This window comes from Ahaetulla prasina, chromosome 2 (assembly GCF_028640845.1).
Source record: "Ahaetulla prasina isolate Xishuangbanna chromosome 2, ASM2864084v1, whole genome shotgun sequence".
NCBI classification, from domain to species: Eukaryota; Metazoa; Chordata; class Lepidosauria; order Squamata; family Colubridae; genus Ahaetulla; species Ahaetulla prasina.
The window spans coordinates 70,964,552-71,252,909 of record NC_080540.1 but is presented as its reverse complement, the minus strand read 5'-3'; the positions used below and the strand labels follow the sequence as shown (position 1 = coordinate 71,252,909).

General features: G+C 37.5%; 9 protein-coding genes across 22 annotated transcripts; 7 read left to right on the top strand and 2 right to left on the bottom strand.

The window, feature by feature from the left end:
• Window positions 1–7,150: 7,150 nt before the first annotated feature.
• Window positions 7,151–29,607, bottom strand: ATRIP (ATR interacting protein). Of its 7 annotated transcripts, none has more exons than XM_058169415.1 (16): window positions 29,467–29,607; window positions 24,605–25,196; window positions 23,973–24,104; window positions 23,239–23,658; window positions 22,205–22,287; window positions 20,943–21,113; window positions 19,352–19,464; window positions 18,325–18,482; window positions 16,685–16,756; window positions 14,983–15,109; window positions 13,531–14,238; window positions 12,853–13,001; window positions 11,750–11,841; window positions 11,161–11,244; window positions 10,653–10,905; window positions 7,151–7,434 (listed from the first exon to the last, which is right to left on the bottom strand). In XM_058169415.1, exons 4-16 carry the CDS (start codon window positions 23,639–23,641, stop codon window positions 7,367–7,369), a joined length of 2,481 nt encoding a protein of 826 aa, XP_058025398.1. In that variant the 5' UTR covers window positions 23,642–23,658; window positions 23,973–24,104; window positions 24,605–25,196; window positions 29,467–29,607; the 3' UTR covers window positions 7,151–7,366. The 7 variants fall into 7 exon arrangements, with proteins under 7 accessions (XP_058025398.1, XP_058025402.1, XP_058025397.1 ...); XM_058169419.1 differs by lacking the exon at window positions 29,467–29,607 and adding an exon at window positions 29,157–29,329 and having other exon boundaries at window positions 13,531–14,217; XM_058169414.1 differs by lacking the exon at window positions 29,467–29,607 and adding an exon at window positions 29,157–29,327.
• Window positions 29,608–29,615: 8 nt separating this feature from the next.
• On the top strand, window positions 29,616–31,273 carry LOC131191367 (protein BTG1-like). The gene is made up of 2 exons (XM_058169422.1): window positions 29,616–29,918; window positions 30,504–31,273. Exons 1-2 carry the CDS (start codon window positions 29,801–29,803, stop codon window positions 30,854–30,856), a joined length of 471 nt encoding a protein of 156 aa, XP_058025405.1. The 5' UTR covers window positions 29,616–29,800; the 3' UTR covers window positions 30,857–31,273.
• Window positions 31,274–53,158: 21,885 nt separating this feature from the next.
• IPPK (inositol-pentakisphosphate 2-kinase) lies at window positions 53,159–87,869 on the top strand. The gene is made up of 13 exons (XM_058171338.1): window positions 53,159–53,309; window positions 56,605–56,652; window positions 65,673–65,768; window positions 68,393–68,459; window positions 71,782–71,894; window positions 72,588–72,677; window positions 73,039–73,097; window positions 73,555–73,627; window positions 75,058–75,337; window positions 76,366–76,516; window positions 78,470–78,572; window positions 79,777–79,856; window positions 84,577–87,869. Exons 1-13 carry the CDS (start codon window positions 53,229–53,231, stop codon window positions 84,800–84,802), a joined length of 1,467 nt encoding a protein of 488 aa, XP_058027321.1. The 5' UTR covers window positions 53,159–53,228; the 3' UTR covers window positions 84,803–87,869.
• A 5-nt stretch (window positions 87,870–87,874) lies between these two features.
• Window positions 87,875–255,407, bottom strand: CENPP (centromere protein P). Of its 3 annotated transcripts, none has more exons than XM_058171335.1 (10): window positions 255,278–255,407; window positions 254,760–254,884; window positions 253,545–253,704; window positions 252,772–252,926; window positions 250,011–250,102; window positions 247,098–247,186; window positions 244,593–244,689; window positions 94,435–94,514; window positions 88,963–89,054; window positions 87,875–88,067 (listed from the first exon to the last, which is right to left on the bottom strand). In XM_058171335.1, the coding sequence occupies exons 3-10, from the start codon at window positions 253,679–253,681 to the stop codon at window positions 87,949–87,951; spliced, it is 861 nt and encodes a 286-aa protein (XP_058027318.1). In that variant the 5' UTR covers window positions 253,682–253,704; window positions 254,760–254,884; window positions 255,278–255,407; the 3' UTR covers window positions 87,875–87,948. The 3 variants fall into 3 exon arrangements, with proteins under 3 accessions (XP_058027318.1, XP_058027319.1, XP_058027320.1); XM_058171336.1 differs by having other exon boundaries at window positions 254,760–254,879; window positions 255,278–255,405; XM_058171337.1 differs by lacking the exons at window positions 87,875–88,067; window positions 88,963–89,054; window positions 94,435–94,514; window positions 255,278–255,407 and adding an exon at window positions 242,690–243,422 and having other exon boundaries at window positions 254,760–255,246.
• Window positions 122,861–156,490, top strand: ECM2 (extracellular matrix protein 2). Its single transcript, XM_058171328.1, has 10 exons — window positions 122,861–123,148; window positions 128,391–128,698; window positions 131,512–131,700; window positions 137,039–137,638; window positions 138,220–138,335; window positions 148,397–148,532; window positions 151,014–151,171; window positions 151,527–151,666; window positions 154,223–154,549; window positions 155,998–156,490. The coding sequence occupies exons 2-10, from the start codon at window positions 128,404–128,406 to the stop codon at window positions 156,206–156,208; spliced, it is 2,172 nt and encodes a 723-aa protein (XP_058027311.1). The 5' UTR covers window positions 122,861–123,148; window positions 128,391–128,403; the 3' UTR covers window positions 156,209–156,490.
• ASPN (asporin) lies at window positions 164,102–183,957 on the top strand. The gene is made up of 8 exons (XM_058171331.1): window positions 164,102–164,596; window positions 168,486–168,775; window positions 174,562–174,674; window positions 175,244–175,457; window positions 177,369–177,479; window positions 181,836–181,929; window positions 183,267–183,405; window positions 183,674–183,957. The coding sequence occupies exons 2-8, from the start codon at window positions 168,505–168,507 to the stop codon at window positions 183,869–183,871; spliced, it is 1,140 nt and encodes a 379-aa protein (XP_058027314.1). The 5' UTR covers window positions 164,102–164,596; window positions 168,486–168,504; the 3' UTR covers window positions 183,872–183,957.
• On the top strand, window positions 210,419–219,783 carry OMD (osteomodulin). 2 transcript variants are annotated; one of them, XM_058171329.1, is made up of 3 exons: window positions 210,419–210,630; window positions 216,006–216,967; window positions 217,500–219,783. In XM_058171329.1, the coding sequence occupies exons 2-3, from the start codon at window positions 216,013–216,015 to the stop codon at window positions 217,823–217,825; spliced, it is 1,281 nt and encodes a 426-aa protein (XP_058027312.1). In that variant the 5' UTR covers window positions 210,419–210,630; window positions 216,006–216,012; the 3' UTR covers window positions 217,826–219,783. The 2 variants fall into 2 exon arrangements, with proteins under 2 accessions (XP_058027312.1, XP_058027313.1); XM_058171330.1 differs by lacking the exon at window positions 210,419–210,630 and adding an exon at window positions 211,001–211,117.
• Window positions 223,512–242,683, top strand: OGN (osteoglycin). Of its 2 annotated transcripts, none has more exons than XM_058171333.1 (7): window positions 223,512–223,687; window positions 224,268–224,466; window positions 235,197–235,287; window positions 236,270–236,428; window positions 238,370–238,572; window positions 240,089–240,184; window positions 240,730–242,683. In XM_058171333.1, the coding sequence occupies exons 2-7, from the start codon at window positions 224,293–224,295 to the stop codon at window positions 240,901–240,903; spliced, it is 897 nt and encodes a 298-aa protein (XP_058027316.1). In that variant the 5' UTR covers window positions 223,512–223,687; window positions 224,268–224,292; the 3' UTR covers window positions 240,904–242,683. The 2 variants fall into 2 exon arrangements, with proteins under 2 accessions (XP_058027316.1, XP_058027315.1); XM_058171332.1 differs by having other exon boundaries at window positions 224,237–224,466.
• A 63-nt stretch (window positions 255,408–255,470) lies between the features above and the next one.
• On the top strand, window positions 255,471–277,284 carry NOL8 (nucleolar protein 8). Of its 4 annotated transcripts, XM_058171324.1 has the most exons (17): window positions 255,472–255,622; window positions 257,258–257,448; window positions 257,684–257,746; window positions 259,698–259,776; window positions 260,765–260,912; window positions 261,160–261,230; window positions 262,315–264,031; window positions 265,136–265,243; window positions 265,936–266,058; window positions 266,875–266,959; window positions 269,601–269,745; window positions 271,408–271,491; window positions 271,854–272,128; window positions 273,763–273,886; window positions 274,450–274,517; window positions 275,350–275,432; window positions 275,804–277,282. In XM_058171324.1, exons 2-17 carry the CDS (start codon window positions 257,310–257,312, stop codon window positions 275,855–275,857), a joined length of 3,366 nt encoding a protein of 1,121 aa, XP_058027307.1. In that variant the 5' UTR covers window positions 255,472–255,622; window positions 257,258–257,309; the 3' UTR covers window positions 275,858–277,282. The 4 variants fall into 4 exon arrangements, with proteins under 4 accessions (XP_058027310.1, XP_058027307.1, XP_058027309.1 ...); XM_058171326.1 differs by lacking the exon at window positions 255,472–255,622 and having other exon boundaries at window positions 275,804–277,284; XM_058171325.1 differs by lacking the exons at window positions 255,472–255,622; window positions 259,698–259,776 and having other exon boundaries at window positions 257,373–257,448; window positions 275,804–277,280.
• Window positions 277,285–288,358: the final 11,074 nt, after the last annotated feature.

The window sequence follows — 288,358 nt, the reverse complement described above, 5'->3', positions numbered from 1 at the left end:
CCTTCCTGCATTGATTGCATCCTGGGTCCTCTTTTTCTTTAGAACTCTCATAGCTACAGCTTCAACTCCTGCTGTGGAACAGGCCTTTTACCAGGGGTGTTAAACTCAAGGGTCGAGGGCCAAACCTAGCCCATGAGGTGCTTAGATCTGGCTTGCAGGGCCACCTTGGAAGCAGCAAATGCCTACAGTGTCTCTGCCAGCGAAAATGGAGCTCAGGAGGGCCACTCCATTTTCTCTGGTACAGTGCTCAAGCCACCACAGGTGCCCCCGACACGAATGATGTCAAGCTGGCCATGCCCCCCCACGTCAAATACAATCCTGATGCAGCCCTCAATAAAATCAAGTTTGAGACTCCTGCAATATACCCTTAGCATCCTGGGGCCATAAAGCCGCAGGGAAGTTCAGTCTACCCAAGACAATATCCTTCACTCTATTCAGGCACAGAACCATCTAAGGCAGGGGTCTGCAAACTTGGCTCTTTTAAGACTTGTGGACTTCAACTCCCAGAGTTCCTCAGCCAGCAAAGCTTCAACTCTGGGAGTTGAAGTCCACAAGTCTTAAAAGAGCCAAGTTTGCAGACTCCTGATCTAAGAAACCACCATCCTACCACAAAATAGTGGCAGATGAAGGAACCTACATCTTACTAGCAGTGTAGTCCACTGAACAAGTACTGATAAGAACAAATCAGACTCGCACTCCACTTCTTGTGACAATATTAGCAATCAAGTTAAAAATAATAATGGACATGATCTTAATTAATGATCTATGATTAATCTTGAACACATCAAGAGAGAAAAATGAGTCGCCTATCTGGTGAACAGAAGATGACACGAGAAAGTTTCCTTTCCCACTAGCCAGAATGCTAGAAGAGAGCGAAAACGCAGAAACTTTATTTTAAAACTGCAAGTTATAAAAAGGATTAATGAATAATGACATAAAAAAATATTTTTAGCAAGTTGCAATATAGCTTGAGTACGTATGCGATGAAATCCAAACACAGTCAGAAGCTTAAGTTAAGGCTGGAGAGAATAGGATCTCATCAAAGCTATATTCAGAATCACAGCCTTCCCCAAAATAAAGTGAGGACACAGCTGGTGCACTTTCACCATTAGGCACAAAGGATTTTTTAAAAAATAGAGTTGGCAGAAGCCAAAACACAAGGTTTGAAATTTATACTTCCATAGGATAAAATGTAGAGAAAGGAACTTACAGGTAAGTCCATGGCTTACATTTAGCAACTGTTCAGTTACAACCGCATTGAAAGAGTGATTTATGACCAGTCCTCACATTTATGACCATCACAGCATCCTGTCTCATTATCATGATTTGACACTTGGCAACCAGTATGTATTTATGACAATTGCAGTGTCCTGGGTTCACATGATTATCACTTGCAGCCTTTCCAGGAAGCTTCCTACAAGCAAGTCAATGCTGAAGAGATGACAGAGATGAATTTATTTAATGACTGCAGCGACGAAGTCATAAAATCAGGCACAGCTCACTTAACTGGGGCCGGGATAGCTCAGGCTGTTAAGAAGCCTGTTATTAGAACACAGTAGCCTGCAATTACTGCAGGTTCAAGCCCGGCCCAAGGTTGACTCAGCCTTCCATCCTTTATAAGGTAGGTAAAATGAGGACCCAGATTGTTGGGGGGGCAATAAGTTGACTTTGTAAAAAATATACAAATAGAATGAGACTATTGCCTTATACACTGTAAGCCGCCCTGAGTCTTTGGAGAAGGGCGGGATATAAATGTAAACAAAAAAAACAACTGCATTGCTTAGCAATTGAAGTTCCATTCCCAATTTTGGTCGTAAGTCGGGGACTATCCTGTACTGAGATACTTTCAAAAAATCTTCCATCTAAAATATCCATGCTAGGGCCCTGGCCTCATTGCAACCTTTAGTCACAGAACCTTCAAGTGCACTGGGCTAAAATTAACCACTGATAATGGAGGGTGGGAACTGCAATCCGACATCTTGAGAGCCAGATTCCACTTTTTCCTGATCTAAATTGTACACATTTATCTTGTGCCTCTTAAGATACTAACAGAAGTGCTGAATAAAAGAGAGCTGTGAAATTAATAACATAATTTTCTCCTATTAAAAAAGAGGCTAGAGATACTTTTGAGCCTCACAATGCAGCATATAATTAATGGATTGGCACATCACACTATCCACACCTAACAAATCAGTTAGAAATAAACCAATCTCTAAAGGTATAATTATGCCCTTCTCTCTTGATTACCTTTCAGAAGATTTTTGTTTTTGGATGTCCAGCTGCAGAAGTGAAATGATGGTTCTGGCCTTGAAGTTCAAAATCTGAGGAATTAGTATTTGTTTTTATTTATGGAATTCTGGGCACCAAGTTTTAAAAAATTCTTTCCAGACATGAACACAGAGATGGAAGCTCATACTATGTGAGCCACAACTGGATTTAACATATGATTTGTGGTTTGCTATGGTTGAATCCGAGTTTCCAGTGTAGCTGTTTTAGAGAAGTTACCTGAAGAGTTCTTTCCTGTTTGATGAGAGGGTCTAAAATTACTATCTTTTCCCAGACATAACATTACATCAATCTTAATGTGTCATGTGTTCTTTGGCTGCTGGATGTGTTTTTAACTAAGAACAACTGTTTCACAATGACAGAGATGGTAAGGGAATTCTATGGTTCTTTTACTCAGTACTACTTACAACAGTTAGGAACTTCAACTTATAAATATGTCACTTTCTCCCAGCCTTTCTCAGGGCTCTTCAGTTAACAAGCCCTTGCGCCATTACTAAACTGCCACCTTTTTCTTCTAGTCCAAGAATGTCAAACTCACGGCCTGCGGGCCAGATGTGTCACACACTGGCCACGCCCACACCTGGCTTAGCGAAGGAGAAAAAAGTCTCAATACGTCACATGTTCAATACGTCACAAGTTTAATACTCCTGTTCTAGTCCATTTCCCAAGCGAGAGATGGGAGGGGAATTGGTTGTACTGCTGTGGAAAGTACTCAGCATGTCTTCTCTGCTTGGATCTTTGGCAACTGGCCAGACTCTGCATAGGCCTTATGTGATGCACCTCCCTCTGGGCCTTCCCAGCCTTTCCTGGTCTGAGCTACTTCAAAAACTCCAAGCATCTATCCACCATGCTGGAGGTCTTCCTAACTGAGATTTTGCTTCTCTTCTGCCAGGGGAAACCTCCCATTATCATCCTTACCTTTTTCTCCTTCTAGCTCCAGGTAACTGCAACCACAGAAACTCTTGTATGATTATGATGTTTCTCTCCAAAACTAGCACTCTCTCCAAATAACATGTTCTGCAACACTTGCTAAAACAGGGTTGCCACGTCTTTTTCACAGGTCAAGGCAGATAGAATGTCCCCAGCAACTGAAGTGTTGGGTTCCCTCCCACTTGCCCCACATATAAGGCTTGAGTGACAGAAATGCTGTCTCCATCCAGACTTCACAAGAGTCCTGGCTTTCAGCCAAGTCAGCTCATCAGCCTTCATTTCTGTACTCCAAGGCCCTACCTGCGCTTCTTCTCCAGTTCTACTTCTGCTGAATCATACCAGCTTCTAAATCAGGCCACTAAAATCCATATACAACATAATGATACTGAACTTTGAACAAACATGACATTCAAAATAAATTTTCTTTTCTTACCACACTGAATCTTTGGCTTTGCTTATCGCACTGGTTTATGTATGAGAGATGTTGACATTACATTCACAATGGCATAATTGTAATGTTAGTGAGTCACTAGTCAATGATTACCTGGATTCTGCTGCTGAATAATTAAAGTGAATTCTTAATTAAGGTAAATCCTATCCTCCAGTTTCACAGAAAACCACACAACATGAGAAAGCTCAAAGTTTTGATGATCTTTAAAATACATATATATTCAAATGGATCTCTTCTGTGGAATGTCTTCTTAGAATAGTATTGTCTAAAATAATGTTGACTTAAAATACACTCACTACTGCAAGAAAAAAGGGTGGTTCAGTTTTTTCACATAACCCTCACGGAATAAAATGGTTGCAAGTTTTTAAAAAGGAAGGAGAATGCTGGTGGAATGCAGAGTGGGAATCATGGACAGATCATTCAGTATCAAGATCTAGTTCAGTGGTTCCCAACCAGTGTGCCGCGGCACTAAGGGGTGCCGTGAGATCTTTTGAGGGTGCCGGGAACTTTTGAGCTACGGATATTTTAAATATCTATTTCCTTATAAGGGTGCCGGGAACTTTTGAAAGGCTTTCCAAGGGTGCCTCAAACAAGAAAAGGTTGTGCCTCAAACAAGAAAAGGTTGGGAACCACTGATCTAGTTGAAAGGAGTGACTCTAATAATGACTTGCCTCCAGAAGTTGTAAATGCTCCCACACCAAAAGAGATTGGTTAACCATTTGTTTGAAATGGTATAGGGTTTCCTGCCTTAGCAGGAGGTTGGACTACAACAGCGGTCACCAACTGGTGGTCCATGGACCACTGGTGGTCTGCAAGAAAATTTTGGTGGGCTGCAGAAAAATTATTTGTATTTTTTATATATTGCACTAAATTAGGGGCCCTCAAACTACGGCCCCTGGACCAGATACATACAATGAACGTTTGTGTTGCTCCAGACAATCTCCCCCTTCTGGGTCTTTTTGTGCGGGTCAGAGGGGGGGTAGAAATTCCGACTTGGGCTCTGCTTCAGCTTCCTGGTGTGGAGCTTTGGGCGAAGGCTGGAAGGAAGTGCTGCTAGTGGCAAGGAGCCAGAGGGCCTCGTTCCAGTGGGACAGCATCATGGCCTGGAACTGGCTGACCATCTTAGCCCGTTGAGCCTCCAGGTGCTGATACCTGGCCTTGTACTCCTGCAGGTCTTCCCTCTGCTTGGAAAGCCTATGCTGGTAGTCCTCAGTGAGGTGCTTCAGCTGAGCTTTCTTCTTGGTCAGATCCAATTTGAACTGAGCCAGCTGTTTTGCCAAATCTTTCTCATGGTGGCTGCTTAGTTCCAGCAACTGCTTCCTGTTGGGGCCCTAAGGGCAAGTGAGTAGTGGCGAGTAGAGGCTGGCAAGGCATCCCTCGACATGAGTGAAATCACATGACCACCTTGCCACGCCCACCCAGCTGTTCATTAGGCAGATCATATTAGTGATCCACGGGATTTAAAATTATGAATTTAGTGGTCCCTGAGATCCAAAAGGTTGGTGACCCCTGAAGACTTCCAAGGCCCCCTCCAACTCTGTTTATTCTGTTCTGTTCTAGTCTAGTCTATTCATAATAGCACAAGCATTACAACAGCTTGGCTATAGATTCCTGGAGCTGTAGTACTGTAGACTTGAAACAGGTAACTTGCAGAGTAGTCTCCAGTTGCCTCTTGAAAAAGCACCTTTGGGACAACTTGCAAAGTAAAATATCCTGGTAACTTCATGGAAGCATCAATTTTGTTCAGAAGTGGTTTGTCATTGCCTTTTTATAGATAGATAGATAGATAGACAGACAGACAGACAGACAGATGGATGATAGATATTTTAAATTTCCTTATCAGTCATAAATTGTTAAGTTCAACCAAGGTATGTAATTCCTACAATAAAGTACACCAATACAAAATAAGAGATTCTGAAAATTAATATTTTTTTAAAAAAATTATTTTTTTAAAACAAACATACAAACTGTACATTTTTTCTGAATAGAGTACTGAAATACTTTTCAAGTTTCTTCTCTTCTTAATTTTATATATCCCAAATTCCAGTTGAAAATCCAGTTGAAAAGTTTCCTTTACAGGGCTTTTCTATTTTGAATTTTTCTTTATTCTTCCTTCAAAGTTCAAAACTTTTAAAATTATGTCCAGTCTTGTTCAGAAACTATTTTCTTTCGGGTTTCTTTTTCTTATAATAATTTTAATATCTCCAAATCCAACTTCCAATCCAAATATCAAACTCCGTTCTGGGCTTTAGTGCTTTAACTTCCGTTTTGATCTCCTTCCATTAACATTCCCCAATGCCAATTAGCTGCTATTTCCTCACCGAGACTTTTTTAAAAAAATTTAAAATACTACTTATTTACCTGTGAGTTGACCAATCACTCACGCGGTACCAATACTCCGTCCAAAACACACCTGCACAAATCTTATTCCGGTTGCCCCAGCTTCATAACGGTCGTAATGGCCGCCACGCCCCCCCCCGCCCCCGCATGGAAGAGTTTCCTCCAACCTCCGAGGAACTTCCCTGTTCCTCTTGGTCATCTGAGGTGCCTCTCCTTCTTCAAGGTCCCTACAAGACGGATCCGGTCTGAAGACCCTCCGACAGCGGTTTGTCTGGCTGGATTTTCGCAAGGCTTGTCGGAGCCTGCTATTTTCCAGCCAGTCTTGCTGTGACGCTTCCGGTTCTCTCTGAAAATTAATATTATAGGGTATATTTCCTCACATTGAGACGAAATATGTAACAAAGAAAAGACTGATGAAAAATGTCGGTTACTAATTTTAGGATAAAAATAAATTTGATTAAGCTGTGCATTTTTCATTTAACAAGAGAATGCTAAAATTCTGGGATTGTATTACTGTGATACTTAAGTCATTCTTCCAGAGTAAAGCTACTACAGCACATTTTAACTTCATCCGACTTCTAAGGTTCCCTTTTATTTCTATATGGTATTTGATATACAGAATCCAAATCCCACTTAAATTAAGGATTAAAAATTTCCTGTGGAGAATAGAAACGAACTGCAATTCTTCAAAAGGATGGAAACAGAAAATACAGGATGTTAACTGTAATTTCTAGTCACAGAAAAAAATACATCAGAATTTATTTCTTTTACCATTTCTTTCATAGTAAACAACAGATTATAATACTTATTGTCTTCTAGCCTTTCATTTATAGTGTTTACAGAGATTTATTCAGAAATAAACACAAGCTATTTCAGTTTCACAGTACCGTTTCTACAGTATAGAATTTCAGATATGAAACTGTATTTTCAAAAACATGAGCATTTTTCTGTAACTAGACCAGTGAAATACATGTTAAAATGTCCTTGTTGAAAAAAGACACAATCTTTACTAATTCATAAAGCATTATGAACTTTTAAGGAAATGAGATTCATCAAGTTCTACTTGGAGCTTTAATGAGACTAATATTCCTGAAGCTCATCTATCTCTAACCCTTAACTATAAATAACTCTTCAGGCACAAAGTTTATAAATGTCATTTTTAATATCTTTGGGAATGTATGTTTCAATATGGAAATTTATTCAATACAAAAGTAATATATTACTTGGGTCGTGATGGTTTCTGGTAGTTAATATTTGAAATATTTTATGCATTACACTGTAAATTTTAAAAAGCGCACTGAAACAAATTTCAATAGTAACTTTTTCTGGAAAGTAAACAAATACATTATTGAAAGACGATTATCTGCAATCCATTTCCTGGTCACTGACTTCGGGCTCCAAAGGATACAGTTCATCCAGTGCAAGTTCTGAAAGAACAAACATAGAACGTGTAAGATTTTTTTTTAAAAAAAATACCATATTTATTCAATATGCCATTGTCTAAATTTAGCAGTTTTTTAATACAGAGTCAAATTCCTGTCCATCATGCGGAGTAATAACTGAAAGGTAAGTAAAGCTGAGGTAGGCAACTTGGTGACCTCAAGAAATTGGAACTCTTGCCCTCTCAAGTCTTCGCAATTGGCGTGCAGGCTAGCTTGATTGGAAAAATGGGACAACTTACCACAGCCAACTTGCTGTGGCCAACTCACCACGGACAAATTGCTGCAGCCAACCCACCACAGCCAACTCGCCATTGGATAAGTCGCCACGGCCAATTTGCCACGGGATAACTTGCTGTGCAATAGTTTAACAATTCTATTTAATTATTTAAAATAAATAAAAATTATTTTAATTTTTGACATTCACAGTTCATTCTGTCCCTCCTTTTGCATCCTTTAATGATTCTTTTCTTTGAGACTAGTGTAACTCTTGTCCCACAGCGAGCTGTCCTGTGGTGAGATGGCTGTGGCAAGTGGCCATGGCGAGTTAGCTATGGTGAGTTGGCCATGGTGAATTGACATGGACCCCTTGACAGGAAAGGAACAGGATGCATGCTCCCTCTTGATTATATATACTTGTGAAAACTAATGAGCCAAAAAAACCTTTGCACACTGAAAATATTAGCGTACTGAAAACACATTTTATCATTTGTAAGTTTAAGAGACAATGCTATATTCAATCTGTGACACTTTTATTTACAAAGTAAAGATATTAGAATCATCTCCAAAACCTTCCTGATTGGCTTAGCCATTATTCAAATGATAGGAAAATTTATAGCTTAGCAAAAGAGCATATTGCTTATAAAAAGTAAGGCTTCAAGTTCAGTCCATAAACCCCAAGAGACATGTGGTCAGACTCAAGGCAGCATTAAATTAGATCAAAAGTGGGCAACATATGATGAATTGGGGAACTGCATTTGACACATTTGAGGACAGAGGTTTGTACTGTATGTCAGGAGGATACAAAATGGGGTGGATCCAGGAGTTTCTACTCTGGAAATTAATGAACCTGATATACGTAAATAATGGAATGGGATTTAAAGGTCACTTGTATGAAATATACTTTTGCCACTGTATGCAAGGAAAAGTTGACTGCGGTAGCTAATGAAAAGAGAACAATGTTTTGAGTAGGTACAAAAAGGATTTAAAAGTATAAGTTTCTTCTCCAAGAATGAACATCTGAGTTTTCTCTATAAAGTCAACAAAAGTAGTTTTCCTAAAACAGAAAAAAAAATGAATTACTCTCTTTTCCTCCCAAGTTATAAAATAGCTGGTATAATCTTGGAAAGGAAGATTGATGGGATACTAAGTCTAACTCAAAAACAAAGGTAAATTTTATAACAATAGTAGTGATGAAACTATTCCATTAAAAAAATTCTAATTCATGAGGATAACTAAAAAAGACCTAGTAATCTTGTTTCCTTTTTTTTTGAAAGACTGAAGTTATGAATATAATCTTATTGTCTGGATCGCTATGATAAACATCAATAAAATCTGCTTGTTTTTGAAACCCTTACAGGATTCCGATTAATATGCTCACATCTACTTCCCTTACTACCAATGAAAATAAGGATCTATTCTGCAAGAGACATTCTAAGGAGCCAAGGTGGGCCTCAGCAGTGGTGGTTATCAGTTAAGAACATTGCTGAGGGAAGAGTTTGATTCAAAAGATTTAAAAAAATTCTGAACCCTAGACTGCAACCAAAAGTTTGGGAAATTTGCTTTTTTAATTATAGCAAGCTTGCTTAAGATTTGGGCTACAGCATTTTTCATTTTTCACTTCAAAATGGGAGGAAACAATGACACCAACTGAAGACTAGACAAAAGAGTTTGAGAGGGCCATTCCTGAGCTGAATAATTCAATCATCTTATTTGGAAGAATGCAAACTTCTGTGTCTACAAACAAGGAATGCATACAACTCAACAATACTTTATAAGGGGGGACTTTTATGAGCCACATATTAAAGGGTATTTCCTTACAAATAGATACTCTGTACTAAATAAAAAAAATTAGTATTAACAAGTAATGGTTTAACCCAAATAACTTTAGGATAGTCTCTAAACTATTCCCAATGCTTTGGAGCCATTGCACACTTTTGAAATTAGAATAGTATATGAGAATGACCCTGAGGAACGAGGAGAAGACATCCTTCCTAGGAAACGATCAGGCAAGAGAGGGGGGAAGCCCCCAGTGACTTCACGGTCAAGGAAGGAAACTTAGGAAGGTCCTGCCCTAATGGATCAGGAAGTTAAAAGAGTCAGTGGGAGATCTGTACTTTCAAACTCTGTTTAGGTAGTTATACAATAAAGCAGAATTTCCTCATCTGGTCCCGTTTCCTGTCTGGTTTAATATAGCCTTACAATAAAGTAGAATTAGCTCATCTGGTTGTGTTTCCTGTCTATTTTACCTGGGAGGATTGCAGGAATTTAGAGGATGTTGTGGGTGCACTCCCAAAATGGCTGCTAGGGTCACAAAGCACAAGAGGCGAAAAGCAAAATGCTCTTTACAAAGAAAATATTCTTGAAAATAAAGATGGTGTCAAACTTCCCATCTATATTTTAAAAATTCAAAGAGGGCAGAGTGCCAAGTGAGTGCTAAACAATAAGATCATCTAATGGCTGAATTACAGTGGGGCCAGAACTTTTTAAAAAGCCACAAGCATACCAGTAGGAAACAAAATGTGTTCCATAAGAATTTAGGAAAGATAAAAGTTCATTGAAACATATTCTTTATAATTCTTGGTCCTCACACTGCTTCATAATATCCCATTCAATGTATTTGAAGTACTAATCCTGGGAAAGAATATGGCCTTGAAAAGTATTTCTGCTAATCTGATGCTTGTCACTATTGACAGGAGCCGATTAGTTAAAAGCAGCTCTTATAGAAATCTATCGTATGAATCAATGAAAAATGAGTATAATGTGCACTCATGACACAGCAAACAGCTTCTACAGTTACAAACTATGGAAACAGCAATGACAATGGACCCGAATAGCACAGGTTTGTTTACTTAGTTCTGTATCTGTTGCCTTTCTATGCTATATTATAACAGAGAAAATGAATGTTAGAATGCATTTGCATGAACTTGCAGGTGGCAGATCACTACCTACGGTAGTAGTCACATGTTTAATGCAAGGAATCTCACCTTCACAAGCTTTTAAATGCTGCCCTTTTCTCAGGATTGCTGTAACCCCAGACAAGACACCATCATATTGGTGGAGCACTTCCAGGCAATGTTCGTGGAAAAGTTTATCTTTCTGGGAGAGACCATGCAGAAGCAAAACAGCATCCCTCAAGAACTGTACAATTTGCTTTTCATGTCCATTGAACACGATTCCTTCCATTTTTCTGATCAAAAGCCATTGTCTATGTAACATTACTATCAGAGCTTTCACCGCCTGCAAGAAAACAGAATACAGTTTTCATAGAGATTGGGGTGTGTACTGTTACATTGAAAATTGTTCTCTTTTTGGAATAGTACCATTGTAATACAGACATATGAGATTCTTATTATAAGGGGACCATGGTTTGGAGATCACAAGATATACTTAAGCAATATACCCTGACTATAAGACTGAGTCATGTTGTTTTTTCAGGTGAAAAAAAGCATATAGTATTAAATTATGATCATAATTTAATTTTTAGTGGCTTACCTCAGAAGTGCACTGGCAATCTGTTCCCACAAGTAAAACAGAGGATCTACAACACTGCATACACTTGGTCAAAAAACGAACTGTCTAAAAAAAATTAACACAAAATATTTTTTAAAATGTTATTTTAAAAGATAAAACATGTGGTATCAAAATAAAAGAAAACCCTACGTCACAAACCTACTAAACAAATGTGCTTGAAATAACAAAGAAAAAGGTAGGAGGATTTTAAAGTAAATGTCCCAAGAATTAGGTTTTTAGTTCAGTTTAATCCCTCATACTGCCATAACTAATGTATTTTGATTACATTTCTCTATTATGTAAACGTGGTTCCAGCATGTTCAGAAAAAAAGTCAGGGCTGGATCATATGCAGCCCTTTAATTCCATCTCACCTCCAAAAGCTGAACCACAGCTCAGATAGCTTTGGAGGCTTAGAAACTGATACAAATGTATGGTTTTCAGTTGGAAGGCAGGATAAAGATAAACTTGTATTTTTATAATACGATTATTCAAAAGCTCAAATCCTGCATTTAATCTCTCCTGTTCAAAGAACTGTCATGTTTTCACCTTTAAATATGCAATGCACTTTACCTCTTGTTCCAACTGCAGCCAAAGCCCTTCAGATGCTAATTTATCAGGGCGTGACGTGATATACATGTATAATGCCAAAAGTAGGCAGGTTTCTGTGAAAAGAATTAAGTATAACATGTCAACATTATCATTCATGTGACTGCAATGTCTTAAAAACTACCATGCTCTCTTAAATACAGTGTGCTCCTCATTTTCTATATGACAAAAATTAGATACGATGGTTTAAATTCATTTCAAAGTGGATGCTAGGTGTTTCCATCAGAAGAGAGAAACATTAAATTAATACCTTCAAAGGGGTGCCCTCCTGGTGTTTGGAAACAACTTCCTTAATCCTTACCACTTGCAGTGGTGTCTGAGGGTTAGGTTGCCTACTCTTAACACAGAGCACTTTTGAAATAAGCATTTCAGCCATAATTCCCCTAATTTCACCTACATGACTGTATCTGTCTCCTCTTCTTCCTCACTCCACTTGAATGTGTCATCTGTTCAAAAATATAATGGGCGAGGAGCTGGGTTGCACCAGTGATCCTGCACCACAGTAAACAATCTGTGCAGAAATTATAACTCTCTTGGCTGTCCTGTGGCGAGTACATGACCACTTTAGCACTTTTAGATTTCACATATAGTTTTTATCCCAGAGGGACTGAAAGCAAGATAATTTGCTTGGACGCCTAAATGCCCAAGAATATAATAAAATATTACAGTTGATGGAACAAGATGCTGTTATACCAAGAGTCTTTAACCACAGTATGCTCATTCAAAATTGTTTAATTTTTACAAGTTTAGGAAAACAAAACAAAAAATCATAAAACCTATATATTCTCTTCTTGCAAACTGATTTTAGCCATTTACTTACAAGGTTGGAAGGTGAACATGTTTCCAGAACCATCTCTAAAACTATTTTATTTCACAGAATGATACATGCCACTGTCAGAGACCCAGAATTTTGATAACTGTCAAAAGATTTTAAAATAAACAGGGAAATACAGAAATCCTCAAACAACACCCAAACTTTGAAACTATATTTTAAAATGCCCTTACTTGCCTTATTAACTCAGTGTTTTACTAACGCAGTAGGATGGCTAAGATGTTCTCTTTCTTACCTGAACATGAACAGAACCGAGCAGCCAGATCCTGATGCTCAGCAAGCAAACTTAACATTCTAACAGTAAGAAGGACAGCAAACAAGGGAGTTTCTGAAGATATACAGCGAAGCAGGATCTGCGACTGGCTATCGAACAAGCACTGAAAGCTTTATAGAAAAACAGAAGAAAATGCCATTCAGTGTCTGATTTTTTTCAGCAGTTGATTCATGTTGAGCAATCAAAAGTAATCATGCAGAGAATAGAACTGAAATGAAGAAATTCAGATCCAAAAATGCTTCATAGATGTAGGTCATACATCATATCTGTTGGCCCTGCTTTAAAACAGCTGCTTTTTTCCTGGGCTCACAACAAGGTGCTTCAACCTGGATATCCTGTCAGTATAACTTTGCTCCAAATATTTCACAATAATGCTTAGAAGATACAGAACAGCCTGAGTGACCTCCAGATGTGGTGGCTTTGATTCCCCAAGTTCTCAGCAATGGATAGACTGGCTGCCAATTTGTAGAGTTGAAGCCAACATATGGAGGATGTCCAATTGGGAGAGGGTGTTTTAGAACCCAGAACAAAACAATCAACCTGCATATTTTTAATCAAATGAGCTATGTCATGTGAGAATGCCATGAAACAAAATTATTTAAAAATAAAAGTGGGGTTAAATTCAAGTTGTACTTTTACCTTATTAATAAGTCAACTGTTGACTTTTCAGCTAATTTCACCAAAACTTTTAGGCACTGATTTGCGATATGGCACCTGTGGCATCCCGATGATGTTACACACAAGCTTAAGAGTTGTAGTAGCTTTTTAAACAAAGGATGCTGGGATTTGTCCAAACTGGCAACCTCTAATTCTGGGAGGGTTTCCTGAAGATTAGCTGCATCCTGTTTACTGCAAACCACAGTCTCATTCTTCTCAGAAACGTCTATAGCTCCTGGATTACAATCTGCTTTTATATCACAGGACAGAAGTGTATTAATAACTTCCCAGCTATAAAACACCAAATAGTAAAGAATGCCCAGTGACACGAGTGCATACTCTTCAAGAGTGGATAAAGCTTCCTCTACACTTGAAGCTGCACCTGAAGATGTCCTGGAGGAGCAAGCAGATTGATTCCCAGAAGAAATGCTTCCAGTCTTCGTCGCAGACGAGAGGGCTTGGTTATATGCACCAATGTAAAGTTTCAGGAGGGGGAGAAGATGTATTGCGCCAGGGATTTTAGCGCATTTAAGGTGGGGCACGTCTCTCTTGTTTTGTTGTCCTTCCAGTGAGCCTCCATCTACAGCAATCAAATTCAATCCAGTTAAGGCAAGTTTTTGAGTAGTTCTCAATGAAGTCTCACCTTCCTGAAGGCTTGTAATCTTGTTACTGTTTTTTTGTGTAGGTCCTCTTAAGAAAACAAGAGGGGGAAAAAATAAGTACCGTTTGTGATGTTCTGTGCATCTTCTGAAACTACAACACATACTATGCACCAGGCAAATGGGCTCAAGGATATTACTGCCACTTTTTGCAAAGGGATTTAAGAATATACTGTTATAAGGAGAGTTCGTCTTAATTTAATATTCTTTCTCATACAAAAACTGCTGTAAATTAGTCTCCACATAAGCATTATGGTTGTCACTGCCTGTGGTAGAGGGAAAGAGAACGTATGTTTTTTATTTCTAGGGTACTTAAAGGATACAATTATATCTTCCATTAGTATTAACTAGAAAGGATTAGGATTTCTTACAATTCATCTGGACCAGCAGGTGTGGTAAATATGCTGTGGTTAGCATCAATAGGGCAAAGTTATAAAATATATAAAATGTTATGCCACTAGTGGCACACTTTAATTAGCAGAGAGGTCAAAAATAAATGGGGGGAAAAAACCCAACCTCAGACTTACTTTGAATAATTAAATCCCTCAACTTCTATACCTGACTACTATGCTAGAATAAAATTACACCAAAGAGAAAAAAGTTTAATATTCTCAGTAAAGCAACTTCCTAGATTTATCCAATCAAGTTATCTAAAAACAATGAGATAAAGTAAACCTGCCGCCATCTGATAAATTGCTGTCCCAAAATATCCACCCATCTGTTTCAGCAATCTGATTTCTTCCTGTTTCAGAAAATGTGAAAATGGCAAACCTACACACTGAAAGAAGCAGACTGCATAGCAGATCCAAACCAAGCTTCAGTGTTGCTAAGAAGGTTGCAGATTCCTAACGATGATCCTGGAACAAGTGGCTGCTTCATCAGTGCATTTAGTAAAAGGGAACCTACAACAGATAAATCCAAGGCTGAAGATACACACACAGAAGCAAGATACACAGTGTGCTAAACAGCTGAAACAATAATATACTTTGCTTAATTTTAGCTTAGTGCATTGTTACTTTGCATTACATGAGAACCATTGCTGCTACCTTTTATGCAAGAAATCCTGATTAAAATCCTGGGTTTGAGTAGTAAGTGAACATAATCATTATATATTTAATAGCTTTATATAAATTCTTATAGCAAAATAATGCCTTCCTCCCCACCATATGCCCAAGTTAATTTTTTTTTTAATTTACATTTATATCCCGCCCTTCTCCGAAGACTCAGGGCGGCTTACAGTGTATAAGGCAATAGTCTCATTCTATTTGTATATTTACAAAGTCAACTTATTGCCCCCCCCAACAATCTGGGTCCTCATTTTACCTACCTTATAAAGAATGGAAGGCTGAGTCAACCTTGGGCCGGGCTTGAACCTGCAGTAATTGCAGGCTGCTGTGTTCTAATAACAGGCTTCTAACAGCCTGAGCTAGTACGGCCCTAATGTATTTTCTTCTTTTGCATTTACTTACTTGGTACATTTCACAGTGATGCTCACTATCTCTAGTCTAGTGAAATACCATATGCTTTAAAGTTGTAGCATATGGTTTGGTGTGTGTGTGAGAATAAATACACTTAGCTTGCATTCATAAAGAGAACATAGTGCTTATGAAAAGAAGCAGGTTCAGACATTGTCCACGTCTATTTTCTAGATGTTAGGTGAAACATTTACAAGGTGCCGAGTGAAAAGTCCTAGACTTAGCATTACCTCACACAATATAAACAACACTATTATATTGAGAAAAAAAAACAATTATTTAATTTTAATAACCATTTTTTTGAAAAATGCTAAAGTTATAGCAGCAATACTGCTGTAACTCATGAATGTAATCAGAGCCATTTAGCTCTAACTGAAATTTTAAAGTTATTAAAAAACACTTTTTTTTTCAATTTGATTTCAGAAATAATAATAATCAGTCTTCTGATTTAGAAGACTGATTAAGGATTAGTCAACCAGATATTTATTAACCAACCCTAATGGATGATTATGCCAAGGTATCTCCTAAGACCTACATATATGGTAATTAGAAAACCTTGAACAACTTAGTTCAAAATGTACATCAACAAAAATATGTTAATATAGGCAGAATGGCTGATGCTAATATTAAGCTAAAACTGTTAACATTTAAAGTTAAGATGACTTGATTTTTCTTATTTTTTATATACTTTAATTTATAGTTCAAGGTGGTAAGCAGAAATCATTCTTGGAAAGAGTCATTCAGTATCTAGAATATGAAAGTAAAGAATTTTTATAAGTCTCCACTTCCAGTGACTTTTGGAAATATTTCATTTCTAAATACAATACAAAAATACAATCATACATTTATTAATAAATGAAAGTGTACTTTGCAGATCCACAATTTTTTTTACTTTATTTATCAACTCCACATAGTTGAAATTAATATTAAAATAGCTTTTAATTCATACAGGTTTCCAATTCTAATAAATAAATAATCACAAGATCTCTTAGTTGAATTTACCTGGTCTCTGAGGACAGCTGAAACTTGTTTCTTGCTTCACTGGCTCAGTTTCAAGGACAGTAGTTTTGCTGTCTGGATAGAAAAATCCAATAAACCAAATAATATTTGTTTTTAGCCTATTCTATGTTGCCCTTCTAGCACAATGCAATCAGTTTTTGGGATTGATTTAACTAATACAAGTTTGAAATGCATTTTCAACTTCAGAAAATAAACAGGTCAAAACACTGCAATTACTACATTTCAGAACCAAATAATGGCCGCAATTAAAAGAATTCAGTTACACATTCACATTGGGCAATAATGGAATTCTAGAAGCGATCATCAGAGATCTTTTTAGAGAAAGAAAAGTATCTGCTTCACAACTTCCCTTAATACCTAGCTCTATGCAGACTAAGCTTGAGCCAATTCACTGAAGTTCAGTAAAATTTCTATTTTCCTAAATGAGGCGCAGTTATATACAGTAAAATACCAATTTAATGGACCAACTAGGGAAAGAATGTCTGCTATTCCTAACTGTCCATTAAATCAGAGGGTACATCTATTTTGCCAAGGGTCCAGGAGTGGCCAGGTGCTAGACAATTGGTTCTTTGAGGACCCAGAGACAATAAATACACCAGTAAGGAGATTTCAAGCTTTATTCTTTAACTGTAGTAGGCAAATTAATCAAAAACTCAAGAAAGCATAATCTACCAAACAAAATATTCTCCCTTTAACTGCTCATGTCAAGCAGCGGAGATATCACAAGACCCTGGGTGCTCAGGCTGAGAACTCAAAACTGTGCAGAGGCTCAGAGAGTTTTAATGGATTTTTAAAATTACAATCTAGCTCCAAGGCTTTGTGATTGGTCATGAGATAGCAAGACCTAACTTTGACTCAATATGTGTGGGTGGATGGGTGCGTGTATAACTTAAGGATGGGAATGAATGTATGATGAACTTTCCAGATGAGGAAAGCTTTGCAGCTGTGTAAAGATTCCCCCCTTCCCTTTTCCTTTATTCAGCAAGCAAGAGTGAAGAACAAGCAGGTTTGCTCAGAATGAGCTCTAAACTTCTAGAATGTTCTTAATCTGCAGGAGAAATCAAAATATGGCACTAAGCTCTTTGAAATACAATGGCCTTCTGCATCGTTACAATATAATCCACAATGCTGTCGTTACACAAATTATATCAATTGTATGACACCATTACACAATTAACATAAAATGTGAATACCACAGGAATTTTGTTCCCTGCATTAGAGCTACCAAGCTCCACAGAGCTGGGCAAGAACAAAGGAGCAAGAACTATATAGATTTCAGTGAGATATTACTAATGATAGTCTTGGGTAAATACAGAATCTTGGAATTTCCCTATATGTAGGAGGAATTTCCCAACTGCATCAGTTAGTTATGGTGAATTCTCTTTGAATGATTTGAAACATTTATTCTTTGATTTCTTTCTCAGGCTAACTTGTTATTTATGAGATTACTAACTTGCTCATTTTCTCTTGTTGGTTTCTGTGCTCTCCCACCCACCCTCTCGCTTCAATTTCTTTCTCAACCTTCTTACAACCCGCCCTCCCCCGTAGATGGGCTAAATTAAGATTTACTGTTCCACCCTCACCACCCAGGTCAAATAAAAGTTCACCAAAAATCTACCTACCATTATTTTGCTGAGGAACTTGGACATGGGATTGGGTCCTGGAGCAAGATGGTATTGGTAATACCCGAGATCCAAAAGACTCTTCTGTGGGATAACTTTTTTTTTCAATAAGAGTACATCTTTCAATTTTCATAGGGTTAGAGGGGCTTTTCTTAGGACTAAAAAGTAAAAAGTCTTAATTAATTGCACAGGGGCATTTCATTTTGAAACTTTAAAGGTTTTTTTCCCCCAAAAAAATATAGTTAAAACATTTATAGTGAATTATATTTTGCCAACAAAAGTGCGTATAGTCAAAGCTATGGTTTTCCCAGTTGCAGTGTATGGCTGTGAAGGTTGGACCATAAGAAAGGCTGAGCGCCAAAGAATTGAGGGCCTTTGAACTCTAGTGCTGGAGAAGACTCCTGCAAGTCCCTTGGACTGCAAGGCGAACAAACAAGTCAGTTATAGAGGAGATCAACCCTGACTGCTTTTTAGAAGGCCAGATCCTGAAGATGAAACTGAAATACTTTGGCCACCTAATGAGAAAGAAGGACTCCCTGGAGAAGAGCCTAATGCTGGGAAAGATTGAGGGCAAAAGAAGAATGGGACGACAGAGAACGAGGTGGCTGGATGGAGTCACTGAAGCAGTAGGCATGAGTTTAAATGGACTCCAGAGGATGGTAGAGGACAGGAAGGCCTGGAGGAATGTTGTCCATGGGGTCGCGATGGGTTGGACACGACTTCGCAACTAACAACAACATATTTCCCAATGAAAGAATCTGAATAACAATTTTAGGCAATCACAATGGAGTAAATAAAAGGCAATCTCTTCATATTGGCATATTCTCCAGACATAAGAAGAGCAACCTGTGCAGTCAAACTCTAAAAATAAATTCTGAGGAGTTTATTCTATGTGTTCAATTATACTGTTTGCTCTATAGCTTGTAAAAGAACTGTTCTGCAATTCATTATTTTCAGTTATAAATGGGAAGTAAGGAAATTCTTCAGTAACCAAACTCCCTGAAACAAATTTCATCTTATTTTGTACCTGGTATATGAAACAGGGGCCACAGGTTTAATCCTTTCACAATTCAAAATCTTTGTTCTCAGCTCATTCATTTCAGCATCTCTGAACTGTAGCTCAGATTGCAGTGACTGTAACTAAAAGAGCAAAGAATTAGACATTTAAAATTCCACTGAGCACAAAAAACAATATACAACTATGAAACAAGCCTGCAAATCTTTCCTCACTTTCACTTATACTTTTGCTCCATTCAGTTACACTAAAATCAATACTAACAGCTTATTCATCAAAACAGTGAAAAGGTATGTTCTGCCATTCCAAGAAAGTGCTAGTATTCCCAGGTAAATGCTACACAGTATTTGCAAACATAATAAAAAGCTTATCTCTTAAAAGCATGAACATTTTGTGCTTTCCGCACAGATGTACAAAAAAAAGACAAAGAAGAAGTAATTATTATAGCAATTTAGCTAAAAATATTGTGGAAATTATTCATTTTCAATGTAATAGTTCAGAGTGCTTGTATAACCATCTTATTTTAAATTCCAAGAGGAACAAGGATGCTTCAGTTAAGATGTACCAAAAGCTTCACAAGTATGGTAAGACATTTGGCTTATCTTTTATATTTCCATATATAGAAAGTTTTTTTAAAAAAACTTTTTCCTTACTATTAAAATCCCATAGTTAAAAACTATTTTATTGTGTGTGTGTGTGTACATAATTATATATATATATATTTATATTTAAAGGAAAAGGAGGTTGTGTGAATATATTACTTAGCTATGAAAAAACAATCAGACACCGATAATCAGCCTGCATTCCTGTGACTGCTGGAAGTCTCCCAGAGCACCGTTGACTTTATGACATTACCCTAGGGGGTCTGAAACTGAACAGCAGCGCTGACATCAGAGAAGCAAGTCTGACTTTTGAAATCCCCCTTGCAGAGCTTTGGAATAACATTAACGTCAGTAAAGCCAAAAGGAGCTAGTCTGGAATGGACGAGAGGCATTCCAGCAAGGGACATGGATCCAAATTCCTTCTAGACATGCGATAAGGCTTCCACTTTGGCTGATACTCAATGCCAGGCTCTAGTGCTTCAACAGAATAATTTCCCTCCCTTGGTTTCAACTGAAAGGTTGCTTTCAATAAATAAATCAAAAAATAAGATCAGCCAGAGTGGAAACAGAACATCAAACAGTTCATCACTTGCGCACATTTTTTTTCAATGTGCCCTTGAGTTATTCTTGACTCTTAGCAACTGTCTGTAGAAGTCCCTGCAGTTTTCTTGGCAAGATTTTAAAAGTGGTTTACCCTTCCCTTCTTCCCAGGGATGAGAGAGGGTGATTGGCTCAAGGCCACCATTCAGGATCACAACAATTTTGATCTAATGTTTTTTATCCTCTACACTGGCTTTCATTTGTCTTTTTACAACATTGGAAAAAACAGTTTGCATGCCATTGCTCATCAGCAAACAGGCAGGTGAGATTATTTTGGTTGATTATTTTCAAAAAGCATCTATGATTAAAAGTCATTCCAAAAAGGAAAAAAAAGAAATTTCAACAGACTTCATAGATCTCAGAAGTTTTGCATTTTATATTGGTCATGAGTTAAATAGTACCTTTCTGGAGAATTCCTTTTCTTTTTCATTTAAACACTGAACATTTTGTCTTTCCAGTAATATGTATGATTTCCGCTGATCCTCCACAGTAGATTCCATCTGCTGCATCGAATCCCGCAAAATTTTTATTTCTCCATTTTTAATAAGGATTTCATCCTGCATTTCTTTCAACTGCAAATTCACAATAATTGAAAAATTAATGTAATTAATCTATTTGCAGATGACATGTTAATTTTTATTCAAAAGCCTAATAGAAAAATAACTTAATTGTAAATTGAATTGTTTTTCCTGCAATAGTAGCTTAGATGTTAGCTCTGATTAATGTATTATTATACATTAATAAATTCTGACAAAGATATCATACAGATAGTTTCAAGAATTTACCAGATTTCATATCCATTCAGGTGAATTTGGGTATTTGCAAATTCAAGAAATGCAATCATGACTTCTTTAAGAATAAGATTAAAATAGAATAATTTTAATTATCAATGTTTAGTCTAATAACAGCATTAAAACATTATTCTTTCTAAAACTTTCCTTTTTTTAAACATATCAAAGTTATGCTACTTTATTTCATAGAAGGCAACCAGCTTTCTTCATTTATAAAACTGTAACTCTAGCCCTGAAATTGCTTGGAGTTCTGTTATCCAAATATTATCCAGGTCCAATCATGGTTAGCTTTCAAGCCAGAAAGTTGGCAAATGTTGCCAACTGTTGAGGCATAAAATCTGATCTTAATTTCTTCCTTATATTAACAATATTTGTCCTAATAAATTTACTTCTATATGAATAATTATTATTTTGGACAAAATGAACCAATAAGAATTTTAAAAATCTATTTTACATCACAGATGTATGTACAATTGTGCATACCATCAAAATTATTTGAACTTCGTATGAGTACGTAGTCTCTCTGTTCATTAAATCAACGTTTTCTTCAACTACTCGTAATTTACATATATTTTTGAATATTTATAAACACACAAAATTTTCTTACCTTATTGTCCTTTTTTAAATATGTAATCTTTTTAAAACTATGCAATCTTTTTAAAACTATGCGTGCTTCAGTTTCTTCCATGTCTAGCTTACAATTCTATATACAGTTAACTCAAGAGTAAGTTCCACTGAATGCTACGAAGCTTTCTCCTGAATAGCATGTACATTACATGGTCAAGAACGTAAGAAAAGCTGCATCAAAAAGTTTCAGGACTAGAACTTAATTCCTAGTTATATTCCAAAAGCATGAACAAATTGCATCTCACCTTTTTCATGGCCTCCTTGTATTGTGCTTGGAGTGTTTCAAGTTTAAATCTTCCTTTAAGTTTCATTTCTTCTATGCTAGTTTCTGTAGAGACAGAAATTAATCATAATGTGATTTTAGTAAAGGGCTAGATAAATTTTTAGTTTATTTTTGACTTTTGTTTCTTTTCTTAAGGGTGGGAAAAGGAATGGAAGGCTTACAAACTACTTGCAACTGAAACTTTAAAAAATTTCTCCCAAATGCCCGAAGTGCTATTTGGGCTCAATTTCAGATGTTTCTTCAGGAGAGTTAAAATCAAGGACCTGAAACAAGTTTGTTTCTCAAGAACTTCTTACTCCAATCCTTATAACCCCTATAAACTCTGCAATCAGACTGAGAAAAAGTAATTCTGATCTGATTTGGAATGGGAATCAGAGCAGTTAAATGTTTCCACTATGATCCCCAATCTTAACCTTGAATAAAAAAAAATCAGTGTCAAATTCTGGTCATTTTACTATCATAATTGAGTAATGTGGTGTCAGAGTGGTTTTAGGAAGTTACATGTGGCTAATATAGCCATTCCTGCCTTATAATTATGCCTCCTTTATAAATATTGATTTTATTTAAGAACTTTTAATTTTAAACCGAAGATAAATAAGCAAAAGCAGGCAATCATATGTTCTGCCATGGTTACCAGTATATCTTCTTGCTAGGAAAATGGAAGATAATTTTAATAGCAAGTAATTCCATGCTAGCTTATTATTTTGACAAGGGTTTTTTTTAACTGCTTTTGTTTATTAAGAGAAGATTGATAAGTGACAGACCAAGCTAAACCTGTATTTATTCATGTGGTACAATAAAAACACTGCTCTTTCACATAGCATTATTTTTTATATTACCCAATATGGATATGTAGAGAAGGAAAAGAGAAATGAACTAAATTAATTTACCAGAAGATAAAAGTGAATTTGTTTATATTTCTTTCCATATACCTACATATTTGATTCATATCAATCTACTGCCTCTAATTGATTTCTGTATTCACTGTGTACATACCAAATGATTTTGTCTCAGTTGTTACAGAAATATTCCATTGATCAGGTGTTTTTAACTGATTGATGCTATTTGGAAAAACAGACAACTGAGCATTTTGCTCCGTTTTCAACAAATTTGTTTCTGAAGAAACATCTTGCGTCAATGCCTGGGAAGCAATAATGTCTATCTCCTTCAAGTCATCTACCGTAAAATCATCATTATCCCCAAATGGATCTTCCGTTTCTTTACACTTGGATGAAACAACACTTTTATAACGCTTGTTTGGTGGGAAGCCTTCACCATGATTTCCAATATTATTATGGCTCATAGATCTCTGGAGAGGTGAAGTAATTTTTGTCTGATCAACATCATATAATATGGAGCTGTTTCTCTTCTTATTTCCAAAGAAGTTATTCACTGACATTTTCTATTAACATAGGCCTGGCAAATAGACAGAAAAATAAGTAATAGTTAAGAGTTCAACTAAATGTTAATAACGAAGAAACACAAGAGATCAGCAGAGCAATATAAACAAACGATATTAGGGTCTTATTCACCTATTTGTTAGGATCTGATTACTTGAAAATCAAATGTAAGTACCTTTACCACATGCACCAAAGAAAAACTTCAGGAAGTTTATTGGAAGCCCCACTGATTTGTCCAACCCATAAAAACAAAAGGAAAAAAAATCAAGGAAAAAAAAATCAAGAATTTAAATATAATTATATCCAGGCAACAATGCTATACATGTTTACCTGGGAATAAATTCTGCGAATTCAGGAGAGCTTATTTTGGAATAGATATGCACAGGATTGCACTTTAAGTCATTTGCATTCCAGAGAAAAGCTGTAAACATTAATTACATAAACTTCTTAGAGCGGTGGTTCCTAAAATAAAGAATTTGGATTTAATAATACATATTATAACAGTCTAGTGCAGCTTTTCTCAACTGGGAGTTTTGTGAAACCCTAGGATTTCATGAGAAGTCTCTAGATGTTGCATGAGCAATCGTGATTTTAAAAAAAATATATTTTTGAACTTTGGGCACTCTAAGTATAATTTTTATTCACAGGGGTTCCCTGAGATTTGAATATTATTCAGAGTAAAAAGGTTGAGAAAGGTAAATAGTCAAGATCCAAAAAGTTGCTGAAGCACTTCATAACTCAATCCTACACATTTTTATTGAGAAATAATCCCATCAAGTTCAATAGTATTCACTGTAGAGAGTAAGAACGCTTTTAAAAGATGAGCTACAGAAGCATTATTTTCACATGTAAAGTTACTTAATCAGATGCCAATCCAAGGCTTTCTGCTGCTCGAATTATATGTTGGCTTTAGCTTTCCAGTTATCAAAACTTAACAATCTTACATTTATACAAAAACTCACCTTGTTATATTTCTTCTTCTATTTTAGGTTTACATGAATAGTTCTTTCAGATCCTTGAAGGTTTTACCTATGTAAAAGCCACCCTAAGCTACAACAAAATTTGCCTGCAAAATATATTTAGAAATAATTGATCCTTAACTTAAGCCCGATTTATCACCGTGTTTTCCGGGCTCTTATGCCGGACTGAATCATAAAAGAGTCACAGCGGCGTGAATCGCACATCCACCAAGAGTTATAGATGCGTTTGTCTACCATTTTTTTTACTTCATAACTTCGGGTATCTAACGTGCATATTCGGCTTTTCTCATCGCAGAGAAACGAGGTAAGGTGGAAGCGGCTTGGGGAGAAAAGAGGGGTAACCACCTCCACTGTCTAAAGGCATTAAAAGCAGGGAGCAAGCGGGAATTCCCCCTGGGGCCTCAGAGAAGGCGCGCCGAAAGCCACGCTCCCGGCCCCAGCGCGGCGACCGCTTCCGGTTCTCCTGCCACACCGCATCCTGTCCGTCCGTGTCCTTCCGTCTCGTCTCGTCTCCTCCTCAGCCGTTCCGCAATAGTCTTAAGAAAACCAGGCAGCCAAACTCCATCGAACAGCACTGCAAGAAAAAAAAAAGGTGGGGGGGAGAATAGACCTCCCGATCGTCCTCCCGAACGCGGCGGGTAATATATCGGCCACGCCCCCAACCCCCCTGCCGACCAATCGCTAGCTGACTTCCCACCAATGACAGCACCGGCGTCCTTAAGATCCGATCGGCTTTTCGGACAAGTAACGTAAAGCGCCACGTACAGAAAGGCGGCAGCATCAAAATATAAAAAAACAGAGAAGGGAGGAGGGGAAGTTGGCCCAGGGGGTGTGTGGGTGTGCGCGTGCGTGTGGGGTTATTTCCGAACAGGCTGCCTTCTTTATTATTCCTGATTTACTTCATCACTTTCTGGCTAGCGCGGTAAAAATGACAAATGCTCCTAAGGGTAGATGTTGAAATCCAGGACTTAAGTTGCAGCCAATACATATTCCGCCTCCCACAATCAAGTGAAAAGGAGCAAGTCTCAGAGCCAATGGTTCTCCGGATCTGAAAAGGGCAGTAAGGTGGAAGTACAATTTGATTGCTATGTATGTACTGCCTGTGTACACAGTAGCTTCTGATCTAAACTTTTATTGCAATACTGCAGTAAAATCACAGCACAGCAAAAGAAAATAAACAATACCAGCCACGGTCAGAAATTCCCAGTTTTTTTTAATTATCTGTTAAAAAAGCCACCATATATTATTTAAATTGCTTTGGCCCTCACTCAATAGGATTGTAAATAAATAATGGTCAATTTAAAAAGTCAATAACAAATAAATTTTAAAAATTTGAAACAACATACCACACTCAGCATGACTTCAACAATATACAACCATGAACACCAAGTTTTATCCAATAGCTAGCCCTAGCCCAAACGCTTTTCATTCTTATGAAAAGTCAGCAGTCAGCAGGGTGAGCTCAGGCTGTCTTGAAACTAGGGCAGAAAAGACTGGTTCCCATTAGATGTTGTTTTAACAGAGAGAACCTGGCGCCCACCCTATCAGATCTTGTAGGATGAACAGAAATGGTTCCAGACAGGCAATCTTAGATAACTTCTATGCCACAAAGAGTTTTTAGGTGACAATTAGCACCTGGAATAGCACTTAAAAGACCACTTAAAAGACCACTGGGAGCCAGAGGAGCTCACAAATAAAATGGGTATACCAATACACATCAATAACTACCCACACCATTGCAACTTCCAAATTGTCTTCAAGGCCAGCCTATATTAAGCACATTACAATTTGGATGGGAGTGACCAAAGCACAAGTGACAATAAGTAGAGCCTACTGATATAGGAATTAGCATGTAAGATAAGGCCTCCTGTTCATAGATGCTCCTCAAGCAATAACTGAAAGTCTAGGAGGATCACCAATTTGGGTACCACCTTTCTCCTTGGGAAGTGCTATCCCACTGAGAAACAAAGATATTAAATTCTCAGATTTATCAGGATCCATGAGAACATCCATATGCTCTCTTTATTTGCTTAAGACAAAAGGTATGATGAAGTTATGTTCATATAACACACCTGTCCATAGTTAACTGAATCTTCTTTTATTTATTTAACCAATTTTTCTGGATGCACACAACACTTGGAACCATAATCTAATGGCAAAATGAGATTGCATAACATATTCAAAATGATATGGTCTATGCAAGGTAGGTACCATGATATCTCTGATACTAATGAGCCCATAGTGTGCTTGGTACACCTCACCTGCTTTTAAAAATTTTTTTAAAAAATATTAGAAAAGATGAACAATGGAGAAATAGCATACTATACACAAATAATTAATCTCCAGGTAAAATTAAAATCTTTCTTGTTAAGCTCTACTGTGACATCATGCATTCATACATTCTTATAATTTTCTTGGCAACAATACTGGATATTTGGCTTTTTCCATTTTAAAAAATTTCCTCACATATATACCTGCATTTCCAGTCCCCTATTTAAACATTAAGGAGCATGGCTAAAGATCTATTAATTTTTTGAGATCAAGTGGGTTCATATTTTAAATTTTCCAAATGTAGCCACTGTTCTAAAGATTGCTTTCACAGACATGACCAAAAACATTTATTTGGAAAACTTGCCTAATATGGACCAAATTTAGCCATCAAATATATTCCTCATATGCATTAGCAAAAACCCACTTAATTCCTTGTAGTTAAGTGCCTAAAAAAGAATTACTGAACTTTCTCTGTAGCCCAATATCTTAATCAAAGACAACATATCGGTAACTGTCTAGATCTGGTGCCGGTGTGCAGTAAGAAATGATATCAAATGATTAACTCTCTAGCAATAATGATAGAAAATACTCATACTTCTCAGGCCATGAACATACTGCTATGCTGCTGTTCAAACATCTAAACAAAAAGTGGAAAAGCTTGTACTCAACCAGACAGTAAATCAAATACCACAAAAGAGGAGTCCATGAGCAGACACTACTGAATTATAGCTCAAAATTGACATTGACCAGAAGTGAGGGATAAGGAGAGCTATAACTCAGTAATATCAGGATTGCCACAGATTTGCCACTCTTGGAAGGATGAGATGCTTTGATTTTTAGAGAAAGGACACTTAAAGCTCCTAGACAACTTCTGATCTTTCCCAATATTACATCTTTCTGAATGAAGTAGTTTTCATTTTAACCAACAAGGCAATTCTTATATTCACAGATATCAGAGAAGGATTTGATTAAACACATGAAACAATGATAGTTTGCTAAAAGCTTTTTGAGAGTTTACTAATCTGCAATCTCTTATTTCATTCCAGCTCTGCACAACATATAGGACTATACAGAAGTGAAGATCCCTTGATAATATTTATTTCCTTTCTCAGTCCCTTAACATTTTATCATTAATTTACATTTGTTAAAAGCTTTGTTCTTTGAAATGCCAGACTTGCATAAAATTGTGCAAAGTTCTCATGCAACATCAGAATGAGCACCCCAAAGAAGTGCTAGACTACTGATAACTAATGCAAGGCATATTTTTGAATTACAGCTCCTTTGATTCCCCCTTGGAAGAGGAGAAGGCATTAAACAGTCCAAATAAATTTGCTTTCCTGATACAAAACATGTGTACATCTGGCTTCCTTATACCACTTGATGCTAGAAACCAAAGGACTGCAAAATAATGTTACTCCAAAAATACTCAGTATATTTCCTGAGTGGTCAATGTGTCAACAAACTTTGGAAAAATTATGGATCTTTTATTTTTATGCCAAGATACTAACTGAGGTTAGGATTACCTTGCGAAACACCTTTGAACTTTTAATTCAAAAGGTTATATGAGGAATAATCTTTTATTACGGCTTCCTTGGATTTTCAAGATTCACTATAGACTTATATGCTTCCTTTTGTACAGGAGTTCCAGAGAACATGAATAGTGCTCTTATTTTTTCCCCCATATCACAATCCCGGGAGATATGAGTTCAGAATTCTAGTCCAAAGTCACCCAGAGAGCTTCCACGGCTGAAGGTGAACTAAAAATTAGGTCTCCTTACTTCTAGATCAATAACTTAATCCCTGCATCACACTCTAATTAGATTTTTATTTATTTATTTATTTAGTCAAACACATACTAAACAATACATATAAGTATAAGCATGAAATAAACACACAAAATGAATACAATCAAAGGGAACATTAGGACAGGAACGCTAGGCACGTTGGTGCTCTTATGCACGCCCCTTATTTTTACCCCGACTTTCCGTTAGATGCCCCGGGATGGCTTCTCTGGCGTAGTGGTCCTATGACATAAGGGGCGTGCATAAGTGAACCCGCGTGCATACCGTCCCTGTCTTAATATTCCTTTTTTACTTACTCTTTTCATGTATCCAAATTACGTTTATACTTTTACTTGTTATCTTATATATGCTTGACAAATAAAATTCCTATTATATCCAGCTTTCGCCGCATATGTCAATTACATTTGCATCACCTGATTGCACCACCTAGCTCACAGTTCCCTAGGGGAGCAAATTCCTACCCCACTTTCTTAGTGCTTTTGCGAAAACATATTTCGTGCATTTACAACGAACGCCAGGCTGCTTGGCTGTCCCCTCCCTCCGCTCAGCGGACTGTAAACATTTCCGTCTACGAACGCTCCCACTTTCCGCGCGGAGGAAAGAGCCCGTCCGCTGTTCCAACACCTCCCTCCGGCGCTGACGCAGAGAACAAACAATCAGCGGGGGCCTCGAGCCCCGCCCCTCTCTAACTTTCTGCGCGGGGAGAATTGGAGATAGCGGCTTCCTTTTCCACGGCCCCGGCCAATCACGAGGCGGCGTGTCATTTCTCACCCAATCGGGAGAGGTGCTTTGGCGTCCGCCAGACGGAACCCCAGTTTCTGTGATGTAGCCGCTTGCCTTCGCCTTCATTGGTTGATGCTGGTAACGCCCTCCCCCCGTGTGTGGAGGCGGAGGGGACGGCCGCTCATCGTCTGTGTCTCCCGATCTGTTTACTCCTCGCGCTCGGCTCCCCAGCGGCGGCTGAGTGGGTGGCGGCGGCGGCGGCTGCAGCAGCTGAGCCGGCGGCGCCGATCGGCAGCTGGGTCACCCCTCCCTTCCCCGCAACATCTGCCGCCTTCGCCCTTCCGACGCAGAGAGAGCGAGCGAGAGTTGCCCCGGGAGAGCCATGAAGACGGAGATTTCCACGGCCGCGGGCTTCATCACCCGCCTCCTCAGGACCCCCGGCGGTATCGGCGACGAGGAGCTGCGTTGCTTCAGCGAGTCCCTCCAGGAGGCACTCCGAGGTGAGGCGGCGGCGAGAGACGCCCGTCGTCGTCGTCGTCGTCGTCCCCTTACCGTCTCTTGCCTCAATGCCGCCCCTGCCGCCGCCGGGACGAGCGAGACGCAGCCCGGCGCCCCTCAGCCGCTGGCACCGCTGTGCTGAGCCCAAAAAGGACGCCTGTCCAGTCCCGTCCGCGGCGCGACAGCAACCTCTCGAGGCGCCTCTACCGGGGACCCGATTCCCCGAATCCCGCCACCTCCTGCCTCCCTTCGCGGCCCTCGCGTCTCTCTCGCCCTTTGGCGGTCGGCAGCCCTGGAGCTGCTTCGGATCCCCTCCGCGCTCGACACCGCCCCCCCCCCCAAAGCCCTCCTATCGTTGGCGGGACCCTCCTCGGCGTCGGACTTAGCCAAACGGCTTTTTCTGATCGACGGGATCGGTTCTTGCAACCCTCCGTCCAATCCCTCTTTGCGGTCCCCTGCCAGGCGGTGTGTGGGGCTGGGTGGGGGGGTGTTGATGATCTGGTTTGGCTGATTCTGGATTGCCCCAGGCTGTGCAAGGCTGTAACCCTTCTCCCCCCCCTTTTTTTTTCCTTTGTTCCTCTTTGCAGATCATTATAAGCACCACTGGTTCCCCTTGATGCCCTCCAAAGGCTCTGGGTACCGCTGCATTAGGATCAATCACAAGATGGACCCCTTGATAGGCAAGGCAGCAGGCATGATTGGACTAAGCCGCGAGAGACTCTTCCAGCTCCTGCCCAGCGAACTAACTCTCTGGGTAGACCCGTTTGAAGTGTCCTATCGTATAGGAGAAGATGGGTCTATCTGCGTTCTCTACGAAGGCCCTAAACCAGCCATGAAGAATGCCAAAGCTCTGGAGAGCAGAAGCAGCTGTAAAGAGGAGTGGAGAATTGGCAGAGCCAGCCCTTCCAAGAACTACAACATGATGACAGTTTCCAGTTAAAAAAAAAAACATTCCCTGTACAATGATGTATGTATGTATCCCACTTTGATAATGATGTTAGATGATGTAATTGATATGTTGATTTTCACCCCATAGTCATTAAAAGTTGTAGTACTACTGCCAAACTCTTTGTTTTGTGGCCAAGGGCTAATGTATAAAAAAAAAACCACAGTTCTTTTACATGTTTTCTGAATTGTATACTGTAAATGAAATTGTACAGTCAATGCAATTGTTTTACAGATTTATATTTTGGAAAAAAAATCCTTGGCTATTTGTAATAAAAATGAAATTAATTTCATTTATTTTTTATTTTTATAATGCCTTTTACTTTACAATAGCATTCCTAGATCATCATTGCACTTCTTGAGCAATAACATAAGAAAGAAAAGAGAAAGGGGGATGTGGTTGGGCATTATACACTTTAATAGGAGGGATTTTTAAAACTTAACCAATAATTTGGCTGCACAAACTATTGTACTTGGGGATGTAAATATTGCTGTGCAAAATAAGTATACGATGATTAAATATCCAGAATACTTTTTTAAAGTTCCCCCAAAGTTGTCAAGCATGGAATTTGAGTATTGTAGAAATTTGCTGAATGGTTTATTCTTGCCACTTTGGTCAAAAATCTATTAAACGTTTTAATGTTTTAATATATCCAATATATATTAAATTTAACAATTATTCAAGCCTTCAAAATATAATTGTGAATGCTTTCTTGGGATTAAATTGTCTTAAGTTTGTTCCTTTTCAAACCTAATGATACTCAGCACCTTACATGAATGGAATTTCATGTCAAAAGTATTCTCAAAGCAATTGTGATTTCAGTTCAAATAAGTTAATTTGATAGCACATTTTAATCCATAATTTAAATCTATTTACCTACTCTCTGTTTCTGTGATATTTAAAAATGTTTGCTATTGATCTATTTAAAATTAAATTTAAAAAGAATCTCACATTCAGTGTTTTAGAATACCAAAAGCTATAAAAAACCTCTCCTAAGGCCTTTTATCATACCAGGTAAAGTTTGGTTTTGTATGTAATGAATACAAGCATTGTAGGTTGTTAAACTCTCTAAGCTATCTTAATATGTCACATTACCAAGGCAAAAGGTGCAGTTAAGAAACAAGTCTGGACAGATTCAAAGTGACACGTAGAATGAATTGAAAGAATGGAATCTCAATTGTTTTATAATTCACTAAATACAAACTGTTTAAAATGGAGATCTCTAATAAAAACAGTTTAATAAACTGCATAATATTTTAAAATATGAATATATTAAAATAATTTTAACCTAAAAGATAATATTGAGATTTTTTTTCCCCATTCAGTTGGGACCAATTCTCAGAGAGTGCCTGGACAAGTCTCTGCAGTTTGCTTGGTGATCTGTTTTCAGAAGTAGGGTGCCAGTTTCACCTTCCTAGGGCTAAAAAAAAGCCCAAGGTCACCCAGTTGGTTTTGTTTGTAGCCAATTGTTGTAGAACCACCACACCAAACTGGTTCTCACTGAGGTTATTGTCTGCCTTTGAAAGCAGCTGTTTAATTTACAGGAAATGAGCTTTCTTTCTTTCTTTCTTTCTTTTTTTTGTTAGTGCAAGTCAGTATTTTGTATTCCAAATCCTGGTAAGTTCATAAAACTTAAGAAAGTTAAGTTTTTGAAAGCCATTGAGTCATCACAGAGATACACTCCTCTCTAGGATCATCTCACCCTTCATGCCCGCCAAAAAGACAGCCATGATCGTTATAATTGAATCTTATCAATCTACGTTATATATATATCAGTAAGATGGGACCCAAAGATGAGCTGTTGAGAGAACAGCTGAGACAGCAGCAGGCATGGGAGGAACTTCAGACAAAGGAAGTGCCATGGGTAGACAAGACCCTGGATTAGATGATTATTGACAGATAGCTGAGATGATTAACATAGGGAAGTCCTACCAGTGGCTGGACTAAATGAGAGAGCTGAGGTACTTATCGTATTAGCAGAAGAATAGGCACTAAGCACTGAAACACCATAGAAGAAGAGGGTCTACCACACTGGATAGGACCTGAGGTAGACTATGCAGAGAGGTCTCGGAGGAGTCCAACACATAATGGAATGGTGTAAAATGCAGGCCGGAACAGCATATACTGAATGGTATATGCTGGCCTTACATACAGAAAGACAGTGTATGGGCTAGACCCTGTTAAGTCCATATGAGAGATTCCACAGAAAGTTGTAGAGAATAACTTTCTTACTAAGATCTTGTGGGACTTCCAGACAGGCAGGCAGATATTGGCCAATGAACCAGACATCATGATAGTAGACAAGGACCAGAAGAAAGCAATAATGACAGATATAATGGTGCCAAATGACAGCAACGTCAGGAAGGAGTATGAAAAACTGAAGAATACTGAAGGAGGAACTAGAGAGGATATGGAAAGTAAATGTCAAAGTGGTCCCAATGGTGGTAGGAGCACTCGGGACTGTGATTTCTAAGCTGGAAAAATGGCTCTAACGATCCCAGGAACAACATCAGAGCTCTCCTTCCAGAGAAATACTGTGCTAGCAACAACTAAGACAGGGGTTCCCTGGGCCGTGGCCCACCAAATGGTGAATTCAGAATTGGGTTGCATGACTGGCTGGCTGGAGCACATGTGTGCATGCGCACAACACAACTTCCATGAGTGGGGGGCACTTGTGCATGCATGCTGACCCGTGCTTGCATGGCCCAGTTCCCCCCTGTCCCCCAGGCTGCAAAGGTTGGGGATCACTGAACTAAGACATTGCACAGAACCTGCCAGCTCCCAAGCCTTCTATAGGGGACTGGAAATTGAGGAAGACACCCACACCCACACACATTTATAGATTTATGTCTGCATTGTTCTTCCTGTGAAAATCAATGACTGACAAATGTTCCTCTTTCCCATATTGTTGCTCTACAAAATAATAGCTGAAAATTACCTGAGACCTCTACCTCCATTCATTCCCAGTTTGAACAGTAATCTGTGACACATTACTAATGATTTTTTTTCTGGAGTATGAAGGAAAGCCTATATTTCTGCGTCATCTTTAGACTCCATGGTCCACTACAGTTGGAGGTTTAATTGCTTGGAATATAGATCAGAACTTTTCCTGTGATGGTATCAGGAGGCAGCCCAATTGGGTCCGTATTAATAATAAAATTATTCTATAGAGAGCTGTTCCTTCCATTATATCTTCAGTTTTCCATCCATTGTGGTTTCATCTATGAGGGAGAGGGGTGGTTCAAAAATGTAATAAATAAATAAATTATAATTAGCTATCATATAAAGTTTGTCTCTACAGTGTTCTTTTTAATATTATGTTGTCACTGAGGGTGAGTTCTGTTTGTTGGCTTGAAAAAGAACTTAAATGTGTACTCAATAAATATCCAGCCAATGTTTTCATCAGCCTTACCCAATTTGGCATTCCCCAGATGTCTTAGGACTGCACAAATAAGAATTCTGGGAAATGCTAAATCAAAACAAGTGCAGAGTTTCATCTATAGAAAGGGTAGTTAAAAGAATCCTTAAGTACAAGAACTAAGATTTTTTTTTTTTAGCAAAATGGCATTTTTGAGGCAATTCTTCAAACGTACATGAAGATAAAAACTTAAGAGTCTTGCTAGATCTGATTTGTACTGCATTTCAAATAAATGACTGCAAAAGTGTTTATATCACATACTTGGTAAAGCTAGAATGATCAGACCTGAATTGCAAAAAGTTGGTCAATCACTGAGTAGTACACATTACATGTTTCTGTGCCTCCTTTTTTGCCATCTAGTGTTCAACCATTTTTTTGTACCCCAACAGCCACATCTCATTATAATTCATATATTTTTAAATTTATATCATTTATATTATTTATGTTGTCACTTCACATCACATTAGAAAGTTTGTAGATATATAAGCATGTTAATGGAAAGCCAATTCTGTGGTATATCGCCGGGGGTGGTGGTGTTTAAAATTAAATAATCCATTTGAGTACTAAGGGAAAAAAATACCTCAAACACTTAAAAGTGTCTTTTTTTGAAGGGCCAGTACTGGTCTTTCAAAAGATAAGGCTTTGTAAATGTTCACATCTGACTCATTTAAAGGAAGCATGTAAGTGGTACTGTATTGCCTTGGCAGCATGTGGAAATTTCCCTTATATGAAGCAACTTGTTGGCATCAGTGAAAAGAACATTTAGAATAGATTTTGTTATTGGTCTTTTTGTCTATTCCCTCCTCTTCGTTTCATCACATCCTATTACTTGGATATTTTCCTGATGTTAAGCTTACTACAGAGGAGAATTTTGAGTCTGCAATGCTGATTTGGACAGGAGGGCTCAGTTTTTGTCTAACACCTATTTACTGTTGAGTTAGCAGAGCAGTAGCCCCCAACCTTTTGGGCACCAGGGTCCAGTTCCATGGAGAGAGGTTTTCCCTGGAGCAGAAGGGGACGTGGTTTCATGTGCTGCCTGCATCCTATAGATGGGGCTTCACTTGTTTGCGTGGATCCTTTGTTGGCATGCTGCGGATCAATGCCAGTCCATGGACCAGGGGATGGGGACCCTTGATGTAGAGGTTGAAATTAAGAAAGAATGTCTCTCTTAATTTTCAGGAAGTTTTTCACCCAGTTCCTCTAGTTTCTTTGTTGGTTTGTGGCATATCCTCACAATTATGAGGAATGATACTAGTCATTTTCAAATATCTCTAGAAAATAGAAGGTGAGCGGAGTCTGTGTTAATGAGAAAAGTGCCATTGGCTTCAGTCATTTCTCATTGAGAGCAACTTTGTACTTACTGAATCAAAAGCAGAGACATATAGTGAGTCATATTTTGTGTGTTCCTTTTTTTTTTAACCAAAAGAAAACAAAAAATCTGGAAGCAAATCTGTTTCTGGCATATGCCCCATCTGCAGTGAACAAGTGCAGTATTAAGATTCAGGATGTTTTGGCAAACTAAATACTTAGTTCATGCCAAGTACGTAAGAACTCATTTGCCCTGGGGGGCGGGAGCATTTGCCAGTGCTTGCTTCATTTAACATATCTGGGGAAAACACTGAAAACTTAAAAAGCTAGTTTTATGAGTTTCAGTTACTTCTAAGCTACTTTAATTCTTAGCAGATCAAAATAACTTTTCATAATTAATCCTTCTGTTAAAAGAATGGCTAGAATTTCCTTCCTTCCTTCCTTCCTTCCTTCCTTCCTTCCTTCCTTCCTTCCTTCCTTCCTTCCTTCCTTCCCTCCCTCCCTCCCTCCCTCCCTCCCTCCCTCCTTCTTTTCTGCCTTCCTTCCTTCTGCATAAACCACATAATCTTCCCTGAAATTTAAAAAAATATTCTGGATCACATCCTTAAAACAGTACACCTATAGTGACATTATAGTTGCAGTTCTAATGTAGCTGTAAGAACAGTCAATCTATCTTGCAAGCCTGAAGTGAAGTACTAAACTAAAGATTTAAACTAAAACATTTGACTCTCACAATACAACTCTACTAAAACAGAACTCTAGGGAGAAATAGAATGGGCAAAACAGGAAGAAACAAATGGATTTAAGAGTTTCTTAAATTTTAATTATTTTTGTATATTTCCATATTGCTTCATCTGTATCAGAAATTACAATACGTTTCTATTTGCTCTGTTAAGTTCTCTCCTCTGTTCTTGGACTTTCTAGAACATTTTAAGGGACCACTCACTTCTATTAATTGTTAAATACTTTGTAATAACGAATAATTTTTGTTTTTAAATTAATGTGTTATACTTGATTAAACAATAACAAAACCAACTAAAGATATGAATTTAAATTGTTGGGACTAAGTGATCAAATTTGATATGTAAATTAACATGCAAAAATATTCTTTGGGGATGTTAAGATCTGGTAGCCCTCACTGCTTTATGTTCAATGCCTCTACCACTATTTTCCCACAAACTGGTGAAATGGAAGGACAGAGGGGAAAAAGTACTGTAAAAAGAGAGAAGGGGGAGGGAGGGGGAGGGGGAAGATGGGCTAGAGAATCTCGATATAAATGCTTTGGACAACTACAGTAGTTCTTGGTGAATTTTCTTCCTCCTTGTTTGATTTTATGGCAATTTTTTCCTCCTGTGCAACTGAATGGTTGAAAATCTCCCAGAAGCCTCCATTTTTAGTTTTGGGGCCTAAACAAACATTAAGAAAATAATCTGAGGCTCCTTCCAAAGAGACTGATGTGGAAACTCCCATTTGGTATCTCTATAACATATATTTAAAAAATAAAAGAAAGAGCAAGATAAAGTTGCATCTAACCTAAAAATTCAAATATAACAAGAATATAAACTGAGTAATTTTTATTAAGAAATGCAGAACCTAATTTTGGAGATATATATGTGCAACAAAGTTATTGTGACTAAATAAGGTTGGCAGAATTTTCTGCATTACTTGCGAATTTCAGCAACATTAGTGTAATCCAAAGCCTCTTGCGATTTGTATCTTTCTGCGGTTTTTTCTCTATGTTTATTTTTAATTCAGTGCATCTCTTCACGGACTGATGAAATATTACTGAAAACAGCATGGAGCCCACTTACGTTCCACAGCTGTTGTGTTGAACGATTGTTCTATTGAATAGGACTCCTCCCACTTTGTGCTTTGCTAGACTAGATCTATTTGAAGAACTTTATTTACACTTCAGTAGCCCAGTGATCTTAATAAAAGTGCTTATATAAGTGACACCTTTATTTCATTTGATTTATTTCTATTTATCTAGGATTACAGTATCTGAAAAATGATGATATTCATCCTTATGTCAACAAATTTCCACTCACAACAGAACTTTTCCGGACCATCTCTGCAAACTCCTGCAGTCTCAAATCTGGTCTGAAGTGTTCTCCAACACTTAAATATCAGAATTTATCTTCTCAGAAGAATGAAACAGAAGATTTCTCTTTCTTTAGTTTAACGAGCAAGAAACAATCATGAAAGGTTTAGGTTATATTACATCTTATTTGTATGCATTGCTCCATTTTTACATAAAGATGGAATTACTATTTTCATTTATTTAGCTTAAGTGTCAAGATATTGAGAAGGAGGAATGGGAACAGGCTAATATCACTCTTAACATCAAAGCTGTATGTTTTCAGTTTTCAGTCGTATCTGTGTAACTATATGAGACTTGTACACTGAATACCACTGCTCTCAAGCTAGAACTCAGTACCATAGGAGTTTAGAACAAAAATGGATTTTGCAAATGGAAACTGAGTATTTATTTGATTTTTAACTTTTTTTAAATTCCCTGGGGCTTATGTGACACACTGTTCTAAGAGACTCTGAGCACAATAGTCTTTCTCACAGTAAGAAGCCTAGAAGCAAAGCAGCATGATACAATTAAATTACAAATTCACTCATTCTGACGCTCAAGGAACACTCAAAATTACAAATGGAAAAGAAACCCCATACTAGAGGAGTCCACTTCTCAAAGCTATTTCAGGGGCCTCTAGAAAAGCCATCTTTTAAACGCTTTCCTAAACCAGAAGGGGCAGAGAATAGTCTCATTTCAGAGGTCTGCTGTTCCAAAGAAATAGGCTGTCAATGAGAAAGCTTATCTACTTTTCACTGGACAGTAGTGCTTGTTGATTCTATATTCTTCCACAGGAATTTTATATAGTAACATGAGTAACGTGCAGTATGTCCTAAACTGTATCACCAGGTATAAAAATCATATGCATCATATGCAAAAATTTACATGCCTGAAAAATATTGTTGCAAATAGCCCTAAAGATTTGTATCATATTTTGATTAGGAAAATACCCAAATAAAGAAACATGAAAGATTTTAGTCTATCCATAAACAGAAATTAACTCTAATTAAAGAAAATATTGGCAAAATTCAAGTAATGTATTCAAGTATTTCACAGCAAGAAGTGCAGACATTCAAACCTACTGGTCTTTTTGCAATATTTTTGATTGCCAATTCAACGGAAATTTTTTTGGTTAATAACATTTTGAAAGACAATGGTAAATCAAAAAGCAAGTAAATTTCCAAACCAATGAAAGAGAATATCAGGGTTCAATGACCCCTCAGATTTCCAAGATTCACGTTGATTGGGAGAAACTACTTTTGCCACTTTTATATAATGAATTGAAGGGAATGAATGAGTATTAATTTCTTCAAAACTGTCATTAATTATTATTTAAATTGTTCTTAATGAAGAGCAATTTTCTGGTTTATTTGTGATGTGTTCTTGAAATAAAATAAAATAGATCATTTTACTACTATAACTTTTGTTTTGAAGGTTTTTTTTGTCCAGAGATATTCTTTGCTTTTCTTGTTAAATTTATCTGCATAAAAATCAGCAACTGTATAATGGTGAGTTTCCCATAAATTTATTCATATTTCTTTTGTAGACATTTCTTTTTCTTTGAAGGATGCTTGCACATAGCATTCAATCTCTTTAGGAACAGATGCTTATTATTAATTTATTTAATTTATGATATTGGCCACCCAACTTCAGTGGATTCTTGTGCGTGTTGCTGTGGAGTAGGGAAGAGAGGATGGTAATAGTCAAAATATTGTTTAGAACCTCTCAAGATTCACTGCAAATAATATTTGTACTTTTGCATTGTGTGTTTGCCTTCAGATATGATGTTTTCATATAACATATAGAATTGGCCAAGTAATAGTCCGAGAGAAATAGTTATAGTAACGTATTGGAACAAAAACAAACTGTGTGGCCTCTTGAAGAACAATATGTTTATTATGGCTTAGGTTTCAGTTTATCACAATATAAAATATTAAATTAGATGGATACAGTACATTAAATTAGATGCATATAGTACATGGGCAGATAGATAATTTGTGGGGAGGATATAAGCAGTAATGATAATGGAAAAGAAAAAGAAAAAATACAGAGGATGACAATTACATACATGTCATAAGAAATGGCAGTTGTTAAGCAAATTTAGTTAATCCCCCAGAGTTGAGTCAGACCTAAGTCGTATTGGAAGGGTGACCATCAGGATATTGCTGACCTTTGGCTAGTCTGAAAAGCTGAAAAAAAATCCCAAAAGAGTTGTAAAAATAAAAGTGTGATATACATTTCATTAATAAATATCCAGAAATGTACCCATATACTTTCCAGGAACTATTATTTATTTATTTATTTATTTATTTGATCGTATTTATATACCGCCCTATCTCCCGAAGGACTCAGGGCGGTTTACAGGCACTTAAAAAACACATAAACACATAAATACAATATAAAAAAAATTAAAAAACTTATTCTAAAAGCCCCAAAAATTAAAAATATAGAAATAAAACCCAACTATTATAAGTTCTTGTAAATCATTATAATTACAGTTTACAAAAGAAATACTGGAGATAGCACATATATTCTGATATTGAAAACCAAATTCATATTTGGAGCATGGTTAAAAATAAATCCTATTGTTGGAGAATTCTGAGACTAAACAGAAGGAAAATAAAGAGCATTTTCCCACACTCTGCCTCAATTATACATAAACTATATTAGGTTTCTTTCCTACAAGATACTTATGTCTATATATGTTTTATAAGTAAATTTGAGTTCTGTTGCTACTTATTCCTGAGTAAATACAGCAATTTCACTTAGTCTTATATACCACCACTCCAGGGATGTCAAACTCAATTTCATTGAGGACCGCATCAAGGTTGTGTTTGACCTCAGGAAGCTGGAGTGGCCATGGCCAGCTCAATGTCACTCATGTCGGGGGGCCCTGTGGTGGCCCAAGCACTCTGCTAGCATAAATAAACTCCTGAGCTCCATTTTTGGTTTGGATGCCCTCCTGCAACCCTCTGACAGTGAAAATGGAGCTCGGAAGGGCCTACCATGGCTCTCCCGAGCTCCATTTTCAATGACAGAGGCACTATGGACTGGTTCTTTGCTGTTTCCAGGGTGGCCCTGTGCGCCAGATTTAAGCACCCTGTGGGCCAGATCCGGCCCCTGGGCCTTGAGTTTGACACTTCTTTACCACTCCATAGCACTTTACAGCACTCTCGCAGCTGTTTACAATGTCAGCATATTGCCCCCAAGAATTTGAGTCCTCATTTTATCAACCTTGGAAGAACGGAAGGCTGAATCAATCTTGAACACGTCAGGATCAAACTCCCGACTCCTGTAATACGGCATTCTAACAATGCACCAACTAAAACCTCTGTCAGGGCAAATTCAACTTCTGGTGACAAGTTTATGTTGTTTTCTTGACAAGCAAGAACATAAAACATAGTTTGCTATTGTTTTCTTTTTGGAAACAGGTGTAAGACCTCTTGCACGTAGGTAGAACAGAGAAATAATTATGTAGCTTTTAGAGAGAAGAAAATTTTGTATTACAAATGAACACTCTATTTTTCTACACTAATGCAGCAATAATAATAGACATAGCACTATTGTGCATTCTTGTAACATTCAAAATTGTTCTTCTGGATTCTACTTGTGAAATGTGTGGCACTATCCAAGGGCCAGGCCTTTATACTGTACATTTTAAAAATTGCATTCTCCCTTCAGAATTCATAGTTCTTCTTTCATTTTTAAACAATAAATTTATTACACTTTAAAAAGGTTACATTTAATGCATATTAATCAATCATATTACCGTGTTTCCCCAAAAATAAGACTCTGCCTTATATATTTTATTTATTTATTTATTTATTTTTGTCACACAGTATATATAAGCATAAGCATGAAATAATTATACAATATATAAGCATATATATGAGTATGAGTATGTAATAACTATATAATTGTTTTTTGAATCCTGAAATAAGCACTTGGCCTTATTGCCATGCGCTCAAAAGCCCGATTGAGCTTATTATCAGGGGATGTCTTAATTTGGGGAAAACAGGGTAATATGCATTAAATGTAATCTTTTTAAAGCATAATAAGTGTGTGTTATGCATACATAATATATCTATCTATATATATATAGATATATATAAATATATAGATATATAAAATATATATATGTATACACAGAGAGAGAAAGAGAGAAAGAGAGAGAGAAAGAAAGTCTATATATTTTTAAACTTTCATACATAGCCAAAACCCCAAAGTACTGTACTCATCTTAATGCTTGCATAGATATCAGGACCTGATGGTTGAGGGTGCATATCTTTCTCCTTTTATTGACAGACAGATGTCCATGATCTGTAGCAAGTAATAATCCAGCAAAAAAGGCTAAAAGGACAAGATGGATTTACATACCCAAGGCTAGCTCTTCTACTTCTTACATTTTTGGTTGCTTTTAAGGGATTTATTAATGTAATGATCAATACTGATTTTTAAGGCACATTTGGCATGCCAATTATATTTCTTTTTAAAATAGTGAGGTTTGGGTCAATGGAAGTTCCTGTCCTATTCAGCAAAGTTCTCAGATTGTGTTCATACTGAGGGAGCAATGGATTAAAACAGCACCACCAAATTAAACCCTCCATAGGATAAAGTGTCGGTAGCTTCTTTCCCATGGAGTAGACCAATACCATGGCTAAGAAGAAACCAAAACTTAATGGCATAACAATTTGTTACATCTTTAGTGTGCAGCAAAATTATTGAGTTACTATATCTGGTAACCTGCAGGTTTACAACAGGTAAAATGCATGAAATACATGCTATAATAGAAACCTACTATTCTTGTAGCCACTAGATGGTGCTTTTTTTTACAGTATATATACATATATGTTTTTTTTCCTTAAGGAAAATGTCCTTGTGGTTTATAGTTTTAATCACTGGTTTTCAACCAGTAATCTAGGTGGGAGATGAGATGTCTTACTGAAATTTAATTCTTTCAAAATTATCATAAATGATTAAGAACAGCAGAATGTCTATAAAATATATATGTTGTTCTTGGAGAAAATAAATTGTATGATTCATTTGTTTACTTGCAGGAATCACACTAGAGTTGAATTGCTATAAAACTAATAGGTGCAAGAATTATGGAAATTTTGCATATTGTTGTATTAGTGTAGTTTTTTTAATAGTGTAGTTGGTTTTTATAAAGGTATTACCTAGCTACAAATTGTTGGAATTCTGTATCCCTTCCTTAAGACCAATACAGTTATAGTTGATTATTTTAGACAAAATTTATAGTGGTACCTATTGAGAGATTGCTGTTTGATTAACCTATATTGTATAACATTATAAGATACCTTGAAATATTAAACTCTACAGACATTGTTTTACTAAAACCGGAGCTCATAGGAAAGAATAATGATCAGATTGAAAGTGAGCAGGCAATAATTAAGATTGAAGTCTAGAAGTAAATATATTTCCTTTGCTGGAATGAATGAAAAAAATGTGTAAAAACATGCATAAAGGTTGTTTTTCATAATTAAAGGAAAGCTACTTTGGAAGGGAGTTTTGAGAAACAAAAAACAATAAAAATAGAATGTAGATTATCATTTAATCAGAGACTCAAGAAAAAAGAAGCACCTCAACATGATTTTGATGGATACAAGAAAAGAATCACATTGTTTCTAAGGAGAGGTAGAGGAAACTATAGAAGAGACTTTATCCATATATGTTGCACAATTCTTAATTTAAAACAACGTAAATAGTTATGAACAGGCTACAGGCAGAAGATAGGGCAGGTAAATATCTATTTATACCAACCCATGTCAACGTAATTATATAGTGGAAAGAGAGGAGACTGTAGCTTCCAAGATTAAAACATTCAGACAATGGATCAGAAAGACAATTCCCAGCTCAAAAACATGTAAAGGTAGGCTAATTTTTAATTGTAGGTCTACCTTAGAGCTATCTAAAAGGAAGTTGTAGTGTGACAATGGGATCTATTTCACAGAAAAGATGCAGAGTTGTTGGATGTTATAACCTTTCAATCTTGTAGCTGTACTACAATTCTTCTCCTGAAATCAGGCTAGAAGAAAAACTGGTAAGGAAGGTAAGTAGATTTCGCCCCTGAAGGTGGGAAGAACTAGAGAAGGAAAAGATAACTGTCAGAGGCAGCACTGAACTCCACTGTTCATACACAATCTCATACAAACAATGGAATATCCCTGGACAAATTACACATGAGTGATGTGAGCAGAAAGCTGCCTTAAGCCCAACACTATACAAAGCTAAGCAGGGCATATTGAATGTGTATATTTTTATGGTGATTTGTTTAGATTCAAAATGAGGGAATTGCACATGTGGCAGGTATAGAAATTTGGAATCAGATACACTGTACACTGTAACATCTCCTTTGGGGAAAAAAATAGCAATTTACAAACATTTTCTTTAATCAGTTAAGAACTTTTACCTTTATTTCATGCAAGTATTTCATGCAGAATGTTTCAGATGAGCTTTCTCTGACCACATGCAGTTTGGGAGAAGCGATAGAGTTATTTAGCAAGGTAGACAATGGAGTTGGAGGAGAATCACAACAAGGGTCATGATTACACATTATCTTCTGAAAGTCCTAGTGAGCATACACTATGTATATGCTAAAACATAAATCAATGTTCAATATTGATTTGTCTTGCTTATTTACAAGGCCTATTTAATAAGTCAAATATGTAATCATGTAAAAAGCAAATATGGTAAAGTAATATATCACTTGTGGTAAGCATTGTAAATAGAAGGACAAGGACATTCTGGTTTTACTTTTACTATGGAAATCCATAATAGTGTTCTTCTTGGAAACAAATAATGCATTTATAGACTTAAGATTTGTGATGTTTCCCTGCAACTTAATTCTCCAGGGATGTTTATTGCTATATTATGAAATTCTTACAGATAGGCAACTGCAGACTTACTAATATATTGTTCTCAGTTGCTGATTAGCCAAAGTGAAGATTTAAGCTTATCAAAGTGAGCCGTTTAATTGCCTTAAGGTTTAATTATCATAATACAAAAGAGACCCAAAGACCTTGTGTGGGATTATTTATCCTAGGAAAGTTCTTAAAGTTTCTGTTTAGTCTCCTTAATGGAATCTATTATAAAGAAACATTGTGGTATGACTATTCTATAAAATTATATAAATAAATCGGTTTAAAATAAATATCTAACTTATAGACAAGGATGCACAAAATATTTTGTGCTGCTAAAAACTTGAAGAAAATTTATCTACTGCATGTAATCACTAATAATAATAAACCCCCTGAAGTTTATGTATCTTAAACAATATATTTTCCTGGGTCACAAAAATGCAATACCCTTAGTTCCATTTCCCCCCTATATTGCCCACAATACTCTGTACAATCATTTCATATGATATTGAAGTTAAACTATGCAAAATCAGGTAAATTCAATTAACATAAAAAAAACTCTGCTGGAGATCTTAGATCTGCCATTTTGTTTTTACAAGATAAGACAACGCTTGTGGAAATTTGCTAGATGTGAGTGCCTGTTTTCCAGCAACTGTGAAACAGTAAAAGGTTAGAATATAATGAAAGAAACATCCAGTTAATTTGTCTTGTAGTCACTGATAATTGTATGCCCTAAATATTTATTTACCACTAACCTTCTTTTTAAAACTATTCAGATTGATACCAATCTTCACATTTTCCAGTAGGGAATGCCCAAGTTTAGCAATTCATTATTTGAAAAAATACTTCATTTTGAACATTCTTTCTCATCCAGCTCAATCAGGTGACCTGGGTTTAGTATTTTAGAGAGAAAAAGGTCTACTGTCTTCATGTCACACCCAAACATAAAATGTGAGTAAAATGTAATCTCTTTTACTAGCCTTTCAAATGCTGTAAACGTTCCTTACATTAATTGTTTTCAATTTCTCAATCCTTTCAATTACCATCTTCAATATATTTCTTCCTAAAGTATCTTTTCTGAAATGCACCAACTTGAATTGCACACACTTTTTCCACTATAGTTGCACCACAGAATTTTTGGGAATCATTGGAAATTTTATATTTCTTTTTCAATTCTTTCCACCTAAGAATCCCTCATTTTTAGGAAAAGCTAAATTCTGGAGTCTAATCTTGAATAAACACATCTAAGAAATCATAAAGGAAAAGTTGTACTAAATACTGGCATTAGTTTTGGTAACTAACAGGTCAAACTCCTGCCTGCCTGAACTGTTATACAAAACCATAGAGATCATGAATGGTTTAGGAACAATTCTTCTATTGTATCACATCTCCTTCCTTTGTCCTTCCTCCTTCCTGATCAGTTCTTTGGAGTTGCAATTTTTGCTTAAAATTCTGATTTATTACTGACTATCTTAACACAAGATATCTAAACGTGAGTGAATGAACTTCCTTTTTGTCTGCTGAGACTTGAACCTTTGGACTGCTGTGTGGCACTCTATATACCATGTTATGATTGTTATCTAACCTCAGTAATGACATTAAAGTACTGGACTGCCATTATTGCATCACAGATCATAAAACTGAGCACAGTCTTGTAGAACTAATTAAAATACAACTTTTCAATGGGATGATCCTTGCCATTAACTTTTCAATTGTGGCATTTTCTAAGCCACTATTGATGATTTACTTCTATTTCAGTGAGAATATTTTTGATAGAAATGTATATATTGAAGTTAATTTTAAAGAAATTTACATAGTATAATCCAAAGAATCTACAGAAACAGTAAATATGATTTTGGAAATTTGGCTTGTTTCTAGGCATAGGCAAAAGTCCAAATCCTCTGAACCCACCAAAACCAAAGATAGTTTCCTTTAATTTGAATTAAAACTCTAATTTGTTTTATTACCCAGTTATATGAAATTTAAACTCTTAATATGACCTTGAGAAATGTTGTGAAGTTTGACTATCCCCTTTTTTCACAAATAACAATAAGGAGCAAAGACATAAGAAACTCTTAGAACTTATTTCTAAAGATTTTTAATAATGGCAACAAATGCTGGAAGGCAGAATTTTGCTCAGAGGATCATTACAGAAAACGAGTGTTTTCTTGCCTTTTCTTGCTAAGTTTCAAAACTATAAATAAAAAGATCAAACAACCTACAAGGAGCAACCTACTTATATTCTCCATGTAACAAACCTAATGTTGCTGATGCATTCAATTAATATGAAATGATATTCCATTTTGATGCACTCGTTTTCCAATTTTTAATATTTTATATGAATGTACAATATGCATGATGAAAATGTTTAGTAAAACCTGAGGAATCTGACATTCTGATTTAAAATAGTGACAATCCTGGGAGAAAGGCAAAATTCGGTTAAAATGACTTGGGATCAAATGGACTGAGATTTCAAGAGTTGTGGTGATTTATAATTTAGCAAATCCCAGATGAATTGTTTACAGAGTTCTACAAGCTTTTAATACAATATTTTGATCCAACCTGTTAACTGGGTGCTAAGTTGAAACAATTTTGGCCTGTAAGGCAATCATCCATTTCTAAGCAGTATAGATATATACAAAATGGGACTAATCCCAGTTAGGGCTTTGCTTATCTGCTGTTGGACCACAAAAAAAGCTACTAGAATTTTATATATCTGGTCCAATTTAGAATTAGTACTGACTGCCAGGATATTTCAGTCATTCCCACTTTTCCTACTAATATAAAACAAAGTTCCTAGTAGAACAACCCATCTGCATCCTCTGTCTTTATTTTTTTATGGAACTATTCCTATGAAATTGTTTTGGTTTCTTTGTTGGTCAAGGAGGGATGAAGTAGCAGAGAAAATTTCTGGAACCTGATTGATTAATTATTATTATTATTATTTATTAGATTTTTATACCGCCCTTCTCCCGAAGGACTCAGGGCGGTGTACAGCCAATATAAAACAGTCACAATATACAATTAAAACAGAGAATTAAAAAACTTATTCAATAATTGGCCAGAAAATTTAAAATGTTTAGACTTAAAAACTCTTAAAACAGCAGGCGGTCCCGTAAGATTAATAACAACAAAGCTGAATGCATGGAAAATATTAAGGATTTCTTCAACTCTAAAATATAATTAATGTTGTTATGTATTTCACACTCTCATAGATGACTTTAGATTCAGGATCTACCCTTAATTCCTATTTATTTACTTCCTTGCATTTTCAAGATATCTCACTGCACTCCTTTTCAACATATCATGTTAAACTGTGAATTTTGTTATTTCCTAGAGCTGTTCTTTTTAGGGGTAAATTGCCAAGTAGCACTTTAGATTGGCTACAGATTTTATTAAACACTTTCAATTATAATAGCAAGGTCCAGCATGCTTTGGAAATAATTACTTCAGTTAGTAATGGAAAGATACAATGAGTGCATTGATAAAATGCTGCACATATCCAAACTCAACTTGTAAGTAATTTACAGCATTAAATTCCGGTCCTTCAATTGAAAACAAAGGGGGGAAAAATAAACTGGTTCTTTTAATGAACCCAATTAAATTTATGCACTTTTGTGACTTGCATCTCTCGTTCAGAAAGAAAATATAAATTTTGTATGTCTTGTTATTTTTGATATTTAAATCCAGGGTTCAAGCCATTTCCTGGAGTTGCTTTATGATATGTTTCGGAAGCCAACCGATGCACATTCAAAGACTATGTAGAGTTGCCTTTGAAATCTATAATGCATCAAGCAGTGCTGCAACTTCTCACATCAATCTGGTTGATGATCATGGGAATCAGCAGAATTCCCGTGGTCATCCACCAGATACTTACGAGTGGCTAACTTGTATGTCTAGAGCAGGGGTGGGTTCCACTTACCTTTACTACCAGTTTGCAACGGGATTGTGCGTGTGTGCTTCTGCACATATTGTTTGTGTTGACGTCCAGGTGGGTGGGCGGAGCCTCCTGCCGCCATTACTACCGGTTCGCAAGAACTGGATCGAACCAGGAGCAACCCACCACTGGTCTAGAGCATATATTTTCATTGATACAATAATCACACATTAGTTATCAATATAATAATGTCGCTGTAAAGTAACCATTTATAAATCCGTCCAACCCCATTAAGTGGTAGAAGACACCAGAATGCCCTGATGAAGGACTACTTTCAGGTGCAGTCAAGTAAATTTTGCCCAAAATTCAGTTCAACTGGGATACCTCAAAAAAAAAAAAATAGCCTGTCATATGAATTTGGAATAATCCAACAGCCCTATTTTACACAATTTATTTAATACAATCTATTTAATTTACACAATCTATTTAATTACACAATTACTTGTGTAATTTAAAGAAAACAGTCAGTCCTTACATAAAGCATTCATTTGAAAGTGGATATATTAGGATTTGTACTTTCTAATATAGATGGTCTTTGGTTAAGGACCACTTGTTCAGCAACTATTCAAACTTACAACAATGCTGAATGAATGGTATTTATGACTGGTCCTTGAAGTGCTATTGCAGCATCCCAATGGTTACATACTTGTCCAGATTTCCAACTGTTGCAGAATCCTGTGCTCATGTAATCATGATTTGCAACCTTCCCTCCAGCTTCCCAGTTAGTGGGAAGAAGTCAAAAGGTCATGTAGGGCTCTTACTTAACAACCTCAAGTGATTTGCTTAACAATGCTAACTGGAGACTGCTGAAACTACCATTGTTAAGTGGTTAGTCATGTGATGTTGCACTTTATGACTGTATTGTTTAGTGGCAAAAATTCCACTTCCAATTACTGTTATTAAACAAAGACTACCTGCATAATAAAATTCATTTAGTGGACTCTGATTTAGCAAAGTTTAGCAACTGACAAACTGCATATAGACATCATTTCAAACAATAAATTCCATTGTAATGGAAGTAGACTGGATGATTCACATAAATGAATACGATTTAAATAATTATATGTTTATGCAACTGGGACAATTCACGTAATTTGCTTATTTTACATCAAAGTGTAATTATTTGAAGTAGCACAAATTGATACAAACTATGTCACTTGCATAATTACATAAATGACCTAAAGTGTCTGAAATAATGTACACTCGGATATACAGAGGGATTTAACATATTTAACATGTTAAATATGATGGAAGTCCCCCTCTTGATATGAACTGTTAACACGGAACTTTTACTGCATACAAATAATTTATTGAACAATGCCAAAACCAGTTTCTTTTAGCAATGATGTCATATCTGAGCTGTTCTGAACTGTTCCATTTTTTTAAATTTTCCATTCCAGGAAGTGAGTCATAGTAAGGGATAGATGTATAAGCAAAGGGCAATTGTTGGGAAATATTTAACTTAAAATAAATAAAGCACTTGGAATTCTAGCAAACTGCTGCAATATTTTGGCCCAAGATCAATTCCTGAACAGGTTTAATTGTGCAGTTGCTCAAGAAAAAAATTAAATGCACCGCTGAAGAATGTGGAAGAAAATTTACCACCAATGGTTTCTCCTCAATTATGGCAATAATTGAATAAAGCCCTTAGCTACTCCGTTTTGGTTCCTCTTGACAATAATAGCAGTGCAACAAATCAAGCAGCTAAAGACACATATTTGCTTATAATTCTGATTATAAGATGCTAAGAATCACTTTTTCAATGGAAAGTTAAATGAACCATAAGTGTTCCCTGATATGCTTATCTCACATTGACAAATCAGGTAGAATAATGGATCAGAACACAGTAGCCTGCTTATGTAGAATAATCTGAATTATGAACAATATAAACTTAACATGTTTTGTAACTTAAGCCCCTTTGAACAACCATATCCAAAGCCCAATTATTTTTATTATGACATCAAAGGATATGAATTAAACCAATTTATAGCAGGACTTAGTTCTTTCATATAGAATTGTACATTATTTCCACAAACTAGAACTCTTTATTTTTCCCAAATAATTGTTAATAGTTATCAGCACAATATTTTGTAATATCAATAGATATCTTCAACAGCCAAACATGCTATTTATTTATAAATTACTTCTTCATATGTTCATATATTCTAGTTGTGAATCCAAAATTATTGAGTAATCTATGTTATCTATAATACTAAACATATTCATAACATTTTGTTTTTTATGATGAAACTTGCTCCCTCCCACAAGACCGTATCAAATGAAATTAGTTTTTCCACAGCTAAAAAATGCTTTAAAATAATATGCCACCAAAATTTTGAAATAATTACTGTCTGAAGCATAGGCACAACTATTTTGATTTTGTCACTTATACTTTATACATACGTAACTTGCTCTATTGCTCTGAAATCCATTTCCTTTAAGATAAAGAGTTATTCTAATGCAGAGTTTAAACCTCAGGATAAACAAGATTTACTATTTTACTGTTCTGTAAGCTGCTCTGGGAGCCTTTTTAGTTGAGAAGTAAATGATTTTTTAAAATAATAACAACAACAGCTTGGGCAAGTCCATCATTGTGGTTTTTTTCCTGACATCACTGAAGCTATGAGGTTTCAGTTTGGTAGCCCTTGGATATCATTCTGCTATTATATTATTATTATTATTTTGTTTTTATTTATTCTAGTTCTGTTGGTTTTTGATCCTGCGTTCATTGGCCAGGATTGCAATTATGAGATGAGGAGCTATATAAATCACCTGATGGAATGTAACCCCTGTGGTCCCATCTTGTCCAACAATCTGTTTTCACAGCAATCTACCAACTTCACATTAGTCTTCCAGCAGATGGCATTCAGAGGCAGTAATTATCAAAGCTTATAACCATTGATCTCATAAGTTCCATCAATTTGTGCAACTCCTTTTTGAGCCCAACCAACTTGGTAGCCAGCACTATGCATCTTTTTTTACATCAAAGGGGAAAGGTTCAGGATAAACGTTTTATCCAGCTCTTATCTAGATTAAGAAGGAATTATAGGTTGAGGCTTCTGGCATGAATGCCAGATGTTCTAATGTTGTTGTCATGTTTTTCCTAAATCGAACGAGTGGAAACTAGAGATCTCACATATGAATGCCCATCTGTGTAAAAAGCAAGTTTTTCTGAAAAAACAATAGTACACTGAAAATTTTTACTAAAACACTGTCTTTTTATTTTGCAGCAAGTAAGGACACTGTCCATTTCTCTTTCAAAATTTGATTTCATGTTAGTGTATGCATCATACTTAACTAGCACTGGAGCAAGGAAACGACTCTCTGGTAAAGTTTTCCAGAACTGCTATCAAACAGATTGTGTGTGCCTTGATGGACAAAATGGAAGGCTCCATATAAGACACCTTCAATAGTGCCACAACTGAAAGTCTTGTATATTAAGTGGGTCCTTAAGGGCTTGGGTTATTGATGCAGTTTGGATGCTTTTTAAAATTTGTTACATTCTCTGAACTTTTAGAAAGGGACAACATAACATAAATAACATCATGTAGCAATTTATACTTGCCTATTCAGCTATACATTCCACTGAGCTTTAACTGTGTTAAATTCTGTGCTGTGTCCATCTTCACTACTGGTTTAGTTTAGGTTGACTGCATTATTCTATGACTTAAAAATAAAAATATGAACATAGGCAGTTAATGAAGAAAAACAAACCATTACCCTTTCCAACAAAACCCATTATCCTTTCACCCTGCCAACAAAAGTGTGTATAGTCAAGGCTATGGTTTTCCCAGTTGCAATGTATGGCTGTGAAAGTTGGACCATAAGAAAGGCTGAGTGCCAAAGAATTGAGGCCTTTGAACTCTGGGGCTGGAGAAGACTCCTGCGAGTCCCTTGGACTGCCAGGCGAACAAACAAGTCAGTCCTAGAGGAGATCAACCCTGACTGCTCTTTAGAAGGCCAGATCCTGAAGATGAAACTCAAATACTTTGGCCACCTAATGAGAAGGAAGAACTCACTGGAGAAGAGCCTAACGCAGAGAAAGATTGAGGGCAAAAGAAGAAAAGAACGACAGAGAACAAGGTGGCTGGATGGAGTCACTGAAGTAGTAGGCATGAGTTTAAATGGACTCCAGAGGATGGTAGAGGACAGGAAGGCCTGGAGGAACGTTGTCCATAGGGTCGCGAGGGGTCGGACACGACTTCGCAACTAACAACAACAATCCTTTCCGAGATCATCCCACCGTTTAAAAGTAAGCCAACCGCTATATTCGCCCAATATTCTTATGCGCATGCTCAGTAAAGCTGGCGACGCCTTCTTATTCCCCCAAGTCAGAGGCTCGATTGCATTTTTTTTTCATCAGGCCATATCCTTGCGCCCACGGCAGCGGAAGCTTCTGCCCTAATTAAAGATGGCTAGGTAAGGAAGTCCCACCCCCTTATTCCTTGCACTATTATCGTGGGTTGGTGACTTCCACTTGCCCGATGGCGGAAGGTGGAACTTCCTGTTCTGACCCGGGCGCCAGCTTAGTGTGTGTCGAAAACTACGGAGCGGTTGACTGGTGAATGACGATCCGAGTATCGGAAAAGGTGCTCTCATTGCTATTTGGGTTTGTGGGCGGGCATAGAGGAAGGCGATAAAAGCCGCGCTTGTAGCCGAGGTGAAGAGGAAGGAGAAGAAGAAGAGGAGAACGAGCCGGAGGAAGCCCGCCCGGAAACCGTAAGGAAGGTGCCATTGGCCAGAGGATGGAAGCGGAGAAGATGGATGAGAATGAATGGCGATATCACGGGGAGGGCAACAAGAGCCTCGTCGTCTCCCACAGACAGGTAACGGCGCCGAGGGAGGGGGGGGGAGCCCGCGCGCTGCCCGCCAATTCGCCTCGCGCATGTCTCGGGGCGACGGCCAACGGCTCTCTGGTCTCCGGTAGCGCTCCGCCCCTCCTCCCTGCCCCCCCCGGTCTCCCCATAGTTCCGTCTGTGCTCCGGCCGGCGGCGCCACAGTCACGCTAGTGGACCGGGAGGAGGCAGTCCTGTCAGTCCCGGCCGATTCCGGTTCTTCCTGAGGGGATCTCCGCTCCCGCCTCTCCTCCCGGCCCACTAGCGTGACTGTGGGATCATCATGCCAGAGAAAGCTTCCCTCCTGCGCCCCTCAGAGTGGTCGAGCGCCGTTTCCGCTGCTTCCCCCTGTTCCTCGCCCCTCACTTGGTTTGGTGGGAAGTCGCCAGAAAAGCTCTGGCCGCCCGGCGCTCGCATTCTTCGAACTGATTTTTTGCCTCTTTCCGCACTCTTGCAAAGTGCAGTTTTTTTCGGGGTTGGGGATTGGGGTTGAAATAATTCAGTTCTACTTTTCCTAGAAGAATGCAGAATTGAAGCGAGATTTGAAAACGGGAGGCAAACTGTCATCGGTTTGGGAAAAACGTGCCTTGGGTCTCCTTGATACCCAGAGGAACGGCAATAGAGTAGAATAGAATAACACAATTGGAAGGGATCTTGTAGATCATCTGGTAACCTTGGTCCCTTTAAGACTTGTGGACTTCAACTCCCAGAGTTCCTCAGCCAGCTTTGCTTTGCTGGCTTTGCTGGCTGAGGGACTCTGGGAGTTGAAGTCCACAAGTCTTAAAGGGACCAAGGTTCGAGACCCCTGATCTAGTGCAACCCCCACCCCCAAAGCAGGAGACCCTACACCATTTCTTGACAGATGGCAGTCTAGTCTCTTCTTGAAAGCTTCCAGTGATGAAGCTCCCACAACTTCTGGAGGCAAGCGATAATCCTGATCCAGATTAAAACATTTCACCTCGGCACAATGTCTGGAAAGTGAAGTTGTTATAGTCCATCATAAATCCAGAGTCCTTAATAATTCTTACCGGAATTCTTCCTGGAAAAACTCCTAAAGTAGGTGTAGAAATACTAGGCTGAAAGCAAGTCCTTCAAAGCTGAATGCAAAGTGCCTGAGTCATACTTTTGAAGCAACTGCATTTGACATCACAAGCTAAATATGTAGGGAAGCAAGCTGCTGTGATGTCCTAGGAGAGGGATAACGCTATTCAACTGATCTCTTATGTTTTGGTCAAAGTTCCTCTATCCAAAAATACTTTTTATTGAAAAGTCAAATAATGCATAGGCCCCTGTTGGAAGCTTCTGAGACCTGCCATGTCAGATTTCATTCTTTGGCACCTTCTCCTTTTTCCTTTTAAGAAGTAATCTACTGTAGAGGTTAATGTCTTGGGCTTAAACAGCATTTTGCATTTTGTCAAACTACAAAGAATGCTGCATGACTTTTGACACATGATTACATCTCAGCTTAAGAGGTAAACTATTTCTTAAATGAGGAGTTAGCCAATAAATAATACGCATTAAAGGATTCCTGGCATTCTTATAATTGTTTCTTTTTTTCAAAGACCTTCTTGAAACAAATATGGGACAAACATGTACAATGTGGCTTTTGGAATTCTTTCCAGTCCTGTTATCAGCAATCATTTGTAGTTCATTCCCTGTTACAATGTCTCTCTATGCTCCCCTCATGTTGTATCTGTGTGGGATGAGTGCATTGGGAAATGGGGCAGGCTGCATATACTCTGCTCATGTGTCTGGGAAGGAGGGAAGGGCTTAGAATAACAAAGTCACCAATTTTTGGAGCCATTGCCCAATGCCCTCTTCCAGAGGCTTACACTGAGGGAACTGTCTTTTTTTTTCTCTGTAGAAAAGATTGGCCCAATTTTTGAACCTGATCTTTGGGTTCTATTCTCTTTAGTTTTTGGAGGTTATTTTGTGGATGAACTGATAGGAGATTTTCCATGTATAAATTTTCTTTCAAACATTCTTTTGGGTTAGAAAGAATAAAAATGTGTTATTTTATGATAACTACTTTCTCACTGAAAATCACATTACAATGTTCTAATTTCTTTGCCATGTTTTTGGGAGGAGCAAGATAAAACATACTTGATAGAGCTCAACATTGCATCCAATTGTGATTTGTAAAGCCATAGTTCATTTTGTTTCATGAACAAGTAGATGGCAAGCCATCATTAGTGAAATTATTGTGGTTAAAACATAGTTTGAGTAATTTGGCTTGCTCTTGTTTGAAAGCATGCCATGATTTGTGAAGCTGCATCCCCAGAAGTGGGTATTTGTAATAGTTCCTTGAAACTCTTTACATGGATTGGGAAGGAAATGATATAAACAGTGTTTACCTACTGTATACATTATGAAGATGCATCATGATAACTAAGATTAATGTTAATGATCAACTAATAGCCAGCATTTAATTTTGGTTATTTTTCTAGTCACAATATAATTTGTTTATACATTAATGGGCTTCTGTAGAGTAATGGAAAATAATTATACCCAGGGACATGTATTTTACAAAGTAATTTGTATCCATTGACATTGGTCCCAATAGCAAAAGAATAGAATAAAACAAAACCTGAGAGTGTGTAGAGTTTGCATTTTATGCTCTAAATGCCTTAAGCTGATTCTGTTCTTCATAATAGAGGTTGAACATGCATATTGGAGAGTTCAGAGCAGGTTCTACTGCTTTTTTTCTCCATTTATTAACCTGACAAATGCCATTTCCTACCAAGAGTATATTTAATTATAGTAGACATCCAATGACCTGTTGGATCATCGTGTCAGAGATATTCCCTTTCTCAGAGGGAAACTGAATGACCACAGAATGGACAAAAAAGCAATGGGAGAAGGAATGACTTCCAACTTCCTGCAGGTTTCTTCATTGATTTTCCTTCTGGGAACCTGACAGGGAGTGTGGGAACTGACAATCACACAACTGTAGCTGACTGTAACATTGCTGAAATGGTCACACTTTTGCCAGGTTTCAATCCTAATGGGATTAATTAATTCACTTGAAGTTCAGAATAAGGATTGTCCCTAGGCACAGCTTACTTATTTTGAACTCTGATTTAGTCACTTGCTGACTGAAACAAGTCATGTTCTGATGGTTTTTAGCCTCGTATCATCTGAGAGCTGCATGCTGGATAAAATTTATTTTCCTATATTCAATCTAAAAGAAAAGGATTTATTTTAATCACTTTTATTTTAACTGATAGCAGCCTATAGTTCAAATTACCAAATCATATTAATTTTACACTGTTTTTTTACATCCTAGCATTGCATAGTACTACGCTTCTTGAAATTCCCTCCAAACCGAAATAAGGTGAGTCAGTTCAATGTTATTTCTTACTGTTTTGCTAAAGAGAGATGCTATTTATTTCACACTGTATACAAAGTAGGAGAGTTGTGTGCAACTGCACTGTATATTACTTATCATTTGTTTTCTGACTTTCTAGTTAAAAACATCATAAAATATGAAACTTGATTAAAATGTGAGCTGAAATCTAAGGATATCAACATTAGGTTAATCTTTTTAACCAATTAATAAATTATATTCTTTGGTTAGTAAATTAACATATACAGAATGAAATATAACAATACAATACAATATTAAAGTATATTGTGATAATCCTTAACAAAAATCACATAAACACTTGAAATATAGCTTCCATGTTTCTAGAAATATTATTTCACAGTAATTGGTTCAAATGGTTTCACCAAAAGAACCATTTTTAAATCATTGATATCTATCTTAACTTATTAGGAAAAGCCCATCTGTATAATCTATAAAAACAATAATTGATTGTCGTTTCAAAGTCTTATATATCTTTACTTCTAATGAACCAACAAAAATTTATAATTTGTAATTAAGCCCAATTCTGCTTTATAAATGTATTTGGTCACAGTGTGAATAATAATAATAATAATAATAATAATAATAATAATAATAATAATAATAATAATAATAATAATAATAATAATACCACGTAGTGACGTTGACAGGCTATATTTGCCCAAAAAGGTAGGCAGCAGAGGACTTTTTCAAGTGAAGCAGACAGTCGAAGAAGAGAAACATGGTCTGGCAGATTATGTGAAAGACAGTGTTGAACCAGCTTTGATGGAAGTCAACAAGAGGAAGCTGCTAAAAGTACAGCAAACCAAGTATCAATATAGGAAAACAGTGATGCAAGCTCGAGCTGACAGCTGGTGTAACAAAGCACTCCATGGACAGTTCCTTGAAAAGATCCAAGGAAAAGTAAATAAGGAAAAGACCTGGTTATGGCTGACCACAGAACATTGAAGAAAGAAACAGAGGGCCTGATTCTTGCGGCCCAAGAACAAGCCATTAGAACAAATGTAATCAAAGCCAGAATAGAAAAATCTGCTGATGATCCCAAATGCAGACTCTGCAAAGAAGCGAATGAAACCATTGATCACATACTGAGCTGTTGTAAGACAATAGCTCAGACCGACTACAAACAACATCACAACACAGTTGCTCAGATGGTCCACTGGAACTTGTGTCACAACTACCATCTGCCTGTAGCAAAGAACTGGTGGGATCATAAGCCTGAAAAAGTGATTGAAAATGAGCATGCAAAACTACTGTGGGATTTCTGAATACAGACTGATAAAGTTTTGGAACACAATACTCTGGATATCACGATTGTGGAAAAGAAAAACGTGTAGATAGTTGACATTGCTATACCTGGTGACAGCAGAATCAATGAGAAACAACTTGAAAAAGTCACCAGATATCAAGATTTGAGAATTGAATTGCAGAGACTCTGGCATAAACCAGTGCAGGTGGTTCCAGTGGTACTCAGCACACTGGGAGCTATGCCTAAAGACCTAGGCAAGCACTTAAAAATGATTAGTGCTGACAAGATCACCATTGGTCAGCTGCAGAAGCCCACCTTACTGGGATCGGCTCGCATAATTCGCCAATACATCACGCAGTCCTAAATGCTTGGGAAGTGTTCGACTAGTGAACTCTGATACGAAATCCAGCATAGTTATCTCGTTTGTTGTGTATACTGTCATAATAATAATATCTCTGCATTGACAAAATTTCCATCCATCAATTTCAAAAGGCCATTCTGTGTGGATCTGCCTCTATACTATGCCAATAAATTATGACATACCAGATTTGATGCATATCAAGGCCAACACCAGCTAAAGAACTGGCAGCTGTGCTTTCACATTTTGTGTATATAATAAATAATAGTAATATAATAATAATAACAATATGATTTTGAAAAACTATAAGAGAAGGAAGACCAACTTGACTGTAGTTTGAATTATTACAAGAAGGCATTCAACTCCCTGCCACATGACTGGATAGTCAAGTGCCTCAAAATAACAGGAATCAGTAGAAACAAACTTTGTGCAAAGATCAATGCCAGACACATTTACTGGTCAATGGTGATAGAGCAGGACATCCTCCAGGCTCAAGCACACTGAAATCAAGAACAAGTGAATATACCAGAAGAGCGAAGATTATAGAATTCATTGGTGGAAATGCCATCAAGGTGATTAGCACCTGGACAATTCCAGTCATTAGATATCCAGTTGGAATGATGCATTAAACTCAAGCTGAAGTAGAAGCTCTGGATAGGAAGACCAGAAAAATAATGACAATGAATCATGTCCTTCATCCATGCAAAGACATTGACAGACTCTATTTATCATGGAGCATAAGTGGGAGTGGAATGTTTCAAGTACACCAGACAGTTAAAGAAGAAAAAAGGACATCGGAAGGACAATGAACAAGATGCATTGAACATATTATACCGTGAAGGCTTACTGAATACCAGAGAGTCTAAATTAACATATAAGAAAGAACAAATGAAGAAGAGAAAAACATCTATGACAAGGCAAAGTATTACATGGAGTGTGTTAAATAACTAGTAGGCAAAGCAGATAATATCAATAAAGAAGAGTTGCAATTCAGGGTTGAAATGATGAGTTAGGTCAGATAACAAGATCTGGCAATGGCTAAGAGCACAAAAGTTGAGGAAAGAGACAGAGGTGCTAATTCTCAGTGCAGAAAATCAAACATTAAAAACATGCATATATAGCCAGAATTGGAAAGACAACAGACAGCAAATGTTGCCTCTGTAACAATTTTCTAATCTAATTTTCTGAGATTGTGAATTTGGGGTTTTCATGAGTTGTAAGCCATAATCATCAAAATTATGACAAATCAAGGCTTGAACTATCTCACTTTGCAGATAATGAGTCTGTCTCATATATTAGTTTCACCTTTTAAGTTGCATTACTGAAATAAATGAACTTTTGCACGATATTCTAATTTTTCGAATTTCACCTGTAGTTAGCTGCTGCAAGAAGATTGCATAGACTGATTACGAACAACAGCATTCTCTATTGATGGATTGGTAGAAATGTTTCTGATTCAACTGAAATTGGAGATTCTGCCTGTAATGTGCAATTCAAGCTTTGCAACCACTGATTTTCTTGGCTATGGCTATTATTTGCTTCTTTTTAGTATTTCCAGTGCTTTTTTGATCTTGTCTCTACATCAGGCCAGGCATATTCCCTGGGCCACATCTGGCTTGCGGCATTGGTATCAACATTGGAGGACAGGGTTGTTAGCAGCATTGGAGGGAGGGGTGGTGATGCAGTATCAGTGAGAGGTAGCAGGGCATCATCGTCCCTCCACAACAGTTCCAGTTTCTCATGTGGCTCCTTGGGAAAATTAATTCTGCTCTAGGTCATATTTCTTGATTAGGTATCAGTTTTGTTCTTCGGTTTCTTTTCTTCAATCTGTTTTAACTTGCTTGCATCTGATCTTACCTCATTTTGATCTTATTTTCCAACCCAACTTTCCATTTTGCTGATGCATTTGGTTTATTTCTTGTGGATCATCCAAGATCTTCAGTTATAATTGCAAATGTGCTGTGTATCAGTTGTTTTGTTCCTTGAAATGAGTTGTTGCTTATCTTTGATATTACAATATTGGCATCATTTATACTTGTGTAGGGAGAGTCACCTTGGTGTAGTGGTTAAGAGATCAGGATAGAAACCAGAAGGCTTTTGAGTTCTTGTCTCACCTTAGGCATAAAGCCAGATGGGTGACCTTGAACAAGTCACTTTCTCTCAGGAAGGAGGAAAAAACTTGCCAAGCAAACTGCATGGACTTATTCAGGCAGTCTCTGAGAATCAGACATGATTGAATTGAAGGGAAAAAAACCTTTGGCTAGCTGTTGTTTGTAACAAGCTTCAAAAGAATTATTTATTTTCAGTCTTTGTATATTTGCAACAGGTAAGCAACTTTTCTTCCAATAGTCCTGCGGTTGTTGACCTTGGTTGTTCAGCCCCCAGTCCTGAGTCCTGTAACCCACTTATCATCAGACTGCAGGAACTCCAACGCTTAGTGTTGTTAGTGCCTTGTTGATCTAGGCAATGACTGATCTGGTTGACAAAATCACCATCAGTCTATTGCAAAAGCAGCTTTAGTTGGAACAGCTTATATCTTATGACAATACCTATAATATTATTAATCAGCAATGTCTGCCTAATCCTGTTCCTTGGGAGGAACTTGATAGTTAGACAAAAATGTTAAATCCACCATAAATATCTGGCTTCACCAACCATAATGATAAAATATCTACTTCCAGACTCCCAGAGACTCTGGGTAGTTTATTAATTGTTTGAAAACCTATTAAATTAAGAAAATAACACAAAACAAAAACGATGGCAGAAAGAACAAACCCAGATGGGAACAAAGAAAAAGAAGATAAGAGAGCGTCAATGACACTAAGCAAGGTTCTGGGCAAAGAACCAGGTCAGACTCTTGATTAAACATAATCAAATAGACTAAAAAATATTGAATACTAAAAATGCAAATGTTCAAGTTCACGTATATTTCCATTATGTTTTTGCATATAATGGCATACTCAAGATTTTTTTTTAAATTTTATTAAATTTTTATACCGCCCTTCTCCCGAAGGACTCAGGGCGGTGTACAGCCGGAATAAAATACAAAATATATACAATTAAAAGAAATTAAAATAAACTATTACTAAACGGCCGGTAATTTAAAAGATTTAAAAATTTAAAATATTACTAAAACCCCAATTTAAAATCAACTATTTATGCCAGTCCTGCTTGAATGAATAAATATGTTTTTAGCTCACGACGAAAGGTCCGAAGATCAGGCACTTGACGTAAGCCAGGGGGGAGTTCGTTCCAGAGCGTCGGTGCTCCCACAGAGAAGGCCCTACTCCTGGGGGCCGCCAGCCGACATTGTTTGGCGGACGGCACCCTGAGAAGGCCCTCTCTGTGGGAGCATACGGGTCGATGGGAGGCATAAGGTAACAGCAGGCGGTCTCGTAAGTACCCGGGTCCTAAGCCATGGAGCGCTTTAAAGATGGTAACCAGGATCTTGAAGCGCACCCGAAAGCCTACAGGAAGCCATTGCAGACTACGGAGCAGTGGTGTTACATGGGAGCCACGAACGGCTCCCATTACCACTCGCGCAGCTGCATTCTGGACTAACTGCAGCCTCTGGGTGCACCTCAAGGGCAGCCCCATGTAGAGAGCATTGCAATAATTTAGTTTTCTCTCTTATAGATTATGCCCAATATATACAAATTCTTACTAGAGGAGTGTAAATAATTATTTCTTGAACAGTTATAAAAAGCCTCCACGATTTCCTTTGAATTCTTAGCTATATATTAAATATATTGCAATTATAGTTGCAATTATGTTGTAAGAAAGAAATGACTAAGATATGCAGGTAAGCAACATAACAATCCTAAAACTTAGGATGATTGCTAAGCACTTGAATTTTTAACATGAGAACAGTGCAACAAATAGAAACTATAGAAAGAAGAAGAGAGGAAAAAATAATCCATTGAGAATCTTGCTTACTTGAGGTTGGATTTTGCCCTCTATAAAGGGACTCATGGGCAAGGAAGAAATGAGATGGCTACAGTTTACCAATCTAGAATCCTGTTTAATTGCTCTATTTCAAAGTTCACCCGCTTATATATTTGGTTCTTCGTGCATGTTCCATTTATAAAACCAATAATAAAGTTCAAAAGGGACATTTAATTTTATCATTTTATGTTAAGATTCTAAAATAAAATAAAGTTAGTATTTGTTCAGGCCAGTATTGAAAAAAGAAATTGTCTTGAGGACAGTTCAAAAAGAAAAAAGAGTTTCCTAGATCCTGTCTGTACAGTACTGGGTTAAATGCAAGTGGCGAAATGCTCTTAGTTTTCCCATCCAGATATCCATGGCAATGACATCTTAAGAAACCAAGGTATTTTAGATTTTGTTCCTGTACTAATTTCTCTTTCGGGTTTCATTCATGCTAATTTAAATCTTTAAATTGATTAAATGAAATTCAATTTAATTTAATTAAATTAAATTCAAAAACTCAAAAAATAATTAGCACCTTATTTTGTAGGTAAAGGACTTAATTTGACCTTAATTTCTAAAAATCATATGGAAGACCATATTTCAAATTTGTGCTTATTTTGCTATTTTTTTGATAGGAGATCTTCTGTGGCCTGAAGCGCTACAGGTACTAGATTTATCTAAGCACGCAGTTGCCTTGGACAAACTGTAACTTTCCAGAAGAGGTGGATTGACAGTGTTTTCAGTGAAACGCTGAGTACTGATGAATGTACTATTTGTCTTGGTGGATGCTATTGTCTCTGTAGGCATGGATTGGTACAAATATGAGGCTGACTTTCCTCTTACAATCATTTCGGAAAAGAACAGCCTCTCTGTTTCTAATGTTAATTACTGCTGCCCTTACTGTGCTAATTGCAAGTGTTTTGTTAAAGGGTATCCTACCAGATTATAAATATAGTTTGGAATGGAGATATTTTTAAATGTGATTTAAGCTGATAGAAGCAGTATAAAGCTCCCAATGTTGAAACATCTTTAAAAAGCGCAGAACGAATATTCTTTTTGGAGTACTGACAATATTGAGTAATAAAAATTACTGTATTTTTATTTTTGTTCAGTTTATTTGTCAGTTCAGCATAATGATGATGATCCTTTTGATTAAGATTTAGTGGATTTTGAGTTCTTGCTGAATCCTTAGTCTAACCTCTTAAATAAAATGAAGCAATTATTTTTTCATCGACACACAAAAGCCTGCTAGTATGTCATTGACTTCTGTCCATAAAACCAAAACATATATTTATATTTTGAAGGTTTACAAAATATGAAGCTTTCTTATAAAGCCTGTATAAAATCTTTAGTTATGTAATACATTTTACATTCATTTAATTAGTCATTTTAGTAAAGTTGCCTAAGGTAGATTCTGTAAGTATTATTCTATTTAAGTAAAATCTCTTTTGGGTTGACTTTCTTGTGATTTCATGCACATATCCATGCTGCTTTTTTGGAAGCAAAATGAAAGTGGTTAGCATTGCCTTCATTTGTGAAAAATTTCCGCAATTTCTTCAACCTGGTATTCCCTTGAAATCTTCCCTTAAAATACTACAGTAATTAGGGCCAGTCACACTTGATTTCTGAGTCCAGGCGAGCCTACTGAGGTGTTGCATCTTCTGAGACATTATTTCATGTACTGCTTGCTTAAGTAGCCAATTAAACACCTTCTCTGTCAAGTAAATACAGCATTTTCACTCTGTGAGGATTGCCCTTTCAGAGGAACTGCTTTATTTTTGTTTCTTGTATTGCATTATCCTTTTGCTATACTACCTACCATGCTACTCTTATACTAGAGACAAATTTTGTTCACCTTGACTCTTATGTCTTGATCTATTTCAGAATGTCTGAGTTTCCATAATTCTGCAGAAGTAAGGCCTGATAGATGAAGCGTTTGTCTTTATAAGATGAATAGCTGTTATTTTGCTAAAGAATAAAGTACTAAAGAATAAAGTACTGTAGATAAAAAAATTTTATAGGAAAGGATTTCTGGAGTCAGAAGCTAGTTTCTAACTTTTATATCAATATATCTGATAAAGAGATGAATTCAATATTTAGGCAGAAATAGACATTTAATGTAATTGTATTTGGAATCAAATCATTTAAAACGTTCCATTTAAGGATTGAGCCATACACAGAACAGGCAGTTTTGGGCAATCAAAGACCGGGAAGAAACATCTGTTTCCTATGGACATGGTCATAGAACATATGTGTTCCAGGCACTGGTATTCTGAAATAAGGACGATAAGAGAAAAAGATATTAGAGTTTGTATACAGTATGGAATAACTAGGTGGACAAAAGAAAGACATGGGAAAATAGAGGGAAGACTGAATGGGTGAGTGGGATGGGTAGATGAAGCAGTAGTGGGTGTGCCAGCAGTGTATAAATAAGGAGAGGCAAAAGAAAGGAAGATATGGAAATACCAAGTATGAAGTGGAGAGCCGGATGGATATGGTGCATTTGAGTCCAAGTACATCAGTGGCAACAGTGATGTACAGCAAAGAGAAAGGAGGAAGTAGAAAAATTGAACGAGGGGCAGTTGCAGAAGCCTACCTTGCAGAGGAAGTGATGGTGAGATGCAGCAGCTTTTCCTTCTCTCTTGGTAACTGTCTGCTGGATTTGCCTTGGCCAACAATGCAAATGTTCCAGGTTCTACTTCAGCTGGACAGTGACCTCACTAGGAATGGTCCAGCTGGACCACCTAGCCATAGTGTCCCATGCATGGAACAAAACATATTCTTTGTTTAATATATTTCTAATTTAGAGCTGATATTACTGAGATGTTAAAGACATCTTCAGGAATTAATTTAAAAGGATTTAAAGAATGCTGACCTAAGAATATACGTTGTTAGCTTTTTAAAAATGCATAAGAGAAGCTGCTGATTTAGTTTCCGTTTTCAATAAAATTTAACTAATATTTTTACATTTTAGTTTTTGTCATTTCTTTTTCATTTCTTCTATGAATCAGTTATATCTTTGTTTCCTTTGGTTGCCATTATTACCAAATTGCTACACATATACATTTTTTAAGGATTTATAAGTTGTACACCCAGTTTATCAGAAAATGGTCTCTCTTGCACTGAATTATTTGATAGGCAAATAGTAATTGCAGTGTGTTGATTATGTGCATCTAAAATATGTATGTTATAGAGAAATACAATTTGAGAGAAAACTAGTCTTAGTGGTGATGTTAGCTAAAGGTGTGAATGATATTAAAAGTAAATATTTTCCCCTTTGCTGATAAGGAAAGGCAGCGTGATATAAATTTGTATTTGGTTTGACAATTAATACAAGGAGTTGTATTCCCTGTATATTTTAAATTAACAATTATTTGATCCAGAATAGTTTGAATTTCTACCAGTTATTAATGTATATTTTATTTCACTAATTATTTATGCTTACTTTTTTAGACACCAGAAGAAATCTCTCATCATCTTCAGAACATAGTGTATTTTGGCAAACACATCATGAAGCACTTTTTTGGGGAGAAATATGTTCATCATGGGGTAATTATTATTTTATAATTCTTTTTAAATAAGCAGATTTTTTTTCTTGCAATGTTTTATAGCCTCAGGTAGTTGATTTTGACACAAAGAAAAAGTATGTAGTTTAACTTGTATTCAGATCACATATATAGAAGATAGAGCAGTGGCCAAAACTTTTGTTGTATACATTCAGAATAGTTGCCCTAAGTTTCACATAGAAGCAAGAAGAAGAGCACTTGAATGTGGCTTTCCATGATTCTGCCATTGATCATTTACAGTTACCCCTTTTTTTAAGGAATGCGGTAGAAATTGTACGTGATAAACTTTTTAAAAATATTGAGATTGTGAGTCATGAAAGGATTAGGTGAAAACATTTGTGAATAAAAATATTACCTGTATCCTACTTCCACATGAAAAGGTGTAACATGTAAATTGAGTATTAATCAAATATAAATTAAAACATTCTCAGTCGTGTAATTGATAAGAACAGAATTCAAAGGACAAGAATGCAGGCTTACCTTATATATTTCCCTCATTATCTTAATATTTATTTATATTGTACTTTTTACCGAGACATGCATTTAAAGCTACTAACACAATAGAAGTAAAATAAAAAACCTATAGAATTAAAGCAAATGTTTTTAGAACATTAAAATGTAGGATACATTTTTGTATACATAAATGCACATAAAATGTAGGAACATTAAAATGTTCCTGGCTTATGTCCATTCATTCAGTGACTGTTCAAAGTTAAAGTGATGCTGAAAAAAGTGGAGATACGACTGGTCGTATTGCAGCACTCCCATGGCAATGTGATTGCAATCTGGTTGTTTATGTGCCTGGTTCACAACTACACAGCCTGCATCCTCTTCTCATGATTTAAGCATAGCCTGTGCCAGTCCACTTAGGCCCTCCCTCGGTTGTTTTGCAGTATCCGCACGACACTTTCTGTTTAATGACCTGCACCTTTTGGGATTACAAAACTGTTCTGGATTGCCATCACTAATCGCTGCTGTCACATGATGTCACATTTTATTACTACCACTTTGATTAGTTAACCTCCCACGTTTCCTTATCTGTCTTTGACTTGGAGCATGTTTTTCTTTTCACCAGACTAACCTTCATTCTATTTTTCTAATTCATTATTGACATCAGATTGCAAATCAACTCTATCCAACATATAAACATATTCTTGAAGGTATTGTAAAATTGATTTCAATCCTTCTTCCAAAAAGGCTGTTTATTAAATATTATTAAAAAGGAAACAAATACAGAAAATGTATTTAAAGTTCACATTTGCTTAAAAAGGACCGTCCTGTGCCACTGGCAGGAAAGGGAGTAGAATTGGGGGACACCTTCTTTAGTCTTGTCCTTTAATTGGAAAGTTGATTTCGGATGATTCATGCATTTAGTGGTTGCTTGTTCTTGACTGATAAACTTGAGCTAAATGTTTTTCAAATTTTGATTGGTTTTGAAATTGTGACCACATAAATATTTAGTAAAGAGGGATGGGAGATAGATACAATAATATTTAGTATATAAGAAGCATTGGAATCAGGAATTATTGCCAAAGTTAGTAGATATTACTAAGAGTATTATGTAACTCGGGAGTGTCAAACTCAAGGCCCAGGGAGCAATTCCGAGTGGCGGAGTGCTTAGATCTGGCCCGCGGGGCCACCCTGGAAACAGCGAAGGACCGGCCTGTGGTGCCTCTGCCAGCAAAAACGGAACTAGGGAGGAACTAGGGAGGGCTGCCCTTCTGAGCTCCGTTTTCATTAGCAGAGAGTTGCAGAAGGCCATTGCAGCCAAAAACGGAGCTTTGGAGCCCATTTTCGCTGGCAGAGTGCTCCGGCCGCACAGGTGCCCCTGACATGAGTGACGTTGAGCTGGCCACGCCCAACTCAGCCCTTCAGGGTAAAAAAAACCCTGATGCAGACCTCAATGAAATTGAGTTTGACCCTCCTGATATAACTGAAGGAGTTTTTGTATTCCTTTTCTAGGGAGATTTTGGCAAACAGTATTATTCAAAGCTGACTATTGAACTGAATTGAACTGAACACTGAACTTTAAGGCAGTATTCTCCCCTTCTCTCTCACCTTTTCACCCAAGGTTCTTCAAGGCATGTTTACTCAGCAATCATCTTTATTTGAAAATGTTGTCTCCTTGCTGTGCATATATATATAATTATAATTATATAGTTTTTAAATTGTTTTATAGGGCAGCTCCAATTATTATTGACATATAAATAATAACTTAGTTGAATTTGGCAAAATGTTTACTTAGCTACACAGTCACTAAGCAAACCACATGAAAGAGAGAGAGGGAGAGAGAGGGGGGGGAGAGAGAAGTGGGGGGGAGAGAGAGAAGATTGTTGGTTGCTGCTGTCTCATTTAAAGTTCTATCATTCAGCAATGCTAGTGTTACTCTCAGTTTTTACCGTCAGGTGCAAAAATTTAGTGCACATATTGGTTGGAAAATGATTTTTATACTACTGTTTACTACATGTTATTATCATCGTATTTGTGAACAATCATTATCCAAGTCAGTTGCTAAATGGAGACTACCTGTATTACACAGCTTACCTATAGCAATAGGAATTACCATCAGTATAATTAAAATATTTAAACATCTTTTAAACCTTTTAGGAAGTTGTCCAGCTGTCTTTGGACTTTGTGAAACAACTTTGCTTAAAGATCCAGGCAGAGAGGCCAGGTAAGAAATTAAAAATAATGGCATAGCTATTTGAACATAAAGTTGAAACAGTATTTTCTTGGCTCATCTCAACTCATGTACAAGTTGATTCAGTTTTCTTTAAAAAAAAGAACAGAAATATAGTTTGCTCTTTTTTCCCCTAGGTTTTTTTTTCCAATTTCCCAATCTCGTTTATTGCCCTGTTATTCCCTTGAAATCTTCCATACAAGGATTATTACTACCACTGTGTAAAAAAAAATAGCTTTACGTAGATTACAACCACATGCTTCTTGTCTTGTATTTAGCCCCCAAATTTTTAATGGTGTAATTAAATCATGGGACAGATCTTGCTTATGTAATTATTTGTTCAGTTATTAGAATAAACATCGGTGTTGCCTTCAGTATTGGTAGTCCTCAACTTACAATCATTCTCTTAGCAACTTTTCAAAATTACAATGGCACTGAAAGAAGTGACTTACAACCAGTCCTTGCAGTTAATGACCATTGCAGCATCTTCGTGGTCAGGTGATCAGAATTTGGGTGTTTGAGAACTGACATGTACTTACAATGGTTGCATGTGATTGCCCCTTGTGAACTTCCCAGCCAGCTTCCAACAAGCAAAGTCAATGGGGGAAGCCACATTCACTTAACAACTGCATTGATTAGCTTAATAAACACGGCAAAAATGGTCATAAAATTGGACATGACACACTTAAGAATCACACTTAAGTTTAGCAATGGAAATTGTAGTCTCAATTGTGGTCATAAATCAAGGACTACTTGTAATTTTTTCCTACAGTGGAACTAAACAAACTGAGATTTCAGAACTGTATATTGCCTTCTGAAACTCGGTTCTTGAGTCCCTCCAGAAATTGCTAACAAATTTTAGTTAATGTGTTGTATGGAACAATAAGATAAATTATGTAATTTTAATTCAACACAAGTTGAATTATGCCAAATTTAGCCTTTGTTCCCAAGCTAAATTTTTTGAGTTTGCCCCTATAAGGCCTCTTAACTGCCATGTATGGTCCTGAAAATGTTTGTGTAGCTTGATCTCTCCTCTCTCCTCTCTCCCTCCCTCTCTCTCTCCCTCTCTCCCTCCCTCTCTCTCTCTCTCTCTCTCTCTCTCACACACACACACACACACACACACACACCTGTCTAGGTACTTGTATACATTGGCTTCTCTTTTCTCCTGCTGTCCCTCATTTCATGTTGGAATTGGGTTTTCCATTGTTATTGAGTGTTGAACGCATAATTAACGTGGACACAAATACTTCAATGTGGTTGTAATTGTGAATATATGCTTACAGATCCCTCAGACATAAAACCCTCTATTCTTTCAGAGTTTTCAGGTGGTATCTATGGAAAGTTATTCAGGACAATAAAAACAGGCTAGGCCATCAAATACGTAAATAGTACATTTTCTCTTCTCAGAATAACCTGCCCTTTTAAAAGAGAAAAATGTAGCAGTATAATGATATATTGTTTGATGCTAAAGCTGGCTCAACTTGTATTTAGTTACAAAATAATAATAAAAAATCCCATACAGGCTTTGCTGCAACAGGAAGCATATCTCTTAAATATTTTCTCCAAAGTTGAGTCAAAATTTCTTTAGTTAATGGTATATAATTTATTTGTACCTATTATATTTCTTGGATGAATAATTAACAACTAATACATTGCATATTTGATACTATGTATGGCATAGATTATTTTTTATTTCTGTTTTTATATTAAGTAGACACCTTTCTCCAGCATAGTATAAATCAAAGACTCCCCTGACTTGAGTTTGATTGTTTGTGATTAAATAAACATGTCTATATTGGTTATTTGGTATCAATATGGAAGTGACCTACCACTGTCTTCTTTCTGATTCCTCCCGCCACCCCCCCCCAGCTTGCCTATAAATGTAGGATTTCCTGGTCTTCTATCCCAAACTTAATCAGAGCTGAGTTGATTAATCGTTTAAACGTTTACAAATCACCCAAGATTGATTAGAAGATACTTATTTACTTTTGAAACAGGTTGATAATTCAAGCCTTCTTGACATATAACCCTGTCTACAGTGCAGCTAAGATTCATATCATGATTCCAAATCCAAAGTAAATTTTAAGATCTTGTATTTTTCAAATAATTACTTCGATAATTTTTCAGCACAATTGTTACATAGATGCTGGAATACTTGTATAATTGAACAAAACCATATCTGATTACTTTTCCCCAAGAGTACTTACAATTTTTATTGAATATGAATAAAAGACAAATATGAAAACATTAATTAAAAATAAACTGGGAAAGATTAAAAAAATGTAAAAAGCAGTACAGATAAAGAAAGAAGAAATGAAACAAAGATAATCAAAGAAATGAGTTACGATCTTCATTGCAATATATTATCCCTCCTCCCTTTCTAAGATTATGTTGCAAAGATCCCTTGTATCCCATTTTCAGCCCCTTTTAATTTACAAATCCAAAACTAACTTTCACTTTTTTCCATTTTCAACAAAAAGTCTATAATTTTTTTAATAGTTTTTTTTATAAAAGTATTTAAATTTATTTTGATCAAATAAATCAATTGTATCGTCTTCACAGTCCATTCTTCTGTTGCTTTTAGGAAACATTTCAGACATGCATTTTAAAATGTAATAACATGCTTTGGGTAAAATGCAAATAGCATTCAACTTAGAAATGCATTTGATTGAAATTTGTTTTGGCAGTTTGGGGAAGGTAATAACAAAGTTACTAGTCTCCTGTATTGAATAGCATGGAAAGTTTATGTGTGCCGAGCACAATAGTAGGTTCTGTGTTTGTATTCCACCCTTCCTTCCTTGAAAGAGTTCAAAGCAAAAATTATATACTCTCAACTATTTCTATGAGTTTGTGCTTATTTGGTAATTTGTAGAGATTTCATTGTGGGTTTCCCATACTGAATGAAACCCAGTAACGACACTATTAACTACAGAAGGTTTTTTTCCTCAAATAAAAAAAATACTGAAATGCCAATGGCTTATTGTTGTTTTGCTATTTTAAAACTTTCAAGAGAAGAATGATGTTTACCATGTTTTCTAGAAATCTTTCTCAGCTAATACAGTATTCTTTTATTTGGTATAGTATAGTATCTTGATGCCTGTATATCCATAGCTTGAGCCTGATTCCTTGCAGGGATTTGACTGATCATAGAACATGGTATTAAAGAAAAGAATTCTGTTAGTATCAATGGAAGGCCTGAGAATCATTCAAATTAACTACATGAAGGAGTAATTGATGGCTGTGTTTTTATTTGTGGTGCTCAAAAAGTTGGAGTATTAAACATGGATGTAAGCAGTTCTCCTTTTTTTTTTAGAATCACGCTGTGATAAAGAGATGGATGCTCTTAGTGGTTATGCGTTGTGCCTTCCTAATCTCACCAGGATGCATTTTGTTGAACATCGCCCTAAACTTTGTATAGAAATTAAGGTGAGTACATCAAGAATTCGATACAATCAATACTTTGTGTTCACATTGTTGCTTTTATACCGCTTTAATTTTATTAGCTGAATGAATGAAATGTTAAACAATGTAGAAATATAATTTCAATGTTTTGTTTCAATTAGAGGAAGTAGCTATAAAAGATGAAATGGCATTTTGCAACGTATTTAAAATCGTAGAAAGTTCTGAAGCCCATTTTAATCAGGCATAATTTTTTAAAATAGAACTATAATGTGGGTCACTTTGTATACCATCCTGATGGCTACTTCTCACAAAGGAGGTAGAATGAAATAGTGTCGTTAGAGTGATTTTGTTCCAGTATTCCTCCTTAATGTCATTAAATACATTGACATTTTTCTTTTTGGGTGGCACTTATGCAAATTTAAATGTTTGAAAATTTTAAGAGTTAAAAGTGTTATAGCCATTTAGATTTATGCCAAATAAGTAATACTTCTGGGAATGTATCAATCATTTTGTAGCAAGAGTAAAACAGAAATGTTTATTTCTGCTCTTTCTGTGTCTTAGGGTTAGAAAGTTTGTGTACTGCTTTTTATAAGAGTTCACTGAAAGGCTGAAAAATCCTAAAGACCTTACGTTACTGGGAGTGCATAGGGGAGGTTGGTATTACATTTAAATATAAGTGAAGATGTCCTAAATTTTAAATTGCACTTTTTCTTGCAGCCAAAATGTGGCTTTCTCCCCTTTTCCAGTCATGTTTCACAAGATATAAAATATAAAGTTTGTCGTTACTGCATGCACCAGCATCTAAAGGTAATGTACAACTTAAGTGAATTGTAAGCTTTTGATAGCAGAGTGGAATTAATACTCAATTTGAATATGGTACACATGATTATATATAAGGCAAAACTCATTCCTTTTTCAGTTGTGAAGGCCTTTTTATTTACATTAATCTACACTGTCATGTAGCAAGCATGAAAATGCTTTTGTTGGGAAAAGTGTGAAGAAGCAGAATGTTAGAGATGGTAACTTTCTTAAACAAAAGGCACGAGCGGAAGTGTCAAGAGTTATTGATGAACTCCCAGCTTGTACAGTTCTGGAAATTAAATTAACTGGAAATTTGAGGAATAAATGAATGCATATTTAGGAAGTCATATGTTTTGTTTGTCAATAGGTAGCAAAAGGAAAATGGAAACATTTAAGTAAATATTGTCCACTAGATCTATTCTCAGGGTAAGAAAATATATATCTTATTTTTATGTATATTTCCTTCATTAAGCTGTTTTTATTCTTCCTAATTGTTTTGAAGACTTATGCTGCTATATGAAATTTTAACAACTTTACTCATAACATGGAAAGCTTCAGTCTATTAATCAGTACAGAGCTGTATGATATACACAGTTAAAGTTATGGAAAGCTAATAATGTGGTAGTTGAAAAAATAATTGGAACAATTTTCAGGAAAAAAATGTGGAAAATATGGGTCTTACAAATAGCTTCTAAGTAGAACTGTCTTAAATATTAGAGTGGAGAATAGTTCCAATCATAAGGTCATAGACTTAGAAATGAAAGATGTGTTTGAATAAAATAAAAGATGTGCTTGAAAGTAGATCAGATAAATCAGAGTGAACAAGTTGATTTTAGTTATAGATTGATTACACTTCATTTTATTCAGGTTTTTTATATTTTAGAAATAAACAGCGAATGCACTTTGCCTTGAGAAACCTATTATATGAAGCACAGAATAATTTAAAAATATTTAAGGTAAGGTGCTCTGAATTTTTCAAGAATGCTTTTGTTCTTCATCCAGCCTACTTCACTTTCTTATTTTTGTTCTAGTATGCTTAATTAGGAAGCAGCTTCTGAAGGTCCAAGCTCCCATCTCCATGATTTAAATAAAACCGCAATCAACACTTTACTTACTGGGCAAATTATTTACATTGATGTTGTTTGAAATAATCCTTTTCCTTTTTTTATTTTCTGAAAATAATTCAGAAATATGCTTAATGAACATGACTTGGAAGTTTAAAGCAGAGAAATATTATAGAAGAGGAAAAGCGAATTGAATCTGCAAATTTGGACAGAAGTATAAAAATGATAGATCTGGTTGAGAATTATGAAGCTCATTTGAGAAAGCATACACTAGTTAGAAGCTGTAATTAGCATATATTTTTGGAAGTCTAGATGCCCCTTTGTGACTGTCTTGGATTAAAATTGAGCAGGGATCAGTTATATCATGTTCACATTTCTGTAACTATAAGACGCTCTGACTATAAGACACACTTAGCTTTTGGGGAGGAAAACAAGAAAAAAAAATCTACCTCTGTGTCCCAACAATTTGCCTCCTTGCAGCAAACAGCCTGGTCAGGTTCAGCATAGCCTGATTTAGCATGAGCAGCTGATTGGTGGTTGGGTCTGCCTCCCGGAAAACTGCCCATCAGCTGTTCCAAGATGCGGGGATCGCCACTGTCGATGCCCATCGCCACTGCTGCCTATTGCCCCCTCTGCTCACCCCATTTTCGGCCTCCGCCTGTCCCCATTTTTGGCCTGTTCCAGGTCGCGGGGATAGGCGGCAGAGGCAGCAATAGGCTGCAGCGGTGATGGACGGTGGATGATAACAATGTTATTCATCAATCGTTTCCCCCAAGTTTAGACCTTTATTCAAATCTGTTTTGCTCCTTTCTTGTAGTTCCACGAACAGACATTTCTACCCCTCCTTCAATAATTTATGTACTTCACATTTATTCTTCTTGTATTTTGAATTGCAAAAAATACACAGTACAGTACTAAGTCATCACCTATAGATATCAACCTCCAGTGCTTATCATGGCTTTGTTCAATTGAGGCTTTCAGATAGAGAAAATGTAGACTAAATTACCAGCCACAGTCTCCATCTGCAGCATACTCTGATAATGGTAAGATCAGGACCAGTTAAGTTTTTCACATATTGGCTAATATGTCGTACATTTTTAAAAAAATTCTAGTTTTACCCCCAAATAAACTTATGCCTGTTTTATGCAAGCTAGGATCTTAATTTAGAGACTATCTTGCAAGCCAAGTTACTATTCCTTGCATCCCACCTATGAAGTACAGGGGGTATAATCAGAGAGTATAGTTGGGATATCCCTTTTGCAACAGCTGAATTATTTTTGTTACTATTTTAAAGGTATTAATTAACTTCTTTTCTGTTACAGAACGGTGAATTAATTTATGGTGGCAAAGATAATGAGGATTCTCTCTCAGATTTGAATGAACTTGCTTCCCATCTGAAACCTTTCTTCTTTCCTTCAAATGGCCTGGTCAGTGGGCCTCATTGTACAAGGACAATTCTGAAAGAGTTGATCCATGTAATAACAACAATTCTACTGAGTAATACAGATCCCTGTAAAGCAGGTGATTTGAAGACAGTTCCTGGCTCACAAGGAAGGACCTATTGCGAAGCCAGTGCTTTCAGTAAAGAGCTAGTGCGGAATGGTAAGAATTTGTGTGCCTTTTGCTGCAAGATATCTATGTCATTCTGGCCTCTTCACATCCCAAAATATACTATTTAAAATTTGCTTTGTTTTCAGTTTTAATACTTTGCATGCATTTGTTTAGAATGTGAAAACTGTTTGTTTTTTTAAAAAAGGATAAACTAGTCACTCTAAGGATGACTGGGCTACCTTCCAGAGAGAAGGAATTAAGCAGAAAGTTACTAGTAACTGTTATCTCTAATTAAACTGAACTACTGATAAATACATATTACATAATGGGAATAAGCCTATTCCCTTTTTATAAAAGTAGTGCTTTTTGCATTTTGTATAGTGCAAAATAAGCTACTCTCAGTGCTATCTGTAGTTAGATTTCCTTTCTATTTTCCTTTGTTACTACTACTAAGTTACATACTGAACACTACATTGTGACATGCCATTGTTCAAGACTAATGCATATGTCACTATAGAAAACCTAAAATTAATTTTAGGCATCTACTTTTCAAGAAATACTTAAATTATTAGTTTCTATCAACCCAACAAAAATATTGGTTTTATACTTGGTGCCACATTCATAATAAAATTATAGTATGAAAGAGATAATTCCATTATGTAAAATGTACTTTCATATACAAATTAGTTAAAGCAAATAGTCTGTTGCTAATTATTCCTTCTCCTGAATAATCAGAGAAAAATTGAGCACACACAAAATAATGAAATATTACTTTTCTAAGAACATTTCCCACAAATTCTGAGCAAACTTAGACAATGTTTTACAATATGGTATTTAGGATCATTTTCATAGAACCTTCTCTCTTATAGGGAAAACCATATTGAAATCTGATGTCACAGTTTCTCCTTTGGAAGATTTCTTTCATAGTAGAGCAAGAAACTAAATTGCAAAGCTGCTTTTTCCAGTTTTTGAAATCTGTGTTTGTATAGTAGAAGGATCGCACTTCAATTCTCTGCTGTTTTCGGTCAGAGAGATTGATATATCCATTGTAAAAACTGTCTGAAACTTATTTTTTTTAGCTAAAAACAAAATAGAGACCTCTGGCTTGCCAAAGGGATGTCTCCTTTACAAAACACTTCAGGCTCAAATGCTGGATACACTGGATATAGAAGGGGTTTATCCTTTGTACAACAGAGTTGAACAATACTTGGAGGAGTTTCCCAAAGAGAGGTAAGTGATACTGGGTTTCCGACCAGCAAATTAGTATGGTCATAGGAGACCTAAATATGCAGCACCTCTTAAAAGCAATAGTATCTTAACCCCTTTCAGTCTTAGAGTAGGACTTTATACTTAGGAGTGAGTATAGCGGAAGCTCCCAGTGTTGACTTTAAAATGCCTTTTTCCTGTTTGGCTACTTGTTTGGAATGCATTGTGTCCTGAGATTCCAGCTCATTAAATCCTTTAGAACTCAAAACGTGTAGCAACTTGATGCTGGTTTAGGTCTGGAGGTCGGACCTTTGAGAATGACCTTGTCACCTGACCCTAAATTGTACTATGCAGCTATGTCTACAATACAGTATTGTACAGTATCCAACTATAGTATCTCTGCTAAGTCTAAAATTTGTACCCTAAAATTCTCAAATTTAGTAGTTTTGTCATAATAATGAGGATTTGATTTCTCTATTAGCAAAGCAAAAAATAGAAATTGAAGTTTCTGTCCCAAAATAGCATTTTTTCCTGACATATCTGAATAATAATAAAAAAAAAAACCTAGAAAATTCAACTTTTTTTGGGGGGGGGGTTATCTTCTTCCTTCAGTTTTATTTAACAACTGTCAAAGAAACACTGCAAAATGTTTATTATTCTAATTGGTTTTAAGAATGAAGTTTTCTGCATTTTTCAAAGAAAATTATGGCTGTCTGATTTCCTTTAGATGCAGTTCCTCGAAAATGAAAACTATTCTTGCTATTTATAAAGATTTTATTTTTCACATGCTCAAATCATATAGGCAATATCCCTAAAATTTAAAGAAAATGAGAATGACAATTGATCTGGTGTAGGAAGAATATTTGTTTCCAATCATTGGTGACTTATCAAATCATATTGAGTAAACATCATACTACAAAATCTTTCTACTTTTTTTTTTAAAAAAATGCATTTTTGTTTTTCTTGTTTATATGCTTTATTTACTTTGTTCAAATTTTATATTATAAATAATTTGGTGCAAATTCATTTATTTATTCATTTATTTAAAATAAGGCCTCCCAGTGACCCTGATGGCATACAAATTAAAAATGAAATAGCCTAAGATACTTTTCAAGAATTTAGAGCTTCTTGGAGTAGAACTGTGATACATATTTTATGCAGTACAGTGTATTGGAAAGCCTGCATACCCCTGTTAAAATGCCAGTTTTTTGAGATGTAAAAAAAATCAGACCAAGATAAATCACTTCAATTTTTTTTCATCTTTCACATAACAGATAAGCTGTACAATTCAATTGAAAAAGAAACTGAAATCTTTTAGGGGGAAAATAATAGTAAGATCTATCTTGGTCTGATTTTTTTGAATATAAAAACTTGGCATTTTAAAAATGGTTTGTAGACTTTCTATATACACTGTACATATTTTGTTTATAGTATTAATAGTTATATGTTGTACACTTTTGGGGAACCAAAATAATTCATAAACCGGGGGAGGCATTGGTTAAGTAAGCTATAATATGGAGAAGAAACATATTAAGAAAATCTAATAGAGGGTTCTTCTTCCTTAAATAGCTCAGTGAGATCTGGGGATATTCAGTGAACATGGAATGTTAGCTTATTATTAAATGTGGGAAGTAGGGTGGTAAGAACCTTCAACCTTAAAAATAGCATGGCAGGAACCTTTATTGCAGTCATTCAACAAAACAAATAACCTTTTGCAGTTGTCATGTCATTGCAAAACCAAAGGCAAAATATTTATTTTGGAGAGTTCTTAGTTTGCAGTGTTGCTTTCTTTACTGTCTATTGTAATTTTAGGCAGCGGTCACTAGAGGGGACAGTAGCCTCAATTGTGACACACTTGAACTGTGGGAGCTGTGTTAAAGAAATAGCAACTGAAATAAGTTCGTTGCTATTGTTTCATGGTACAGAAATCTGTTTTACTTTCAGTTTTGGGTATCTGCATTTTACTTTATTTTTTAGGAACGTACTACAGATTGATGGGCCTTATAATGAATCATTCTATGAGAAATTATTAGATCGCTCAAGTGAGGATGATGGAACAATAGCATATGCGTTGACAAAGGTACCTTATTTTTGACAAGACAGCTTCAGTTATTTTAATCAAATTCTTTAAATCAATCTTATATGTACAATTGTACATATTTACAATTTCATGTGCAAAAGCATTAAGCTTTTGCTAAAGACACAGGAAGATTAAAATGTAGCATGATGGAACTACTAAAGTTAGTAGCATACTGTATATTGTCCTTTAGAAAATAGAAAAGAACACAGGATGCCTTGTTGAGCTATCACTGTCACCAGTTACCCTCTTCAACAAAATACTGTGGGATAAGGAGGAAGAAATTAAAAGACCATCTAGGCATGTAGTCCTGATTTTGTATTGTGTGTAATACTTTTATTTCCATTTCAATTTAATCCTATCCTTGGGTAAGCTTTTACTGCATTTACATTCAAATATTGTATATTGTTTTGAGAATATAAATATACCAAGTAAAATTGAGATAGAAATGCCTTTAATAACCTCTATTCACAAGAAGCAACATACTGAACCTTTTACATTAAAACCAGATTTTTTTCTCTAATTAGTTTTTCCTAACTGAATTTACAATGTAGTTTTCATATAAATCCTTAAATAGGGAAATAGCTACACATGCATACACACACATATACATAGGTATATGTACACGTGTGTGTGCATGCAACTGGATAGTGTAGTGGTTAAAGTGATACACTTTGATTGGGAGACCGGAGTCCAAATCCCAGCTGGCATCTACCTAACCCTAATCCTTAAAGTTTCATCAGTTTATCTCAAATTTGAGAGCGAGAAGAACTAGGAGAGTCATGCCAGCTCAGATGTTACCCAGATTAAAAAGGTCCACTGGAAAAGTACCACAGTCTGAAGGAGGAACTAGAGAGGATGTGGAAACTAAACACCAGTTGTCCCAGTGGTGGTAGAGGAACTCAGGATTATGATTCCTAAGTAGGGAGAGAAGCTCCAACAGAACCAAAGAACGACATCAGAGCTCTCTGTTAGGAACAGCTAAGATGCTGCTCAGAACCCTCAAACACCCAGGCTGGTGTTTGATAGATGATCTGAGGTTGAGGAAGATACAAGGCACCCGTAAGGTGCGAATGGTTTATTGTGATTAGACAGGTGATAGCTAGATGATTAGATAGACAGATAGATAATAAGAGATGGATGGATGGATGGAGTTTTTCAGTTCTTGTTGCCTGGTAGATGACTATAAACTTGATTTTTGTTACAGGTACAGCAGTATAGAGTTTCAATGACAGCAAAGGACTGTTCCATAATGATTGTGCTTTCACCTTGTCAACAAGATGAATGGTAATGTCTAAGATAATTTTTTTTATTTTAAAAAAACCCCAATATTTATCTATCTACAAGTATCAATTCAGAAAGTGCTGAATTAGCTTACTGCCTATATTGATAGTAATCCTCCACACAGGAAAGGTAGAAAGTAAGTAACATGAGTGAGGGTTAACTGCTCAGGTCCTTTCCTCCCTGCAATGTAGCAGTATCCCTGTCTATTCTCTGGGACTGATCTGGCAGTAGAATCCCCCAGGCTTATGGTTTTAGGATATTTCAGTCTGCCATCTCTGATCCCGGGGTTAGAGGTAGTACAGCAGTTCACAGCCTCCATGGCAGCCATTAACTTGGACCAAGTAATTCATGGCCCTACTCACATCGGGTCATAAAGGGATATTGGAATTTTGGGAGATTTAGCAATCTTTAGAATGATGGCCATTAATTTTAGCACATCATGGAAACCCTGGTTCTTGATGGCTGTCATGTTTTGGTCAGTTGACATCTTAAGAGTTGCACAGTGGAAAGATGAACTCTCCAGATAGCAAAACTTTTTGTTTGATATCTGGATAAAAGGTAGTGATTCTGAACTATCTGACAAATTGAAAGACAAAAAGGACAAATATAAAAAGTGGAAAGAGGGGCAAATAACTAAGGCAGAATATCAGCAAATAGCCCGAGCCTGTAAAGATGAAGTGAGGAAAGCTAAGGCTCACAATGAACAAAGGCTAGCGACAAAAGTAAAAAATAACAAAAAAAGTTTCTTCCAACATGTTAAAAACAAGAAAAAAGTCAAGGAAACAATTGGCCCATTGCTGGGAGAAAGTGGCAAGAAGATGACAAGCAACAGGGAGAAAGCAGATCTACTTAACTCATATTTTGCATCTGTCTTTACACAAAAGGAAAAAACAATCCAACCTATCAAAAACAGCACTACAAAAAACAGATTAGAAACACAAGTTAAAATAGGGAAGAAAATGGTAAGTGAACACCTGTCTACCCTAGACGAGTTCAAATCATCAGGACTGGATGGATTACACCCCAAGGTTCTGAAGGAACTGGCAGACGTGATCTCAGAACCACTGAACTATATCTTTCAAAGATCCTGGAGCACAGGGGAGCTGCCAGAGGACTGAGACAGAGTGGCTGTGGATGCCGGCATCCCGGTACAGTCAGCTGCAGCCGCGGCTGACTGTTGGGGGCGAGTCATTGGCCCCGATGGAGAGGGTGCGCAACTTGGGCGTCCTCCTGGATGAACGGCTGTCCTTTGAAGATCATTTGGCGGCCGTCTCCAGGAGAGCTTTTTACCAGGTTCGCCTGGTGCGCCAGTTGCGCCCCTTTCTAGACCGGGATGCCCTATGCACGGTCACTCACGCCCTCGTGACGTCTCGCCTAGACTACTGCAATGCTCTCTACATGGGGCTCCCCTTGAAGGGCATCCGGAGACTGCAGTTAGTCCAGAATGCGGCTGCGCGGGTGATAGAAGGAGCCCCTCGTGGCTCCCGGGTGACACCTATCCTGCGCAGACTGCACTGGCTACCTGTGGCCTTCCGGGTGCGCTTCAAGGTGTTGGTGATCACCTTTAAAGCGCTCCATGGCATAGGGCCGGGCTATTTACGGGACCGCCTTCTGCTACCGAATACCTCTCACCAACCCGTGCGCTCTCACAGAGAGGGACTCCTCAGGGTGCCGTCAGCTAGGCAGTGTCGTCTGGCGACACCCACGGGAAGGGCCTTCTCTGCGGGGCTCCGCCTCTGGAACGAGCTCCCCCTAGGACTTCGCCAACTCTCGGACCTTAGAACCTTCCGTCGTGAACTTAAAACACACTTATTCAGGTGCGCAGGACTGGATTAGATTTTTTAGTTTTTTAAATTTTAAATTTTAAATTTTGTACTGATTTTAATTGGTTTTGCTATTTTTAGTTAAATTGGCCGGTTAAATATTTCATTTTAAAATTATTTTAAATTTATTGTCTATCTATGTGTTTTAATAAGGCTGTACACCGCCCTGAGTCCTTCGGGAGAAGGGCGGTCTAGAAATTTAATTAATAAATAAAATAAATAAATAAAAGAGCTGATGTAGTTCCCATCTTCAAAAAAGGAAAAAAAACAGATCCAGGAAACTACAGACCTATCAGCCTGACCTCAATACCGGGGAAGATTCTAGAAAAGATAATCAAGCAACGAATCACCAAACACCTAGAAGCAAACAAAGTAATAACCAAAAGCCAACATGGGTTTGTAAAAACAGATCATGTCAGACTAATCTTATCGCATTCTTTGACAAAATTAGTAGACCAGAGGAATGCTGTCGATATAATTTACTTGGACTTCAGTAAAGCATTTGATAAAGTAGACCATAACCTACTACTAGATAAAGTAGAAAAATGTGGGTTAGACAGCACCACCACCAGATGGATTCGTAACTGGCTGACCAACCGCACTCAACGTGTAGTCCTCAATGGAACTACATCCACATGGAGGGAAGTATGCAGTGGAGTACCCCAAGGCTCTGTTTTAGGCCCAGTACTCTTCAACATCTTCATCAATGACTTGGACGAGGGGATAGATGGGGAACTCATCAAATTTGCAGATGACACCAAGCTGGCAGGAATAGCCAACACTCCAGAAGATAGGCTCAAGTTACAGAAAGATCTTGACAGACTTGAACATTGGGCGCTATCTAACAAAATGAAATTCAACAGTGAAAAAAGTAAGATTCTACATTTAGGCAAAAAAAAACAAAATGCACCAGTACCATATATGTGGTACCTTGCTCAATAGTAGTACCTGTGAGAGGGATCTTGGAGTCCTAGTGGATAACCATTTAGATATGAGCCAGCAGTGTGCAGCAGCTGCTAAAAAAGCCAACACAGTTCTGGGCTGCATAAACAGAGGGATAGAATCAAGATCACGTGAAGTGTTAGTGCCACTTTATAATGCCTTGGTAAGGCCACACTTGGAATATTGCATCCAGTTTTGGTCTCACGATGTAAAAAGATGTTGAGACTCTAGAAAGAGTGCAGAGAAGAGCAACAAAGATGATTAGGGACTGGAGGCTAAAACATATGAAGAACGGTTGCAGGAACTGGGTATGTCTAGTTTAATAAAAAGAAGGACTAGGGGAGACATGATAGCTGTGTTCCAATATCTCAGGGGTTGCCACAAAGAAGAGGGAGTCGGGCTGTTCTCCAAAGCACCTGAGGGTAGAACAAGAAGCAATGGGTGGAAACTGATCAAAGAAAGAAGCAACTTAGAACTAAGGAGAAATTTCCTGACAGTTAGAACAATTAATAAGTGGAACGACTTGCCTGCAGAAGTTGTGAATGCTCCAACACTGGAAATTTTTAAGAAAATGTTGGATAACCATCTGACTGAGATGGTGTAGGGTTCCTGCCTAGGCAGGGGGTTGGACTAGAAGGCCTCCAAGGTCCCTTCCAACTCTGTTGTTATGTTATATTATGTTAATAAGGAAGCCTAGGTCAGAACAATCTGCATGTTCACCTTTGATTTAAACACAATCACATTATTAAAAATTAAGATTATATTTATTTCTAATGTTTATATATTTTATTTGAAGTGGTGTACTAAAAGAGCAACAGTAAAACAATAGTGCATAAGTATCAACAGTAAGCATTCATAAGAATTGATCCATTTGTATTTCAGAGCCAATAAAAGCAAAAACAATCAGCCTCTAAGAGCCTTCTGAAACAAGCAAACTTTATCAAGCTTTCTGAAGGCCATGAAAGTGGGACTCACCCTTTCCTTGGGAGGGAATAAGACCCCAGAATGAGTACCTGCTCTTATGGCCCTTCCTATTGAGCTTCACAATAAGTAGGGACCTCATTTGGACCGAGTGGACAAAATCTGTCTGGAAAAGATAAAGAGTCATGTCCCCTATTTTTGAGCCATTTACAACTTTATATTGGAACACACCAGCAGCCCATGTTGCTCTCACAGCAGTGGTGTTATATTGCAGCATGAAAGTGCTTGGTTTTTCAATCTAGTTTGTATTATTGCTACTACTGTAAATTTTGAAGTCCAGACATTCAAAACATGGGAAGTACCTCTGGAATTGGTATTAGCAGCCAAGTTGTTTTCTGAGGGTGTAATTATTAATTATATGTTTTCAAACTGCTAAATTTTGGAAGCACATGAATAAGAAAATTGGCATATTTCCTGTATAACAGTATTTCCCGTATAACAGTAGCAGAAATAGTGTCTTTACTTTCCAAAGTATTTTAGAAACAGTCAATTTCAACATGAGAAATTCCAAGATATAATTTTAATAATAGATGTAAAGCTGTGTATGTTGCTGTATTCATGAATAGGTCTTTATTCAAGTTTAGAATGTAATGCATTTATTAGAGAATCAGAATAACTTCCTTTATTCCTAGGTTGTCAGTGACAAAATAAGCTATGTGAAAATTGCTACTTTAAGATAAGCTTATGGTTAACCTCTCATGTAATTTATTCACAAAGCAGTACTGATGGTATAATCATTTAGGAAAGTTTGAAATAAAATGGTAGGAAAAGTTTCAAACAAATTTTTATACCACATTTCCTACTGGAAAAGCTGTATTTTATTTAAAACCACAAGTACTTCTAAAATGCAACATCAGCTATAGCTTGTCACCATTAGGATATAGGTAGAATTTTCATATATGAGGATGAACAGAAAAAGATGATTTTCCCCTCTCTGGAACACCAAATCATAATTATTGTTCTTATTTAAATTGCAGCTCTGAGCAGAGGTCAGTGGTTCTAACATCAAAATCAAGATTTACCTTTTCAGTTTCTGTCCTGGATTTAGACCTGAAGCCATATGAAAGCATTCGTCATCAATATAAGCTTGATGGGAAGATAGTGAACTATTATCTGAAGAGGACGCAAGCCAAAGATGACTCAGTAATGTCAAATCTTTTAAAAGAAAATGAAGACTGCACACTAGTCCTCCATAAAATGTAACTGGCTAAATATTTAACACAGAGGAAGATTAAGTTATGGTTTTTTTATTATTATTTTCAGTTGTGCTTTCAATTTATCTACCTTTCAGAAACACAAAAAACCCCCCCAAGATTGCCTTGAAGAATGCATTTATTGTAAGACAGACATGTACTATTAGTTTGAATGAAATGACTATTCTGTGACTGTAGAAGAGAATTTGATTGTTCAAATGCAGAAAACCGTATCCTTATTAAAATTCTAAATGCAGCTATAACTATATATGAATTGCTGAGTATCATTTGTTTAAAATAAATGAGGTGATCTGATCAAATTTCAAAATTCTTGATTAGAAATAATTCTAGATTAATGCTTCTTAGACTGCTGCTTGCATATGTATTGTCTCATGTTCAGTGATCTTATGTAGTTGTTCTCTGAATTGTTCAAAACTTATTAAAAAGATTTAATGTATAAAGAACCCCCCCTTCTTGAATAATGATAAAAACAATGAAAGCAAATTAGCTCCCTTATTAATCAGGTTTTAGAAATTATGTAATGTAAACTGTTACTATTACAATTAGCCATTTTCAGCAATTCTTTGCTGCATATGCCTCATTAATATTTAGATGCCTCATTAATATCCTTTTCAGTTGCCTAAGCCATTCTGAGGCTTCAATGGGTAACAATTGAGAAGTTCAAAATATTGCCATGAATTTTCTCTGGGTAATTGTTTTTATTTTTCTGTCTGCATTTTTGCTTGGCTTCTCTTTAGACCTTCAACAACAGCCATTTGCTTTGCTAGAGCATACAAGTTCAGTAGCAATTGGATTTTTTATCCTGAGCTCAACATTATTGTGGTATTAAATGTTCTCAGCAAAGGGAGATCTCTCTCTGTCTACAAGAGTTGTTAGGGTTTTTTAAAAAAACCACCTCTTGCACACACAAAAAGAAAATAGTGAAAAATGCCTTAGGTTTTGCAGTGGAAGGCCTAGTCTTTCCCTGCTGTGCTGCACAGTGGCAATAAGGGTGATTTGAAGAGGCAATGACATGTCATTTCTAATGCAGACTATGTAATTGGACCTCTGAATTCAGAATTTTGGATTCTAGGTAACTACTTATAGGTTATTTTAAAACAGGAAGAGAAATTCTAGAATGTTTAATGGTAAAAGTTAAATGTTAACTTAGGTAGACAAAGGATTCTTACATGCTGTGAAAAACTTGAAACCAAAGCTGCTTCAGCTATTGAAAAATCGCTGGATTGGAGCCAAAGCTGTCTTGCACCAGAGAAAGCTGTACATCACAGGCTCTCTAAATTATGTTAGTGAGGCAAATTCCTGTAGATTTGATTTTGGTGGGCTTGACAGTGGGCAAGAAGAATTAAGAAGTGAGCAAGAAGAGCCTTCTCCCATCCCTGCCCTCCTTTATGTAAGAACGAGTTCTGCAATTGCTTCTTTGATGCCTACCACTTTTTACAGCCTGGCCTTTAGTGGCACAATCTTATCTTTTGACTGTCATGTATCATCACTAAAATATGTATCTGTCGGAAAGTATCCCTAAAAATCTATAATGATATTTTGTGTGGATTCCAGTTCATTTGTTATTATATTAAGTTTAATGTTAATATTTATGAGTATCTCTCACGAGTTCTGCTCCTAGATCTATTAATTAAAAAAACCCTGTATTTTGTGATATTTATTCACCTTAATTCTAAATCTTGTCCTCCTGAGCTTGTGGGCTGCAAATCAGTGGATGTCAGGTAAGGGCATAGTTCTGGAATTTGAATCCAATAAATTCGTAATGCACAATTAAATGAACACAACATTTAAACATATTGGTAACTGTGAATGTTGCTAAAGTTTTTCAAAGATATTTTATTGAAATATTCATTATTTCAAAATTATAATTCAAAGCATTTTCCAGAAAGGCTACCATTCTTAAAGCAAATTAGTAGTAACGAGAGATATGCGAAGCATTTGAAATTTCAAAATGTTTTGAAGTAATAACAAATGATAAACAGCTGTGCAGCAATGGGCATTTGATTTGGATAGGTATCACCTGCAATATGCAATCAGCAATCGATCAAACTCTGCATCTAGAAAATGCATATAGGGCAAGATAAGCTAAAAATCTTGCATATAATGCTGTTTTGCTCACTGTTCTATGCAAGTCTGTGGCATTCCATGTGTGAATCCCAAACTTACCTCCAGAAAACAAAATTTGTAACCTTAAGTAGAAATTCTACTTTTGGCAAACTTAAGGTAGAACCATTTTGGGCTGACATGGTAAGCTGCTACATTTAATTAAAGCTGCATTGGCAGGTATAAAATGATAAGTGCTCATTAGCCAAGCTTTTTAACTTAGATTGTTATATCTTACTGTCTATAACTAGGAAGGCATGGGATGCAAATATTGATTAAAATGCTCAATTTGAGCATTTGTATTTGAAAACTGATATAAACTTCGCTTTTTCTAGAAAAACTATTACAGCACTTTAAAAGAACAGTGAAAACATAGCTACTTATCTACTTGGGTCGCATTTAAAACAATTGATTCTAGGAAATTTAAATATCGAAAAATAATACTAGAATATGTAGGCAAGTTATAAGCAGATCAGTGCCATCATTTTTGCTCTTTTCTGTACTCATTCTTCATGGAGCATGTGGTTAATAAAATTCAGCTTATGCTTTGTAAATTAAAATGTCTCATTTCTATTTTACGAGTATAATAAATCTGATTTGCCTTCAATCACTGTTTATGGAAAAAGTAGTAGGTGTGCTACTGTATGATGCTCCCGTAACTTAATTTTAATTACTATCAAACTGTTCTGTATTCTAGAATCACTGTTACATATATACATACAGCTGTGAACTGAAACTGCCACTTTTTTTAGACTTGAATTTATCAGGCTGATCTGAGGATGTTTTAGGAACTGATGTAGAAGGGGAAAAACCACTTTGATTCAGAAAGTTAATTTTTTAATGAAATGCATTCTACTTGTATCTGATTTGACGTTTTGTATTTAAAAAGCTGTATTTATTTGTCATGACAATTTATATATATGTGCCATAATTGTACAGATAGCATGTTTTATGGGTATGGTTTCTAAATGGAAAATAACTTAATGTTTATATTCAATAAAATGATAGATGCGTAACTGGTTTTCCTGGCACTCATTTGCATTCGGAAATTGAATTGATCACAGTTTCAATGGAGGCCTGTATCCCAACCATATGCAAGAGGCTTCTGAAACCTTGCGGAGCATCTGATGCAAATTTGTCAGCTAGAGTGCCTATAAGAGGAAATGAAATTGAGAGTTAAAACTTATTTCAAGTACAAATAGTCTAACCTTGGAATTCCTTTCTTCCTTGTCAAAAATTGGTGTCAGAAATTGTGTTGAAAAAAGCCAAACTGCTGCCCAGATCTTAATGGATGCACAGCTATATCTCTATGGAGATGCTCATTCAGGTCAGGATTGTCCTAAAGGTGCTTTTTCAAAAGGCAAATGAAATTTTTGTTTTTTCCTTGAAGACTTTTCACTTCTCATCTAAGAAAGACAAAGGTCACTCTTTGAATACAGCAAAGTCCACATTCTGGACAGAAACGACCACTGGTTTGAAAGAGGGGTCAAAGAGGCCATCCGTGTTAAAATTGAACAGCCCTCACTCAACAGCAGGCAAGGGATACCACCTATCTCCTGTTTCCCACACAGTCCTTTCAAGAGCTCCAAGAAGATTCAACAACCATTTCCACTCTGATTCAGGTGACCCTAAAGGAACAGATAAACCTCGATGATTTTCAGAGAGAGTGCTAATGATCTCATGACTGCAAGGAATATAAAACCTTCCATTCCCCCCCCACCCCCCCATTCAGTTAGAACTGAAGAAGCTTTATGGATAAGAAATGAAACATCCTCAAGAAAAAAACAAAGTCCAGTTGCTTTTCAAAAAGCATTTTTGGGACATGCAGAGCTATACTTTTTAACTGAGCTGTCTCATGAAAATTACTGCCTCTGGCCTGGCAGGAATGAAAATGTTCAACCCACTGGGACTATTTTATATCTTTTTGTATCTTTGGAGTTTCTCCAAAAGGAGGGACTGTTGAGTGGCAGTCAACAATGTAAACATAGTAAGAAGATTATCAAAATAAAATGAAAACTGAAGAAGACGGTTGTAACATAATTTTACCTTGTAGTGGTATTTTGTGCAAAAGATCCAAAACTGGCATAATATTTCCTTTTTCATCTACCTGTATCTTCCAAACAATCATTAATTCAAATCTATAAAAGTCAGAAAACATAATTAAAATGAGTGCGAGAGGGACATACTCTCACAGATAAAGTAGAGAAAATTAGCTGCATAAAAGACTTTATTTTAAATACTCTCATCTCATGCAAAGGCAATTTGGAACTTGGTAGTACAAAATATAGTGGCTTGAATTCCTGGGCTTGGTACAGTTTACTGGTGGATGAAAACCCGAAAATTGTTGAAAACGCATAGTACCTCAATTAGATTTGGTGCAGCCATATTGGCTTTTTCTGATTTCCCTTGTTTTTTCCCCTAACAAAGTTGTACCTAAAAGACAACTAGAAAGAAGCTGTGTGAAGGAGATTGGGATCTGTATCTGTGTCAGTACAAAACCTCTGGATACTCAACAAAATTGGATCAAATTTGAGGATGGGGTGAGGCCAGGGGCCAGGGGCTCTTGAGAAAAATATTTTCTCCCAATTCTCCCTATGAGAGAGGCAGTTGGACAGGGGTTCAGAATGTTGCCATCGAAGTCCCCTTGTCATATGACCAGAGTAGCAAGAAAGCGACTCCTTTTCTTTTTCTTATCCTGAACTTCCTAATGCTCACATAGATACAACATAGGCCCCTTGGGGAAAGAAAAGAATCCAGAAATGATGCTGTGGATACTTTCCCTACCTTGCTTTGTTTGGATTGCTTTAGTTTCATTATTTTTTAGAACTCCCATCTATGTTGAGCTCTTTTTCCCATTTGCTTTTCCTGCCATGGAATTATTTATTCCTTTTTATTAAAATAAACTTTGTATTTATTTTTGTGACTGTTTTTACTGTTTTACTGTTTTAAATCGTTTTATAATTTTAGAATAAGTAAGCTGTCCAGAGTCACTGGTTTGAGTCAGGTGGCTGTAGAAATGGAATAAATATAGTTTTTTAAAAAACCCAAGATATAATTTTTCCTATTAAATGATATTAAGGCTCACAATGAACAAAGGCTAGTGACAAAAGTAAAAAATAACAAAAAAAGCTTCTTCCAACATGTTAAAAGCAAGAAAAAAGTCAAGGAAACAATTGGCTCATTGCTGGGAGAAAGTGGCAAGAAGATGACAAGCAACAGGGAGAAAGCAGATCTACTTAACTCATTTTTTGCATCTATCTTTACACAAAAGGAAAAAACAATCCGACCTATCAAAAACAGCACCACAAAAAACAGATTAGAAACACAAGTTAAAATAGGGAAGAAAATGGTAAGTGAACACCTGTCTACCCTAGACGAGTTCAAATCACCAGGACCGGATGGATTACACCCCAAGGTTCTGAAGGAACTGGCAGACGTGATCTCAGAACCGCTGAACTATATCTTTCAAAGATCCTGGAGCACAGGGGAGCTGCCAGAGGACTGGAAAAGAGCTGATGTAGTTCCCATCTTCAAAAAAGGGAAAAAAACAGATCCAGGAAACTACAGACCTATCAGCCTGACCTCAATATTGGGGAAGATTCTGGAAAAGATAATCAAGCAACAAATCACCGAACACCTAGAAGCAAACAAAGTAATAACCAAAAGCCAACATGGGTTTGTCAAAAACAGATCATGCCAGACTAATCTTACTGCATTCTTTGACAAAATGACAAAATTAGTAGACCAGAGGAATGCTGTCGATATAATTTACTTGGACTTCAGTAAAGCATTTGATAAAGTAGACCATAACCTACTACTAGATAAAGTAGAAAATTAGCTGCATAAAAGACTTTATTTTAAATACTCTCATCTCATGCAAAGGCAATTTGGAACTTGGTAGTACAAAATATAGTGGCTTGAATTCCTGGGCTTGGTACAGTTTACTGGTGGATGAAAACCCGAAAATTGTTGAAAACGCATAGTACCTCAATTAGATTTGGTGCAGCCATATTGGCTTTTTCTGATTTCCCTTGTTTTTTCCCCTAACAAAGTTGTACCTAAAAGACAACTAGAAAGAAGCTGTGTGAAGGAGATTGGGATCTGTATCTGTGTCAGTACAAAACCTCTGGATACTCAACAAAATTGGATCAAATTTGAGGATGGGGTGAGGCCAGGGGCCAGGGGCTCTTGAGAAAAATATTTTCTCCCAATTCTCCCTATGAGAGAGGCAGTTGGACAGGGGTTCAGAATGTTGCCATCGAAGTCCCCTTGTCATATGACCAGAGTAGCAAGAAAGCGACTCCTTTTCTTTTTCTTATCCTGAACTTCCTAATGCTCACATAGATACAACATAGGCCCCTTGGGGAAAGAAAAGAATCCAGAAATGATGCTGTGGATACTTTCCCTACCTTGCTTTGTTTGGATTGCTTTAGTTTCATTATTTTTTAGAACTCCCATCTATGTTGAGCTCTTTTTCCCATTTGCTTTTCCTGCCATGGAATTATTTATTCCTTTTTATTAAAATAAACTTTGTATTTATTTTTGTGACTGTTTTTACTGTTTTACTGTTTTAAATCGTTTTATAATTTTAGAATAAGTAAGCTGTCCAGAGTCACTGGTTTGAGTCAGGTGGCTGTAGAAATGGAATAAATATAGTTTTTTAAAAAACCCAAGATATAATTTTTCCTATTAAATGATATTAAGGCTCACAATGAACAAAGGCTAGTGACAAAAGTAAAAAATAACAAAAAAAGCTTCTTCCAACATGTTAAAAGCAAGAAAAAAGTCAAGGAAACAATTGGCCCATTGCTGGGAGAAAGTGGCAAGAAGATGACAAGCAACAGGGAGAAACCAGATCTACTTAACTCATTTTTTGCATCTATCTTTACACAAAAGGAAAAAACAATCCGACCTATCAAAAACAGCACCACAAAAAACAGATTAGAAACACAAGTTAAAATAGGGAAGAAAATGGTAAGTGAACACCTGTCTACCCTAGACGAGTTCAAATCACCAGGACCGGATGGATTACACCCCAAGGTTCTGAAGGAACTGGCAGACGTGATCTCAGAACCGCTGAACTATATCTTTCAAAGATCCTGGAGCACAGGGGAGCTGCCAGAGGACTGGAAAAGAGCTGATGTAGTTCCCATCTTCAAAAAAGGGAAAAAAACAGATCCAGGAAACTACAGACCTATCAGCCTGACCTCAATATTGGGGAAGATTCTGGAAAAGATAATCAAGCAACAAATCACCGAACACCTAGAAGCAAACAAAGTAATAACCAAAAGCCAACATGGGTTTGTCAAAAACAGATCATGCCAGACTAATCTTACTGCATTCTTTGACAAAATGACAAAATTAGTAGACCAGAGGAATGCTGTCGATATAATTTACTTGAACGTCAGTAAAGCATTTGATAAAGTAGACCATAACCTACTACTAGATAAAGTAGAAAAATGTGGGTTAGACAGCACCACCACCAGATGGATTCGTAACTGGCTGACCAGCTTTACTCAACGTGTAGTCCTCAACGGAACTACATCCACATGGAGGGAAGTATGCAGTGGAGTACCCCAAGGCTCTGTTTTAGGCCCAGTACTCTTCAACATCTTCATCAATGACTTGGATGAGGGGATAGATGGGGAACTCATCAAATTTGCAGATGACACCAAGCTAGCAGGAATAGCCAACACTCCAGAAAATAGGCTCAAGTTACAGAAAGATCTTGATAGACTTGAACATTGGGCGCTATCTAACAAAATGAAATTCAACAGTGAAAAAAGTAAGGTTCTACATTTAGGCAAAAAAACCAAAATGCACAGGTACCGGATATGTGATACCTTGCTCAATAGTAGTACCTGTGAGAGGGATCTTGGCGTCCTAGTGGATAACCATTTAGATATGAGCCAGCAGTGTGCAGCAGCTGCTAAAAAAGCCAACACGGTTCTGGGCTGCATAAACAGAGGGATAGAATCAAGATCACGTGAAATGTTAGTGCCACTTTATAATGCCTTGGTAAGGCCACACTTGGAATATTGCATCCAGTTTTGGTCTCCACGATGTAAAAAAGATGTTGAGACTCTAGAAAGAGTGCAGAGAAGAGCAACAAAGATGATTAGGGGACTGGAGGCTAAAACATATGAAGAACGGTTGCAGGAACTGGGTATGTCTAGTTTAATAAAAAGAAGGACTACGGGAGACATGAAGTGGTGTTTCAATATCTCAGGGGTTGCCACAAAGAAGAGGGAGTTGGGCTGTTCTCCAAAGCACCTGAGGGTAGAACAAGAAGCAACGGGTGGAAACTGATCTAGGAAAGAAGCAACTTAGAACTAAGGAGAAATTTCCTGACAGTTAGAACAATTAATAAGTGGAATGACTTGCCTGCAGAAGTTGTGAATGCTCCAACACTGGAAATTTTTAAGAAAATGTTGGATAACCATCTGACTGAGATGGTGTAGGGTTTCCTGCCTGGGCAGGGAGTTGGACTAGAAGGCCTCCAAGGTCCCTTCCAATTCTGTTGTTATATCAAATCAAGGATAGCTGCTACTCCTATTGAATTCTTTCCTGCTTTAAGGAGAAAATTAGGAAATTCTAGAAGGGCTTGGAAAAATGGTCTCTTTACAGATGCTGTAATAAAGTCCATCATTACTATTTTCTTTTCAAAAGGATCTGTAAATTGTATTTAGAGAGCAGCTTCTACATGTCCTAGATTGGGTGGACAGTACCAGACACCAACAGTATTTTAAACCAAATGATCTCTATGGTATTATCAAGTTATATTAAAGACGAGGGTGTCAAACTATTTTCTTAAGCACTAAAAGGCAAGATAGGAAACAATGGTTAGAAACTAACCAAGGAGAGAAGCAACCTAGAACTAAGGAGAAATTTCTAAGAGCAATTAACCAATGGAATAGCTTGCTTTCAGAAGTTGTAAGTGCTCTTACTGAAAGCTTTCAAAAAGACTGGACAACCAATTGTCTGAAATTATATAAGGTCTCCTACTTGAGCAGGACTAGAAGACCTCCGAGGTCCCTTCCAACTCTTTATATTTTATGTTCTAAGTTTATTGTTTTGGATCTTTTAGATAGTGTAGATATTTTGGTATATACAGTGTTTTTCTCTCTTGATTGTGTTGATTTCTTTTCAGCATTTAAAAAAAGTATTGTTTTTTTAAATAATCGATTTAAAATGTTTGGGAGAGGTTTATTTTGAATTTATTTTTCATTGGGGTGGGGGAAACATTGCGCTTTTCCCCATGAGCTATGGCTTTTCAATGTTTCAAGCTATACTACAGTTGATAAATATGAGATCTGAAATGTGCTTCTTTATGGCTTGTAAAAGAATCTGGTTCTCAGCAAGGTTCACAATTGTTCTCGCTTTCCCTTAAGTACATTGCTTTAATATCCTTGGGTCTTTGAATGAGAAAAATATGGCTACTGCTATTATGCCCCTGCACCACAGCTTCTATAGATATCTGCCCCCATGGATCAATATGAATCAGTTAAGTTGTCTTACTCAGGAAGTTGAGTGCTTCTTAAGAGCATGTAATCTCCATGTAATCCTTCCGGAAGTGCTACAACATCTGGATACTTATTCTATAAAAAATAAAAGATAAATGGTATATTTTATACAATGGTCAAATATAAATCAGATACTACAAAAACCGCATCTTTTATAAGACATGCAGCTAATTAGTTTATTTTATTTATTTGTTTATTTATTTTTCGTATTTGTATACCGCCCTATCTCCCTAAGGACTCAGGGCGGTTCACAGCCAGATAAAAATATACATATAAATACAACATAAAACATCCATTAAAAAACTTATTACAAATGGCCGAATAATTAAAAATGACAATATAAATAATAAAATCCCCATTAAAACCAATTCGAATTTAAAATCTAGTCCAGTCCTGCGCAAATAAATAGATGTGTCTTAAGCTCGCGGCGAAAGGTTCGAAGGTCAGGAAGTTGGCGGAGTCCTGGGGGAAGCTCGTTCCAGAGGGTGGGGGCCGCCACAGAGAAGGCCCTTCCCCTGGGTGTCGCCAGCCGGCACTGCCTGACTGACGGCACCCCGAGGAGTCCCTCCCTGTGAGAGCGCACGGGTCGGTGACAGGTATTCGGTAGCAGCAGGCGTCCCATAAGTAACCCGGCCCTATGCCATGGAGCGCTTTGAAGATAGTTACCAAAACCTTGAAGCGCACCCGGAAGGCCACAGGTAGCCAGTGCAGTCTGCGCAGGAGAGGTGTCACATGGGAGCCACGAGGGGCTCCCTCTATCACCCGCGCAGCCGCATTCTGAACTAACTGGAGCCTCCGGGTGCTCCTCAAGGGGAGCCCCATGTAGAGAGCATTGCAGTAATCCAGACGAGACGTCACGAGAGCGTGAGTGACCGTGCATAGGGCATCTCGGTCTAGAAAGGGGCGCAACTGGCGAACCAGGCAGACCTGGTAAAAAGCTCTCCTGGAGATGGCTGCCAAGTGATCTTCAAAGGACAGCTGTTCATCCAGGAGACGTCCAAGTTGTACACCCTCTCCATCGGGGCCAATGACTCGCCCCCAACAGTCAGCCGCGGCTGCAGCTGACTGTACTGGGATGCCGGCATCCACAGCCACTCTGTCTTGGAGGGATTGAGCTTGAGCCTGTTTCTCCCCATCCAGACCCGTACGGCTTCCAGACACCGGGACAGCACTTCGATAGCTTCGTTGGGGTGGCCCTGTGTGGAAAAGTACAGCTGGGTGTCATCAGCGTACAGCTGGTACCTCACACCGAAGCCACTGATGATCTCACCCAGCGGCTTCATATAGATGTTGAACAGGAGGGGCGAGAGAATCGACCCTTGCGGCACCCCACAAGTGAGGCGCCTCGGGGCCGACCTCTGCCCCCCTGTCAACACCGTCTGCGACCGGTCGGAGAGATAGGAGGAGAACCACCGATAAACGGTGCCTCCCACCCCCAATCCCTCCAACCGGTGCAGCAGGATACCATGGTCGATGGTATCAAAAGCCCCTGAGAGGTCTAATAGGACCAAGGCAGAGGAATAACCCCTATCCCTGGCCCTCCAGAGATCATCAACCAACGCGACCAAAGCCGTCTCAGTGCTGTATCCGGGCCGGAAGCCAGACTGGAACGAGTCTAGATAGACAGTTTCATCCAGGTACCGGGGTAATTGACATGCCACCACACTCTCTACAACCTTCGCCGCTTATGTACAATAGAGCTAATTGACTCTTGATGACCACATAGATAAATCTCCACGTTCTAGTTAACATTCTAATAAAATTAATAGGATATGAGTGATAGATGGCCAACTATAATGACTCAGTCTGTTATTTTAGATGTATGAACGTTTTGCTTCTTTCAAGAAAAACAAGTATGAAATAAATGTGTGATTTGAATAAAAAAATTTCTAGTGAATGTTCTATTTTATAACAGAAGTACAGGAAGAAAGAGGGGCATGATAGCTCAATTAAAGGTGAAAGCTGACAGCCCAGGTTCAAGACCCGAGCACTGCACAACAGGCTGAACTCCTGTTCCTACCTAGTTGCTGCCCACCTAGCAGTTCAAAAGCATGCTCATGCAACTAGATAAATAGGTACCATTTCGATGGGAAGGCAACAGCATTCTGTGTGCCTTTGGTGCATAGTCTTGCTGGCCATAGGACCATGGAAAATGTCTTATGACAGCACTGGCTCCCTCAGCCAAGAAATGGAAATGATCACCATGCCCAGGAGTCAGACATGACTGGACAGGGAAAGTTTTATTTTTTACAGGAAGAAAGCTTGGGGGCTGCTCTGAGAACTCAAATAGGGTAACTCAAACAGTCATACTAGTGAAAATAAAGAGGTTCCTATTGGGTATCCCAAAAACTGAAATTAGATCATAATTCTTATAATCTTGCTATGAAGAGATAAGATAGCCATAAATCAATATTAAACAATGTATGAGGTAGTGGTATACAAGACACTTCGACAGCTATTTAATATTCAAAACCTTCAATCAACAAGTCAACACAATCTTAAACAGTTAATATCTAAAGGCTAGACAATAAAGAAATTGTCAGTGACAATATCTTAACAAGCTTGGTACCTCCAGGATCAGAATGAACCCAAAACATTAGATATTATAGGGAACAGTGTCTTTTGATCACTTCTAGGAGGTGAGGGAAGTTAGAAGGTACTGCTTTTCAGTCAATACTTGGTTTTAACACACTGTGATACATTCATTTATTTCATTGTCTCCTGTTTATGCTGGGGTTTTATGATGTACTGATTTTAAGATTATACCATAGATATTTTAATTTTTAATTATCCTGCATATGCTATAGATTGCCAAGAATCGTGGGCTTGCAACAAAGTACAAGTTTAAGGAATGGATGGATGGATAATAACACGAAGGAAATGGCATGCAGCATGGCAGCTGATGTATTAAAATAATTGCAAGGGGAAAAAGACAACCGGATAGGAACATCAGAGAAAAAAGGAAGCTGGCAATGGAACTGATAAGTTTTTATGTTTAATGGAGCATAGACAGAATTCCCCTTAAAAGGATAGCAGTGAAATAAATAATAAAAAAGAGATTAAATCCACTGCAATGCCTTTGATCAAGGCAAGAGCCTTTAAGAAGAATAAAAACTATGAGCCTTCCAGACATGTAGAAGACTGGACATTTAAAAGACACGCTCCCATGTTAAAATGCCCACATATGCATGACATATGTGGGCATGTTTAGGAACAGGAACCGCTTCGCTTGGAAAAGAGAAGAAAATGAAAGGTGAGGGTCTGGGAAGAACAAGGAGTACACATTTCTGGATAAAGGAGGAAAGGAAGACAGGAAGAAGAATTATTTGTTCTGGCAGTCGCAGTCTGCCCTCCTGGCATAAGATGCTACTCAAGGAGGAAAGAGAATCCCAAGCAAAACAAGGAGGCAAATCCATTTCTCTCTCATTTTTATAGGGGAGAGAGGCAAAGAATTGTTAGGATATCTATCCCATGTGTCCGATTTGGCTCAAATCTTTTTCCACTTTGTTTCCGCTGAGGAAACAAATGTCTTAATTTTGGTAGGATTTTCCAGGCTCCATCTTTTGTTTACCAAAATGTTTCCAAGAAGGCCAGTAGATCATAGCAAGCCAACTGTCAGATCTCTTATGATTTTACAAAGTTCCCATGATGATCAGCAATTTGAATGAGAAGACATAGAAGGGATAATTTGCATAACTTTTGGGTAGTCAAAGTACCTTGCATGGAAAGCTCAGTGTTGGATCAGTTTAATGTTTGACTCCCCAACTCCTGCAGGAATTTGGGTACACACAAGAGGGCTATCAGGCATCCACTTTTCTGCCAGACAAAGTTCCTTTTTACAAGCCACACTAACTTATTTATTTATTTATTTATTTATTAAATTTTTATACCGCCCTTCTCCCAAGGGACTCAGGGCGGTGTACAGCCAAAAGATAAAAAACATAAAAAATATATACAATTAAAACAACAATTTAAGACCGAGCATATTAGAAAAATGGCCAATTAAAAGATTTAAAATTTAAAATTACAAACCCTAAAATAATAAAACCCCGGTTAAAAGATTTTAAAATATTTAAAAATATTAAGCCAGTCCCGCTTGAATAAATAAATGCGTTTTCAGCTCACGGCGAAAGGTCCGAAGATCAGGCAATTGACGCAATCCAGGGGGAAGTTTGTTCCAGAGCGTAGGAGCTCCCACAGAGAAGGCCCTACCCCTGGGGGCCGCCAGCCGACATTGTTTGGCAGACGGCACCCTGAGAAGACCCTCTCTGTGTGAGCGTACGGGTCGGTGGGAGGCATGAGGTAACAGCAGGCGGTCCCGTAAGTACCCGGGCCCTAAGCCATGGAGCGCTTTGAAGGTGGTAACCAAAATCTTAAAGCGCACCCGAAAGACCACAGGAAGCCAGTGCAAGCCGCGTAGGATCGGTGTTACATGGGAGCAGCGAGTTGCTCCCACTATTATCCGCGCAGCTGCATTCTGGACTAGCTGCAGCCTCCGGGTGCACTTCAAGGGCAGCCCCATGTAGAGAGCATTGCAATAATCCAAACGGGAAGTGACAAGAGCGTGAGTGACCGTGCATAAGGCATCCCGGTCAAGGAAGGGGCGCAATTGGCGAACCAAGCGTACTTGGTGAAAAGCCCTTCTGGAGACGGCCGCCAAATGATCGTCAAACGACAGCCGCCCATCGAGGAGGACGCCCAAGTTGCGCACCCTTTCCATTGGGGCCAATAACTCGCCCCTGACAGCCAGCTGCGGCTGCAGCTGGCTGTACCGGGGTGCTGGCATCCACAGCCACTCCGTCTTGGAGGGATTGAGCTTGAGTCTGTTTCTCCCCATCCAGACCTGTACGGCTTCCAGACACCGGGACAGCACTTCGACAGCTTTGTTGGGGTGGTCTGGGGTGGAAAAGTACAGCTCGTATCATCAGCGTACAGATGGTAAGTCACCCCGAAACCACCGATGACCTCACCCAACGGCTTCATATAGATGTTGAACAGGAGAGGCGAGAGAATCGACCCCTGCGGCACCCCACAAGTGAGGCGCCTCGCAGTCGATCTCTGCCCTCCTGTCAACACCGTCTGCGACCGGTCGGAGAGATAGGAGGAGAACCACGGATAAACGGTGCCTCCCACTCCCAACCCCTCCAACCGGTGCAGCAAGATACCATGGTCGATGGTATCGAAAGCCGCTGAGAGATCTAATAGGACCAGGGCAGAGGATCAACCCCTATCCCTGGCCCTCCAGAGGTCATCCACCAACGCGACCAAAGCTGTCTCTGTACTATGACCGGGCCGGAAGCAGGACTGGAACGGGTCTAGATAGACAGCTTCATCCAGGTACTGGGGAAGCTGCCATGCAACCACACTCTCTACAACCTTCGCCACAAAGCGAAGGTTGGAGACTGGACGGTAATTCCCCAAAATAGCTGGATCCAGGGAAGGCTTCTTGAGGAGGGGTCTCACCACCGCCTCTTTCAAGGCGGTGGGGAAAACCCCTTCCACCAAAGAAGCATTTATAATTCCCTGGAGCCAGCCTCGTGTCACCTCCTGAGTAGCCAGTACTAACCAGGAGGGACACGGGTCCAGTAAATATGTGGTTGCATGTAACCTCCCCAGCAACCTGTCCACATCCTTGAGAGCCACAGAATCAAACTCATCCCAAATAACCTCAACAAGACGAGGCTCCGACATCCCGTTTGGATCATCGCAATTTTGGTCCAGACTATCCCGAAGCTGAACGATTTTATCCTATAGATAACCGTTAAACTCCTCGGCACGTCCCTGTAAGGGGTCATCCCGTCCCTCCTGATGAAGGAGGGAACGGACCACCCGAAACAGGGCGGCCGGGCGGTTATCTGCTGATGCAATGAGGGTGGAAACGTAAGAACGTTTTGCCTCCCTCATTGCCACTAGATAGGTCCTGGTAAAAGACCTCACTAGTGTCCGATCAGCCTCGGAATGGCTAGACCTCCAGGTGCTCTCTAGGCGTCTTCTCCAGCGTTTCATCTCCCTCAGCTCCTCAGAGAACCAAGGAGCCAAGTGAGATCTACGCCGGATCAGAGGCTGCAAAGGCACGACACGGTCCAAAGCCTCAGCCGCGGCCCGTTCTCAGGCCGCGACTAGTTCTTCAGTCGTGCCGTGGGCAAGATCCTCAGGGAACGGCCCAAGCTCCGTCCGGAACCTCTCAGGGTCCATCAGGCGCCTGGGACGGAACCAACGCATTGGCTCCGTCTCCCTGCGATGGTGGGCGGCGGTCCGAAAGTCTAGGCGAAGGAGAAAATGATCTGACCATGACACCGGTTCTATCACTAAATCTCCTACTTCCAGATCATTAAACCACTGTCCAGAGATAAAAATCAAGTCTAGTGTGCCTCCCCCAGTGTGTGTGGGGCCATCAGTTACTTGAATCAGGTCCAAGGCCGTCATGGAAGCCTGGAACTCCTGGATCACCGTTGATGACAAGCCGGCCGATGGCAGGTTGAAATCACCCATGACTAAAAGTCTGGGAATCTCAACTGCCACCCCGGCAAGCACCTCTAGTAGCTCAGGCAGGGCTGTAGTCACGCAGCAAGGAGCCAGGTACGCGATCAACAAGCCCATCTGATTCCTATGGCCCCACTTCACAAGAAGGGATTCACAACCAGCTATCTGAGGCACAGTGGACTCCCTTGGCTCTAGGCTTTCTTTAATCACAACCGCCACCCCCCCACCCCTACCTTGGGCCCTTGGCTGATGGAATGCACGGAAACCTGGAGGGCACAGTTCAACCAGGGGTACACCCCCCTCTGTGCCCAGCCAGGTCTCCGTAATGCCCATAAAGTCCGCGGCCTCCCTCTGAATAAGGTCACAAATCAAGGGAGCCTTATTAGCCACGGACCAGGCGTTGCATAACATCAGTCGAAGACCCAAGCTCTGAGGATCCTGACCATCCGGGGAACGAGTAAGGATTGAGGGGCCGGAGCACATGATCGCTTTTAGACATCGATCACGTGCTCCCAATGAACGATACGGCCCCTTGCCTCCGCCATATCTGCCTCTCCCACTTACCGTACAGATGGAATAACACTCTACGCTCGGAACACCCCCCTCCCCCCCTGTCTTGATGAATAAAATTGCTATTTTATATATATGAGTGGGTCCTTAGTATAAAGAGCATTTCCCCTTATTTCTTGATCAGAGCACTGAGGCTGCATAAGCACTGTCAATTAATTAGGGCTTAATTAGCAATTAGGGCTTAGTTAAGACAAAGTGAATCCTATTGCAGAAGACAATAAAAGATGAGTAGTGATTATATCCAAAGGATACAAATGATTCATTTACAGTAGGGGTGTCAAACTGATGGCCTGGTGGCCAGATGCATCACATGCAAGCCACGCCCACCCCAGCTCTGCAAAGGCCAAAAATATTGCGATATGTCATGTGACATGATTGAGTTTGACACCCGTGATTTACAGTGTGTATAATATAAATTTAACTATAGCTGTATGATTGTGTAATCTGATGGATTCTGTTAATCTTTTTCAATAAGGCTCAGTTTTTTTTCAATTACAGATTGTTAGTCCTGGCTCTGCTGATTTGAATTACTAGGCTTACTTATCTCTACGATACTCCTTTAAAGGATACTGATTTCATACAGTAAACACCAGGAGAATAGGCAGAAAGGAAGATATGAACAAGAAAATGATCACAATGTTAACTCCTGACTGAATATGTGCAGCAAGGAGTACAGGCCTTTGACATAGAATAATTATATATTATATGAATAATGCCATTTATAATTACAGTGGGCTGGATGAATATTTTCACTTAATTTAGAGTTCAGGTTAAATGGGAGAGTATTTTGAGCTCGATTTAAAAACAGAACCATGAACCCTCTAATAGACCTTAAAATACGTTGCCTAACTTGAGTATCAAAGTATTAAAAAGTCAACTTTTTTTTTGTAAAGTAAGGAAATTCAATCAGCTTGTGTGATTACAACAAAGTAGCAATTAAAGAGAAGGCAACAGATTCTTCTGCTCTTAAGTTGGGTTAAAAAATAGCATGTTACAGACACCATATTTATTCTTGGTGTAGTTGAGGAAATGGAAAGTATGTTTAACTAGGCCAACATGTTATATCATTTGAAAATTCATTATTTTTCCAGAACCTGTAGAAAGCTAAGAGTTTAAATAGATGTTCCTCAGATTTTAGAAACATTGCCATGTCTGGAATTGGTTTTTGCCAAGCCTCACATAAGCAGTGACCCATGATACATGCCAAAACTAGCTTGCTGGGAGCAAATATACATCCATTTTGGTTTCTTCTTGTCATCCAAAACATTTTTTCTTGCTTACGTCTTTTTTTTTCTTTGTGCAGTTTATATAATGTAAATTATGTTTTGGAACATAGATAATGAGCTAATGAAATACTAATTGCATAGCCCAGAGTTTTAAATCTTTTCTTTAATTTCCAGATGTATGATATATTTGCAACTTGTAGACTACAACTTGCAAACAGTTCAGAATAAATCAGTGCAACAAAGGTTAATATCATAACAGTCAGGTGCCAAAAATAAGCAAGATAATTCAGAGGGGCAGTGATATTAGGAAGTTTGCAACCTTATTAATCTCATACAGGTCAAAGAAGAACACTGAAAAGCTTATGGTTCCAACTACTTTTTTTTTTTAATTTGCATTTATATCCCGCCCTTCTCTGAAGACTCAGGGCGGCTTACACTATGTCAAGCAATAGTCTTCATCCATTTGTATATTATATACAAAGTCAACTTATTGCCCCCAACAATCTGGGTCCTCATTTTACCTACTTTATAAAGGATGGAAGGCTGAGTCAACCTTGGGCCTGGTGGGACTTGAACCTGCAGTAATTGCTAGCAGCTGCTGTTAATAACGGACTACATTAGTCTGTTGAGCCACCAGAGGCCCCTAATCTACTAACTAACCTACTAATCTTCTAACCGTATTCCACTTATATTCAATTTTATACAGTGTAAAAGGAAACTGCCCATTGAAAGTCCAGATAGCAGTCCAGATAACTGGTATGGGTAATAAAGCTGAGCCCCCAAGTTCAGTTCTGTTTGTCTCTTCACAATTGAATACAGGCTAAGATCCATTTTATCCCATTATTCCCAGTAGGCTTACTTTCCTCAAATTCTCTACTGGGTCCGGTAGCAAGTTTGCTTGGTTCATGTATTTCTCAAGCATAGAAAAATAACTAATCGATCCGCAAGAGCTCTCTCTAAGTGGGGATAAGTGATAAATGCCTACAATGACCACTCTAAAAAGGTGAGAAGCCTAATGGACACCTCAAGTAATGCTCACTTACTCTAACTATTGGGGTTGTCATGCGTTATTTGCAGTGCAAATTCTAATTATCCTCATAATTAGAAACACATTTCTTAGCTTTCTGGACTTGAATTCTCATGTCTTAGGAATTATGAGTGTTGACGTTTAATATATCTGGAAGCCACGGGTTTGAGCCCCTGCGTTACAGATTAGAAGCAAAGCAGAGATGTTTGATATTTGACTACATAAACTCTATACCACAATTTTCTGTTTCACATGTCCCGACAAATGGAGCTACTGAATCAGCAACAGAGAGGAAAGAAATAGCAGAACTGAAATATCTCTGTGTTTTGTTGCTGGAAAAAGTGATGGGCAAAGTCTTAAACCTCAAAGGCTTTTAAATGAAAGTCAGCTGAAGAAAGAATGTAAATTAAAAAATACGGATGTCGTAGCTGGTGTGCAATTAGCATAGTCAGCAATTTCACATAAAATAGACTCAGATATTATTTACTATACAGCATATGGAAAATATTAATGCAGAATCTCTACCACCACCTTCAGCACTGTTACAGGCTAGAAAAAGAAATAGATTGAGCCTCTTTAGTGGCAATGAAGAGAAGGCCTTCTGAAACACAGTGTGTTGAGTTCCTTTTCCTTAGTTTTGAAACTTAGTGTTAGTCATAGGTTAGCTTAACAGCCTATAGGAGTGATGTCCACAGGAAGGGTCAGAAAAGCCAAAATAGCATCTATCACCAAAGCCCTGTCTTTTAATGTGCATCGTATACTATGTCACACATAAAAATGGGTAAGACTTCAACTATGCAGTTACAACTGTCAACTTGGCTTTTGTGTTATCCCTGTGTAGGCAGATGCCTCTGGCCTCATAGAGAGGAAGATGTCTCTAGCCTACAAACTAACGTCAGGCAGTGCCAGGACTTTCTCAACCATTTCAATAACAATTTGTAATAGAAAAGATGTGAGCCTTATTGGAAGATATAATATAATATAATATAATATAATATAATATAATATAATATAATATAATATAATATAATATAATATAATATAATATAATATAATATAATATAATATAATATAATATAATATAATATAATATAATATAATATAATAGATCTATAGGTTGTCGGATTTACGACTGTAACTGAGCTGGAATTGCGGTTGTAAGATATGTCAGTTATTAAGCGAGTTATTATATAACATAACATATTATATTATATAATTGAGTTGAGTTGAGCCGAGCCACCAGGGGCCTCTGGTGGCTCAACAGACTAAGACAGTCTGTTATTAACACAGCTGCTTGCAATTACTGCAAGTTCAAGTCCCACCAGACCTAAGGTTGACTCAGCCTTCCATCCTTTATAAGGTAGGTAAAATAAGGACCCAGATTATTGGGGGCAATAAATTGACTTTGTATATAATATACAACTGGATGAAGACTATTACTTAACACAGTGTAAGCCACCCTGAGTCTTCAGAGAAGGGCGGGATATAAATGCAAATAAAAAAAAACATAACATAATAACAGAGTTGGAAGGGACCTTGGAGGCCTTCTAGTCCAACCCCCTGCCGGGGCAGGAAACCCTACACCATTTCAGACAAATGGCTATCCAACATTTTCTTAAAAATTTCCAGTGTTGGTGCATTCACAACTTCTGCAGGCAAGTTGTTCTACTTATTGATTGTTCTAACTGTCAGGAAATTTCAGAAATATGACTGATTCAATTTTAAGACATTTTTTTGTGGCAGTCATTAAGAGAATTACCATGGTCATTAAATGAATCCACATCATTAAGCAAAAATTGCAATTGTTAAGTGAATCCAGAAATCATAAGTAAATGGAGATTTCCAACCGAAAATGTCATAAATCATGTTCATGTGACTGCAGGATGCAACAAATGGCCGTTAGTGCAGGCCAGGTGCCAAACACCTAAAATGCAACCATATGACTAGAGGGAGGATGGGGGCAGCCATTGGAACTTTTCGAATCCAGGTTCCTTTTTTGGGTCCAAGATAATGTCGAATGGTCACTATGTGACCAGTTATCAGTCAAGGTCTATCTATCAATATCTTCTTTTTCTCATTCATAAATTAGTTAAAACTAATTTTGTCAATAAACAAAAATATATTTGGTTTTACAGGATTGCAAAGAAAAATGCAACATTGAGCCAAATAGGCTAGTATAGACATTAAAATAAGCAACCAGATGCAAACCACCAACTGGGGTGCAATCTAAAAAACACACACATCCAGTTTTGCTTCAGGAAAGAGCTGTGGTGTAAAGTTGAGTAGATTTAGAGTTTAGTAATTATTTTTTACATACAGTTATACCTGTCAATATTTTCACTTAATGTTGTTTATTTCAAAGATAAGCATATGAATTAAAATCTACATATCTAGCATCATTTCCGTACAATTAACACATTTTATAATATTCCAGTACTGATTCAATACATACTTGGTGGCTGCTAATTACTCAGACTATAGGATACAAAACATTCATACATGTACTTTCAGACACTTGTATCTTGAGCATAATCTGATATAATTATAAATTGTTATAAATTATAAATTCATTTTGCCAGAAAGAACCGAAATATGCCTTGGAGAACCTTTACAATGCTGGTAGAATTTTTCTTATTATTAAAGAAATGGTGGATTCAGAGGCACTATTTGGTTAAAATTTGTTTGAAGTATCTAACTGCAGATGAATGTCACTGCACTTTTGAATATCACATGTAAGAAAATACAATCACATCATCTTTAAAATGTTTCAGTAAAGTAATTATTTCAGAACTCGCTTTCTTGTTAGAACCTGCCTTCATGTAAACAGATATCTTTTGAAAAGCCATACTAACACTAAAGGTGTTGTAAGAAAACAATGAGAGTTAGAATGGAGCCAGTTCTCAGGAACGCAATCCACTTCCTTTTTCTTCCAAAGATGACTCTGATAAGATTGTTTCCTTACTGCTATTTTATAAGACTATATAAATCACTTCCAACTCCTCCTACCCTCATTTAAAATATCCAGGTTTCAGACCAAGAGAAATAAGATAGAGATGAAAACAAGTAGAGTGCATTCATTTTGAAAGCAGTTATGACTGAAGGCAAAAAGGAAACACCCTGTTTTGACATCAAAAGTTTTGAACTTCTTTCTTTTTTCTCCATGCATTTGAATCATCTGCATTCAGACAGAAAATAGCACAGTTCAGTTTCTTTTCAGGAGTAAATCAATCCATATGTTTTTTGTCTATTTCACATGAACAAAGGAACACTGTTTGGAAGTTTAAACTAATGCCTGTAAAATTACATGTCCACCTGTCCTGCCTAAATTAGTAAGATGAAATATATCAATTTCATTGATGAAATACAATCAAGACATGATTCATAGCAAGCTGAAATACATATTACCCTTTCCAGAATAAACAGATGCCTTACTACTTCAGAAAACATACTAATTTTGAAATGTAAAATGTATTATTTTCATATAACATTGTTTAAACTTATGGACACAATGCTATAATATAATTCTTGAAGCTCAAACAGCATAGTATTATATACCTCAGAGAAGCATTTTCTTTCAATTGTTTTCTCAAACTATATTATATACTGAAGAACTGTACTAGGAAGTAAAACCTAAAGGTGAATTAAAACCAATGCTAACCTGAAGAACATGCTGCTAAAAATACATTACAGGATAATAAACCCAAGAATTGGGCTAGATTTATCTTCCATTCTGTAGGGAAATAAGAGCAATGCAATGATGCGTGGATCTACAGCTGTGGGTCATTTTATCAAATTAGCATAGGAATGTGGATCTAATACAAAAAGACTTTATATCAGTCAGAAATTTCTGCTCTCTTGCAAAGATGATCATCATTAGTCTGATCAAGGCAACAAATTACTAGTTTTTACTAAGAGGTCAGCAATTTTACCCTTGAGTTAAAAATATATGGGTCTCTGTGTTTTATTATGCTGCAGTCTTTCAAAATGTTCTAAAATATATTTTATCTCTGTCTTTATTTGCTTCCATTGTTGTGATTCCTTCCATAAGTATATATTCTATATCTTCTGTATTAAAGGCAGATGCAAAGAATTCGTAACTTCTTTAATGCTCCTTTTCATTCTTTTGTCTTCTAAATGCCAACTTTCGGGCCTTTTTCCTGTTTCAAGTATATCTAAATAAGAGCTTATTGTACCTTTTTGTATTATTTTGTCATACATTTCTTAACAATGGTCACCAGTTAGGATTATGTGTAAATTGGCAGGTCTCTGGTTGGTTTCAAGACTAGCTATTGTAAGGCATATTCATTTAGGATATTAATCTGTTTTTCTCCATGACTTAAATGAATCTTAGATTCATTAAAATTAATGTTGTTAATTTGGCTGTTATTTATGTTAAATAAGGAAAGGCAGAGTCCAGTTTGGGGGTGGGTGGGTGAGTAATTGAGCAATGAGGCTCCTGGAAATTTGTTGGTGAACACAGATAATTTTTCTTTATGACTTAAATGAATCTGAGATTCTTTCACTAAAATTAATGTTGTTAATTCTGTTGCTATTAATATTAAGTAAGGAATGGGCAGAGTCCAATTAGGGTGAAGAATGAGTAACTGAGAAATAATGTTCCAGGAAATTAGTTGGTGAACATAGAGAAAAATTGGCACAAACAGAAGTGGTTTTGCAGAAGAAGAAAAAATCAATGGAAGTATCTATACAAAATATTACATATATACTAAATAACCCATTTAAGAATAGAAGAATAGGCAGCAAGGGAAAAAACTGTTTTGGTTAAGTAAAATCAGGATCAACAAAGAAAACATTAAAAGAACACAGCAAAAAACAAGTTACAAATGTAAACAAAACTAAAAAGTATAATTTTCCAATTTAAATTCAGAGGAACCATGTGTGATTTGTGGGGTTCCTGGTTCTCTCTGAGTTTGGTTACTTTCTTGCAGACATTTATTTATCCAACTAGATAACATCATCAGTGTTAGAACGGAAAGGAAACATCTGCAAGAAAACAATCAAGCTCAGAGAGAACCAAGGAGTCCACAGTTCGACCCTGAGCTACAAATTTTTTTTTCAAATGTGTGATTTCTATGTGTTAGTAGATGCAAGTAAAATATGGCAATGCAGCCTTTTTCCTTAGTTGTTTTTTTTTCAGCCAATCAGCTCCAGAATACCATAAAATTCATACAGAATCTCTAGTGAGATTTATATGAGTTCATAATGGACATTCATATGTGTAGTAGTGACATTTTAATTCACTAATGTATCTTGTCTTATCTACTACATAAACAGCTTCTAAAAAAATATCTAATAATCCTTTATATATGTAGGTGCTTTCTGTTATCTTCAGGAGCAGAGGTGGTATTCAGCCAGTTTGGACGAACCGGTAGCAGCAATTTTAACTGGTTCACTGAATCGGTAAATATCACCTCTGGCTGGGGCCTCCCGTCCCCCCACCCAATATATGTTGCCTTCACCACGTGGCACAGCTAAACGCCTTGCCAGTCACCTCCGTGCCTCGCCTGCCTCTACTTCTTGAACACGCTGAAAAAGAGCTTGTCAGTCCAGTCACTGCCCTGTTCTTTGCGCAGCAGGCAATGGTGTGCGATGGCTCAGCCCTGGCTTGCCTTCCCTGGCAGCCAGCCATGGGAGGAAGATAAGATGCGGGCAGCATGCAGGAAGAGGCCTTTGACAGATTCTGAGTTTAGCCACCTCAGACCCTGGGCAGAAAATAGGTAGAAAGGCTGCAATAGCTGTAAGTTCAATTTTTTTCCTACTGGGTTCTGTGGGCATGGCTTGGTGGGCATGTGACTGAGTGCGTGTGGCCACTCACAGCAAGGTTCTGCCCCCACCAAGCCACGCCCACCAAGCCACGCCCACAGAACCAGTAGTGGAAAAATTTGAATCCCACCACTGTTCAGGAATATTTGTATTTGGGTACTATAGAATACTAGAATAGAATAGAATAGAATAGAATAGAATAGAATAGAATAGAATAGAATAGAATAGAATAGAATAGAATACTTAATCTTCAAGAATAAATTTGGGAGGACAGAAAAAAAACCCATGATACCAAATATGAACTTCCATTAATGGAAACTGTTTCCATTGAAAAAGTCTTCTTTCCTCATCCCAAAATCTCTTCAAGATAGTCCAATACTCTTGTGCACATTGAAGTGTACAAAAAAATGGCAAGTGTGGTATGATCTCAGAGTCTACTGTAAGAATTATAAGGCTTTCTAAATTGATAAATGCAGAAAACACAGCAATGCCAGAAAATGATTCACGGGAAAACTGTACAAAGTTCATAAAATAATACTTTAAGCATAAGGCGACCTCACGGAATGCCAGTAACAGACAGGATACTTCACCACAACTAGAAGCCCAGGAACAATAAGAACAGTACAATTATGTGGCTTAAGGGTAAATATATGTATAAGAAGAATAGAAATTATAAGAGAGGGAACAGACTAATTTTCATTGTAATTAAACTGGTTCCAGGTTCCTTCAATCTTGCCCACATTTTGTGGAAGAGGATTTCTACATTAATCACATACACATATAAACACATTCAATCCCACAAGTTCTTCTTTCAGTAGTATCATTTCACCACATTGGATTTGAGATAAAATTATAGCTGGCTCCAGATAATTTGTTAGTTTTAGGAAAAGTAAACCATTTCTATTGTCCTTCCAAAGAAATGTATAATGGGTGGAACAGCATCTACTGTGAAGATATAAGGAACACTTGGATCAATTTATGTATTTATTTATATATAAAATTTAGCAACCACCCATCTCACTCACCAAGCAACTCACAAAACAACCCACTCCCAGTGTGTTACGGGAGAGGATATTTTTTATTACACATCAACACAGACAATTCATGCAGATTTCTCAGGCTCATTGGCTATTTAGCGCTTGGTAAAGTGGGTTCATGACTCTGCTACAGTAAAAATGGCTTGGAAATATTTAAAATATAGTTGAAAGCCAAACACAGGGTCTGGAGCATAAAAACAGACAGAACTAGATTGTATAAAACTTGCGCTTAATTTGGATGAGAAACAAGGGAGGCGCCTAGGTGAAAATGACCCATGCTTCAGATTACAAGAGATGTAGGATTTCATTTTCTGGGGTCAAAAAACAACAACAGAAAATACACTTTTGCTGACACAACCTAAGAATGAATGTTACATATGGCAAAATAGTATCCTTTTTATGTGTGTCTTTGGATCTTTAAGCAGGGTTGGATCTGATCAGTATTTTGTGTGGAAGACCACTAGGAAATCCCAAACTGGTATATTAAAAAATATTTTTTTAAAAAAAAGCCAGATTCACTTAACAACTATGTTACTAACTTAACAACTGTAGGGATTCACTTAACAACTGTGCTAAGAAAGGTTGCCAAATGGGGCAAAATTTACTTAACAAATGTCTCGCTTAGCAACAAAAATTTTGGGCTCAATTGTGGTTGTAAGTCAAGGACTGTATCTATCATAAATTGTATTTATGATAACGTGTATCATAAATGTCTATGTAAACAGTTTCGGGCAGTTTTGGTGACCACCTTTAAAGCGCTCCATGGCATTGGGCCGGGTTATTTACGGGACCGCCTACTGCGACCGAATACCTCCCACCGTCCCGTGCGCTCTCACAGAGAGGGTCTCCTCAGGGTGCCGTCAGCGAGGCAATGTCGTCTGGCGCCCAGGAAGGGCCTTCTCTGTGGGGCTCCCACCCTCTGGAACGATCTACCCCGGACTTCGTCAGCTTTGGACCTTGGACCTTCCGCTGGCTCAAAACATACTTATTTAATTGTGCAGGACTGAGCTAGATTTTAAATTTTGGGTTTTAAATTGGGTTTTATTTCTATTTTTAATTGGACGGGCTTTAGAATAAGTTTTTTAAATGTTTTATATTGTATTTATATTCTATTTATCTGTTTTTAGTGCCTGTAAACCGCCCTGAGTCCCTTGGGAGATAGGGCGGTATATAAATATGATTAAATAAATAAATAAATAAATAAATAAATTTTACTTGGGAGAAAAGGTAGTGCTTAAAGTTTGATGAAAATGGTTTATGTCCTATTAGCTTTATATTTAATAATGCTATTAATGTTCTCCTTCAAATAGTATATTAAATAGTATTGAAATAAAAATTACTAACAGTTAAGAATATTTTGTAGTGAATATTTTGGTCTGGTACATTAACTTCCTTTCATTCCCAAAGGACTGATACACAGCAGTTTTTAAAAGCCATCTGGAATTTTACTTTTATCCACAAAAATATTTTCCAACTTAAAGTACAACTGTGATCGTATGTTGCCTGGTAATGCTGTATGAGATAACATGTTTTCTTTCCTTAAAAAATAATTGAACACCAATTGATGGAACACATCTAGATCAATTTTTGAGATATTTAATATTTCTAATTTTTAATTGCTTTTAGTACTTTTTTTACTTTTTATTGCATTGTAAGCCACCTACAGTTGTGACTCCAGCCCCCAAACCTGACCCCATGCCCGGAAGTGACTTGGAACCAGGCCTGCTGCCAGAAAGTGACTTCGACAGTGAGGGGGAAGGGCCATCAGGACTTACCTCGGGAGCACTGGCTTCCCTGGCTCAGCTCCAAGAGCCAGAAGCAGGCCAGGTGAAAGGGATAATGAGGCCTCCTTCCCCTGACTCTTTCCAGCCCCAGGCCACGCCTGCAGACCCAGCTGACGGCAATCAGGCTTTGTTTCGTAGGCAGGAGAGGAGGGAACAACAGAAGCAAGGGTGGGGCAGGCCTAGGAAGTGCTGAGTCATGGAGCCACACCCCACAGGATATAAAAGGCAGCCAGAGCTGCTGTGTCTCTTTGTAACAGGCAAATCCACGGATTGACTAGAGCTGAAGTTTGTGACTCACCAGCTTCGTGGAAGATAACGAGGGCTCTTGGCAGACACTGTCTCTTTTGTCGCCAGAGCTGATAGTGCCGGCTAATTAAGCCATCATTCGGACGGAGGCGGAGGAGGACAGAACATACAGTCACTGTATTGGTGATATGGGTGGCATAGAAATGAAATTATATAAATAAATACATTGCTAATCCATGCACAATATGCCATATGCTAAATAAACAAATAAATAAAAATATTGGAAGTAAAGTAAAGAATTGTTCAAGAGAGAGGGAAATTATTGTCTTCCTTTAAAATACAGATGGGAGAAAAAAGACCAGCCACAAAGCTTTGAATGCAAACTTTTCTTCTGCAGTTACAATGAATTTTCAACCCACATCCATTTTTTCTAAGATAAACTCATGGGAGTCCCTGCATGAATCATATCAAATCCCCATCAACATGACTGGAAAGAGTGAAAGTTAGGATGCTAATTCAGGTAGCTGAACTGTATGACTAGCTGGCAAAAACATAAAGATATGCCTAGAATTAATTCGATACCAACGATACAGAAAATAGGTACTTTTGCATGCGAAACAATATATATGTTGGGGTGATGCAAGTTATAACCAACACTTCTGGTGCGGAATGGGACAACTAGAAAGAGTGCAGAGAAGAGCAACAAAGATGATTAGGGGACTGGAGGCTAAAACATATGAAGAACGGTTGCAGGAACTGGGTATGTCTAGTTTAATAAAAAGAAGGACTAGGGGAGACATGATAGCTGTGTTCCAATATCTCAGGGGCTGCCACAAAGAAGAGGGATTCGGGCTGTTCTCCAAAGCACCTGAGGGTAGAACAAGAAGCAATGGGTGGAAACTGATCAAAGAAAGAAGCAACTTAGAACTAAGGAGAAATTTCCTGACAGTTAGAACAATTAATAAATGGAACGACTTGCCTGCAGAAGTTGTGAATGTTCCAACACTGGAAATTTTTAAGAAAATGTTGGATAACCATCTGACTGAGATGGTGTAGGATTTCCTGCCTGGGCAGGGGGTTGGACTAGAAGGCCTCCAAGGTCCCTTCCAACTCTGATGTTATGTTATGTTATGTTAACTCGCCATAGGCAACTTGCTGCGGGACAACTCACCACAGGACAATTTAACAATTCAATATAATTCTATATAATTATTTATAAATATTTTTTTAAATTTTTGTCATTCACATTTCATTTTGTCCCTCTATTCCACCATTTCTTTGACATTAGTGTAACCCTTGGCAGTGAGTTGTCCTGCAGAGAGCTAGCCATGGCAAGTCATCCCATGGCAAGTTGGCTGTGGCGAGTTATCATAGACCCCTTCTAGTGCATGTGGCTGCGAACCGCTTATATGCATTTAGGGTGGGAAACATACCACATCTGAAGAGGGTGTGGATAGAATATCCGAAAGCTCACTAGTTTAAAAAGCTTGTTCAGTTATGAGTGTTCATAAAAGATTTTGCACATATTGGACTCTTCAAGATTTCTTTTTATTTAAAGAACTTTACACTGCATAAAGAGAGTTGTTGAATCGTTCAGAACTGTTCTCATGTTGATGAGAAACAGTTTTCAAACTCTGTCCCATAATCTTTTGATCTCATACGTGATATATGTGCATCAAGTAGCAAGTTTACTTTGCCACAGTAGGAAAAACTGTCACAATTGGAATGTAAACTTAATCCCCTCTTTTTAAACAAGAGATTTCATTTTGATACTATCTTCAGTTTTTAAAAGTCATTCCATCTCAAGATGGTGCCGAGAGTAACTGGATATACCTCAGAACTAGTGAAAAACTGAACAAAAATTCTCTTGATTCAGTTAAGCTACTGTACATGTAAACTGAGTAACTGCAAAACCAGTCAGGCTGACATATTAATCCATGAAGAAATATAAGGTTAAATGTTAACTGTGTATTTCTTTTTAGAGAAAAAAAAACCCACAAAATTTTGATCGAGATGTTTTTTTTAGTTCATGAATCATTATTTATGTTTTGATCCTATGACATACTAAGCAATACAGAGTGAAAGATTACAAGGCTCAGAAATCTCACACAACTGTTAGTTCAGGATGATAAAAAATTTATAGGTGGCTACTATAAAAATTCATTCTCTCTCTGTCTCTCCCTCCCCTTCCCCCTCTATGTTTAGCACCATAATAGTCACCCAACACATCCATACACATAGTTTCTGACTAGGTAGTCACCACCACCAAGCACCATATATACACACAAAGGTATGCTAGGGAAGAACTGTGGGATGAAGGAATGGTAGAAGAAGATATCATTATTGGAGTCATGCTCTTGTTCTGTCTCTTCCACTGCTTACAGACAGAAGGAACAGGACACAATACATTCACTCACAACTTGCTAGTGAAGTGTTTCCATGATACAGGTAGTCCTCAAGGTATGACCCTAAGGGAGCCTGCCCATTAGGGTCATAAATCAAAACTGTTGAAAAATGAACCAGACTCATTTTTATGACATTTTTTAAAAACTGTGCTCATTAGGCGAATCAACTGGGACATTAAAGGAATGAAGATTGGCTATTTGCTTCCATTCGTTAAACCAGTGGTCACCAACTGGTGGTCCGGTGGACCACTAGTGGTCCGTGAGAAAATTTTGGTGGTCCGCATCAAAATTATGTGCATTTTTTATATTGCACTAAATCAGAGGTCCTCAAACTACAGCCTCTGGGCCGGATACATGCAATGAATGCTTGTGTTAATGCAGAGAGTCTTCTTCTTCGGGGTCTTTTTGTGAGGGTTGGAGGGAGCAGAAATTCCAAATTGGGGGTCTGCTTCAGCCTCCTGGTGCAGGGGCTTTGAGCGAAGGTTGGAGGGAAGCACCACTGGTGGCAAAGAGCCAGAGGGCCTTTGTTCCAGTGGGACTGCATCATGGCCTGGAACTGGCTGACCATTTCAGCCCGCTGAGCCTCCAGGCGCCGGTACCTGGCCTTGCACTCTTGCAGGTCTTCCCTCTGCTTGGAAAGCCTATGCTCGTAATCCTGAGTGAGGTGCTTCTGCTGAGCTTCCTTCTCAGTCAGATCCACTTTGAACTGAGCCAGCTGTTTTGCCAACTCTTTCTCGTGGTGGCTGCTTAGCTCCAACAACTGCTTCCTGCTGGGGCCCTAAGGAGCTTCGGCGGGGAGGAGAGGAGTGGCTGGGAGGGGAGGGGCAAGTAGAGGTTGGCGAGGCATCCCTCGATGTGAGTGACATTGAGTGGCCATGCCCACCCAGTCATATCACCACTTAGCCACGCCTACCCAGCTGGTAATTAGGCAGATCGTATTAGTGGTCCGTGGGATTTAAAATTATGAATTTAGTGGTCCCTGAGATCCGAAAGATTGGGGACTCCTGTGTTAAACAATCTCCGGCATCATTAAATGAAACAACAGGCTGGAAAATTTGCAGGGCTCCTTGGATGGAGGCTCTGGAAGGAACATTGCTTGTCCACCAATCAGCTATTCTGTTAAGGACAGATAACCTTCCACCCCTGGACTGTAGCGCAAATGCCCAGATTTAAATTGGGGGTTTGTGGGAGATTAATTTGCAGTGCTGCCTCTGGAGGCAATCACTTCCACTCACCCATCAGCTGCTCTACAAGCAATGTACAGTAGCACCCACTCAAAGCAAAAGCAAACAAACACAATGCAACAGAATGCGAAGAAATTTTCTGCAAGCAATCTCAAATTATATGCAAAAGAAAATCCAGTACAGCAGAATACAAAGGAGCTTTACAGTACTAAATATGTTTTCTGCAGATACTGGATAGTATTTCTGCAAGCAATTTGAAGGCAAATGCAAACAAATACTGTAATGAAAAAAAAACTTTACTTGGTAAAATACTTCAAACCAGTATAGTAATTTACAAAGTAATTACAAACAAGCACAACAGTTTGTCAAGTTTTTACAAACAATTGCAGTACTATAATGAAAAACAAAAAATTAAATTACTTACAAAGACAACTACTACAATACTCCAGTCCTTAAAGCAAAGGGGAAAAAACATCAAATCCAGCTGCAAAGTCCCTGGATCTTGATTGGTCACATGCTCCAGGGAAAAAGAAGTTGCAGGTGTCAAAGGGCAGTCAGAGGACTAAAGGAGTGACAGAATCAGTGGTGGGTTGCCCTTGGTTTGGGGCTGGTTCTATAGAACTGGTAGAACTGGCGGGAGGCTCCGCCCACTGAACAGAACATCATCAAAGTGATCTGCACATGTGCAGAAGTGTCGTGTCCCACTCCTCCGCTGACGGCCGGGTCAGGGAAATCCGAATCAGGCGTGCCTCTGCAGCTCTGCCAAAGTCCTAGCAAAGTCCTCAGGGCAGGCAGGAGACCAGAAAGTGACTTCAGCAAGATATGTTTAGACTTTGCCTGACTCAGAGAATGCCAGAAAGCAGGTCCTTTATATAGGCCATGGGGTGTGGCTCCATGACTCAGCACTTATCCAGGCCTGCCCCTCCCTTCCTTCTGTTGCCTCCATCTATCAAGTCTTCTGACGCGAGGGTCACTCCAGTCTGCAGCTGTTGGCAATTGACCTCCCTCAGGCTCACATGCTGTGGAGGAGGGGGAGGGGTCTAGTTGCTCCGTTTGCCTGGGCATGGAGCCAGAGCTGGGGGCTGGAGATACTTCCTCCTCTTCAGCCTGTCTGGGCATGGAGCCAGGGCTGGGACCGGGAGGCATACTAGGACATTCCTCCGTGTTCGGAAGCAGATAAGAAGGCCCCGGCTGTGGTGAGATCGGACGAGACACAACAAGAAGTTTCTGCGCATGTGCAGAAGAGTGCGCATGAACAAAGCAAGTGCGTGGGTGGGAGCACAATGCGAACCAACAGTACAGGTAAGTAGAACCCACCCCTAGACTGAATCCAGGTCACATGAGTGCAGAGGCTTCTCGTTGGTTGCAATTTCAAACCCTTCTTGTACGTACACTTTGGGGTATATTTGCAACTTTGAACAATCATTCAACGTCGATTCGTACCTTGAGGATTAAGAGGTTTCTTTCTAAGCTTGCTGTGGACTTTTCCAGATATTCATTTTTTTAGAATAGAAGTTCTGAACTTATAGAAGATCATCAAAGATCCAAAGCTGGTACAAATTTATCTGATTTTACCATTTATTTATTTTTCCCCAGAATGAATGCTTATATCATCTTGGGATCCCACAGATTTAAGGGAATCCCATCTGTCATGGTAGCCACGGGTTCCAAACTGCTGGACTTTTGTTAAGTGTTCCCCAGCAGTTTAAGTTTATTTTATTATTTTATATTTTATTTGTTATATTTATAAAAAATGATTTGTTGGGAAGCATTGATTAATTCCTAGAACAGCCTTTCTCAACTGGAGCTGCTAGTGAAAAATCATGACTGAAAAAGAAAACAGACCTTTTTAAAAAAAAACTTTATGTACTGCACAATGCTAGAGCTTGCAATAGTGAGGATTTTTATATGCCCTAACTCAGCTGCTGGCCTGCCTCTGTGCTTGTGTTGTAAACACAACATGGTTAGAAGTGAATTGTATTATGAAATTTCCATATTTTTTTGCTATTTATGTAGGCGGTCCCTGAGACCTGAAAATTATTTCAGGAGTTTCTCCAGGGTAAAAAGGTTGGGAAAAGATATCCTATAGTAGTGTTTAGATTAGGAGAGAAAAACATTTTTCCTTCCTACCACTAAGTACACAATTTCATTCCCATAGGATACTGGGTTGATTTTGTTTCTTTCCCTATCCAGCCTCAATAGCAAGATTTTCCAAGCAAAATAAAGGCTGCTTGTCCAAGGAATAAAAACGAATAAAAACAATGGGATAACTTACAGAATGTATCCAAAAACTGGGACCCATGACTCCTGCAGGACTGAAATTCGGCAATGTTGTGGCTACTTGACTTGCAACTAGTCACATGGTTGTCATTTCCAATGCTCACTGACAGCTTCCTATAAGGAAAGTCAATGGGGAAGCCAGATGTTGCTCCTGGTGCGACTACTTTTTTGCACATGGTAATTCTATTCTTTGGTTAGGTGAGGAAATATCTTTGAAACAATGGCCCAATGGGTTGCCTAATTATTATTGCATTGCGCATTGCGTATTGCATTCAGTTTTGGTCACCACGATGTAAAAAAGTTGTTGAGACTCTAGAAAGAGTGCAGAGAAGAGCAACAAAGATGATTAGGGGACTGGAGGCTAAAACATATGAAGAACGGTTGCTGGAACTTGGTATGTCTAGTTTAATGAAAAGAAGAACTAGGGGAGACATGATAGCAGTGTTCCAATATCTCAGGGGGTTGCCACAAAGAAGAGGGAGTCAAACTATTCTCCAAAGCACCTGAGTGTAGAACAAGAAGCAATGGGTGGAAACTAATCAAGGAGAGAAGCAACTTAGAATTAAGGAGAAATTTCCTGACAGTTAGAACAATTAATGAGTGGAACAACTTGCCTGCAGAAGTTGTGAATGCTCCAACACTGGAGGTTTTTAAGAAAATGTTGGATAACCATTTGTCTGAAGTGGTGTAGGGATTCCTGCCTAAGCAGGGGGGTTGGACTAGAAGACCTCCAAGGTCCCTTCCAACTCTGTTATTCTATTCTACATACCCAAAAGAAGGGTATGCAGAAGGAGATGATTTAAGAAGCAAAATGGTAACTTTAAGAATCAGCAAGTGTAACACATACACATACACACACACAAACACAATCCATCAAAGCATCTGTTTTTAATAAAAAGCCTTTAAATGTTTGTTTTTCTCTCTGAATCTTTCTATATTTTTGGTTATAAAGATATTAGAAACCATTCATTAAACAAAGAATGCAACTATAGGGTTCATATTTGTAGTTTACTGTGCCAAGCAATTTCTTATTGGAGCAAGTTGCTGACTCTTTTAAAATGAATTCACTTTGGTTTGTGCTCCCCGTAGAGACTGCAATATCTTCTCTCAATCCCTCATTGAGAGAGGGATGGGAGGTTCAAAAATGTGAAAAATAAATAAAATCTTTTTTTTTTAAAAGAAAAGTATTGCTTTTCTTCTACATTAGAAGACTATTTCTTTATAATTCGCAATTATACCATGTTGATTGGAATGTGATTACAAGCATGTAATCTAATTTTTAACATTAATATTCAAGTTTTTGCATTGCAATAATTTGGCAAAAAGATCCATAGCAGTATAGTATCAATACTGGAAGATATCAAAATACATGTCTTTCCCCCACTTAAAAATCAGTCTGTTCGGCTTCATAACATTATGTTTGGATTGTTGTCAAATTTAGTAAATACTGCAGTTTTAGAGACAGCTGCCTGTGCCTGACTAGCTTTGAGCAAGGAATCATATTTTATACTGGTTTATGTGTTTATACTTTGAAGAAGAACAAATATTGAGCTAGCTGTTAAGCCTGTATATTATTCACTGGCTTCTGATGCTTCATTATCTGTTGACATCAGTGCTAGGTCTGTCTGTCAATAACTTCTCCGAGATTTTGGAAGGTCCTGCCTGGTCATTAATGATAGTATTGTGTCTTCTCTCTGCCATCTCTTCTTCTATCCCTTCAATTTTTCCAGACATCAAGGTCTCCAGTGATTCTTGCATTCACTGTATCATTCACTTGTATCATTAAGTGTTAAATTTGTACCCTATGACCATCATTTGTGTTGTAAATGTTGTACCTTGATGAAGGTATCTTTTCTTTTATGTACACTGAGAGCATATGCACCAAGACAAATTCCTTGTGTGTCCAATCACACTTGGCCAATAAAAATTCTATTCTATTCTATTATGCGCTCAAAATATCTAAGCATTGCCCGCTAATGTAATATTAGGTGTTTGTTCTTTTTTTTTAATGTAGAGCAGCGAGCAACTTTTGCATTCTCTTCTTTCATCTTCAAGAAAACTGTTTAAAATCTTTCTTGCCTCCAGTGGTTAAAATTAACATACTTGAAATAGCTGATGTTTGTTCTGGCAATTCTAATTCCAGTTCCTAATTCTAGAGCAGCATTTCTCCTACTATGATTTGCATATAAATTAGATAAATAAGATGACAGTACACAAGGTTAGCAAATTCCTTTCCGAATTTTGAACTATTTAGAGTTGTATATTCTGTTCTAACTATTATCTCTGGTCAACGTACAAATTCTTCAAGAGGCAAGTAAGCTGGCCCAATACAACCTTTTTTGTTACCAATTTGTGGTGGTATAGTGAGTCATATGTCCTTTTTGGAACTCCCTTGTCTTTTCCATCATCCATCAGAGGTTCATAGTGTGACTTTGACTGCCTCTGCCTTTTTTGAATCCTGATTCCACATTGGGCAGTAAATTTATTTAATTTATTTGTTGAAATCTGGATTGAAAAATCTTGAACACTGACATACAGATTTGGTATTTTGAGCATTCTTTAGTATTGTGTCTTAAAATACCACCTCTATTTTCAATAGGCAAATGCAAAGTGTAAAAACATCATAGTCTTAATCACTATAATCACAATTTATCAGGATAACAATGATGATGACGACAATTATGACATAAGGATACCAAATATAAATTACGTGGAAGATGCTTTCTGAATGACCACTCTGAGTGTATTTTATTGCTATATGATTGTTTAGATGTTTATATCCTGCCTCTCTTCCATCCTGACCAGTAAGCTCTGAATTACCATTTGGTTTTAATATTTCTTTGGACATGGCAGCCTGAGAGAAATTGTTGAACTGCCAGGAGCAAAGGTTGCTGTAATTCATATACCTCAGCTACTGAGCATTCCTTTGCCAATTAAATTGATGGGCACTTCCCTTACAGATAATAGATGTTGCACTGAAAACTAATTATAAGTCACTATCCTGCTTGTAAACACACTTAGTAGCAAATAGTCAGACTAGGGAAACTGTTCTCTAACCTGGCCTACTTTAATGTACTGACAGATAACACAACCACTTGGGTAATTTAGGAAAAATGGGTTTCCATTAAGTAACTAAGAAGATAGGTTTTAAAAGAAGTTTGATTATCTTCTCAATCCTGTAATTATTAGCTCACACTGGCCTCAAATCATTCCTAACCCTGATTCTCTGATAGAAGATAGTCTCAGTCTTAAACTTCAAGCTAATCTCAGATGTATTCTTCCCCTAGATCTTCCAGATCTCTCTCCAGATCATTCTTCCTGCTGCCATATAACTGGGAGGACATATAGTACTCATTGTTTCTTTGAAGGTCAGTTTCTCCACCCAACTATCATATTCATGCACCAAATATCTTCCAACTAATTTGGCACAAATAATTCACCTAAGGTTCATTTTGATTCCTTGTGATCCTTTAATTCAGTTTTTAATGTTTCTCTACTGCTAGTTTCCAGACCATATTTGGAACATGCAATTTTGTTTAACACTTGAATGTTAAGTCTGCTCAGGATTGTTAGTCAAACATGAAAGCGCATATCAAACACCCCCTGCCCAAATAAAGCATAGTCAAACTTGCATAAGATTTGGGGTAATAGAATAGAATAGAATTTTTATTGGCCAAGTGTGATTGGACACATAAGGAATTTGTCTTGGTGCATATGCTCTGAGTGTACATAAAAGAAAAGATAACAGTACACGTAAGATGTCATTGCTTTTCAAGTTTTATACAATTCCTAAAATTCAGTGAATGATGTAGCTTCAAATAAAGTGTTTTCAGTTTTAGGATGGATGGATGGATGGATGGATAACACCCTCCCTCCTTCAGAAAACTAGCAGATGTAAAGAAGGAAGCACGAGCCAAAGAATGAAGGAATAAAACCCCCCAAGACAAAAAGGAAATAAGTAGTAATACACATTTTCCTTTTGGCTACCAAACCATGGCCTCATTTTCAAAACTAGCTGAGTACAGTATATTATTTCAGTATTCCGTTAGACTTGAATGTATAAATAATCAAATAAAAACGAATCAGCCATTTTCTTTTCTTTCATAATTTCTCTTTTTGAAATCAGCCCAAAAGTCTATTACCTACTGAAAACATCAGGCAGAAGGGGTGAGTGGGTAGAAAGCTCTTATTCGGAAGAATTGCCACTAAATTCTATCTTGAAGAAAAACATCCCTTTTGAAAGTTTTCTTTCAAACACAAAGAAGCAGACAATTTCTAACACACAACCTACACTGACTAAATTTGTGGAAAACGAGCAGAACAAATGAAACTCTCTTGCAAATGCCTGGTGTTTTTTTTTTTTTTTAAAGCAATCCTGTTTATTTTGGTTATGAAAGTTTCCTGGGTAAAAAGAACTCCCGTTTGTGCCTTGTCAGCCTAAGGACCAAAAGTATTGTGCTGTTTTTCATTTTCTTGAAGGGAAGATTTTATAGCTGAAGTAGCTGAATTTCTGCACACACCAGGACAGAGCGGTGCCTTCTCTTCAAGGAAAGGAAAGATTTAATGTTTCCTTCTTAACTGCCTCTTTTCTCTGAAATAGAGCAGCACAGATTCTTCTGTTTTTCTTTTCTGCAGTTGGAGTTTAAATGGCAAACAGAATCTACTATTAGATTAGATTATCAGGTAATGTATTACATCTGCCTATTAAATTACTACTTAAAATATGGGAGATTGACTATCAATATATTTGTATATGTGTGCGCGCGCGTGCGCATTAGAGAACAAATGTAAAATGTATTTGCAGAAAGTATTTAATTTCATGAAGCTTAACTGATATGAATAAAACCATTTACTGTTACATTGGCATAGAAGTAATAAAAAGCATTAGTCATGTTTTATGAAAAATGCTAACGTCTTGGCAATTCTTTAACAATACTTTTTAAGGCTGTGTTCATACTGTAGCTATGAATTTCATGGGCTAATCAATAAAAATAACATTGTGTTAAAAATCAACTTCTTTTTCCCAAATGCATTTGGAAAAATTCTCTTTTTACTGTTTGGAGAGTAGACTATTACAATATGGGTTTAATAGGGTAATTTGAGATGATACGTTATTTGAATAAATTGATAATTTCTCCTGCCTTTTTCTCAAAGAACGAACCGTAAACATAATGCAATTATCTGATATGAGAGAGGAATAGACTATTCCTCTCTCATATCACATTTAGTGTGTGGCATATGCAATATGCAGAATATACTCGTACAGTCAGGCTCTGCCAGATGTTATTTCTTAATGCAGTCCAAGAGGAAGCAGCCTCTTGTACAATGTATATCCACCCTTTATTGGCCCCCATCCCTCTTTCTTGAACATGAAGGCTGATTCAGTAGATCCAGACAATGCTTTTCGTGATCCAGAAATAGTAACTGCTATTGCCATGCTCATAGCTTTCATCAGGAGCATATGAGGTAAGCCTTAAACTAAACACCATAAAAGGCGCCTACCCTATATATATATATATATATATATATTTCACTGTCTTTGTATGTATATGCACTATTTCTCCCAAGGACTAATCAGAGTGGGTATATACCGTATGTATAGTCTCTATGTGTGTACATTTCACTCTCCTCTCATATTGTGCATGTATGGGTACACAGGAAGGCGTGGGAAGGGCTCCATATGAGCTTGTCTGGGTCACATTATTAAGGGGGAAGGGTGGAATAAACAACATACCAGCGGATTGCTTAATTTCCTTTCCCATAGGGATACATTAGAGGAAATTTTCTGAATTTATTTTCTCTACTCCCACAGCCTGATCCAGCTTGCTGATTTTGCTCTGTTCTGAATTTGGAGAATTATCCTGCCGATAGGCAGAGAGACAGAATCCTAAGTTCTTTTACATAATTACTTTTCAGCTTTTTCTTGGGTTTGTAAGAATAAAAACTACCAACTTTTGCCCTCAAGAAAACTTTTGCTAGCCGTTTTTAATATATAGCATAATTATAACTGCTGTACTGTTACCCAGCTTTACTTGAAAGTGATAAACAGAGTATTAATAGCCTTATGTCATTTGTAATCCGCAACATGTAGTCTAAATGAAGATCCTTCTTCACGCACAAAAATTGTTTATAAAATCAGACGACTTCCGGTATCCAGCGGCAACGGACGTCTGGAAGGTTTCTCCTGCCTCCAGCGCCCGAATCCGGCCGCCGCCGAGGCCCTCAGGGGCCAGGTGTTCCGAAAAGGACACCTGCCGCACGGACGGCACGCCAGGGGTCTCCCAGCCGACATACAGGACTGTGGGGACCGATGCTGGCGCGTCCTAGGCTCGGCGGGGTTCGGAGGCCACAGGCCGCGGCCATTATTTTGGTCGTCGCCTGGGCCGCTGTGCCCGGTGACACCGGGGCTTTGGATTTATAACTGCAGCAGCCTGGTGGTGAACAGGGCACGGAGAAGAATTGAGGAGGAGAAGGGAAGGGAATATCGGTAAACGTGAGTGGAGTGCTCCGGAGTGCGGGGGGGTTTTCTCCCCTGCGGTTGGAAGGAGCACGAGTTATTCTGGAGAGAGGAGAACTTAAAATAAGAAGATTACCGGTTTTGTGGAGCTCTGGAGAGAAGAGGTGATGGAGAAATTTAGGAGGGAAGGTTTGAGGCCCCCCCTCCTTCTGGGGAACAGTGGTGGCGTCCAGCTTCCGCCTTCACTATGAGAATTTTGATGACATCACTTCCCTTCGGCTTCCTGGTTGACTAACTGTACTCTGGACTCGTTGCTCCTGTGAGTGCCCCCTGGTGGATCCGGAGGAAATTACAAGGATACCGTGCCTGCCTGAGGATTTTGTATTTTTTTCTCCTTAATGGCAAAAGGTCAGAGACCAACTGCTGGAGAGATGGAGAGAATTTTGGAAAAGTTATCTAATATGGACAAGAAATTGGATGAAATAAGAGCAGAAATTGTGACTATCCAAAAGGATTTAAAGGATACTCAACAAGTTTCAGCAGAAAACAAGCAGAAAGTGGAAGGTTTGGAGGGTGAGATGGGGCAGTTGCAGAAAAGAGAGGAGACGACAGGCAATGCTGTGCTTGGACTACAGATGGATAAAATGTCTTATTTCCTTAGGTTTCAAAATTTGGAAGAAGTGGACCAAGAAGACTTGAGAGATGTTGTGACTAAATTGTTGGGAGAATTTCTTGGGAGAGGTGTTGATTTCATGAATTGGGATGTGGATCGAGTTTATAGAGTTAATTCGCAATATGCACGCACGCATGCAGTTCCCAGAGAGGTTCATGTCAAATTTGTGAGAAGAGGCGAGATGAAATTCTTAGAAAACATAGGAGTGGGGCACTGATTTACAGGGGCAGGGAGATAGCCATTCTGAGGCAGATTCCCAGACAGGTACGTGAAAAAGAAAGAAATATTATTTTTGTCAAGCAAATTGTACCAGAAGGAGTGGGCTTCAGATGGCTGATGCCAGAGGGATTGATGATTTTCCGGGAGGGCATTACGAAAAAAATCAGTACAATTGCGGAGGCTACGGCCTATGTGGAGGAACACAAAGCCTTCCTGGAATCAGATGACCCAGGAATTGAAGAAGGGGAGGTTATAGATCATGGGGCTGAAGCGGCTGCCGCTGTTGCGGCCCTGGAGTTGGGTCAGGCTGAACCCAGAGTTCTGAGATCCAAAACTAGGAAGTGATAAAGATATTTGGGATTGTGTTGGTTTTCCTTATTCTCTTTTGTACGATATTCTGTTTATTCTTGACTCTTCTTTATTACGTATTTAAAATTTGCAAACTTAGCTACTTCGTGTCACCTGCTTGCCTTATGGCTGTTGTATGTGTTAAAAAATTTGAGTAAAATTCTTATTTTAGATAAGAAAAATGAAAATTTACCATACCTGATATGTATTTGTATAAACCTTTTTTGACTAATAAAAACTTTTTGAATAACAAAAATTGTTTATAAAATGAGGCCAAAGAACTTGTCTTTATAGATGACAATGTGAGATTCACAAAGAATAAACTTGCAACAGTATTTCATTTCTCTGATTAAATGCAGAGAAATCAACTATATCATTTAAGTGTTAGTTGTACTAATTAATTTCCAGTCTGATTATTCATTAATCCAGAGTAAGAGGATTGTACTCGTCTCCTAAAGCAGAAGTTCCTAACCTCTGGGCTGTGGCCCACTAGTGGGTCATGAGGTGTTTGCAACCAGGTCATGAAAACAGCAAGCAAGTACACACATGCATCCCCACTTGTGCGAGCAGTGGGTGAGCATATGCACACCTGCCCAATTTGCAAATGAGCATCCCACTTACTAATATTGATGGAGATACTACTTGGCCGATTGGATGGCCAAGAATCCAATTATAAAATTTTGCCAGGTAAGCAGGATGCTGCCCATCTTGCCAAGATGAGGTTGATACTTGACAACACAGTATCAACAGTAGAAACCTTCAAATTTCTGGGTTCTATCATATCGCAAGATCTCAAATGGACAGCTAACATCAAAAACATCATTAAAAAAGGACAACAAAGAATGTTCTTTCTGCGCCAACTCAGTAAGCTCAAACTGCCCAAGGAGCTGCTGATCCAATTCTACAGAGGAATTATTGAGTCTGTCATTTGCACCTCTATAACTGTCTGGTTCGGTTCTGCAACCCAACAAGAAAAACACAGACTTCAGAGGATAATTAGAACTGCAGAAAAAATAATTGCTACCAACTTGCCTTCCATTGAGGACCTGTATACTGCACGAATCAAGAAGAGGGCCGTGAAAATATTTGCAGATCCCTTGCATCCTGGACATAAACTGTTTCAACTCCTACCCTCAAAACGACGCTATAGAGCACTGCACACCAGAACAACTAGACACAAGAACAGTTTTTTCCCGAAGGCCATCACTCTGCTAAACAAATAATTCCCTCAACACTGTCAGACTATTTACTGAATCTGCACTACTATTAATCGTTTCATAGTTCCCATCACCAATCTCTTTCCACTTATGACTGTATGACTATAACTTGTTGCTGGCAATCCTTATGATTTATATTGATATATTGATCATCAATTGTGTTGTAAATGTTGTACCTTGATGAACGTATCTTTTCTTTTATGTACACTGAGAGCATATGCACCAAGACAAATTCCTTGTGTGTCCAATCACACTTGGCCAATAAAAATTCTATTCTATTCTATTCTATTAGTGAAAAAATAACTTTTTTCACTAATCAACCTCATCTTGGCAAGATGGGCAGCATCCAAATCCAAATTTTATAAATAAATAAAATAATAAACATGGTTCAGAGTAGCTGGCTCACATCAAGGTTAAACTTCAGTTTGAATCTGGAGTCTTGTCTTTCCATAGACCTGTAATGCAAAAATGAGATTCATCCCTGTCCAAATATAACAGAACACAATAACATAGTTGGACAGGACCTTGTGGGTCTTCTAGTCCAAGCCCCTGATCAAGCAGGAAACCCTGTATCATTTCAGACAAATGGTTGTCCAATCTCTTCTTAAAAACCTCCAGTGTTGGAGCATCTGCAACATCTGGAAGCAAGTCATTCCACTGATTAATTGTTCTAATTTTCCTTGGTATTAGGTTGGTTCTCTCCTTCATTAGTTTCCGTCTATTGCTTCTTGACCGGCCTTCAGGTGCTCTAGAGAATAGATTGACCCCCTCTTCTTTGTGGTAGCCCCTTAGAAGTGGAATACTGCTATCATGTATTTGGTTCCAAAGAACATTGCTTTATCTACAGAAGATTCTCACCCTTATATAATTTGTAAATAAAACAAATAGTCACTGATCTTGCCTTAGACTCTCTACTTAATGAGGACCTTAAGAAAAAAAAATGCGCTTTTCATTTTTAATTCTAATCTCTTTTTTAATCTTCAAATGACATTTTCCTTCTTTTTTATGCAGCACTCAGAGAACAATGAAAAAAACAGTCCTAGTCTACTATCTTCTGCTTGTTTATTTGTTCGTTGCTCTTGCCCAGAATAAACCCAATGGAATGCCCGGAAGAAGAAGGCGAAGAATAATCTATAGAAGACTACGAAAGATCCCCTTAAGAAATCACAGTTTAAATAAGCAGTCACAAATTCGACCTCCAATCTCTAGCATTCCACTAATGAGCATCCCACTTACTAATATTGATGGAGATATTACTGGAGTATTTAACTCTCTTACCTATATGGATGGCCAAGAATCCAATTATAATATTTTGCCAGGTAAGCAGGAAAAAGTTATTTTTTTATATTTATCCATGTAAAAAGGAAAACTATTTCAAATAGATGAATTCTTCTTGCTTAATCTTGGGTATCATGTATGACTTTCATTCACTGTAGAGAAATATCAAAAATCTAGTAGTGGTTTCAGTGCTCTTCACCTAATGCGTAGAAATGGATTTTATTATTTATTTTATGACCTTCCAACTCATACTGTGTTGATTCACAATATGAGATCTCAATAACCTAACAATTTAAACATAAACAAGTGTGATTTTTTTTGCACTCATGTCAGAAGCATCAAGGTGCTTCTGGGTTGAAAGGATTAGCTGGTGACATCATCATTGCCCTGGGGACACCCGTTGGGGGCTCCTTTCATGCCCCTGGTAGGAGTTGGAGTGAAGAATGAGTGCTCAACCCCCATGGCAGCTCTTGGATCTCAAACGCAGGCTTGTTAACCTCCTGCCCAGCATTCCAACCACTCGAGCCACCATGCTCCACAAATGTGATTAAATCAAAAATACTGACAAGCTAATGTGTAGGCCAAGCGATTTTCTACTACCAGGTCAAGTTAAAATGTACAGTTCATTAATACACATCTTTAAAATACTGTAGAACATCATAAAAATCAGTTATTACCAAAGCAGGTAACAGTGCACAAGTATTAGTAGTCTAACAAATTTATTATCAGAGTACATGGAATCTGTACAATTTAAATCAGTGACACAGCATTATTTAGATGGTAAAAGTTTAGAACTGAAGTCATCCTAGTGAGTGAACAATTCATATAACTGATATTTGCACTCTCAGTGGATGTGCAAAGTGATTTTTGTGAATGTATGTTCCAAAGCTAATTTATAATTTTAATGCTCTGAAACAACCATCCTGTCAACTACATTGACCTACTTGCCACAAAAGCAATGGAAAGCATATTATTTCTATCGATTTCAGTTGATCTGGACCAAGACATTAGAAACACTGTTGAAAAAACCCCCAGCTGAATATTCAGAATGAGAGATTCAAATATTTATATTAGTGGTGTTTTCAATTGAAAGGTCCTTCTATAAATCAGAACATAAACATTGTCTATGCAGTTTCCTATGATGAAATACTTGAATCCACAATATGTTAAATCTCTCTATGCTAATATGATTTCAAAGCTAAGTCCAATATTACATTAGCAGATATCTCAATTGTAGCTCTTAAAATGTGAGTTTTCTCAGTACAACCCATTGTACCTTACAAAACTCTTCTAGAAAGTTCCACAGCCCTGTGAAACATATCTGGCTGATACTGGCACATGGGGAGAGAAAAATACACTTGATATTTCAATGCTATCCATTCTATTACTAAAGATATACAATTATATAAAACTCTATATCTATTTCTCCAAGATATTCAAAACTAAAATGTATGTGGTAGCAACAGTTTGACTTAGCTATGTACACTAAAAGCATGGCACAAAAATATTTGGAATAAATAAGTAGTTTCATTAATATAATACATGAAATTAAATAAAGATGAAATCATGGTTTTATTGACCTCATTGTAGTAAACATTCATACTATAATATGCAGCTGCAATCTTCTGAACATGTTAGCATTTAACATCTAATTCCAAACATTTTATATATCAACTGTTATAATATGATTGCATTATAAATTGATAAGTATTTACTAGTGGAAGATGCCTGTGATTTATTTCATTCTGATAATTCTAGAAATTATACAGTATCATAGTTAGCTTGGTTGAGAAATGTTTTCATGGCAGATAGTTATTTTAGAAAACATCAGAAACTAATCTATAAACCACACACATATATATTCCAAATCAATTATTCCTGTTTCAAGGTGCACACAATAAATTAAATAAATGATCTCAATGTGGAATTACACAGAAGGTAGGTATATAAAGCAGTTTTTTTTAAAATAAAAGGGCAATTAGAACATAAAAAAGTATTATTGCAGTCTATTTTTAATGCTCTTTCTAAAGCTATTCATTTGGGAGCATTTATTTTCATATGCTGAAATATACTGGCATACATACCATATCTTCTATATGAAATATTTTAAATCTCCCTCGGGAATCATCTGAAATAATATGTAGTTTCCTCATTTTCCCTTGATTGTTTCTTTTTATCTGGAATTTTACCCAAAGGTGGAACTAAAACCACTAAACACAAATAAGTTGGAGCTCAGTACTGAAACTACATCATATTTCTGAAGCTGAAAGCATTGAGGTATCTGCCAAGGATTTCATCCATAAGGTATTTTTAGTCTAGTATTTAGAGTGATTGCAAGTGAAGATCACATTGGAAAAGAGCCTACCTATCTGTAGCTTTACAATCAAATGTTCCGTTAAATATATTACATTTTATTAGGATGAACATATATTTTAGAAGATGTTAGATACCTTTTACAAGAGTTTTACATCTTCCTTTCCTAACTTATTACATTCCAGGTATGGTACAATAAATATCTATATTTGTAATGAGCATACCTCAAGTAAGTCATCAATCAATGGATGACCAAAAGGTATCGAGATGTATTATCCTCTCTTATAAATTTGTTATGAGAATTCTTTGAAATAAGTTTGAATCTAGGTTTCTGCAGATCTAATCTGGCAATCTAATTGTTACATTATCAACTTCTCATGAAGGATAATATTCTGTTGCATCACCACTATCTGTCTATCTGACAATAATAGATTGCCACGTACATCAAAATTTAGATAAAGCTGGTAGTGAAAATCAGTATACTTTATAATTACTTTATATATTTGTATAATAAAACCTACTTTTGGCTTCCCTTTCTTAGGAAAAGAAGGACGATGCTTTGCTAATGGAATGATTATGTTTGATAAAGCCGTGTGGTCTCCTAAAGACTGTGTTACATGCCTCTGTTCAAAAGGAAAGGTGTTCTGTGACGAAACCTCATGCAACCCTTTGACATGTCACAAATCTACAAAACCTGAAGGGGAATGTTGCCCTGTGTGTCTGGAGAGTGGTACAGTATACTAATTTCTTATATACATTAAGTGTTATATGCATATGACACACAGGAACTAAAACCTTCATTTAGCGACTGTTCAAAGTTAGGATGATAGCAAAAAAAACACTAGTTTTTATACTTACAACTAGTCCTTGCATTTACAATCATCATACCATTCCCATGATCATCACCTGATCAAAATTCTGGCACTTGGCAACTGGCATATATTAACAATAGTTGCAGCACTTCCAGGTCACATGATAAACATTTGCGATCTTCCTTCCTGGTGTCTGACAAAGTAAATGTGGAAAGCCAAATTTGCTTAATGACTGTGTGTCTAACTGTTGTGGTAATTCACTTAACAACAGAAAAGATGGTAACATTGGGCGCCGCCCTGCTTAGCAATGGACATTCCAGTTCCAATTATGACTGTAAGCTGAAGGGTATTTGTACATTTCAGGGTATATTAATTTCTTATTAATAATTTGAACATAATATACACACAAGCACATTTCAGCATATGTCTTCAATTATAGTCAAAAGCTACAGGTGAATGAAAAGAAAAATGATTCAGTGACCCTTGAATGTAACTGAAACATTAATTTGGAAATTGGAATTTGTGAAAATAATATTTAATCATACCAATAATAATATTTTAAAAAATCATTCAGAAGAACATATTCTGAATGGAATATAATTGCTCTAGGGTTGTCAGTTACATACATACATACATATTTATATTTACTGACAAAGAAATAAAGGGAAATAAATTTAATTAAATATAAATTTAACACAAAATAGTTTGTTGTGAAAGCGACTGCCTGTGAGGGCTCCTGGATTTGGGCTAAAAGGCGAAAGGAAAGCAGTATGCTCCATTCCATATTTGGGCAGACCAAGTTGCTTTGATAGAAAAAACCCATATATATATATAGGTAACATACACACACACACATACGTTTTCTGAAGTTTTCGCGGGTGTTTGTATGTAGGTCTTTGGTTATTCGGGTTTTCTTCCGCGTAAAATTGGAAGTGCCTTGGCAACTTTTCGACGAAGTCTTATTCGTCATCTTCAGGCTGGTGTTTTCAGCTTCGTGCTTCTAGGAGCAATGTGTGATCGCAGCTATTTCTTCCTTTTAACTGCTAGTGGGGTTTGAACTGATTCATTGGGAGCTTGACTGTGCTCTGATTGGATGGTGGGGTTGGCTGTGCTCTGTTTGGCTGGGTGTGTGTTCTGTTTGGGTGGGGGCTTGGTTGTGCTCAGGTTAGTCTGAGTTGCAGGGGGATTTGAGTTGGTGAAATGCATTGCTGTTGTTTGGATTCTCGTTTGTGGTCGTGCTACATCTTCATGGTGGGTGTCAGTCTGCTGCATATATGGATTGGAGGGGTTTGAAATGGCTAATGATGCAGTTGTGGTCTGGCTTCTGGTCCGTGGTCGTGCTTCATCATCGATGTGGGTTTGAGTCTGCTTTCCGTGTGGATGTGTGGTGGTGACATGCTGTGTGGCCCTCGTGGGTGTGGGTCTGGCGTTATTCCTCATGTTAGGGACTCGTTTGTTGATAAGGGCGGGTTTCCAAATGGCTGGTAGGCGGGAGGTATCATCTCGTTTATCCATGCAGTGTTCAGTTTTGGCGAAGGCTGGTGCTGAAGATGATGAGTGAGACGTCATCGAAACGTTGCCAAGATACTCTCAACCTTACACGGGAAAAGACCCGAATATGCCAAGATCTACATACCTATACCCGTGAAAACCTACGAAAACACACACACACACACACACACACACACACACACACACACATATATATATATATATATATATATATATATATATATATCAATGTACAGTACACGTATGTGTAGTGTTCATAGTATACAATACTATAGTATACTAATCGTTCATAGTATACTATCGCTTAAGATATTGATCAGCCTCAAAGTCAGCACTTAAGAACAGTTTAGTGGCATTTGCTGCACAGTGGTAATAGCATCCTTATTCTTCTGTCCCAAATCACCTAAGTTCACATCTGATAGCCATTAAATAAAAGCCACAAAGATGGACATACATTTACATAATTACATTGGGAAACTCTAGGACATAATATCTTACAATTCTGGGACAATAAGACATCCATTATGGAATTGCTGGAACTACCCACAAAAAGGACAGTAAATGAGAATGTGATATTTCTTACTCTTAAGAGTATTACATTACTCAGAGTATAACTGGAAAGGCATGTTTTGGTATCACCTAAATCAGGTATGTCCAACCTGCAGCCTCTGGGCCTCTTGTAGACTGCTTACTTACAGCTAGTAATGTGGCCCTAAAAGATCGTAAACTTTTAACATTATGATGTAATTTATACAATAAATAATAATAATGATAATAATAATAATAATTATTATTATTATTTATTAAATAATGATGATGATAATAGTAGTAGTAGTAGTAGTAGTAGTAGTAGTAGTAGTAACAGAGTTGGAAGGGATCTTGGAGGTCTTCTAGTCCACCCCCCTGCCTGGGCAGGAATCCCTACACCACTTCAGACAAATGGTTATCTAACATCTTCTTAAAAATTTCTAGTGTTGGAGCATTCATAACTTCTGCAGGCAAGTTGTTCCACTCATTAATTGTTCCGTCAGGAAATTTCTCCTTAGTTCTAAGTTGCTTCTCTCCTTGATTAGTTTCCACCCATTGCTTCTTATTCTACCCTCAGGTGCTTTGGAGAATAGTTTGACTCCCTCTTCTTTGTGGCAACCCCTGAGATATTGGAACACTGCTATCATGTCTCCCCTAGTCCTTCTTTTCATTAAAGTAGACATACCGAGTTCCGGCAACCGTTCTTCATATGTTTTAGCCTCCAGTCCCCTAATCATCTTTGTTGCTCTTCTCTGCACTCTTTCTAGAGTCTCAGCATCTTTTTTCCATCGTGGCAACCAAAACTGAATGCAATATTCCAAGTGTGGCCTTACCAAGGCATTATAAAGTGATATTAACACGTCATGGGTTCTTGATTCTATCCCTCTGTTTATGCAGCCTTCTGTGCATTTTGGGTTTTTTGCCTAAATGTAGAACCTTACTTTTTTCACTGTTGAATTTCATTTTGTTAGATAATGCCCAATGTTCAAGTCTGTCAAGATCCTTCTGTATCTTGAGCCTATATTCTGGAGTGTTGGCTATTCCTGCTAGCATGGTGTCATATACATTAACAATATTATATATTTTATATATGGTTCAGGACAATTCCTCTTCACTCAATGCAACCCAGGCAAGCCAAAAAGTTGGACTACCATGATCTAAACTTTCAGAAAATATTATTTCTAAATCATGATTTTCTTGCTTACTCTCTACTATTATTATAATACTGTTTTATAATAATAAATATTAATGCATGTTTTATACTGAGATCAGAATCAAATAGACTGACTCAAAAAAGTCTATTGGAAGATTGAAAGTTGGTTGAATTGCAAATAAAAAAAAATATTCTGTCTTGGGAAGCAATGGTGATTTGTGACAAACTCTAAACTCCCCTGCTTTTTACCACAGATAGATAAGTGGAATTACACATAGATCAATAAGTGGAATTACACACAGATAGATAAGTGGAATTGCTGTCCAGTGTAACAGCTATTTAGAGGCATTGTGTGTGTCTGTGTGTAGAGAATAAGGAAGATGATATTGACAGAAATATGCAAAAACCATTACCTGGAGAAAAGGGGCTAAAATATATTTTAATTCCTGAGAAATGAGATAAATGAGATAACATGTTGAGTGGTACAGATAGATCTCTGCTGGATTAACTGTAGTATAATAAAAGTATAGCACAGTCAAACTGGCATTATTCTATTATTGTAGCCCATCTTAATAAGGATAATTTAGCTTTCTTGCAGAATTGATTTCCTGGTCTGGTCAACTTAGTGGAATGACTGGGAGGAAACAGAGGGGAGGAAGGGCTTTGATCACACAGTTATGCTTGCCATTTTAATATTTTAACTTCACCTGTCGATGTCTCCTCAATTATTTTGCATTATTAAGAATAATTTTATGGCACATCAATATACCAAATCACACATGACAGGCAAAAGTTTCTGAACAGCTCAGTTGACAAAGCAAGCAATCACATGCCCTTGGATCTGAGCCAATAAAACTTCAGCACCGGACAGGAGAAAAGAAAGTAGAGCTGACTTACTGCCAATCCCAAAGCAAATATTTCACCTTGGTATTTTGGAAACTTTACAACAGGGCACAAAACTATACACATATTCAGTCTAATCCAAACCTTAATTAAGGCTGAAATCAGCACAGAGCCTTGATGTTTTAAATGTAGCTTGAAGCTCAAAATTAAGAGGTCAACAAACTAATCTTAACAACATTGCACTAGTATCTTTGTATTAACAAAGACATGGTAACAATTTTGGTAAAAGATGTTTTATGAAAGACAATAATACACATGTTTTTCTGCTCAATGTACATGCAGGCTATTTTCTCACACGAACTTCGACATCCATAACAAATAATTTTATAAAAAATTTACCAGCCGTGCAGCTAATGTGAGTAGCCTTCTTGTTCAGCCAGGTGTTTTTACAGCTGCTTTCCTCTGAATATTTATTACCCTATTAGCCCATCCCTCAAACCAAGAGCAGCAGGGATATAACCAATTGATTTTTTTTAAAGCAACCCAATGACAAAGCTCTCAGAATAGTCAGAACATTTGAAACAACACAGTTTGAAAGTTTTATTTAATGTCTTGTTTCAATTTTTAAATAGAATTAATAAAATATACATGTTTTAGAGTAATCTTATTAGTGGCTTTTGAATCAGAACACTTTAAAATCATTATATTTTGCACATCTTGATTGTATCTTAACACATTACACCTGTTCAGAAAAATTAAAAACTTATGAACTTGGAATTTTTATGAGAATTTATACTAATATCCAATCTATAAATTTTCTTTGCATGAAATATTTATGAACAAGGTAAATAATTAGAGCAACTAATGCTAATAAGACTTAAAAACTTAGGACTTTAATATTTAACTAAATATCTGGTTCACATATTCCCTCTACTCTCTCTCTCTCAATACAAGTATAAACAGATATAAGTACATCCAATAAAATAAGTTTATTGGATACCCATAAAACCACAGAAAATAACAAATTAGTCCAATTAAGCTTCTAATATTTCTGATCTTGTATATAATATTGTTTGCATGCAGTATTGATTTTTTATGCAATTTCAGGCATATTAACTATAGGTATATCTGCAAGTACATCTTTACTGACATTTATTATAAAATGGCATTATGATCCTGTGTTAAATTAGCATAAACTCTTTTTTTTTGCTTATATTCAGTATTAAGTACAATTTCTCAAGGTGACACAGCTGAAGTTTCTGGTGATTCTCCTGTGCCAACTAATCCAAGTGAATCAGTCTTGCATTATATGCAGACACAAGATCCAATGCAAAAGAAGGAAGGAACACTTGAAAAGAATATTCATATAAAAAATAAAGGAAAGATGAAAAAGAGGAGAATAAAAAGCCACAAACTAAGAAGAAAACATGAACATATCAGTGATCAAAGGGGAGAAGAGGTGGAAACCAGATCAGAGGAAGAAAAAAGAAGAGTTTATGAAGAAGAGGAGCAAAGAATTGAGAAAGAAATTAAAAAACAAGAGCAAGAACAAGAAAAGGAGGAAGAGCAAGAGAATGAGCATGAGCAAGAAGAAAATGAACAGGAGAAGGAAGGAAGTGAAGAGGAGGAGGAGGAAGACATATTGCGTGGAGATGTGTTCAGAATGCCCCCACACTTCCCAATTCCTGAGCCTTCTACTGAAATTCCTCCTCTGCCAACTGGATGTTCTGTCTTTGAAAATACAGTAAGCTGTATTAACGCCAAACTCACACATATACCTGTAATCAGAGACGAAGAGCTTACTAGCATAGAGCTTGACGGTGAGGCTTTAAAAAAAAATACATTGAAAGTATTTTAAAAGTGTCCTTTATCCAAATAAATGCCAGAACTCTGTTCAAAGGCATTGTTCTAATTATGACAGTATAAACCCAGTAAGTTGCTTCTTATTTATTCTGTTCCTAATGCGCTTTTACTTTTACTTCACTCACTGCAGAGGCATAATTATTATTTTAAAATAGGCTATCCTCTGAAGAGAATTGAAAAGACCTCTCCTTTATACCGCATGTAGCAGGTTACTGCAAAGGCAAGCACTGAGAAAGATCTTGAGAAAGTAACCTTCTACTCATTCATCAGTTTTCCAATGTTGCACTTGATTAAACAGTCATGTTTTCTGTAGCTGCAATTTCCCATTATGAAAATTGGGAAAGAAAGGAGAGATCATTTTTATTTCCTGTTTGCTGTTTAATGCAGAGACCATATAAATCCTTACTAAAAAAAAAATTCCAGCAGAAAAAATTATTACTGTTTTCCCCGTGTTTGGTTACTTGTACTGTAAATTTAAAAAAAGAAATGGTCAACAATTAGAGATAACGTTCTTAACTTTTTTCTTTCTTTTCCCTAGGGAATGACATCACTGAAATTCCAGATGGAGCTTTCAATGGGATACCTAATTTGGAGAGAATTGATCTTCGTAAAAATAAAATCACATCATCTGGCATTGGTCCACAGGCATTTAAAGTAAGAAGAATCTATACTATCACAGACAACCGCACACATACACAAACATTATTCTCAACTTTGGAGGGAAAGTTAAATAATTTTATTTCTTGCAACACTGGCATCATTTTGCTTTCCTCCTTTTATTTTCAATATTTTAAGTATTTTAAATAATAGCATGTTTATAATATTATTCATATTATATAAATATTCCTGCATTGAAATAATATAATGGATCGTAATTTGCAATGTTTCTTTTTGGTGCCCTCAACTCAGTGTTGACTCTTGTTGACTGCATGGAAAGGTCCCTGCAGTTTTCTTGGCAAGATTTAGAAGTGGTTTGTCATTGTCCCTTTCCCAGAACTGAGAGAGAGTGACTGGCCCAAAGTCACCCAGCAGGCTTTAGTCCTAAAGCAGAACTAAGTCTCCTGGTTTCCAGTCTGATGTCTTAACAACTACACCAAAATGTCTCCAATTTGCAATATTATAATTTTGAAAAAGTAAGAATATCAAAATGTCCTTGTGCTTTAAATAGTGCAGTATTGTGCTTTTGCTTATTATAGATTGCATATTTTTTTCATCCATGCCTTTTCAATTTAAATGTTTCAGTCATCAAATTCTATATCCCGTAATTTTCCTGAAGACTTTTGTAATCCTTAAGGTATACATCAGATTACACATTTTTTGTTTTCTTGGCTATTATGAATTCCAAGACAATTATATCTAGAGAGAAAATGTCCTAGTTCTTTATTCCACTTTGGCATAGGAATATAATCCAGCTCAGTATAACGATCGCTTCCATTTTAACAGTCGCTCCAACTGATGTCAGAATAGTACTATTCTGTGCATTGGATACATCATTCCTACCCTGTGATTGTTTCATCCAAAGTGCAAAATAGGAAATCACCTAATGTACCATTTTCTATATCTATTATGTTATTGTTATGTACATAAAAGTATTAAAGCTGGAATTATCAAAAGCCACTCCCTTTGGAATTTTACATGGTAATTATCCGCAGTATTATTTCTAATATTATTTCCTTCCTATAGTTATATGGAGAGATAAAACTTTTGCCTATTATTGAGGTCTTTCTTTGCTTTTGCTTGCCTTTTGCCAATTAACTTGATGTCTGCTGATGTTTAATAAATAAACACCAAGTTATATTTTTGCTACCTGTATTAAGTGACATGTATGCTTGCTCTAATCTGGCTATAAGAAATGGCTCGGAGTGTACTGTGTATAAACTGCACTGGAAATTATTTCCAGTAATTTTCCAACAAAAGTAGTGTGGAAGCAGCAGGGAGTTATACCTAAACTGACACCCCAGTTACCAAACATCCTAATTTATTTCCAAGTGCTTAATCAAGCTGAATCAGCCATCAAATGCTACACAATGCAGTATTTATTAGGACTTAAAACATCTTACTAGAAGAGTGTTTTTTTCATGCCTTCAATGCTACCATAAAGTTTTTGGAAATGGCAGTGACATCAAAATCAGATCATCTCATGCTTGAAGTTGAGAAAAAATACACTGCTGGAGCATGAAGATGAAAACATTATTTGAAAAGTTGACCTCTTTGGAGATATCATGTCCAGAAGCCCAACCAGGAGAACAGATGGATACTTAAGTCTAAATCAATTTGAGATGGAATGTGATGACCTGTAAATTGATTCAAAATTGTGCTTCAGAAAGGGAGAATTGTGACAAAAATATACATACTCAGGAATGAACAATATGTTCAAGAATGCTCAAGAAATATCTACATCTGAAATTATCAGGACATGAAAGTTGAATGGAATGTGTTGAAATATGTCTCTGTTCAGAAGAGACTAAAACAAACTAATGTGAATCTTTCCGACGTTTTAATAAATTACTAAAAAAAATGAAATAGTACTGTTAATAAAACTTCATGATAAATTTCCTTTAGGAATGTAATTATTAAACTGGAGGTCTACCTATATGAACAGAATAGGACAGAACAGAATAACAGAGTTGGAAGGGACCTTGGAGGTCTTCTAGTCCAATCCTCTTTTCAGGCAGGAAACTCTATACCATTTCAGACAAATGGTTGTCCTATATCTTCTTAAAAACTTCCAGTGTTGGAACATTCAGAACACCTGGAGCCAAATTATTCCACAGATTAATTGTTCTAACTGTCAGGAAATTTCTCCTTAGTTCTAGGTTGCTGAATGATGCAAATGAAAGGACTTATCCGAGCAAGATAAAAGGGAGAAATATAGTCTGTCATTACTGTAAGAGAAAGAGACATATTCAAAGACAATACAGACTTCACAGAAGCTAAGACCCAGGCAGTAGAAAGATAATGAAATCAAACATCTTAAATGAAAAATTAAGCCTCACAGGAACTGCAAAACAACAAAGAAAGAATATTTATGTTAGCAAATAAATGCTTCCTTTAAAGTATTTCAGGAGGATAGGATTCTGAATTTATGTTCAATTATATGTTCAAGTTGAATATCTTGAATAATCTTACAAAGGAAAAGTTAATTTAGCAAATGGATGTGTGTGGAAAAACAATCTTAAAATGAAATGCCTAATAAATTATAATGACAAAAGGGATATATTTCAAGAAGCATATAACGTACCTGAATTGGATGTAAATTATATAAATCTGTGTATTTTTATGCATTGTAGTTGCAAAATTATGCTTAAAATGGACTTTACAGTTTGTAAAAAGGACATTAAATAATATTAATCGAAAGCACAAGGAAGCTAATTTTCAGAGCTTATGCAGCCTAAAGCAAAAAGAGTAATAGGATGCGTGCATATTAATAATCTTTACCAGATTTGATAAGAAATGAATGGATTATTAGGAAAATAAAAAATGAGGGCTTAGCAATTCAATTGAATATTTGTCCTTACGAGAAGGACAAAATACAATGATTAGGTAAAGGCAAACAGAAAGCAGGCCAACCATCGAAAATTATTTTTTTCAGATATTTATGGCCCATGTTAATCAAAACTAAGGGTGGAAAAATTATTACAAAACATTTAAAATATTACTCAAAATATATTTGAATCTATCTTTTAATCAAAAAACAAAACGTGATCTAAAAAACTAAATCAAATATGGCAAAACATGAGCTTTAAATCGGAAATCCTGAACCAGTCTTATATACAGTGTTAAAAATGAAAGACATACAAACAATCCTGTATTATGACTATTTAATTGTAGGAGCGGAAGACAAAAGAGACAGCTTGAAGATCATGAACAATTTAAATAAAATGGTGGAAGTAAAACATTTTGAAAATACTAGGCTTATTCCTGGAATTGAAACATTTAAGAAAATATATAGAGGGTACCTGATCTACTTAGGACCGGGCTATTTACGGGACCGCCTACTGCCACAAACAGCCTCCCACCGGCCTGTGCGCTCCCACAGGGAGGGCCTCCTTGGGGTGCCGTCGGTGAAACAATGTCGCTTGGCGACCCCCAGGGGTAGGGCCTTCTCTGTGGGGGCTCCTGCCCTCTGGAATGAGCTGCCTCCGGGGCTTTGCCAACTCCCCGACCTTCGGACTTTCCGCCGTGAACTGAAGACTCTTTTATTCTGTCGAGCTGGGCTAGCCTGATTAAGTAATTTTAAATGGGGTTTTAGTTTTTATAGTACTTAGTTTTAAATTTGGCCGCTATTTATATAAATTTTTAGTCTTGTTTTTATTGTATATTTATTGTATTTTAAATTGGCTGTTAACCGCCCTGAGTCCTTCGGGAGAAATAAATAAATAAATAAATAAATAAATAAATAAATAAATAAATACCAAAACCAAAACCAAAAAATGATGTTAATAATGTTTCTAGGTCTCAGTTAAACAAAAGTCAAGGAATCAATGGAAATTGGATACCTGGATGGAACAGAAAACCAGAATGAGTTGGCAAGTAACAAACAGAACAGGACTCCTTGGGAAAGCATATGTTGCATCTGTGAATAAAACTGTTACAGCCAACGAAACTGCATTCCTATGTAGACAGATCAATAAGAAAACATAGGTGGACTGCACATCAGTAAAAAGATATGGGAGATACTTAAAAGGAACAATGAACTTAAAATCTCTGAGTCGGGAAATAACTTGACTGGAAATCAACTACAGGATACATTTTTTAATGGAGTCTATTAATTGCCTGCTGCAGCAAGAAACAAAGGATAGCAGCCCTAACATTTGCAAAAGCTGAATATTGTGCTGTGAAAAAAAGCATGTGGCCATACAAACTTTTGCTAGACTTCAAAATAAAAAACAACAACAATCCCAACCATGTTATTTGAGGACAACATGGGATGTATGAGAACTGTAGACACAAAGCACTCCAACCCCAAAAAGAAACACATAGATATTGAACTGTGAAGAACACAGAAGAAAAGGGGTTAGGTACAACTGGAGTATTGCCCAATTGATGCAATGATGGCAGCTGTGCTTACCAATCAGTTGCTCAGAGCCTACTTCCTCAGGCTGGGAGAAGCCCTGGGAGTCAGTATATGAAACCAGTACGACCCACTACAGTACAGAATGTCACGCAAAGAACTGATGCAAAGGGAAATGTTTGATACATCATACTTCTGTGCCAGACTGTTATTTCATGTGAAGAAGAGATCACTTGGGGCCCTACTTTCTATCACTATTGTCCCTACTATATTCATAAAAGCTGGAATAAATCAAAGCCATTTGGATCTGTTCATAGTAATTATGCCAATATTGTTTCCAGTGGCCCTGGAAAGTTCTTCGCTGTTTTGATACAGAGGTAAGAGACAGAGATAGATAAAGTGATAGAGATAAAGTGAATTGTCACCCGCTGTTCATATCTCTCCCTGCTATTGTCTGCCTTTTTGTCTGCTTTTTGCCAAATACTTTTCTTAAATGTTTGCTGGTGTTTAATAAATAAATATCAGGCAATGGCTTTTGGTAGCTGTACTGAGTACTGAGTGTACTTGCTGTGGTTTGGATATTGTTGTGACCCAGGTTCCTGGACCCAGACTCCTGGACTCGGATGATTCAGAAAATGAGGGAGAAGACCTGGCAAGCCCTGCTTCTCTTGAGCCCTCTCCCTCCCTGGCACCCACTCAAAGGGAGGGGCCGGCAAGGCCTGATTCTCCCGGGCCTTCTTCTGATTTGGCAACGCCCCAAGAACAGTTTTGGAGGGACGCAAGATTACGAAGGCTTGATCGACGTGCGCAGCAGCGGAAGAGTTGGGACAAAGCCAAGTCATAATTGTCATGCAGTGACATCTGCAGAGACTATAAATAGGAGGCGGGACTTCCTGGTTTTTTGTCTCGGACAAAGCAATGAATTTGGCGCAAGCTAATTCATGGAGGGAAGAATATATTCGTGAGTAATTCTGGCCTTATCTATAATTTCCTCGTTATCTCCAGAAACTTGGCAGGCCCGTGGGTAGACGTGGCCAGGACATGTATCTATGTAAATAAAAGGGGGGAAAAAGGAAGGCCTCTGACGGACTCTTTGCTGGGAGTATTGGGGGAAGGGAAACAGAACATTTTGTCCGAGACCTGACTAAAACATCTTCCACCAAAGATGGATCAGCAGCAGGTACAGCAGCAGTTAGAGCAGCTACACGCGGCTAATCAACAGCTCCAGCAGCAAGTGGCTCACTTGGCAGGCCAACTTGCTGCCAGGAATGTGCCTGCAGCCCCCCCCCCTCCTCCCCCCCCCCCTCCTCGTCGCAAGTGCCCGATAACCGTGCCGGATAAGTTTTCTGGGCAGCCTGAGATGTTCCCGACCTTCTTGGGACAGTGCCAGCTCTACATGGCTATGAGGCCAGAGGATTTCCCAGACGACCGGGCTAAGGTGGCCTTCGTGATTAACCTTCTTTCCGGCTCGGCTGCTCGATGGGCCACGCCCCTCTTGCTCCAGGACAGCCCCCTGCTGGCGGACCAACAGCGTTTTTGGCAGCACCTACGCACCATGTATGAGGACCCCGTTCGAATGCTGACGGCAACCAGGCGCCTTAAGGAACTCCGTCAAGGGAAACGCCCCCTGCAGGAGTACATCGCCGACGTGTTCAGCGCGAAGGAGGCGGACCGACTACCCCCGCATCGGCCCTACGATTGCCCCGTGGACCTTCTGCCCAACGCACCACTGCCTGTGGGACGCCTGTATTCCATGTCGGGCCGAGTTGGCGCCTCAGGGACTTCCTGGACAAAAACCTGGCCCGAGGGTTCATCCGGCCTTCAAAGTCCCCTCTCTCGGCCCCGGTCCTCTTTGTGAAGAAGAAGACAGGGGACTTGCGCCTATGCTGTGATTACCGCCGGCTAAACGCCATTACGGTGCGGAATCGCTACCCCCTGCCGCTCATCCCGGAGCTACTGGAAAGGTTGCGGGAGGCCACGATCTTCACCAAGCTCGATCTCCGGGGGGCCTACAACCTGGTGCGGATACGAGAAGGAGACGAATGGAAGACGGCATTCGGCACCCGATACGGACACTACGAATACACTGTCATGCCATTTGGGTTGACCAATGCTCCCGCCGTTTTTCAGCTCTTCATGAACGACGTGTTCCGAGACATGTTGGATCGGTTCGTGGTTATCTACCTCGACGACATCCTGATTTACTCCCGGTCCAGGAAAGCCACCTTCGACACGTCAGTCTGGTTCTGCAACGCTATGGAGCAACAATTCAATGCGAAGCTGGAGAAATGCGTCTTCTTCCGGACTTCCATAGAATTCCTCGGCATATCATCTCGCCCGAGGGCATAGCCATGGACCCATGTAAAGTAGAAGCTTTGTGTAGCTGGGAAGCCCTCGCCGGGTGAAGGATGTTCAGCGCCTACTGGGCCGCCAACTACTACCGGACCTTCATCCCGGCTTCGCCACACTGACAGCTCCACTTACCCAGCTCCTCAGGAAGAAGATTGCATTCGGTGGGGTCCCCGCAGCAAGAAGCATTCACAGCCCTCAAGAAAGCCTTCACACGGAACCCGCCCTGAGGCATCCCGACCCGCTCCGGCCTTTTGTGGTGGAAACGGACGCGTCCAATGTGGCTCTGGGAGCGGTGCTGCTACAGGCTCCGACGAATGGTGGCACACTTTTTCCCTGCGCTTACTACTCCCGGAAACTCAACCCTTCCGAGCGCAACTACACTATCTGGGAAAAAGAGTTGCTGGCTATCAAGGCTGCATTTGAGGCTTGGCGACACCATCTGGAGGGGGCCCGACATCAGGTGGAGGTCCGAACGGACCATCGGAATCTCGAGCACCTTACCACAGCTCGGAAGTTAAACCAGCGGCAGATCCGGTGGTCGTTGTTTTTTGCCCGGTTCAACTTCCGCGTGACCTACATTCCCAGCGGTCACAACCGGAGGGCGGATGCCCTGTCTCGCAAGCCAGAGTACCTCTGCGCCAAGGACCCCCTTCCTCCACGGACAGTGCTGCCGGCAGAAGCCTTGGCCGCAGCACGGGAGCCAGTGGACTTGCGGGCCCAGGTGCGAGAGGCGCAGCGCCAGGACGCCTGGTCGCAGCAAAGGAGAGCGGAGGTGGGCCCCACGTCTCCTTGGACCTTGGAGGAGGACTTACTCAAGTTTCGGGGCGATTATATGTGCCCACAGGACCACTCCGAGCCCTCGTCATGACCCAGTGCCACGACAACCCTGCAGCAGGACATTTTGGGTTCTTCAAGACCTCCACCTGGTGACACGGACCTTTTGGTGGCCCGAGTGCGGCATGATATACATGCCTACGTGACATCCTGCGTACCGTGCCGGCAAGCCAAGACCGCCACGGGGCCCCTCCCGGCTCCTCCAACCCTTGCCGACACCCGACAGACCCTGGGGCGATCTCTATGGATTTCCTGACAGACCTGCCGCCGTCCTCTGGGTTCACCACGGTGCTGGTGGTGGTGGACATGCTCACCAAGATGGCACACTTCATCCCATGCCGCTGACTGCCCACAGCCGCAAAACGCCCGCCTCTTTCTGCAGCACATCTTCCGCCTCCATGGTCTACCGGACAGGGTGGTTTCGGACCGCTGGAGTTCAGTTCACAGCCCGCTTCTGGAAGAGCCTGATGGCGCGTTGGAGGTGCAGGTATGTCTGTCGTCATCGCACCATCCGGAGACCGACGGGGTACAGAGAAGGTCATCGGTATACTGGAACAGTATCTCCGTTGCTTCATCAACCAGCAACAGGACAACTGGGCCGACTACCTGTCTCTGGCGGAGTTTGCTTTTAACAACTCTCAGCACACCTCTACTCAGATGACCCGTTCTTTGCCAATGGGGTACCATCCGCGCTCTTCCCTCTGGCACCACCGACTCTCCTGTTCCCGAACGCAGACCTTCCTGACGGAATTGCATGCGGTCCAACAGTTGGTACGCCAGCAGCTGAATCGGGCAAAGGAGGACTACAAACGGTCCGCTGACCGCTCCCGACGGGCAACGCCCCGCTGGCAGTTGGAGACCGGTGTGGCTCTCCACCAAACACCTCCCGTCCGACCGCCGGTAAAGAAGTTGGACCACCGATTCATCGGCCCGTTCCCTGTCGAGGCAGTCATCAACCCGGTAGCCTACCGACTGACCCTGCCACGATCCATGCGGATCCACCCGTTTTCACGGTCCCTTCTGGTTCCTGAGGCCACACCGAGTCCCCTTCGGTGCCCAACAGCACCCGTCACTGTCGCCGAGGACGGGTCGGAGGAATACGAAGTCCACAGCGCACGAGACTCGCTGGCTAAAGGGTCGCTTCCAATATTTGATCGCGTGGAAGGGATACGGGACTGATTTCTCCTGGGTAGATGCCTCCGACGCTCATGCCCCTGACCTGGTGCAGGCCTTCCATGAGCAGAACCCAGCCCGACCGCATCCCGATCGTCAGCCCGGGGAAGGGCCCTGCGGTGAGGATAGTGTTGTGACCCAGGTTCCTGGACCCAGACTCCTGGACTCGGATGATTCAGAAAATGAGGGAGAAGACCTGGCAAGCCCTGCTTCTCTTGAGCCCTCTCCTCCTGGCACCCACTCAAAGGGAGGCCGGCAAGGCCTGATTCTCCGGCCTTCTTCTGATTTGGCAACGCCCAAGAACAGTTTTGGAGGGACGCAAGATTACGAAGGCTTGATCGACGTGCGCAGCAGCGGAAGAGTTGGGACAAAGCCAAGTCATAATTGTCATGCAGTGACATCTGCAGAGACTATAAATAGGAGGCGGGACTTCCTGGTTTTTTGTCTCGGACAAAGCAATGAATTTGGCGCAAGCTAATTCATGGAGGGAAGAATATATTCGTGAGTAATTCTGGCCTTATCTATAATTTCCTCGTTATCTCCAGAAACTTGGCAGGCCCGTGGGTAGACGTGGCCAGGACATGTATCTATGTAAATAAAAGGGAAAAAAAAGGAAGGCCTCTGACGGACTCTTTGCTGGGAGTATTGGGGGAAGGGAAACAGAACAGATATAGGATTGATTGGGAGTATCCTGGTTCCAAATTAAACTGGAAAGTACTCACAATAATTTTCCAGTGAGAGCCAGTATGAAGCAGTAGTTAAGGTAGCAGGCTAGAAACTAGAGATCAGTGAGTTCTAGGCTTGCCTTGGGCCTAAAGTCAGCAGGGTGACTTTGGCCTATTTACTTTCAGCCCTAGGTAGAAGGAAAAGGCACACAACTTTCAAAAATGTGGTAGCAGCTCAAGTGCACACATACTTCCCTAACTGTTGAGTTTATTCATTTCAAAACATATGAGAATGTACTTACCACCCAATATTTGAATTTCCTCCCAAAATTCCCATATTCTGTTTTTAATAATTTTATTTTGCAATAATTTTCCATGTTAATGTTGCATGATATTAATTCCCCATTTTTATGTTTTATTTCACACATTTTTAAATCACTATCTCAAATTTCCAGAGTTTCATACATTGTTCAATTTAAATTTAAATTATTTAAAATTATTATGTTGCTGTGTTTTATTTTAGCATGTGTTGGCAAAGGTTCTTTGGCCATTGAATCTATTGTCTCCAAAGAGCTGTAGCAGCACTACACACCACACATGTTCTTTGGACCATTAATTTAACTAGTGTAGATGAATAAAACGGAGGTTTACAAAATGAGTATTTTCTTTTAATGCAGAACTTGAAGAATCTGCAACGTTTATATATGGATGGAAATGCACTAGTTAGTATTCCACATGGTTTGCCATCATCTTTGGAAGAACTTAAAATAAACGAAAATGAAATCCATGTAATTAATGAAGGGAGCTTTCAAGGTATTTGAAAATTTTACCTGACATTGTTATCATGATGAGTTTTAACTTCATGCAAACAAAACTGAGATCTTTGATTTTCTGGAGAAGAATTTACTTTTTTCACTTAGATTCCATCAGTAACAATTACTTCTTTCATTCCTATGACACAGAGTTATGTGTTGTCCTCATCAAAAATTATAAGAGTGCTACAAGCTGAGAATTATAAGATGAATCAGACCTTCCACATCACGATAGACATCATGAAAGTCATTGTTAGGAGGCATTTTTTCTATCTATGAATTCCTAGGAGCAGCAGGGAGCATTGCGGGATATGGGAAATGCACCTAAGTTTTATAGCATGGTGCTATACAGTTGGGCTCAAAGTGGGATTTCCCAAAATAGCTACTGTATCTACTGGTAACTAATACTTACAAGGGAGTCCTTGGTGCTCTTTGAGCTTGGTTGTTTGCTTGCAGACGTTTCATATATATCAGTCCTAACAGCAGATGGTTTGTTCCGGTTTTCTATAGTGTAGCTTGCCTTGCAATGTTGGTGGGCATGTTGATTTCTCTTGATCAGAGTACTTTCTGTTTGACAGTTTATCTGGAGTTTTTGTTTTATTCTTAGCTTTTTACATTCTCTTTTGAATGGCGTGTAAGTGTGGCTTATCTCTATGTGTGTACCAGATAAACAACAGGAGAGATTAACCCTAGACAAACAATTAAACAAACTAATCCGGGAACTACCAGGGAGAAAGCTATATCCCCATCAATACCATCAGGACAAGCTATATCAAAAGGGAAGAAACCCATATTCACTCTCACTGATGATGTTACTTACTTGGGTAATTAAACCTCTGCAAGCAAACAGCCAAGCTCAGAGAACAGCATGAACTCCACAGTTCAATGTTGAGCTGCATATATTCTCTTCTATTGGATACTTATAATAGCCAGCTATCTATTTATCTATTGATATCTATTATTGTCCCCCAGATATCATTGACTGAAGCCTAATTCAGTCATTTACTGGATGACTTATGGGCTCCTCCTCCCTAGATTCTCAGAGTTCTGATAATTTTAATGATTGCTTCAGATGTCTATTGCCATGTCTTATTGATAGCTCCTGTGTGTGGCGATGATAATGGGGTGTGTGGATCAGTGGTGGGTTTCAATTTTTTTTACTACCAGTTCTGTGGGTGTGGCTTGGGTGGGCGTGGCAGGGGAAGGATACTGTAAAATCTCCATTCCCACCCCACTCCAGGGGAAGGATACTGTAAAATCTCCATTTCCTCCCCAATCCAGGGGAAGGTTACTGCAAAGTCCCCATTTCCTTCTGATCAGCTAGGACTTGGGAGACAGAGAATAGATGGGGGCGGGGACAGTCAGAATTTTTACTACCGGTTCTCCGAACTACTCAAAATTTTCGCTACCGGTTCTCCAGAACTGATCAGAACCTGCTGAAACCCACCTCTGGTGTGGATGATCTTGAAGGAATAAGGGCAGAAATGCTGCCTAGGAAACAATCAGACAAGAGAGACAGAAGCCCCCAGAAGAAACTGAATGGTTCAAACGCTTAAAAAGTGGCAGCAAAAAGTAGGAAGAAGGTGTTGAAACTTAATAAATAAAGTAAACAATAAAATCTAGAAATAACTTTAATCCTACAGTGGATGTTAATAATATAATGCTAGTAACCACTGATATCTGCAGCTGTGACTGAACATTCAAAGTACTTATAAAACAAGAATTACTGAGAGATATTGTCATGGAAAATGTATCTTATCTATTTGTCTGCCTATCTATCTATCTAACTAGCTACAGTAGCTATCTTTACCTACCTATCATCTATTAAATATACAGGAGGGAATGTATATTTAGATCCAAAATAAGTGTTCTTCAATGCAACATTTAAATCTGAGTATCTACCATATAAGATCTTATTAAAGCCACCAGTGCTGATCAGAATATAACTAACAATTAACTACTGAACTTAATCTTATACTGAAAACTAGGAACTGTCATTTGACAAGTTTTAATTCCTATTGCATTCCTTATATAGCCATCAGCCCTTCCAGGTAACCCAGATAGGGTTCTACTTTATTGTCAGGCTACATTAGAAGAATCTGCAAGTCTAATGCAGATTCTTCTAATGTGGCCTTACAATAAAGTAGAATTAGTTCTCTAGTCATGTTTTCTGTCTGATCGATCTCAGAACATCAGACAGAACCTTGAGCTGTTCAGAATCAAACTTCTGGCAGTCAGCAGTGAGTTAGCCTGCAGTACTGTGTTCTAAACACTGCGCCACCGTCACTTACAATGTCAAGCCCTCATCCAACGGTCTCTTAAATGGGATCTGTACTTATTTCTCATATCATTCAGTGGAATATGTATGTATGTATGTATGTATGTATGTATGTATGTATGTATGTACACTTAGCTGTGGATAATAGATAATACATTAACACTTTATTTAATGTTATTTTTAACTGTTTTTTTATTTCTAAAGATTTAAAAAAGTTGCTAATACTGGAATTAGAAAGCAACAAACTTAGTGAAGCAAATGTCAGTCCTTTCGCTTTTCAGCCTTTGAAGAGCTTGTCATATTTGCGGCTTGGGCGAAATCAGTTTAGGACTATTCCACAAGGTCTGCCCCATTCTATTGAGGTAAAATAATTTTTAAAATTATTAATGTCCTTTATTTTGTAAATTTTAAATATTTGTTCGGGAGATAGTTATACATTAGTAATAATCTATTAAGTTCTTACACCACTTGGCACATAAGTGTAGAAATTATGAAGTGTATTCCTTCATAATATCTGAAAGAAATACAGTTACTGTGTTTCTTCTTCTTTCAGTTACAACTTACATCTCTTACATCTCTTTGTATAAAAATAGCATAGCAGCTCTATGAAATCAGTTTCAAATCATAAGTAATAGATTTCAAAGATCGATTTTAAGTTTTAATATACCAAACCATATGATTCCGTGTGTTTCTTTTTTCTACCATTTGTTTAAGTAGGAACTATACCTTGATAACAACCAGATAGAAGAAATTTCAGAAATATGCTTTAATCATACCAAAAGCCTAAACATCATTGTTCTAAGACACAATAAATTAGAAGAAAGCAGAATAGCCCCATTGGCCTGGATCAATCATGAGTAAGTACAAATTACCAGCAATATTTTTCTAATGTAAAAACAAAGAACATTAAAATAAGTTGAATTGTGAAGAAGGCAAATTTTCTACAACTGTATTGGAATTCATAATAATTTGTAAGCTGTTTGTTTTCCTCCTGTAGTACAGTATGAGAAGAGGAAAATAAGGCTTTCTTAGTATGAAATACGTTTTGGAACAATAGAAAAAGTTGCATTTGTTTCTGGTTTCCTGCATGGTCTCAGTAGAGGATGAAAATAATCTTCAGTGCCTGCTCCAATATATATTGATATATTCCATAAATATTTTTCTATTTTTTCTATTTTTTCTATTTTTCTATTTTTTCTATTTTACTATTTTTCACTGGGTTTTAAAATATAAATGTCAGTAGCAAATTCTCTCATTCTTTTCCCTTTGTCATGAACTAACAAGATATGAATGGTGAATAGTCTCAATCAGACATTTTCAAATAATGCGATAAAAGAACTTTTCCTCCCTGCGAAAATGAAAGAAAGGAATGCCTCTATGTATAACAGGACTTTAAGAAAGGGCCTGATTTTTGTTTCATATTGTAGTAAATTTTAGAGAAGGGTGAAAGTGACCATTACATCAATGAAACATTCTGGAAAACTCTGAAAAAACATACTTGAAAAAAGTAGAATTAAAACACTATTCAAACCTTATTATTGTTGAACTTTGCCAACTAAACATATATGTTCAATTTAATTAAAACAAAAGTATTTGAAGTACCTTCCTCCTAAATGTCAAAAAAAGAAAAAAAACCCTCATCATTTTGCTTAATTTAAAATCTGAATCAATATAGTCAAGTTACATTATATTACTTTAGCAGAGTTTTCATGAAATAACTGGAGGAGGAAAATTAAGAAGGCAACTGGGCCTATAAATACTTCCATGGTTATTTTTTCCCCTTACGTAGCTTCGAATCTACCAGTCCCCAGATACTGGAAATTGTTATGAATAATTTGATGAGAAAAGAGTATGTGGTACCAAAAAAAATTCTCTTTAGGAAGTTGAGAAGTTTATTAAAAACAAATGGCTAGCTGGTATTTCGTTTTGCAGTCCTATCTCTATATTAAGTAGTGCGGAATCTGTTGCAGAACTGCAAATTTCCAGATTTTTGAGGCATGAAATAATTACCCTAGGCCCACCTTGAGGTAGAGTCCCTGTTATTCCTGACAGCTTCATCAAAGTAAGTAGTTTTTTTTAGGTTAGAAAGCTGCATGCTGATTTTCTTTCTGGAAGGTGAAAAATGCAACAATATGCAAATAACCCTAAGACTTCATTCTTGACTAAACTCTCCCAAATGTGCTGCCAATTTATATCCTGAGGAAACACTTTGGGTCTCTAAACTCTTTGTCTGTGAAGAGTACTTATAGGCTTTTCATTAGGGCGCAAACAATTTTTTGCCTGATAATCAGCTATTATCTTTTCCTTGGATAAACTAAAAGGCAGGGGAAGGTCAAATATACTCCTACTTTCTACATAAATCTTAATCTGAAAGTTCATTGGTCATTATCCAGGGCCTACTGCCTAGATGTCTATAGCTCTCCTAAAGTACTACTGACTTCCATTTTCCATATTACTTCATTCATAACTGTCTAATAGCCTTCAACAAGGCTGGGTGGGAGAGTGGTACACAAACATCTGCTATAAGCACTTGCAGTATCCGTCAGTGTCAACCAAAGAACATTAAAAACATTGAGGCCACACATTTTACTAACCAAATTTCTTTAACAAAACAGAAACAAATCAGTCAACCCTGGTTCTTCAATGACAATGACTCTTACATTTTGCTCTTTTTTTGGTTTAGTAGAATTGAAATCTCCCATTTGGTTTACATGTACGACCTAAGCCGCAATGGCTTGTGTAACAAAAGTTGGAGTCAAAAATGTCTATTTGCTATTATAGATTAACCAGATCACAATAATTTTAACTTGCTTGCTTTTTTGCTTTTTTTAAAAAAACAATTCTTTCCTTAAATTAATGTGAATTTATTAATGACATGGGTAAAAATAAAACAGAAATAACAGAAAAATCAAACTGTATCACCTCATTCAGATAACATATTAAGCTACAGTTGCAGTCAGTAAATTAGGCAAACCTATCAGCCCATCATATTATGGCAAAAAAACAACCAAATTATACCTTAGAGCCATGATGGCAAACCTATGGCATGCGTGCCAAGGTGGCATGCAGAGCCCTCTCTGAGGGCACGCGCGCTGTCACCAGCTACTCTTCTGGTTTCCGACACAGCTGGTCTTTGCGTGCACTGGAGTGCTGGAAACTCAAATACCAGCTGGCCAGCGGGCACATGCACACCGGCCAGCTGGTCTTCGGGTTTCAGGCGCTCTGGTACACACACGCATTCTGGTTTAGGCACTCAGTGCCGAAAAGGTTTGCCATCACTGCCCTAGAGCAACATGAACTTAGCCACACAGTTGGAATAGATGAGATTGAGTGCTTCAGTATTGCTACCTTTTGCTTTAAAATGTCTGTTATTTTGCTCTTTTTAACTTTTGTGCATTTTTGTCTTTATTCAGGAACTTGGAATCTATTGATCTTTCTTACAATAAGTTGTATCAGGTTCCTTCCTATTTGCCAAAGTCATTAGTACATCTTGTACTTATAGGGAACCAAATTGACAGAATTCCAGGATTTGTATTTGGACATATGAAACCAGGGCTGGAATATCTCTATCTTTCATTTAACAAACTTGATGACAATGGAATAGATCTTGTGTCATTCTATGGAGCATACCACTCTCTCAGAGAAATGTTTTTAGATCATAACCAGTTGAAATCTGTGCCACTTGGAATTGCAGAACTGAAAACATTAAATTTTCTAAGACTCAACAACAACAAAATCAGGTAATATAATGGTGTGGCGGGAGATGGGGAGAAGGGTTTTTGTATAGCAGCAGTCCTGAACTTTTTCGTCTTGGAGGGGTGAGGGGATGGTTCCGCACAAGTGGCACATGCAACTCTACTTGCGTGAGCGGCACAAGCATGTGCTTTCACAAGTAGAGCTGCGTGTGCGCGCTTTTCCCCTACTTGCACGGCCCAGTTCCAAAAAAGCCGTGACCTGGTAGTGGCCCCGGGTTGAAAGATGACTGTATGGTAGGCACTCAAGTAAGTTCTTTTTAATAGGACAAAAGGTGAGTGGCCAGTTAGAAAGTATTGACAATTTTAGTGGGAAAATATTGTTACCAAAATAACCAGAAAAGAGTGCCAGATTTGTTTAAAAGTGTTTGATTTATCTTCTTCCAGGAAAAAAAATTGCTGGCAATCAAATTTCTGGGATGGAATTTGATTGCCAGCAAAGGCAGATTAATCATTTGAACATATAAAAAAATGAAAAAATTTCCAAATACATGGAAAAGACCTCAAAACTACTTTTAAAGAAAGGAATGAGAAGGCCAAACATACCCAAATCTGAATAAACATTGCAGGATATAATCTAGATGAATCTTTGTAGCAATTAGGAATCAAGTTCAAATCAAGGTAGTTTTTAGCCTTTTATGTAGTAGAACAGGAGTGTCAAACTCGAGTCGTCACGGCATTGTCACGTGACATATCACGACTTTCTTCGCTAAACTGGGCACGGATGTGGCCAGTGCATGACGCATCTGGCCGTTGGGACTTGAGTTTGACAGCCCTGTTTGGCCTTTTAACTGCTTTCTTTAAGCAAATATTAAAAGCAAGAGCTGAGCATGCTTTGAGAAGTATTTTCCTGCTAAATCTCAACCCAGTAACGAGATAACAGCAATCAATTTATTTCACTACAGCCTATGGGCAACATAACAATAGCAAAAATATATAGAAAGTTCCCAAATATACTTTATTTTCGTATCCTCCAAGCATACTGCTTAATTAGATGGGTCTTGTTTTAGCATGGCTAGAAAGATTCATCTTTGCAGTTTGCATTCATTATGAACAACATATTTACATGGGAGATTCTTCAATCTAATTTTTCCTTAACCGTCTAAAACTTAAACTAGCATTTGATACATTTAATCAGTAAGAATGTACTGCTATGAGATTAAGCACTTTTGCAATCAGGATTAGGGAGCTACCTAATATGGCGAGGGAACACTTCCTTGCTGATCAGGTATGAAACTAAATGACTGATTTGTCATTTTTGGACGGCTGTGTAAGGAACATGTCAATTAGCCAGAGTAAGGCATACTTTCCAGCTAGCTTTTTTAACTGTCCATCAAAGTTTCTAGCTTGAAAATGATCTGGAAGATAATTGATGAGATCTATTAACAAAATATAACAATTACCCTTGTTTCACTAACCCTGGTATGGTTTTACAGAACTGTCCCTTCAGAGCGAATTTGTAGATCCAGGTTAAATAATGAGGAGGAAAATGATGACAGTGAGGAGGAAGAAGACTATGAAGATTCACAGTTAGAACATCTTCATCTTGAACACAATTTTATTAATACCAGGAACCTTTCACCATATGCTTTTTCATGTGTACGATCATATTCCAGTGTGATTCTGAAACCTCAGAATATTAAATAAAATATTTTGTAATACAAAACTATTTTTATATGTAAATAATACAGTTATGCTATTTGTTCTTCGCCTGCAATTAATATATCATAAAAACATCTGAATATTACTGTTGCTTAATAATAGTAATATTAATGGCAATAAATTATGGAGTATCAGTATGAAGTATGGGAGTATGTAGTATGAATGTCTCCAAGAAAGTGGTAACATGTTACAGATAAAATGCTATATTCTAATATACATATAATATAAATGTTTTAAGGAAGAACAATAAAGCTGGAATTTATTGAATTTCCAATTTTAGAGTTGGTTTAATCAAGACAGTTTTCAATACAATGAATTATAATATTTCACATCCTTTGAAATATCTAATTACATCATTAAAATATCCAAAAATATGTTAAAATTAAGATGTCATGGTAGTAAAAAATAAAAGTTCTGTAATATGAAGACTGTTCATCAAAACTACATTTTAAAAATACTGACTTATTACCATTGCAAAATGCATTCACCCTAGCTATGCAACATCCTAGAGATCATCCAAGAATTCTTAGGAAAAAAACCTGTATTTCAGATATTGCAATATGCTCTGATACTTGACAAAAGTATTAAGCACTGTTTGGAATCCAAAAGCCACATACATCCTCAACTTGCTTTAGGATTAGGTGGATGTACCAAAGGCTGCTTTCTCTCGTGATTCTAAATATAAATGAACTTGCAAAGACCTTTCCTAGGCAGAGTAAAGTGATGTGAGGCTTACTTAGATAACATCAATATGGTATTTATAGGAAAACCTGGGAAGAATATCTAAAGCATTTGGGGAAAATTACAAGTCTCCTGAAGGCTTCCCTAGCAATAAATTCAACAAAGCGGGCTATGAAGAAATCACATATTTAGATTTTCTGGTAGGAAAGATATAAAATTAGATAAAAAGACAATATTAGTTCTGAAAGAAGTCAAGTCTCCGAAAACAAAGAAAGAAGTTATTTTTTTTCTTGGGTTAGTACTGTATTATAACTGGTTTGTTTCCCATTTTGCCACCCCTGCTTCAGCTTTGACCATTCTCATTGAGGAGATAAAAAAAATACTGGTTATTGGTTATATTATGTATAATAGATAGATAGATAGATAGATAGATAGATAGATAGATAGATAGATAGATAGATAGATAGATAGATAGATAGATAGATAGATTGGTAGGTCTTTGGTTATTTGGGTTTTCTCCTGCGTAAAATTGGAAGTGTCTTGGTGATGTTTCGACGAAGTCTCATTTACCATCTTCAGGCTGGTGTTTACAGCTTCGTGCTTCTAGGAGCAATGTGTGGTCGCAGCTGTTTCTTCCTTTTAACTGCTAGTGGGGGTTTGAACTAATTGGTTGGGTGCTTGGCTGTGTTCTGATTGGTTGGGGGTTTGGCTGTGCTCTGATTGGATGGTGGGGTTGGCTGTGCTCTGATTGGATGGGGGTGTGATCTGTTTGGGTGGGGGGGTTTGGTTGTGCTCAGGTTAGTCTGAGTTGCAGGGGGATTGAGCTGGTGAGCTGCATTGCTGTTGTTTGGCTTTGTGTTCGTGGTCGTGCTACATCTTCATAGTGGGTGTCAGTCTGCTGCATGTATGGATTGGAGGGGTTTGAAATGGCTAATGTTGCAGCTGCGGTCTGGCTTCTGGTCCTTGGTCGTGCTTCATGATCAGTGTGGGTTTGGGTCTGCTTTCTGGGTGGATGTGTGGTGGTGACATTCTGTGTGGACCTCATGAGTGTGGGTCTGGTGTCATTCCTCGTGTTAGGGACTCGTTTGTCAATAAGGGCGGGTTTCCAAATGGCTGGTAGGCGGGAGGTATCATCTCGTTTGTTCATGCTGTATGGGCGTTTTTCTATTTCGATGGCTTCTCTGATTATTCTGTTGTTAAAATGTTCAGTTTTGGTGATAGTTCTGGTCTTTTTAATCACACAATGCTGCAATCACACAATGCTCCCAGAAGCACGAAGCTGAAGCCTGAAGATGACGAATGAGACTTCGTTGAAACGTCGCCAAGACACTTCCAATTTTACGCGGGAGAAAACCCGAATAACCAAAGACCTACATATATATATATATATGTATGTATATATATATATGATATGATATATACCGTATTTTTCGGTGTATCAAAGGCACCAAAGTATAAGACGCACCTTAGTTTTTGGGGAGGAAAATAAGAAAAAAACTGACTGGCAGGTGGATTGGCCTCCCAGAATACCCCCAATCAGCTGTTCTCACAGGTGAATTTTAGCAATAGGTTCCTTGATTGTGAGCTCTGTGCCTTGCTTTTTTTTGCTTTCTTTTCCCTGCCTCTGAAAACTCTGTTTCAGAAAAAACTTTTTTCTGCCTCTGAAAGCCTCCAAAACAGAACTTCAGAAAAAAAAAACCTCTGAAGCTCTGTTGGGAACTTCTTTTTTGAAGCTCTATTTGGGAGCTTTTCTGAAGCTCTGTTTGGGAACTTCTTTTCTGAAGTTCTATTTGAGAGTTTTTCTGAAGCTCTGTTTGGGGGCTTCTTTTCTGAAGTTTCTTTCAGCCTCTGAAACCTCCATTTGGGCTACATTCAGAGTATAAGACATACCCAAGTAAATCTGGGTACGTCTTTTTTTGGGGGAAAAGGTGTCTTATACTCAAAAAAATATGATATATAATATTATATATACATTATATTGCATTTATTTTTATCTATCTTACTGTAAACTGTCCAGTTTGTGAAATGGATGGTTATATAAATCAAATAAATAAATAGTGAAATTGACATCAGAATTTCATTAAGCCTTCAAGACTTGACTTTTGTGTCAAGGGCTCATCCTAAGAGGGCCGAAGTAAGAAAAGACTTCCATCAATAAGTTATGCTTGTGACAGAGAACTCAGTATAGACTCATGGGGATTGAGATAATGCAGTGGTATATTTAGCCAAGAAACTATTCTTAGAAGAAGCTAACTACAGCACCATTGAAAAGATGGCCTTGAAATGAGCCATAGATATGCTCAAAATATAATTATGAGACTGAGAGTTTACATTCATAATGGATGACCAACTCATCGCCTAGATACAGTGGACAAAAAAAAGTAAGCCTTTAATGACAATTATATGTTTTTACAAACCTACATATTCACCGTACAACAGAGAGCAAGGATATAAATCATTCTTTCAGACTTTTTATCTCATCAGGGATATGATATAGAAATGTAAAGTGAACTGATCTGACAGGAATTTAAAGAAAGGATCTCATCTCTTAAAAGCAGGAAAGGATGTATACACAATTATAACACAATCGTGTTCTCTTCGCTGATGATTTTAAACTATTTAACACTACCAACAATACGGTCACCCTTCAAAAAGACCTTGATTTTGTATCGGAACGGTCAAAAATTTGGCAACTCCAAATCTCAACCAGCAAATGCTCTCTCTTACACACTAAATACAAACTCGATGGACATTACCTTGTAGATGACTCTCATCCCGTTAAAGACCTTGGAGTTTTAATATCAAACCATCTAAGTACCAAAGCCCACTACAACTATATCGCCAAAAAGTCTTTAAGAGTTGTAAACTTAATCTTGCGTAGCTTCTTCTCCAGAAAGATTACACTACTAACCAAAGCATACAAAACATTTGCTAGACCAATTCTTGAATACAGCTCGCCTGTCTAGAACCCACACCTTATTTCATACATTAATACAATTCAGCGCGTCCAGAAATATTTTACAAGAAGAGTTCTCCACTCCTCTGATCACAACAAAATACCTTATGTCACCAGACTTGAAACCCTGGGTTTAGAAAATTTAGAACTCCGCCACCTTCGGCACAATCTGAGTTTAACTCATAGAATCATCTGTTACAATGTCCTTCCTGTTGAAGACTACTTCAGCTTCAACCGCAACAATACACGAGCACACAATAGATTTAAACTTAAAGTGAACCGCTCCAATCTTGACTGCAGAAAATATGACTTCAGTAACAGAGTTGTTAATGCCTGGAATGCACTACCTGACTCTGTGGTCTCTTCCCAAAATCCCCAAAGCTTTAACCAAAAACTGTCTACCATTGACCTCACCCCATTCCTAAGAGGTCTGTAAGGGGCGTGCATAAGAGCACCAGCGTGCCTACCGTTCCTGTCCTAATGTTCCCTTTGATTGTATCAAATTTGTATAGTTATTTCATGCTTATGCTTATATATACTGTTCTGACAAATAAAAATAAATAAATAATAAAAAATATAAATAAATGTGGAACCTTCCCAGATTGAGTAGGCATTTCTGCTTCCCTTCGGGACTCCAGAGTTTCAATGCTGCCAGAAAGGGAGAGGGGGATGAAAGAGCCCCACCTTCTCCTTAATTAGAGAGAAGGCCTCTTAAATGGACCAGAAACCCAGCATATGTGTGGGTAGAGCAGAGGGGGAATTGAACCAGGAAGACTACAGAGAGGCAGGGAAAAGTTTTCAGTTCAAAGGCAAGTAACTCAGCAGCAGTCCAGAATGATAAAAGCCTTGGCGCTCTAAAATCCACTGAGAGACAGAGCCAAAAGTTCAGGGGAAAGAGCCCAACCAACGTCTGCAAAGAAGTGACCGAAGCAAAACCATTCTGTGCAGCAATCCAAGCTTTACAAACCAGCTCCAGGAAGAGAAGATTGTGAGTGCTGGAGAGGAGACAAAAGCCCCACATGCAAATCTATAGCAAAAGCATGAAAGGGATTTTCAAGTGTAAATGGTTAGAGAGGAAGATTCCCTACTCAGAGTTAGGAAATACTTTTTATAGAAAAATGTAGAGCAAAATGACATAGAGTTTAGAACACAGACATGGAGTATTTGGAGTAAGCTTATAGTAATGGGAAGGTGCTAGATTAAGATAGGTTGTAAGAAATTAAGTAGGAAATAGGCGTAAACCTAGAATTTCTCCGAGACAGTACATGAGAGAGATTCTCATGTACTAAATGTTGGACAACAATGTTGGACAACCTTTCCTAAGACTACGGGAAAGTGGCAATAGAGGAAATGTTTTCTCATTAGGAAGCTATGCAACTCAGTTATTTTCCTTCCCTTATTTACAAGAATGACATACATTTTTAAACAGTTAAAAGAAGCTTTCTATTCTAAAACAGCTGGTAACAATGCGAGTGACATTGTATGAAAAGCTTCAACTTTCCCAGAAACCACTAACAACTATTTATTAAAGCAGTATGCCAGAATAAGATTTTGTAAGAGTCAAAACATTCCATCTGAAATTACATAAATTTTCTCTGCGCTCGTTAAAAAATTAAAAATTATAGTTCAGAGAAATGATGGGGAATATTCCCAAAGATAGGTCTATCTGCAAAATATAGTCAGTATATTCATAGAACTGTAGTACACTTATGCAAGCAATGTGGGCTATATAGTTTTCATTACTGATGGCTTTTAGAAGTATTAAACATTGTGGGCTTCTTGAAAGCAACTGATTTGTTGCTGCCAGAAATTAAGATATTGAATTAGATGTATATTTTTATTTTCAAAAAATGTTTAATTCACAGAAAGTTTTTCTTTAAATCTGCAACGAATGTTTTGTATTAATAGGCAGTATATCTATCAAAGACCGCTGTGCCATCCTGATCTACAGTTTCATTGCCCATGGTGTTTTGTATCTGTTATTGGCATACATAGATCAGATCTTGTTATTCATGGAAAAGGATTCTGTATATCCTCCGTTTATTTTTGTATATGTGGTTTCATTGGCAGATTTTTGGAGTGTTCTGCATTTTACACGTGCACAAAACGAGACATAGTTTTTTGCACATGTATAAACAACATTAGTTTGAACTCTCATTATTTGAAAACATGTTATTTGTAGTTGTTAGCCTGGAACTAAACTCTTGTGAACAACAAGAGCTACCTCTATATTTAGAAAAAGCATTACAAATAGTGAAAGATAAAAAAAACACAGAACTGAAATTAATATTCCATAACCATGCAACATAACAATGTCCTATTGAATGAAAGAAGCTAGGCTGAACTAAAGCCAAAGCAAATTGCTAAAAGATTATGTCATGCAGTAAAGCATTTGGCCTCTTTCTATTGGCTTTCAAATTGTAATACATTTACAAACAATTGAAAAAATGTTTTGTAGAGTGTTTACACAGAAGCATGCCTTAATAAATGGAATGTTAACATAATTTGAGGGTTTAAAGAAAAGGAATAAAAAATACTAAAGAATCTCTTGACTATGATTACAAAATCTGTTGGTATTTTTGTACAAAGACAAGTTGGTATAGTGCTATTGATGAAGGTAGAACTGAGCACTGGATCTTCAAGTTCCTTATTACCTTGAAAGCCAGCTTTGACATATAGATTGTTTACATTAGGGATCCCTCAAAAAGCAGTTCTTTTCTTTAAAAAATCAGTCTGATAAACCAAGTCGCATGTATTTTAATAGGTCTTCCCAAATTTTCTAAATCAAATATTTTAAACTGGTGCTGATGTTCTGACATTGGAAAAATTACATTTATCTTAAATTGCATATCTTTAGAATCAAGATTCTTATCGCTGGTCCATAGATAAACTGGTTGATACTTACAAAGGAGATAAACTGGAAATAACAGAGTACAATTTAGATTAAGAAGTTGAAATGGCATCTTAAAAGAGGATAATGTCAATTTATTTCCATATTCTTACAAGAAATGTCAAAAGAGTACCTAGAAAATTATCAGGAGGTAAACATGACTTGAGAGAAACTTATTCTCTCTCTAACTTATTCTAATTTATAGAAGCAAACTTGGATTTTACGGTGGTGTTCTTTGTCTCTTATACCCTGCTTCATCTGTGAAGTTTAAATATCTGCATTAAAGGTTATTTAAAAATACGTTTTAGATATTTCTTCTCAATTTACTTATTTAATGGATAATTTTCCAAGTACAAATTTTTTATCTATTCTAAGATACATATTTTAATTTATTGGTATCTTTTTTAATTTCAGAAGTGCATTACAAAATCTGGAATAAAAAGGTGAAGGATAACTATTTTATGATCTGCAGTTACTCCAAAAATCATATTGTATTATGCAGACAGATCAACATTCTTGGACATCTCTACCTGAAATAAAATGTTTCAAAGTATCTTCAGAGCATGAACATTTACAACATAGACTAGAGCCAACCACTGACTGCTCTTCTTTGCCTCTCTCTGCATTTCCTTTCATTCTCAGTCTCAATGCACTGGGAAGTCCAAAGCATATCATATTTTTAAAAATAATAGTAATGGCGGTTATGTCACAATTTTTTTTGCCGTAAGATAAGGCTTTATGGCTCTGAAAAAAATCCCCTCAATACATAATTAACTGACTATATCATGAAATCTAAGCCTGCATGTTTTTAATCAAATGGATGGCATAGCTAAAATTATCAGGATAAAGAAATCACATATGCCTTTTCATATAAAACATTAATGTGGATATTCTAAATTCTTTTGTATTGTAAAAAAATACAAGGTGAAGTTCTTACCATTCATATGTAAGGGATCAAATTTTGTTAAACTGTATTTTTGGAAAGGTATTTCTGAAAAAAGGTTATGCAACCCAATGGCCATTCTTTCCCTATTTGATAATCACAGTCTCCTTAACCAGTTTTTAAAATGATTGTTTATTTTTTTCTGTTACTAAACAAAATTTTCTATCCTGTTGTTTCTACTGCATATGAATCATTTATAATTCATTCATTTAAACATTTCCAGACACACTTCTTAAATAAAAATAATAATTTCTTCAAATAGTTTTCTGGCAGCAGTATGGAAACAATTTCTCACTTCCTTCTTGGATTGTTTCTCAGCTTCTACAGCCTTGGATTAGCTGGTGGTTGCCCTTCAAGTACTAACTACATCTGATCCTGCTTAGCTTTTAGGGATCAGCCAAGGTCAACTAGGAATTGCCACTAACTAGTCACTGAAGTAGTATCACCGTTAGGATTAAGCTGTTAGATTGCTCTGGATAGACAGCATCTTTCAAAATGCTATACAAGAAAATGGTATATTTTGTTTCATAAGGTGTGTACTTGTACAACAGACTTCAGTGAACCATCCAGGGTTTGCACTGGCTTTGTGCCATCCATTATTAAGGTTCAGATTTAACCACATCTTGTGCTTAGACGTCTAGAGTTAGCTAGAAGTTTTGGCTCAGATACAGGCAGTGATGAAAAACACATGAGCAATAACAAGTTTTCTTAGTGTTATTCTTCAGTGCTCAGATAGACTAATCCACAGAAGGAGTTTATTCAAATTACCCAGGGTGCCAGGAAGAAAAGGACCTTTGAAGGGATTTTTAACCCCTTTAAATTACTTACTGTTAATTTTATAAACTCAATCTTTTATAAATTATCAAGCTGGAGCCTTTTTAAGGGACTTGACAAATTTGCAAGGTAGGTCTTTTTTTTTTTACTTTTTATTAATGCATCAGTATTCTAATGAAGCAATATTCTTTTGTCAATATTAATAATGTACTTAAATACTGATTAATGTTTTACACTGAATTAGAAAACAATGCACTGTAATTTAACTGCTTTTATACTATGAACAGAAAAATATATCATTTATTTATGTGTTTATTCAGAATTAAGTCCTACTGAATTAAAGAGAACTTTCTTCTCAAGCAAGTAAATCGCAGACTCAGTATTTGTATTTAGCTATATTTTCAGCAATTCATAATCTTCCCATCCTTTAGTTTCCTAAGGGATGAAAGAGAATGGAGGTCTGTCTAGAATGCCTTCCCTATTCCATCAGCTGAGCCCTCTACTATATAAAAAACAGAAAATTAGAAGTGGAATGAACTTCCTATAATTAGCATTTAGAAAATAGCCATTAGTTGAAGAAATAATATGCATTAAAAATCATTGTGTGAATTCATTATTCTGTTTGGATTGTTTGATTGGATCAAACAGAATAGTTGTGTATCTGATGAAAACCATTTAGGCTGTAATTCTATAACACTTACCTAGGAGTGCCATTGAACTGAATGGGCTTATTTCTAAATAAATTAATGCTAGCAGAAATTCCTCATATTTCATGTATATTCAATGTAATTTGATTTTATAAAATTCTATATTCAGTGTACTCAGCACATATCAATATGTGGCTTCACAAATATTCATGCTTTTAAAATAGGGGTACTGTATATGAGTACTGGCAAAACTAGGCAGGAAAGCTTTCTGCCTTATGCTCCATGCAGATGAAGTCTTTAGCATTTCAAACTAAGCAGTCCAACTCTCTGAATGTAATTAATACAGTTAAGTAACATTATTTCTAGCCATATTGGCAGCCCGAATCAAAGCACTTTCTACTGACTTGCTTTGCAAAAATGAAATTTTCAGAAATGCCGGACAGCCAGTTAATTTAAATGGAATACTTTTCTTATTATTGAGATTATTATTTATTTATTTATTATTATATATTATTTAAATAAGAAATTATTAAAGAAATTTATTTATTTATTAAATAAATAATTTAATAAATTTATTAAATTTATTATTTATTTATTAAAGAAATTATTAAAGAAATAAGAAATAACCAGGGTTTAGATTAATATTATTTAAAATCACCAATGGTTTCTTCAAAACAGGATTTTATTTCTTATAATCTTGGCAGCCATTAATATTCGAATGATCTGCTGGATGGAAAGGATTACCATACATGGCACCAGGCAGTAGGCACATATTATTTTATAATACTGAATGTGCATTTTCAGACAATTTAATAATAATCCTTTAAAAAAAAAAGTTAAGCAACCTGCTGCCTTTCAGTTATCTGGAAGTTGAATGGCTACAGTCAAGCACAAGTCCCTTAGGTTAGACTAATTTACTCATGAGGAACCCCTGCTTTGCCCTACAGTCCTGCTAAACTTGCAGTCATGGACAAACCTAAGATGGTATTAAAGTTAAATATTAAATGGATCTAATACAAATGAAATGATATTAATATAGCAGTGTCTTCAGTGATTTGGAAGAGAAGGGGATAGAAATGTCACTATGGGGCAGAGGGGGTGCCAAGGTAACAGAAACAGTTGTTCAAAGTGAACTTGGGTCAGAGAACATATACCACAGCAGATGTGTCAGCCTTAAAACTTGCCATAACAGTTTTTGCTGTGGTTACGACTATGATATGACAGTCATCTCCCTTAACCAGTTAATTCTAAATAACATAGCAATGTTACACTGCATCCTTAGGGGGGCAGGACAAAGACAGTTCATGAAAAAGTACTGGGAGTTTTAGTAGCTCACAGAATTCTTCTCCTCTCTGCTTTCATTTTACTGGCTCAGAAAAATTCAGAGTTTCATTAGATAATGTAATACTTCCGGACAACAATGCAATGCTTTTTTGTGGGGCGGGGCGGGGCGGGGCGGGGCAGGAGACAAGATATAGTATCCTTTAAAGGCATGAAAGAAATGCCTAGATCCAGCCATTAAGCTGCTCTTCTAAATCTGTCTTTTAAAATGCTATCAATGTTTTAAGATATGTACAGCTAGAATACTTGAAAGTTTTTGAGAATTTTAGAGACATTAGGCATCTAGAGTTCCACAAAATGTAGTTTTTCTCTAAGAACTCACATGTGCACACTCATATCTGTTTTAATTAGGAGGCCAAGCCAAATTATAGAGAACACAGAATTGCTTATCAAGTTAGAGAAAAATTAATGTAATCTCTTCTGTTCCAAAACTCAAACCACTATTCTACTATTATGAAATTTAAAATAATTACATCTTAATTATTTCTCACCTTAATTTAAAGCTCATATTCAGATTACTGAGAAATCATATGTACTGGACCGTTATGCATTCATTTTATCTTCATCTCCTATGACTTGGATAAAGTATTTTTTGTTCACTGTGACTTTATTTAACTACACTTCTATATTGTCCAAAAACAGAAACTCTCTTGTTTTCTACAAAATATCCAGGTTGCATGCATCTTAGATCCCTGAAGGAACTAGCTGATGGTCTAAGTAGAGCTTTAATCCATTACCGTATATACTCGAGTATAAGCCGAGTTTTTCAGCACGTTTTTTGTGCTGAAAAACATCCCCTCGGCTTATACTCGAGTATATCTCTGACTTATCTCGAGGTTTTTTCTTCTTTTTTTCACTTTATACGGGATGGCGCAAGCTGGGGGGGTTTTTGCATGAGCGCGGGGAAGCCCTGCCGGTGCAGTGAGAGGGCGGGGCGGGGGAGCCGCCAGCCTTCTCGGCTGAGGGAGGGAGGGTTTCCCCGACCGGTAGCTGCCTCATTTCCCACCCTCGGCTTATACTCGAGTCCCCAGTTTACCCCAGTTGTTTGGGGTAAAATTGGGGACCTCGGCTTATACTCGGATCGGCTTATATTCGAGTATATATGGTAGTTTTTGATAAGTTCTGGAGAATGGCAAAATGCCGGAATTCCAAAATATTCCTGTTTTGGAAAAGTGGGGGGTAGATGAAGAAATTGAAAAGCTAAAAACAAACCAATCTAATACTGATACTTGGGAAAATTCTATACTCTCTTTATGAGCAGTTCATAAAAAGATAGATCTACAAGCAGCTTGAAAGCAATGTATTTATTAGAAGACAGGATGAATTGAAAAATAAAACATTTTTTTTTTGCTTGCTAACACCTCATTTTTGGATTCTTAACGAAATGTAGGAATGTTGCAGAAGCCCTTTCTTTTCTTTGCAAATTGCCAGAAACCAGAAAGAAAACTGTAGTGCTTCCCCCCCTCCCCCAATTTAACTCCTTTCAATTAAGATACATTGATATGACAAATAAATAAATAATAGCATAGAATTATATTCTGCCATTAGTACCATGTAGATTAAACTATGTAAATAGATGGTGTTTTGGAAAAATTGCTGGAGTGAATGATTATAGTTTACAACTGGGGCCCCATTCAATTATCTTTCAACTATGTGCTTCTTTATACACAGAACAGACTGGACTCTGAGTGGGATAGGAACTTTTCCAGCTTAGTAGCCTTATTTCCCTTCCAAGCTTCTACAATATTTCATTTCTAAAGTCTAAACTGATCGTTTTGGCAATACAGACTGAGTACTGTATCTGCAACAATCAAATCCTTCATTTCAAAAGTTAAGTCTCTATGAGAATTCTTGGGTTCCATATAATTTGCAGAAATAAAACATTTTAGCCACCTTAGTTCTCAGGGGAGTTAAGGTGAATTAATATTTATATTCTAGACATTATGTGTGGCACTTCTTTTTACTATTTCTGAAATTACAAGATCAATAAAGGTATTTTTCTGTTTGGCACTCATTATATTTTGTTTTAGAAGTGTGTATTCTACAAATATGAAGGAATATATCCTTCTGCTTCTTGTGGCCTTAAGTTCTGCTAAGCTGTTCCAAAAGCCTTCATACTTCACCTTTAAGAATATAATGCTCATGGATATGGAAGATCCGGATGATGATGATGACGACGACAACGATGATGTTGACGATGATGATAAAGATGACAATTCCCTTTTTCCTACCAGAGCACCCTTGATACCATTTGACATATTTCCAGTATGTCCCTTTGGATGTCAATGCTATTTAAGAGTTATCCACTGTTCTGATTTAGGTAAGGATAATTATCATTGAAGCTACACCTATGCAGTACATTGGTGATGTAGACATTTGAAATTAGTGAGTTTTCTTCAGCTTCCTGAGAAGAAACTCCAGAGATGCACTAATACTATTTCAATACCTACCTTAAGCTTTAAGGATTTCCCCATCAATTGATCTTGATTATGAGCAATAATCGGCCTATTGCCTTTAGGTGACCAAAATGAACAACTTTCCCTTTTGCTACAGTATAATCTGGAGTTCACAAAAAGTTCAATTGTGTAACAGTCCAGACAGCTAGTTTGGATGATTTGACTGAATTGGTTCTCTGCCTCTGATGGATTGCATTCTCCGTGGGAGAGCATATTGCTGATTTTCAGTGGTTGGTTCAAGATATGGACTGGAATGAAAAAGAAACCTGACTGTCCAGTTTAAATGGGACAAATTCATCACAGAACTCTAGTAATTTTACTGTATTAATTAAAGTCTGCTTGGGTATTGACAGGCGATTATGCCAGAGAGTAAGTGGGGAAAAAAGCCCCACATAGTTGGGCAAAATTAAGAAAGCCAGAATTACACAGAATTCAGTTAGGTATTTTTAATATTTAAATACAGACTGTGGGAAAATATGGGAGAAATTTTTCACTCATTGATAGTGAGTTAAGAAAGGTGAGATCTCTTTGAATATTCTTCCCAGGATTCTTCTCCTCTGGCTTAAGTTGCCATTTATAAAATAAGTTGATGTTCATCTTAACTTCTATCTCTTGAGTATGTCTGGTCTTCCATTCCTTTTTCAGCCTGCCAAAAATTTTCATAGCACCAACAGGCATAAGGTCTATGTTTTTTAAAATGGGAAATCTTTGCATGGAAGTGCTCCTTTTCTGATAAAGCCTTTAGTTAACTGTTATAGTTGGGTGTGTGTTATAAGCAGATAACCCAAATATTAATGTGAAATTATTCAGTCCCAATCTTTAAGACTTCAGAGGCTAGAATACTCAGACCACAAAACAAGCAAACTTTACATTTTAGTTACTTCTGTTAACTCCGCAAATCCAGACCGGGTCGGAGTACTGGTGCAAATCTTAATAACTTCTGGTCATACAAGGAATTTAATGTAACTATCCAGTGCATATGAATATAATACTGCACATCAATAAGGTGACTCATTCTGCAACCCCCCTACAAAAGCTGAAACTATTTATGACCAGCACTTACACATAGGGCCAATGAAAGAGTGCCATGGCTCATATGCAACCATAAGGAATCTCTGAAACTTAACCTAGCTTCCTGTTGCATTTCCCAAGAAATTAGGGTTGGGCAGATTGCAAGCTTACAAGCCACATATTCACTGAAACCAAGGAACCATAACAGCTGATTCTCTATCATGAAAATTTCATAATGTGCAATGCTACCAGTCTCTTGCTCTCACCATCAAGAACAGCAAGAACTCTTCCTGCATTGCCTGCCAAATATGCTGACTCTATTGATGTTGTTTAGGTAACAGAAGCACAGACTCTCTCCCATGCCCCAATTCTGTGATTACACTATAAATTTCCATAACACATCACTACCTCAAGTCAAAGGTTGAATCCTGCTGCTAAGGAGAGTTGCTTGATGACTATTTGCAGAAAGACTTTATCTGCTTTGTTCCTCCTCATCAGTGCTCCTATATTTGTTAAGGAAAGCCAGTGGTCCATGTTTACTGGCTCCTAATTTCTGTAGCGTATTAGAGATTGCCAACTTTTCCCCTAATTTTTGATGATTTAGTGCATTTGCAGAAAGCTTGCATTGTTACTAAATTAAACCTCAGGTGCAATCTGACCAGAGCAGCATATTGTAGAGGGAAACAGTACTTTTTCATAAAGTTGACATTATATTGACTTGTATTAATCTAGCCCAGTGGTAGTCAACCTGGTCCCTACTGCCCACTAGTGGGCGTTCCAGCTTTCATGGTGGACGGTAGAGGTTTTGTCCGATACTGAAGCACTTTCCTTTTTTTAAATTTAATTGACTTTTAAAAAAATTTTCATAGCATTATTTAAAAACATTTTCATTAGGTTTTCATAAAATTCCCTGTGACAATTTAAATTTCTGAAAATATACTATTTGTATCGCCCGCACATAAGTTTAGTTCATGTTACTAAATGGCGCTATAGTGCGACCGCAAAAAAAAGAGTCTCGTCCCAGAATAGCTCGCACATTTTCCCCCACATTACCCAGCTGTAACAGTCAAGCAGAGCTGGTAGCTGGTGCCCCCCTCCCCCAAACCCAATCCACAATGCTCAAGAGGCATGCGCAGACAATGATACACGGCCCATTACTGTGGAACCGGTGGGCGGTTAAATTTTTTTACTACTAACAGAGATACAAAAGTGGGCGGTAGGTATAAAAAGGTTGACTAACCCTGATCTAGCCCAAGATTACATTGGCTCTTTTGCATCCTTGCTTCTAGCCATACTGAAAATATAGTTGTTTTAAGTTCAAAAATGCTAGAAGATTTCTGGAAGTCTGACCCGCAAGACAGATCAGCCATCAACAGGCACATAGAGATCAACAACATTTATACACCATTTAAAAGAGATAATCAGAATCTTAAAAAAACCATCAGATTCATTGGAAGGGATTGGAGAGATCCTGGAATACAGCAGATGATGTCCATGCTGCTGCCTCTTTTGACCATTCCATTTGCCATGCTCACATAAGCCCAGATCACCTGATTGGTTTTGTATTCCATTTGCTGCCTGTTGATCAACCTAACACTGATCAGGACTGGTTTGGGAAAGGTGTTTGCTGTGTGACAAATAGAAACTGCCTTGTGAAGTGAAAATTCACAACTTTTTCCCTCAAGCTTACCAACGTGCCACTGAACACTAATATTATATGTCACATAATATGACATATCAGGTACAAGCCTGATATATCCTATTGGTTTTCAAAGAGCATTTGGGGATTTTGCTAATTCCCTATGGGCACTTTTGTTCAGTCCCAGGCAGTGATACTACAGCCTCTGGGCAGCCCCTTTCTAGAGTCCAATCATGGACAACACTTTGGTTTACCAATGTCAACTGGGAGGTGAAGTGCCACAAACAATATCTGGAAGATGCTGGAGGAAGTCCAGAAGTGAATCTAACTCAGCATGAATATGTGCCTATAAATGTTCAGGCCTATATTGTGGTGATAAAAGAGGTGTAACATATTTACTTCTCCTCTTGCAGACAATTATTGGTATTAACCTTGTCTTGTTAGCTGGTACTTCACTTTGTTTGTGATCTCCAAGGAAATGGATAGGATGCTGTCTTAGTTGCCTTCTACCATCAGATGAACTCTTGCCCCTCCCAGCTTATATGAGAAGCAGATGGGGAAAGTGACAATTTGAGTCCAGGAAACTGTTAGAACTTCTGGCAGCCTTGATGTGATGTGATACGATGTACCCAGGTATTTTTAGATGCAGTGATGTTAAAGAATTCTTTTTAAAGGAAAGTTGATGGTGGGAAATACCCAGCCAGCAGGGTATTTCAAGTGGGCAATTAGCCTTGAATCACTGCACAGCTGCAAGAGCTCCAAGACTAACACTCCTCCCCACCTCAGGCTCCATGGAATCTTATCTGTCTATTCCCAAGAGAAGTCAAGCAGTCTGTGTAGATTCCTGTACTATAGGTAGAATTACAATAAACCAGTCAACCTGAACCTTTCACATGTTGATCTATTGCTTGGGCTTGACAGTTGTTGAAATGGGTTCAGATGAATCAATTTTGCATCATCCTAAAAAAAATGGATTATCTTGATCATTTTCAGACTTTTTTTTTTATTTGCATTTATATCCCGCCCTTCTCCGAAGACTCAGGGCGGCTTACACTATGTTAGCAATAGTCTTCATCCTTTTTGTATATTTATATACAAAGACTTCAGTCCAATCAGGGTTTAGACCTAGTTTTGGGGCATAAGTACTATTGGTCAATCTTCTAGATTACCTGTGTTGTGACATGGATGGGGGAGGTATACCCATTCTGGTCTTATTAGACCTCAACAGTTTTTGATACCATCAACCATGGTTCACTTTTGGATTGTTTTAACCAAGAGTCATGCCCCTGTCGGAGTCTGACTCTGAGATAGAAGAGGAACAGCTGACAGAGAGAGAGAGAGTGGCTCCATTGGCTGTGGAAGAAACTGGGGAAGGGCAAAGTCAGGCTGGGCAGAGCAGGGGAGAGGTAGAACAAGGGAGAGGGGGTTCTGATGAAGACCAAGGCCCACCCCCTCCTCATCCTAGGGTACGCAGGGAAGAACGAAGAAGAGAGCAACGTTAGTTGCTATGGGTTGCGTGGCTTACAAGGGAGGAGAGGGCCCCTACTCCCTTCACAAGATACACCTGGAGCTGGAGTTTAAAAGGGAGGCAAGTGGGAGGAGCGGTTGTCGGGAACAAATGCTGAGTTCATGTTTGCTGCTTTATCTGAGTTCCTGGCATCCTCCCGACTGGTTTGATTTACTGCCGTGCTACTTCAAGTCTGGACTTCTTATCTTGCTTGCCCTGCCAGATTAATTACCTTATCTTGCCCTGTGGGATTTATAGTTGGAAGTTTTGTCTGCTTACAGGTTTATGGAAGAATTTTTCTCCAGACCAGAGAGTAAAGAGACATTGGGGGCAAAGTTTGGAGCTAATAAAAGGACTTGTACTTATTCTCTGGCTGTATTGCCTTTGTGCCATGCCCTGGGTCATCACACCATGATTCTACTCCTTCCTTAATTGTTGAGAGAAGAGAGATCGCCCCAGTGGCCCCTGATTTATGGAACATCATAGGGTTTGTCTTGTATCCACTGCTTTTTAACTTCTATATGAAGTTATTAGCAGTTGTCTATCGTGAAAAAAAAAAGACATTATTCAACAGTTTAGGGATGGGTGTCTTCAATATCCTGATGATACTGAATTGTATTTTGCCATCTGACTTGTGGGAGTTATTATTAACCTTAACCGGTATCTAGAGGCTGTCAAGTTCTGGATGAGAAAGAACAAACTGAAATTGAACCCTGCCAATTTGGAGTTATGGTTGATCCATCAACGCCCTTTTGTCACAAGCACTACCTATCAGGAAGTAGGTTCACAACTTGGGGCTGCTTCTGAACTCCAGAGTGGAGTTCAGCTTCAGCAGGCATGCCAGTGGTGGAGCAGAGATAGGAGGACTAGCTACTGTAACTTGTCACCACACAGTTAGACAACTTTAGTGCACTCTGCTTGGGACTGCATTTAAAGAGTATTCAGAAATTACAATTAGTCCAAAATGAAGCAGCTGCCTCCTTTTGCAATTCCAGCATTGGGAGCTTATTATGGCACTTTTGGGATCCTGCATTGTTTGCCTTTTGGGTCCTATTTAAGGTGCTGGAGTTGACTACAGCTTAGCCTCTACGTGCTTTTGGGACTGCCTATTCCTGTCAGTATCACTTGACCAATTGGAGTTACTAGAAAAAAAACACGAATACAAATTGTACACTTTCAAGAGGCTTGGCAGTGCTGCTTCTTTGTAGAGAGCCAACACTGTGGAACAGCCTGACCATGGCAAAAAGAATGGCTCTCTCCTTGTTGGTCTTTTGGAAGCTCTTAAAGACCAAATTGTTTCAGACAACTTTCCCCTGATGTGAATGTTGCCATTTTCATTTAATTATTTTTTATTGGTTTTTTAAATGTTTTTTGGCTACTGTTTTAATCTGAATGCATTCTATAAAAAGCATCAAGAGTCTCCTTTGATTGCAATGCACAGCAATATGTTTAACAAATAAATATTCATATTTTATTTTTCTTCTTCTAAATAGGCTTGACTTCTGTACCAAAGAATATTCCATTAGATACTCGTATGATAGATCTTCAAAACAACAAAATAAAAGAGATCAAGGAAAATGATTTTAAAGGACTTTCATCACTCTATGTAAGCTTATTTTCTGAACTTCCTCTCAGGACCCCCTATCATGCTTCATTCTATCTATCTATCTATCTATCTATCTATCTATCTATCTATCTATCTATCTATCTATCTATCGTCCGTCTCTCTCTCTCTCTCTCCTTCTCTCCACACACATTTATATGTGTGTGTGTATATATGCTTAGTAACAGCATAAAAGTAATATAAATTGATGTTTAAAGAGATAAATAAAGATAATTGCTTTGGAAAATCAGTAATTTGATCTGTACTAATAATATTTTCAAAACTGACCAATGTATGATCATTTTATAAATCTATAGTAAAAGCAAAAGGTAAAATATTAGAATTAAATCTAATTTTCCTTTGGAAGTCTTTAGTGACTCCCTTTCCATGTTACTTGTGCTTTATTCAAATCATACATAAACTATTTCATGTTGGAGCTTTATGGCTTGCAAAAGTTTGAGTACTTAAAAAAACCCAAAATATTTCCATTTAAAGAATATCATACTCTGTCCTTTTAAGTGAGAACTTTAAAATAAAATCAATGCCTAATACTAAGCTCATATTTTGATTAGGCCCTTGCTTTGAACAACAACAAAATAACAAAGATCCATCCTAAAGCGTTTCAGTCAACAAAGAAGCTACGGCGCCTCTACTTGTCCCATAATCATTTAACTCAGATCCCAGAAAATCTTCCAAGAAGTTTAGCTGAGATAAGAATTCATGACAACAAAGTTAAAAAGATTCATAAAGACATATTTAAGGGAATGAAGTCTTTACATGTTTTAGGTAAGTGTATTATTTTTTATAAACCAGCTGCACAATAGCAGGGGGTGGGGAAGGTTACTCTGTGCACCCCCCCTCCCCGAATCACAGAGAGATGGGCAGTGGACAAATATAATAAATAAATAAACCATTAGATGAGAAACTTAGATTGGACAAACGAAAATAGAAAAAGGGTAGGAGAGGTAATGCTTGTTGGTGGATAGCAAGAGAACCTGTCAGCAGGCTGAAGTGGGATATAAATATATTGTATAAATAGCTGATGAAGGATTTACAAATTATTTATATCATTCAGACCATCAACATAATAAAAACCATTGGCTTCATTATAATATTCTCAGTTACACACTAAAAACTTTATTTCTTGTGTGTGTGTATCTGTGTCTGTATTCTTGTATATATATATGTATCAGTGGTGGGTTTCAAATTTTTTTACTACTGGTTCTGTGGGTGTGGCCTGGTGGGCATGGAAAGCCAAAATGTCATTATTAGGACAGAAAAGTTATGGAATTCTGATACATGAGTTATAACTGAGTAAAATAACCACTCAAAGCTAAATAGATTACACCATATAGCATAAATGTGGACACAAACCAACAGTTATGTAACATGGCAAATACTACCTCCTTATTTCAAAATTCCTAAAAACCTATTTTGTGAAATAATGTTCTATTTTGTAAAGATTGTCTAGATTTAATAATTTTATGGAAAATGAGGTTTGTAATTTTTATTTAAAGATGAATAGGAGTATTGACCTTCTTCTAGCACCAAAACAATGTGACCTGGGGACAAAAGAAGCCAAACAAATTAATCTGCTTCAAACATAATATAAAGCTATACTTCAAGGCAGGGGTGAAATCTACTTACCTTTCTTACCGGTCCGGAAGTGCATGTGCCATGCGCGCTTGTGCATGTCACATGCACACACAGACCATCTGCGTACACACAAAATATTCTGCGCATGCACAGAAGATAAAAAACACATTACTTCCGGGTTAAAACCAGGAAGTAATGACATCTAGGTAGGTGGACAAAGCTTTGCTCCGCCATCGCTACAAAATCGCTGAACTACCGGCCACGACTGCATTTCACCCCTGCTTCAAGGTTTTGGGGCTTAATGTGAAATACATAATTTATAGTCTGCTTGCCGTATTTTCTATTTTTTGAGATCATATTAAGCCAAAAACAAATGAAATACTCATAAAAAAGCTCTCCTTTAAAATAATTAATGCTATCTTCTTGTTCAAACTTCACAGATAGAACACAGATTCCTATTTTTCTGTGCTGCATAGTTTAAACAAAATAGCTGCCTCCTGGAATTGAGAGAAAGCAGATAATCATTTGTTTACTGGAACTGAATATGTGGAAAGCTCTTGTTTGGTAATAGGCTTGATAGTCCAATTCATTGTGTGGCTCTATCTGTAACAAATGTTTATTTTTGAAAGGATGAAGTACACCAGTGCTTCTCAAATAGTGGGGCGCGCCTCCCAGGGGGGGCGCGAGGGTCCGTAAAGGGGGGCGCGTTTGACCTCGGCAAACACTGTCATAAACAAGCTAAGATACTATTTACAGTCGCGCGGGGGGCGCGAAAAATGTTTTCTTCTTCCTAGGGGGGCATGACAGAAAATAATTGAGAAGCACTGAAGTACACCAACATTTCACTCTTTTTAGAAGTTTTGATTTATCATGTGTATATTCCTCAAAAAATGAACCTGTTCATGAATTTATGCCATATTTTATAAATTATAAATTAAACCTTCGTATAGTCACTTTCTTTATTAGTATAAAGATTAACAGATTATAAAGAATAAATCACTGTACTCTTTCTCTGTAACTATAAAAACCCCAATTTGGGTGTTAGGGAAATTTGAAAATCTCATATACTTCCAACTAATAGAATGTGCTCTCTTTTGACAGAAATGAGTGCAAATCCTCTTGACAACGATGGGATAGAACCTGGGGCTTTTGAAGGTTTGACTGTCTATCATATAAGGATAGCAGAAGCAAAATTAACATCTATACCAAAAGGTATGATTTATTTGTTTTTTTTTTTAAAATATACTTAACTTCTTTTATAAGCTGTATTTCAAATTTGAAATTAATATGTTATTTCAGTTAAAATAACTATAACTGACTTGTGTAATGACATATTGTAAGAATTCAATGATTTCTGAAAATAGGATCCAGAAGCTTGGGAGCACATCAATTCCATTCTTGGAAAGAAAAAAATACCTACACAACTAAGCAAATAGTAAAAAGAGCAAACCACCCAATCCAGATTTAAAGCACCTAAGTTACAGAAAATCATTGTCCAATGGTTGAGGATCTAGCTATGCAATTCTTGCGTTCAAGGCAAATAAACAAGCTTTACAATTCATTTGTCTGATAGACATCAAAGGAAAGCATTTTGTTTTATGCTAGAATCCAATCCAGAAATAATGCTTGTTAGAGCTGGAGGCAAAATTTAGGATAAGCAGTTATCCGAATAACAAGTTATTTATTTAATTGACTGTCTTAAACTTGCAGAGTACTGATATGTGCCACAAGGAGAAACATAGTCCATACCCCTTTGGAATTTATCATTCCTATTCAAGAAGTAGTTCTCTACTTTTGAAATGTACACCAATAAATTGCACCTGATAGGAAAGCCAGAGCCAAGTGAATTTCTAAGCATCAACATCTATGATGGTCAATAAAAAGACTTCATGACAGCAGCAATTAAATGAAGTGTGGAAGGTCGTTCGTGGAAGGTCATTGAAAATAGGTTAACTTCATAGCGATTTGCCAGCTTAATGGTTTCTAATCCATATAACCATTTAGCTGGCAAATCACTAAGAAGTTACCCTAACTATTTTCGACGACCTTCCAGGAACATCAAAGATTAAAAAATATGTCTTCCTGTCAAAAAAATAATTTAAAAAGTTCCAAGAGTTCAGAAATACTTATTTCCCATTTCAGCAAATATATTTTTCTTAATTAAATAATCAATTGTAAAAGTGGCCATGTTTTTATAACAACTTAAGAAAAGAAAAATGCTAGTGGATGAACTGTAATATTTTTGCATCCAATCCAATCCTAGGATGATCTTAAATGCTAAAATATAAGCATATAATGTACATTTTATTCAAATGCAAATTTTCACCATATTCTGTGTGACTTTATCCTATTACATATGCTGAGAATTTCAGGGAAAGGTATCGGAATAACATTTGACATTGCCTAAGCTTCCAATTTCAAGATGAGCTGAAAATTTTGGAAGTTGAATTTTATGTATCTGCAAGTTCTCAAGGACAAGAAATTGGCATATTCAAAGTTATTTTGCAGCCCTATATATAAACACTCAAGAAATCTCAATGAGCCATAGATGCACAAATCTGTTCACTTCAAGATTCATTTGCAAAGGCCAACATGTATGAATATTAGTGACTAATTTATGAATCTAATAAACAGAAATGTACATTCATACATAAATTAGAAGAAAACAAAGGTGCAACTAGAAACCAGCAAGAAGAAACTGTTTTTTTTGGCATTTCTTAATAATGCTGCCAAGATGAAATCATTGGAGAGCTAATATTTTCCTAGACCATAATGGAAACCAAAGGCATGCTTTAGATCATCATGTAACAACATAGAAAACAGATACATGAATATAAGAGGCAGTATCATTTTAAAATTTAGCTTAATGCCTCCATCGCTTTAATTTTATGTGGTGGGGCGTTTGTTAGTTTTAAGACGCCACAAAAATTTGTTGTGCATATTGGCTAACAGTTGAAAAATAACAAATGTGCCTTACATTTAATTTGGAAAACTGTTTTTCAGATCAACATGAGGCTAGCACAAGAATACTGTTACACTTACCATTTTCCACATGCTACGCAGATTTGGGTTTGTTCTGCACAACCTACACATTTTAGAACTCGTAAAAATTGTTACTGCAATTTCCTTTGAAATAGTCATAATAAATGGCAATACTTTTCTCAAATTTAAATAGGGAAGAGAAGGAGATGTTGCCACCAACTACTGACAAATTGCACTCAGTTTACAGATCTAACAGATTTTAGGAAGTACCAATTGAAACCTGAACATGCAAGCTTTATCATGAAAACAAAGAAGTAGGCTTTCTGTGAATTAAATACAATAATAGACTGTTAACAGAGGACTTTGAAGTTTAATTCTGCTGTTGGTTTTACCTGTTAACTATGCTTTTTTCTATGTAGTACATAGATGTGGGCCAAGTTGGACAGTGTTGTAGAAATTTATAAATTGTGTGCCTGCTTTGAAGAGGAGGCGTTATTATTTTTGAAATATATTTATCAGTATTCACCAAGGGGGATACTTTATTGTTGTTGTTTTTTAATGTACATTTTTGCTTTTGTGTAGTCTTGTCTAGTTTTATTTTACTTTTGTATTTGTTTCCCCTTTTTGGAGTTTGTGTTTTAAAGCTTTGAATAAAAATTAAAATATTGAATTTTAAAAAAAAGAAAATAAAGAAATAGGTCAATAATTTAGTTTGACATAAGATGATATTTTCAGTTGACATGGAGTGGGATCCCTGCACAGGTGGGAGATCATGACCTTCCTTTTTGTGAATGAAGCAACCTGGAGGATGTGATCCTGCTCCAATTCAGCAATCTATGCAATTTTAATTCCTGAAATGTGTATTTGAACAAGATAAGCCTCATTGCTCATCGTGACTGAGCATTCCTGTAACAATTATAGCTGCCATAAAAATGTTTGATATTGCCATATTTGATCTCCACATATTTAATAAGCTGCTCAAAAAAATAAAGGGAACACAAAAATAAGACATCCTAGATCTGAATGAATGAAATATTCTTATTAAATACTTTGTTCATTATATAGTTGAATGTGCTGACAACACAATCACACAAAAATTATCAATGGAAATCAAATTGAGCAACCCATGGAGGTCTGGATTTGGAGTTACGCTCAAAATTAAAGTGGAAAACAACACTACAGGCTGATCCAACTTTGATGTAATGTCCTTAAAACAAGTCAAAATGAAGCTCAGTAATGTGTGTGGGCTCCACGTGCCTGTATGACCTCCCTACAATGCCTGGGCATGCTTCTGATGAGGTGGCGGATGGTCTCCTGAGGGATCTCCTCTCACACCTGGACTAAAGCATCCCCCAACTCCTGGACAGTCTGTGGTGCAACGTGGCGTTGGTGGATGGAACGAGACATGATGTCCCAGATGTGCTCAATTGGATTCAGGTCTGGGAAACGAGCGGGCCAGTCCATAGCATCAATGCCTTCATCTTGCAGGAACTGCTGACACACTCCACATGAGGTCTAGCATTGTCTTGCATTAGGAGGAACCCAGGGCCAACCGCACCAGCATATGGTCTCACAAGGGGTCTGAGGATCTCATCCCGGTACCTAATGGCAGTCAGACTACCTCTGGCGAGCACATGGAGGCCTGTGCGGCCCCCTAAAGAAATGCCACCCCACACCATTACTGATCCACTGCCATGCTGGAGGATGTTGCAGGCAGCAGAACGTTCTCCCTGTCATGTCTGTCACATGTGCTCAGTGTGAACCTGCTTTCATCTGTGAAGAGCACAGGGTGCCAGTAGCGAAGTTGCTAATCTTGGTGTTCTCTGGCAAATGCCAAACGTCCTGCACCGTGTTGGGCTGTAAGGATAACCCCCACCTGTGGACATCAGGCCCTCATACTACCCTCATGGAGTCTGTTGCTGACCGTTTGAGCAGCCACATGCACATTTGTGGCTCGCTGGAGATCATTTTGCAGGGCTCTGGCAGTGCTCCTCCTGTCCCTCCTTGCACAAAGGCGGAGGTAGAGGTCCTGCTGCTGGGTTGTTGCCCTCCTACAGCCTCCTCCACGTCTCCTGATGTACTGGCCTGTCTCCTGGTAGCATCTCCATGCTCTGGACACTACGCTGACAGACACAGCAAACCTTCTTGCCACAGCTTGCATTGATGTGCCATCCTGGATGAGATGCACTACCAGAACCACTTGTGTGGGTTGTAGACTCCATCTCATGCTACCACTAGAGTAACAGCACCGCCAGCATTCAAAAGTGACCAAACCATCAGCCAGAAAGCATAGGAACTGAGAAGTGGTCTGTAGTCACCACCTGCAAAACCACTCTTTTATTGGGGATGTCTTGCTAACTGCCTATGCTTTCCACCTGTTGTCTATTCCATGTGCACAACAGCATGTGGAATTGATTGTCAATCAGTGTTGCTACCTAAGTGGACAGTCTGATTTCACAGAAGTGTGATTGACTTGGAATTACATTGTGTTGTTTAAGTGTTCCCTTTATTTTTTTGAGCAGTGTATATTAATGCTTAATTTTTAATGTTTAACTTATTCAAGATACATATTTCCCTTTCTAACAGGGTTACCATCCAGTCTACTGGAACTTCACCTAGATGACAACAAAATCTCTGCAATTGAGCTTGAAGATTTCATTCGATATAAAAATCTTCAGAGGTAGACCTTAAAACTTCGAATGAGTTGCCATTAGTATGCTGATAACATTTAGAGCTACCGATCCTGTCTGTAGAAGTGGTAAAGAGAAAGGAGTCAATTTCTCTGACTGTTCCTTAGGCTCAGTAATATTATTCAAGGGAACAAATTGAAATGAAATCCTGATAGACAGAAGTGCTGTTGCTGAATGGAAAAGCAGGGTCTGTGCCCAGAGGACAGCTCATTCTAGGATGGGGCTGCACTAGCTGTTAACAGGCACTTGGCCAATGCAAACTGTAACTCTTCTTATGTTCTGGTTTGATCATGGTAAACCAGTTACAGTAGTCAACATGAGCTAACCTTGAAGAGTTTTCTGAAACTTCAACTGGTTCAAAAGTATGGCAGCTTAAAAATGGCAGCTAACCTGTCCATAAAATTGGAATATTATTTCTGGGTTGAAAGATTTGCACTTGTTGCCATTTGTTTTTAAATACAGCCCAGTGTTTTTTATTTGATCATAAGTGACTTAGGACTTATATCAACTGACCTATATTAACATTAATATCAGCAAGAAGACAAACTGTTGTAGAAGCTTCCCAATGGGGATATAAGAGAAAGCTTTTTCCTGCTTTGCTCCCAGCAAGGGAATACATTTAGTCTCCAGGAAAGAATTTAAGAGTTATATAGAAAAACAAGGCAACTAAATAATAAAATTTAAAAATTGTTGATACTATAATAATTCAATATTTGATGTAATATTTTATAACAATAATTCCTTAACATTATATTAACTTATTAAGTGCACTTTCAATAACTTTTATTCCTTTGTGGTCTCCTGTTTTCCTTTGATTTATATAAATACATTTCTTCATTATACTGTGTTGTTGTAGTCAGTTTCTTTTTTTCTTTGAACTTAAGAGGGGTCAGGAAGATCTTTTTTTCCTGAAGCAGGTTAGATCTTGTGACCTCTGTTTCTAAATAGATATACTGAGGAATTTTGGCTATGTCTATAAATAATAAGAAGGAGAGAATGAAGTAAAAAAACAGAATGCCCTTCAAGACACCTGAAAAAAATGATATATACGGCTCCACTATGGATATATTAAGTTGAATTAAATTGTGTTAAAAGAGGTAAGATAACTTTAACGAATGTAATAGGTGCTAGAAGAATATTAAAGAAGAAATGCAAGATATATTTAACAATATTCTGACAGCCCAATAGATTATTGGAAAGCAGTTCTTGAGAAAATAGTTTTGAGAATGAAGTCCTAAAATACACTGTTTTAAATAGTTTATACAGTTTTCAAGTTTTATTATAAAATGTATTGTCTGAGCTATTTCAATTTTTAATTTACCACTAGGTTGGGGTTGGGAAACAACAAAATCAAAGATGTGGAAAATGGAAGTTTTGCTAATATACCAAACGTTAGAGAAATCCATCTAGAAAAGAACAAACTGAAAAAAGTACCTGCTGGTCTTTCAGAGCTAAAATATCTACAGGTAATACTTAATAGGCTTTTTTTCCCTTTCTTACTGAGACAGTTGTCACGTTTGTAACTATATCTATGGCTAGCACAAGTCAGCTGGTATCCTGTTTTCATTACTAATTGTTTCAATTCTGTACTAAATACTTCTAAATTTTGTATTTGTATTGTATTGATCTGGGGCCATTAACCTGCTAACCCTAACTGGCAAATACCAAACGTGTGGTAATAAGTTTAAACATAATGTATGATGATTACTGAAATTTCTTTTTATCTTCTCATAGGTTGTCTTTCTTCACTCAAATAGTATTTCAAGTGTGGGAGTGAATGATTTTTGTCCAACAGAAGGAAGGCTGAAGAAAACACTATATAATGGCATAAGCTTATTCAAAAATCCTGTCAAATACTGGGATATCCAACCAGCAACTTTTCGTTGTATACTAAATAGAAACAGTGTGCAGATTGCAAATTATGGAAAATAAAATAGTACAGACAAAATATTATTGAAGAACTATTATTAAAACCAGAATCACAAAACTTGAAACTGTTAAAATCTGTAAATTTTACTGCCCAATCTTGTATAAGTTTTACAAAACTTATACAAGATTTAATAAATTAAAAACATGACATCCCATTAAATTCCTTCAATTTGTTGCTCTATATTTTTAATTTGTGTAATTTAGGAATCGTACTAGAATAAATGGTTTCTTAGCACAAAATTGGGTTGTTTTGTTCACTGAGATCCACACTAGATTCCCCTTTTTTGTAGAAGAAAATAGTAAGTTTTGAAACAATTTTCAGGGGATTAAATAATTAGCTATGTACTGGAAAGAACTCCTGTATATGTATTTATCATAGCTCAAGAAGAAAAATTGGAACATTTAACAAAAGTAAACTAAACTGGCTTTAAAAAGCTTTTTGGGACACTTTATTATTAATCCGATAATCTAATTCATTACGACACTAGATAATATTTAAATTAACAAACTTAATATCAAGCCCTTTAGCCTCAAAGGCTTTAATATTTATTCATGCGGATGTCTTGGAAGTGTACACTACTTTTATAACAAAAACATATATATCCCGAATACTAACCATGTAGAAATATTTTTAAAAGAGAAATGAGTATATTCTCTGCACAGGGAGCACAAATACACAATCTTGTATTTCCTGTAGGGGGTTAGTCCAGTTAGGATAGAATTTTAAGATCTAAGATTAGAAAAATATTTTATTTTGTGGTAAAATATTTTAGGCATGTGGGGATCTTGATCATATGTAGCTCATAAACAGGAGAGAGACAGAAAGAGAGAGAGAGAAGTTACTGTATGCAGAGAGTCAATGACAGTCACAGACTGTTATACCTATAAATAGACCCATTTAAATCAACTGAAAACTGAGTTAAAATAATTTAATTTATATTCCCACAAGCAGTTATAGATATTCTGGCTAGCTTTCCCTTTACATGTGAGATAAACAGATAAATAGCTTTGAAGGCAGAAAACAGTAACACAAATTAATACAAAATAAAGAAAACAAACAAAGAAAAAAGCTCTTCACATGTGTTTTCACTTGATGTAGACAATACATTTTCATGACTAATTTAAGACCATTTTTCAACTTCTTGTCTTTTCTGTATTATTAAAGCTGGATCCAATCCTTGTATATTACTGCTTTAGTACTGTAACTTTGCTTTAATCTAACCTGCATGTACTGTATACAAATATTTTGTTATGGTTGATTAACTGATGATGGTACTGTATGAAAGTAGCTATCTACTTCTATATTTAATGTATATGCATTGTTCGTTTAAGTTAAGAGAACAGAAAAATGCTCAGTTGTTTTATTAAACGTACTGAATTGAAATCTTGTACTACTGTGATATATAGAGAGAGCTGATGGCTGATGTAGTTCCCATCTTCAAAAAAGGGGAAAAAAAATAGATCCAGGAAACTGCAGACCTATCAGCTTGACCTCAATGCCAGAGAAGATTCTGAAAAAGATAATCAAGCAACGACTCAGCGAACACCTACAAGCAAACAAAGTAATAACCAAAAGCCAACATTGGTTTGTCAAAAACAGATCATGCCAGACTAATCTTACTGCATTATTTGACAAAGTGACAAAATTAGTGGACCAGAGGAATGCTGTTGATATGATTTACTTACTAATGCCTCAGTAAGTAAAGTTAGGCATTTGATAAAGTAGACCGTAACCTACTACTTGATAAGTTAGAAAAATGTGGGTTAGACAGCATCACCACCAGATGGATTCGTAACTGGATGACCAACCGCATTCAAAATTTAGTCCTTAATGGATCTGCATCTACATGGAGGGAACTATGCCGTGGGGTACCCCAAGGCTCTGTTTTAGGCCCAGTACTATTCAACATCTTCATCAATGATTTGGATGAGGGGATAGATGGGGAACTCATCAAATTTGCAGATGACATCAAGCTAGCAGGAATAGCCAACACTCCAGAAGATAAGCTTAAGATACAGAAGGATCTTGAAAGACTTGAACATTGGGTGCTATTTTTTTCAATGGTGAAAAAAGCAAGGTTCTACATTTAGGCAAGAAAAACAAAATGCACAGGTACAGTATATGCGGTACGTCGCTCAATAGTAGTAACTGTGAGCGGGATTTTGGAGTCCTAACGGATAATCATTTAAATATAAGTTAGCAGTGTGCTGCAGCTGCTAAAAAAGCCAACACATTTCTAGGCTGCATAAACAGAGGGATAGAATCAAGATCACGTGAAGTGTCAATATATTTTGTAATCCCTTGGTAAGGCCACACTTGGGATGCTGCATCCAGTTTTGGTCGCCATAATATAAAAAAGATGTTGAGACTCTAGAAGGAGTGAAGAGAAGAGTAACCAAGATTATTAGGGGCTGAAGGCTAAAACATATAAAGAATGGTTTCTGGAATTGGGTATGTCTAGTTTGATGAAAAGAAGGAGTGACATAATAGCAGTCTTCCAATATCTCAGGAGCTGCCACATAGAAGAGGGAGTCAAGCTATTCTCCAAAGCATCTGAGGGTAGGACAAGAAGCAATCAAGGAAACTAATCAAGGAGAGAACTAAGGAGAAATTTCCTGACAGTTAGATCAATTAATCAGTGAAGCAATCGAAAACTAAGGAGAAACAACTTGTCTTCAGAGGTTGTAAATGCTCCAATACTGGAAGTTTTAAAGAAGAGATTGGATAACCATTTGTCTGAAATGAGATAGGGTTGCCTGCCTAAGCAGGGGGTTGGACTAGAAAATTCAAGAGTTTGCACTTGATTCCAAAGAATTGAGGGTAATGTATAGTTTTATTTTCTTGAGGTCAATAATAAATAAATATGAACAGTGTTTCATTTCATTTCAGTGAAAACAAAGATCAAATATTTTTTTAAAAAACCAGTCAGTATAGAGAAAAAAGACAAGCAGATAAGTAGGAGTTACAGACTTAGATATGGTTACCATGGACTGTTGTTGTGGTTCAGTCGCTAAGTCATGTCTGACTCTTAGCGACTTCATGGACCATATAACATCAAGCCTGTCCCTCCTCCACTATCACCTGCAGTTTGCCCAAATTTATAAACTGTAAGAATTATCTATTTATTCTGTATCGTTTAAAATTTGACTAAACTCTTGAGGCACTGATCATCAAACAGATGCTCACACAATTTGAACATGTATTGTTAGGGGATAATGGTTAGAAAAAAATGTTTTGACATATGGTTTCTTTTGTCTATTGACCTGATCTTTTCCACTCCTTCTACTTCCAGTTTCAGATTTCCCATTCTTTTGACAATAGGCATTGTTTGTCATTAAAACATGTGTCTCTTCAGAATGCAAACATACAGCTCTATGTGTTTGCCTATTCATCATTTTGGTATATACAGAATTCATACTCTATGTCATCCAACCTGTTGGCATATACAGCAAAGAAAACTCCTGGGACATAATTTTACCAAGAGTATAACTTTACTGATAGATCCATATAGGCACAGTAGAAGCAAAGCCAGTTCTGAAGTTTTCACACAAAAAAACTACATAGTAAAATTCCCCCTTTTCCCCCCTGGGCTACCTACTACCCACTGTTGACCAATCTCTTTGTTTTGGGAAACAATCTACTTGGATGAGGAGGCTCTCAAGCCACATACGGTATATACAAAGCTCGTTAGACTTTGAGATGTCGAGATTCTCCCAGGCTACAGACGGTGCACATGAATTCCTCAATTCCCTCCCAGCCACCCATGCATTCCAGTCATACCCCTCCCGTCTCCCTGTTGTATGGCTGCAAGCAAAATTGGACAATGAGTCGGCCAATACACCCTAATCATTTCCTAGGTTGATTGTAGCTATTCACATTTTCTTATTCTATTCTGAATTAATCTAATCTAAGTTGGAAAGGGCCATTTTTGGGCATTGTGTCTAAATTCCTGCTGAGTGCAGGAATCCAAATTAAAGCATTCCAGACAGAAGGCTAACTCTGTGTAAACATATCAGATGAAAGTGAACCAAACACCTGTGTAACTGGATTCATGGTTCAATTGATCCCAATAATTCTCCTTAAATTCTTAAACTAATTTGTTTATTTGTTCCAGTTTTTAATAAAACTGTAAACCTGTTTTTCTTGTCATACAATTTATTATTTTATTATTGCATTATAGCCCTTTAAGGTTCTGTTCCTACTTTATTCTTGGATGTATTAAATTTATTACCCCAGCTGTGGGTAATAGCTATGAGAGCTAAGTGGAACCTGAAGTTTCAGATGTGGTATCCCTCATTTGTGGAATTTAAGTAATATTAGTGCTAAGAAACAACAAATGAAAATTGCTAATACAATCAAGTCAGTCCCTACACACACCTGGAGCCCAGGCACAGGCACGGAACCTGATCTTTAGGTAGGGCCTAATGAAATGCCAGCAGAGTTGGGGCCAAGCTGATTTCCAGAGGGAGAATATTCCCTAAGATGGGCACTACAGCAGCTGTCTTTAGGCAACGCAAACCGGCATTCTTTGGCTACTGGGACCTGGAGCACTCCCACCCTCTCTGACTAGATTGGATAGTGTCCTGTCCCAGTTCATACAATTAACACCTGAAAGGTACTTAATATGTTTATTTCATAACTAAACCCTTTAAAGCATTTATCAAGAACCCTCAAAGTCAGTTTCCCCACAACCTGCAAAGCTCAAGGAAGCAACTTCTGCGATTGGACGCCTTCTATCCGAAAACTGGAGCTTGCTGGCGGGGTTTAGCTAAGAACAGCAGCCCAACACCAGAAACACGGGCAACAAAGAGGTGAACAGCTAGTTCCCAAATAGTAAGGCTTGAGCACAGAATGGAGAAAAGTCCAAGCACATGGCCAACACACTTGAGAGGCTTTCAATAATTGAGCTTAATTAGTCCAGAGTTACAATGGGCAAGAACTGCTCTCATTATGTAAGTCCAATTCACACACAAAGTCCAGGAGTAAAACTGAAGTAATGACGCCTTCCTTGAACTTGAATCAAAGCACATGAATGAAGCAAGGAGCCAGAAACGTCACACACCAAAGAAAAACACTGGTTGTGTCTGACAAACAGCTGCCCCGCTGTACTCACTTAATTCACTCCCTACCCAGTGCTTCTCATTAGGATGGGCAAGGCTGCTTTCTCGTGAGTATACTCACAGACTTCTCCCATGCCTTGTGGCACTCTGCTTTCCTTGTCTATGGATCAGGCGGGGGCAGCAGCTGTTCCTCATCAGAATTGAGGAACTGCTACCACTGTGCCCCACTGCCTTCTCCCTCTTCTCTGTCCATGGGCGGCTGCTCATTTGAACGATCACTTGCCCTATTTCCCAAAGTTCCTGGGTCTGCAAAGTTCCTTTCTGCCACAAAGCTCTCCAGGGTCTCCGAAGAACCCACACATTGCTCCATTCTGATGGTCCCAGCTTTAGATCATTCTCCTCATCGGAGCTGGTCTCCAGCAGGGCCATAACAGATGGATAGAAACAACCAGGGAGAGATAGACCTTCAAGTAGGCTGATAGAGTTGCTTCAAATTAGAATGGGCAGCAAACAAATCTGATAAGCAAACAAACCTGGTTCTAATATGCAAATGGTTTAAATAATCTTGGATTGCACCCAGAGCACAATGGCTATCAATGTGGAGTCATGAGGTTGCATGCACCAAGTAACCGACACCATTTACTACCTGTGTTGCCTATTCTGCACTACCTGATGCTTCCAAATACTCTTCAAGGGCAAGAACAGTCTCTTGCCGACCCTGTTACAGTTATCCAGATGAGAAGTCATAAGGGCATGAGTGACAGTGAACAAAGCTCCTGATCCAGGAATGGGCACAAGTGGTGCACAACTCAAAGGTGTGCAAAGGCTCTCCTAGACTTGGCTGCCACTTGTCCTTTGAATAGGAGCCACGAGTCCAAGAGGACCCACAGATTAATTATATACCAGATCTGTCTGAGGCAGTTAAACCCAATCCAGGATGAAAGACGGAACATCTCCAGCACCAGAGAAACCCAAAGCCGCACAATCTTGCTTTGGTTAATCCAGACACTGGGCTAGGACTTCCTTGGCATCATTCAGGTACCCTTGAGTGGAAATATAAAGTTGGGTACCATCAGTATATTGACGATACTTCACCTCAAACTGTTGGATGACTTTACCCAACAATCTCATGTTAAATCTCATGTGGATGTTAAACAGGGAAGGAGAAAAGACTAGACCCACAAAGTAGGGACTGATGACTGGCCCTATCTCCACCCCCCACCCCATCAACACTGACTGAAATCAGTATATGTCACACTTATATTGCAATTACAATTTGAGAAATATTGTAAGAAATTTGTTGCTTACTTATACATTTCAATCATGTATATTGCACGATACAAAAAGAGGGCTGTGAAAATTTTTACAGATCCCTCACATCCTGGACATAAACTGTTTCAACTCCTACCCTGAAAACGACGCTATAGAGCACTGCACACCAGAACAACTAGACACAAGAACAGTTTTTTCCTGAAGGCCATCACTCTGCTAAACAAATAATTCCCTCAACACTGTCAAACTATTGACTAAATCTGCACTACTATTAATCTTCTCATCATTCCCATCATCCATCTCCTTCCACTTATGACTCTAACTTTATTGCTTGTATCCTTACAATTTATATTGATATTGTTTCCTGATTACTTATTTGTACCCTATGACTATCATTAAGTGTTTTACCTTAGAATTCTTGATGATCTTTTCTTTTATGTACACTGAGAGCATTTGCACCAAGACAAATTCCTTGTGTGTCCAAACACACTTGGCCAATAAAAAATTCTATTCTATTCTATTCTATTCTATTCTATTCTATTCTATTCTATTCTATTCTATTCTATTCTATTCTATTCTATTCTATATATATAACCTATTTATACCAAGCTATTGTATGATAAACAAAAATCCAAAGGTTTATGATTGGTGCAAAATATATCAGCTGCACCAGTTGCAATTGCTTCTGGGCAACTGAAGAAATATTTCATGAAGCTTTTCCCTGTTTATAGGCCAAGGTGGCCCCCTTGAGGACATAATTAGTTAAACAGGCTAGGCTGTGAAGAGAACCAGATTGTTTTTTTTCTTCTCTATTGTGGCCAAACCCAGGAATGGATTTCCTCCAAAACTATCCAAACCTTCATTTTCTTATTTTTAAAAAAGGCATTAACTCATAATTTTTTCATTTGATCTCCCGAATTATTGTCAGTATTGTGTATTTCATTGTTCTCCTACTGCCACTTGTACTTATTGTATTTTTAAATATGAATAAAAAATCTCTAGAGATTTGGAATCAAATGTTAAATTTTTTCGCATTTTGGCATCTTTCAAGTTAGCATGTCCAACACATAAACAAGAGATTTATTGACACACAACTGTATTTTAATTTTAAAATGAATATAGGGCAATGCAGACTTTCTTTTTTTCATCCTTCTTACTTGAATGAATACAACACATCATGGACTATTTGACACATATCTTATGTATCTCTCATTATCAGATGCTTCTTTATCCGTTTAACAATTACAATAACCATCAGGAGGGACTACATGACTGATTTCATCCTTATTTGGTGATATACACAGCCAGATGGTTCTCAGATTCAAGGAAAGGTGGAGTCTGTGTACCATTCTAATAGATTTTATAGCCATTCCTGGCTAGTTCCTAAAAGCTAATGCACTTTATATTGTCATCTGAATGGCAAAGGTTCATAAATTAACCCAGTAAGATCTGACATTGTACATCTAACGATTCCTAATAAGGGAACCTGTATTGCCTCATGGTAAATAATGTAAGTGCAAATGCCTATAGAACATATACTATGTAAAAACAGAAAAAGGCACGTACAATCTTTCATTAGGGACATGACATAATGTAACATCTGTATCTCCTCTGTCTCTGAGATTAAGAGAAGGTAAACTCCATATACTCTGATAGACTCTTTGTCCATATATCTTGTGAATTCCTTCCTGTAAGGTAAATATGCTCTTTCTGCATTGAGTTATTTCATGTAATAGCATTACATAACAGTAGAATAGTTATAGGAACATATTTGCTACATTACAACAGTTTTAAAAGAAATCAATATATATTTATATATTGTATATAAATATATACAATAAAATATATATACACAATGTAAGCCGCCCTGAGTCTTCGGAGAAGGGCGGGATATAAATTCAAATTAAAAAATTTTTTTTACTAATATCTCAATACAATTGCATGCATACACATGCATACATATGCGCACACATACACTCACACACAAACTGAATGATACATTATTGCTTCAGGACTGACTGACAATAAACAGAAATATCACTTTTTAGTCCTCAAATGAGTGGGCTCATTTTAATAAATCTATTCCTGCTGTCATGATGGGTTTCTTTAAAAAATGGAAAACTGATTATTAAAATGATGTTCAGAACAATATACTAAAATACTTTGGGAAGAGGTATGTACTATTAGGGCCCAGAGATTAGGCACTAATCCAAGCTGTAAAGGGTCATTATATTTGCACAATTTCTAGTTAAAGAGACTTTAACTAGAAGCTTTATTATATTTGCAGAAATATTCTGTGAGATCAGCAAAGCAGGATTATGAGATAACAAGCAACATCTGGTGCAGAAAGTTATTGGTTTCCTATCCTTCTTCTATAGAAAAAAATTTGTCTGTGTACATCAAGCACAGTTTGGAAGTCAAGACAGTTTATACTGTTCTTATGCAATATATAATCTCTCTACAGTTAAAGCAAAGGCAGGGAAAACTCAGGATGAAGAAAGTATCACAGTTATCAGTAATATCAGAACCTGTCCTATAATAATAAGCATTCCAACACAGAAACATAAAATGTTAGCAATAGAAGGAATCTTGGAAACCATACAGGCCAATCTACTGCAGATGGGCATCCAGCTTCTGGTTAAACTTTTCCACCATTTCCTTAGGTAATCTGTTTCAATGTTTAACAGCTCTTATCATTAGGACATTTATCCTGATACCCAACTTCTTCCTTGAATTTTAAACCAATTTAATCTGTATTTTTTTCTATTCTTTTTGTTACTGAGTGGTACCAAAGGATGGCAGTATAAATCTGTTATATCAAAAGCCTTTTAAAAAGTGAAAGGAATGGACTGTAGATGATAACTTTCAGTAAGATGGAAGATATTTCTTACACACAGAGAGAAAGAAACATGCATTGGGTTATTTCAAAACATAATCTTACGTATTTAGAATACATCTAGGTATTGAAGTGGATCCTGGCTAATATGAAGATACTTCTGATACTCTTATCACCCTTAGATTCTAAGCAGTAACTGAAGGGTTTGGTAACTAGATGCCAGCAATTTGCTCTACTTTTAAATATATTTCGTATGGAACAAGGCTTGCTGAATAGTGTTGTTTTTCTTGTTTTGGCACAAAAAAATAGCATTTTTGCATTAGATTTACCTTAGAAAAGATCATGCCCTTAATCATTCAGCTCACTTTTTTTAAGGAGAGAAAGGTATGTCCAATAGAGTTTCAGAATTTGTAATTCTTTTAGCAATGAAAATATTTGTGCAATGGTGTTTTATTTCAAAAGCAACTATGTAATTCAATTATCCTTCTGTGATATCTCTTTGTCATTGCCTTGACAACTGGAGATTCTACTGAGCTAAAAAAATGAATGTTTAAAAATGCAAGAGAACAAAGATTGCAAGATTGTTCATTATATTCTAGAATTGAATTTATTTACGGCCTCAAACCAATAAAAAACCAATACAGAATTTAAAATACAAAAATACCAATAAAAGACAAATATAAAAATTAAAATACAGAACAAAAAGCCGCTCTTGAAACAATAATGAGAAGAGGGTCATCTATAGCTACTGCAAGAAACTTGGCAACTTTTGCAGTGTTTCTCCACGTTAGATGTTAAAACATGGAGATGTTAAAACATGGAGTCACTCACGCCCTCGTCACTTCTTGTCTGGACTATTGCAATGCTCTCTACATGGGGCTTCCCTTGAAGAGCACCCGAAGACTCCAATTAGTTTAGAATGCGGCCGCGCGGGTGATAGAGGGAGCGACTCATTGCTGCCATATAACACCTCTCCTGCGCAGGCTGCACTGGCTTCCGGTGGTCTTTTGGGTGCAATTCAAGGTGTTAGTTACCACCTTCAAAGCGCTCCATGGCATAGGACCGGGTTACTTACGGGACCGCCTGCTGCTACCGGCGACCTCCCATCGACCAGTGCGCTCCTATAGGGAGGTTCTCCTCAGGGTGCCGTCGGCCAGTCAATGTCAGCTGGCGGCGCCCAGGGGAGGGCCTTCTCTGTGGGGGCACCAACCCTCTGGAACAAGTTACCACCAGGTATCCGTCAACTCCCTGATCTTCGGAACTTTCGACGCGAGCTGAAAACATTTTTGTTTCACCATGCAGGACTGGCCTAGTGGGGTTTTAATAAGGGGTTTTATTGGTTTTAAGTTCTTCAACCAACTCTAAATTTTCCTTTTAAACTGGTCCTAAAAATTGTACTAACTGTCTTTACTTTGGCTGTAAACCGCCCTGAGTACTTTGGGAGAAGGGCGGTATAGATATTGAAACAATAAATAAATAAATAAATAATTTCTTAATCAGAAAGAGATGTAAACATTCATATAATCAGTTTATAAGTGCCAGAAGCCATGTGGGATAAAATAGGTAGCATAGCAATACTTGCGTTACTGAGTATGTATCTGAACGGAAATATGTACAATTGTTTTATGGGAGAGTAGTACATTTATTGAGTAAGGGAATTTGAAGCTGAGTATGGGACAGGGAGTGAAATTTTCAGAAATATTTATCAGGCCAGGGCCAAGAACGATGTAGAACTATTCATCAGCATTCTGTTCTTTATTTGCTTACACACAATAGACAGAATCTTGCCAGACTAAACCCTAATTACTTTAACAAATATACCCTGGGAGATTCTAGGGATATTCTAACTTTCTTCCTTTTCCATCCAACTCCAGGCAATGATGCCTCTTTCTCCCTCCACCCTTTCTGAAATGTACTGTCTCCTTCCTGGGAAACTGCCATTTCACTGTAATCCGCTCCCATAGACACCATCTCTCACTAAATCTTTATAAATATAGAATAGTCCACCTTATAACAAGTCCAGAGCCTTTGCATTATACATGGTTTTTGTTTGTTTGTTTTTGGCTGCAGGAATATAATTATTGCCATATTTTAAGATTTCATTAGAAACTTTTTTGAACTCTGGAGAAGCTTCCAGTGAAGAATGGGCAGACTGATGTCTTGCAGATAATGGGAGACATTATGGCTGAAAGGCAGGTAGATGCTGGATCCAGACTGCTAAAAACTCCCTGGAATATGAAAATATATTGAGATCACCATATATACTACAGGTAGCTGTTTCTTTGTGTGTGTGAGGAAATGATAAAAACTGACTTTTCACAGTCTCTTACTAACGGCTGGGAGTCATAGGATTCCACCAAGCTCAGAGCTGTTAATGTAGCCTTTATGGACTTAAGGTTCAACCAAACTTCAACTTTTTAGTCATTTGGGATATACTGGTCTTTGACCTTAATAAAGGTTTCATTATTCACTTTGGAGTTTATTTTTCTTTTGTTCTTCTTAGTGACTAAAACCTCCAGAACCTCAAATCTGGTTGTATTTGCTGGATGAATTCCCCTTCAATCCATTTAGAAACAAAATTGTGTTTAAAATTTTGTAAGGACATTCTCTAGAATATATAGTAAGGGCATTACAGCATTGATTTTAGAAAATTTTAAATGAATTAAAGGCTCAGATAGAGGTTCAGTTAAAGAAAGGCTTTTAAGTTAATTAAAAGAATCCTTTCTTGTGGGAAATGTCTACAGTGTATCTTGGTACTCAACTGCTTTGAAATTCATTGAATTTGGTACTCATTGCATTTTGACTTGAAAATTTTGTCCTGGTACTCATAGTCAGTTTGGTACTCAATGCACAACCTAAACTTGTTGGTGTTGCCTGCCTTGTGACTCACTATATTTTTCCTTATGGGAAAAAATTCTTTTGTACTCATTGTTTCTGGTACTCCTCATACCTCCAGGAACCAATTAATGATGAGTATCGAGATACCACAGTATATAATAATGAGATAACTTTGAAGGTTGGACATTAAATGCACTAGAAGGAAATAAAAGATGGTTACTTTAAATGAAAATTTTGGGCTAAAGATGTACAGTAAGTATAAAGTTATCTGGTATTATAAAATTGGAAGATGATACTGATGAGAAGCAAGTTCCATTGAATAAAACTGAAGCTGACTTGAATGTGCATTTAAAAACAATAGCTTATAAAAAGAGATGGAAATAATGGGTTTACAAATGAAACTGGATGATTTAATAATTACAAATGTCTTACAAATAATAAATCAAAAAAGAGATATGGATATCTTTTCTACAGTGGATTTATAAAAATAACTTGTTGGAATTATAAAAAAATGTGAGAGATGTGACAATGAGAATATGAATAGCTGAATGTACTACCCAAAATACTCTTTCTATTTCAATGTATTCCAATCAAATTAAAAAAGGAATTTTTAATTTTTATGATTTTAAACAAAATCATATCGAAATACATCTGGCAAGGTAGAAAATCGAGAATTAAACTAAAACTTTTACAGGATTCTAAGGAAAGAGGGGGATTTCCACACTGGGAAAAATACTATCAAGCAGCAGTACTGGTATGAGAGATTGGATACAGCTAAAAAATAGGAGGCTGCTAACGCTGGAAGGCCATGACATGGAGATAGGGTGACACGCCATTCTCTGGAAAGAGAAACACAAGGTTCACCAGTACTTCCAGAAGCACTTTATTAGACAGGCACTACTAGATGTTTGAGTGAAAACTAAGCAATGTAATTATATGGAAGTTCCAAATTGGATATCGACACTTGAGATGTCTACACTCCCAAACTTTATCAAGTCAGGAAGAGTAATTACATACAAAGATTTGTTAAATGAAAGAGGAGAATTGAAATCTAGGAAAAATTTGAACGAAGAAGGAATAGAACTTGAATGGTGGGCGTATCTCCAAGTACAATCAAAATATATGAAAGACAAAAAAGAATGGGATATAAAAACAGAACTAATGGAATTAGATAAAACTTTATTAGGAACAGAGGAGAAGGCGCTAAGGAAAATATATCATTATTTATTGGATCAGGATATATTAGAGGAACAATTAAAAGAAACCATGTTAATTTGGAGTAAAAATTTTGGCTATGACATCGATTTAGACAATTGGCAGGATTTATGGGAAATAATTTTTAAAATTACTCTAGCTTCCACATATAAAGAAAATCTATACAAGATGGTCTATAGATGGCATCTCCCACCAACAAGACTTGCAAAAATGAGCAAAAATGATTAATTGATGTGTTGGAAGTGTGAGGTATTACCGGAGACCTTTTATCATATGTGGTGGGAATGCCCAAAAGCTAAAAATTTTTGGCAATGGATAAAACAATGGTTGGAAAAGATATTAACGCAAAATATAGAAATAAAATTGGAATTCTTTTTATTGGGTATTATAAAGGACAAATACAAGAAGGATACAATTTATCTAGTATTACATATATTAACAGCAGCAAGCTTGGCCTTTGTACAAAAATGGAAAAATAAAGAGATGCCCATAGAAGAAAAAGGATTAGCTAAAATCTTAACTTGTGCGGAAATGGACAGGTTGACGTTGGAACTCAAGGATAAGCGTGAATCAGAGTATTATGAAATCTGGAATAAATTTTATTATTGGATGGAAAGGAGGAAGAATATTGGGATAAAGGATTATTGATGAAAGGCTTCCGGTTTGGCTCCGTTGTGTTAATGGCGGCAATTTCAGTCCGCCCGTTCTTTGTGATTCTGTGAGAGCTGTTTAGACAGTGCTAATCTTCTGTCAACAGCTCGTAAATCTCTGCCTCGGGCAAAGAGGGGGAGATGAGCATTTGAACTGAAGTTTGAGCCCCCAAGAAAAGCCCCAGAATGATTTCTGGTGGTTTGATGGGAAACGCTCCTTCGATAGTTCAAAAAAAGCTCCAGAGTCCAGAACGCCTCTGCAAAAGCAGAGCAAAACGCAGCGTCCATCTCCGTGACTGAAGAGGATTAATGATAAATTTTCAACACGGAAGAATCGAAAGCAGGAAGGCTGGCATTTGCTTGTAAGATGATTTTAACTCCCTGACAGAGAAGTTATTTGAAGAGTGGAGATGAAGAAAGATGGCGTTTTGTTTTTTGAAAGTGAAAGCTAAGGAAATGCTGATTACAATTGCTGGTGTGGAACCTCTAAGAAGAAAATAACAAGATTTTTTTTTCTAAATGGAATTCTTTTTTTAAAAAAAAAAATCTATTTCTTTTTTTATTATCTTTTTTTTACAGTGTTTAAGAAGAAAAATTTATTGGGTTTTTTTTTTCTTTTTATTCCCTCCCCCTTTTTTTTCTTCTTCTTCTTCTTCTTGATATTACTTAGTTTAAAAATGGCTTTTAAGCAAAGAGATTTAACCACTTCTAAATTATTGGAAATATCTTCACTTCAGGTACGGAAATTGAAAGAAGATATTAAAGACAGTCTAAGGAATTTTTTACAGGAGCTTATGGAGGCTCATCTTTCAGAAATAGATCAAAAATTTAATGAAATGGAGAGAGAAATACTGGATTTTAAAGATTTGGTGGAAGAGCAGAGTAAGGAGATGAAAAAATTAAAGGAATCAATTACTCCATTATTGTTATCTCTGGTGAGATTTAATGGGTTTTTTAAACCAGACTGGATGACGATGCCTTCAAAACTTTGTTTATTTGAAAAAGATAGGAGGAATTGTTTAAATAGAAAATGAGACATAGAGATATAAAGTAAGAATTTAAAATGGGTTTATTTTTGTAATTTGCATAGTATGTCATTTCTAATAACACTGAATGAAATTAAAATAGAACGATGAAACCTTAAAGATCTGATTGTAAAGAATGGGATGAAGAGGTGATTAGTTTTAGTGATGAGAACATACCTTCTAGGGAGGAAAGGGAAAGTTTTGTTCTTTTTTTACACTTTTTATTTTTTTCTTTTTATATATATTTTGTATAGAATATATCAAATTTTATTTGTATAACATAATCTTTAATCAAATTATTTTTTAAAAAAAATATTGAGCTCTGACAGAAAGATCACTCGATTGTTCCAGCGGTGGTGGAAGTGGCTACCTAAATACCTGAAATATTTGACCTGTGCAGTTGTTCTAACTTTGGGAGTTGAAGTCCACAAGTCTTAAAAGAGCCAAGTTTGCAGACCCCTGTTCTAAGGAATTAAACTTGTAGGCATTCCACAGCTGTTGTTTAAGCCTTTCAAAGATAATAAATACACCTTAAATTCCTCACTATGACATTGGGAGTTAGCTCTATCATAACTCAAGTGATTTAAATGGAGATAGAAATAGCCACATAGGTGATTGGATTCAATTACTTGCTGAAATTCAAATTAAAGCTTTCCCACAGAGGGTTATCTAGCCTCCTCTGTACTTGAATACGTGCACTGAAAGGAAGTTCACCATATCTTTGAATATTGGTTCCATTGTGGAACTGATCTTACTGTTAAGGAAGTTAACCATCAAAATATAGATAAAGTTACTTGCGCTTGATAAATCCCTTTTAATTTCTTGAAATTGTTGCACCATTTTTAAGGTGCTTAAAAATTAACCATTTAAAGTAATTGAGTATTTTCTATCAATTTCAATGATGCTGCTAAAGGGATTTCCCATGTGAAACATACTCTTTTCAAAATAGAAACTGAGAAACTTTGTTTTTCTTTCTTACCTTTTTAGAATTCTGCTGGCTTTATTCAGCAGCTAGGGCTGTTTTTTGCGATTACCTTCTTTTAAGCATATCTTTAAAAATTAAAATTGGACTTAAATTGAAAGAGACAAAATTAGTGTTAATAATAATTTCTTATAACAAAACTAGTTATTTCTTTAAATAAGAAAACAATGCGATATTCCTCAGTTACTTAAAGTCCCCTCCTCCCATTTCTAGATTAAATATATACAATACTTCTATTTAATAATTTAATAATAATAACAATCCTGATTTAGCAAGGTTCTTCTTAAAATGCATTGCTCAGAATGGATGAAATATTCTAGGTATGATCTATCCAAACAAGAATAAAGTAATAATTTCTGTTCATCCTAGTACTATACTTTTTGATGCAACATAGGTCTGTATATTTTTTCAAGCAGCATCATATCGTTGGTTTGTGTTCACCTTGTAATCCCCCAAGACCCAGAGATCCTTTTGGCATATACTGCTGCCCAGTATGATTTTCTCCCCACTGATTTTTCCTATCCAGGTGTTCTATCCCCTCTTCGCCTCCGTCCGAGTGATGGCTTAATTAGCTGGCACTATCAGCTCTGGCAGCAGAATAGCGAACCAGAAGAGTGTCTCTGTTATCTCCCTCGACACCGATGAGTCACCCAGGAACAAACTTCAGCTCTAAGTTAATCAATTGATTTGCCTGCTACGAAGAGGCACAGCAGCTCTCGCTGCCTTTATATCTTGTGGGGTGTGGCTCCATAACTCAGCACTTCCTAGGCCTGCCTCACCCCTGCTTCTGTTGTTCCCTCCTCACCTGCTTACGAAACCTAGGGTCCAACCAAACCTGATTGCCATCAGCTGGGTCTGAAGGCGTGGCCTGGGGGGGAAAGAGTCAGGGGATGGAGCCCTCGTTATCACTTCCACCTGGCCTGCCTCTGGCTCCTGGAGCTGAGCCAGGGAAGCCGGTGCTCCTGAGGTAAGTCCTGACGGCCCTTCCCCCTCACTTTCCAAGTCACTTTCTGGCAGGAGGCCCGGCTCGGGGGGCGCAGACACAACACCAGGATAGTAGGGGTGTCAAACTCAATTTCATTGAGGGCTGGATGGTGTTTGACCTTGAAGGGCCAGGATGGGTGTGGCAAGGGTGGGCATCGCCAGCTCGACATCACTCGTATCGGGAGGGGCACTTGTGGTGGCTGGAGTGCTCTGCCAGCGAAAACGGGCTCTGGAGCTCTGTTTTCAGCCTCCCGCAGCACTCTGCCAGTGAAAACGGAACTTGGGGAAGCACACGCAGCCCTCAGGAGCTGTTTTTTCTGGCAGAAGCACTGCAGGCTTTGCTGTTTCAAGGGTGGCCCCACGGGCCAGATCTAAGTACCCCGCAGGCCAGATTCAGCCCCCAGGCCTTGAGTTTGACATCCCTGCAGTATAGGATGCGGCATTTACCCTGTTGAAATCTGTGTTACTGTTTTTTTGCCATTTATTTATTTATTTATTTATAGCATGGCATATATAAAATGAGTGTGTGTGTGTGTGTGTGTGTGTGTGTGTGTAAATATTCTGCCCCTTGATCTAACTGGTCAAGATCCTCCTGAATTTTGATTCCATTTTTTAGATCTTTGTTATTTGCTTTCAGGGGACAGAGTATTGCATATGGCAGGAGGTGCCACTGAAAAGGAAGGCTTCCTAGTTCTCATCAGATGGCAATTATTTAAGAAAAGAGGCTAGGAGTATGATTTGGTCGGGTTGATAGATGTCCTTAGTGAAAGGCAGCTCAGCAGATAACCTGGTTCTGTGCCATAAATGGCTTTAAAGGTAATGACCATCACCTTGAATTGCACCCAGAAAGAAACTGAAAATCACTGCAGCTTGCTCAACAAAGATGATGAGCAAACCTACACCCCCCCTTTATTGTGTGTGTTGCTGTATTCTGGATCAGTTGAAGTTTCTGGATGGTTTTCAAGGGCAGCCCTATGTAGAATGCATTGCAATAATCCAAATGGGAAGTGACCAAGGCATGAGTAATCATGAGCAAGGCCTCCCAATCAAAGAAATTATTATGGGTTTATACAGTTTGATACAGCAATTTCTATTCTTTAAAGAAGCAAAAATGCAGTTGTGTAAAGAAGTATGGCTCTCAGATGGTCACAAGTAAATAGTGAGATACCAAAACATCTGCTACCAATGCGGGAAGTCCACATTTAACAATGGTAATTGGGACAGGCAACTCAGTTGCTAAGCAATGCTGTTGTAAAGCACAATATCACATGACAACGCCAACTTGCAACAGCAGCTCTAGCAGCTCCAGTGGCTGTTATTAGGTGATTCCCTGGGATTGGCTCTGTTGGAAGCTCTGTTGGAAGCTGGCAATGAAGGTTGCAAATGGTGATCTTCTAACCGCAGGATGCTGCAGTCATATCTACAAGCCAGTTTAGCCTGCCTAGTGTTGTAATCTATACTCCCTCAGCAGAAAATAAATTTAACTGATCTCAGTGATGTTCACATTTGAGTGTTTGACTGCATGTGAAACTTATTTTATGATTTGTTCATGCTTTTGTAATTTATGCAAGCATTAAATAACTCTCATTCAAAATTTAAATTGAAGAGTAATGTTTTATAGAAAATCAATAGAATAGGTGTGCTTACTGCCAAATTCAGGAACAATTACTAAACGCATTTTCATACTTACAGTATTTCTATCTATATTACATACACATTGTAAAACATTAAAGTTACTCAATGAAAATAGACAGGGAACTCTTTTTGCACTCACTCCTATTCAGTAAAGTTTGAATCTGTTTTTTATTTGTTTCTGGAGAGACTTGAGGTCTGAGAACAAAGCTACTAACAGGAAACATATGGAAAAGTTCTACAATAAGTGAACAACTGACTTCAACTCCAAATGCCACGTATCACATTCCAGTGTCTCAACCAATCTAGGAAAAAGCTTGTAGCACTTACTTTATAAATTCAATCAGTTGCTAAATGAAGTTTTAAAAGTTAGTAAATATAACAAGAGAAAAAAGAAACAAGTTTGTTAAGCAACATGGCTAATGAGTTTGTTCAGATATTAAATTAACTAGATGGCTAATTATTTCATAAAACTACCTCAACAGCATATGCTGCCAGGAAAGAAACTTGCTTGTTTATAAAATGAAAATATTTTAGTACAGATGTAAGTTAAGAGTTATTAACTATAAAATTGTTCAGAGCCATCAAAAAACAAGCTACTCTTCCCTAGACCTTATTTGACACATTAACACTGAATGCAAGTTTTAGAACACTTCAATAGCACGTATGCAGCTTATGTGTAAATATGACAACTTCTGATTTAGTACTGCAAATGTTCAGCATTAAAAAGAGGTCACAAATATTGGTTTGCCTCACCCCCAGCCAATTTTGTGTTCACTGTCCTTCTGGGTGTCCCATGTCTAAGGAATGTTCAGAATCTTCCATAACCAAGAGAATAGTGGGAACAAACTGTTGTTTTCTTTTCTTCCTGTAAGGAACAGGACTCTGCTAGAGAAGTTCTGGTTTTCTTAATTTCAGGGGGAAAATAACTTCATTAGAATTCTCTCAAAAATAAAAGTGATAAAAACTTCCAACATGGACAGAAGGGATGACTACATTAATAAAGTTCTGGAAAAAGGTGCATAGTTAATAAAGAATCTCAATCATCATAAAACAACAACAACACTGGTAGCAATGCAGTTGTGAAATACTGGGAACGCATACAAAATGAACTATTTATTCCTGATGCAGCTGATTTTTCTCAAATAGGATAATCCAGAGGTTTTAATTATTTTCTCCATGAATATAACATGAAAGATGTATTAGTTCAATTAAAATGCATGAACTTAATTAGCAAAGAATTTAATGCATTTATTTAAAATTAGTTTGTTTAGAAAAAAGAATAATAAGCAACTGATTTTTTTTACTCAAACATGCTGAATTATTGTTTTGCATTTTCTTATTTTCTACCATATGCAGGAATGCCAAGAGTCATAACAGAATTGGCTCCTTTATCTAACCAGGAAAAAAAGGTCCACATTTGTTTTTCTATTTTGCAGCCTTACTACAAATTATGACACCAAGAATGCCACTCTACAGCAGGTCAGAGTGTAATGCAAAACTAAATCTGGCAAGCGTGCCTCCCTGCTTTTTCTGCAGTTAGCTTGTGGGCCCAGTTTATATTAACCCCATTCATCTTTCCTCCTAACAGAAGAATTCACACAAATGTTCTTTATGTTTGCCTCCCATGGCTAAATTATCCCAGAAATATTCATCAACAAACAACAAATCATTCAGAGCTGAATTATTGCCAAGTCTCACATTATCTCTCCTCTTGTGGCTGTTTGCTTGCCTTTTATATCCTAGGCCCGTGATGGCGAACCTATGGCATACATGCCACAGGTGGCACGTGGAATCATATCTGTGGGCACAGGAGCATTGCCCTAAGTCAGCTCCAGCGCACATGCTTGCGCCAGCCAGCTGATTTTCAGGCCTTTTGGTCCCACCAGAAGTTGTGAAATGGGCCATTTCCAGCTTCCGGAGGGTTCTGGGGTGGTGGGGAAGGCCATTTTCATCCTCCCCAGGCTCCAAGAAAGCCTCTGGAGCCTGGGGAGGGCAAAAAATGGGCCTTCTAGGCCCACCTTTTTGCTACTGTGTGCCAAAAGCGGGGGGAGCATGGGGGAGGGGGATGCATGCACATGCGCGGGGGAGGAAAGTATTGAATTATGAGTGTGGGCACGCATGTGTGACCCCCCCCCCGCACTCCCCCCACTTTTGGCACGCAATGGCAAAAAGGTTAGCATCACTGTCCTAGACTATTCAGTTTATATTCAGGGAGATGCAAATGGTTTGTCTTTGAAATATTCTGAGTTCAAACTATCCATTTTGAGTGTTTTAGGCATAAAAGAAAACTTGGCTCTTTAGAAGGCGTTGTTTTCAGAATTCTAACTGTCTGAGACAGGGCAACTGGCCTTGTTTTGCAACATGTGACTGGATTTTTCTCCCAAAACCTTTTCCAGCCTAGATGTTCAGCATTTCCCTGCTGCTTCTGCTTTAGATTCGAGAAGTAGAAAAAAGAAATAATAAAGCAAATGGCAGATAGAAGGAGACTGCTTGCAGTGGCATAATTGTCAATCTGCCTCAAAAGCTTAAAACCTTTCATTTAGATGGATAAGTTATATGATGCTTGTGTTTTTTTATTTGTACTTTTATTCTACAGAAAGCTCATTCAATAGTGTTTGCATTCATACATACTAGTTTATTTGCTACACAATCATTGCTAAAGTAACTGATGTTATATAAGCGTAAACAAATAATAGAAAAAAGCAATTAATAGAAAGCTGATTTATGGAACTTTTATATGTGTATTCTGTGCAGGATCTGAAATGTTTGCTTATATCTGCAACCAGTAACTATTACTAGGTGTAAACAAAATAATTAGGAAAGAACAACAATTACTTTTCTATGGCTTGCATCTGAAAGTCAGATGTTTGTGGGTGGAATCATCAAAAACTACCATAGCAGGTTAAAATATTGTGGGATTTTCAAATCCAAACTGAAAAAGTCTTGGCTTATATCACACCAAATTTAATTGTTATTGAAAAGAAGATGGATAATTGATGTGGCAATATCAGGAGACAGTAGAATAGAAGACCAAAAATTGGAAAGAAGTATCAAGATCTGAAAACTGAAGTTGAAAGATTATGACATTATATTAAGTTGAAAGTCATGGTGATATCCGAAATTACTAGCACATGGGGTACCATACTAAAAAAAATATTGGACAGCATTTAGAAAATCTGTGCATTGACAAAATTCCCATCTATCAATTACAAAAAAACCACATTGCATGGTTCCACACCTACTAGAGTACTTCTTGAATATTGTCCTGCAGCAATAGTGTTAACACCATCAACAATAACATCTGTCTACCTCAGGTTCTTGGGAAGGGCTCAACAGGTGGATAAAAAAGCCAAGTCCAGTCTAAATAATAATAATAATAATAATGACTGTGGCAAAAGATAATAGAACAACTATGACAAAAAAGCAAAGATAGTACCAATAATAATGGATGCCTTGGTAGAATTCCAAAATATCTTCCTGAGTCACTAAAACCATTGGCACTGGCAAACTCACCATCAGTCTAATTACAAAAGGCATCTTTACTTGGAAAAGCTTACATCCTGTGACAATTATATTAATATTATTAAGCAACATCTGCCTATCCCAGGACCTTAAGAAGAACTTAATTGGTAGATAAAAATGCCAAAGCCAATTTAAATATCTGGCTGACTGTTTTACTACAAATTTTTTACCACAAATTTTTAATTTGGTGAAATAGTTTTTGGTTGTTTCCTAACAGGAAACAATATTTCTATATTATGTTTTAATATTTTAGTAAATATACTAAAAACCATGCTGGCTGATTTTTGGGAAATCAGCTCATATATATTAATCAAGCCAGAGTATTGTCCTAGCTACTTTTACAGTTCTGGGGTTAAAAATAAGTGAGCAGTAACAGTTTCCTATGACCTGAACATTTCAAATGTAGGTAACCTGAAACATTTTATCTGTGTATTAAAGTGGGGTTGCTTTGTTCCATCCTTGAAACAAATACATGTTTTTTATGCATACTTTACATCTGCCTGTTCCTTCTCTTCCTAAAAGAAGATTTGTTAGTATGCTTAGAAGCAAACCATATCTTTGCACAGGTATGTTTCTGATGAAAATCAACCAATTACTTTGTAAAAGCAATAAGATCACTATTCTGGATAAACTACTAGGAGGAAAAATCATTTATGGAAATAATAATGGTAGCGATAGTGACCTGATTGAATTATGAAAAAAAAGAAGGTAACTGGAGGCATTTGGTTGCTGTCTTTTATGTATTCCAATTGTTTCCAGCACTTACTAGTCATTATAAACAGAATGTATACTCAATTATTCCACACAGAATCAACAATTAAAAGCAAGAATTAGTTACATGGAGCTGAAGCTAAGTAAAGGTAAAGGTTCCCCTTGCACATATGTGCTTGTCATTCCTGACTCTAGGGGGCAGTGCTCATCTCCATTTCAAAGTTGAAGAGCCAATGCTATCCAAAGACATCTCCATGGTCATGTGGCCTGCATGACTAAATGCCAAAGGCGCACGGAAAGGTGGTCCCTATTTTTCTGCTTGCATTTTTTACGTGCTTTCGAACTGCTAGGTTGGCAGAAGCTGGGACAAGTAACGAGAGCTCACCCTGTTACGTGGCACTAGGGATTCGAACCGCTGAACTGCCAACCTTTCGATAGACAAGCTCAGTGCCTTAGCCCCTGAACAACTATGTCCCTGTACGAAGACATTGCAAAATTTTAAAATGTGGCGTATATTAAGCTTATAATACACCAGATTAAACTGCACTAAAAGCTGTTAAATTACTTAAAAATGTACAGAAAAGACACACAGTTTATTAAAGGATCTGATTACATAAATAGGGATGGTCAAGAATGGAAAAGGTATGAAAGGAGAATCTGGGTTAGGCATTTCAAAAATGGAAGGACTATCTTGGCCTGACCTTGAAAAAAGACTTCTGATGGGAATTTCATCATGGTCCGTGTAGAATATAGAGGGACTTTGCACCATAAGTCATGAAGGCCTTTACATGGCAAAACATTCATTCATTATATGTCAAAACATATATTGTTTGGTCATGGTTGGCTTATTGTCCAGTAAGTCAGCCATGACCAAGCAATATTTATTTATTGTTATACTATGTTTATATGAATGCATTCAATTGAATTAAAATTAAAACAAAATGCATCATAGTATCACAAAAGATTTCACTGAATTAAATAATTGGCAGAAAATATAGACCGTACAAAAGTGAGTTGAAAGGAGGAAAAATTATCCATGAAATTCATAGGAGGAAGGATTAGATTTTTCTTCAACATGGACCTACCGTATATACTCGAGTATAAGCCGAGTTTTTCAGCACATTTTTTGTGCTGAAAAACGTCCCCTCGGCTTATACTCGGGTCTATACGGCTTATACTCGAGTTTTTTTTTTTTTTTAAGCCCCTCGGCTTATACTCGAGTATATACGGCTTATACTCGAGTTTTTTTTTTTTTCTTTTTTTCACATTTTACCGGACTGAAGCCCTGCCGGTGCAGTGAGAGGGCGGGGCGGGGGAGCCGCCAGCCTTCTCAGCTGAGGAGGAGGTTTCCCAACCGGTGGGTGCCTCATTTCCACCTGCATACTCGAGTCCCCAGTTTACCCCAGTTTTTGGGGTAAAATTGGGGACCTCGGCTTATACTCGGATCGGCTTATATTCGAGTATATACGGTAAATTGGAAATGGCTCCAGTATTAAGGGAGGTAGAGACAAACTCAGAAACGATTCTTCAAGTACAAGCAGCAAGTTTCTATTAATGACTGTGTTTCTCCATTCCACGACTTAAAACAGGTACAGCAGGATGACTAGCACTGGCTACTAATAATTTCCTGGAAACATTTAAGAATTTCCTGGATGCCATAAATCACTGAGGCCTGATCATTTTAGTGGATCTTCTTCATTTGGAGGATGGGATATATGACTTGAGATAAGTTTAAAATGTAGGATAATATAACCATTGGGCCCATTTCTAATTAAAGCCTTAGTGGTTAATAGTCTTTAACTTACTGGTTTATTTTCAGTGGCATCAAATATGCAATACATTCTAGCAATTAAAGGGTGCAAAGTCAATTGGACACAAACCAATTCAGGTAGGGGTACAAAACTCTACCTACATGAAGTTTTGTAATGTAATATCCAGAACAACTTGAAGCCCCTCAAAGCTTTTTGTGTGGACCCCCAAGCTGCTTTGAAAATTGCTGGTAAATTATAATGCAATGAGATATAAAGGGAATTTTAAAAAAATACATGGGAGAATATATAACTAAATTTGCATTTAAAGTTAATAACTTTTGCTTTCAATTTTCCCCATGAACCTCTTTTCCCAATTTTTGGAATATAGCCTTCATAGGCCCCGTGTGAAGATAGTGCAGTAATGTAGATTTTGTTCCTCTTTAACAACACCATTCCATCTGCTCAGTGTCATCCAGAGGCGCTTTTCCAGGTGGCCAGCCGATTCATGAATTCTAGCTGTATCAGACTGTCCACTCAAAGTTAAAACCGCTAAGATTCTGCTGTGGTATACAAACATTTTCCAACATGAAGTGTCATTAATACAGAGTGCAAGCCAGAAGGGTAGTTACTGGGGAGTTTTTGTATATGTTTCGATATATTTCAGTTTGTTTATCTCCAATATCGACAGAGTGCTAAGTGAGGTATGTGTTGATGCATGAGCCTTAGCTTTCTTTGCATCACAGTTGGTGTAAGAAAATTCTGGGTACACTTGGCAAATACAAAAACATTTCTTTCATCAGAAGTTATGCTAGTTCTATTATATAAATAAGTAATAAGTTCCCTCCTAATGAAGCCATTTCTATCATACTTAATAGTGGCTGCAAAAATACTCATTACCCCTGTTCCTTCCTTAATACAAAAATAATCCCTTCAGCCCCTTATTCCACTTTTTTTTTCAATCATCAAATTCAGAAATCTCAATTTCACTTTTCCCCCCCATTTTCAGTTCACAGAAGATTTTGAGGGTCTTATAAAAGTACTTATTGCTTTGTTCCCTGACCAGCTAGTTCTACCACCTTCACAATGCATTCTTCCATTGTGGATATCTCAGTATTTCTCCACCTTTGTGCAAATAATAATCTTGCTGCAGTTATCATATATAAAACCAGTCTCCTTAAGTTTTTTTAATTGACTATCCATTAGTCCCAATAAAAAGAGTTCTGGTTTCATCTTGATATTACTATTAAAAGTCTTTGTATTGTATGTGTACTGGTATGTCAGTTATGCCACACCCCAATAGACAAAGAATTTAGGAAAACAAGTCTAGAATTTTGTTATTGTATATGCTTATTGCAGCAAAAATGTATATGCCCAAAAATGGTAAGATACAATAACACTATAATGGAAGAATGTATAGAAAAACTGAGATGTTTTAATTAAAGGTGTATTTTTCCCCCTGGCTCTATACTTCTCTTTCCCCCCTTTTCTTTTTCCATTTCCCTATTATATGTATTTTCATTTGTATTTTCTATTATGATAATTTCAATAAAATTATATAAATTATGCCACTTCATCGAACAGAAGGCTGTATTCACAATTACTGTGGCTTTAGTTACTCAGTTGCATTACTACAATGCATTGTTCATAGATCTATCCTTGAAATAAGTTTCATTTAGTGTCTGAAAAGTGTACACAGAATTACACTGTCAATACTTTGATTATGTCAGCTGTTACTTGTGTTTTCACAAAATGTTAATACACTCAAGACTCATTTATGATACAACTGATAAGAAATAGAAAAAAATCTTGCTTGTTTATAAAAGCTATAAAACTCAACAATTAGAATGTTAAATATTTACCCATTTTAAAATATTAACATTAAATGCCCTTGCAAAAGATTGAACGCTAATGTATTTTCCTTGGATTTTCATTGAGTAACGAATGAATATAAGAACCAGCACTAACAAGGAAACAAGCATAGTTTAATGGTCAATGCTAAAAATAATCTTCAGCCATCCCCTCAAGTGAAGGAAATTCCTACCACACCTCAAACCAAAAATTAGAGAAAGAGAGTTAAGCCACATAATTTCACCACGGTAAAATTATACCCTTACTTGTACAATCTCTTCTGTTCAGCAAGGAATACTTCATTCTCCAGAACCTTTTGCAGCAAATTATACTTCGTGAAATGCTTATATCTACAAGATAACACTTATACCTTGAGGGCATCATCTAGAATCTGGTATATTCTTTGGCAGAAAAGTACCAAATTATCTTCAGGTAGGAAATTATTTGTTTTTAAAACTTCTATTAATTCTGTGGTAATGTGCCTTTGGTTACTACATTTCAAATCCAATTTATCTACTATTGTTATATAGTGTTATTTTTCATAACATAGAACTTTTAAAATGATGTACCTTATAATAAATATACATTTATCTAATTTATGCATGAATTAAGAACGTATGGAAACTTCTCAAGATAAAAGATTTAAGATTATTTTGCACAGGTTTGGTAGAAAACAGATTATTGGGCAAGAGTAGAAGAAAACAATACTGAAAATTTCCTAAGAGTTAGCTTTAATGGAATCCTATCTTCTCCTGTGCCAGCACTAATGTAGATCTGAATCTGCTGCCTAGCTGCTCCATTGTAGCACTATGATGTTGCTATTTTTCCAGTTCTCTTAAGCCATTATTCCAGGAAGCCTGCCTATTGCTCAGCTGCTTCCAGAACAGACTTTGGAGAGAACAGGAATATATTTCAGAAGGTGAAGTATACAAAAACAGATCTGCATGTGTTGATTCACTCATCTAATACAAGATTCTGATTGAGCTATAAAGATAACTATCTATTGAAAGCTATTAGCCTATTATTTAAGAGTCAACGACTTCATTTAGTGGTTTATACTCAGATCTAATGATCCATATTAGATATTTTTCAACCAATGTTGTATTTTTCGGGTTCTTTTGCTAAAGCATTTCATTTATTGAAAATCAGTTCAGTTCAAAAGCAGCAGATAGCAAACCAGAATGAAAAATTCTTTTAGACATAGTCAAATAGCAAGAGCACATCTAGATAATGAAAACATGAGGCATGAGGCAACTGATTGGGACGCCAGAAATGTGTGGTTGAATAGAATTTTTATCAGCAAACGCAAATGAAAAAAAGTATGCTTGTCCTTTTGCTTTAGATAAGCTATGATACAAAGTAAACATTTAATTTTCTTAATTATGTAATTAAAATGAATTCAACAAACAAAAAAAATAGGTAGGAAGAAAAGAAAAACGGTACCAGAAAAATATTTATCTCTTAGGAGACATGAAATACATATTATAAACTTTTATAACAGAAGGCTTAGAGATTATTCTGATTTACACATATTAAAGTGTATACTTCATTTACTAACAATTTCATGGAACAGAATTTATTCAATAGAAGTGAATGCTTATAAGCGAATATATCTTTATCTCAATCAATTCCTAATTTATATTCTGCTTAGAAACTTTTGATCTTATTTTTTTAAAATATAATTTGGGCATTTGCTTGAATACAAAATGAATCTATTTACTAATCTGAATTAGGCATAAATTACTTGTTTAGATTATTTTTCCATGTTTCTTGTGTTGATTTATCATCTAATACTAACATTGTCAGGGCAACAAACTTATACTTTATATATAAGCAAGAATTTGTGCTATTTGATATTGAAGTTAATTGCTCAATCTCTTACATGCAAAATTTCAATTTATAAGTATTGATCTTGACTTGACATTTACTGAACGCAACTGTTGTATAATATTTAGTCCTTTAACTTTGGTTGCTGTTTTGGCCATCATTGTGCATTCTTTCTTCCCAAATTTTCTGGAATCAATTAACTAATTTTTTTACTCATTTTTGAAATCAACAAGGAATAATATTTTTACTGTGCAGTTATGCTGCAGTACAGTAGTTCCTTTCAATTTATTTTATAGGATAATAATAACTTATTTTAAATGGAAGGACAGTTAAAGAAAATATAATTTCTCTTACTTCTGAATCTAAGGAACTATATCTAGGCTTTCCAATTAATTGTCTAAGTCTTCTCATTCTTACGCTTAAATAACTTTTTTTTACAAAGCATACACTACTAAACAACAGCTAACAACTAAATAGCCAGCTGTAAACCCCCCAATCAATAATTAAAAAGCCACACACAACCAGGTACAATACAAATACCACACACGCACAATAGTCCAAAGCACACACTCTGCTACAGAGACGTTCCCCGAGAATGAGCTCTAACTTGAGTCCGAAAGCTTGAAAGAATACACCTCTGGTCCCTGTGACCGACCCAGATTGGATCCTGCAACTTTATCCAGGGACACATATATTCACCTTCATTCGTATCTAGCCTGTATTTGAAAATCCCTAATAAAAGGGAAGAAACCATTTCATGATGTAACACAGAGAGTTCTTAATTACTTTCTACTATTTTATGTATTTACGTTCTTGGAGTTTCCTGTCATTAGTTCTAGTGTTAAAAGCAAATGAGAATAAGTCCAAATTCTCTCCAGTGTGACAGCCCTTCACATACCTGAAGACAGTTTCCATGTCCCCTCCCAACCTTCTTTTCTGCAAGTTAGTCATACCTAAATCTTTTAACCTTCCTTGTAAGACCTGGTTCCTGTCTTTTCATTGTCTTGGTAGCACTGCTCTGGACTTGTTCCAGTTTATTGGTTCTTTTTAAAACTGAGATGTGCACAGTAGTGGGTTTCACTTACCTTCGCTACTGGTTCGGAACTGTGAGTGTGCGCGTGCATGTGCTTGCTTTGCTTGTGGGGCTTTTGTACATGCACAGAACCTTCTGCACATGTGCAGAGTGTCCATGATGATGTCTGGGTGGGTGGGCGGAGCCTCTTGCCGCTGCCGCTACCAGTTCACCTGAACCAGGGCGAACCAGTAAAGTAGAACAGGATAAATTACTTTCTGATACCTGGATTCTGAAGTCCACTTGATGGTCTTAAGTGCTGTTGGCCTTCTTTGTAGCTGGAACATGTTGAGCTTGTGTTCTACTAGTACACTCAAGGCCTTCTCATATGTGCTTCTCTTGAACCAGATTTCTTTGCTTTTATAAATGTTTCTTCTTTTTACCTAGATTTATAATTTTACATTTCTCCTTGTTAAATTTGATTCTTTGTTTCAACTGACTGTCAAGTCTTTTTGAATCTTTTCCTTTCCTCTCAGGTATTACTCACATATCCTAGTTTTGTATTGTCTGCAAATTTGGTAAGCATTTCCTTGACTTCCTCATCCATATATATATATAAATATAAAAGTGCTAAACAGCAACACACCCAGGACAGACCTCCATGGCATCCTACTTGAAATGTCTCTCAAGGCAGATCTGACACATTTATAAATGTTTAAGATCCTTGAACAAGTTATGGATCCACCTATGTTTTTAAATCCATGTTTTGATAATAAGGATGCTATGAGAGACTTGCCTAAATGCCTTGCTGAAGTCAAGACACTGACTGTCCTTCCCCAATTATTTATTTTTTCACATTTCCGAACTTCCCATCTCCTTCAAAGAGCAATTAACCAACTATCATGAGATCAGGTTAGTTTGGAGTGACCTCTTCTGCATATATCCATGTTGGCTCCTGTTAACTAATCAATCCTTATTTAATCAATCCTTATTTAAGTGCTCACAGACACTACTTTTCTATCACCTATTTACTTTCAATTTCTTTGCTGGGCTCTGGATTTGAGCCCTCAATTTTCCTTTAGGCTTTATTTTCATTGACCAGAGAAAGCTTTCTCCTAAATAAAAAGGCTTACCTTATATCTTACAAACTGAACAATAAATAGACTCTAAATCACAAGTAGAAACATATAAAAGATTGTTTACAAGTCTATATATTTCTCTTTGTTATACATTGTATCTATTATCTAAGAGGACAAATAATTTGTATTATCTTTATATCTTCTATAAACTTGGCTAGAGAAAGGCTGGATCTATTTAATTTAGAATGCCAACAAGGTAGAGAATTTCTTCTCTGACAACCAAGTCTCTATTGTCTTTTCTTACCATTTGTTACCACCAAGTAAAGTCTGGACTGTGTTTTTCTACAATACTGTGTTTTCAGTATTTTTTCATTTTATAATTTAAATGAATATAAAAATTAGTGCACAGAATAGTATCTTATATAAGATCTTTTAAACTATATATTAGAAGAAAAATACATCCAATCAACTGCCTGATTTACTTAGGATTTTCCATATATCAGGTAAACACAGAAAATTAGATCTGCAAAAATCCAGATATCTACTAGATATCTACTGAGATACAAAATACTGTCAATCTTTACTCCCTTCATCCAGATTTTTTTCCAGATTATATATGATAGCCTGACAAGAAGTGCTTTTATAAATCTATACAATTGTTAGAACAATAAACATTTCTTTATTGAGAGCATATGCACCAAGACATATGCTCTCTTTATTGAGAGCATATGCACCAAGACAAATTCCTTGTGTGTCCAATCACACTTGGCCAATAAAATTCTATTCTATTCTATTCTATTCTATTCTATTCTATTCTATTCTATTCTATTCTAACTTACTCAATATGGTTTCCACGGTTGATGCTGATACCTTGCAGAAAATTCTTCAGCTACCAGACTTGGATGCTCTAGACATGCCTCTCTTTACCAATGAATTCAAGACTGTGATCTTGCAGATGAACTTAAGTAAAGCAACAGTGCAGGGTATCATTTCATTCCTGCTGAGATCTACAAAGGCCTAGACCCAAATGCTTTATAGACATTCTAAGACATCTTGGAAATCATTTGATCCACAGAGGACAGTGTCTGTGCTGCCCTAATTGTGGCTCTCTATAAAAGATAAGGAAAGCAAATTAGACTGCAGTTAGGAAGGACCTACCACAATTGATCAAATGGTTAAAAGTGACAGCAGAAGTTTCTAGTGTAAGATCTGCAAGGTTCTGTTAATGTAGCCTTGTTTTAAAAAAGTAGTTCTTGTAGTCATATTTCCTGTTTGGCTTACCTGGGAGGGCTGACATGACGTGCTAGAGACTCTGTGCTTTCAGACTGGGCTACAGAGCCACCACCAGGTCCAGAGCTGAACTGCACAACATTGTCTTTGAAGCCAGAGGATTGCCATATTATACTTTAAAACTACAGCCATTTTTCATGGCAGGGAAATACAAATGGAAGCATGCTAATCAATGTCTTAGTAAGCTAACACCAATGTTTATAATGTGAAATAAAATAATTTACGCTATTAGGTTGAACATTCATATTGGATAATTTCAACTGAAGGAAGAGTTCAAAATAGACAATGGGAAAATGTATATAGAGTCCTAAAATAAGTTAAATATGTATGCCTTATCTTTTACATGCCACTAAGCAGTAACAAATCCTTTTAATGCTACTTTGTTTAGCTAAGTCTACTGAATGTTGTACTCGTTCAAGCTAAGTGCAAATGTAAAATTTTTTTAACTCCAAGCTTAGAATAATTTTAAATCTTAAATATGTAGAAATTAGCTCCTAGACAAAACAAAGAAAACATTGTTCTGTTAACTATGTAATACCAGTATTTCCTTTCTTATCAACTTTTTAATGTTAACATATTTAATCTTCTTCTTTCTGCAGGACACACATGAAGAAAATGAATGTGGCAAAACCAAGTCAAGTGTTAACTATTTTTCTTCTCTTTGAAATGTCAGTATTTGGTCAATATGAGAGTGATGATTTTGAGGATGAATACGAACATGAAGTGGATAGTGAATATCCATCTATTTTTCATCAAATTCCTCATGTGGAATATAGCGTTCCATACCCCACCATAAGTGCTGAGTGTGCCAAAGAATGCTTCTGTTCACCTACTTTCCCAACAACCATGTACTGTGATCATCGTAAGCTTCTGACAATACCAAAGATTCCTGCTCACATCCAGCAACTTTATCTGCAGTATAATGAGATTGAAGCTGTGCCTCTGGAATCCTTCGTTAATGCTACAGCTTTGAAAGAAATTAATCTCAGCCACAACAAAATCAAGTCTCATAAAATTGACAACGGTGTATTCATCAAACTTGCAAACCTCATACAACTTCATTTAGAATATAATCAGTTAGAAGAAATTCCATTCCCATTACCTGGAAGCTTAGAAAGGTTGATCCTGGGTTTCAATCAAATTTCCAAGTCACACAATAAAGCCTTGGAAGGGTTAACACATTTAACAATGCTTGACCTCTGTAATAATTATCTTGAGGATTCCCAGCTCAAAGGAATAGACTTCTCAAGTATGAGAAATCTAATGCAGATTAACCTTTGTAACAATAAGCTACAGTCTATAAGTCTAGATCTACCACCTTCAGTGATGTATCTTTCGCTTGAAAATAATTCAATTTCTTCCATTCCAAATAATTACTTCCACAAGTTTCCAAATCTTACTGCTTTAAGAATGTCACACAATAATCTTGAAGAAATTCCTTATAATGCTTTTATGTTCTCTAATCTTCTGGAACTTAATCTTGGGCATAACAAATTGAAACACCTTTTCTATATTCCAAGAACCCTACAACATTTATACTTGGAAGATAATGAACTAGAAGGTTAGTTTAATTGCTTTTATAAATCTAGTTTTTTTAACATTTACTTTTACTTGAAATATATTTGATTACACTGTAATATATGTATTAGTGAATTAGCTTTCCAAAGGTTCTTATGCTAAAATTCATGTGGTACTAAATTAGCTAGCAACCATATGGAATTTTAATTTAGCATATTAGATATAGGAAGAAAACAAGTAGGAATTATAATGTTGCAACTAGCCTTTTGCTTAAAAGATACAAATACATGCCAAATCCTTACATAGGATTTATTGTGCAAAATAGATGGCCACAATTTCCCAAACTCTCAGTTAAGATCATATTTGATGTTGTTTTTTTGTCCCATATCAATGATTGAGGAACCTACATTAACAGACTGGTGGAGACTGAAAAAATCAATTTCAGCTTAAGTAAAGTCAGCAATGACAGAAGATTTCTGGTTATTGGTTTTGCTCTCATAACGGGAAAAGAATACTTTGGAATATCTTGCAAGAACCTATTTATTTTAATTAACATTGTTTTTGTCTTTTTACAGTCATGAATGTTACTTTAATGTGTCCTTCTATTGATCCACTAAACCTCAAACATTTAACATACATACGAGTTGACCAAAACAAGCTTACAGCTCCAATCAGCACCTATGCATTCTTCTGCTTTCCACACGTGCGGAGCATTTATTATGGAGAACAAAAAATTAGCAAAGATCAGCAAACACAGCTGAGAACACCTGTGTTCCGAAGATTTCTGACTCAAGAAGAATATGAAGAAGCAGAAGATTTTCATGAAGAACAAGATGAAAGCCATGATCACGATTCCAGAGGAAGTGACCATGACAACTACCATGACCCTTACTTCTATTAACAATTTTAAGAGGTAGTAAAACTATCAAACAAATAAAAAATAATAATATCAAGTACAAAAGAAAACGGAATAAACTGGAAAATGAAGTAAACCATCTGAAGCATATCAGTATATTTTGTAGCATATAGAATATTTTTATGTAGAAAATCTCAATAGCCATGAAAATAGTATTTCTTAGATCTTCAACCTATTAATAGCAGACTATGAAAACATTTTAAATATCATAGAATGATCCAGGTGACTAAAACAAACGCCATCACAATGTTAATATGGTAATGATAATATCTAAATCCTGATATATTAGAAACTGCAATATGATAGACTACTGTTATCTGACATAGATCTTATTTTTAGTTTGAATACATTTTCTAAGAGAAGTTACAGTTTATTCAGAATCCTAATTAGGCTTGCAGCAAAACCATTACAATAGTAGATTTAAAAACCTTTGGTATTTCAGTTAACTTTTAACTGAATGGTTAGGTGGTCAAGCATTTGACCATTTTATGCTTTATGCATGAAGGTGTGTCTGTGTATAAAATTAACATTCATGAAAAATTCAACTTTTGCCGAAATTAACTTCATAAATATGAAATTATTCAGGGAACTATCTATTGACTCAGAAGAATAAATTGAAGTTAATACATAACATTTCAGGAGTTTTTGGTTCATTATCATAAGCACCCTATTTTTATTTTTTTAAATTTTCTTTTGCCTATAGGTATTGTCTACCTTTTGGGTTACAATCAATCATTGTTGATATCATGAGTACTTTACCCCGGGCCCAATTCACTCTTGCTAAAAAATACAAAATACATTTCAAGTACATTTAATGAGTAACAAATTTAATGAAACTATCACTAAACAAGAACATACATGCAGACACATATTGCAACATAGGGAAAAATCAACAGACTTGGCTTATTCACTTCATCAACAATACAAGGCTATCAAAACTATTATTTTAAAAAATACATGATATTTTTAATCAGTATTCACATTTATTTTGCTTTCATATATGGATTTTAACAATAAATATTTAAATATATATTCTGTTTATAAAAGTATAAGATGTTACAAATAAATTATGATACGATTGAAATACATAGATTTTTTTGCCAGCAAATTACTTTACCTCTGTATTAAATTGGGTTATCAATAGACAGTGATGCACCAAAAAGATGGAATTTGATGCACCAAAAAGATGGAATTTCATTTTGATAATCTTTATTTTCCTTTTCTAAATACTAAACATCATGTTGTGCTCTTGACTTGAAATACCACATTAATTCATAAAAATGACTAACATTTAACAGATATTCTGTATTCTTAAAGATTAATATAATGTACTAGCATTACACAGGGATAAATAATTAGCTTCTTTTATATTTATTGTTATATAAAGCTATGAATTAAAAACTAACCATATAATCCTTTTGGGAACATTTCAGGAGACCGATGTAAGAGCTAACAGCAAAATATATTTTAGAAAAATTGGATTACATAGTTTTATTCCTATTTTCCCCTTCCTTTCAATCATGTCTGGTTCTTGGAGACTATCCGAACAAGTCCCTGCAGTTTTCTTGGCAAAGCTTTCAGAAATTGTTTGCGTCCTTCCAAGGACTGAAAATGACTATCCCAATCATGGTCTCTGTGTTTCTAGTCTGATGCATTAACTTCTACAGCAAAATGGCTTTTACTTATAGAGATATTATATACAATATTGAGTCATCTAACTAAGTACCTTTCATTGATAATACATACCATAAATTTTTGATTTTCAGTTAAGTGAGAATACTAGCAATAGATTTTATTTACACTTGTGTTGTTTGAACAGCTTGGCTAAATTAGCTAGTATATTTTAGGTAGCATCTTGGTTCTAAAGATATAGTCGTTTTTGTTTTAAAATATATATAAATGAGATATATCATGTATGCCAATAAATTAAGACTTTAAATGTTCTTCATCCTTCATGTAATTTTCAAGGTAAAGCAATTTTTATACTTTTTTAATTTTTATACATTTATCACTGATCTTTAATGTTTTGCCATTTCTACCCTAGCAGTTACCAAAAGGAAAAAAGCCCCTTTCTTATTCCATAGTATTATCTTTATCAAAAGTAACAAATATTATTTCCAGAAAATAGTATATCATGTTATCTGATAATCTTTAATGTCATCTATTGCATTTCTTATCAACTAAACCAAATGTGGATCAATATCTGTTATATTCCACAATCCACATATTCCCCAACGTGAGAATAGAAAACTGAACATATCTTCATTCATTTCCACCAAATAAAAACCTCTGTCAAGATTGAACCACTTTGCTTCTTTCAAACCTTAACACTTTTCAATTTGCGAATGAACTGGAGGAAGGGAAGAGAAAATAGAATGCTGAAAATGTGTGTGTGGACCGTGAGAGCCTGGCAACCGTCAAGGTCACCAATGCAGGTGCGAAAGAGATGGACTGTTCCCATTACAAAAGGACTTCTCATAATTGGACAATGTAATCACCCAGGGGTGAGGAGAAAGGGAAATCCTTGTTTATCTAAGCAACCATTTGCACAGGGAAAGCCAGAACTGGTTTTGATTGTTCAGTACCAAAATGCTGTATCCAATAAAGTTTTACTTTAGGAATTCAAAGCTCCCAAAAGAGTTTCCTAATTTTGGGTTCACTAGTCGGACAGTTGATGGAGATTATTATTATTCTACATGTGCAGCTCATGATGATTCCCGTGTTGTGCCATTATTCCATGTGCAGGATATTTGAACAGTTGAACCAAAATTTTAGTTTTCAGAAAAATTCTATCGCATGGAGCAGTATAAAAAGGTGGTATTTTCATAAATGTTTATGTAATCCCAACAAAGTTTAGATATTTTCTAAATAATACTTTAAAGTTGCAACTGCACAAATTATTCTATTCATTTGTTCTTTGAATGTACAGAATGGTGAAAAGTCAAAGAAAATGCATATTCCCTAGAAAACAGTAACTATTGCCTTAATAGTTTAGGTAATTGGAAATAATAGCAAGCAAACGACTAACAATATTAAAAAGCTAACATAAATAACCAAACCATATTCATGTAAGTATGGTTCAGACCCAGCACCTTCTGAAAGTATTTTCAACTGAGTGCAATTTATCAATTTTCATAGAACTGTTGATAAATTAGTCTGCTAGGATTTTTATTTATTAACATTCTATGTTGCTCATATCACTGATACAGCAATTTAGGATGAAGTGCATGACACAGATAGGGCCTCTGAATATGAGAAGTTATTGAAACCTCCCTTTAACAACTTTGAGAATAAGGCATTAAATTTGTCAGTATCGACACCCTACCATGTGAGGTAGACAATATGTTAGAAAAATATAACATCAGAGTGTCTATTTCCAGAGACTCCCATAGCAAGTTGGAAGTTTTGGAATTGCAGTATCATCCTACCTCTTTGTATGACCTCCATCAGCTCATGGTTAACAAAGACTGAGTTAAGAGGCTGCAACTGGAGATATCTCAAAGAATAAACTAGATCAGGGACTCACAGTAGAACACTTGTTTTATCATCTACATCAGTGTCCCAGCTGGAAAATTCTAGGAGCTGGGACACCCCGATGTAGATGAAATAAGTGTTCTACTATGAGCCCTTGATCTTTCTTTGTTTGTAATGGAATAGTATGAACAGCCTAGTCACTGGGAATCAGCAAAGCCACACTTCTTTAAACAATGAGTAAAATAACAAAACAAAGCCAAAAAATGGAATGAGATCATTGTGAGAATGCAATTGTAATTGTTTTTCTTCACACGACCAGCTATTTAAGGTGCTGTTATTACCTATAAAGCCCTACATGGCACAGGACTGGATTATTTGCAGGAGGAGCCCTCCCAATGATATTATCCAGTCCCATTTACTATATTGGGTAGGTACATTTTGGGTCCCTTCCCTGAAACAATGCTTTTTCCATGTCTTGTGAAATGATCCACCCACTTCTCTTCCAATGTTTGGCTGGCCCTGATCCCGCAGGCCTTCAGAAAGACTTTATTAACCGGAGTACTTCCCCAGATGCTGGGGCTGGAATAATTGTCCCCATCAAAAAGTAGGTATGAACATGTTTGTCAGAGTTTTCATTCAAACTTTTTCTTGTTTTCTTGGCTGTTGTAAGTACTGTACAACCTGGGCAGCCAAATACATACTTTAAATAAACAAATAAACAAAACTGCTTATAAACTGCCTCAGTCTGTACACTAATAGTGACTAAAATGTAAAATTAAGCTTCGTCATATGGAGTGCAGACCTCTGAGTGAAGAGTTGCTTATTATTCTTATAAACATGCTGAATATGGACATTCTCAAAGTAACTGGCCTTAAGCTAAGAGTGCATCAATTCTAAAAGATGGAAGCTACATTTACTGATTTTCCCCCCATTTTGGAGGTGATTCCATACCTCCAAAATGTCAGAAGAAAATTTCAGGAGGAGGAGAAGTATGGCTTGCAATAGGGAGGGTGGGATGGGAATTTTTTTTCTCTAAATAGTGGCTTGAAATATATGTTTGTTTCTGTTCTTCCAGACTTCATATTTGGGTGAAAATATACTATAAATATTGGAGATCTATATTCAATAACCTCTGAATTTACTAAATAGAAGACAGAACAGATGACAGAACTCTAAAAAGTCTGCAGATGCATTAATATTCAAAACCAACAAAGGACCAAAAATATTGCAACATAATGTGAATTGATTCCATTTTTGCATTTAACAACACTCTCAGTCTGCACAGTGAATGGCGAGAACACAGTTATGTTAAACATGGATCAAGTTACAAAAGAGCACAAATTGTAAAGCAACAGATGTGCTATTATCCAAAGCATCCAATTCCAACTGAGATGGTATTCCAGAGCAAACAGCTGGTTTCTGAACTCTGACTTTTGTGGAGCAATAAACTGTGTATAACTAAAAACCTTCAGGGTAGCTGTTGTTATAAAAAGCTCTCTAAAGTTAAGAAATAAAAATCTCAGCTGAGATTTTTAGCAGGACTGTCAAATTGAAGAATGTAACAAAAATCAGTAAATGAAACAGCTATGTTTTTCAACGTTAAATGCTATGTGCACATCCAGTTCTTATTAATCTTCACTGCCTATGTATAAAACAGTGAATGTTCTGAAATAATGTTTTATAGCAGGACATATCAAAAGATTTTCACTGAAATCCTTTATAATGCAAACCTGCTTCTCCTAAACATTGTATGTTCAATGGGTATTTTTCATTGTTTCCTATATTTTTCACTCTTTTCTGTAATGATCTATTAAGATTGGAATGCTAGCCAGTCTTCCAAAAAATAAAAGTAATTAACTCTGACACTGCTGAAGACAGACCTCAAGAAGGTGAATAGAAAACAGTATCCACCAACTTGTATTTTAAAGTTTATGCTGCAAACTTAAAAGTTTTGCAACTTTTTTCCTACACACACAAAAATGGAATGCTTATCTGAAACGGAAGTTACTTTCTTTGTTTTTCATTAAATGCTAGACTAAATGAAAAGCATATGACTTTGCTGAAGTCTTTATTGCATGAAACTGCAGCTGATCTAGGAAATGCTTTCAAGTATGAGCAACTAGATTAACATATTTTAAACTGGACTCATTCCATTTTGTAGCAGAGCAAAACTGATTTATCATGTAACATTTTGCACATAAGCCTGCATGCTAACACAATCCTTTTTACCCTACAGACAGTACATCTAAAGTCTATCCATCTTTGAAACTGCATTACTTCAGTTTCTTGAAAATAAACCATAATTTTTCTCTGAGCTTTTGGAATTAATGCACAGAAAACTATATTGAACACAGATACACATTCAGCAAAACGGTAGGTGTTGTTTTCCAATAAATTATTTTAATGTATACCACATGGTTACAAGTTACTGTAAAAATATTTTGACTGTATAATACTTTATCTAGAAACTATAATCAGTGCATCTTTCTTGAATTGTATACAAACATGCTTTATGTTTAAAATATGCTTTTATTCATTTTTATTTTTAAATTCCTATTTTTCCGGAAAGCATAGATCCCTAAGACAATACAAACTGTTACTTTCACTCCAGGGATGGGCTTAGCTTGACTCCACATTTTAACTATTTCTTCACTCTGTGTATCAGATCTCAAAATATGGGGTTTCAATTACTTCTAATTAGCATGCAAAATCAGAAATTATAAGAATCTGAAATAACATCAAGTACATAAATATACATTGCTATACTGTATAGTACCGATTTTTAAACAATAGAAGGATTTAAATAAAGAATACTAAGAGTTAAGTCATCTTTCCCTGTTCCCTGAGCATTAGAAAACTGCTGCCAGCTACTCTTCTAGGGCTTTAAATATTGTTCTGACAGATTGCTTTCCTTGCTTCCAGTTACAAGAATCATTCTCCTTGGTTCTTTCAGCAAAACTCAAGTCTGAGCTCCTGAAATGAAGACTTCACAGAAATTTTATCTCTTCTGTTTTTTTATGCCCTTGGTGAAGTTAGCACCACCTAATCAACAACACTCAACTCTATTTCATGAAACATTCCAGCAAGGTTATGAAGATGCATTATTTCAGGAAGACTATGAAGACTATCCACAGGACGGGGTAAAAAATAAGGTAGTTTACAAGTTCTATATTTCTTTTTTTCAGTCTGCCAGTTTATGACTTAGCCCTGCATGCGGGTTTCATGGCTAAATATATCAGCCAATAACGGGGGGGGGGAGCAAGGAGATAACCCCCCCAAAAAGAATACATATATATTGTTTTATTTTGTATGCTTTATTTCTTTATCCTTACCTAATCCAAATATCTGTGCTTATAAACATATATAATATGGCCATGAGCTCAGCTTAAATTTGACTAAAACTATAATTATTGCTTTGTTCCTAATGACATACACAATAATGTTATGTATCACTGCAAGGAATTACCAGGGTTCTTTTGTACACCAAGCATTCAGATTGGTCTCCTGAGAGTCATAATAGAGGGGGACCTGCTGCTATTAATTAATTTTCTGGCCTGAGAAAGTCATGAACTAATTCCTCAACCATGTATAGAAAATATATTTAATAATGAACTACTTTCACGTGAGGCAAGTTAAAATAAATGCATATTAGGTGTATTATATAAATAACACACTGTTGCAAGGTATTTTTTATTTATTGAGACTGAAAGAAAATATTGTATCATCAGCAAGCTGATTAATTCAATTGCCTTTGAGTAAGAATAAATAGAATAATTTACACTAAATTAACCAAACAATAGTCTAATCTTAATCAACAGAATTATGTTATCTACCCATTCACAGTATACCTAGGTAGAAAGTTTGAGTTTATTGAGCCCATACTGAAGTTTTTAGTTAATACCAAGAAGAAATAATAGACTTAGAATTTATACCGTGTGGAGAGATCATGTTCAGTTGAAACACATAAAAATTAAAAACATGTGTGTGTATGTGTGTATTTAAATTAATTCAAGGGAAAGCAGTTTAATGATTAACATATCTAAATTTATTTTCATTCCTTGAGAATACCTGTAAATCTGAAAAAAGTAAAAACACTAATAAATCATTGTCCTAGCAACTACTAGCAAATACTGGAAAATTTTAAGAAAATGTTGGATAACCATTTGTCTGAAATGGTGTAGGGTTTCCTGCCTGGGCAGGGAGTTGGACTAGAAGACCTCCAAGGTCCCTTCCAACTCTGTTATTATTATTATTATTATAACCCCTGACTTGAGGGATTGCCTGCAAGTCAGTATTGGCTCCTGGTGACTACCTGAATTAGTCCCTGTAGGCTTCTTAGTAAGATTTTCAGAAGTGATTTGCTATTGCCTCCCTCCTAGGGCTGAGAGTGTATGACTAACCTAAGGTAACTCAGCTGACTTCATGCCTAAAGTGCACAATCTCCTGATTTCTAGCCTGGTGCCTTAAACTCTACACCAAACTGATTCTGTTACAACTATGATACTTATTCTGACCTGTTAGAGCATATATTTTGTGCTTTCACATAATGCCTGCCATGAAAAACATTCTCAACAACCAAAATCCAGTTTGGCGAACCTGGATTGAGCTTGTTTCTTGCCATTCCCAGCTTATCTCTAGTACTTCTGAGAAACAGGGCCACATTTGCAAACCAGGCACTACATTGTGGTCACCCACCCTTTTTATTTTAGCTTCCTGACAGTTATAACAATTAATCAGCGGAACAATGTGCCTCTAGAAGTTGTGAATGCTCTGACACTGGAAGTTTTTAAGAAGATGTTGGATAACCATTTGTCTGAAGTGGTGTAGAGTTTCCTGCCTAAGCAGGGGGTTGGACTAGAAGACCTCCAAGGTCCCTTCCAATTCTGTTATTCTATTCTGTTCTACTTTCTAAGGATGTTTAGAAAGTCTATAGGTGAGATCAAACACAAAAATGAAGGTCATTTGATGTAAAATAGCTTTTACATCAAATGAACAAAAGTAACAACTATCTGGACTTTCTGAATTCACTAGTTTTTGGTTTTTTTTACCAGGATGCCCCTGAGAAACCCATGAGCAAAACTGGGACCCAGTGAAGGTTTAGTGGATTTTGAATTTAATGACCAAATTCAGACAATGATGAATTGTACTTCAGAAAATAGACAAAATCTGATTAGTGTATCAGTACTCTCAATATACTGTTTCCTCTCAAAAGACAAATTCACTGTTGAAAAGGACATAGTGCTTTCATGGGACCTGACAACCTACAGCACAATATTCATTGTTTTTCTGATATATTTTTTTCTTTGCTTTTCTTAATAATATAAAACAAAGAAAGCATTTATTTTCCATGCCTGGAAATTAACTTAGGCATTATAATTGCATCCCCTCTATCTGCCTTTAATAAGTAATAGGAACAAATACTGAACAAACTTGAATATGTGTTTAAGCACAATCATTCTGACTAGCTTTATGTCTCACTTAGGCCAATGAATTGACTGGCCGTTTGACCAAAGCTTTAGCTATACCTGGGATAGGCAAGTCACAACTGTCTTGGATTGGGCTGTTCATTTGTGGCCTGATACTATGTGTCTATTTTAGAGAGAACCTTGATTTTCCAAAGAACTCCAGGCTATGAAATATCAGGAGTTTCCTCAAAGTAAAAGTCCCTATTAAGTATTATGTAATAGCAATAGCCATAGCACTTAGGCTTATATACCACGTCACACTGTTTTACAGCCCTCTCTAAGCTCAAGGTTTACAGATCCAGCATATTGCCCTCAACAATTTAGGTCCTCATTTTACCAACCTGGGAAGGATGGAAGGCTGATTCAACCTTGAGCCGGTGAGAATCGAACTGTCGAACTGCAGGCAGCTGGCAGGCAGCAGAAGTAGCCTACAGTACTGCATTCTAACTACTGTGCCACCACGGTTCAATAATGGTGATAAAGGCAACAAAACATACTTATTTTCTCCCTTCTGCATGTCTACAGATAACCAACTGGCAACCCTGTTTAAGGTGATTTATTCAATGTTGGGAAAGAATAGGCTTCAGGACTGACTACAGGGCTGCAATGAGGAGTACTCTAGCTACCTATGGAATAAAAACACTTGGGTTCATTCAGAATTGGACTCCAACTGGACAAGACCAGTTAAAATGCATTTGGCAGTCTGGTGAAGTTAGATGGATGGTTTTGAGCCTATACGTTTTTGAGTATGGTGAATACAATCATTTATTCCTCCTGGCATGTGAAAGTGCTTGGGAAGTGGCCTGTGATTGGTTCAATGTGATGATGCAATCCTCTTTGAGGAAGAGGTTTTCCTGCCAGCCTTGAATAGGCCATTCTCAAGAAATCATAAATGGATCCAACAGTGCTGGACAAACTTTTGTCTAGACTCCAGCCTTTCCTTTTTAGTGGTTGGGCTGAGACTCAAAAGATTCTGAAGGAAACAGATTATTTGGATTCTTTCACTTAGATTACAGTCAGTCAAAGAATTTTGGCTAGTTTGGGTGGGTGGGGCAGAATATTATTCTCTGTTGTGATTCCCACCCTTTAGAATTTCTTACCCTGAGACGAGATTGGCTCCCACCCTTCTGACCTTCTGTAAGAGCCTGAAGATCTGGCTCTGGCAGATGGCTGTGGCCCCAGTGGGGGAGTATCACACTGGAGGTGATTGAGTAATTCAAAGTCAATCCCACCTCTCGCCCATCCAGCTGTGCTCTTCCCTATCTTGGAACTATGATTTTATCTTGACTGTAATTTCCTGTTATCTCTGATGATTTTAATGTTTTATGGGGTAAGCCATCCAAAGTTGGGTGCAAATTGAGATGAATGGCTTGACATTGAGATGGATAGGATATAAATCTAATAAACCAATAAATAAATAGTAAAAAATAGCACTGATTGTGTTTGTGCATTACTACTGGGATGCAGGTGGCTTCATTTGCATATCTGAGGAGCAACCCTATCTAAGTCATTTATGGAAATGCTGAAGAGCGCTGGGCCCAGGCCCAGACCAGAATCCTGACATATTCCACTGCATACTGCATCTCCTTTTATTTAATTTTTCAAGCTCTAATTTAATTGCTATACATAGAGAGAACAGTTCCTAACACGCTTCTAAAGATTCTTCTTTTTCTAACTTTCTATAGTGTGATTTTCCTTTTTCTTCTTCAAAGTGCTATTGTCTTACACATATGTTTTAAATGCATTGCAGACTATTGGGTAACTGTGTATTTGGAAAAAAAATCTATATCTGTTGTTGTTGACCAATAAACTGAGTGTCATTTAATAATACTACACCCCACTATTTGAGCTTTTCCTCAAAACTAGTGAATATAATGGAATTTTCTGAGCCTGATAATGTGAATATTATCAAAATATTGTGGAAAACGATCAGATGGACATTCCTTTTGCATTTTTTAAACAGGTAGCAACCTTCCCTTGAGTAAAAGGGCCAAAAAATCAGAAATTTCAAGGAAGCCCTGCCTTAATGGGCTCACTGAAAAATGAGAGCTAAAGTAAACATGTCCAATTTCCAAGTTTCTAATCCCTTTTTCTTGCAATAAACCCACTACTAAGATTGTGAGAATCTAGATTTCTTGGTTGGGAGCACATTTATAGATTAGGCAATGATATTGTTACTAACGCTCTGCGCATGCGCAAGATGGCAGCTCGGTAGAGGAGCGGAGCCGACGGCGGGCGACAGAGGAGGAGATGGCGGCGCCCAGGCGGCCTGTCGAGCGGCTTGCGTCCCCCGGTCAGCTGTTTTAACATCCTGGCAGCCGTGGGAGAGGTCTGTGGACTCTCTCGGACTCACGGCTGCCGAGAACGCGACCGGTAGGATGGGCAAGCCGCGAACGGCGGCCATTGTTGCTGGGCGTGAGGTGAGGCCGCGGCTCGTCTTTTGCGGCGGAGGCCGCGGCTTCTCCCTTCTTCATTCCGGATCATCCAGCGGCTCCTGTATTTTGGCCCTCCGGCTTCCCGGCTTTCTCCGGCTCTCTCCAGGCCCTCCCCAGGTCTCCTTCGAGGTTTTTTCCTGTGGGTTGACGTGGGGGAGTGGCATGGAGGTGAAGGACTGTGAAGGGCCCCCTGTGGCCCCTGCCCGAGACTGCCTCCCAGGTTGTTTGTCCTGCTCTTTGCCGCGGTTAACATCAGCGGCAGTTTGCATCGTGCCGGCCCTCTGGTGGTATTTGGTCAGGATCCTCGGACAGGCCTGCCCGGTGGAGGGGGCAGACCTTGGATTGGACCTGGACCTTGAGGAGGGAGTGGCCGGCCTGAGAGGCCTGGACTATCCTGGTAGGATAGGAGTGGGGGGGGCGTTGAGGTTTCCTGGCCTATTAGGCCCACTCTTCTTGGGATTACAATTGGTGTTTTACCATCTTCAACACCTTACCATCTGTAATCTGCATTGTCATCTGCACTTTATGCATTTATGCATTTTATGGCCGGTACATTATGGCCGTGGAAGAAGACTGGAGACCGATCTGTGATCTACAGGAGTTCTATTTTATTCTTATTTCTGGACGTAACTTTCTGGACGTGTTTACTTGGAAACATCTAATTGGAAACATCTGTGGACACCGCTGTTAGGAGAGTAATACCACCTCCTCCAGGTCATGGATTTTAGGACTGAGCTCTGGGCAGAGCAGTAGTATTTTGTCATCATGGACTTTGCTCTGCCTATGTTCCAGCCTTCGTCATCTTTAAGCCAGCCACCATTTGATCTTCATTAGTCAATGGGTGTCCATTTGATTTTGGCATGACATTTGACCACTCCGGACAGCATCGCCTCTCGTCGGCCTCTATCCTCTATTTATGCACTTTATTTATGCGATATTCAGCACTTGAACTCTTGCGCCTGCAGGTGCCCCCGCCGCAGGAATGGCCCGCCGCACTATCAAGGGCCGGCCTCAATGTGGTCTTGGGACCCACAGAGGTGGCATGCGAAAAAAAGAGCCTTTGGGGTTTTAGATAGGGTTTTAAGGGAGGGAGGGTTAGGCGGGCGTTGGGGTAGCCCGTCGGGTGGGGAGCCAGTCCTGCGCGTGCTCGTGACGGTTTTTAACGGGTTCGGAGGTTAGGGGAGATTACGTTCCTGTTGGTGAGGGTGGTCTGATTTGCACGGTAAGTGGGAGGGGCAGATATGGCGGAAGGGGGATCATATCGTCCTAGGGGGCGCGCTCGATGTTTGCAGGCGATCGCGCCCGATCCTCGCCCTTTTCCGTTCCCGGATGGTCAAGACCCTCAGAGCCTGGGCCTTGGCTGATGTTATGCAACGCACGGTCCGTAGTCAATAAGGCCCCCCTAATCTACGATCTTATTCAGGGGGGCGCTGCGGACCTTATAGGCGTTACGGAAACCTGGCTGGGCACGGAAGGGGGAGTGCCCCTTGTCGAGATGTGCCCGCCGGGCTTCCGTGCATTCCATCAGCCGAGGGCTCAGGGTAGGGGTGGGGGTGGCGGTTGTGATTAGAGAGTCTAGAGCCGAGGAGACCACTGTACCTCAGATTGCGGGTGTGAATCCTCTTTGTGAGATGGGGCCATAGGTGTCAGATGGGTTTGCTGATCACGTACCTGGCTCCTTGCTGCGTGTCAGCTGCCTTGCCCGAGCTCCTGGAGGTGCTGGCTGGAGTGGCAGTTGAGACCCCCAGACTTTTAGTCATGGGGGATTTTAACTTGCCATCTTCCGGCTCGTCATCAACGGCAGCTCGGGAGTTCATGGCCTCCATGGCGGCCTTGGGCCTGACCCAAGTAGTGGATGGCCCTACTCACATCGGGGTGGCACTCTGGACCTGGTTTTGTCTCTGGTCAGTGGTTGAGAGATCTGGACTTAAAGGAAATAGTCATTGAACCTTTGTCATGGTCAGATCACTCTCTTCTTCGCCTGGACTTTCTGACCGCCATTCACCACTGCAGGGAGACGGAGCCGATCGTTGGTTCCGACCCAGGCGCCTGATGGACCCGGAGGGGTTCCGGACGGAGCTTGGGCCATTTCCTGACGGTCTGGCCCACGGCTCGGCTGAGGAACTTGTTGCGGCCTGGGAACGGGCCGCGGCGGGGGCCTTAGACCGTGTCGTGCCTTTGCGGCCTCTGACCCGGCGCAGGTCCCAACCGGCTCCTTGGTTCTCCGAGGAGTTGAGGGGGATGAAGCGCGGAGAAGACGCCTAGAGAGTTCCTGGAGGTCTAGCCGTTCGAGGCTGATCGGACACTAGTGAAGTCCTATACTAGGGCTTACCTAGTGGCAATGAGGAAGCGAGGCGTAGCTCGCCTCCTCCTCATTGCATCGGCAGATAACCGCCCAGCCGCCCTGTTTGGGTGACTCGCTCCCTCTTACATCAGGGGCGGGATGACCCGTTGCAGGGACGTGCTGAGGAGTTTAACGGTTATCTATACGATAAAATCGTTCAACCGGGAGGGTCTAGATCAAGATTGCAGTGGCGTGGGTGAGGCGGCTGAGGGTGGTCTTGGGGACATTTTATGGGATGAGTTTGACCCTGTCGCTCCGAGGACATGGACAGGTTGCTGGGGAGGTTGAATGCCACCACATGTTTACTGGACCCGTGCCCTCCTGGCTGGTACTGGCCACTCAGGAGGTGACACGAGGCTGGCTCAGGCTATTATGAGCGCTTCCTTGGTGGAGGAGTCTTCCGACCGCCTTGAAAAAGGCGGTGGTGAGACCCTCCTCAAGAAGCCTTCCCTGGACCCGGCTGTTTTAGGTAATTATCGTCCGGTCTCCAACCTTCCCTTCGTGGCGAAGGTTGTAGAGAGTATGGTGGCATATCAGTTTCCCTTGCACCTGGATGAAACTGTCTATCTAGACCCGTTCCAGTCCGGCTTCCGGCCTGGTTACAGCACTGAGACGGCTTTGGTCGCGTTGGTGGATGATCTCTGGAGGGCCAGGGATAGAGGATGCTCCTCTGCCCTGGTCCTATTAGACCTCTCAGCGGCTTTTGATACCATCGACCATGGTATCCTGCTGCGCCGGTTGGAGGGATTGGGAGTGGGAGGCACCGTTTATCGGTGGTTCTCCTCCTATCTCTCCGATCGGTCGCAGACGGTGTTGACAGGGGGGCAGAAGTCGGCTCGAGACACCTCACTTGTGGGGTGCCGCGGGGTCGATCCTCTCGCCTTCTGTTCAACATCTATATGAAGCCGCTGGGTGAGATCATCAGTGGCTTCGTGTGAGGTACCAGCTGTACGCTGATGACACCCAGCTGTACTTTTCCACACCGGGCCACCCCAACGGTTATCAAGTGTTGTCCCGGTGCTTGGAAGCCGACGGGTCTGGATGGGGAGAAACAGGCTCAGGCTCAATCCTCCAAGACAGAGTGGCTGTGGATGCGGCACCTCGGTACAGTCAGCTGAGTCCTCAGCTGACTGTCGGGGGCGAGTCATTGGCCCCGATGGAACGGGTGCGCAACTTGGGCGTCCTCCTGGATGAACGGCTGTCTTTTGAAGATCACTTGACGGCCGTCTCCAGGAGAGCTTTTTACCAGGTTCGCCTGGGGCGCCAGTTGGGCCTTTCTGAACCGGGATGCCCTGTGCACGGTCACTCACGCCCTCGTGACGTCTCGCCTGGATTACTGCAATGCTCTCTACATGGGGCTCCCTTGAAGAGCATCCGGAGGCTTCAGTTAGTCAGAATGCAGCTGCGCGGGTGATAGAGGGAGCCCCTCGTGGCTCCCGTGTGACACCTATCCTGCGCAGACTGCACTGGCTGCCTGTGGCCTTCCGGGTGCGCTTCAAGGTTCTGGTGAACATCTTCAAAGCGCTCCATGGCATAGGGCCGGGTTACTTACGGGACCGCCTACTGCTACCGGATACCTCTCACCGTCCCGTGCGCTCTCACAGAGAGGGACTCCTCAGGGTGCCGTCAGCGAGACAGTGTCGTCTGGCGACACCCAGGGGAAGGGCCTTCTCTGTGGGGGCTCCCGCCCTCTGGAACGAACTCCCCCCAGGACTTCGTCAACTTCCGGACCTCCGAACCTTCCGTCGCGAGCTTAAAACTTATTTGTTCATCTGCGCAGGACTGGATTAGTTTTTTAAATTCGTGGGTTTTTAAGGGGTTTTAAATGGGTTTTGAATGGGTTTTTAATGGGTTTTATTATTTGCTAAATTTTAATTGCGGCCAATTTGAATAAGTTTTTTAGTGGTATTTTAATAGTATTTATTTTGTAATAGTACTGTCATTTTATCTGGCTGTAAACCGCCCTGAGTCCCTCGGGAGAAGGGCGGTATAAAAATTTAAATAATAATAATAATAATAATAACGTATGATCAGAAATTGCAATTGGTCAAATACTGTATCGCTTAACTAACCATACATAGGATATTAAGAAATAGTTCAATCATGAATATATCCTATACAGAGTGGGTAAGAAAGTATATTTTTGCTTGTTTGAATTTACCCTGTCACCAAGCTTCAACTACGTTAAATCCCTAAATTCATGCTTGAAAAACATTCAAGCTTTGAAAGTGTTTTTTTTAACTAGGAAACATTTTTCAATCCAATAAAGGAACCAAAATTAAATTAGAATTCCCAGCAATAATAATCTTATCTACCATCTATTAATCCAATCAAATTTGCAAAATGATTATGTAGAACAGCAAGTTAGATCTCAAAAAAATATCCAAGCCATCTAGATTATCTATTTTTCACAAATAAATTATAAATTAAATTCTAACCAATTCAGAATTTCCAAAATTCTATCAGTTTTTCCATAATATTAATGATATAATATAATACTGACAATATATATAGCAGTATAAAAATAAAAATGTATTCTGGTAGCTAAGGATTTTTCCTTTAATTATACTACATAAACATATTTAATTCAACTAAATGCTCTTTAAAATCATGATAGCAAGTTATGATTTAATCCTACTAAGTCTTTTCAAATAGTTGATAGAGATTTACTCTCAGCTCAAAGGTTGACATCTTTTATCTTGCAGAACAGATTCCAACCTACTTGGAAACAGAAAATTGGAGATAAAGTTCAGAAATTATATTTTGCACTAGAAGCACATTTGATACTGGCACAACAGCAGGTTATGGCAGCCCTTAAGCAAAGGATTCTTGATACAGAATTGCAAGCTGAGCACAGCATAATGCCAGCTGGAATGCTGTGGGAAATACGAAATATGTTTCCAACTAGTCTGCTATCTTGACAAATTCACAGTTAAGTGGTTTCTTAGGGCCTTCACACTGCTGTGCTTTGATATCCTACCATCAGGAAGGCAAATTTCAGAAAAATCTCTGAGCAGAAAGGACTTCCTCCGGTCATTTAGGAAGAATGACTCATGTATTACTCAAATTGGAACTTGTATAGGGAGACATCAGTTCTTAATGCCCAATTAGGCCACTCCACAGATATCTAAGATGAATTTTATGGAAAACTCCTTGGCAGATAAGAACCCTAAAAAAAACAAAAGACATGACTAAATTTACATTTACAACTTGTAGAACCTGTCCTTCACTAATGATAAATAACTTTGGACTGATTACTGGTTATATTGGGTAGACTAGAATATTGTGTTAGAACATAAGAACATTGTATTGTTCTGATTTTTTTGCATTTTTTCTTTTTTCCTCTTATTTTACTTTATTTTTATTGCTTGGTGGATCAGTAATAAATTCATTCATTCATTCATTCATTCATTCATTCTCAATGGAACTCAACTCCTGTAAAAAGGAAAAGTTAAGTTTACGATACAATTTTCTGCATTGTTTTCGACCATTCAGCAAAAACTTAAGATAAGTTATGTTTTGACTACCGTAACATATAAAAATGTCATTACCATTATAGTTGAATATCACGATATTATCAGCTATGCTTATATGAATATATATTGTATATTATATATTGTATTTTATATATTTAAAAGGAAGACAATACTTTCATCATTTTCAATGAAAATAAGGTACAGCTGCAAAGAGATGATGACAAACTTGCAGAGGGAACAACAAATTATACAAGTAAGTTTTTCACCTTTATAATAAAAAGAATAGTTTCCAAAGCCTGTCAGTATTAGGGTTAGAAACACTATTAAGTATGTCTGTTGGCAGTCAAGACTTAGTGAGCTCATGAAGCAGCATTTGCAACATATACAATCTGTATGTTGCTGCACTGCAGTGACTATAGAATTTCAGTGTCAGATAAAAGGCAAATCATAGAAAACTTCAGACCTGATTTTACGGATAATGGAGGAATCAGAATGCAACCAAAATACATTATTCCCTGAATGTTATGGCCTATAATCTACCATATTAATTTAGTCTGGTTTGGTAAACAAAGACATCTCATTTATCACATCACCTGTCACTCTCTCAGGCTAGGAAAGGCCACAGATTTTTCACTACAGTATAACAGGGTTGTATCTAAAGACAGTGAATGACGTTTCCAACAGCACAAAATGAATTTTCATTTTTTTTTCACCATCTTGCAATTGGCACCTGCTATTGCATGGAAATTCACTGTTCAGAATTGCCAACTTGGCTAGTTTGTTTCTGTCTATTGCTCATCACAAGCCGAATTTGACTAATTTGCAAAGTTAAGCAGTGAGAGCACTAGGAATAATTATTTGACTATGTTAGACTGAACATTTTAAAAGAATCCTAGAAGAAAACAATAGGAACTACATGATTGCCAAAAAAACTACATGGATTGGGTGTATCATAAAATGATCAGGAATTTAACTTAACTAGAGGGAATTTTTTACCTTTTATTCCAAGCAATTTTTATATTTCCTCTGTACAGACTTTTTTCTCAAAGGCTAGAGCTCTTAGTAAGCATCTGTAACCAACTCCCTCCCCTCCAAAGGATGTTTGAATAATCTAGATTCTGCAGAAAAGTGTGGAAGATAATTTTATTATAAACTGTTGAAATGTTTATCAGGCTTCTACTTAAACTATTACAACTAACTTCTACTTAAACTGATATCAAATTATATACTTTCAGAATTGGCTACTTGTCTACTATGTGTTTGTTTAATTCGTTCAATTTACTGTGAAGAAATGGATATTGAAAGTATCCCTGTTCTGCCAAAGGAAACAGGTTACCTTTATGCACGATTCAACAAAATCAAGAAGGTGAAAGTATCTGATTTTGCTGAAATTCGTAAGTAAACCTAAAAAGTAAATTTTGATGTTCAATCATTGGAAACACACTTTGGTTAGCATTTAGTTACCTGTACTTTTGAACCACTAGCTATTACAGAAATAAAACTTTTTTCTGTGGAAAGTAATTTTACTGGCCAAATTAATTCGCAAATCAAATTTGTTTTATATGATGACTTCTGAAGATGATATTTTAAAACACTCCAATCTGCTGGTGACTACATTCCTTTGGAAGTGATTGCTGGAGAGATGGTGCCGGGGATGGTAGTATAAGAGGGCAATGGCAGCCCAGGCAGGAGAGAGTAGCATCCAGGATCAAATGCATCCATGATTTTTAAAATGACATATTTCATTTCAGAAACATATTTTCATTTTCATGTTGGTTTTAAAATGGGATTGCATTTGTCAGAAATCCAGATTATTTGTGTGTATGAGTACTCCTCAAGTTATGACAGTAATTCAAATTGTATCACCGTGGCTAACCAGTGCATTCATAAAGCCCAATATCATGTGATCACATTGCTTAGTGATGAAAATCTGTGTAAATTCTAGTTGTAACTATAATCCAAACACTTGGGTCATTAAGTGGGAAGAAGTAAGGTAAGGGTGGTGGGGAGGAGAGCTAGAGCAGGCTATGTGTGAGCCATAGAAGGGCCAGCACAGACCATGCACAAACTGGGAGAGGCAGAGGGGGCCTGGTTAGGCCAGCACAGGCTGTGTACAAGTCAGGGAAGGCCTTGGAAGAAAAGGTGGGAGTGACTTACTGAAGGGACTTGCAACTTTCCCTGCTGACTTCCCCATTGCCTTTGCTTGTGAAAAGACAGCAGGGAAGGTTGCAAATGGCAGTCCTGTTACTGCACTTCCTGCAATGTCATAATTGCGAGCTGGGTATCCAAGTGCTCTGAACACAATTAAATGCCTATCTGTGTGCTGCAAGGGCCAGAGCTCTGAAGACTCCTCATATGTCAATTTTTGAGTACCACTTTGCAACTTTGAATAGTTGCTGAGTGAATGAACGTAAGCCAAGGACTACCTGTATATGCCTTTAGAATTTAGGCAAAAGATTGAAGTTAGGTTGAAGATTGCATGTGGCCCATTGCCATTCCTGACTTAAAAGAAGCACAAATGAAGCAGACCGTGTTTCCTATGTAAATCAGCATTGTTCAGTTGCTGACAGCTGGAACACCTTGCTGGCCCTTCTCTTTGATTCAAAATATTTTTTCTTTAAAAAATTCCGACTAGTAAAATTCATAACCCAAAGTTTAAAGAGTCTTCTATTTCATGGGAACTAGTGTAGGTATCTTTAAGAGGCAGAACCAATGCTTTCTTCCTCTATGCTCCCTCTGTAAACTTAGTGGTTAACTGCTGACAGAATTAAGAGACAAAGAAAAATTACTGAAAACAAGTCAAAAATATTAATTCCATGTTCCCCCAGTTAAAAAAAAAAAGTTGGAAATGCCCTCTCCCTCCTTCATCAAGAGTGATCACCAGGAGCCACAGAATTGGAAAATAAAAATGGCAATCTAGGAATGCAAAGAAAGTGCCAGTAAATTTATCCAAGTCTTACTGTTTGCATCCTGGAGGAGGGCATGGCCAATGGGCTTATATCAAACTGAGAGAAAGGATACAATTTTACTTCAGATCTCAATTGCTCTAGCGTTTTCTTTTAAAAATATTACTACTTTTCTAGAGAATTAATTATTTACAAATAGTTGTGGTATTTTTACAAAGAAGGAAATTTTCAGTGCCTGTGCTGGAAAAGTCATCTACCTCTCAATAGAATCCAGAGAACCATCATAACCATATTTATTTATTTATTTGTCACAACATTATATGTAGAACTGATTTTTTATTTAGTCACTTCAGAACAGTGTAGAGCATGTTTACTGCTGTAAACACCTGTAGAAAAGATACTTTAATTGTAATATTGTTTGCTTTTAAGCCACCCTAAGAAGAATTGATTTGACTGGAAACGCCATTCAAGAGATTGAAGATGGAGCCTTTGCAAAGCTAGTTCTACTAGAAGAACTTTCATTAGCTGATAATCGGATAGCCAAGCTTCCACTTTTGCCTCCCAAACTAATTTCATTAAACGTAAATAACAACAGAATCAAAAGCAGAGGAATTAAAGCAAATGCTTTCAAGGTAAAATCATTACTAAGTACAAGCAGTACTAAATGAAGCCAATCTGAATTATTTCAAAAGGAGCTATTGCACTTAGACAATATTATATAAGAAATATATTGGACTAATATGTTATCATGATTGCCATTCTAAGATTTAAATTTCAAACTTGCTAAATTGATTGACCTCTGCTGAAGAACAACTATTTTACAGCAGTGAAGAAACCTGTCCATCCCATGACTATATAGCTAGAGAAAACATCTGTAAGAACAAAAGCATCATCCTCTATGTGCTTATATGGAAGTAAATCCTGCTGAGTTCAATAAACATTACTTTTAAGTAAGGCAATGTACTTAGATATAATATTTTAATTTTACTTCAAGCCTTCAAACAATAGTGCAAAATGTATTACAGATGAAAAGCTACTGTATGTAGGCATAAAGTTTGCAATCCATCCCAAAATATTATTAGCATTCTTGCATATTTATTCTTATTATAGGTTACTGATTATAGCACCTAGGTCATGAGATATGACTAAACAATTTAGATGCTGAGTATCTTCCATAATCTTATATGAGCAAAGGAACAAAAAAGCTAGGTTTTTTTTTAAACTCCTGAAGTTCTGATGAGATTATTGAATCTCAAGATTCCACATCTCTTGAGAGATTAGTGGTTTTGAGAAATTTCAACATGTTACATTTCAATATTCTTTAAATTAATTTTGAGTTTCTGTGTATACTTGTAAGGATTTTGTGAGACCCTTGCTGCAGATCCATGTTTTAACAGAAATCCTATTATTTTTGTAAAGTTGTTCAGCCTTTCCAATAACAACCGAACAAATATTTTGCAAGCCTTGTTTAGTCTTTACATATTTAATTCTGACTGAATTCTATTTGTTTACATTCTAAACAGCAGTCTAAATGCAGCAGCTTCACTTGCACTGGACAGAATTACACCTGGACTGATAGTCTATTTCTCAGTTAAAACTAATCCCAGATACTTTATCTTACATGGAAGGTTAATTTTCAGTGCACAGATAGAACTACACTATCCAAATGTATTTATCCTAAATACACAATATTGTCTAGATTTTTTTTAATTAAAGTAGCAATTTTCCTTAATAGGGAGGAACTTGTTACCTGTCTTTGTTAAAAAGCAAAAAAATAAAAAATAAGGAGGCTGATACCCAATGCCATTGTATGAACACAGTCATGTGATCATGCTGGGATAGTGGCTCCTAATGACTCAATGGGCCATTATTTACTATTGTTAACTCGGGGTCTTTAATCTGATTCTATGTACATCTATATGATCTTAATATATTTTTGTCAATATCCCAAACTTTTTAGATTGTGCAACAAATAAACTGACAAAACAAATGAGTAAAGCAAATAAGAATACAGCTGTGCTATACAACCTTTATGCATTGGCTATGTTTCAATTCCAGGTTCAAGCAGATTACTGTTTATCCAATTTAATTACTAAATAACATAGTACTATTTAGTAAATTTTTTTTATCTTCCTCTTCTTTCTACAGAAGCTGACAAGATTGTCCTATCTCTACTTAGCACAGAATGCACTGGAGTCTGTTCCTCCTAATTTGCCGGAAAGCCTACGTATTCTGCATCTTCAGGTTTCTCAATCCTTTTTTTTTTTTACTGTTGCTCAAACATTACTACAAGCAAACTGCTTTAAAATATATCCCCAGTGACTGAGAAAAGTGTGCCTATAATCACTCATTAATAAAGATTTGCAATGTGCTACAATTAAAAAGTGTCAAGTATGCATTTGACAGCACTTAGAAAATTATTATACTGATTAAACTTAACTGAAGTTAATATGAGCACACTGTCACACACTACTGTAGTAATTACAATGTATGGGTGAAGAATGCTGGAGAAAGATACACAAACTGCATTTCAAATAACTGAAAACGCTCTAAAAACAGAAACCCTTAGACTTATATTTGTTTAAACTTATTTATTGCTTAATTAAGGAAGAATATCAAAATTCCCATGCCCGTGTTTACAGTGCTAATTTGGTTTCTGAATCTTTTTGGAGAAAATGTATATGTTCTGTAATATTACAGAAATATTAATAATATCTCAACAAAAAGAAAAAAAATGAAATTTCAAAGGGGATGCTTGGATTTTTCAAATGCATTGCTTTGATTTACAGTTCAACAACATAACCAGCATCACAGATGAAACTTTCTGCAAAGGAAACAATCAGACCCGTTACGTTCGTCAGCGCATGGATGAGATCAGAATGGAAGGCAACCCAGTCATCTTGGGAAAGTACCCCAATGCTTTTATTTGCTTGAAGTCTTTGCCTGTAGGCCAATACTTTTAGTTGCTAACCAAACTGAAACACGTAAAAATTAGATAAAATTAGTGTTATATCACTGTTTTAAACACGTCTTTGTATTAATACGGTAGCCTCTCACATATATTCAGAACTGTTAATGGTAATGATGTATTTAGATCTTCCCTAATGTGGTGATATTGCACCTTCTGATTTTAAAAGGTTGAGCATTTTTCTACTTTTAGATAATAGACTCAAGCATGAAACCAGGAAAAGGCAACGACTCCTTCTGAGTAATCAGATTACAAAATGAACCAAAAACTGATTTTAAAACTGTTACCATTATGAAGCTAAGAATGCCTGGTAAACCTAAAGGAATGCATTCTTTTAGGGGACGAGTATGATTTGATTTAATTAAGGAAGGACTGTAAATAGACTGTACAACACTTTGGATTTAAAGAGGAAACAGTCGTTCAGACTACATACTGTGTGCTAAGACATATAGGAGCTCTTTCAATGCCTTAAATCCGTGTTTCTCAGGATCACGCTATACCTCTGGAGGGCACCCATGTGTTCCTGAGAAAAGCCTTAGCTCATTTAGTAAATTGCTGATAGGTGGTACATAAGCATCTTGCATAGTTCAGACTATCTTTTTTCCTTGAAATGCAAGGGCTGCTCTTAATAAAAAATCCAAAGAATATGGGGCAACAGATAGAGCAAGCCTATTATGCTTTCTCAGTCAGTGTAGACCCAGGTTGGATAGGAAGGGCAAGGGGCTCTTAGACAGCTGACCAAGTGCTAGAGTTTGACACCGTTGAGATTGCTGAAAGGTCAGACAAGGCTATGGCTTCATGCTGCTGGCAGGCACAGCTATTTATGCAAGAAAGAAGCAATGTAATACAGAGGGAGATAGGCTGACATTGCAACGTAGATTATTTAAACCAAACAGCCCTTCCCAATTCAACCTCTGATGCTGATGAAAGAAGATAATATCATTTAAAATATATTAGCAATCTATTCTAATCTTATTGGCAAATGTTATTCATTAGCCTGGCAAAATAACAACCGCAAATGAAATTAAAAAAAAAAAAACTAATCGTGCTGTTTCAGCCTGATCTCTGCATTGCAAACTTTTGAAATAAAACTATTCAGTGTAGAAAAATGAAACGTGTTCCAGTTTAAATTTTACTAATATATTTTAAGGATATAAAAAAAGTGACCCAAGCTTATTAAAAACTTTTAACACACTTATCAAAATGAAAGGGGAAAAAAACCACCAATCAATTTATGTTATAGCATGGAGGATTTTGCTTAAATGTTAGCCTGCCTGCAAGTCTATTTGTGGATCCCAGAATAGGGCCTTTTGTGTGCATTGGGGGTGAGTACAAAAGTTTAAAAAAGTAAAATAGATGCCTTAAATCTTGAGGATTACACACTCCTAAACTTTAGTGAGTTTGTGAAATTTGCCTCCAATCAACCAACCAACCGATGTGGCATAGTATTTACATTATAAATAAATAACATTTTTAAAGTCTTTGTTGTATTTAAAGCATATTCACTTAACCAATATCACAATTTTGGTGTGATAACTGAATTGTAATCAGCTGAATTAATTCATAAAAGTCAGCTTAGTTGATTTCAACACAGCAATCATACAATTTGTATGCATGTATCAGATGAAGGTGTTTTTTTTTCCAGAAATACCAGCAATAAGTGTTATTTGTACTCATTCTCATTCTTTGCATATGTTTAAGACAGATATATTATTTCTGATTTAATTATTCACCAGTATTGAAGACTATTTTACAGCCACGAGCCTTTGCTGTATCTATACACTTTTAGCAATTTAAGATATCAGACTTCAATTATATGGTGAATTTATATGATGTGAAACCTTTACAGAGATTTCTGATTGATTTTAGTCTGCACATGCTTCCTGTTGTCTAGAATTCTCCATGCCTAATAAATAATTATAAAGAAAAAAGGTTTACTATTCTTTTGTAGATATTTTACTTATCACAGACAGTAAAATGATAAAGTGGTAGTTTCCTCATTTCTCCTACGTCCTACTTCCCAAAACCCCTGAGCGAATTGGTTTGTTTGAATTCTTCCTACCATCAACAGGACTAGGCTACATTTTAATCTTCCTTCCTGCCTTCATTCAACTGAAATCACATGATTCCCCACTCTTCCTACTGTACCATACTGTTCTATGGGGATTCTATAGGATATTCTCATATTAATCACTCTGATATTCCAAGCAACAATTGAACGCTCTTGAGTATACTGTGGATAACCAAGAAAAGAAATAAATGGATCATAGAACAATCCAGAGTTTTCACTCAAGGTATACATGACCATACTCATAATACCATATTTTGGGCACATTATGCAAAGACCCAACTCTCTTGAGAAGCTGCAACTCTGGGAAAGATGGAAGGAAAGACAAGAGGAATAAGGCAAATGGACTTGATTACAGCAGCCATAGAAGCACCCTTGAAAGGTTTGAAAGTCCACATCATCCTGGAAAAGGTCGATCTATATGGTCCTGAAGAACTAACACCAACCTAATGACACATAATTAATCACATTTTTATTTAGGCAAACTGCATCCGACAGAGATAGGCTAATACAAATACCTTTGCACATGATCTATTGAAAATTGACTATGGTTATTAATATAGTAACACCCCTGGTGATACAACTAAACTGGCTTCTAATTAGCTCCATTAGTTCCAGAGTGTTTTTGACATGTAAGTCCCTAAACCACTTGGGACCAGAATACTGGACAGACTGCCTATACAGACACAGAACTGATCTGTAATTACAATTTTGTACAGCTAAATGTAATCATTAAAACATTAAACTTATCAGAAGTCTTGTTGTGGATACCAAGAGTGACACACTACAAGAGGCACCTTGTAATTACTCAAGGTAGGAGCTTTCTCTACCTTGAGTTGTGGCACCTACACTCAGAATGTTCTTCTTCCAGAAATTCATAAGGCACCTATTATTTAGTTGCAATGGCAATACAATAGCCAATAAGGTTTATCTGAGGCGAGATTATTACTAACCAGAAACTTTAGGTGAGTTAATGAATTATTTTTACTTAGTGAGATATGTGAATACAGGTCTGGTTGGCATCTGTTCTGTAATCCTTTTATAACACTAAGATAAAGTTTTTTCTACTAAAAAATTCTGAGATGTACCTCTTTCTGCTATTCTGCTACGTTGTTGGCACAGTTGTACAGCACTTTGTGCTTGCTCTTTTATTGTTACATTATTTTATGAATTATTATTTTATACTTAGATTTTTATTACTTGGTTATTTAAATTGTTTTATATAATGCCCAGAGTTGATCTGATGATGGTAGTCCAGCTATATAATAAATAAATGAATATACAACATAATATCTAAAATTGTGGGTTTGCCAAAATATTATTTTACAATCTATACTGGATGAGAGAAACTTTCTGGCCATTCTTTTTAAAACAGTCCTCAGACTAATATCACAAGCTGGTGTTTTGTATAGTCATTGGGAAAGAAAAAAAAATCACATTTCTACATAGGAAATTATAAACAGTAGAATTTTGAAGCATTGCAATCTTCAAAAACTTATATTACTGAAATACTCTCAATTTATAATATCACAATGATATATTAAATCCATGGATCACTACACATTCATTTAGCTCCACTAATTCATGCACCAAAATTAATGTTTCCAAAATACTACCTTAAAATGAGCAAAAGTACGTTCCCGATGTTTACACCATTCAGAGAAGCAAGTGAGACTTCTGAAGAATAGGCAGAGATTCCCATTTTCTTCAACCCTAGAATCCATTAATATATATATTATTTTTTGCATGGATAACTTTTCTTACTATTTTTCTAAGCTCTTGAATGCATAAAAAGTGGCAAAAACTATTAGTCTCAAACATTTTTGCATAATTAAATTGATGAACAGTGTCCTTAAGTTGTAAATGTTTTATTTAAGATCATTTGTTACTTTAATAAATCTTGGTAAGTTGCGGCTTAGTTTTTATGTATTAATTTTATTTATATATTTAAAACATTTATATAGTCGCCCATCTTGTAATATAATTGAAATGTATTTCCTCCCATCATTTTGCTTTCAATAATCTCCTTTCCTGCTGAACATCTAGGTAGTCTACAGCAATATTAATAATAAACTTTACACATATATAAAGACATATTAGCACCATATGTTAGTGCTTAAAAAGCTAAATCAACAATTCAAAAGACATATAATTTTGTCCCCCTAATTTTACCAACCACTCTCTTCCTCCAAAGGAAACTAATTTGTTTAACAAATACTGATTTTGGTTTCTTCAAGAGACAGTTATTAAAACAAAGTATTACTTAGCATGATAATTTAATCAGGTCTATGATTGGATTTACATGTCGTGCTATGTACAGTTTACTAATAAGCCACAATTATTGAGTTTATAAAATCAAACAGGCCACATTTTGGTTTAAGGCATGCTGTATAATTTCTAAACATGCTTTTTTCTGAAACACAACAAACAATATTGTGTCTGGCAGATTTACTGGAAAGACAAAACAACGAACAACTGAACTTTAAAAAGATACAGAAAAACTTTATATAGTGTTTTAGCAACATGGTTATTTAACCATTACATTACCCACTCCAGGCCTAAGGTTAAAATAGCAGGTGACAATACATATTATCTTTAAAAAAGCAACAAAAGAGAAGATAGCTGTGTTCAGTAATTCAAAGCCAGCGTAACTGAATTGTTATTATTAACATGATTTGGATATTTTGTACCATTTCCTTCCAAATTACTGCAAGAACAAGTGTTCCAGAGCATTTTAAGTTCAGTCTAAAGTCACTGTACTAAAAATGTAACAAACCAAAAGCCAAATGGTAGGGTATTAAAGTAAAAATATGATACGAGAGGTCCTTGATACTCTATGCAAAAGAAACTATCACGCAGCCCAAAAAGGAACAAAGAGACCCCAAGCATCTCTCCACCAGCAATCAGCACCCAGATCAACATACAGTTTAACTGCAAGGTTAACCTCAGATCAACAATCAAGTAAACAAGACCCCATTCAAGAAACTGCCACATAAGCAATTAGCCCAATCAAAGAATCTCTAAAACCACCCCCACCGACACTGACAGGCAAGCCACTAGAATATAAAGTGACAGCAAACAGCACTCCTTACTAGCGCTGATGATGTTACCTACGGTAGTTTGGATAATGAAATGTCTACAAGAAAGCAAGCTCAGAGAGCACCAAGGACCACTCATGTCAACCCTGAGCTACAAATATTCTCCTTTAAAAATATGATAAGAAAGTCATAGGGAAAAGGAGGAATGAAGAGAAATGTGTCTAGAATGAAAGAACCTGCTAACATGTGCTTACTCCAGGGGTGTCCAAACTTGGCAACTTTAAGACTTGTGGAGTTCAACTCCCAGAATTTGCTGGCTACTCCCCTGGCCTACTCTAATAAGATTTGCTTAACCTTTAACTTCTGTAAAAGGCTGAAAGGAAAAAGAAGGCAACGGTGCTGAATGTAAGAAAGAAAAGCAAAAACTGGATGTCATGATTCATGTCTAAAGAAGACTGGCATGATCAAACTAAGTTTACTCTTCAGCTGGCTTCTCACCATGGATCATTATGAAAAAAATCTTATCTAACACTAAATGGATGAAAGTTCAATGATTGTCTCAAAAAGAGGAAGACGACTGTAGTATATTCCTAAATAGAATAGAATAGAATAGAATAGAATAGAATAGAATTTTTATTGGCCAAGTGTGATTGGACACACAAGGAATTTGTCTTGGTGCATATGCTCTCAGTGTACATAAAAGAAAAGATACGTTCATCAAGGTACAACATTTACAACACAATTGATGATCAATATATCAATATAAATCATAAGGATTGCCAGCAACAAGTTATAGTCATACAGTCATAAGTGGAAAGAGATTGGTGGTGGGAACTATGAAACGATTAAGGTTAGGTTGGTGTTTGATTGCTATATATTTCTGATTGTCACTTTTTTGTATGTTTTTTGTATGTTGCCCAGAGTCCTTTCTTAATAAATCTTATAAATAAAAAATAACTGCCAACCACTGCTTTTCAGTGCATGGAAGAAATTTAAATCTCTTTTTCTCACAACACAATTTCCTTATGATTATTCCCCACCTACCCACCCAGTAGCAACACATCAAATAATTTGAAATCTTACCTTGAAACAAGGTTGCTTAAATCACAGGGCATGTCACATTCTGTTATAATATTAAGATCAGTTACTATAGCTGAAGCATTTCTGTTCATCTGGAGAAAGAAAGTTTATTAATAAAAAAGTGAAGAACAACTCAAATTTATGAATAAATCTGTGAAGGAGTCACGGCTTACTTAATACTGTATTTAAATATAAATGTTATGAGAAACTTCAAATGAGCTTGAGATTTAAATGTTCCCCAAAATAACTGCCAATTGGTAGAGCATGATCAAGTTGATTATGACATAGCAGCAAAGAGCTTCTGAGAATGCACCCAGGTTTATTTATTTATAAAATGTATTGGCTGCCTATCTTACCATAGGAAAACTGTGGGTGGCTTAGTCTTAAACACACACAGACACACACACACACAGTTGTGTGTATACAATTAAAACATAAACAATTAAAATCAACATTAAAACAAAAGGGGAGGGCAGGGGCAGAGTGGGTGGGGGTGGGGGAAGGGCCTCTGGTGGCTCAGACTGCTAAGACAGTCTGTTATTAACACAGCTGCTTGCAATTACTGCAGGTTCAAGTCCCACCAGGCCCAAGGTTGATTCAGCCTTCCATCCTTTATAAGGTAGGTAAAATGAGGACCCAGATTGTTGGGGGGCAATAAATTGACTTTGTATATAATATACAAATGGATGAAGACTATTGCTTAACATAGTGTAAGCCACCCTGAGTCTTCGGAGAAGGGCGGGATATAAATGCAAATAAAAAAAAAACATACACATTTTCAATCCCTTGAAGGGATTTTAAAATTTGAAAACTCATGGTCCGAAAAGTAGATGCAGGAAGGAAAATAACTAAATGTATGTGATGTTTGTAGATATTTGACCTTGTTTTGCAAGGGGGGCACATTATTTTCTTTTTCTTAAACTTTGTTTTTATTATTAAAATCACATTGTGAATTTATAATGCAATTTTTGGAATTCATATTTAGATATTTTGTGTACTGTATTCTCAAGTTTACTTTTCCAGAGTTTATTTTATGGAATATATTAAACTCAAACAGGATCCTACTTTATTATTTCATCAAAATATGATCGAATATGGCATTTGCAAAGAATTGTATTTTAACATTTAGATTTTAAAGTATATTTAATCTAAATGCCTATTTAATTTATGAATCCAGCATGTTTAGTAGTCATTGCCATACTTTATATTGTCAAGTTTCTAATTACCAGACAACAAGAACAGGCAATTAACTCAGGATAATTGCTGCTAAAATCAATCTTATTAAGAAGGCACTGGGGACTCTATCAGAAAACTCTTCTTGTACACCTGTTCACCTGTTGTTCAGTAAAGAAAAATGTAAGCCTACAACATATCATGCCAGTTGCTCTCCATATACAGGATCGTCTTTGCAGAGCAGGACAATACCTTAGATTCAAAATCCTTGTGCTAAATAATAAATCATTTTTTAGATCCACTATGATTCAATTTACAGCATACTAAATCAAAAACAAAGATAATGCTTTTATGCTGTTAAACTTCTGCTGTGTGAAAATGTTCCTGTGTATTCCTAGAAACAAAACTTATCAATGGCACAATATTTTAGATATAGACACTATATCTAATAGTTACAATAGTTAATAGTGAGTTGTCATCTTATGATTGAAGGAGCAAATTGCCACATATTATTTAACTTGTTTTATATACAGGCATTCCTCAACTTGTGACTGTTTAATAATGATACAAAGTTAGGACAGTTTCAGAAAAAATGTTTTATGACCTGTACTTGCACTTACGATTTGCATCACCCCCATGGTCACATCTTTGCAATTCGGGTGCTTGGCAACTGGTTCACATTCATGACCAGCTGCAGCATCCTGCAGTGACATGATTGTGATGTGCTACAAAAATGGTTGTGAAATTGGGTCTGGTCACATGGTGACCTGACTTACAATTATCAATGACGGCTGTATGTATCTTCAAAGCAGTTCAAAGCTTTTATTATGTATATACCTGTATTCCATTCCAAAGATTTAAAAAAACTAAAGCAATTAAAAATTAAAACAAGTGGATCCTTTAGAAAAAAACAGGGAAATGGAAGAAAAGGAAATACAAAACATTTCAAAATACAAACTTATGATAGATATTGGAGCCTGTGCAATGCTTCAGATTCAAAAGAAAAAGGATGTTGGATTACAAGTGTGCAAACAATTCCTATTGGCAACTCTGTAATCCAAACACATCTTTTTCTGGGATCATGCTACCACTACGGAAGGCAGCTCTGCAAGCCTAAGAAGAAATGCCACCTACTGGCAATTTAGATTTAGTCCTTGCTTGTTTACCAATTTAACTCGTTTCTAAAAAATCAAGCATAAGAATACATTTCTAACTGAAATGTTACTAGAACTTACTTTTGTGTGTGTTTCCAAAACAAACAGAATACATTTAAGCTGTAAGTTTTGGCAAATTTTATTTAATTTTATTGGGATTCATTTTTGTGCAGGGTTTCAGGTTCTGTTTCTTTTATTAACTCTTTCCTGTCAAGATAACTGTTCGAAAAATTATACAGTTAAAATAATGAGGAAATTTATGTCCTCATCTTCCTCTTTCTTCTTCAACTGTTTATCCTATTATGTTATGTATTTAACCACATGAAAATTCAGCTTACATTAATCCGATGTAAATAGTATTAATTCTCAATCAAATATAAAGTATGAAGTTTGGAATACGGTATTATGTGGTATCCAAAACTTATGCATTAGTACAGAAATACAATATTTTAATACATATTCATCAGCATAAAATTATTAGCCTTTTCGGAAAAATAAATCAATGTATCAAAATTATAGTAACAACAACCATTGGATAGTTTCACAAGAAATGTCACAAATTCAGTTGTTTAAAAACATCTTCCAATACCTGATTTTCTTCCGTGAGTTTAAATTCCAACAGAAATGAGATTGATTGACACTTTCCTGATAGCTTATAAATTTGAATAGTTTTAGATCCATCTGTAATAAAAGGAAATATTAAAATACACAATCAGCTTCAATCATATGTGTTCTTTATTAATCAATAATATTTAAAAGCTAACCATATTTAATATAAGATACATAGTCAGTTCATTAATGCAGCAGTCTGTCTAAAATACAAATAGACAGTGTGGTGGACTCTGGGCAACAATGTGGCTGGAGGAACTTTTTTTTTAAAGGGTTTTTAAAAAAAATTAAAATAGGGAAGTTTTCAGGCTGCAAACTATAACCTCCAGCAACTTTACAAAATACCTCTGGCATTTTAGACAATGAAAATGTCATATAGCTCAGCTCCGCTTTCTCTGAAAACATGTCTATTTGCTTAAAAAAAAATACAAAGTTCACTGGTAGAGAACACCAGTGATTATAGGCCGAGAGCAACCTCACAGATTTGCCTTCTGTAAATGTAACTGACCACCCCATAGGCTGTTCTGTGAATTAGGTGTGGTCCCTTTAGCAAACATGCTCTCAAAAGTCCAAGTAAGTCTGCCTGACAAACAGGACACCACAGAGCTTGGTTTTAAATATTCTGTTTTCTGGGAAAGGCGATAAAACTGGTGGTGGTCTCAACACTCCGCAGCTACTTCTGTAATGCTGATTAACTGCACCCATTTCAATTGGACTTTTGGTTGAGAAATGGTACTGAGCAGGCTTGCATCACCTTGGCAATTGAAACCAGATTGGTGAATGCAACCCAACCTAGCTCTTGCTGTTTTTGATACTTATAGCACTGTTATCATTCTGAACTATCTGGCAAGGTTGGGGCTCTGGGAAGTTTTTATTTTTCTACTCCGGCTTGGATCACTCAACCCATGGTACCTCATAATATCTCATCATGTTCCCTGTGCTGTTCAATATCTAATGAACCTGAAATAATATTATTGTTATTATTAGAATCAAGGATAGTCATTTAGAACAAAACACAGCAGATATCACAATCGTCGAAAACCGAAGCGTACAATTTATTGATATCACTGTACCAGGAGACACTAGAGTCAAAGAAAAAGAACTAGAAAAAATCACGACATATCATAAAACTACATGATTATGGATGAAACATGTGACAGTGATACCCACCATGTCCAAGAATTTTACAAAATCCCTCAAGAAATTACGGCTTCCTGCAATAACACCAGCTGAACTGCAAAAAAATGCGCTTCTCGGAACATCGTACATTTTAAGATACTTGGTTGATACCTAGGACACTGGCAGCAACCCGTATCAACCATCAGTGCCAGTCAATAATATTTGTGATACATTTTTAAATGTTCAGTTGACTGAGTTTCCGGTTTAATGAATAAAAGAATTATTATTAAATTATATGTTTCCCAACTCCCAGTAATCCTGATCAGTTAGATCTTCTGCAGGTTTGGAATGGGATGATAGCCAATTCTATTATCGCTTATCCAAGAAAATAATTGGTAACCTGAAATATTGGCAAGCATTGATTTCTGGCGAAAAATTGCAACCTAATTTAGTGGATTCTTCTGAATGGAAGAGCAAGAAAACACAGAGCATTTGAGAATAAATCTCCTACACAGTTAGAAACTGCCAAAAAGGTATTATATAAAGAGCTATCCCATTTTTGTTACTTTAAATTTAATTTTGTTTTGGAGTTGTTGGTGTTTTTTACATAATTTTGAGTTCTCTAGGAGATATTAGATTTACTTCATTCTCTTCCTCATTCTTTGAGAAAGCAGCAATGCAAGGTAGCATAAAATGTTTGTGTTCCAAGAAACCCTGTAAATTTCCCTGAAGCATTGCTTATTATGTATGAATTCAGAATCATATTTAATTAGGATTTATTATAAGTCAGCTTTAAACAAACCATACTTGAGATTGCTTTGATTTGGAAACCATAATAAACGGTGGTTCACTTAAATTAGAATAACAATATCAATACCTAGAATTTGCATATTAGAATATTTTTTGGGTTTCTTTTAATATAATGAAGTTTTTTATTCAAAGAATGTTTTAATCAATTACATCCAATTTTAGTCCAATTTTGGGGCTATGAAATAAAAGTAGATATGTAGTAATTGTCCTAACTACTGAAATTTGATTGACCAGTTTGATCCTCTTTGGTTGATAGGACTAGCCAAATTTGAACTGTAATGTTTTCTCTGTTTTAGGTACTGAATAACAGTTAATATTTTTAATTTTATTAAAATATGGCTGTCCAAGTAACATACCCACAGCAAACAAAACTCCAAGGCAGGTAGATTCCTCTAAGAATAGTTTTATTGGATATGTCATATAGGCACAGATCAGGTGAAAACCGTCTTTGAAGGTTCCCGCTGTTTTCACCTATTAAAAGTAAATATTTTTCCCCTTCCCCAATCAAGGTGCTGTCTGACTGCCAGGCGACATCACTCCTCCTTCCTCTGACCAGGTGTGAGAATGTGCTTGGTTCCCACGAGAAAGTATTTTATTTTGGCTACAAAACCCCAGCAATCTCTAATCCCTCCTCCCTATCCCTCAGCTCCACTGTGGCAACACTGAAGCTCCAAGATGGCTTCGGTCAGGTCAGCTTCAGGGTTGACAATGGCAATATCAATATTTGAGATTAGAAATATAATGTTGAATCAAAATAATGTATGAAGTGTGAAAAAAGTATATAATACTGTGACAATAATTAAAATACCTACTTTTTTCCACAGGTTTACGTGAATAATTTGTAAAGGAAAGGCCTGTAAATTTCATTATAAATGAGAGATCAGCTTCCAACAAGTGGAGTTCAGTTTCCTGATCTGGAAATTTTGATTGCTTCAGTTTTTCTTCAGGCTTTTTTCTAAGTAATTTCCTACAGTAAGAAAAACTGTTATCAGCTAGATCTGCATGAGAAACCTCTAGAACATTGGCATAGAAGCTATGTTAATGAACAAATATTTTTATTTTTCCACAGATTTTTTTATCTATGTGAGAAAACAAAAAACCATGAATGGGCGTAGGACTGAACAAGAGATGTATTTTTTATATTACAAGTAGATGACGCACCATGTAACTTACAGATCTTTCAATGCCCCAACAAGTACAACAATTATTCTCTTCATATATTTTTGAGAGGTCAAGTATCTTCCAGTTGAGATATTTGAGGCCAAAACTCTTGCAAAACCCCTATGCAGGATATAATTAACTCATCTATCAATTTTTACCAAATGGAAAGGTAACAGCGTTCCATGTGTCTTTGGCGTTTAGTCATGCCGGCCAATATGACCATGGAGACGTCTTCAGACAGCACTGGCTCTTTGGCTTTGAAACGGAGATGAGCACTGCCCCCTAGAGTCGGGAACGACTAGCACATATGTGTGAGGGGAATCTTTACCTTTACCTTTACCTAATCCTTGTAGTCTGCCCAGTGTCATTTCAGAGATGGGTATCCATGTACATTATTTAAATAAACAAACAAAAAATTACCTACATGATCTCCATTATTTCTGCCTCAGTATATGCCATTGACTGGTGTTGACTATGTTCATATTCTTCTGTTAGCAGTTTAATTTCTTCTTCCAAAGATTTAATTTCATCTTCGCAGGCCTGAAGTTCATTGCTATTCATTTTTCAGTTTTTTCTCTTTCTTCCTAAAGAGAGAAAACTAATATAAATATGGCAGTTAGGCAACTTTTTTTCTCCCCTTTTCCTAACTTAAAGATTTCAATTTGTTTCCATCAGTCTGCCAAAAATAAAGAAGCATTATTATTATTATTTGCTTTCTTGGAAAATATTGTGGAAAGCATTGGGGATTAAACTATCAATTGTAATACTTTACGTCAGAAGCAAAGGGTGAAGAATAGAATAGAATAGAATAGAATAGAATAGAATAGAATAGAATAGAATTCTTTATTGGCCAAATGTGATTGGACACACGAAGATTCTTTGATGCATATGCTCTAAGTGTACATAAAAAAAACAAGATACCCTTGTCAAGAATCACAAGGCATAACACCCAGTGACAGTCATAGGTACAATAAGCAATCAAATCATACTAGGAAACAATATCAATACAAATCACAAGGATACAAGGAACAAAGTTACAATCATGCTGTCACAAGGGGGAGGAGATGGGCGACAGAAATGTTGAGAAGACCAATAGCAACAGTAATGCAGCCTAATGTGAATAGATTGACAGTGTTGAAGGAATTATTTCTTTAGCAGAGTGATGGCGTTTGGGGAAAAACTGTTCTTATATCTAGTTGTCTTGGTGTGCAGTGCGGATAGGAGTATATTCATATAAAATATAATGCAAGAGAGTTTTCATTAGGGCAGTCTATGTTTGCTGGACCACGACTTCCAACTCCATGACTGAAAAGCAGACTTTTCAAAAACCATCAGAGATGTGATGCCAGGAACCTAGTCGCCTAAGCCTGGGGATCCTCAAGAAGAAATAGTTGGGAGTTTTGGGGGAAATAGAGTAGAATAGAATATAATTTTTTATTGGCCAAGTATGATTGGACACACAAGGAATTTGTCTTGGTGCATATGCTCTCAGTGTACATAAAAGAAAAGATACATTTCGTCAAGAATCATAAGGTACAACACTTAATGATAGTCATAGAGGAGGAAGAGAAAAACACTCTGTATTATGTGAAGAGAGTTCTGAAAACAAAACAACCCGCAGCGCGATATGCTCACAGACCTTGCCTGGACCAGACCCCGCCGGTTGTCTTCGAACCCGCCGACCAAACTAACCGAAAGCTACACTCTGCTTCTTCCGCTGCTTCGAATGAGCCGCCAAAGAAAGCCGTCTCGAGCGCTACTACTCTGCAGAATATAGAGGGGGGAAGAGGAGACGGAGAAAGACAAGAGAGGCTTCTATACTGAATCGGTTGTAGATCATCTCCTTTCTGGGTGACTGTACATTAATTTTTACACTACTCGGCCACAAAACATTTCTGCAGCGCAGCATAATGAGTCTAGAAACTCTTCTCCACTTCGTATCTCCCGTTTTAGCTCCATGCGATAGTTCGATCCAACTGTGTCAGGGGGCGGGGGAAAAGAATACGACAAGGAAAAGGAGAACATAGAGCTTCGAAATATTGAAGAGTGACTTAACATCTGAACTTCCGCTTAAAAATATTAAAACTGGTCACACAGATATAAGCGTTTGTACAAATTTGAGACTCCGGGTTGGGTGGAGAAGCGTATCGCGCCTACCTGAACTTATCGCCGCTGTCTATGAACACTGCAGAGTTTCTCTCTCTTACGTCTTTTTCAGGAGAAACCCACGTCTAATAGAATAGCCGCTTACGATACGTTACTCGGGCGAATGTTTCTCAACCTTGGCGACCTTATAGACTGGTGGACTTCAACTCCCAGAATTCCCCAGGTAGCAGGGCGGAAGTAGTGAGGGAGAAGAAGAAAAAAAAAGCAGGCGACGAGCAACAGTTGTGGCCACGCTGGGCGCCGTGTTGGGTGGCGAGCGGTTCCGAAGGAGCGCGGGATCGCGCTGGCTGGACGTGGTTTTTTTCCTCCCCGCCAGTAAATCCGATGCGTTTAGTGGTGAGTTTCAATGAGGGTTGGTGCCCAGTTTCTATGGTGTTCAGACATCCCCGATGCAATGCAAGGTTAGCAGATCTGAAATGCATAAATCCCGGCGACCGCTAGATAGCGGCAGCGAGGGGTGCCCTGTTTCTCTTCTGCGCTGCCACTTCAAAGTCGTGCGGATCTTTATAGCTCGGATCTGGTAGCCCAATGCAGATTCATGTCAATGCACTTTCAGAGTGTTAAATTTAAAAAGTGAGCTTTTAACTAGCCCGAGCGGGATCATTCCAGCTTATAAAGGCAGCATCAGCAGGATTCTGTCTGGTTGAGATTGCCGCTGTGGACTTTCTGACGATTTTAAAACTTGAAGGACTCAGTTTTGAAAATAATAGGCTTCAGAGCAGGGTTGATGACTTCTAAAGGGGAGTATTTGTAGCTCAGGGTTGAAATGGGGGGTCCTTGGTGCTCTCTGAGGTTGCTTGTTTTCTTGCAGACGTTTCATTACCCAAACTAGGTACATCATCAATGCTGATGAGGCTACCTACTTCAGGTAATGAAATGTCCACAAGAAAATAAATAAGCTCAGAGAGCACCAAAGACCCCCTCATGGATGACTTCTGCTAAAATTTTAAGCTGTTGAAGATTTAAGTAGGTTGAAATAATTACTCTGTTTAGAATTCTGCTTCAATATTAGGATGCTTTTTATTTTATTTATTTATAAATCCATATGCTGCCCATCTCATGTAAAGGCAACTCTAGGCGGCAACACGATAAAACATTAAAATAATATTTGTATTAAAATTGATATTAAAAAGAGTCAATTTACTTATTCTGTTGATGTGAATGATCATCAGAAACTGTTCTTTCAATGCCCCAGTCCCCCTCTTCTTAGCTTGAATTGTGGCTGTCCTTAGGGTATATGACTCCTCTTTCCTGTTTTCTTTCCATTATTGTAACTTAGGTTCCAAAACCTACATTCATAACAGTAAATGAAATCTCTTAAAGCAATATTGAATGTTGAATGGATTGTTTTCTCTTCCTAGGTCACACAAGCTGGCATTTTGTTTTTGGTTCTTTCTGTTTATATATGTATAGCACTGAATTGTGGTTAATGTATGTATGTATGGTTAATATAGTGCAAAAATGATATAATAGGGCTACATCATCAGTAATAAGTTGTTTATAACACAGAGTATCATAGTAATTGTTAACAAATAGTTAAGGGTTAGAAAATTATCATAACAACAAATATTAAAGTGGGGATCTTACAGTGGTGGGTTTCAAAAATTTTTACTACTGGTTCTGTGGGTGTGGCTTGGTGGGCGTGGCAAGGGAAGGATACTGTAAAATCTCCATTCCTTCCCCAATCTAGAGGAAGGTTACTGCAAAACCCCCATTTCCTCCTGATAAGTTGGGACTCAGAAGGCAGAGAATAGATGGGGGCGGGGCCAGTCAGAATTTTACTACTGGTTCTTCGAACTACTCAAAATTTCCGCTACCGGTTCTCCAGAACTGGTCAGAACCTGCTGAAACCCACCTCTGGGATCTTACAAAACTTTATGAACTGGACTGCTCTGAAGATATTTTGTACCACAGTAATTCTTAATATTGTTCAAAATATTTTGTTGTTGCTATTCACTTGTCATTTTACAGAAAAGTTGTAGCTGAAAGGACAGTACCTTGGACATTTGTTGAATTTTTGGATATGGAACAAACCTCATTCGTAAGACGACTATACATTGGGGGACTTGGTCATTCAGTTTCTGAAGATGAACTATATGAAAGATTTAGCAAGTTTGGAAATGTTACAGAGACTGAAATCATTATCCGGAAAGATGAGCATGGTAATATTTTAAAATTGTCCAAAAATAATTTCATCCACTGTGTAATGGCAGCACTAGGCTGCAATCAGGAATAAGCTCTATTGATCAGATATACTGTTAAGAAAATATACTCTCAATTCTGCTGTTACCCTCTTATTTCTGTTTTCCTTTTGGCAATGATCACTTTTTTATTTTAAACAATTTGAAAATCAGTTTTTTTTCCTTTCTGAATAATCAGATTGTTATTTTTAAACAGGGAACCCTACCAAGACATTTGCATACCTTAACATCCTCCTTTCAGAAAAAGAACTTAAAAAGTGTAAGTATACAAGCTGTGAATGCTGTTTTTTGTTCTTGCAAATGTCATTATTCACAAGAACCAAAACTGGTTAATCATACTAAAAATCTGTGGACAGAAGTCTAATAAATTTCACAACCGTTTTTTTTTTAGTTTTATTGATGAACTCTTAACCAATAGATTATTTACTGTATCTTTAGTTTATTCCAAGTCATCTTAAATCAGGGGTGAAATGCTCCCGGATCGGACTGGCTCGCGCGATCCAGTAGCGATGGCGGCTGCTGGTTCGGAGAACCGATAGCAAAAATCTCTGCCCCCACCCCCCCTGCCTCTGCTGACCATCAGTAGAGGGTTTTTTTTTACTTTTAAAAGAAGGTTTTGCTTCAGCCGAAACATGTCTTTAAAAGTAAAAAAAGCCTTTGAGGATCCCGCCCCTCAGCTGAGATCGGCAGAGCCTTTAAACTTAAAAAAAAAATTTAAAGGCTACTCTGGGGATCTCACTTGAGTTCCTCATCAGCAGAACCTTAAAAAACATGTTTTCTGTAGAAAACATGTAGAAAAACTCCTTTTAAGAGATTCTAAGGCACTTACCTGATTACTGATGACCTCATGGCTTTTTTCCCAGCCGGAAAGCCCCAGTTTCGCTTTTAGCACCAGACAGAACTAATCTAAATTTAGCTAATCTATTTCATCACTAAGTGATTAATGCTGTCTGGCTTTTCTGGCTGAGGAACTCTGGGAATTGAAGTCCACAATAAAATAAAATAAAATAAAATAAAATAATAAAATAAAATATTTGTGCAGCTTTCTGAGATTTGGTGTGTTTCTGTAGTGTTTCACTCTAACTACATAAACACACAAAATCTCAGAAAGCTGTATGTGGTATTTTGTGTGTGTATGTGTGTGTGTGTGTGTGTGTGTGATGTGTGTGTGTAAAGTGTGAAAGTTGGTTTTTGAGTTTTTGTGGCTGTGTGAAGTGTGAAGCGCAGCTGCTTTTACATTGTGTGTGAATCAGTTGTGTTGTGTTGTCTGTGTGTAAAGTGTGAAAGTTGGTTTTTGAGCTTTTTGTGGCTGTGTGAAGTGTGAAGTGCAGCTGCTTTTACATTGCGTGTGAGTCAGTTGTGTTGTGTGTGTGTAAAGTGTGAACGTTGGTTTTTGGTACCTCTTATTGTTTTTTATACTTTGTTTATTATTTTTATTATTTATTGTTATTGGCCATGCCCACCCAGCCATCTGACCACCCAGCCACGCCCACCAATTAAGCCACGCCAACAGAACTGGTGGGGAAAATTTTTAGATTTCACCCCTGTCTTAAATATTTCTGTATTTATGTGCATTCTATTGATAAGGGCAGGAGAATGTCATACACATATCTTTCAAATAACCTTTTAACACAGAGGTCTCCAACCCGCGAGCTGTGGCCTATTTGCAACAAGCCATGCGGACGGTGGGCCAGCATGCATACACAGATGTGTCCGCAGATTGACTTGAGCAAGTGGTGGGACGGCATGCCTGCAAATCCGCACGCAGCTCAACGTGCACAAGTCAAACTGCATGCGCATATGCGTGCACACCAGCCTGCCTCCCTCCCCCGGGCCACTAAACTGCAAAAGTTGGGGACTATTGGTCAACCACACTGTTCGCCGCAACATTTCCAATATTTAACTGAATATTTTCTTATGTGGTCATGTTCTACCCTTCTCCCTCTTTATGGATATCAGCTTTCCAAGCATGCTTAAACAATTGTCCTTCAAAATCTGAAATATTTTCTCCTTACTTATCCTGCTAGGCATTCTCTTTTCCCATTATCCAAATGAGAAAATTTCCACGAGATTGAATCAAGCACCATTTTTCCCAAATGGCTATACCACACTGGTCCTTGTTCTTCTCTTTGAGGCATCCCAGAATTTGTGGTTTATAATGTTTTAATAATGAGCAGAATAACCACTTGATTTTTTTTTTGTCTTTAAAGGTATATCGGTTTTAAATAAGACAAAATGGAAAGGTGGGACCCTACAAATTGAATTAGCAAAAGAGAGCTTCTTACACAGGTAGTACTTAGCATATTGTATACAGTTTCTGGTGAAAACCATTGAGTTCTGCATACATGTGAGCAGATAAAGATTTTCACAGAAAGATACAATTTCATCTTTATAAATAATTCAGGCAGAATCCAGTTGTATGTTTCCATTAGTGGCAGGAAACGGCATAAAAGCAGTTACTCCCAGCAATCCTACATTTATCTCACAATCTAGTATTGAGTCTCCTTCAATTCTTTGAAATAGATTTGGAGGGATTATGGAGAACTGAAGAATGGAAGAGGAGACATGCTTGTCTGGTTAAAGTGCTCCGTGTGGACTGGTTCAAATTGAGCCTGTTATACAGAGTGAGAAAGAGAAGGAGATGATCAATTTGGAATATTATTGCTATATATAGAACCTGTTTGTGAAACAAGGCAGTTGCTGAAATTCTCTGGTTTTAGCTTATATATCAGAAATTCTTGGATTACTTGTGAACTTGCCTAAATAGAACCACTAAGCTGTGTGAAACCTGGCAGTTGGTGTGTTCATCCATTTGTGTGGAAGGAAGGACTTTGCATGAAACTAAGCTTGCAAGATTACAATGGAAGAGTCCAAGTGCAAAATACTGTGGAAATTATATACTATGAATTGAGAATATGAGAATTGAGAAAAACTTTCTCCTTTCTAATTGTGGGATTAAATTTGCAATTTGATCCCAAAGAAATCTTATTTTATTTTAGCAACCTCATTTAGGGGATGTAGGATGGGAGTGAGCTTTATTGTGAATTGACACAGCTCTTAGTCTTACAATTATGAAAGACAGAACCTCTTGGTAATTTTCACACATTGCACAGATATCAGCCAGTAGGTCCCGATCTACTTCTTAGCCACTCCTAAGACATGTAATGTTGTAAAGTAGAAGGGGTTACTATGGAAATATGAAAGAACTTTTCACTCATTTTTTTCTTTCTCACTCTGTTTAACTAGTACTAAACTGCAATTGTGTTCTGTGATGCAGACTAGCACGGGAGCGGCAAGAGGCGAGTGCGACAAAGGGAAAAACAGATTATAATGGTATGACAGATATTCAGAAATCTCTGAAGAAATCTGGAGTTGTAGATTTCCATGTGAAAGCAGTACCAGGAACAGAAATACCAAATCATAAGGTATGGTAAATGTAAAGGAAAGAAATGCAGTATATTGTTCCTCCACACTAATGGGCTAACTTCAAAATTATGCTTAGCTAAAAAAAATTATTTAAAATTGCTACATTGCTTAAATACTTTCTTTTTGTTAAGTTATTGCAAACTTTGCAAATGTTATTGCAAACTTTGAAACTTGTTTGCAAACAGTTTTGTAAAAGTTTTGTGCAAATATTCCCCAAAATAATACTTATTTTATTTGTTTTAATAGGACTGGGTGGTTAGTAAATTTGGCAGAGTTTTACCTATTCTTCACCTGAAAGATGAACATAAAAGCAAAATATCCTTTTCTGCAAGCTTTTACTACCCCAATTCCTAATATTCTCTAAGTAATAATATTTAGGAGCACTATCTTGCTGACCATGTAAGGAAAAAACGCCAGACAGGTATAATCAGTTGAAATATCTGTTGGGTGGCAATAAAAATTTATGAAAAGGCATTAATAGTTCTGTCAAACTTCACTCCATACACGGGAATTAACATTTAGATTTACCATGACATTGATAAGAAATAAAAATGACAGATAAGTAATATTATTGAAGAAAGTAGGAACTCATATCAAAGAATGCCATCAGCTGCAATGATTCAAGAACTCGTCCTGTAAAAATTATAGATTTTATAAAAAATCTGTTCAATAAAATTTATTTTTTTAAAAAAAGAACACGTCCTGTAGATAGAAGCAGTACTCAGAAATTCTGGCATTTCCTTCTCCTTTCCATTCCATGTCATAAGCTCCTTAGTCCTCTGATTTCTGGACTGTTCACTTATCTTTTGTTTTTGTTTTTTGAAAACCATCAGATTTGATATCATATTGTTTTTCACTGACTGAAGGCTAATTTTTCACATTTTCATGCTGAACATTTCTCAACTTTTTTTTAAAAAAGTTCTTTATGACAGACTAAGATGGGTTATCTTTGGGCTCTATTAACATCTGTAATCACCTGCATTCAAAAAATTAAGCCATAATTATTAAGTGAATCACTGCAGTTGTTAAGTTAGTAGTATGGTTGAGTGAATCTGGCTTCTCCATTGACTTTGCTTGTCACAAAGTCACAAAAGGAGATCAGATGGTTCCAAGACACTGCAGCCGTCATAAATATGAGCCAGTTGCCAAGCGTTTTGAATTTTGATCATGTGACATGGGGATCCTGCAACACTTGTTAGTGTGGAAAATGTGATAAGTTACTTTATTCAGTGCCGTTGTAACTTTGAATGGTCATTAAATGAACTCTTGTAAGTGGAGCACTACCTCTATAGGATTTCATTTTTAAAAATGCTCTTTTATTTTTTTGAAAACCTCTCTAGAAAATCTGAACTTTTACTTGTACGATGGTATTTAAATGTTCCTTAATTTAAAAATCAACATCATAAAATATGACCCTTCCAAATATTGCCAGAACCTTAAAAAACTAGATCAAGAACCTATAGATGCAGTTCCCATTTCGCAGCTCACTTGGCATCTGCAAGAAGCTGACAGTATCATGAGCAAGAAACGGCAAGGACAATTCCCTGAAGCTAAGAAGCCACAAAAAAAGAAAATGAAAATACAGAACAGTGACAGCCTAAGCAAAGTCGAATCAAACCCAGCAAATGTTGTCCCTGCAAAACTAATTCAGAACTGCACCTCTAAGTCCAAGAAGCTACCTAATCAGCACTCTTCGGGTCCAAAGCTTAAAGCTGGAACCATATGTTCTAGGCATATAAAAAGCCTGCGTGATGATGACATAGATTCAGAAGAAGAAATCAGAGCAATCGAAGCAAGTGAGAGAAAAAAACACAAAGGTAATTCTAATATTGCGCCTGAGGATAATAATATGGAGGTCGTTAGTGATGACTTTAAGCTGAAATACAGTACTCATTGGTCTCTGCAGAAAGAAAACACACATATAGCCCAAGCATGCAATGGACTAACAAGGCCTGCAGAAAACGAATCTGATTATGATTCAGCTGACACTGATGAAATTATAGCTGTTACTAAATTATCTGATGAAAAAGAGAGAAATGAATCTCTAGAGGGCTTTAAGGAAACAGAAGAGCAGAATCATGGTCAGCCAAAAAGAACCACCCGGGTTGCAAGTTCTCCATTTTCTGATTCAAAAGGGTCCAAAGCGGTTGAAGTAAAAACAGCAGAGTCTGAAAAACCATCAGATGCACAAGGTGCTCTCAACAGAGGCAGATCTGAGAGTGGGACAAACTCAGATTCGTGTTCAGACACAAGTGAGTCTGAAGGGGATACCGATTATGAATCCATGATGCAAAGTGGCTTTCAATTAGATCTTACCTTAGAAGATTTAGAGAAATTAGCTGATGAAAGTAGTGAAGATTCAGAGGAAGATAATGAAATAATTGAAAGGACCATTCAACCACAAGCTAATCACTGCTCAGGTAGTAAAACTGGTACTGCCCCAGAGACCCCCACAATTCCCACCACCTCCAAAAAATGTATCTGCCCTGAAGAAATACTAGCTGCCATTTTAAAAGAAGAGAGACCGGACAAAGATGATTGGAAACAAAAACAGGCAAAAGTGAATATTCAACCTTTCAAGGGACTGGGGTCACTTATCAAAGTACTGCCTGAGAGTGAGTTGAATGTAAATGTGAATGAAAAGAAACACTCTTCTTTTGAACTTGAAGTGGAGTCTCTGAAAGGCGTTACAGAAGTGAAATGTTCAAGTTCTGCCAGTAAGAAACCTAAGTCCAAACCACTATCCTTGAAAGACTTGGACATTCCCAAAGGTGGTCTTTCTAGAAATTCAAGTGAGCATTCTGACCACCTCCCAGACAGTATTGGAAAGGCAGAGAAAATAACCCACGATGTAAGTATTTTATCTGAAAGTGAACCCACCAAACATGGGAAGTCTGTTTCCAAGGGAGCAACAACTTCCAATCTTATACGGGATAAAGATTTAAATGGCTCTCTGAAAAATGAAAGCAGCTACTCAGCTTCTCCCAGAAAAACAAAGAAATCGGACTACATGGGAGTGCAACTGCAGGATAACGAGAAAAGATTGGCAGCAATACAAGAGAGGAAGAAAGAATGGGAACTCCAGAAAACAATTATTCAGGGAGCTCTGACCAGCCAGGTAATTTTGTTTCATTTGCCTATTTATTTCATTTGATTAGTGCTGAGACAGTGCTTACATAAGTTGGAACTTAAATATATAGCAATATTTTTAATTATTAATCATTTCTATTTATGTGGAATAATTCTTGTAGTTCATCATAACCTGAATTTTAATAGTAAACAGGGCAGTAAGTAAAGTAAGTAAGTAAGTAAAATTGCTTAACATAGTGTAAGCCGCCCTGAGTCTTCGGAGAAGGGCGGGATATAAATGCAAATAAATGCAAATAATAATAATAATAAAAATAAATAAATATTATTTCAATAATGCTGAATTCCTAATGTACTGAAACTTAAGCACGTTTGTTAGAAAGTAAATGTGGTTGAACATAGTGGCAGCATTTGGAGATCAACAAAGCGAAAATAAATTGCACTTAACTATTCTATCCATCTATCGATTAGCACAAGTAGAAAATGGCCATTTGTGGTTACTTTATTCTTAACAAATCATTCAGTTGCACAATACTTCTCATTTCTGTGGAAGTGAGAGTTGATACAAAATTGAATAGAAAAGAGAGTGACTTATGTGAAAGAAATTGAGATGGCTTAGTTGAGATATAGAAAGAAAGAACGAATGAAGATGGAATCATAAGTGAAATTTATGAAGTGAGAGTGATAAGTTGGTGAAGATCGGTGAAATTTGTGGTTGTATGGAATTAATGAGCTCTTTGGAAAGAAAGAAATTTCAAGAAAAAAAGGCTATATGTAAAACTGGTTTTGATAGAAATTAAGATAGGCATGGAAAGGTATAATGAATTATTTTGATATAAAGTAGATTTAGCTGTATGTTATTTTCTTATCTTGTACCTTTAATTTCTTTGTCCTACTATTTCTTATTCTGCTTCTACACTTATAATTTTGCTTCCCAAAGGGAATAGAATGATGGGTATGTATATATGAATCTAATGAATTTGAGCCTTATCCACACAAAAATTATACTATGATTCTCAATTTTATCAGATGCCACAAGACCCTTTAATTATTGCATCTCTGTTTCTTTTCCCTCCTTGATTTTATATCATCTATGTCCCTAATAATTCTTAGTTAACTGTTACTGTAATTTTAGCAAATTCAGTCAACAAACAAACAGAAGCACATCGTGTTTGATTCAGATAATGAAAACGAAGTACAAGAGCATGCTGAAGAAGAATCTTCAGGAAAGATCCCAGTAAAGGTGAGCAAGCTAGAAGGGAATTTATTCTATCCTTAGAGATTATCTTTACATCTCCATAAAGATTTTCTGTAGCTAGTGGTTGAAGAAAAAAAAATCACATGTCCAGTTATTTTAAATTATAGTTGCCCCCAAAGATATAGTCAGAACACTTAAAAAGAAAGGGGAGGAAAAAACAAATAAGTTTAACAATTAATACAGGTCCAACTGAAGAGCAGAGGCTGAGTTACCAAAGACAAAAGTGAATATAAAATAACTTAATCCAGATACTTAACAAAATGTAGCACTGCTATGCTGCACTGCTACACTGTTGTTAAAATAACAACTGTTTAAAAAACAGGCTTGTTCTCCCAAATTGGGGTGAAGAAATTCTGCAAGATTCCATTGAATTAAATCGGGAATTATATTAGTTTTTCTTTTAAAACACAACAGAAACATTCTGTTACTTTCAGCAAATAGTTTAGGTGACAAGCAGGTACCATCTATCTCTGAAACCATTACCCTCCTATTTATGGTGGAAGAGAATGACTTGCACCATGGTTAAGGGAGGAAGAAAAGAGGTTTCAGAAGGGGGAGAGAATACTTTCCTCACCTCTTATCTTGCTACAGCTGGTAGTGTACTTGCTGAAAACATTTGGTGTTACCCCGAGAATGAGTTTTTTCAAATGAAATGTGTGTTCATTACTGTGCCCAAGGAATTCACCCCCAAAACATCTGGGAAGCTGTTTGAGAGCAGTGATGAAGAATCAGACACTGAAGCTGATGAAAACGATCGGTTCAAAATCAAACCTCAGTTTGAGGGCAAAGCTGGAGAGAAGGTTGGTACGCTTATTTTGTGTATTATTTTCATGGCTTCTTATAATTCTGGAATAATTTATCTTCATGTAGAAGACTTACACAGCCATATATTTTGGTGTTTAAGCCAGGCAGGGGGAATTGTGGCTCTCAAAGTGTTCCTGATATTGTGTACGGTTTCCAGCAGTTTTATCCAGCATATAAGCACTTGGAAAATCACATGCTTCTGTCTCTAAGGTCCGGATATAAATCATGTTCATTTCATCAGTTTTTGTCTTGTATCATGTAGCATTTTCCTATAAGCCAGTCTTTCTCTACAATGAACAATTTTGTATCCTTTGGTTTCTCTTTATTTTTTCCAAAAAATATGGTACCACAAAATAAAGAATGTCCCAAAGTCGCTTTTCAAAAGGTAACTGGACTTTCTTGGGTTTTTTTTCTTCTTCTTGAAAACATTTGGCTTCTCACCCAAGAAGTGTCTTCAGTTCACTTCCTCAGTTCCAGAACTGAAGACACTTCTTGGATGATAAACATTTTCAAGGAAAAATCCAAGAAAGTTCAGCTTTTTGAAAAGCAACTTTTGGAGAACCATGACCTTGTTGATTGAGAATATCTATAGATAAGAAATAAAGGAGAAACATGAAAAGGGGTAAACCTGGAAGAGGTTCATAGGATTAAAAAAAATGTTTATTTTTATGACTTTGGTTTACCAAGGAAAATTCAAGAGCAAAACCAAGAAAAACACTTTACAAAAATGGTTATTCTAATAAAAAAATTTGTTCTGAAAAAATTAATTGTAATAAAGAATATAATCCTTCTCTTACTCTTTCTTGTTGCAGCTTATGCATTTACAATCACATTTTGGCACAGATGAAAGATTTCGTATGGATACTCGTTTCCTTGAAAGTGATAGTGACCAGGAAGGTAAGATATACAGTATTCTGTTGATTGCTAGTAGAATGCTTGCAAAACTTCATTACAATAAACTTTTTTCTATAATTCCTTTGAATATTTATTTCACAGTAATTCCTCTGCATGGATCAAAAAGTCCTTCTAAATTTTTTACACTAACTTAAGGTATACAGTGGAAAATGGAAAACATATGTTTCCCTTGAAAAAGGAAAAACATTAAGTATAGTAGTATATTTACATTTACATTTTTTATACTTTGTATTTAACAGGGTAAAATTCAACATATAAAAAGGTATTTCACAGAAACTTCTTCCACTGTAAACTGGAAATGATGAAAAATGCTTGAACGTGGATATGTGTCTTTAATTATTTATTTTTTATTTATTTATTTATTTATTTCGATTTTTATACCGCCCTTCTCCTGGAGGACTCAGGGCGGTGTACAGCCAAGTAAAAATTCAATATATAAACATTAAAAAGAGGTTAAAAAGAAATATTATAATGTGGCCGAAATTTTAAAACCATTTAAAATCTTAAAACATAAATACCCCAATAAAATTTCAATCCAGTCCCGCTTGAATAAATAGGTGCGCTTTCAGCTCACGCCGAAAGGTCCGAAGATCAGGCAATTGACGTAAACCGGGGGGAAGTTCATTCCAGAGCATAGGAGCTCCAACAGAGAAGGCCCTTCCCCTGGGGGCCGCCAGCCGACATTGCTTGGCGGACGGCACCCTGAGAAGGCCCTCTCTGTGTGAGCGTACGGGTCGGTGGGAGGCACAAGTTAACAGCAGGCGGTCCCGTAAGTACCCTAAGCCATGAAGCGCTTTAAAGGTGGTAACCAAAATCTTGAAGCGCACCCGAAAGACCACAGGAAGCCAGTGCAAGCTGCACAGGATTGGTGTTACATGGGAGCAACGAGTTGCCCCCACTATTACCCACGCAGCTGCATTCTGGACTAGTTGCAGCCTCCGGGTGCACTTCAAGGGCAGCCCCATGTAGAGAGCATTGCAATAGTCCAAGCGGGAAGTGACAAGGGCATGAGTGACCGTGCATAAGGCATCCCGGTCAAGAAAGGGGCGCAACTGGCACACCAAGCGCGCAGTGGAAGGCCCTCTTGGAGACGGCCGCCAAATGATCGTCAAACGACAGTCGCCCATCCAAGAGGACACCCAAGTTGCGCACCCTCTCCGTTGGGGCCAATAACTCGCCCCCCACAGCCAGCTGCGGCTGCAGCTGACTGTACCGGGGTGCCGGCATCCACAGCCACTCCGTCTTGGAGGGATTGAGCTTGAGTCTGTTTCTCCCCATCCAGACCCGTACAGCTTCCAGACACCGGGACAGCACTTCGACAGCTTCGTTGGGGTGGTTCGGGGTGGAAAAGTACAGCTGAGTATCATCAGCGTACAGATGATAACTCACCCCGAAACCACTGATGACCTCACCCAGCGGCTTCATGTAGATGTTGAACAGTAATTATATTTGTTAGGCTATGGATTATTTTAGAAGATGACCTGAGACCTTCTAGTTGTTTTGAGTCTATACCTCCTGTAATACATTACTATTAGTATAGAGATATTACTATCTCTCTGGAGAGCCAATGGTTAAGCTCCGGGCCTAAAAACCAGGATACAGTGAATTCTAGTCCTGCCTTAGGTATTTATTTATTTATTTATTTATTTATTTATTTATTTATTTATTTATTTAGCTGGTATGAAAGCCAGCTGTGCGATTTTGAGCCAGTTACTTTCTCTCAGCCCAACCTGCTTTATAGGGTCATTACTGTGGGAAAAATAGGAGAAGGAAAAGGTATTAGGTATGTTTACCACCTTGAGTTGTACTATATATATAAAATAAATAGGTGGGATAAAAATCTAATAATTACAGTAATAATGATATATAGACAGTGGAGAGTGATTATTGAGGACCTATCTTTGATCTGAAAAATAGAAATAGGCATCTTAAATTAAACCTAACCAAAGTATGAAGAAAATATATCCAGAGGGGGAAAATTGGTTTGGCTGTAACAAAATTTGATTTCTTCATTGTAGCTAATATTAAAGAAAATACTTTTGGACAATGAAATATAGTTTAATTAACATAGACAAATTTGGAGTTGTTTCTGCCTGAATCTCATTTGCATCCAGATTCATAAGGATGTACGTTATCCTGACACAGCCAGTGTGTTAAGCCTGGGCAGTGACTGAATCTATTAATTGAGACTATAAGTAAGCCTCAGTTTACACAAATTTTGTTGCAAATCAGCATCAATCTATCCTGTATCTTAAAAAGTAATCCTTCAAGTTGAGTTTGGTTCAAGATTATCAAATTCTAATTGTTGTTTTGGTCCTAGATCCGTATAAATAACAGCAATAATAATTACAACTATTTCAGGAATAACAGTGAGATATTAAAAGATACCTAAAGTCTAGCATTACCAACCCAATATTATAATATCAAAGCACTAAGATCTTTTAACATACAGCGCTACAATTTTTTGGTCTTTAATCCAAGTACTCATGTGTTCTGTCCTGCACAACTTTTGAGCTAATATAGAGTCATGTGTATATATACGATTTAATGTAATGGCTGAGTGCAATTGGTATCAGTTCTGTGAATTCAGTAACTAAGTCTGTTCCATTTTTTTTCCTGTCAGAGAAATCAAAGAAATCGGTAACAGAGGAAGAAGAGGAACTTTCTTTAGAAAAGAAGAAGAATCTTGAGATCTTGAAAAATCTTCTACATATTGATATAGACCCTCCCAAACGTAGGAAGCTAGCTACGGAAGGCCAGAAATTCAGGTATGAAAAATACTTTAGTACTGTGATGGCTCAACTTTTTGCCATTGTGTGCCAAAAAATGGAGAGAGCACGGGGCAGTTGCGCACATGCGTGCCCACACTGATAATTCAATGCCCCCCACTCCCCCATGCATGCGTGTGCGATCCCCCAGTTCTCCCCCCCCCGCTTTTGGCATGCAACAGCAAAAAGGTTACCGGTGGGCCATATAGGCCTGTTTTTTGCCCTCCCCAGGCTCCAGAGGCTTTCTTGGAGCCTGGGGAGGGCGAAACAGCCTTCCCCACCCATCCTAGGCCCTCTAGAGGCCACAAACAGCCCATTTCTCGACTTCCGGTGGGACCAAAAGGCCCAAAAATCAGCTGGCTGGCGCAAGCATGTGTGCTGGAGCTGAACTAGGGCAAAGCTCGTGTGCCCATAGATATGGCTCCACATGCCACTGTGGCATGCATGCCATAGGTTCGCCATCATGGCTTTAGTAGAAAAACTAAGGCCAGATAACATAACATAACATCAGAGTTGGAAGGGACCTTGGAGGCCTTCTAGTCCAACCCCCTGCCCAGGCAGGAAACCCTACATCATCTCAGTCAGATGGTTATCCAACATTTTCTTAAAAATTTCCAGTGTTGGAGCATTCACAACTTCTGAAGGTAAGTCGTTCCACTTATTAATTGTTCTAACTGTCAGGAAATTTCTCCTTAGTTCTAAGTTGCTTCTTTCTTTGATCAGTTTCCACCCATTGCTTCTTGTTCTACCCTCAGGTGCTTTGGAGAACAGCCCGACTCCCTCTTCTTTGTGGCAGCCCCTGAGATATTGGAACACAGCTATCATGTCTCCCCTAGTCCTTCTTTTTGTTAAACTAGACATACCCAGTTCCTGCAACCGTTCTTCATATGTTTTAGCCTCCAGTCCCCTAATCATCTTTGTTGCTCTTCTCTGCATTCTTTCTAGAGTCTCAACATCTTTTTTACATCGTGGCGACCAAAACTGGATGCAATATTCCAAGTGTGGCCTTACCAAGGCATTATAAAGTGGTACTAACACTTCACGTGATCTTGATTCTATCCCTCTGTTTATGCAGCCCAGAACTGTGTTGGCTTTTTAAACAGAGGGATAAATAATTATTATTTTCATAATACTCCCCTAAGTGAAACTATGGACCAAAGATGAAATATAAAGCATTTAGCCCTGATTTGAAGTTATTTATTATTTTAATACTGTAAGATTTTATACCATTAAATGATACCGAGTCCTCCCTGAAATAGGGAAGCATAGAAACATTGGCATAATGAAATAATTGCAATCCTTTCTAATAATGTAAACAGTTTCATGTAAAAGCTAATTATTTCTTGACACTTATAGAACAATATATCTCTAGCCGATTGTGAACAAAGATAGCATAACATTGCTAATTAGGACTACAATCTTAAACCCATTTTTGTCAGATTAAGTCCATTCAACTCAATGGGATTACTTCTAAGTAGAAATATAGGCTTATGTAAGTTTTTCTTCAAAATTATTTTATGGATTTTTATAAAGTTTGCTCCTCGAAATACTTAGAAATGTCATAGAACGAAAAATTTTATGCCCTGGAATTTTTATGGTATCTAAATTTACTTAAGGATGCTTAATTCTCTTTGTTATTATATAAATATTATTTATTTATAGAGATATGAATACCTTACGCTATGACCCCACGAGGCAAGATCATGCAGTGTTGGAAAAAAAGCCAGCTAATACTGAAAAAGAGAGGTAATGCCCATTCCGTCAGTAGCTGATTTTCTTAATTGTCAGGACTTCTAAGAGTGATGGATTCCTTTTTTAGAAGACACATTGGTCATCCATCAGACGTTGAAATTAAATGTTATACTTTTTCTGAATTTAATTATAAACCAATACAGGTATTTTACTATGTGAAAAAAATCACCCAAGTTAGGTTACTGTGTTTACTGGCATTTATATATTGAATGCATTAACACAAATGGATTGTGGAAGCATCTGCATTTGTATTCCTTAGGTGTAAACATCTGCTTTAATATAAATTACTTGTATATAATTATATATTTGATCAGTCAAATATTAACAATTAACATATCCTTATTTACATCAAATAGTAAAGCTAAAAAGAAGAAGAAAAAAGAAGAAGCTCAGAAACTGCCTGAGGTGTCTAAAGATACATTTTACAACGTTGCAGTGGACTTAAAAGAAGCACTTGCATCTACAAAACAGGATGAAAAAACGGAAATAATACCATGGGATCAACATGATGCTGCTGAACAAACCCCTTCAACTGATATACCAAAATTCAATAATGAAAAACAAGAAGGAAACAAGGGTTTTACTTTTTCCTTTTTTGGTGATGAAACGGCAAGATCACCTATTAAAGAAGGTATCTTTACATATTCTAAACTGTAGTCTCAGTGTTTCAAACACATGTTTTTGCATTAGCATCCTTTGAGACCTGGTCACTGTGTTGCAAGTTGTGTGGGTCTTTTCTTTAAAGAACAGAGTGATTTTATTGTGATGACAGATGAATGGAAATATGTTATACCATATGTTATAATACCATAAAATGAGGACCCAGATTGTTGGGGGGGCAATAAGTTGACTTTGTAAATATACAAATAGAATGAGACTATTGCCTTATACACTGTAAGCCGCCCTGAGTCTTCGGAGAAGGGCGGGATATAAATGTAAATAAAAATTAAAAAAAAAAAACCAGATCTGTACTACCTGCCCTGGTTGCTAGGCTTAATGGATGGAAATGATCCATAATATTCCAGATTTGCTCATATCTAAACTTTGCTTCTATCTTTTATTTCTACGGAACTTTAATATTACCCAGAAATACTATAAACATACCAGGACCATCAAAAATATATGTTCAACAGCTTTTTTATAGTTTTTACAGTGGTATCAGATTGAAGCCATTGGTGCCTACGTATTACCTTTCATATTACCATGGCCCGGTTGCAAATAGGCCATGGCCCGGTAGTGGACCATGGTCCACAAGTTGGGGATGCCTGATTTAAACCATATGACTAGTTGATTGGGAGCACAAAATGGAAGAACTAATATATTTAAATCTGGTTTGTGAATTTACCTGAACTATCTATGCGAACAAAATGCTTAACAGCCTGCCATGTGAAATGATGAGTTCTTCATTGATGGTCTTTAGTAAGAGATTGGAAGCTCATCTGTAAATCCTGCACTGAGTAGAGGGTAGACTAGATGACTTCTCAGGTCACAACCAACTCTTCAATTGTTGGTTAAAACAACAATTTTTTGTTGTTTATATTATTATATAATGTATTATTTATTTATTCATTAAATTTATTTGCCACCTATCTCGCTGTGGGGATATTGGGTGGCTTACAACAATAAAACAGAAAAAAATGATAAATGTAAAAATATCAATAGTAAAAGAATAAAACAATAAAAACAAACATGTTGATATAAATATGTTAACTATTCATAACCAACAATATGCCAAGCCAGCTTTTGCACACTTATAGAGTCCAATATCTAAGAAATGAATTAATATATAGTAATCTGGGCAACTAATTGTTTTGGTTTGCAATACTGTCCTGCTTTACAAAAAGCATTTTCAGTGTTAGAATTCTTCCTACATACAATTTCCATTATAAGATGATGTGGTTGCAAAGCAAGTCATCAAAGGACTGGACCTGAATTTAAAACCATTTTGTACTACGCTTGTTAAGTGAATCCAGCTTCCCCAATAGATGTTTTTTATTAGAAATCTGTTTTGAAGTTTGCAAATCATGATCACGTGACCCCAGGACTTTGCAATTGGTCGTAAATGCAAGCTGGTTGCCAAACGTACAAATTGTGGTCGTGTGAACGTAGAGATAGTGCAACCATCATAAATGTGAAGCTAGGTTGTAAATCACTTTTTATAAATTTGAACTGTTGTTAAGCAAATGGTTTTAAGCTGAGGACTACCTGTAAATGTCTTTATATATTGAAAATGGTTGGGTCTTGCTTTCCTTTCCTTTTTTATAGATCCATACATAATTGAAATATTAAAACCTTCAAGAGTGGCCTGGCAAGAAGATTCCCGTTTTCAGGATAGTAGTTCAGAAGACGAAGGATCAGAAGCAGCTGAAGTACAAGATGTCAAAGAAAGGTAAATTATACTTCTGCAGTATTCATTGAACTTTAGTTAAGATAGAACTCAAATTTAACATAGTGAAGCAGGTTACACATTCTCTGAGATTATTGACTGTCAAATATTTTCCCCCCAAAATGAAGCCACTTATCTATATTGTATACTGTAGTTTTATAACGGCATCCAGAAAGCCTTAAACTAATGTTATGTGACTTTCCCCTCCCATTGCATTTCCCATCATATCCCATGCTTTTCCTAAAGATTATATGGGACTGCACAAGAAGGACAATAAGGCAGGAAAGTCCGGTTTCTGCATGGTCTTGTATCCTTCACAATGTGTGAATACATTGCTAAAATATCTACCTGTCTTGCTCTTGAAAAAAACAACATGACTATTTCCTGATTATTTCTGAGAGTTCGAATTCTCCAGATTTTTAATGCAAACAAATATGAGACACTATATGGTTTGTTCATTTAATTCATCTCCAAAATAAAAAGATACGCTTCTTCCTCAAAATGAATTTATTGCTCAGGCTTGAAAAAGTAGGGTTTTTTTGTCTTTGTTCTCATTCCTTTTTCAGTTCTCCAGCTGAAGTACATTCAAATATTAGATTTTTCTTCTTCTCACAAGACGATGACAGATTAAAAGGTAAAACTCAGAAAAACATCTTCTTAATTATTTTAGTTACCAACTAATCTTATTCCTCAGATTTATTCTTAAAATGTAAACATTAACGTTATTTTAAGTTAGAGGTCTCCTAAGTTTTGTTTGTTGTGCGTTCAATATACATAATTTCTGTAAGTTTTTCTACATTTTTGGAGAGTTTTAACATGTGTTCAGATTGCTGAGGATATCATTATCTATTTTAGTTGCTAAAGAAGTCTAGCTTCAAAATTATTAAAATTGATGTCATTTTATGAACTTCTATCTGAACAATTGTTGCAATTGCCCAGAACACCAGTATTCGGTCATATTTTTTAAAATAGTTTTCAAATGATGAAGTGCAATCTTAGGAGCATCCTGTGGCTGACAGCACCTTATGGTTTTGCCTCTATCAGTGTGCTGGAAGGGTAAAATTTTCTATCCATCTCTTTCAAGTGTTTTTAAACTCTGCCTCAAAGAATTGGGGAGCCTTTGAAGCAAATGTTGAGGGGAGAGAGGAATGCAAGGGTGAGGCGAAGAGGGCCCCTTTCTCTTGTAAATGAGAAATGTTCATAAAAATCTTAGGTTTCAAAATGTGTTAAATCTGATGGTCCATGAACTTTATATATGCATTTTTTTTTCCTGACGCCACGAGGATGAAAGCATGCAATCTCAACAGCAGGACAGAAAACACTATAATACCTTGACCTACCAATTGAGTACAATTGTTTCATCTAGGCAGACCTTGAGCCCTTGGCTTACAGGGATCATTTACTTCTTTTTTGTTTACAGTACAGGCAGTCGACAAAGCTTACATTTTTCTTTATGCCTTTTCTAGAGGGCCCCAAGCTATTCTATAAAGCTTCAGATCTTGATGAAGAAACAGAGGATTGGGAAAGCAGGCGCCAAATATTGCTTGAGGTATGTGGCTAAAGATATTCTTGATATTTGGGCCAGAGGCTGTTTCTCATTTTGATCCAGGATCCTAGCAAACCAAAAACACAATCTAAGATTCATTCTGTTTTCTATCTATCATTTTTTGTATAATATTCATTTATCAGTGTGCATCCTAGTTCCACTCTGAAACCAAGCTGGTAAGAAAGCTGCATTTTGCCCTTGTTGATTCATTGTGAGGGAGTGCTGGAAGAGGAGAAAACTGATTTCTATCCACATTTTCCAAAACTTGCTATTCATTGTATTATGGACACTGCTTGGATGCTAAAAGCTGAAATGCTAATTAATTTTATAATACCAAATCTCTCATAACTATATTAAATTTTCAACATTTCCAGGATTGTCGGAAGAAACATAAAGATGCAAGAAGGAAAGTTAAAGCAAAACATTAACTACAGAAGATCTCCTAAAGAAGGAAGATTCAGAATGTTGAATATACTTTGACTGAATCGTGGGATAATGGAAACCATTGAGAAAATTCATCTACGGCTAGCTTGGAAGTATAAATTAGTGCTGAATAAACAACTTTGTGAAATCAGAATAGATTGTTAGTTCCAAAGTTTCTAAAGCTTACATTTCCATTATCCAGTATGAACATGTTTATTATTAAAATTCTAAATTATCATAGGCAACGGTCTTCACAATTAGCATTTATATTTATTGCCTGTCTTTTATAATCCTCATTTCATACATATTTCAAAAGACAACATTTAGGATTTAATATGCACGTAGGTTCTTTGCAAGGGTGGGTTCTACTTACCTTTACTACCAGTTCGCATCGTGCCCATGCAACTCTTTTGCGCATGCGCAGAAGCTTCTATGCATGCACAGATAACTTTTGATGACATCCAGGCCAGTGGGTGGAGCCTCCCGCCAGTTTTACTACCAGTTCTATAGAACTGCTCCGAACCAGGGGCAACCCACCACTGGTTCTTTGCCAAAAAAGCAACATTTGATGGACATTAATATAATTTGTTCTCTTATCTAGCCAAGACTAAGTGTAGAACAAGGGAGGCAAGGATCAAATACAATGTTTTGAGATAGTGACTGAATATTAAATTTATATAATAAAGTGCAATGAAGGCAGGCAGTTTTTGTGTATAGAATTACGTATTTACTCAATATAGTCAGTTTAAATTATACAAAAATGTTTGTTACTGTTTATGTTAATATGAGATTTCTTTTGTACCTTGAAAGATTGAATCCAGGCCATTGGGAAAGGAGGAGTTGGAAAAGTTATTTCCCTGGAAGCTCTTTTCATAATGGTGTATATTGTAATGGTGCACATAATAAATCCCTGGATGATTTTAATATAGCAAAAAGTTAATGATTGAAAAATAAAATTGCAAATTGCATTGTTTCTATTTGAAAATGGTATCAAAAATATAGAATATGTAAATGATTGAACATCCTTATGGAATACAATTTTTTAAAAAAAATTTAGTCTCTTTGTGGAATGTTGCTTTTGGATAAAGAATCATCAAGCAGTGTAGGCTTCTTTTACTTCCAACTTGTATCATAGATATAAATTGCCATATTCTTGTTTTTCAGTACAATAATGATGGTATGTTTGAAGTCTTTGCTAAAAGAGCCATTTGAGGCACAGGAGAAGAAATATTGAACTTAAAGACTATTTGAAGAAACTGACTTGAGGCTAGAGATCTTGAACTGCTTAAAGTGCTTAGAAAAGAATGGATTTTCTATCAGCTATAAACTCTTATAGGAATTGAAATCCAGGAAGCAATCTTTAAGTTTAAAACATAGGATTAATAAATGCTGAATTTTCAGAAACCGAAGCTTGCTGTATGATCTTTGATAGACAATTCATTGTTTTTCACCTTTTATTTTTAAGTTTTATTTTCTCTCTCTGGGCACAGTGAGTAATTGCTGTGAACTCCATGGAGGCATCAGGAAGGGCATTGGGCCAATAAACACTCCAGCTCCACTCAGTTACCCCAACGCCATCCCGATGCAAAGGATTACAAGGTTGTTAAAAGAAAATGCTTAGGTCTAGATCTAGATATAAATACAGGCACACTACTCAAATAATGAGCAGCATTCCACCCTCCAATTCCTCATTATAACTCCTAGTGTGGAGAGTTAAGAGAGTTAAGTCTGTTTAAAAAAAAAGATAAGATTATTTTTGTCTCCTTTGTTATTTCTAAAGACCCTATCTGGCCTGATGCAGGTTTCCAGAAATGAATGGAAGTCTTTGCCAGGACTGATATTTTCCATGCTCATCTCTCTTGTTTTTGATACAATCTGGTAGCAAATTATTCTATATTCCCTCAAGAATTACAAAGTGACTAAAAGTATTAAATGGTTTCCCTTACAAGATTTTATCTACCTTAACTGCAGACATATAGAAAGAATCCTGATGCAGTTCTGGATGATACAAGCACTATACTCATATATACTCACTATACTCAATAATTAGCTATCAGAAAATAGGCACTGATATGTCTTACCCAAATTCTTTAAGATACATGGCAATATATCATATCTTCATTTTTACTCCTACTTCAGGACTGCTTGGTAAATTAGGTTGCAGATCATTGGGCTGTGCAAGCTTCTTAGTGCGTATCTGCACGATAAAATCGCTCAGCTTCGGGATGGGTTGGATCAAAATTGGATAGATCCAGGTGAGACGCCTGAGCCTCGTCTTGTTGAGACTGTTTGGGAGGAGTTTGACCCTGTGACTCCAGAGGAGGTGGATAGGTTACTGGGAAAGCTGAATGCCACTACATGTTTATTGGACCCATGTCCCTCCTGGCTGGTGCTGGCCACACAGGAGGTGACACGGGGCTGGCTCCAGGGGATTATTAATGCTTCTTTGTTGGAGGGGACTGTCCCCTCCGCCTTGAAAGAGGCGGTGGTGAGGCCTCTCCTCAAGAAGCCTTCCCTGGATCCGGCCATGTTAAGTAATTATCGTCTTGTCTCCAACCTTCGCTTTGTGGTGAAGGTTGTAGAGAGTGTGGTGGCACATCAGCTACCCCAGTTCCTGGATGAAACTGTGTATCTAGACCCGTTCCAGTCCGGCTTTCGGCCTGGATAGAGCACCGAGACAGCTTTGGTCGCGTTGGTTGATGATCTCTGAAGGGTCAGGGACAGGGGTTATTCCTCTGCCCTGGTCCTATTAGATCTCTCAGCGGCTTTTGATACCATCAACCATGGTATCTTGCTGCGCCAGTTGGAGGGGTTGGAGGGTTTGGGAGTGGGAGGCACTGTTCTACAGTGGTTCTCCTCCTATCTCTCTGACCGGTCGCAGATGGTGTTGGCAGGGGGGCAGAGATCGACTACGAGGCGCCTCATGTATGGGGTGTCGCAGGGGTCGATTCTCTCGCCCCTCCTTTTCAACATCTATATGAAGCCGCTGGGTGAGATCATCAGTGGCTTTGGGGTGAGTTACCAACTGTACGCTGATGATACGCAGCTGTACTTTTCCACCCCGGGCCACCCCAACGAAGCTGTCGAGTTGCTGTCCCAGTGTTTGGAAGCCATACGTGTCTGAATGGGGAGAAACAGGCTCAAGCTCAACCCCTCCAAGACGGAGTGGCTATGGATGCCGGCATCCCGGTACAGTCAGTTGCAATTGCGGCTGACTGTTGGAGGCGAGTCATTGGCCCCGATGGAGAGGGTACGCAACTTGGGCGTTCTCCTGGATGGTCGGTTGTCTTTTGAAGAACATCTGACGACCGTCTCCAGGAGAGCTTTTCATCAGGTTCGCCTGATTCGCCAGTTGCACCCCTTTCTAGACTGGGATTCCTTATGCACAGTCACTCATGCTCTGGTTATCTCTTGCCTGGACTATTGAAATGCTCTCTACATGGGGCTCCCCTTGAAGAGCACCTGGAGGCTCCAGTTAGTCCAGAATGCAGCTGCGCGGGTGATGGAGGAGCGGTTCGCAGCTCCCATATAACACCTATCCTGCGCAGACTGCACTGGCTGCCTGTTGTCTTCCGGGTGCGCTTCAAGGTATTGGTTACCACCTTTAAAGCGCTCCATGGCTTAGGACCGGGTTACTTACGGGACCGCCTACTGCCATCTTGTACCTCCCATCGACCTGTGTGCTCTCACAGAGAGGGACTCCTTAGGGTGCCGTCAGCCAAGCAATGTCGGCTGGCGGCCCCCAGGGGAAGGGCCTTCTCTGTGGGGGCTCCCACCCTGTGGAACGAACTTCCCCCTGGATTTCGACAGCTACCTGGCCTTCGGACCTTTCGCCGCGAACTTAAGACATATCTATTCTCTCACGCAGGACTGGCTTGAATTTTAATTTTTTAGATGATTTTATGGGTTTTAAATTTTAATTAGTTTTTTAGGGTTTGAATGTATTTTAAAATTTGTGCCAAATTTAATAAGTTTTTTAATTATTGTTTTTAGTAATAATGTATGTGTCTTGATTGTTATTTTATTTGGCCCTGAGTCCTTCGGGAGAAGGACAGTATACAAATTAAAACATCATCATCATCATCATCATTATTATTATTATTCTTAAAAATTGATAGTTCTTAGAAAATGATCCATCTTGTTACTGCACTGACCATATTAGCTTCTTTTATTCTACCAGCACAATTCAGGGGAAAAGGAAGTATGACAGTACAAAAAGATGGAATTAAGAAGAGTTTTAGGATTTTATTTCTCCCAGCCAGTAATGCTGAACAAGTTGGCTTCGATGGATTTTGGGGCTAATTCATTTCCCAAAAGTAAAATTCTGGTTGGCGTCCTAATGCAAAGATGGTTTATTTTATCTTTATTGCTGTTCTCTTTCTTGTTTGGAAATCCATGTGTTTTGCTAAAGGCAAGAGACAAATCTAGTTGCCGTCAATCATTGTTTTTAGAAATGGGAATCAACGATTGGTTCATTGTCCTGGAATGATAGGTGTAAATGTGAATATCTACTCTATTGGCTAATACATTCAACGGTTGCAAACCACAAACTTCGCATGTTATGCAAACCCAGACAATGTGGTTTATAGTTTATAGTCCAGTGCCAATGGAATTGAGTAATCCATATTCAATTATAGCAAAATGTCACGTGAATACAACAGGCTTTATTGTTTGAGGCTGCTTGTAGAGTTTTCCTGTTTTTTTTTATAGCCCTGTGTCATATTTTTTGTGGTAGTGGTGTTCTTTGCATCATAGTCTCTTGAACACTGGAAAACTCAAGGGTTTGCCTTGCTTTGTAGCATTTTACTATATTTTAATTCCCATCCACACCTGATTCATGCAATTATTGTTGTTTTGTATTTCTTTTTAATTTGTAAAAGATCTGTTTGGGCTAGTATATTTTTATACATACTAAGTGAAAGAAATCATTATGAGGCCCTCAGTTTAACATGCAAATCTTCCTCTTCCTTCTCCTAATTTAATAACTGTACAGACTAGGCCATGTGACTCAAGGATGCCAGGTGATTAACACATTGTTAGAGACACTACAAAACAAGAACACAATAAAAGTAAATAAAGATGGCAAAATGACAAAACTGGATGGGGACCAAGAGGAAAAAACAAACCGCATAATCTAAAGAAGGCTTCAATCACCCTTGCCAAAGGGCTGGGCAAAAAGCCAGGTTTTCAGGGCCCTTTGAAACACTACAAGGTGGGGGCCATTTAAATCTCTAGGGGAACTGGTGCCACAGGGCAAGTGCTGCACACTTCTGGGGTCCTGATAGATGGCCTTGTTGAACTGAAGAAACGTGGAGTGCACCTGCCAGAGTTGATCAGCTGGACAGATACCATGGGAGACAGATGGTTATTAGGCCCTATGCCAGGGGTCAGCAACCCACGGTTCTGGAGCCATATGTGGCTCTTTCATCCCTCTGCTGCGGTTTCCTGTCGCTGGTTGGTGCCACAATTTTGAGAGCAGCTTCCAGTTGTGGGGAGGAAGCATGGCGTGCCAGGAGGAGACTCTATGGCCAGAGATGGGTTTTCTGGTCGGCTCCACAATTGATAGGGCTTTTGGTTGGGACAGATAGAGGACAAAGGACAGCGCACTAGGAGGAGACTCTATGGTGGGGGAACTGGACTTCTGATCAGCTCCAGAATTGAACTGGGGGCTTCTGGTTAGGACCTTTGTGGCTCTTTGAGGGTTTAAAAGAGCTACAAAGGGGCTGACCCCTGCCCTATGCCTTTTAGATAACCTTATAGATAATGACCAATACCTTGAATAGAAAGTATTACTTTTTATTTACTGATGCTGAGCACAATAAATGATTCAAAATATTTATTTATTTATTCCATGGACTTTAGCATCCTACAACTTGATGTCCTCTAAAAGTGTTAGCACTGTAACAGACTTTACAGCTAGCCATCCTGCCATAGCTGAGAATTTTGGCAGAAGTCCGCCCCTCTAAAGGTGAAAGGCTAGTGTAGGCACATCTGGGCTGTGTGATACTACATGCAGACTTTCATCTACAGATGGCGATACTGAGCAGGACTGAGTCAAGACAGTGCAAGAAAAGGAACCAAAATAGCAGCTGCTTGTCTTAAAATAGCCCCCAAAGAAAGGGTACAACACTGATCTTAGTGTCATGCAACACACCATAAGCATCTTCACTACTCTAAACCCGATGCCCTTCAGCAGCCTTCTTAAAAATTCCAGATATTGCCACCTCTACAGAGATTGTTCAATTGCAAAGCAGCATTTACTATGTTAGTACTACCTAACAGAAGATACCTTTCTTGAACACACTGATTTATATAAATGAAGAAAATGTTGCCAAACGCTACACTTGGTCAACTGGGGAAAAAAATCATCCTCTACAATTTAGCATATTAGTTTTTTATCTTTTCACATGTAAAATTGAGAGTCACTGAGGGTAGAAAAAGTGCTACCAATAACAAAAATAAAGATGTTACTTCCTTTTTTCAGGGCATGCTTGCTGTGGAGATACAGCCAGAACATATTGCTTTCTGTTGCATAATTGGAAGGTTGTTGTCTCAAAATCAATGTGTTGCTCCAAAAATTGATTGATCCATGCTCCATTTTAGCAAGGAATTGTTCTTAAAGCATACTGATTTTTCACTCCAGTATTTATGATCTGCCCATTCTCCAGCAGGTCAGCTTCAGTCACCTTTGGGCTATCAATTCATCCTAAAACTCTTACTACAAAGTCATGTTATGACTATTTATTGTATTTATTTATTTATTTTATTTGTCAACAAATACAAGAAAACAAGCAACAGAATAGACACAGACATGGACACATGAAAATTTTTTGGCACCAAAAAAATAAATAAATTGGCAAAACATAGCCATAAATACATAGAATGATTACATATAAAGGAGAGGGATGGTAGGCACGCTGGTGCGCTTATGCATGCCCCCTATTAACTATTAACCCTTGAATTGGAATTCTTCCAGTACTGACCACCCTAAGGTGGGAGTATTGCAGATTGACACAACTTAGTCAAAAGGCATCAGATTGAGGAATGGTCTTTTGGAGCAGGGCAGGTTTTTTATTTTTTATTTTATTTATTTATTTAGTCACAACAGTATATATAAGCATAAGCATGAAAGTAACTATATAATATATAAGCATATATATAAGTATGTAATAACTATATTAATTGGATATAATGAAAGGAAACAATAGGACAGGAACGGTAGGCACGCTGGTGCTCTTATGCATGCCCCTTACAGACCTCTTAGGAATGGGGTGAGATCAATAGTAGACAGTTTTTGGTTGAAGCTTTGGGGATTTTGGGAATAGACCAGAGTCAGGTAGTTCATTCCAAGCATTAACAACTCTGTTACTGAAGTCATATTTTCTGCAATCAAGATTGAAGCAGTTAACATTAAGTTTAAATCTATTGTTTGCTCCAGGTTCCACATGGCAAGCCTGAAAATCCAGGGAATACAGTAAACTTCCTTCCAGATGAACAGCATTAAGTATATCCTAATTCTTTCTTGATATCTAGTAGCCACCTGGATTCTGGAAGTCCAGATTTGGTGGACCTGTTTCTTCTAATTTGAGGGACTAGTCAAAACAATCGTGACTGACAAGACTGTGGAAAGCAATGAGATGTTCCCTTCCTGCCTGTGAGGCTGAAATGTTGCATTGGAAGACGCCTTATCACCTAGTCGTAAAGCACAGGGTCAAGGCTGTGTCTCCCTCCAAGCCTTCCCCAACCCTGTTAACCCCAAACTCCCCGCTCTACGAGTCCAGCTATAGCAGCAGTAGCAGCAGCAGCAGTCTTTTCTGGCCTGCAGGGCTAAAACAGAGAAGCCTTTCCGATCATGCCGCAGCGCACAGGGTAAAACGCGGAAGAGACTCCTGTCCTCCTTGCTGGCCATTGGCCCAGGCACGCCACTCCTCCTTTCGGTCGACGGATCTGGGCTTGCAATTGAAGGCCTTGGCGTCCAGCCAGTTGGATCAGGGTTTGTTTTCTTCCCACGGAAAAGGAAAGGCGGTTCGGGTGGGAAAGGGATGGTCTGGCACCCCTTCAGGAGCTCTGCTGCTCTGACTGGATCGGAGGGAGGAAAAAAAAAAGCAACGGCCAAACGCTTTCGCTCTTCTGCACTCAAGAGCTTCGTTTTGTTTTTTAAGGAAAAAGCGAGATGTCAGGGTTTCCCAGCCGGTTTCCTTCTCCAATAAGTGGGATTAAGAATAAAAGCAAAGGCCCCGGCGATGTCCTTGCTTTTGTTCTGGCAGCGTCACCTTTGTGGTTGGTTCGTTATTGCTTTCTTCCGAGACGCTCTTTCGACTTCCCAGCGTCTCTCAACTTAGCAACTATTAAGATATGTGGACTTCAGCTCCCAGAATTCAGTTGAAGAATTCTAGGAGTTGAAATCCACAATCGTACACTTGTCCAAGTTGAGAAATAGTGGTCTAGCCTTAAAAGGCACGGCATAGCCCATCATTCAGGCAGGCAGAAGACTGTAGTAATTGAATAGAATAGAATAGAATAGAATAGAATAGAATTTTTTATTGGCCAAGTGTGAATGGACACACAAGGAATTTGTCTTGGTGCATATGCTCTCAGTGTACATAAAAGAAAAGATACGTTCATCAAGGTACAACATTTACAACACAATTGTAATTAAATTTGTAATTTACAGTTTAATCAGATTAATCAGGCCTCTAGAAGACTTTTAAAATTTAACTATTTTAAATAGTTGTTGTGAAGTAACACGAATTCCAGTAGGAGGAAAAGTGTAAACTTGATCCCTAAACCACATTTCCTTTCCAGAATGGTCGATCTTTTTGCTGAGGAGAGAGACCAGGAAATGGGGAGCAGTTTTTTGGGAAAAATATCCGAAATCCGGATAAGTGATTTAACAATCATCCAGAATAGAGATGATAATAATAATATCAGTTGGAAGTTGGAAGGGATCTTGGAGGTCTTCTAGTCCAACCCCTGCCCAGGCAGGAAACCCTACACCATTTCAGACAAATGGCTATCCAACATTTTCTTAAAAAATTCCAGAGTTGGAGCATTTACAACTTCTGCAGGCAAGTTGTTCCACTGATTAATTGTTCTAACTGTCAGGAAATTTCTCCTTAGTTCTAGGTTGCTTCTCTCCTTGATTAGTTTCCACCCATTGCTTCTTGTTTTACCCTCAGGTGCTTTGGAGAATAGTTTGACTCCCTCTTCTTTGTGGCTGGTGTTGGACAAACACCAGCCACAAAGATGATGCTGGACAAACAGTCTAACTTGATAAAAAATAACTTCCCTGGTCCAAACCTTTAAGTCTGCCAAAAGAACTATTTGCAATACTTGCCTATACTTGTTAACAACTACATTCACGATGTTTAGAAATGAATATAAAAACAGAGCACATGCATGAACTTAATATATTCGTAACTATGTGTATCTCATCAGGGATGGGTTCCACTTACCTTTGCTACCGGTTCGCAATGGAAGCACGCTCTCTCGCTTCGCTCACGCACGGCGCTTCTGCGCATGCGCAGAGCATCCGTGATGACGTCTGGGCAGGTGGGCGGAGCCTCCCGCCGCTGTTACTACCAGTTCGTAAGATCCAGACTGAACCGGTAGCAATCCACCACTGTATCTCATGTATATGCACACTGGGAAATAGAATTATAAAGGTAGTCCTCGAGTTACGATGACAATTGAACCCCAAATTTATGATGCTAAGTGAAACATTTGTTAGATGAGCTTGCCCCATTTTATGATTTATCTTGCCACAGTTGTTAAGTGAATCATTGCATTTGTTAAGTTAAGTAACACGGTTGTTAAGTGAACCTGGCTTCCCCATTGACTTTGCTTGTCAGAAGGTCACAAAAGTTGATCGTGCCCCCAGGACACTGCAGCCGTCATAAATATGAACCGCTTGCCAAGCATCTGAATTTTGATCATATGACCATGATCATAAGTCCTATAAACTGTAATAAGTCCCTTTTTTCAGTGCTGTTATAACTTTGAACGGTCATTAAATGAACTGTTGTAAGTCGAGGACTACCTGTAATGAAATTATAAGCCTTGTAATGAAAGAATAGCAAAGAAGGATTTTTATAGCAATACTTACACAAACACTGCAGTAGGATAAGATACAACTAAATTTGAACAGTTGAAGACTGACATTTTTCATTATAAGGTTCAATTAAATCATACTTGCTATAACCAGACATGGCAAAGATATTTCATCAACTTTCATTTTTAAATATATATCTGTATTCAGGCAGCTTGTAAATGAAAATAAATTATATGTTCAAGCTTTTCAGAATTTTGCAATAGTTTATTATTTATTATTGTTTATCATTGGCAATTTTGCCTCTCTTTATTACATGCTATGAAATGTATTATAAATTTTATCAATGGAGAACTCATATTTTATTGGTAAACCCCCCCACCTTATGCTGATTGCTATGAAAGCAAGCTCCGTTTTATTGACTGATCTATTAATATTTAAGAGAACCAGTTTGTTGTAGTAGTTAAGGCATCAGGCTAGAAGCCAGGACGGTGAATTCTAGTCCTCCTTTAGGCAGGAAGCCAGTTGAGTGACCTTGGGCCAGTCACTCACTCAGCAGTAGGAAACAGGCAATCTTGCCAAGAAAACTGCAAGGATTAGTCACTCACATTCACATATTAATGTTTGAGAATATCATTCTGCTCTCCTTCCAAGTTTCAAAATGATACTCTAAATTTATAATTAAGCTGTTTGTAATATTTTTTTGTTTTGTTTTCTGCTTTCTGCTATTTTTCTGGAATAATTGTTTTTCTTTGACTTTTATCTTATTTTGTAAGCCTGTTAACATGTACTATTGCAATCAAATGCTGTAGAAGTAGTCCTTGACTTACAACCATTCATTTAGCGACCGTTTTAATTTTCTAATGACCTGCACCCAAAGTTACAGCCACCACAACATCCCTGTAGTCAGGGATGAACAAAATTTGGTAATCTGCTGCTTTTATGACTGATTGCAGGATTGCTGCAGAGGTCTCCCAACTTCCCCTCATCCCCCCCAAGTTACACCCCCCCATCCTATCTTCTGGGTCCCTTGGGCCTACCTCCCGCCCAGTTGGATTCCCCCTGGCCTTGGTCCTGATTCCCATACCATCCCCACCCCTACCACCCACCTCCCTCATCATGTCTCATTTTACATATCTTTTCCAAGGATCACCTTAGGAAAGGAGAACTGGCAGATTTGCCATGCAGTCTTCCTACATGGAGGCCACATAGTGTCATCCCAGAAGTGGCCACCATTTTAAGAGAGGCAGCAATTCTCAGATCGTGAGAATTGTGGTTGCTTCCAGGACATACCACGTGGCCTCCGTATAGGAAGGCTGTGTGGCAGATCAGCTGCTGCTTCTTCTTGAACACAATCTTTGAAAGAGGCAAGTGGTCCGAGGCATGAAGGGGAAAGGAGGCCCAAACATGTGGGACTCAGCATTGCCGGAGGCAGAGTACAAGGTATCTCGACATGGGGGAAGCCACATGTGAACTGGAAAGGTGCTGAGTGCGGGCCTGGGTCTGTGCAAAGCTCTCAGGGTTACCTCCATCCCAGGCATCCTATGATCTGCTTAACAACCCACAAGTCACTTAACAAGATAAGGGATTTTGGTCATTAAGCAAGGTGATCACATGGGCGCTTGCTTTCATGTCCACCATAACTTATGATCATAAAGGGCCATCTCCACTCGTACATGGAGGACTACCCATAATTTTAGGCCTTATACTGCAGTGATGAGCAAAAGGAGGGGAAAGGAATTTCCCTCAGATGTTGCCAAGGAACAAAATTGGCAATGCTTGTCATGCCAAGGTTCTAGAGATGGCTGTCTGAGTTGTGCAAATACCCTGTAGGGAAAACCTACTGCATATTTGCAGGATACACACAGAGGCAGTTTGGCAGCTCATCTAAATGGATTGTTCATCATCTAAAAACTGGGAAGTAAATGTTGAGCTCCACTAATCTCCACCAGCTTAGCAGAAGCTCAGAGTTTGCATTTTCTCTGATTTACAAAGCTGACAGCAAAGAGACTTGGGAGATTCTTTGCCAAAAAGCAACCTTTTATTTGCAAAATGCTGTTAAAGAAGCAGAAAATTTGCTGTTTTGCAAGTGACCTCTTACATAAAGTGGCTTTATTTTCACACCATTTTCATACTTTGCATTATCTCCTAGATAATTAGAAAATAAATAGTGCCAAACCAGAAATATTGTATTTGAATTATGGTTATAGACCGAAGTTGTGCTAAGTACTATATCAATAAGAGAGACAAGAATGAACAGATTTTGTCTACTTATTGTCATCTCACTGGACTAGGACTAGTACAAAGGGAGAAAAATATTTCAACCTATCAAAAACAGCACCACAAAAAACAGATTAGGAACACAAGTTAAAATAGGGGGGAAATGGTAAGTGAGCACCTGTTCACCCTAGACGAGTTCAAATCACCAGGACCGGATGGATTACACCCCAGGATTCTG

Excerpts from the sequence above, each read along its gene's own strand:
- ATRIP (XM_058169415.1), bottom strand. The coding sequence starts at position 23,641 with ATGTCAGTGAATAACTTCTTTGGAAATAAGAAGAGAAACAGCTCCATA. Across the intron at positions 14,239-14,982 it reads CAGTCTGCTTCTTTCAGTGT|AGGACCTACACAAAAAAACA; the intron begins GTAGGTTTGCCA and ends TGTTTTCTTAAG. Across the intron at positions 13,002-13,530 it reads ACAGTTGACTTATTAATAAG|CTTTCAGTGCTTGTTCGATA; the intron begins GTAAAAGTACAA and ends TTTTCTATAAAG.
- LOC131191367 (XM_058169422.1), top strand. The coding sequence starts at position 29,801 with ATGAAGACGGAGATTTCCACGGCCGCGGGCTTCATCACCCGCCTCCTC. Across the intron at positions 29,919-30,503 it reads CCTCCAGGAGGCACTCCGAG|ATCATTATAAGCACCACTGG; the intron begins GTGAGGCGGCGG and ends TCCTCTTTGCAG.
- IPPK (XM_058171338.1), top strand. The coding sequence starts at position 53,229 with ATGGAAGCGGAGAAGATGGATGAGAATGAATGGCGATATCACGGGGAG. Across the intron at positions 53,310-56,604 it reads TCGTCGTCTCCCACAGACAG|CATTGCATAGTACTACGCTT; the intron begins GTAACGGCGCCG and ends TTTACATCCTAG. Across the intron at positions 72,678-73,038 it reads GCATGCACCAGCATCTAAAG|GTAGCAAAAGGAAAATGGAA; the intron begins GTAATGTACAAC and ends GTTTGTCAATAG.
- ECM2 (XM_058171328.1), top strand. The coding sequence starts at position 128,404 with ATGAAAAAAACAGTCCTAGTCTACTATCTTCTGCTTGTTTATTTGTTC. Across the intron at positions 148,533-151,013 it reads TAATGAAGGGAGCTTTCAAG|ATTTAAAAAAGTTGCTAATA; the intron begins GTATTTGAAAAT and ends TTATTTCTAAAG. Across the intron at positions 151,172-151,526 it reads GTCTGCCCCATTCTATTGAG|GAACTATACCTTGATAACAA; the intron begins GTAAAATAATTT and ends TTGTTTAAGTAG.
- ASPN (XM_058171331.1), top strand. The coding sequence starts at position 168,505 with ATGAAGGAATATATCCTTCTGCTTCTTGTGGCCTTAAGTTCTGCTAAG. Across the intron at positions 174,675-175,243 it reads AAGGACTTTCATCACTCTAT|GCCCTTGCTTTGAACAACAA; the intron begins GTAAGCTTATTT and ends TATTTTGATTAG. Across the intron at positions 183,406-183,673 it reads CAGAGCTAAAATATCTACAG|GTTGTCTTTCTTCACTCAAA; the intron begins GTAATACTTAAT and ends ATCTTCTCATAG.
- OMD (XM_058171329.1), top strand. The coding sequence starts at position 216,013 with ATGAAGAAAATGAATGTGGCAAAACCAAGTCAAGTGTTAACTATTTTT. Across the intron at positions 216,968-217,499 it reads GGAAGATAATGAACTAGAAG|TCATGAATGTTACTTTAATG; the intron begins GTTAGTTTAATT and ends GTCTTTTTACAG.
- OGN (XM_058171333.1), top strand. The coding sequence starts at position 224,293 with ATGAAGACTTCACAGAAATTTTATCTCTTCTGTTTTTTTATGCCCTTG. Across the intron at positions 236,429-238,369 it reads ATCTGATTTTGCTGAAATTC|CCACCCTAAGAAGAATTGAT; the intron begins GTAAGTAAACCT and ends TTTGCTTTTAAG. Across the intron at positions 238,573-240,088 it reads TTAAAGCAAATGCTTTCAAG|AAGCTGACAAGATTGTCCTA; the intron begins GTAAAATCATTA and ends TTCTTTCTACAG.
- CENPP (XM_058171335.1), bottom strand. The coding sequence starts at position 253,681 with ATGAATAGCAATGAACTTCAGGCCTGCGAAGATGAAATTAAATCTTTG. Across the intron at positions 89,055-94,434 it reads AGAAGCACTCAACTTCCTGA|ATTTGAATTAATGATTGTTT; the intron begins GTAAGACAACTT and ends TGACTTTTATAG. Across the intron at positions 88,068-88,962 it reads GCACAAAATACCACTACAAG|GCACTCTAGCTGACAAATTT; the intron begins GTAAAATTATGT and ends TTCCTCTTATAG.
- NOL8 (XM_058171326.1), top strand. The coding sequence starts at position 257,310 with ATGGAACAAACCTCATTCGTAAGACGACTATACATTGGGGGACTTGGT. Across the intron at positions 266,059-266,874 it reads AGGGCAAAGCTGGAGAGAAG|CTTATGCATTTACAATCACA; the intron begins GTTGGTACGCTT and ends TTCTTGTTGCAG. Across the intron at positions 266,960-269,600 it reads AAGTGATAGTGACCAGGAAG|AGAAATCAAAGAAATCGGTA; the intron begins GTAAGATATACA and ends TTTTCCTGTCAG.